Source organism: Acipenser ruthenus, chromosome 9, assembly GCF_902713425.1.
Source record: "Acipenser ruthenus chromosome 9, fAciRut3.2 maternal haplotype, whole genome shotgun sequence".
In the NCBI taxonomy this organism is placed as follows: Eukaryota; Metazoa; Chordata; class Actinopteri; order Acipenseriformes; family Acipenseridae; genus Acipenser; species Acipenser ruthenus.
Genome location: NC_081197.1, coordinates 47,406,545 through 47,694,902, shown reverse-complemented (window position 1 = coordinate 47,694,902; position 288,358 = coordinate 47,406,545). Strand labels below are relative to the sequence as shown.

Below are 288,358 nucleotides of genomic sequence, written 5' to 3'. Positions count from 1 at the left end.
TAATGGATGCTCACAAGATCTCTGTTCAAGATTAAGACTTAGACGCTGTTAAGGTTTGTGTAGATTACTTCTGATTTGGGAGTTCAATTAGTGAGAATGCTGTAAATGTTCTGCAAAGCTTTAAGTGTAAATGCACCTTCCATAATTTAAATGTCAGAGAGCCCTGTTCAGTTTTTTTTTTTTTTTTTTTTTTTTACATTTTTTTTGTTATTAGCTCACAAACTCATGTGGACTTTTCTGTGCAGAAAGAGAGATAACACATGGCACTCATAGAATAATTGTTTAAACGTTAGTTGACAGGCTTTAGTTCATAAAGTGGGCAAGTCTGCAATCATGAGTTTAAGGGTTAATCTTCGATAGACTAAATGCTGCAGCCACACAACACAAAACTGTAAGTGACAACGTGTGGATGATTAGTTGCTGTAAGAAAGTTTCAATATTTACTTACATTCTTAGGTGCTCTTTTGCCCTGGGATACTGTCACTAGTTCGGTTTGCCAGCCATCCTTGAGGCTCCTGTTCTGCTCCCAGATAGGAGTGCTGTTGTTGTCGAGGAGCACTCTAAGTTTGCCCACCCTGTCTCCAATCAAGCGGTAGTTGAAAGTCAAACAAAATTCATCATTTGGTGCAGGTTCATTAAGGAGAAGTTTCAGGCGGCTGACATCCTTCCGTTCTCCAACAAACCCGGGAACTGCCATGTAGTATCCTAATCCTAATGGATGCATTACAGTAGGAAGAAATGTATCAGTTAAGTAGTGTGACTGCCAACTGTAGAATCCCCTCCCAGATTTTTTATATTTTGACATTGCTTTTCCTCTGAAAGGAAATTACTACAATTCTAAAACAAATAGAAAACTTACAAGTTTCTATATTAAATGTCTTAGTTGTTTGTTTCTGGTTTGGTAACTTTAAAATTGTGCTAATGAGAATATGGCGAGCTTTGAGCTTTGAGAATGTTGACCAGTCTACTAAAAACTCCAAAGAATATTTCCGGGGAGGAAGACCCCTTGCAGATCATTACCATCATATTAACAACACTCTCTGCAGTACCACATTCACAGGACCATCTGCATTGCTTTGCTGTGGTTTATATAATGCATGGGTCAATTTAAGAATATTATCCCTTAAGTCACATACTGTATCTATTTGCACTGTGGTCCAAAATCTGTGCTATTTACCATTATCATGATCTGCAACATTCCAGTCAAAGTCATCTTCTGTGTCCTGAACCCATTCACAAGCCCCTTGCTCAAAACTGCAGTCAATAATGAACTCTAAAAAAATCATGTCACAATATTTAAAGTTAGGAAGTTCCACCACATCCTCCAAGAGTTTTTAAACATACATTTTCTAAGCTACGGAACACCCTCATGTCACATTTATAATCGTTTATTGTTTTATTTGTTTCAAATTACTGGTATGTGGATACCCGTGACATGCCAAAGTGAACTAACCTACCTATCTTTATATAAAAAAAAGAAATCAAATTTTAGAACAAATTTAAAAACAAAATCACCAAGGAAAGGTTGCCTAGTTGATTTTCCCAAACGATAGCTACTGTAATGGTTGTCTTGTGCTCTTGAACCTTTTTAAACAAGTCAATAAAACTAAATAAATAAATAATAAAAAACCCCAAAGTATATTAGTTTATTTTGTAATTCAACTAAAACTAATCAGGAATGCAAATTTGGCCCTTTGGCGCTAGATTCTTGCGCCAGGGTACCTCATGTAGCGGCAGCAACATTAAATATATGGCACCAGTATACATGTTTATTATTATTATTATTATTATTATTATTATTATTATTATTATTATTATTATTATTATCATTATTATTATTACTTAGTAATCATAGATGATAGATTCTTTTTGGGTCTGGATATGACCCACCCACAGTCATTCACATACACAGGAGAGGTTTGTGTCGTGTGGGAAGTTGTGAGGTTTTGGCTTGATTAGGGCGGGGTTAGATAATTCAGAAGCAGTAGGCTCTCTGGTACTAAACTTTCTAAAACAGTTTAGCATCAATTTTCAAAACGATTTGCACCCCTGCTAATACTGTATACATAATGTACCTTCATGTGTTGACAGCAAAGCTGGAGCTTCTTTCACAATTGCGAGGGGACCAATAACAGACTCATAGTCATCAGGGACTATAGAAGAAAAAAATAAGAAAGAATGTTCTGTGAATGTATAGTTTAATTGGTAATACTGTATCCCACCCCTAGGAAATGTAAGTTTAGGTGAATCCATCCATTACTTATTTTACATTGTCTGTGCCTTCAGAACAAAACTTGATTCAGATTGGTTGACAAACCAAAACAAAAACAAAAAAAAAATCCCCCTCTAATTCAGGCTTCAGTTTGAAGAAAGTGCTCTGCCTTGAAAAAACATTTGAAAAAAGAAAAATAAATACATAAATAAGCCATGATGGCAGAAGAAATAAAAGTGTATAAATAAACAATACATAAATAAATAATCCAGCTGCAGTTAAAATGCCAAACCAGTTTTGGTAGTTGTTTCTAAACATTACAACAGCCTATTGCCACTTCTATTGTTGTGCCATCTCTAAACAAGATCATTTTACATAGGAATATTGACTACCTTGTGCTTGGATTCCAGCATATGTAGAATTGAGCTTGTTTAGCCAATTAAGCCCAAAATGTTCAAAGCAGAAATAGCAATACTCACAATCACACCGATACAGTAAGTGGAGTGCTTATAACAGTAGGCCAGAGGAACAGGGTCCTCCACTCTGTCACAAATTCCTTAACACATGAGCAGTAAATACAGAAGAAAATCTCAATTCAGTGAGCTTTCATCGGTTTTTTAACCCTCCCAGGATTCTTCTTTGTCCTCTACAATGTACAATGCCCAATCCTGGTCCTGGAGGGCCGATGTCCCTCCTGGTTTTTGTTCCAACTGTACACTAAATTGCTTAATTGGACCATTTAAGCTTCTAGTAAGTGATTGATTGGTCCAATTAAGTAATTTAGGGGACAAAAGCCAGAAGGGACACCAGCCCTCCAGGACCAGGATTGGGCACCCCTACTAGAGTCTAGATTCTACTGTCAGCCCTTCAGAGAATATGCCATGTTATCCAACAGCTTTTTTTAAGAAGGGAGTATCAGGCTTAAACCTCTCCAGAAAGTTGAGAGAAGCTCTCTGGAAATGGCACCACATGAAAATGATACACCTTTTCTACATTTTAGGGGCATACAAACAGTGATTGCCATGTGTTTGCACTGAAAAGGGTGTTAAAAACATGAAGAAAAACCTTTGCAGACATCCTCCAACCCTTGCAGACATCTTCCATCAGTCATAGCAATGGTGAAATCTGTAGACATTCTGATAAACAGATGATATACATACAAAATATGATTTAAAAATGTGAGATTCTTTTTAGATAATGTAAGAAAAAGGACACTTTTCAGTGCATCAATTCTGACCTTAACAATAGTCACTCCACTTAGCCCTAAAAGAGCCTCCACTGAGTACAGACTCCTAGCTGTAACAAACTGTGTATTGGTTTTGTTGTTAGATCTACTGTCTAAGACCACCCAATTTCCTAATTTTCTAACAAAGATTTGAACCTAAACCTCCAGAGGTGAAAGTTGTTTTGTTTTTTTACACAACTATTAGAAATTTTGGGTCTGTCAAACCTGAGAAACTCTGTTAACATGCTAAGCATCTTTTGCTAGACAACGGGAAAATTATCCTCTTAAAGAAGACTTAAATGACAACTCTCTTTTGATAGCTTCAGGTCTGCTAATTTTACAAGCATGCGCTTGCAGCGATCTCATTTATCTTTTAACCTGCTACATATCAACAATGGAAATGCTAGCTAAGACACTTAAATGTTGCTCAAAACAAATGTTCCCTTTTGTCTGCAAGCAAACGCACCAGATGTACTGAGGCACTTGCTAATTGAACCCAGGCTAGCCAAGGATGAATATTTTAGTGACTTTTCATGCTGATGAGAGACTTTCCTCAAGGAAAGTCTGTTCTGATTGTGTGCCAGCTGCTCCAGAGGGTTGTAATAAAAGACCTGAAGCCTTGAACACCTCCCTGTCAATAACGTCTGCTTGAAAACCTGAATCCTGGGGCCATACACACAGCTTCTGAGTGGTTCCTCCAGTAAAATGCCAAGTGATTACTGATGGATAGTGTGGGGCTTGTCTCCACTTGTTTTAAAAACAGACTAATCCCTAAGCCCATTGTTGGAATAACCATGATAATGATCCTACTGCAGGCAAATGCAATCATGTTACTGTTTCTCTATGAGACACATGCACTCCAGGAGAATCCCCTTATCAGGGTGTTTCATCAATTAGCTGGACAGCCCTGTATGCTGAGTGAACAGCTGCCAAAGTTGTTGATATATGAGCTTTTGTGACTGTTGGCAGTTTGAATAGCTTTGCGTTGATGGACTGAAATGTATTTATTTGCAGGTGGGCTCTACTTTTGTTCTGCCCTTTGCAGGAATATTAGAGAATTTCAAGCTTAAGGAATTACCTCAGTGGTTTGATGTAATTGACTGCCACCGGCAACATTATCTATAAAATGCAGTTAAATACCCACATTCTACTTTTTACGGTTTTGAACTGTGTTGGTGGCTCAGGCACAAAGTAAATAGTTTTCCTGCCTTTAGGCCAGAATGTCAAAAGTTAATTTACTTTGTCTAGGAATATAGCCCCATCTACAAAGCTAGTTATGAGGTGGAGCACTGTACTTGGGTCAAATGTAAAACCAAGATATACTGTAAACCTGAATACTCTTTAGTTTGAGATCGAACCTGCTCAGTTAACAAACACAGGGTAAACAGTTCACTCTTGAAATAATGTATGTTTAATTATGAGTGACATGACTGTTTGCAGCTCCTGAGAGTCAGGAGAGAAACTCCATTAAACCTAACAACAGATTGATCTAACATTGATTATACTAATCAATTCTGAATCATATTGCAATATTGCATTTCTTTTTTTCTTCGTTCAATATATATTTTTATAGAAAGGAGAAACAAAAAGAAAAATGCACTAAACACTGACATATTAGTTCAATCTTCTTAGAGACTCTTCTGGCTTTATCAGCTCTTCTTAGCAAATTATGATCAGTTGTTCACTAAATGTCCAATATATAAGTTTTGTTTCCCATCATTAACAGCAAGGTACATGCAAATCAAACTTTTATTTTATGATTATCAGAAATCCTATGACATTTGAGATAATTTGCCGTAGGATTTAAACAATTCCACATTTCTTTTTTAACTGTCATTTCACATGGGATTTATTGTGCGATTTTTGTTCATTTTTGGTTTTAATCCAAAACAAGCATTCCTTAAACGCGGATTTCTTGAAATATCTGTTATTCTAAATGTCAGCCCAAATAAATGCATGATATGACAGGTTGTTATTTATAACCCTCTAGTTCATGGTAGGCATTGCTAAAACCAATGTTAAGTTTTACGACCAAGATATACCGTATATGGTAGTATCATTATACAGTAAACACTGCTATTATCATCCATTTGCTACTGTATACACCTACAATTATACCTAATTACAGTACCTTTCTTTGAGGGCTAACAATATTTTCTACCTTTGAGAACTGAAATGTGTATTCAATTTGTTTCTAATTCATTTTACACAATCTCCAATTAATGTGATACTGTATGTATTCAATTAGTTGGCACAGATAAGAAGGTCATTCTGAAAATGTCACATACATATTGGAAAAGCTGACTTCATACTTGCTATAGGAGAATGTAAAACATCTAGCAGCAGATTTGTGACACTGTCAGCCCAAGCCAATGTCACACAGTTGATTGCTTTAACAGTTGGCAGGATAAGAGTAGAGCAGTCAAAGAACACACTTTGGGTTTCCATAAATCTGCTGCTGGAACCAAGGGTGAGTTAACCACTGAGGAGTCAGCAGTTAAAGCTGCTGTAGGGGCTGCAGATAAAGTATACTGTCAGCGCTTGGCTGGTACAATTCTCAATACAATGCATCACATATACAGGTTTATATATATGGTCATTTTTACAAAAGTAGCATTCATGTGAAAAGGTTGGTATTGTCTAGTAATTATGCCCATCTATGCTTGTCTGGTACTTAGTAGCTGATTGATCTGAAAATGTTGTCTAGTTGCCTCTTAAAAGATCCCAATGCCATACTATAAGGCTGACACTAACCCTGGGTAAATCTTAACCTGTACCATTCCAGAATAAAACACCAGCTCAAAAGCCAATTAAAAATAAGACTGATATTAAAAATCCAGGCAGCAATAATAACTTTGGGAGTAAATTGTTTTCAGATTTAGTTATAAATATGATCACATTTTCTTTGTAGCTCAGCCAAGATGGTCAGTTTGCCAATATCTGCAGTGAAATGTGTGGTCTGTGATTGGGAAAGACCGTGACTATACAGAATAAGCCATGATCCAAGACACCTGTGAAGGTCAGCAAGCACTTGATGAGGGCAATTATTTGGAACGTTAGCCATTACAAACTGGCAGAAAAATACCAGTATCCACCCTCCATCATACTGTACCTTGCAATCTGGATGTTTGAGTGGGGTTCATACACAGTCATTTACAGCTATTGAAATACAAGATAGTGTTAATTTGAATGTTGTCAAATTTTAACGCGGCTTGCCAGTAAATAGAGAAGGCACTCAAGCCCCTTTCACATTTCGTGGTGGCATTCTTGAATTTTTTAGGTCTTAAAGTTTTGTAAATATATCAGGACTTAATAAAGAACAAAAGATCAAGGTCAGGTATCCCTCCAGAAATAAAGGGTTTTGTTAAGCTTATTGCTCAAAAATGGTCCAGGACAGATGTCAGTTAGTTTCAAAAATGATTCTTGGTTGAACTGACCCAAAAAAGGGAGGAAACAGATGCTCTTAAGAATTCATACTGGGGTCTGCCATGTTTTACAGGTAGAAATCATTTATAGAAACACATCTGTTTCATTGTTAATTTTGGCAGAAATAATTTAGGAGAAAATGCATTTGTAAATTCCACTGCTATACAATATATATGTCTTTGATACACATATAATAATGTTTCTTCTCCAGAAGACTGACAGTGTGAGTTCTACAGCTGTATGGAAACAATAAAAGACAAACGTGTATTAAAAGGAAGAGGAACTTACTGAACACATCTCCTCTGGCACTGATCTCCTTGCTTTCAATCTGGTTCTCAAGATCATCGTTGTCATCATCGCTGTCTTCGACATCCTCATCAATGGCCCCTCCAATGTAAACCCCATCATCATAGTCAAATGGCTGCTGTGGAATTTTTGGAGGAAAAGTGACCTTGGGCTCAGGGATGATGTTCCGGATCTCTTCACTGCCAAGTTTACTGCCTTTGTTAATCAGCAGCTTGTTAATTGAGTCCTTGCCAGTGCCTAGTATCCTTGGACCATCTTTGAATGAGTTGTCTGGAACAGCTGCAAGTGTAAAACACAGGTTGACACAGACACTTTGTTTTGTGTTTAACACTGAAACAACCCATCCTGTTTAAAAAAAAAAAAAAAAGTTTCCTTTCATAATCAATGATGTATGTGTTTCACATTTAAAGAGAGAACAGAGAATGTTTTTAAAAAATATACAGACTCTGGTCATGCAGGATCCTGGATTGATCTTGTATAAGGACGTACATACTTGTCAACATTTGGAAACTTTTTAGCGGGACACCCACGCGGGGGGGTACGCGTAAAACACAGATACACGCAATCACTCATTATCATATAAGTAATAGACTTAACCCCCCCCCCCTCCCCCCCAGAATAAATGCATAAAGCTAACTCCAGTCCTTCACGTTCAATTGGCTTCCACAGTTTACTCAAAATCATACACATCATATCATATTGCAGCAGTAGTGAGGAAACAATACACTTCTGCAATATGAGTGGCCATATAGGGACTGTTGGCATGTATGGACGTATCAGCATATCAAGTAAAAAGCAGACAGATTTTAAACAGATGCAGGGGCCTGCAATACATTATCTGTTTTTATGGGAGTCTGGTTCAGACTGCTGATGACAGCGAGTATAAACACATTTTAGAAATAATTATTTTGAATTATGTTGTAATATATTATACTTATTTGCAAGCGATTGTGATTTGGCAGCGCTGTTTCTGAAACTGCAAACACCCTCCAGCTGCTACAGGTTTTGCATATCCTGTCCGAAATCTATACTTTATCACTGCGACAAAGTGTTACATCACCAGTTTAATGTTATGTGCTTGTAAAATGTTTAAGCAAAGATTTTAATAGAACAATGTAAAGTTGCCCTTTACACCATGACACAGCAAGAGTGGTAGCGAACCATTTAGTTTGGAAGCAATTGGAAGCAAAAATTAAGGCTGGGTATCCAGCAATAAACTAAACAGCAAAACTGCAGTTGCCTTCATAAAATGTGCAAACAGCTTCTTTTTTACTTCATGTGTGAGAATCCCCATATTTTCCTAAGTCAATCTTATTATACAATGTTGTATTAATTTATTTTATGTGCCAATGAAGACACAGTAATTACACTATTTACAATACTGCATAATAACTGCGTCGTAACAGTACATGACAACATGTGTAATTACAGAAAGTGTTACCAGCTTCAAACATGGATATTCCATTCTGCTCTCCCAAGGCAAGCAAGTTACAAGTCATTATTTTTTAACAATACTGTATGTCTCAAAGTCTGAGCGCTTGTTTTCTGTTGCCATTGCAAGTTACCTATAATGGAATACCCTCTATTAACATAAGCCTGTACAGATATTAGGGTGCGATCAAACTGTTATTTACAAGACACAAGATTAATCTATAAGAAACAAAGTCAAGAAGAGTAGTATTTATCTCATATTCACAAACCAACCCCCCCCCCCCCCAAAAACAAACAAACAAACAAACAAACAAAAAACAGAATTGATAATTAGTTAGTGTTTCAAACATGCAAATGCAATTCCATGTACAATCTAAAGCATGCAGGAGGGGACACAGGAGACAGGCTGAGGGAGGAAAAGTGGGTATGCATCATTAAAGCTTCTATTTATTTGTTCCATTATTTCTATTTAATTCAATTTGAATTGATTCTTCTGATAAGCAGATGTAAACAATAACACCAGTTTATTTCAATTCCACTTATTCCTGCAGAGGAGGCTTCTGAGGTCTTGAAAGCTCAGCATGACATCTGGCTTTTCTCTTGTAAAGTTATGCAATCTTTCATTGAAACTACATGACCCCCAAGGGGTCTATTTCAAAAGTGTGTACAGCTTGAGTGGTTAAGAAACCTATTAGTTGTTTGCTTCAAGTTTTGTCAAATGAAAATGGTGCTTTCTCCTTTCAAAAATAGGATCAAATTACAGACTGGAGTTAACAAAACTATGCCCCCCAATACTCCAAAACCAATTATTAATATGTTGTCAACGTGTTTATTTTCACATGGGATGTCAACTGTAGTCAAACAGTAAATGGAAAAAAAGTTGCCAAAGACCAATTAAGAAACCAGATGTTTAAAAATATTTTTCAAGGTATGTACAGTAAATATACAAAATAAAATAAAAATCGGGGTGAATTTGGGTTTAGTTATCCTTATTTTAGAATACATTCATTTAATTATTGAAAAAAAACATTTAATAATACAGTATTGCAATGTAAGTTTACAGTTCTTGCCTTGTTTGAGCTATTGACTGAAGGAGCGGATTTGACTAAGGCATTAGCAAACAAGGCCTTAATTGCTGCACCTTTAACAAAAGAAGCACACACACACATACACATGAATCTATGGTATTTGGGGATAAACACAGCAAAAAAGAATAATCTATATATCACACATTCCAAAGAGTTGGGGGTGACAGGAGCCACATGCCGGCTAGCTACTGTACTACAAGAGCTATTTCTAATAAAGCATAATAGATCCTACACAGGATGCATCGCCACACAGTAGACTCGGGGAGGGGGTTGGGGTAGCATGAACACTACACACTTGCACTCAAGGCGGGGTAGATGGGGAGGTATGAGGAAGCATTGTGTGCATAAAGACTTTAATTGAAACAGTCTCACCATTCAGGAACTCATCACCACTGCCCTTATCTCCATCCCATGAGTTTTGAAAAAAAGGTTTGACTATAAAATAGAAAGTTATCTTCCTTTACTAAAATGATGTACAGGCCATAAAAGGAGCTTGGACAAGAACATCTCTATGTATGTTTTTTTTTCAATATTTATTGGTTCAATTTTTCATTAACACTTTATTTTGTGTGGTAATAGTATTTAATTTATAGGCAGTTACCCATTTATCAAAGTTCAGGAAATAGTAGAGCTGCTATAAGTGAAGAAATAATGGTTGTTTTATACTGTTCAAATACATATATCTTCCTCACTTGCTTCAAAATAGGCATTTATTAAGTTTTTTTTAAATGAAACTCTCCATGAAGTATGTATTATTTCTCTTATTATATAGAACTGTAACTCGTGTGTTCACTTACCAGAGCAATCAAATCCACTACCCCTGAAGCCGTGTTTGCATTTACACTTATATGATCCCTGGGTATTCAGGCACTCGGCATTGACGCTGCACTTGTGGGTGCTGGTGGCACATTCATCAGTATCTAAAAAACAAAACTATGTTTTGTAATTTGTTCCTTTTTTTTTAAGGTATCTATTTTTTGATCAGTAAACTAAAAAGCCTTTGCTAATACAACAAAAAAAAGTGTATAAACTTATCATCAGTGCCAACGTGATCACGCACTCTCCAAGCTAATATCTTACTGAATGCACAAAAGAGCCACACAGTAATTGAGCTTTTAACTTCTTCTCACCTGAAGGGGTCCACAACGGCTGTGCCTCTCACAATGCTGCCCATTACACTCTCTCTAAAACCATGACTTAGATAGTACAATATATTTATAGTGGGAAAGGATGGGACGTGTATGTGTATTGTGTACTTATAGAAATGAAAAAAAAAACATACAAGCAATACTGGTTTCAGTAGTATCTTCATAGACAACCATGCATATAAACCTTACCTACACAATCATATTTGCCATGAACATATTTAAGGTCATAACCAATCTGGCACTTGCAGTAGTAGCTCCCGAATGTGTTCACGCATCTTCTGTTAAAAGGGCAAAGAGCCTTGCCTATTGAACATTCGTCAACATCTGTTACATAAAAAAGAAGAGCAAATTATATTGAGATTATAAATACAGTATTCCCAGAATCAAAATGCTGACAACAAAGCTCATTGTCCCACATAGAATTGTCTACTGATTGTTATTCTATTTATATTACCTACTTAAAAAAAAAAAATGCAACCTCATTTCCTACCATCCATTATGGTTTATAAAGGGCTTAGCATTAATGTCTAGCTAATGTAAAATGCTTGAGGTGGTTGTCATGACTGAAAAACACTGTTGAAATGTATCGTCATTAATTGCTAATATGTGCAGTTGACCCTGTCTCTTATAATGTAGTATCAGAGAAGCCATTTGGATGGGATAGCTACATGGTTCTAGCAACCAAACATTTTATAATGTGGTAGAATGCAACAGCAGTTGAAAATGGAAACTGAACCGCTGTAAAACATTACAACTTTTCCTCAATTATTTTAAAAAGTATTCCTAAGTGGTAAAACAGTTACAGAGTAGTGAGGCAGCACCCAATGGAAGAAAGTGATAAGAGTAAATGTTACGCACCAGTGCAGGTTCTCCCGTCTGGACCCAGCTGCAGGCCTGTGGAAGGACACAGACAACGCACTTCTCCTTTCACTTCCTCACAGCCATACTGACAGTGAGTCATTGAGCATGTCCTGGAATCTGCACGGCACAGCAATCAGCACAGACTCATTTGTTTGGTCGCTGTAGTGGTATCTCCATTCACAAAGGCTCCCACTTTACAAAACTGAATTATTTTTCTCTTTTCATTTGAATTGCTTTTTGTGTTTGTTTACAAGGTGTAGCAAAAATAAAATATATTTAGCTCTTTCTGATTTCCATAATAGATACAAATAAGTCAAGGTTTTGGATTATGGCTTTGTTAGTGTTAACAATAAACCCAATCAACGTATTGGGAATGTTTATAACCCATCAGAAGAAGCCCTCCAATAGAGTTATGATATTACAATTTGTATATAAATTACTGCAACATACAGGTCTATGAAAGTACATGTGAAGCATTTGTGTGTACATGGAAAAGACAAAATATTAAATATGAAAAAAATACCCTTACGCTGTAGGCCAACATCTATATTTGACATATATATTTCTGCCAACAGTTAAAAGTTAACATTTTGTCATATGTACTAAGATAAGATATGTTAATGAAGACAGCCACAATATACTAATTTAAATATTTGTTGCGTCTTCTTAGCGAGATCTCTAGCATTATACATTGTGCGAGTGGTGCGACATTGTTAAAATAATTAGCAGGAGTTGAGTTGTGGTTTGCTGCAGCAGAGGGTGCCCGAAGGATAACATCTATGCATACCAGGGTACAAGAATCAAAATAACATTGTTTTTGTTAAATGTAAATGTCATCGTACACAGCCACACTCCCACATTTCTCCCAGGCAGAGATACATCTCTCTCTCTCTCTCTCTCTCTCTCTCTCTCTCTCTCTCTCTCTCTCTCTCTCTCTCTCTCTCTCTCTCTCTATATATATATATATATATATATATATATATATATATATATATATAAATGAAAGGCAGTTTAATCCGAATCTATAGTGGGGGCCCCCACCTTCACCCCCAAATGAAAAATGTCTTTCTATCAAAAAGCTTTTCATAATGATACAGGTGTAGCCCCTCGCTGAACCGTATGACATTAAGAGGTGCCAATGAAATGCACAACAAAAATAACTTAAGAAGTAATTTTGTTAGCGACGGCAACTTTCAGGTCAAACCCTTGGTTATACTGCACCACTAAAATACAAATTATCACAGACACACTTACTAGCACATGAACCATCGCCCATCAGCATATAGCCATTGAGGCAGTAACACTTGTAGCTTCCATGGGTGTTCATGCATCTGTGTTCACAGGGACGAGGCTTAAGCCCACATTCATTGAGATCTGTTGGAATAAACAGGTTTGCAGTTTTACTATCTGAGTATGCGTTTCACAAAAAAGGCAAATCAAAGGTAAAAATTACTAAATGTCTTTTTTAGTTTGTTGCTGTGCTCACTGAGTGATCTTGTACTCGTTATACTGCAAAAATCATTAATTTTGTGTACATTTTAATACCTACATGATATTCAGAAGACAACTAATGGTACATTATAATGAAGAGATATGGGAGTGTGGGAAGGAGTTTGTGTGGGCAAACAAATGGACCTCCTGCTGCATAACAACTGAGGTTTAATTCCAGTGTGTGCATTTTAATATACCAGGTTCAGGTAATCAACAGGCAGAAGCATATTTACCTTGATTGCATGTTTTGCCAGTAAATCCTGGGAGGCATTTGCATTTGTTGGGGCCGACGCATTCCCCATGCTTGCAGCCATGTTCACAGAAAGCTGATAAAACAGAATGCAGTGCAGACAAATAACTGTCAACATGGGAAATGTCTCTTATTGAGAGCTGTATATAAATGCTGAAGGACAGCTAATGCCAACAGATACATGCCTGGACCATACCCTCATGCTAACATATTCCAGCTATAGGTTTAATTTAAAAAGAGTAAGAGTAAGTGCTGCCATTACATTTTTTTTTTTTTTGCTGTAACCTGATGATTTATATCTGAGTATAAATATACATGTATATTGCACACCCAGATCCATGCTGCTACATTTATATCACCCTCATCACCAGAGGCATACAGCCAGAAACTTATTGCACCCCCACCCCCACCCCCAGAGCTGCCTTTGCCTTTGAGTGTGCAATACGTATATGATAGTCTAGCTCTAGACCATACATCCAGTGGGGATTTAACCCAGAAGATACTGGAGGGGAGAAATTACCAAGGATGTAAGGAAAAAACATACTGGAAGGCAAGGCAAGCAAACAGAGTGCTTAGAGTATTACAAGATGTCAGCTTTAAAATGGAAATATACTGCACATTTGAGACTGATATAGATAATGGGCATGCAAAATGGGTAAGATTTAGGGAATTACTTTGAGTTCTTTCTTCCAACAGTTAAATAATTCTGTATTGATATAGTATTTTATAAAAAAAAAGAAATAAAATAGATAAACAGTCAATCAAATTGAAGGTGTATGTTATTGCAGTTATACCTTCACAGTGGCCTTTGCTGTTCTTCTTCCAGCCATAGCAGCACTCCCATCTTACTCCATAGCGACACATGCCAGGTTGGTTACCTGAGGCTATTTGTCTGTAGCCTCTAAAAGAGTCAATAAAGAAGTGTTTAAATTGAATCATACTGCACATACTGAAGGTACGGTGCGGTGCTGTGGTTGTTTGTTGTTTTTGTATTGTGTATGATGGGAGTTTAAACTGCAGCATTCTGGTTTCTGAGTCTCATTGCCGACGCTACCCGATCACATATGGTGTCAGAGCAGGATAGTGGCCCTGAGACTCAGATACAGAACTGTAGGTTTATTTGGAGAAAAAACAAATAGAAAATGGACTGCAGAGAAAGCATGGATGAGAGGCAGTGGCGTTTGAAGCAAGAAGGGGCACCGTGGTGCAGAGCTTGTGGGGAGTTTGGGTTACCTCAGGGATGTGTGCCCGTATGAAAGACCCCCTGTGGATGGAGGCCTACTATCGGGGTGAGGTGAGCACAGCGGAGGAATGGCTCCTCCGGGGAAAAATCCAACCCCAGTCACCTGCCCCAAAGAGGAAGGGGAGGAGCGTCTATCCCCGGAAGAGAGCAAAGGAGCCAGTGCCATCTCCAGCGCCAAAAAGGGAGAGCAGCTGGGATAGCTACCTGAGCGGGGAGTGGGGGCACTTTGTGCGGAACCGCCCCCTCCAAGAAGAGGTGCCCAGTGCTGCCACCACTGCCAGAGTGCCCTGCGCTGCTGTCAGCATTGCCACTGCCAGCATTGCCACTGCCAGAGTGCCCAGTGCCGGTGCCACTGCCGGATTCCCCCGCGCTGCTGTCAGCATTGCCACTGCCAGCATTGCCACTGCCAGCGTTGTCACTGTCAGAATTCCCAGCGCTGCTGCCACTGCCTGAGGGCCTCGCTCCACTGCCAGCATTTCCGCTGTCAACATTGCCACTGCCAGCGTTGCCATTGCCAGAGTGCCCCGTGCCACTGCCAGCGTTGCCACCACCAGCATTTTTGCTGCGCTGCTGCCAGCACTGTCGCTACCAGGTGTGCCATTGTCAGCATTGCCACTGCTGGGATGCCTCACAACGGTTTAACAGGTACAGTTTGATAATTAACTTTTTCAGTGTCTGGATGGAGGTTTAATTGGTTCAATTAAACAATTTAGAACAGGGCTGGAACAGGAGTGGAAGCCCCACTGTTGGTATAGAGGGAGTGAACTGAGGATTGGATCCTGCTCCACAGGTTCAGAGACCATTGCGGGGCCTGGTATGCCAAATGAAACTGTCTATAACTTTTTCAAATGAGGACCTTTTAACATTTTATACAAAGTAATTATTAAAGCATTTCAGCTGTTGGTTAATTTCCAAGTCAATCCCTCTCTTCTAAGAAACATTGCTATCTTTGAAGTGTGTGTAGCCACTGCCCTAACACCAAATGGAACAAATTAAAGACATTGGAGCAATTATTCTGGATAAAATATTTGAACTCCTCTTGGGAACTGAGAAGGTGTTCATCAAAGAGAAGGTAATCATTAGTGCAGGAGTGATGTGTAAGGATGTGGTTTAAGAATTATATGGTGGTGCACTCGACTCCATCAGTGAGCAGATTTAGTAACCTATATTAGGAGGCCTAAATACTTGTTGTTCCTGTACTTCCTTAGTTATTACATTTTGTATCCTCTTTTTTACAACACTTGTTCAGTAATGTAAATCTCATTTGGCATGCATTTTCATATGAATTTTCATATGAATGGAATAAATAACTATTCAGTCATAGAAAATCATTGATGCATCATAAAGGACCTGATTTTGAACTGAAATATTAATTAGGATATGTTTTACCTCAGAGTGATTCAAAATAATAATTAAAGACACAAGAAATCTAATCAAAAATTGCATCTTTATTTTATTGGTAAATTAAACATAAAAACATAATTTGTCTAAAAGTACTTAAACAGTTGTTAATGTTGGAATTAATACCATTTATTATTTATCCTGATCAATAATGTTAACAATACTACCTTTTGGTGATATCAATGACTAGGGCAATAATAATGCTGTTAATTCCAGCATTAAGAAATGTATAAGTAGGTGCAGTCATTAAAAATGTTCTCTGGAATTATGAAATTACTCTTAACTACGGTACATGAAGAGGTGATCATTTCTAGATGAACGGTGCTAAAAATGTTAAGATCCTATCCCGTTTTCCAATAATCCCCAAAGTTTAGTGTACTTCCTGAGTGGAAATCTTTGAAGGCTCTTGTCCAAGACATACCAAGACATACACAGAACCAGCTTAACCTCTACTCTAGTATGTGAAGCTCTTTCAGGTCTACAGATGTTTTTCATTTTAACAACACACTGACTGCTTCCTAAAATAACTTGGAGACTCTTTGCTGCCCAATGAAATCGAACACGAACCAGGCTAATCCAGATAAACCAGAATGGACACCAGGAAGGGGGTGTCAAGGGTGACAGGTGCCCTCCCCATTATAAACAGTTGCTACTCCATTTTTAGCAGACACGACACTGCGGGCATATTTTCAAAGTGTTTACTCCAGTTTTTAATTGACGTTCTGTTCATTTTACAAAACTAGAACCAAACAATCAAGTAATACAATGAAAGGTCTGTTAGGTGCCATTCTGTAGATTTCTCGGTTTGGAAAAGTAAAGTGGAGTTCTCTCCATTGCAACAGACAGAAGTTCATTAAAGACTTGAGCAAATGCTTTAAAAATATATTGCAAATAGCAAACTCAAAAACACAACAAGCTCTCTCTAAATCAGATAGGCAAGCTAAATATCCCATTACTCCTTGTTCAGATAGAACCGATGGTCCCACCGAATGATGTCTGGAATTTAGGTATGTTTGTGCTCGTGGTCTCTCTTTTGAAAATGTGTATTTAAAAAAAAAAAATAATAAGAAAGTGAATAAAATTGTAATAATTATAAAAATCTATATAAATAAATAATTAACTCATTAGTCTGTAGGTTCTACAATAAAATGCATTCCTTGCTAAAATGTGGCAATTATGCATGTTCCTTATTCATTCTATGTTACTTACCTGTACATTTCAGCTTTCCCACTGAAGGCACACAGCAAAAAGGAAAGCAAACTCATCCAGGTGATCTGCACCATCTTGCGTGTTCTTCTACACCACAAATTCCTGTGAGGAACCTAAACGTATGCAGCTGGAACTTGAGTAGTTAATGCACTTCTATTCCCCCTGTCCCACCTGTTTTTTTCTTGCTGCTATTGGTCTTTTTCTATCACTCCATGAGCTCTGCAGGAATGACTAAACAAGTTAACTTAGCCCAGGAGTCTCCAGCAGACCAGCCAGTCTCCTGCACTCTCACAGTTGTCTTTGTTAAGTTACTTCCCCTCTCTGAAGACTACAAGCAGAATCCCAGATGTAGCGCTCTCTCTCTCTCTCTCTCTCTCTCTCTCTCTCTCTCTCTCTCTCTCTCTCTCTCTCTCTCTCTCTCTCTCTCTCTCTCTCTCTCTCTCTCTCTCTGAAATTCCTGAGGTGGGCTATCATTACAATAAATGACATAAGGGAGTAATTATTGATATGTATTTTTTTTTGTATACAACTGTGAGTCGCCCTGGGTAAGGGTGTCTGCTAAGAAATAAATAATAATAATAATAATAATAATAATAATAACAACCAACTTCCTTGAAGCTAGGTCCTCATTTGTTGTGGATTCCTGGATTTGACATTTAATATTTTGTTAGAATAGCTCTCTGACCTGTGTGCTGTACCAGTATATGATGTCAATGGGCAATAAGTGTTGCCAATCCATTGTGTTGCCATTCCTGGTAATTTTATTGTCTTCTAATGCTTATGTTTGGGTTTTTAGAATAATATACTGGCATTATGATATCCTACTTGTATTTTTGAACTTTTCTGTAAGGACAAGTCCAGTTAAGAGAATTGCATTCCACTGATTTAGTTAATGGATCAAGTAATTATGTGATCATTTTAATTAAGTACAGTATAATCGTGCAAACTGGTGACAACTGTTACAAGTTACCATGCTATTGTATAGTAAAATAGCAAAGTTCCACAATCATTTTTTGCAGTTTACAATGCTTTTCCATATTGACTATGCTTTACCATGGATAACCACGCTTATCTGTAATTCACTATTCTTTCCTACTATATATTAGTTAATGTGATCAGGCTGTGCATTCAAACTTGAGCTAGCACTAGAGGCAAATGTTAATGTTCCTTTACCAGAAGTAGGGTTACTTGTGTGGAGTCCCCTTCTCAATTGTAAAGTCTTAAGGCATTTGATAGCTTTATTAATCTGGCCTTCCAGCTGGTCCATTAGAGAGCCAACAGGTCATACTAGCAACGACTGACAAAAGAGGTCAGGCAAAGCAAAGTTCTGTAACGATGGTTACACAGAAACACTCCCCAGCAGGAATCCAGTAGGAAGGATGCCCAACAGAACAGAACAATCACACCCATTGTGAAAACAGCTCGTGAAAAATATTTAATGAATATAAAACTCATGTCCAGGATAAGAGTTTTACCATTGTTTTTAACCTTTGACCTCTAACGTCCTAATTGCTGTCTATTTCACCAAGCTTACATTCTTTCTGTATATGTATGATGGATTTATATCTAGACACTTCAGACTGGTCTTGGTTTAACCCTTTCTTGTGTCTTTAGATATTATTGGCAACAAAATAACTGATCACAACCAAAAAAAAAGTATAATTCCTAGCACAACTACTAACACGGTAAGGTACATTTACTAAGCCTTAACTGACAGTTTTGTGATGTCCACAAGTTGAGACCACCATTATGTGTGATCTGAGCTGGTTTCTGATGAGAAAGCCATGAAAAAAAAACATTCTGCTGCACCAAGCCTCTATGAACCACTTATTAGCATGCAAGTGAAATGCTTCATTTTCTATTCAGCACTCATCCTGCATTGATTCCTATTTACTAAATGTACACTTAAAGTACCCCTTAATAAGGTGCTGCTTAGACAGACCATCACTGTTGTGGATCAGTACATGTCTGTAGTTAAGGAAGCTGAATCTTAGAGGGTAAGGCTCAAGGTAGTTTTTTTTTCTTTGTGGATTAACAAATTATTCTCAAAGGCAATTGTTCACAAATAAATTACATTTCTTCTCAGAATGTATAAACATGTGCAAACTTGTGGCAAACATATCTGTCTTATACAGCTGCTTTAATCTGTGATGGCTCTGCAGTCGCTTGACAAGCCTAAAATCAAAGAATGTAGGATTCTCATGAGCTTGCTGTAAGGATGACGCTAGCTATTGTTTCAAGTTCCAACTAGCAGCAGCAATGATGAGATGTGAGGATATTCGATGTCTCTCACTGTCTCTCTATGGAGTGCTCTATTTTAAGAAGCACAAAACCTAATGTTTTACAATGGAACAATTAAGAGCTTATCTGATGCTGCTTTTACACTGTACTTTTAAAGGATAATTTTAACGACCAAGCTTGTAGAGTTTGAACTTTGAGGTTGCCCCAATTTTTTTTTAAACACTAACCCAAACCAAGGTTAAGACCTGGAGTAACGCTGAAACTCAGTTTTCATGGGATATGGCCTAATGAACTCACAGAGACCCACTGGCACGTAGAAACAGCAAGCTAGTGGAAAGGAAAGTTGCATGTTGGAGATGGCTAACAAATAAATCATGTTTTTGTGATTATGATGACTTCATTTACCAGATGTAGGCACTTATAATTCCTATTAATGTGGTCACACAGTAAGAAACCTGTGTAACTTTACTGTTCAAGCTGACACAGCTTGCTCACTACAGTCTAGCAGTTTTCCCCACATGAACAGTTCAAGCAACAACCTCACATCAATTTTGATTTGAGAAATTGCTTGGAAATGTTGAATTTAATATGTTGATAAAAAAAGTTGCCTGATGTTCCATCGCCTTTAAAAGATGCGTGACACAGTGGTCTGGGGAGCAAATGTTCATCTCCTTTACACAACACTGCCTCAAAATGTGCCTACTTTATTTCCTAACAGAGCAGTTCCTAATAAAGTGTCAGTGTCCTGTATCATAGTGTAAAAACATGTTATGCCTGCTTGCTAATTGTGTGCTCCTTTTGTGTTCAGTAAAATCATCATGTGTAATCTGTAGAGTTTTTGAGGCCACCTAGGCCAATAAAGTCAACAGTGTGCAGAGCAGACCATCAATAACAAACTTTTGAACTGCATGAAAATGAGATGCCTGATAGAGCCTTACTGTTGCATAATGTGATAACAGCGAGGAATGGATTGGTGACCACTTCTTGACCCCATTCTACTTTGTGGCCATGATTAAACCATAACCTTGTTCTGTTAAACAGTGCCCTTGAGGTTATATCCAGGCAGACCCAATCATACAGCTATGGTCAAAAGTTTTGCTTCACCCTATAGAATTAACTAATTTTGCTTTATAAAGTTGAATGAAACCTGCTGAATAATGTTATGTTAACATATTGAATTACATAATGCTTTGTAGTTTTCAATATACTTAACGAAAAACTGGCAACAATTTCAAAATGTGACATGTCGAAATCTAACACGAAATACTATACAACTATTATGGCTTTCGGCAGACTTTTGCGATGTCATTTTGTAGTTTCTTTGATTACATGAATTATGGCCATAGCTGTATAGGAGTGGTAGACATGCAATGCAAATAAGCTCTCGCTACATCAAAGAATTGCAACAATCAAAGGTGGGATTTTCCATCTAATACAAAAATTTACTTTGAAGTTTGTTTGTTCTGGTCAACCTCCAGATTGGCTTAGTTGCAGTTGCTTGATGTTAGCTTTCTATTGTGACTTTGCACTGAATTCGTTTACTGAGCCAGTTGGCTGCCTTCATGGCTTTACTGTATAGGGACTCTTGCATCCATTAACTTAATTTTTGCCTCTTGGTTTCCACTCTTATGTCAATGTCCATATCACTTAAAAGCTGTTCAGAAGTGGTTTGTATGATCACCCGTATAACGCATTTTTGGATGCCCCAGAAATGTTATTCATTTACTGCCAATGCAAAACAACTGGGTGGCATATTTGTTCCTAATTTAAATAAAAACAATGTGTTTCTGCAACAGTGACCTCTCTACTGGGGTTGGTTTGCCTCACTGCACACCAACTGGTCAACTCTCTCCTTCTCAACTCTCTCCTTCAAGAGTTAGGTTTACTGGCTTTCTATGTTCTCTAGGTAAAAATAGGCCATTGTCAAGACAGCAGGAACAAAGGATGCCTGTTCATCTTCCATCTTCCTGAGCCACAGTGACACTAAAACTGGGAATTGGAAATTAGAAATACAAAAAAAAAACATGCTGCAGAGAAACATTTACAGTTTTTGTTGGTCAAAATAATGATCAGGGTTATCGAAGCACTGCCAAAGGAGATGTATTCTTATTGAACCACTGCCAAAGGAGATGTATTCAAATGTTTGGAACAGTTTGTCAGTTCCAATAAAATGCTGAAAAAATATAATCATTCTTAGCCAGGTTAGTTGCAATGTCTTTCACTTAAAACACAAAAATGCTGCTGTGTTGTGCACGCCAAGGACGGATGTACCTCACATGGTGCATGGTGAAGGTTATCGGCACTGTCAAGACATTGCAGATACAAACAATAAAATATATATTTTTTCATCTTTTTTTTCTTGGGTTTGGGTTTCATATGCCCTTGTAGTATTAAAGAGTAAATAGTGGGTTTCCGAAAAATATAGCGTTACACGTCCCCACCTGTAATTGTCTTTTCATTGTTACCATCCTGACAACTTTTTACACTTATAACTTTAAAGTCTGTTACAATTACAGGTACGTTATTTAAACAGCTGTAGCAACACGTGGGGACGTGTCATGCTGTGTTGTTTGGAATCCCATACTTACTCTTTAATGTCTTTGGTGACTTCATGTAACATTAAGTAATTCAACTATTAAAAGTAACTATGAATCTGGAATGAACATTTCCAAATGTTCTTTCTAGAATTTGTTTGAATTTTGAGGAACATTATATTGCATTTTCGACAAGCTGCTCTGTATCTTTAAGAAAGGAATTTTATTACAACTCCAAGACAGATAGTCTGGCTGTAATTCAAGTAGAATACACATCTGACTGAACCTTCTCATTTGAAATATGCCCAAGGATCAGTCAGTCTTAAACAGAAAATATGTTTCAAACCAGGTGTATGCTTTGTTGTGTCTAAGAAACATTTCTTTCAGCTAAGTGTCTTTCAAACTAGGTTTTCGTTCTGGAATGTTCAGCTCCTGGCTTCCTTCGGAGGCCTGATTTAAAATATATATATATATATATATATATATATATATATATATATATATATATATATATATATATATATATATATATAGTACAGTAAGATAAAAAAAAAAAGATGTAAGCCCTAAAGGGAAATTAATAACCTTAAATAAAGCAATCGTGAGAAAAACCTGGGCATCCGTTCATGTCTGAAATATCTCTGTCAGGGTGTAGATTTTAAGACAAACCTGACTGCCACTGAATACTTATGATCTTAGTTATTATTGTGTTCTTATTGATTTTTTTTTAAATATGAAATGATTTTGGAAATGTGGTGATTGTTTATTTTCAAATGCTCTATCTTTAAATGTTTGTCATTTGTTGGGGACTTTCACAATGACAGCTGTTGAAGACCTACTTTACAAATCATCCTGATGTTTGGACTTTAGAATTCCAGTAACTGCTTTTGCTTGCAGCTGTTAAAGTGTTAAGCAGGAGCTTTAAATAATATTTTACAACCAATGATGTGCCAACTACAGATTTAAAAATGGCATGTTCATTGAGTATACAGAAACATTGCTTCAGTCACTCTGTTAGCTAATTAAACAGTTTCCCTTAACGCTTGCTCTCTAGGGAATTTAAAAATCAACAGATGAAAATAGTTACAATAAATAATGTAACAACCCGGTCTGGAGGTCTCAATAGGGCTCGCTCGCGCTGTTATTGTTTACTGTTCTTGTATGGTGCACGGGCTACACCATCTAGAGGGTGGGGGGTGGTAGAGAGCCGGAGAGGGGGTTGTGTGTTATCGTGGGTGTCTGTGGATGCTTGGGGGTGGGAAGGTGAGAAAGTGATGGAGAAAGACTAGTGCTGATTGATTGAGAATCGTGTGAGACCTATCGGGTAGCTGTGAAAATTAATTAAGTTCAGTCATAGCAACCCCGGTCATTACAATAACTTATGGCTGGCAAAACACATGCAATAACCCAAACTTTTACTTTACATATCAATTTTTTTAACTCTATCAATAAAATTATTGGCCCAATTTATTTTTAAAACTGCAATGAGCAAGTAGTTTATGTTTACATTTTAACCTTGTATTTTTAATTTTTTTGTATGACCTGGAATAGTGTCCATAGCTACCATTAAGTGAAGTTGCTCAAAATATCCAAAACAATAAGATTTAGTTAGATATAATTGTATCTGATCTAACAAGTACAGATTTGACGGGACAGTAAATTATATCTTGTGAAAATCAATAAGTGTTACTTGAATAAATCTGCAGTAAAAATTGCAGAGGGACCGCTTACAAAAACGAAAGGCTTGAGTAGTTTCCATAGGTAAGCATGTTTTTCTTCTTAACCACTTCAAAATGGCATGTGACCAAGAGTTAATTAGTGGCTTACGGTTCTGTCAACAAATAATCTCTTTAAAGAAATTTACATTTGAAATTGAACACATGGAAAGGCACTTGAAAGTTATCATTATTGCTAATAAATTCAAAACTTAAGAACTTCAGTTTGTAGGTATTGGTTACATTATTTTGACTAAAAAATAATATTTTCTTAACTGATTGAATCTATTTTCTTTCTTTGGCATGCAAAACCCCCATTAAGATCAAAGTAACAGATATACCTGCTAGGATCTTTCAGCATGGTGCACATGTTATCAGCAAATCATGACTTTTTTTGTTACGTACCCATTACCACTAGCATTAGCGATCCAAGTTTAGAAAGATACAGTTCACAGATAGTTTCAATTATACAAATATCTACTTAGTAAATATTGTAGCTCCAAACACAGAGGTGGGGATCCGTGTCAAAAGGGCTAGACTTGTTTGGACTAACCCTAACAGGCCTGTGATTGGTGTGGGTGGTCAGCTGACAAATGGAGCGAAACTGAGGTTTATGTGGAAACGCTGCTCATGCACGCAGGATGTATTATTTTGGTTACAACAATTAACTGCGTGGTTAACAATGGTGGAGTTTCCATGCATGTTTTTTTTAGATCAAGACATTTGCTCGAGAACAATGTCTTGTGTAAAATGCTCAGTTTATTTTACTTAAGGAAACCAGGCTTTTCACCCGACGTCATGCAAATGAAGGGGAAAGGTGGGGGTTGATATGTAAATTAGCTTTGCGTAAAGTACTCATGCTGTTTTTGAAGATTACTAGTGAAATTTTGTGAAAATGTGGTTTCCATGTGCAGAGAACTGGTACACGAGTGAATCTAAGCTGCTGTAATAAAGCAAAATGCCTCGTACCTGGTTGGTTAATAATGTGCTTTACTGCTCTTGCCCAAATTGTTTTTTAAATGTTATTGGCAGGGTGGCATGTTGTTAGTATTGAATCCATTTCAACTCATTTATCTTACGACTCATTTATTAAAAATGAACTAAGAGATATAAAATTAAACTGACCAACACAGGTATTGCAGATCACCATGGCTGAAAACCGGCGAAGACTTAGGATTCTAAAGCTCTGTGCCAGACATCTTCTACGTATGCTCCCAAGGCTGTCTGGATTGGGAACAGTGGATGTTTTCCTGTTGTTTCGGGAGCTTGAACCTCCAAACATCCTCTACCAGCAAATCCTTATGCCTTGTTATCTAATGCCAATGGCCAGCGTCATGTCGAGTCACCAGGACAACATTCAGCATTATAGTGGAACTGGTAATGGAAGATATGCAACCAAAAAGGAATTACGTACAGCCTCCTGTGCCAGTGGAAAAAAGAGTGGTGATTGCTATGTATAGGCTGGCATCCTCAGCTGAGTACAGGGTTAGGTTACTCAGCTGAGTACAGGGTAGTAGGCAATGTGTTTGGGGTGCATAAAACCACAGTTCATCACTGTATTTACAAGTTTGTCAACTACCTTGTTCAGAGGCACTGCAACACATACATAGCTATGCCAGATGTAACAGGTAGGACTGTTTCAATTTTTTCAATTTGTCCCTAGCTTCCTCTTTCTGAGAGGGCATCAACCACTTGTTGGTACACATGCTTGTTGCGCTGTTTCAGGCGATCTAACTATACTTATTAATGCCCAGGTTTCCTCCTCACTCCAGCGATTTTGAGTGGAGGGTGGACACGCGTTGTCTTTGGACATAGCTGGGATCAAAAGCAAGGGAATTCAGTTACAGACATTTAGTAAGCAGCTCACTTGCTCTTCGTGTTTAACTTTAGCATAGTTTTTACAGCAAGGATATTCTCAAACAGCTGCTTTAATACTATAACAAGGGCATAACGCAGTTCATGGTAAGTGGCTTTAAACCCACAAGAGATACACAACACGACAGGCCAGACACAGCAAAAAACAATAATAAAAAAGCCGCCCCCATTATCATTAAGATGAACTACACCACTGCTATACTTTCTTTTGTTTTGGAATCCACAGTAACAACTGACCGACTCCCTTGCAATATTTATAGTGATGTCACTTAAGGATAAACACGCTCATTAACATTTACCCGTGAAATGCGGGTTTCCATGCGAAACTGGGTGTGGATTTTCCCGTGTGTTTTCGTCATTTACACAAGTAAATGAGATTTACCCTAACCCTCTCTTTGGCCGTTTTTTTTCAGCCACAAAACTGATTTACACGAGTAATTCTCCCAAACGTGCACACGCATCGCCATTTCATGTGTAAATTGCATGGAAACCCCATGAATGGTATATTACAGGCGTCCATACAAGAGGTGTACAAAAAATAAACAAAACACAAAACAAAAACAGCTATGATCTATAAAAAGTTGCCTGGCAATGGCGATGTCCTTCTCCTACTAGAGAGGAGGGCCTGCTGACACTGTCTCCTGTTCTATACATTTATATGGGATTTAAAATTCCTAAACTAATCCCTGTTGCTTTTCCAGTGAATTTAGACCAAAGTCCAATCCTTGTGAACAAAGCACAGTTGGCAGCATGTTGAGGCAGAGAGTATGGCTCTCCCCTGTAAACATACACAGGCACCCAAGAAGCCTGTTACAGGGCCTTATTCAAAAAACATTTGCATGATATAATTACATTGATGCTCTATGCATTTAATGTCACACTAAATATATTTTGATGTAATAGCGCCCAAAATGAGGAGCCCTATAAGCATCAGCAACAACAGTTTATTAAGACTGAATTTAGATTATAGACCATTGATCTATAAAAGCTAAACCAGTACTTTTTTGTCTTGTGAGTCAGTGTGCAAGACAGTGTACATAACTGTGCATCAGATTTTAAAGTTACACTGAACAATGAGAAGCTGCAGTCACTTTTGTTCTTAGTTAGCGGCTACTCAGTTCAAATGTGCACATTTGAACTAGTTTAGTTAATTAGAAGTCGATACAGAATTAAACAGACAAGTAAGAACATGTTTGGTATAGTAGACAAATAAACTATACTTAATACAAAGTCCTTTAATTAATTATGTGATTCATTCACCCTCTTTACATACTGTTGTCTACATTCAGCCATTTTTTGTAAATCTAAAGCATAAGAGCTGCTGCTGAACTCACACTAACACAGTGCAATGGGTCTCTTCATCGCGGCTGATGTGTTGATAATACTGATATAAGCTTAAGGCGCATACTAGCTTCTCGACAACAGAGGTTGCTCTTCAGATCAATGGTAAGATGTTCATCTTTGAACCATCATTACAATACTAGATCAAAAAGTAAATAAAACAACAAATACCTATGTACAGGGTGTCCACAAAGTCTTCTTACCTCCATGTTTTTTCCTATAATTAATTTGTATTTTCTGCTGCAGGTGAGTTGAGCTGAAACAAGCTGTCAGAGATGCATTTCACCTCGTCACTCCATCCATGTTACGGAAGATGTCGCAACGAACATGGCGATGGATCATCTGCCATGAAAATGATGGCGCTCACACCGATCCTCTGGACGTGTAGCAGTTAAATACTTGTACTGAATACAATTAAGTACTTCTAAATACAATTATCATTATTCTTCCACATGTTTTAGTTGCTGGTCAGTGCACTGTATAAAAAAATACATGAGGGTAACAGGACTTGTATAGCTTGAGACCCTTTCTTTTATTTTTAAATTTACCAAAGATATTATTACTGGTAACAGAAGTCTCAACTCAGTTTTGTCTGTATTTTTGTCATTTTGTAGAAACAAAACTGAAATATTTTTGCCCTTACAATTTAAAGTAATAATAGAACAAGACATCTAAAAAATGTCCAATGTTATGTTTCACAGTTGGTACAATGCCAAAGATTATGCCAACACTGCACTATTTGTTTTACTAAGGAACGTTGCAGGAATCTGGGTTAAAAGGAATTCTGGGTTCAATATGTCTGTTAGGATGAATGTAAAATGATTGTAAATATGTTTAACACGTGCCTCTATCAAACCCAATTCCTTTTACGCTTTTAGTATTGACATTTTTTCCCTCTAACACAATACATGAAAAAAACGACATCAATTAATTCACCACACCTGATCTAAAAAACTGCATGCCTTTCTATCATTGCTAGCTGGCTGCTGTCTCTAATGATGAAAGCCATTAGGTTGAGTGTAAACCAGGATAACACTTTGAATGAGATTATCCTGATGCATTAGTTAAATTTGTATACAGTATATTCAGGACTGCACTTTACATATCTTGAAGCAGAAAACCAGGGAAAAAATCTTGCTATTTCCTCAATATCTGATTTGCATAAAAAAACTGGCACATACCTATGAGCCCTTTTCTATTTTTTTTTCTGGTGCATAATGCAAAACTTTAAAAACTCCTTTGGTAATAATTAAAACCAGAGTTAGTGTCTGGCTTCAGTCCACAAACCTCTGGCTGAATGATGAGAAGAAACAACTGGAGTTTTCAGTGTTACGTGGCAGAGGAAATACAAAGCAGTCTTCTGACATTCACATTATTACCAACATGGAAATGGCTCAATATTGCATGGCTTGTTGCAATTGACAGCCTCAGTATTAAAGTTCAATTGGCAGAGCTGTAACGGACAGTCCACCATTTCTTCAAAGAAAATTAATTCACAAAATAAAACCTTAAAATCAGTATCAGCATTTTTTTTTTTTTTTTTTGCATTGTGAGCTGCCAAAATTCATCATGAATGGTTGCTATGATACCAAATCCATGAAAAGTAAAGACCGTACCCTAACTCTAACTCTAACCCTAACCCTTACCCAATACAATACAGTGACAGTGGTCACAGAATGAATCCATTCAATTGATCAGAAGAGCAGGCAAGCATCTAAACGCCACCAATTGTTAAATCGTTACAATTAGACCCTCTGACAGACTTTTGAAAATACAAAAATACACTAAAGTGGTTCTCCTTCACTGTTAGAAATGTTTTTGTGTGAATGCTAGATTGTTCTATTGATTTGTCTGATACTAAATGCACCTGGAGCTACACATATTTAAAAAGCATCCGTTGTGCAGATGATAATATGTCAATCATCACACTGGGAGACTGAATATCAATTTTGCAATCTGACAGTAACTTGAAGTTTAGAATGAAGTATAGGGTTTGGGATAAAATTGTGATCAAATGTTAGGACGAGGATTATGTGTACAGTTGGTGCTAGAAGGATGGATATTCTGGGAGCATTTGGCTCCAAACAGCTTGACAATTTGAGGTTGAATTTGCTTATTCACTTATGCCTTTAACCACTGGAGGCCTGGGTTCATCAGGCTCTCCAAGTGTAATATGTTTGGTGGTCTAAACTATGCCAACTGTACATTAGTCTTCAAAAATTAAATTCCACCACTGCTCAGGTGATAGTGTCTGCCTGAAAGAGCCCCAGGATATAAAGACAAGGGAAATCTGATTCAATGAAAAAGTCCTTTGCTGCTTCCTTGTGGCAGGTTATGAAACTAAAAATTTCCTTTGGGAAAGTTATAACTCTTGAAATTTTTAATCAACCAGGTAATACATTTCTCAGCATTTACTAAGGAGTGTTCACCAGGAAAAAAAAAATATATATATCGTAGTGTATCTAGGTAACGCTCCCTCCTGCAACAATGGTGGTTTTCTATTCTCACAATATATCATTCATATCACTCATGTTTAGAAGAAAAAAACACCTTTCTCCTGGCAATCCTCCACCAGTAACAATTGAAAAAAGTTTATTTTAGGGAATTATGTGTTTCTTGTAAACACTGCAGCCAGTTCTGGCTTATATGAGCTCAGTTTTAATACAAGGTGCAGCTACATTAAAGGTTTGTATATGTTTCGGTATGCTTTGTTTCACTTGGGCCTTCATCCTTCATCAACATAACATGCATATAGGAATTCATAACATGCTGTCATAACATTTATAAACCAAAAGTACTGGAATTGAAAACTATGTGTTTCAAGTGCATTTCTGTGACTCATAGCAATTTACACTTTCCTCAAGTACCAATGTTACATATATTTATATACATGTTTTTAAAGTGATTATGATGGGATATGTGCATGTGTTTATACAGTCAGTTGTGAAGGTCTATATTATATAGATTTGGCTTTTTCAGCCTGTGTGTGTTTGTGTTGTGCATACCCAATATGAAGATGTACAGACAGCATTCTGTAGGACTGTACTACTTGTCGAACACAGATCTGAAAAAAATATTATTATTATTATTATTTACTCCTGACCTTTATTCACAATTTTACCCCAATTAAACATGAAAATAATATGGGTCCATAGGGAGATTCAATATTAAAAAGATTGAAAGTCTAATAAAACAACAACAACAATAATAATTAATAATAATAATAATAATAATAAATACATTTAAAAACCTGACCACTTATATAGTCACCAGCCACTAGGGGGAGCCCGTGACCTAGTCATGGATGTACACATACAGCTGCAATACAGCCAATTTAAAAAGAAAACAGCCCATCAGAGTTAATTGTTGTAAAGACTGGTAAAAATTATGATTAACATTTTAAAATATAGTAAGCACAGAGTATACCATGTAAACTACAAATGTTTCCAATTTGACTGGTACGATAAACCAGTTTTATCCAAGGAACTGGTGATAAATTATAACAATAGCAATTATGACTAGTAGTACTGTAGCAAACCCAATCACATGGACCTATTGTTCATGGCAAACAACACCCACCCATTTCTCCAGCTAATTAACACAAGTCAAGTTGAAGACTGTCCTTTCCCAAGACAAAGAGAGGTGTGCAGGTAGCTTTACTACTTGATGAACTAAAAGCAGAGATTTGTAAAGGCCAACCCTTTAAAAACAATATGGTCTCTTACACCAACTATATAATGCAGTGCTTTATATCACAGTAAATATTATTGGAAACCATAGTGTTTAGGGAATGGACTTTAACTTGTTATATATGGGAGGCCCATGAAACATACAGTAAGACACATACATATGCTAACAGCTAGTGGTGTTAGTAAGTACCTGGTACCTTGTTTGTGTGTTTTGAATGCTGTCCTTCTGCAGATAATGTAAGTTTGTCAAAACGTTTTAGCAGACTGTACTGGCAAGCATACACAACTGCTCTTGCACAATAAGTGGAATTCTACAAGAAGAAAATAGCCTCATTGCAGCGTTATCTTCTGCACATTCCTGCCACAAGAGGTCCTTCTCTGCTAAGACGTAGTGGCTATAATGGCCAAAAGAAGAGGAACTGCCTTGTTTCACATCATGCTTTTTTGCAGCCAACAGCAGCTGGACACATAATTGAAGGAAGAAACACCCCTCGAGTTTTTTTTTTTTTTAATGGCAAAAAAAAAAAACAGTGGCGCAGCAAAAAAATCAATGCAGGCAGTTCTTGTATTGACAAAAAAACACTTAGCAGTAACAAGAGAGACTTGTCCTGTAAATATTTGCAGGCACTTTGAAGAGATAAAATTATTCATAACTATAGGTCTCAGTTTTGTAAATTGCAAGTCATGCATGTAATGGTGTTTTAAATTGAGATCAGTTGGTGATCATTTGAGCTTTGAGCCTTTTGTACAAATTAAAGGTCAGTATTATTTGTTTGTTTTCATATCAGATCAGGTTCTGTTGTATCTTTGCACTGTAATTAGAATCGCTTTTATCAGCTATTTTTACTATACAAGGTGTTCATTGCAATTGTTGAGTTGTTTTGAAAAGAATGAACAACCACATCCTGAGGAACCGTAGTAATCTGTGTTGCGCCTCCAAGACTGGAGGCACTACAGGAAGAGGAGGGCCTTTGAGTACAGAATATTAAACATGTTAAGTTGTACACTTGGGCACCTAGACTGATTGAGTTGAGATTGGGGACAGTAGGGTTATTTTACTAGCTTCAGTCATGCATGCTAGATCTTTATTGAGGGCAGTTTATAAGCATGAGGACTAAGAGTGAGCAGCACAGAGTAATCAGAAGGTGTTGATTTAATGTTGGTTTTGACCTGACAACTAGGATCATTTTACTGTATTGAAGTTGAGCCCTACTGTGAAATACAGCTTTTCAGCTTGTGACCAGAAAAAGTAGGCAATTGGACTACATGCACAGTATACACACCTATAGAGACCCAGGAAATGTTTACATGATCTAGAAGATCTGTGTATGATTAGACGACATTCAATTCAGAGTCACAGTAAATTAATTGTACATGTGCTGGTTGTTGTTGTTTTTTGGTTTTGTGTTTTAACCAGCATTGGCCTTGGTGTGTCCAAAGCATCAAAGAATTAGCACAAAAAAGAATGCTATCAGTTTTTTTTTTTTTTTTTTTACAGTGAAGCTTGTTTTCTAGCCGATAGTGTTCAGTAGAACTGCAGGGGAAGTGTGACCTTACTAAGTGACTCACTTGTGACCTTGAGCAAGAGACTTCCTCATCCTGTGTATGCCCGCACAGAGCATAGAGGTGCAGTTATTGTGTATAAGCAGTCTAGCACTGTTAATGATGCAGTGCTTCTTTGTTAAAATGCTAGCCTCTCATAGAACCAGTTATAAGTATAGTCATGGCTCCCATTTGTCCCATAATGTGCTTTAGCACTGTTTCCTTGAGTACTCAGGGACATAGCATACACACAGCTTTTAATACATACGTAATGTTCTCCACAGCAAAAAAACTAAAAATGACATGCAAGGACTGTGTGCAGAACTATGCTGCAGTTCAGCTCTTTAAAGATTTGCAGTATAATCATGTACAAGCCCAGATGCATTAATGTTCTGTTGATATGCAGTATAGAAGAGTCAAGACCAGCTTTTAGCTGTTTATCGAAGAGCTATTATAAAATAAGTACATTACTGTTTAAATGTGTGCTATGGTGAAACTTCTGCAAAATAGTGAAATGCCAGCCGCAGTGAAAACAGTTACTTGGTTTCTTGTTGCTTTGCAGTATCTCACAATCACGTTCAGTTTTATCATAAATTATGATTCCTACTGCTACTGTGACTATATTTTAATGTAAAATGGGGCAATTTACTGTAGCATTGCTATAAAAAATGTTTTGGTGAAAATCAAGTAACTTATCCATTACGTCTGGCACTTTCTCTATTTTGCTGCAGATGCACCATACCGGAAGTTTGAACAGTAATGTAGCTTATTTTATAATACAGTAGATCCTTAACTAACGGCTAATAGCTGCTCCTAACTCTTCAATACTGAGTAAAATATGAATGCATCTGGGCTGCTAAATCTAGCCTGTACTGTATGCATGGTACAACAGCTTTGAGTTGCTTGAAGGCAGAAAATCAGTAGTTTGAGCAGTCAGAGGAGTAGTGCTTGCTTACTTGAGGAAGTCTTGCAGACTGAGTTCTGCTTTCTTACTGCCTGGGTGTTTGTGAGGTTTATTTTTTTCTCTTTCGTGTTCATGAGGTGTTTCAAGTGGTTCTTTTTTCATTCGCAGTGGTCTAGTATCGTATAATTGAGAAAACAGGCAAACATGTGCTTATTCTCAAATATAAGAGTGCAGGCTAACATATAGGCTACTGTATATAACAAAGTCTGGATTTTAATAGAAACGGCAAATGCAAAATAAAAGACAATCTGAACACTAGCAATGTAGACATATCAAAGCCTATACATATACCAAATAATGTTAAAACAAAACACACATCCATATAAACCACATAAACTTAACAACGTAATAAAGAGTTACCATCAGGTTGTAATGGCGTCAATACACACACTGATCCAAGACACGACACCAGAGCCTTTCTAAAAGTGGGGGGCCAAGGTCTGAGGGTGAGGGGGTAGCAACGGTTTTCAGGAATAAATAAAACATTTTTTGTCAGAATGCACTTTTATTTCGAACAAACATCTCACGTCAATGTTTTCCCCAGATAAGAGCCATCAACCAAAATGTGTTTTTTTCCCAATATCTTTATAAGAAAAAACAGCATTGAAATGTTTTGAGAAAACCTAAAGAGTTCACCTTGGAGTGTTGCTTTGCTCTTGAAACAATGTACTCTGCTTTTTCAGGCTGAAACACAACTGGTTGTTACAAACAGAGGCTTTGACAATGCCACTTGCATGGCCCAAGCACTAAGGGTAAGGCTATGCCCACCTGCTCATGCAGTGTATTTGTTGTTTTATTTTTTAGGTTTTTAGTTTCAATTGTATGATGGGATTTAACTGATATTAATATTAATGTGATTAATACTGTATGATACATATTAAACAGGCACACAAGTGAACCCTCGCTATTTATATAATTTTACATTACCTTATAGGCTTATGTCTTTGACTGACCAATTTAATTATCCACATAATGTATATGTGCTTTGGATATATACAGTACTTGCTCCATAGAGATACATTACAACAGGCCATCAGAGAAGATTCTATCATCAATACAGATTTCAATAAAATCCTTTATCAGTGAGTAGCATCAATGGTGTTCTGCCACTCCCTTCAGTTTGTTATCTACGACAGAGCAATTAGAAAAAAAAGGAATGTGAATGCATGCAAACAGACTGCAACCCATTAAGGTGACAGAGCAACATCATTATCATTCATGTTGTATTGTATTAATGCTGTTGCTTACACATTGGAAAGGTTTTCATTGGAAAGGTTGTAAGTAGGTGAGATGAAGTGTGTTTATTAAGTACTGTCTGCAGCACCAAGTACAATGAGAATTGATTATAATGTTTTACAGGTGATAGACAAACAGTTAAAAAACACCTGCAATACGGAACACAAGCAAATGGTATGTCACTCGCAGAATATATTAATTTGTTTTGCAATCTGCATCTGAGACATGGATTGAAAAAATTTAATTAGACTGACTGCCATCCTGGCTGCATATTTGACACAATATTGACAGTGCAGTAGTGGCTGTTTTATGTCCAATCCTTAAATATTGCAATACAGAAACCATAAACCCTGCACTCTGTTTTTGTCACCATCATTCACTACCACAAGAAAGCCTTGGTCTGAAAACAGATAGCAGAACATGGCTTCTGGTCAAAAACAACACATCAAATTGACTTTTTGCCAGCATAACGCGGTTCAAAAATATTCTTTTGTATGAAAATAAAAAAACTACTTTGTTATACAGAATGCAATTAAGAAAGAATATAATTCCTCTCCTTAATGATGATTAGGACTACAGTCTGTCACTGATGCAAACACTCCATTTATTTGAAATGCAAATGGAATTGTCTATGTAATGTGAAGCCTCTTTCCTCATTCATCAGCTCTTAACAAGACACAGATTACAATAAATCAGCAGGCCAGCACTTATAGCTGGAGGCAATCTTTGAAGGGGGAGGCTGCAGTCCCCAGGTAAATCAGAATGTATGGCTGGAGGAGCACAGATGGCTCTCAACCCTGTCTATGGACAACATTCCCAAAGGGACATATTAGCTTTTATAATCAGAGAGAGCTTGTATTGCACAAGTTGTATAAGCGACTGTATGATGAGATTATAGTGTGTGTGTGTGTGTGTGTGTATGTATGTGTATATATATATATATATATATATATATATATATATATATATATATATATATATATATATATAAAATAATATTTAATTAATATGTATCTATTACAGACATGTCAACCCCTAAGTGTTCATACCAGTGAGACCCCTGCTGAAAAACCTTGGAATTGATGACGCCACTGACCTAGACTTAAGGGCTATGCACACCGGGAGCGAAGCAAACGACACGAATACAAAAAAAAACAAACAAAAAAACACAACTGTAGCTAGTCATGAACGTACTGTCTGTCTGCTTTTGCTCCTTTGTGGAGGCGAAATAAAATAAATAAAACAAAGAAATAGTCTGGGTAACCCACACACTAACAGTGAATGTATATATGTGATCTGGTTTAACATGTAAATTATTCAAAATGAATACATCTACACATATTTCTTTGTAAATACTGAGAAACTTAGTTTAATATACTTTTTTTTATTGATTTTCAGTTTTAATAAATTCTTCATTTAGGTTGTGAATGTGATTATTATTATTGGTCAACATCCCCGTCACTTTGAATAAAATTAAAGTGAAATAAAGAGATAGACATACCATCAGTTTCCAATTGTTCTGATATTTCTTACTGTATGGTGTCTTTCTTTTTATTCTTTATAACCACTGACACTGGCATCATAAAAAACATTATATTTTTTTACTTTAATAAGTAACTTCTCATTGATGTCCATTTATCTTTCATTTCTGTGGTAATTTCTGCGTGAACGAGACAGTGACAGTCTGACAGCCTCTCTTTCAACTCTGTCCAAATAATGACGTGTTGTGTACAGAAACATAGAAGGCTCGTGCAGACAAACCATCAGTTTGAGACAACAAGACAATTCTATCTTTGGAGTAAGGGGGGAGTTTGCGTAGCAGCTACAGAAATATAGCATGGTAATGTACACTTCTTCATGGTTACCCCCCACTCCCCCCACCCCAAAATGAAATAAGCTTGGACAGTTGTATTGGATTTACTGCTGTATCATGTATAAAGTGTTTCGCAGCCTCGCACACAATAACAAACTTATGCACAAAACGTGAGAACCCATTGCAGGGCCGTGAAACTCTCGTGAAAAATTGTGAACGTGTAAACAATCATGCTATTACTTTTGGCTGATGGGTTACATGGACAACCCTTTGTGAATGGGCTGCTCCGGGACTGAACATTCACCAGTTGAATCTGATTTTTTTTTTTGCTGTTAGCATCTTGTCTTCACTACAGGTTTCCATTGTTTTCTTAGCTTATAATTCAGAGCCTTCTGCTTGATATCATGAGCTGAGGAAGGGAAGGTCTGGCCAGTAGTTGGATGAAAGGCTTTAAGTGAATACTGCAGTGTGAATAAAAATGAATGTGTGGTGTGCTAGTGAAAATGTGGTGCTGCCTATTCACACCAGGGCCTGTAAGTGCTTCTAGATATTTCCCATGAAGTTTCTTTACTTGTTCCCTCCACTGTATATCAAGACCACCTTAAAGAGTAAGTAGCGGGGTTTTGAAAAATATAGCTTTATACGTCCTGACATGTTGCTACAGCTGTTTAAATAATGGACCTGTTGTTGTTTCTTTTCATTGTGAACATCCCGACAACTTTTTACACTGATAATTTTAAAGTCTGTTTCAAATGTCTTTTCAGCATGTCAGTTCCAGTGCACTTGAGTTTTAGATCAGGGGCGTGCCCTCTGATCACTGCAGTGAAGAGCGATTAGAAAAAGAAACTGCAAGTTCACTGGCTTTTGTGTTCCGTACGACATCATGGGTCGTCATGGCCAAGAAAACAGACTTTAAACTTGTAAGTGTAAAAAGTTGTCAGCAACAGATGGGGACATGTAATGATATCTTTTTAGAAACCCCTCTTTAAGATCTCAGCTTTTCATTTCAAAATCACTATATAAAATGTATTACACAAGCTCATTCTGAAATAAATTGGAACAGCCTCAATTTTCCTGTGTCCTTGTAGTCTTGATGATTTATAGCTTGCTTAGAACCAGACTCTTATGGCACCACAAATATTTATCCTTGGTTATGCAATCCATTGCAGAGAGAATGCATTCAGTCACTGATAAGTAGGAAGGGTGAACTCATCAATAGCAATTTGACAAGCCATCTTTAGATGTGTAGCTTTTAAAAACTGGCAAGCTAGAGATTGAAACATATAGGACATAATGGGTTATACAGTAGGCATATACCCTTAATGTGATGGTTATTTGCTTACAACTAAAAGAAACATGTACAGTATGCAATAGAGAACCAGACCCAAAAACATTATACTGTAGAAATTGTTATACCATCCAATATTGTTTTAAAACCTTGATGTCAAACTTCATGAGTATTTAATGCAATGCTTGAAACCCCCTGAGTTTGCATACAGTATAACTTGTATCTGTATATTATCCCATGATATTAGATATCACCATTTCAAATGGTTTCTGGACTCTTGAATATTTGAACTGCTTAATAAAGAGCACATATTATGGGATAATAAACATAAAACTTTAAAAACTATGCAAATGCTCTCAAAGTTGAATACAAGTGTTCAAAGATAGAGAGTAAAGATGAAGATACTGCAAACCTGTAACATTGGGTTGGCCATTTTCTTTTACTCCATGCTTATTATTGATATGGTTTGCAAAGTGGCCGTCAGGAATGGAACACTGTATACCGGGGTGCATTTTAAATGTGCTAGACAGTATATTACATGTTTTAAAGGGTTCTGTGATGTCTGCAGCTCTCTCGTCACTCATTCACCGACGAAGGAGTCAACAGAAACGATTCTACTTGACAATGACTTTTTTTTCTTTCTTTAAAACAGCTAACCTCTGCAGCACTTGCCTACGCCTGAACACCAGTCTGCTGTGCTATTATCATACAGTAGATTTTACACACAATAAAATGAATTGCAGTTTTCAAGGCAGTTTATAGTCTTTGGAAATGGTGCTCTTTATCTACAGTGAAGAGGCTGCATGGAGTCGGCCCACTGGATCTTTTGTATATATTGTATAGTCTTATGACCTTTGCACACATGAGGTCAGTATCTACGTTTTGCAGATTTTTTTTTTTTTACTGCAAATCTACAGTTTTATTGTTATCTGTGGTTTTGGAATGTTAGTCCATCTTACTTCTCTTCCCATTACAGCACAGTTTATGGACCCTCACATACTGAAGGTGCCATTTATATTTAATAGCTTGAGGAAAGGGTTATTGTATGGTCATATACGATATACATTACTACTAAAACAAAACATAACCATTCACTCCTTGCATTGTGCCCTTGCAGTGACCCCAAAGCTCCTCTGTGCTCCTCCTTACAATATCCTGCCCGTTCCATTGAAGTCCAGTGTAATTAAGCCACAATGACTTTTCAGGAAAACAATATTATTGTTTTTATGAAACCCTGTACGGAAAATGTGATTTCAATGGGAAATTAACTCAAATTAATAAAAAAAATGTAAATGTAATCTTGAAGAAAACATAATGTAATCATTGCAGCATTATGTAAGCACATCTGAGCCCTAGTAAGTAAACTTCCTTGAAAGTAAGGTCATGCTTATCCACTCTCAGATTATTAAAAAAATGTAATCAACATTTCTCAGCAAGGCCAAATGGGAATAGCAAGGTAAGAATGTATTAACTGAATACTGATGTCCCTAGTGGATGTGAAGGACAGGAATCAGCATCAATTAAAGACTTAATTTCAGTCAGACTTGCATGGACTACAGTATCGGATAATCTCGTAATAACCCCCAATTCCCACCACTGAGACCAAGCAGAATGAAATGTGGAGGAAGGCAGGAGGAAAGGAGATTGAAAGATTAAAATAAGGCATTATCGATCAAGAAGGGATACTGGATGATGAATTTATTATCCTGGGAATGGTGACATCAGAATGACCCGAGCCTTAGGCAAACCTTTGAAGGCTGTAAACATGCGGGAGCTGCAGGACAAGCCTACAATGGAGAACGACTCTCAAATGCTTATGCAAAGAGGACCGTTTTATCATCATGTCAACATTAAATATAATCTAATATTAAATGGTATTAAAATGACTATGCTTTAGTTGCACAACATGCAGTAACAGCGTATTAACAAAATAAATTCAGCTTGTGAGCAATTCAAATATATGAAGTAACATACGACTTCCAATGGAGTTGCACAGAGATTTATTTTTTTAAGATCTCTATACATAAAACACATACCTTGTTTGTTCACAATAAACCCTTTGATTAGCATCAATTTATGAACATGCACTTGTTTTAAACTGTGGTCAAAGCAGGACGTACAACCTGCTCATGAACCCACTTTAACATACATTTTCATTGCTGTGCTGATGATATGCAACTATATGTATCTTTGAAACCGGGTGACACCTCAGCTGAAAATACTCTGACTACCTGTCTTGCTGATAAAACAGAGATGATGCTCTTGGGATCACATAATCAGCTAAATAATATAAATTCATCTGATTTTACATGTGGTAGTTTCTCATCTGAGCTGTAGGCTGAAATGAGAAATTTGCATGCCATTTTTGATCCAGATCTTTCTTTCGAGCTACACATTAGGAGTTTAACTAAGGTGTTTTTTTTTTTTCATTTAAGAAATATTGCTAAGCTAAGACGTTCTCTTTCGCTGCAGGATGCTGAGAGACTGATGCATGCCATTATTACATCTATGATTGATTATTGCTATGCTCTTTTTTGTAACATTATTTTTATATTACTTATTTTTATCAATGCGTTTTATAGTAATACTGTAATTGAACTAACTTGTTTTTCTGCTTTACTGTATGTAGTTTAAGGGGGAATTTGTATTTTGTCATCTTATCTTTTACTTGTTTTGTATGTTATTCATTTTTGTTATTTTTATTTGTAAAGTGCTTTCAGGTGATTTATTGCAAAAGGCAATAAAGATTGATCAAACTATCCTAATATTTATGGGTCATGTAATTGAGAAATCTTTTAGCCAGTGTCTGCCGCAGAGTGCCCTTTTTGACCATTTCTGAAATGAGACGGTAATGTCTCAGTGGACATCTGGTGTGTGAATTTTAAATCAGCAAATAAATCTGAGCGCTCAGGACCAGACCTCTGAACTCTTAAATTATTCAGAGGTCGGTATAAGGGTGAAGAAAGTGGGGAATGAGGGCTTACTGGATTATATTATATAATACACCTTTACCAAATTGCCTTTAATAGCGATTTGCCAAGGGGTAATTATAATGGAGCTACAATGGTATGAGCCACTGGTACAATGACACCACGGTGATATCATTTTCATATTTTGATAATGGTATCGCAGTGGTAAGAACCAATACACATGGGAAATACACTGTAGTAGCATGGTACCATATTAATATCAGTGTGCTACCACAGCAGGACCACTGCATAGCATCTGTTCAAAATGAATTGTTATTTAAACCTTTTTTTTTTGTAAGGGTTGTCTCTCAAAACAGGTCTAAAAGTCCCAGTTCTCATGGAATCAAACACATGTGATTCACATTTTGATAAACAGCTGCTTCTGCCTTCTGAGAGTTGTTTAGACATTTTTCTATTGACATTGTGCACTTTGTTTAAAACATTTCTGCCTTAAGAGTCATAACCATTTACACAACACAATGTATATATATATATATATATATATATATATATATATATATATATATATATATATATATATATATATATATATATATATATAATAATTGCATTAAATAAAAAAACAGTGTACAACCTAACATGGAGTGTGTAACAAGTAGATATACAGTATGCTGGGCTTATGCTGGACTCTTTATGACAGACAGACATATCTGATGTTCAATTGTTTTTCCTGGTATTCCTTGTGAAATAAGCAATTTAAAGATGTTATTGAAAAGTATACCAATAAAAATAAAAAAATGAATACATTTGTATGTTTCTACTATTTTGTCTGAGACCATAAGAAAAAAACAGCATACATTGTGCAAAACTAACAAGGAACAGTTCACAACAGTTGAATTATACTTAGGTGGTTTGCAATGAATTGTATTACTGTATTGAATGGTGGCACTCTTCAAAATTGGTAAACGAGAAACACAAATAAACCAGAAACACAATAAACTGGTACCTTTGCATCAACGCTTAGTATAAAGTGTTACCCAATAAACTGATATGATTAGCATCATGACAGCATTAATCAAACATATGTTGAAGTATGATACTCTGTACTACACTAATACCATAATGTTGAAGTGTGATACTCTGTACTATACTAATACCGTAATGTTGAAGTATGTGCCTCTTGTATAACGCAACCCTTTTGTATATGACAATCAAAAACAACATTGCATACTATATTACTATAACCTGAGCATACTGGACATCTAGTGTATTATTTGCAACCTCAATCCAATGCTTTTGAACTGCAAATATGATTGTGCTTGTATATAGCCTACGCCCTAACTTCTCAGAACATTCAGTTAGGGAAATTGAATGTTGGTCTCCCTGTAATCACAAGAACAATGTCAGATTGAATTAACTTCTGCCACAGATAAGGCCTTTATTCATCTTATAGCAACTGGAATCACAGCATCAGAACTCCCTCCAATAAAGAAGCAGCATATCAAGCTGTCTCATTTACTTACTGTACTTAATATTCCCTCCCTGAGATAACCAATGCCAGTTTGCAGCGTTAGCAGTTTTTATAACTAAATGCCTCCAACAACTAGGGAGAAAACCTTTGCCTCAAGTAACGTGCATTATATTTATTATAGATCCAGATTTTGCTAAAGCGGAAAATAGCAGACAACAATATTTACTTTAGTATAGAATTCTCTCGCTGTCTCCTCTGTTTTAGTACCACCAAGTTCATACTTCTAGGAGTGGATACATGTCCCTAAATACTGTAGACAACATACCATCGAAATAGAAACAGGAACAAAACCAGATGAAAAAACACCTTGCAAAAGGGAATTGCCAGAATTCTGTTTGTATTTGACATAATAGTTACTGGTATCCATAATCTTTGGTAAATCCCTCAATGAATCTTTGCCTAAAAACAAAACTAAAATTGAAGCTAGAAAGATTCTAAATTAGTATACATGCTGCAACAACAACAACAAAATCATAATCTCTATGCTTAGTTTGAAAGTGTGAAACAGAAAACTTGAGTCTACATGTAATTGTAGTTCACAGCAAAAGAGAAACATCTTCTCTTGTGCACTGCATGCTATTACATGTTTTTTCAAGCTCTGTTTGGTAAGTTCCCACATTGGCAGAGCTACTGTTTAGAGTCAGATGAAATAAAAGTGGTGGCATTCTAAGAGTTAATGATGTTTATAATCTGAAAGGAATGGGTGATACTGTAAACATGCCTTAAAATGCCAGTCATTCTTAGCTTGTGGGGGATGTCATATTGTTTATTAAAAACATTAGGAGTTGCTGAGTTGGTGCTTTGACTTCCAGGCTAAAAAAATTAAATAAAATACAAATAAAAATAACGAGAACAAAAAAATGCCTCAGGCTTCTGCTTTTTTTTTTTTTTTTTGGAACATTATGTGTGCTAGAGATCCATTTCCTCTATGCGTAAGCACATTTTTTATTAGCGGATTGGAATTCTGTAAGAATAATATTGTTTTGGCTTTATAACCATGTGTGCATGATTAAAAGCATAATAGTACATTCACTTAGATATTGGTGGAGAAAAAAAGTAAGAGGTTATTAGGAATGAAAGTCTGCAGCAAGAAGACAGCTGTTGTGCATTATTACAATATGAATAAACTGTGAATCCAGGCTCCATTTTGAAGGAACAGATGCAGGACATGAAGAGACTGCTTGACACGATGAGACTGGAGGAGGCCAAGACTGCAGACAGCTGGGGAGATAAAGACAGCTGCTCAGGCAGGGGAAGGTTGGGGGTGCTTGGGAAATGTTTGTAGTTCTTGAAATATTTGTGCGAAAGGATCAGGTCATTTTTTTTGGCTTCCAGACTGGCTTGAAAAATGATATTCCCTGAAAAATCTTCCTCTTGTAATGTCATATAGCATTATATTTCAAACTTGCCAAGACAACCTGCATTTGAAATTGTTTTCATTGGAAATTCTTGAAATGTATTTTTGTTTACGACTGTAAGTCGCCCTGGATAAAGACGTCTGCTAAGAAATAAATAATAATAATAATAATAATCATATTTTGAGCTGATTTGAAGATTTTCTCCATGAATAACACAGATTATTTAAGTGTGTTTATGTACAAGCTCTATCTATCTATCTATCTATCTATCTATCTATCTATCTATCCAGTGTTAATCGCTGCTTTTGGTACAGGTAATTGTATTTGGACATTTAAAACCTGGACAGGCAGACAAAGTGAATGTCATTGCTTTGGGAACCAATACCACATACAAAAGTACCTTCAACAATGCAAGGCTGTTTCTTTTATTTATCTACCTTAGAAAAGCATTCCATCAAGTCATGTTATAAGTTTAAAAAAAAAAAAAACCGCTTCAGATTCCAGTTAATAAAAGAAAAGACTGAAAAACTGAAATAAACCAACAGGTCAAACTGGATTCTAGAATATTAAATGACACTAAACAAACCATATTTCAATGTGTTTTAATCAAACGATCCTGGCGTGATGCACAGACAAACCCTCATCTCTGCATTATTTTTTATTTTAAGGCAAAATAATTACATCAAGGGTTGGACAAGAAGCTTGAAAAAACCTTGAAACCGAGGAACACACACACACACACACACACACACACACACACACACACACACACACACACACACACACAAGGGCATTACCAAAGTGTATAATTTTTGCATTTTTCATAGAAGCTAAATATGGTATAATATGCTTCTTCTGGAAAACAGAAGGCTTTTTTTTTTTTTCATGGCAACATATTCAACATGTCCGAGCTAAATGAATTAAAATACCAGCTGTTGCCTGGATTTGAACAGGTGCACTTAACCTCTTTCAGTTCACCAGCATGACCCACAGGCATATTATTTTTTTTTTATATGTTCATTGTGAAACATCAGAAATGAACACAGCTAGATACAGGATCACTTTCTGACAGAGCACCTGAGAAAGCAGGGATACTGATAGATTATGATGCTAATCTTTTTTTTAAATATATTGTTCATAAGCCTTGTAAAATCCTATGACCACTTCATATAGCATAATGTGAATACTTACATGTGTTTGTCTTTCATCTGATTGTTTGCCAAGATCTGAGCTCTTGAGATATGAACTCACAGAATCTGCTAAATTCCCACGTATCCGCCACACCCACACAAGGCATGGGACTTGCCAGACTCTGACGCTGGACCCCTATTTAAAAGCATCAACTAGTCAAGAAGTTCATATCACCACTTTGTTTAAATAATCACTTTATATAATAACTTTAAACACTCAAATCATTACATGTGCAATACCAAGGTTTAGCTCTGACAGTGTATTTTTCTTGTTAAAATATATATTTAACCTAAACTTCTTTTACTCAAGCATTACAGTATTTGTAATCCAGTCAGGGAAAAACAATAGTGTTCATCTACACAACAGTTTTAATAATATTACGTTAAAAAACACAATCCCTGTTAAAGGAAATATCTCGTGCTTGTTTTGCGTATGGCTGTTTATTCAATATGCCATACATTTGCTAGTAGGAGACTGGCATGTTGGTGCAGGCAGATGTACAGAGGAATAGTTTAAGCCAGCAAAAATAACTAAAAGTAAAATTTACTGGCGGATACAGTGGGAATAGCGTGATGGCACAACACATGGGTAAGTGCAGCCTTTTCCAGGGAATTCAGGATACCTATCTTTGTCCTAGTAGCCCCAGGTAATTTGGGTACTAAAGGAAACACCAGATAAAACCTCCCCCTCAGACGATTTTGGATTGATGGGTAGAGCAGCTGTCTTTGAACCACAGAGTTGTTGGTACACTGCTAGCTACAGCCACCTCATACATGGACGATAAATCACTGGGATAGCTACAATTGAAGCTGTATTTTTAAGCACGGTTTACTCTCTATTAACATTTTAAAATGAGTCATCACTTTTCAAAGCTTTCATATGTCTTTTGTCCACTGGATAGGACCAGCAAAACCTTTTTAGTCTGTAGAGAAGGTTACACATTCCTATGCTTTGATTCACTCAACAGAGAGTCAGACCCCCTATCACCAATAGCATTCTTGCACTAAAGCATTCTTGCTTTAAAGATCAATTGAGAAATTTCAGCCATGCAGTTATTATTAATTTCTGCTATCCAACACTGATACATCTATAAAGACTATCTAAATAATTAATAGCTTCCTGTTAAAAGGACCTAACATTTGCTTTTTTAGGTGCTTCTGATGAGTGGGAATGAGGCATTCTTCCAAGGACAAGCTACATTGTCTAAATGAATAGAACGCTGAATTATTCCAGTGATAAAAGCACCAAACAAACCAATTGTTTTTGCACCTCACATTTAGTACAGTGTTTTTGCTTGCTAATTAAGGATAATAAGATCAGGTCTAACTGTTTAACTTCAGGATTTTATTTAGTAGGATATATGGAATGTATTCCTACCCAATTGAGATTTTCAGGATATTGGAAATCCTAGGCAACAAATAGGGCGAGTTCAGTCTCTTTTTTTTCTGTGCAAGGTGGATGGCCCTTAAACCAACAGATCTTGTGATATAGCTGAGTGTATGTGACTGGGTAAAGATACGTCTCATACCCAGAAGATCATACAGTTAATGTGTACTTCGTTTTCTCTTTTCCGATGAGAGGTCACTTCCTCTCCCAGAACAGAGACATTTCCCTGCTTGTCATGATGTTCAACAATACAATACAGAATGAAAACAGACACTTAAGCTTAGAAACTTGATTAGATCTCAGCATAACAAATGTATCAGTCAGTATCCGTTTAGGTGGCACACCCTGGATTTTAACTATGTGTGGCTTTTATGTTCTTTTACCCTTTTCATAAGCATTCTTCAGTGTAAATATAAAGGAAAAGAAAAGAAAATCACTTGCCGAGGATTACCCTGTGCACTCCCTGTACAGCTGTTTTCAGCTTCACCACACATTGATGTGAACTCACTGAGCATTTCGTTAAATTGCACTCCAAAGTTTATTTGGTATTATTCTTATTGTTATTGAAAATATTGACATTCAATTGTAATAATTGTGCTGTATTTCAACTCTATTGCAGTTAATCACAGTATGTTGCAAACACAGTTGTGTTGTTAAACTCCTCCCTTTGGTAGAGATAAAGAACATAATCTGTGTCACGATAGTGAGATTGCAGTGAATTTACAGATAAACCATTATATATCCTTTGAAATTATCTTTATAGTAAATAAATGTCTTATGTCTGGATAAAAATGCATTGGACTAGAATGGACTTTCACAATAATACTAATGTCTCAACAATACACTTTTAAGATTGCATCCCCAGAAACACACTTTATGAAGAAGAAGCTATTTTTGCATTGAGATGTTCTTCACATTATAATAATAGGAGTCATGCCTGTCACATTTCTGATACTCAGTAATGTTAGGCATCAGGTAAATTATCTCTGCATTATGTCATATTTTTCCATCTCTTGATTCACTTGTGTATAAATGCAATGTAAATTGGACACAGATTTGAGCTAATAAAACCACACAATGACATAAACCATATTTGGCATTAATGTTCGAAGGAATGACAGCTTGTGAAATTCCACAGAAGGTTTTCATAAATCTAAGCCTGAGCTAAACTGGCTTCAGGCTGAATTGCATAACTGCGCCTCTGTAATATGACTATTAAGAGTTTCATGTGTCGTTTTTGTGTTAGCTTACTGTTAACTGAAGACGTTGAAAGTGTTGCTTTTGTTGTTTTAATTACTAATATTTCATATTTTATCATGTTTCATGTTGTTTTGTTTTATTCATATGGTTTTGTATTGCTTTTTTCTTGTGTTGAAAGTATTTTGATTCTTTGTTTGTATGTGAATCTTGAATTGTGAATATGCAGATATTTCAAAGATGAGACTTGTCTGCTGTTGCTTGGTACCTAATCACTTCATGTGGTACAGTTCAAATTCACTCCCATGACCAGCTGCAATCTGACCCTATAGCACAGGTGCCAGGATGCAGCCGTTTATCTATACTATTGTAGTTGAAGCATTTGCTTGAAATAACATTTAAAAAAAAATGTTTTACTCACAATATAAGAGGAACCAGTGATAGAGTTACTAAAGTTTCTGCATTTGTAAGACAGTGGATTTTAAAAAAGGTGGAACCTAAAAAAAGACACTGTTCTTGAAGCACTGAGAAATACTCAAAATTGAAAATTGAGTTTATTGACTGGCAAATAGAGTCTTTTCTTAATAACCCACTGGCAATTATCAAAACCTTAAAAAGGTTTCTTAAACTGGGAAAAGAAATATTCTCTTAAGTAAAACCACATTTTTATAACAGCTTTATACTATCATCTTATTTACTATATTACATTGTCTTCAGCAGAACAGTTTGTTCTATACAGCATAGACTAACCACATGAATCACAGCTCTTTTGAATGTTTTTAATATACAGTACTATTGTTGTTATTGAACATTTTTTAAATGATGCCTCATACACACCCAGGTTAGCAGCAATCCATTGCAGATTGCAGATCCAATGAATGGCATTTTGTTAACCTTAAGTGAGTAACAATATTATGGTATTGTGTCAGCAGGCTTGAATAGTGCATTTTGTATTGCTTATCAGTCAGCTCAGCTACTTTCCTGTGCTTTTTACCACATCCTTTTCAAAGGGCCTAGTACGGTAGCTATATTTCTTACTCAAGAACCACAAGACTAACTTCTTCTGCAATACTGAGCACAGAAGTTACAGCACATCATTGCTCATACTGACTGCATTGTGTGATGGTGCTGTGTAGGACAGTTTAAAATGGGAGATGTATGTTGACCAATGTTTGGTGATTGGTATGCAGTAGGGGCTAATTTTTAAATGTATGTTCCATTGCGTCATATAGAATTGATGTGGAGAAAAAAGTCAGTTCAATCTACAACAATCTTGTGAGTAACACAACACATGACCCATGATTTTAAAATGAACACATGCACTGTTTACAAGAAACATGTTACTCTACCATTGCTGGATTTCCATGTTGTTGGGTAATACATCCTGTTCGACAGGGGAAAGAGGATTTGTCTTACAAGAGACAGAGTGTATAGAGAATATGCTTCCTTTTGCAATGCTGCTTGTTGTTTTCTGTCCTCACAGTAAGCCATTTGCAGGAGGGAGCATGAAATAGCTACACTATGATGGTCATCAAAGAAATGATCTTTCTCCTGACGAACACTCCTAAATAAAAGATGAGAAGCATATGTCCAAGTTATTTTCTGAACAATAAGGAAACAAGCATGATTCTCTTTTAAAAATATATAAACGTGATTTGGACAACAGACCTGTAACACTTTAGGATCTGTCATGTATTATCAGGCTTCAGTTATGCATACCTAACCTGATAACTAGAATATTCTTTTTTTACCCAATCCTTATCGGAAGCTATGCTCTTGAGAATTCGCACAGTTACTGAGTATTACTGCTGTAAAGCATCTAATCTGTGCAGGCCTCCTTGTTTACATCAGAATGCAATGACATGCACACCAGTACCATTGGACATAAGACAGAGTCCTGAAACTAACTTTTGTAGTTGTTTCTCCTTAGCTTATTTTTTTAATGTTTTATTTTTTTTGCACAACGTAATAAAAATCAAAGTAGGAACTACTGCCTCTCTAATTTATGAAATGGTATTTGTTTTGCTAGTCAGTTTCAGTCAGTAAGTACTGTAGGCCTTGACATTTTATGTTTTCATTTGCCACACCAAACCTTACAAGTATTTATAAAACCGCAAAACCAAAAGTACGTTTTAGGTGTAGGTGTGTTTTAAGCAGATCTGTGGCACACCTAGTTTCATATGCGTTTCTTAGGTTCCTGTTTTACCATGAGAATGTTTTATGCCTCCCCAATTCTACCAAGATTGTGATGTTGAATATTTGTCTTGTACTTTCTATACAAGGTTGAAACTGTTGACAAAAAAATGTGAATGAGGTTGTATGTTTAAAATAATTGGACACGTGGACGAGCTCCTTGGGTGATGGTAGGAAAGTGGTTTCTGTCTTTTGAACAATTGTCCTGCACTATATAAAGAGTTTTTCAGCAGCAGCAACAGCTAGACTGCTTGGTAGCAAAAAATATATATATAAAAAAGGGCAGGTTTTATGCTGTGTATAAAAAAAAAATCTAACTTTTTTTTTTTAAATCAAGGTTCATTACCAGTTCAGACATAAAAGGATGTGGTGCAGGTGGGACCCACACAATGGTGCTCATTAGAAACCGTATTATCCCTTAATTGTAGCTCACACAGCCTCCTGACAGACAGAATTGGCAAGCTGTTATTAGTTAGTTTGGAAACGACTCAACCATATAGGAAGCATAACTTTCTTTCATCCAAGTTTTAAAAGTTCATGGTCTTGTCAGACAAAAAAAAAAAAAGAAAAGAAAATCAGGCCAAATGTTAGTGATGATATATTGTTTTGTGAGATGGGGAGGGGGTGCAAAATGTAAGCCAATAAAAACTTTTTAGGAAGTTTAAAACAATGTACTTGTATTGTATAAGTCAAATCCAAATGTACAGTATACTTGTGTTTATTGTATTGTATTGCCAAGAATAAAACAACCTTCAGGCCTCTAAATGGCGTTTGATTGATGCTATGAGACCCAGTATACAATGCCTTTAATAAATATACTATAATTATGCATTTTCCTTTTACAATCACAACATTCAACCGTTCACAGATGACCAAGGGATAGGTAATATACATACTGAAAGTTTTGGACATGAATTCTAGTACTGTACAGGTAGTGGCTGAGTTATACAGTATTGTAAATATCCCAATCTCTGTGTTACCACCACATCAAGATAGTTTTTGGTAGAAGTCTATTTCTGTAAAAAAAAAAAAGGGCCAATTGTGCACCGCTCCCTGGGAGCTCCCGTCCACGGTCAGCAGTGGAATTGCCTGGACTCGAACCGGCGACCTCCAGGCTAAAGGGCACATCCTGCACTCCACATGGAGCGCCTTTACCAGATGCGCCACTCGGGAGCCCCTACTCTTTATTTTAAAAGTTTATTTTTGTTTGTTTGCCTAACAGAGGTAAACATTGATAGCACCCCTCCTAAAAACAGTTTCTAAGGCTTTCTCAAACTCAGCTAAAAGTGTCATGAAAATGATAATAACACAAGCTTCCTGTTATCCAAAAGCTACCATTAACTGCGGGGGAATTATTCTGCTCCACTCGGGAATTCACAAGAAGCATATAATTTGTCTTAAGGAAGTTAAAATTGGGCAGCAATCTCAGACTAAAAGAAAGTATACTCAGTATGTTCTTGTCATGGTGGTCCCTTGGCACTTACTGGAAAGAACAGAGAACATGCCAAGCAGAAAGCCAGCTAAGAAAAAGCATGAGAACCGCTCTCATGCTGGGTTAGATCTGCCAGCCTGTCTGAAAGCTCAATTTAATCAGCGGGGAGAAAAAAAATCATAAGCATGGCTTGAACACCAACATCACAGAATTACTAACAAAACAACTGAAACATAAAAAGCAGGAGTCCAATAAAGACACCTGAAATGAACTAGTAGATGTCAAATGAAACATAAAATGGCCAGTCAATACAGATATAAAGTAGGAAGAACATTAAAAACGCCACACAGTAAATAGTACATCTGTGCTACTCATGCATCGATTTCATCTCAGTCTTTAAATAGAAGTAAATAGAAGCTAAACCACTGATGTTTCCTCCTGCTGTTGATGACAGTGGTGAAAGAACATGGTCTAACAAAAATGGTTTTATAACACTACAACTTTTTTGGACTAGTTCAAAAACTATGCTATTTTATCATATGTTTTTATCATCGTCATCAGTATCATCATCATTATTCTTGCCTTCACAGAAGAGACAGAATTGATTAAATACTAAACTGCTGTCATACTGCATAGTGTTCAAGCATATTGTCTGCTTACAGTTCCTTCAGCCTTCCTTGACATGCTGTCAGAGCTGGAAACACTCTTATGATGCCTTGCTTTAACTTTCAGTAAATTAATAAACAGTAAGACTGACAACAGACATATTTCACGGGCACTCAGAAGCTAAGTCAGTACTAGGATGGGAGCCCTCTATTGAATATGAGGTGCTTCAGGAAGTGACGCTAGTTCTTGGACAGCCAGTGCTCCAAATGTATGGGTCACTGTGCTGTTGAAGGTGAGCTATCCTTTGAGTTAGATCACACTGAGACCCTGTCTACTTTGTAGACAAAAGATCCCTTAGTATTATTTCTAAGAAAACAGCAGTGGTGTCCTCTCAGATTTCCAACAGGTCAAATTCTTGCCTTGCTGAATCCTCTCTTCCTTGGTTATATGAATTCTGTTGGAAATGAGCTGTTGCTTCACTTCTGTATACATACCTTTATTATTATTATTATTATTATTATTATTATTATTATTTATTTCTTAGCAGACGCCCTTATCCAGGGCGACTTACAATTGTTACAAGTTATCACATTATTTTTACATACAATTACCCATTCATACAGCTGGGTTTTTACTGGAGCAATCTAGGTAAAGTACCTTGCTCAAGGGTACAACAGCAGTGTCCCCACTTGGGATTGAACCCACAACCCTCCAGTCAAGGATCCAGAGCCCTAACCACTACTCCACACTGCTGTGGAGGCTACATCAGATCTTCTGTTGCTCTTATTGTTTTTTCAGAAATGTGTTTCAGAACGAGGGCCTGAAGAATTGGCTGTGGCTACACTATTACTTGATGTTCATATTCACTTTTACTCTCAGTCCAATATAGCAGGCTTCTTATTATTACTATTATAACCAAAACGTCACCACACCTTGACATGTCAATACATGTCAACACGACTCAGTAAAAAGGATTCTTTTTAAATCTATCCCATATACAAAGTGTCCCCTGAGGCTGCCAGTTATACAAACACAAGGAAATGAATGACATCACTCTACAAAACAAAACCAAAATACAGTAGTGTAAACAATATATAAAGAAATATTTTTAAAAGCCTGAATATATTTTAGGCATAACAATGCAAATTGTACTCTCTGAGGAGGTCAGCTCTCAGATGCATTTAAAGGCGGTGTAAAAGTCCCTCCCACATTTCTATCTGGTGAGATCACACAGTGTTTCAGTAAGTCATTTTCAGAACAATGGAACCATGACTATCATAGCAGCCAGTGAGGTTAAACACAGAGGTGATTCAGATAAGCATTTCCAGGAGGGAATCGATTAAAAACTCCCTTGATTTAAAAGGGATAAAGTGTTTCTATTTAACTTATTTACAGGAACTGCTATCTAATGAAACATTCAACACCTTAACATTTTTAAATTCAGGGTTGAAGAGGGTGGACTAGTGCATGTGGGGATTTAGACAGATATTTGACCCAAAGTGGGGGGATTCCATCACTTGCGTGACAGCTCATGATCCTACTTATTTAAATACTGAGTACATCTACTGTAGACTCCATTTTGCTGGTTTCAAATTATTCTGATGCATTTGATATGGTACTAATACAAAATCCATATTAACAATTAGCAGTCTTTGATGTAAAAAAAAATAAAAAATAAGATTGTATTACAACAAAGCATTGCTTGTTTTACATTTACCTAGCCCCAGACTCAGTGGTTTTGTGCATTCTTAAGATGCAGCTTCATCCATTGCCCAAATGACCGATTAAAAAAAAATGTAATGTGTCTTTAGGCAGACAAGTAGTTTATCACTGTGCTGAGGGTTTGACGTAGTATACAAAAATGAAGATAACACCTTTCTAGCAAAGACATTATTGTTTTTGATTAACTGCAAAACCAAACATTATCACTGCAATGAGGAAGTGAAAGATCAAATCAGCATTTCTCATAGTAGGCAGTCTATCTGGAACAGTCGGAGGGGAAAAAAATGTATAATGCCTTCAATTATCTACAGCAATACGACTATGAAGTGAATTGCTGTCTAAATCAGTAGCGTGCCAGTGCACAAGCACAGACTGGCCTTGAGATGGAAGATTGCATATTATATCCTACACCTTATTGGTAAATATTTGCATACAGTATATGGCCTTAATATTAATATGCAACCCTTTAATCATGTAAACTTTGGAAAATTAGGAAGGCTAGCATGGTGACATTGATACATATTAAATATTAAATATCAAGACTTGGCATCAAACTGGGCTGTATCAGCTGTGACTTGACCTTACATATCTTTGTACCAACCCGAGCCGAGAAGTGGGTATATCACACAACACACAGACACACCCTGGGGTATCGTATTGTGATTCTACAATGGCTATGAGGTAATTTTGAAATGAAAAACAAATAACAAAAATAGGTGCAAATATAAGTGTGCTGACTTTGACAACACAGCCCATTGAAATGAATAGGAGGATGATCCTAGCCATTGTATTATAAAAAATAGCAGTTAGTTTAATTGAATGGCAGAAAGCAATACAGATCATTAATTATAGATTGTTCCTGGAATATATAATGACATCTTATGTACAAAGTCCACAATAGAAAAATTGGACGATGTTCCAGAAAAAGTTGATATCCCAATATTAACCATTATCAATTCTTTTTAAACCTTTATATTAGGATTATTTGGACTGTAATAACATGGTAACTGCACATGCAAGTACATAGTAGTTGCATTGTAAATACACAACCAGCTGTGTGAATCCTGTGCTGGCTGTATCAGCTGTGACGTTATATCTGTTGTGGTACAGTGCATTGGATGCTCCATATCAGCGGGTGCAACTCTTTTTCCATCAGTACATTTAAAATCAATTTAAGTGACTGGCAATCCACTGCATTTATAAAATAAAATGTTCCAATCAACTGTCAACATGACAAAAAGAAGGGCATAGTTGTGCTTCTTGCTCTTTGGTATGAATTTCTGTAACTGTTGTAATGAGGGATCAATAGACTGCCTATGAGTCAGAGGGCACTGTATTCAGCTGGGTAGAAAGTGTGCCAGGATGATAAATGCAGGATAGCAGGAGACATAATTATAATCTTCACACTGTGAATACCCAGCATGCAGATTTTACTGTATCCCTATCTCTATACAGTCCTGTGTCACCCCTGAAGTTCTGGTGCAGATTTACGATGAGATTACACATTCATAGCAGGAGCTGCTGATTACCTGGCTTAACAGGAGAGGGCCACATGTGTCTGCATGGAATCAATATGACTTGTTTCCACTTAAAGCTGTAGTGCAGCTAAAATAATATCACTGACATTATAAAACATATAGAAAACACCAGGAAAGGGAACCAGATAAAATAATTTGTGCCACAGTGCTGTTTACAGTAAATAACATGTTCTCCATCTTGCTTTCAAACACCAGGCTTTGCAGCAGTTGGCAAATTCATTCACCATCTTCATCATTCATTAAGAAAATGTTTCAACTGTAGTGTTAAATAAGTGTTTGTAAATGAAGTTGCGTAGTCAGGCTTGCAGCATGCATACAAATACATTGCATTATTTCAAATGCAATAAGTACCAAAAAAGATATATTAATTATTCAAAATCTTATTCTTAAGTCCTGTTCTAGGTTTTTGTTTTTTCACATGGAAAAGTTTTTTTAAATTGTATTGCATGTTCAAATTCTGCTTTTAGACTAAAACACCCCCATGTCAGAAAAGTATTTAGATTCTGTGGTGATTTGACTAACCACATGGTTTCCTGTAACTATCTACCCAGAGTAAAAACAGTATTGTCAGACTAATTATCTCTCACTCTTTGCTGTCGCTTCTAAATAAAAAAAAGACTTTAATGGCAACAAGCAGTACAGACGATTATTTTTAGAAATATTTTTAATGCAATGTATAATGGCATTTAATAGAGAAATTCAGTGCTGTAGAAAATGTGATATCACAATGTAAACCATTAATTATTGTTTATATTACAGGGTCTCTATTTAGACTGGAAGCACACAGTAACTGCACATGCGGTTATACAGTAGTAGGTGCATTGTAACTGTATTAATCCTATGTTATTACAGTGTATTTAAGAAACATGTCATCTAAAATACTACCCAATCATCTATTGGCCCACATTAAAATTGTATTTTTGAGCATGTATACTTGATGTTTGAGCATGTATTCTTGATTCCTAAAAGTCCAGGTCTTAAATAACTTTGGGAATCTTTATAATCCAAGCTAAGATTTTAGGGGTTTAATGCCTTCTGCAATGGTGGCACCTATATTAGAACAGCTGTTAAGTGGATAGAGAAGATCCAGGATAAGAACGAAGTTGTGACCTTTTTTGGCCCAGAGGTCTACTGAGCTGATTGTACTTATAACAGTTCTTTGATTTTGCAAGATTTTATTCAGCAAGCAAAAAGGCATCACTATCTTATGCATATATACAGATGATAGAGGGGTAGCAGCAGCAACAGTTCTTAATCCACAAGCACATAACCAAGAATTCAGCAGTCTCTACATGTGGAGGCTGTAGAATTTACAGTACTCCAAGAAATAAATACATCTCTGTGCAAATGCCAGGGTGGAAACATGTGGCTGTTTTGCCTTGGCAGGTTGGTGTGATTATGTGAATCCTGCATTCAGAAAGAATTAAGGTGAGGCCCTCATTGAAGAAACCTTCAACTGTGAATCTCACTGTCACATCATAGTACCTCCCCAAATTAGAGTTTTATTTTCAATGCTTGGTAACTAATGATTAAATATTTTTTAATAAAGGCGTTAATGAACATTTGGTGCAAATTTACCATCAACAATCACTTACCTCATCAACAGTAAACAGAAATGTAGGTTATAAAGAAAACAAAATCTAATTTATACTATACAATGATAAAAGAAAGTGAAAACCAAGTTTAAAAAAAAAAAAAAACATCTAAATTGCTTATCATAAACTCATGAATTTGGATAAGTTGCAACCTAGTCTTGCCCACACCCTAACTTTGAAATTTAATATATTTTAGATAATGTAATTACATTTGATTAACTTGCACTCTTACCAAACAAATGTAATGTTCCATAGACTGCTTCAATCACAAAAAAAACTTCTTTAGATACCTACAATATTTTCAACTCCAAAATTGAAGCACAGTATACTTTTTGGGTGAAAAAGTATTGAGTCAAGACCATGTCAATGAGAAATGAGCGAAGACATGCCACATTCTCAGAAATACAGGGTGTTTGCAGAGCTTTTAGTGATTTAGGCAGTGGCTCCTTGTCCTTGGCATTGAAGTCAAAGTATAGGGAATTCAGACTTTGCTCCATGTAGCTCTGGGCATGCTTGGCAGGTGTATGGATCTGGGCCAGCCTCCCAGTTGGAGTGCTGCTTCTCCCAGCAGGAGTCCTTGCTACATAAAGGTCACATGCATGTGATAGATTGGATTGGGTTTAGTTGTTTTAGGCAAGGAAAATTCTGTGGACAGATATTACCAGGGGTCAGACATTGAACAATGTAATGAATTTCCCAATGCATGGGACAATAGCAGTGCTCTAAAAGCGCCAAGCTCCCTTAGTCGAGCATTAAGAACACGCCTTTATCTCACATCACTCAGACAGTGCTTACATGATCCGGTAACCATGACAACATTAAAAAAAAATGTTTTTGTGCATTTTGTCTATTTCAACAGGTTTTATTCAGTTGACTGAATATGTTCTGGGGACAACTGTTTTCTTTTTTTTGCTTAATCAATAGTCTTCCACAAAATGGGGATTTTAACACAGTTTTTTTTGTTTTATATGTATTACTTTAAATAACAAGGCAGCTTGACATGTTGCCTCTCAATGATTGCCCTCCTTAACCTTAACCCCAAAGCTAAACAAATAACCTTTAAAGATCCCTTTTCAAATCACAATATACTTCACCTGTGATGCACACCTGCCTGCAGTGCCTTCTTTCACCATCACTAGCTGTAGGTACTTCAATATACTACACAGGACTTTCCCACCTTGACTGTGTCACTCCTTGCAGTGCAACATTACTTTCCCTTCAGTTCTTAACTGGTAGCAGGGTTCTTTCCAGTGAACCTCTGGCTGTATTCATAATGTGCTATGACTATTCCCTGAACAATGAGTAACTGTTTAGTTTTGTTTTCTACTGTTATTGAATCACCTCAGATTCCCATTTTTATTTTATTGAATGGCTAAGGTGTATTCTACTGTATGGGTCAGAGGCTTTTGTTATGAATTCAAATGCTGTGTTATGAATTCCAAAAGTATGTTCAGTCCAACAGAGGAATACACTTGCCATCACCTTTAAGCAGTATTAGAAATGTGTGCCCATTTAAATTCACATAAAATTCAAATATTATGAAAAAATACCTTATGATCCCATGTAAAAAACAAACAAAAAGAAGCACATACTGCACTACATACTCAACTACATAGTGTTTCTGGACAGAGCAATAGTATCTTTTTGGGATAAAATGCTGGATAGAGGAGAAAATGTTACGAGCTGCAATTTTATGTACCAGTAAACAAAAAAACAACAATTCCTAAAAAGAAATACTTTGTCTTTATGAAGACATTAACTTGCACTCCAGCAAGCGATAATCTTGAAGCCCTTCTATGCTCTGTCAAAACAGAACAACATTTAATTAATCTTCCTGTGTCCAGACTCATACATGTTTCCTTCCAAACTGATGAGGCTATTCCATGGCTGCTGACAGATGTTGGGCCAGGATAAACATTTCCCAGAAACTCTTTGTTGCTCTATTAGGAAGGATGGTGTTTCGAAAACAATATTCCAGTGAGAATTATGTATTAGTATAAACAGTGTAAATGTTGCTTTTTTATTAAAGCGTTTAAGTAGTGATTTTACATTTGATATTGTACAAAGAAGAAGCATGCAGAAATTCCATACGACTAAACAATAGATATTATAGTAATTCATATGTTTTGTTAAGGTCTTAATGGGTAAAAAAAAATATATATATATATATATATATACACTGTTGCAGCTTTCAACCCCTTTACCAATGATATCATTTTTTTTATTTATTTATTTATTTAGCAGATGCCTTTATCCAAGGCGACTTACAGAGACTAGGGTGTGTGAACTATGCATCAGCTGCAGAGTCACTTACAACTATGTCCCACCTGAAAGACGGAGAACAAGGATGTTAAGTGACTTGCTCAGGGTCACACAATGAGTCAGTGGCTGAGGTGATATTTGAACCAGGGATCTCCTGGTTACAAGCCCTTTTCTTTAACCACTGGACCACACAGCCTCCTTTAAAGGGTGTCATCTATTTAAAGTGCCTCTAGCAGGGAATCATTCGCTGTCATTACAACACATCGGTGCCTTCATAATCACTGTAACTTACATTAACTGTTCATTATAGCAACATAAGCACAATCTTATCACTAGAAATCAATTCAATTCATTTTAAGGTGTGGGTTTTTCTCTGATCTCCTGAATAAGCTGTAAGATAATTGAGGGGTAGATGGGTTGTCTAGAGCTACCAGTTACGACCATCTTATCTGTCATTGTCTTTTAATGTGGCTGAAAACTGGAGAAAGTAAGTCTTTTTTAAAAATATCAAAGCTAAAGTTCGGAATGCTGTGGTGGAGTATGTTTCAGCTGGGTTGTGTACATTTACTAAAAGCCTATTTACAAATGTCAGTGCGCATGCTTAGTGTCTGCAACATGGTGTGACTAATTCCTCTGGGAACAGAATCAAATGCCTCAATCTGTATGTCGGAGGTGGAGCAGACATACCCTCCACAGAAAGGAACTAGGACAGTTTACAAGTGAAATCTTACACATAAAAGCAATCAACTGATGTTAGCACAAACTGAACAACCATGTCTAAAATCAAAGACTCAGATCACCATAAATAACTTTAATTTAGTTCTGATACATCCCCTCTAAGGATAGACATGACAGAAGGCATTAATATACTACAACCTATATTCCGATTTCACAGAATGTGAAACAAATGCCCATATATCGTTTCATTATTGTTATTATTGATTGCTGCATAACATTATAGCACTTGTGTAGGAATGGTTTTCCAAGAAATATTGGTGCTGAAACTACTTTTAAAAAGTAAAATAAGAACGTTTTTAATTCTGTAAAATGCTTATGGACATCGCTGGATGTGAATTGAAAACAACTGTTGATTAAACATACTAATATTACTTATGCTCCACATGAAAAGGAGCAAGTCGTTTTAGTTTTGTTTAAATATCTTTAGTTTAGACGTTTAAGTCAACCTCGGCAAGGAATACAGTACAATCTCATTTTCATATGACAGCAATCTTATTTTACATAATGCTTGTTGTCTTGCTTTTTCTGACAGTGTGCCCTGGTTTGGTGACCAAGGGGTTAACTGACTTACATTCCAGGTTTCCTGGTATTCTGATTAGTTTCACACAATCCAAATGCAATGACCATAACACATTTACAATGACCACAGGGAAATCCACCACCAAAATAACATAACCATTTAGCTTTAACTGAACAATTGAAGTTGAATTCACTAATTCCCATTCCAAAGTTACATACAATAACCATTGTGGTATGTTTAGGTCTGTGAAAGACAGTTCTCTAATGGTTACACTCTGATGAACCAGCTAAACTTAGACAGAAGACATGTTTCAGATGTACTATGGTCAAAATAGGTGCTTTTAACTTCTTTAGATAGTTAGATAGTTACTAAGATATGATGACAAAGAACAACAACAAGAATGCATTACTTCAGATACCTGTAACATTTCATTCCTGTACCAAGTAGCACTTAATGATTATAAAATACTGTTACAATTTTGTCCCGACAAGGTTCTGCCCACACCAAGGCTCTTTAAGTTTGCGTACGTTATTACTGTTCCTGTTACAATATTACATAAGCAGCTAAACAAGACTTTCATAAGTGGATACTGTGTTACTTAATCAATGTTGGCTGTAATTTAATGTATTTTGACTGTTAAATGAGGCTACCTAGTATACACTGAAAAAGTTTCCTCGTACAGTAATGACTGTAATTGTAAATGACCTCAATTAACACGAATGTCAAACTTGGAACTAAAAAAACAGTTACAGCATAAGACTTTTTAATTAGCAGAACATTAAGTACATTAACTTCATAGCTCCAAAGGGGCCATGGTTATGAATGGGTGTCTTGAGCTTCTGTGTAACAATCAAGCACCACTGAAATCTACCTCTGGTGTGTCAGTAGAAGAATGTGCCAAATAAAGTGCTCATAACATTGTGTACATCTCCACTTGCAGTCAGGCCCAGCTTTCTTCCTGACTGAGTAATCCTGCTACTTCAGTAACTGCACAAATTCCATTCTCTGTACGCATCACAGCCTAATATGGTCATATACACGTTTGACTTTTAGAAAACTATGCAGCTACATCATGTTGTGCTTTCAGTGGTTTGATGTGAATGCTGTGGTTTTCCTATTTTCATAGTTTTATAAAGAAGTATAGAATACATATTACTAATAATAAAGCAAACTTTCTCTGCAGAACCTGGCAGAGGTTATTTCATTGTGTTTTATTTAAAAAGGGCCTGCTAAAATAATATCCTTACTATTGTGTAGAAAATGAATATGAGTGAAGTTCAGGTTACTGCAGCAGTTTTGCAGCAATGTAGAATCACAAGTGCTGACAATTGACAATTTATTGTGAAAATGTGTATTGAACTACAGTTTACACCCTCTATTGTGTAATGTTGGGAGATACATTTGTAAAAGTTGTATTTCAAAATCCTCAGGGGTAAGTACATCTATATACCATTCTGACTCCGTTCAACGCTTTACACGCTCCAGAGGGATATGTGTTCAAGATTTCTTACTGTGCCTCAAATAAGATTTGGCAATATATTTTGTTTATTCTATGTCACAATCTTACCACAATCCTAACTGTATTACCTGTGTTGAGATACTACTTCTCCAATCAGATGAGATGAGAATCAGACTAGTGGCTGCAGAGGGACAGGTTAATGGCTGTTCTCTGGTGTATCAGATATAGTTAATAAGAAGAAATGATAGTAATAGGGGTGGGTGGTGGTGCTGGCAATTGGTGGTGGGTTGTTGTTTCCTACAGAGTTGAGAGGCAGGGTTTAAAGGTTGGTATTAGAAGAGTGTGGGTGAAGCCTGTTACAGTATTAGGTGAACACCCAATCCACACAAGTAAACAAAAAACAATGCATGACAGGATTGCAGGGTTTAGAGTAAAAACAAGTTCAGCAAGACTCTTTCTATAGAACGAATTAAGCAAACTGTGGGAACAGTATTGTGCGCCACCTGCAAAGGAAGGCTAGGAAGACTATGCTTTTATTCCTTTGTTGTTGGTAAAGGAAATCCTAGTATATTTTTTATTTAACCCTAACACAGCTTGTACTTGGATTGATGTAAGCAGTCCACTTCTAACCCTGGCGTGCACAGTCTGGTAGACATATAAGAAGAAATATGAAAAAATAACTAGCAGAAAATATTATATTTTTGTTTGTGTTTGGACAACTACATTTAAACAAACAGAAACGTAACAGGGGTTGCGGCTGGTTGTGATACTGGTATCCATGAAGACTGTATAATGTATAGAATTGAAGCATGAAGTGTTTGGTATTACACAGATCACAGTTAAGGAAGCTATCGTTAAGTTAGAAGCAGTATCACTAGAAATTACAAATGTGGCGTTGGTCTAAGTTATTTCATTATACTTATACCGGGGACCAATGTACAGGGTGATTATTACTTTGAACTACTGTTATAGAAATCATTCCGGTGGGTGCACCAAATGATGGTCTACAAGATTGTAGATCTACAGCAGGGGTCATAAAAGCCCACTAACACAAATTGCATTTACATTTTCAAAGTTCGGGGAGTGCAGGGTTGCATCCTGGCTGTAGATTCATAGGGTGCTGTGGCACTCTGGCGGATAGGGAAGGACAAATCTTCATGGAAGTATTTCTCCTGAGCATGCTACAGCACACCCAACTGGCCAGGTGCACGGTCACTACAAGCAGACACCTGCAGGGCTTCTTTTTGTCCTTTAGGGTCCAGTAACTCACCAACATCTGCTTTAGAGCTCCTGGATTTAAAGAAACTGTTGGCTTGGTTGTGGGATCACAGGATGGAAACTGAACTTCAGTTGTTCTGATCTGCTGTGGGGTGGAAACACAGCACCTCTTGATGGATTCAATCCTTTAAACCAGTAAGGATTGTTGTTTATTTTATTTAATTTTTTACTCAGCAGCTTCACAAAGTGGCCATTTGGCTTTTTGACCATACTGTATGTTTGAATAAAAAAGATTTGGAATTCAAGTGACTTTTATGAACCGGTTACTTGTTATTCCAACACACACTATAATGATACTTCCATTTAAATTAATCTCTTTGTGGAGATAAGCTGTTACGTATTTTGTATTCAGTCTGAATGGTGACTTTACAGTTGTATAATCATCTGTTATGGCTGAGATTCCTTTCTAATGGTATTTTCAAATGTTGCTCCTCGATAAATTAATCATTTACAATTATCAGACCCAACAATTCCCACTGATTTAAAAGTACACACACACACACATTCACACTGCCAATTATATTTTCAAATCAACAACTATACAACCCACCCTACAATGCATTTCATCACATTTACTGACTAACAGCAAAGTCAACAAATGTATTTCTTTTGTAAAATACATTGAAAAAAAAAAATCAAACATACAAACCCCTTTCTATCTATCCCCCACCTCCATGTAGATTGAATGAATTTGACTGTGGAGAAGGACCTGACATTGATATATCAGGAGCACCAGCTGTCTGGGAGTGGATCACTACTGAATGATTGACACTTTCGGCTTCTGTGAGTTCCAATCAAACAATGGAGTGGAGCTGTAGCCTTTGTTACTGAGAGGGTTTCCCACCACAGCTTTTACCTCTGATATGCTAATACAGGAATTGCTGTGTGTGGAACTGAGAGTAAAGAAAGCCTTGTTCAATAAGACTTTGAATAAGTGCTGAAAGTGGCTCAAAGTTAAAAATGCATATGAGATTATTTTATACCACATGGCTTTTTGTAAAAGAGGAAGGAGCCATCTGCTTCCTCTGAACAGCGGGGGAACAGAACATGAGTTTTACAAATTACTTAACTTTCATAAATGAAAAGGCGTCCTAACAAACTTGGCCGAGTAATTCAGGAATGGCTTTATTGATGCATGCCATATTAACACTGTTTTTTCAGAAACTAGCACCAATCAAATTAGCACTGCATGCACGGTGTCTTAATTTTTCAACCTCCTTCATTGCATTTTACAGCAATTAATAAATCACCTCTGTGGGCCAGGGTTTGAGTCACGCTTGGGTCACACAAGTGAAATATACTAATATAGTACTTCTCCCTTGCAGTGCACAGAAATACAAATACTATACTTTTTTTTGGTTAATAAACCATGCAAAATGGTCAGCGCAGACAAAATATTAGTCTGTAGTTTATCCAGATTAATTTTAGACAAGAATACTTGCTGTTGTCAGTTACTCTGATACAATGACAATGCAAGAATTCAGTCAATGTGCTATAGCGTAGATATAAGCAGGATGCCACTTGTGATCTGAGAGCTTTTCCAGACACTAAGACTGGCCGCTTATCCACTTCACCAATTATTAGAGCTTTAAGTGGGTTTCATTTCCATTAGGACCTGCCTCCAATAGTACTTAAAGTGGAATAGAAAGGAATAACAGGATATCATGCATGTTTTGTTATGCTTTGTGCTATTTAAGCACTAATCAACATGAGTCTCATTATTTTGAATGCACTGGTGTAATGCAGTCAAACAATTTAGAGAATAAAAACAGTTGAAACAAGCATGGCACTAATTATAAAGAGAGGTAGGTAGGTTTTAATTCACCCTGTCTTGATTAATATTGGTAGCTGCGACTATTTGAAATATGTGGGAGTTACCTCCTTAGTTACCTTCTTAGTTACCTCCTAGATTGTCCTGTAAATTAAATCATCATATTTGCAGTTGTATTTAAAGTTTCATGTATGAAACGTCTCATCACTTTACGTTCTTTGACTTTCCGTAATGAAATTAACTTTGTAAAGTGCATTTGTTAAAATGTATGTGAAAATGGTCACGCACACAGGGCTTTTTGCAAACAGGAACTGCATTGACCCCTGTAGCATTTTCTAAGTTAGTATGAGTAAGGCTACTGATCATTAGATATACACATGTTTAAAACATCATCATATGTTAAGAAAAAAAAGTTCTAAAATTAGACAAATGTGGCGTGAAACTTTGAAGTGTAATACAAACAAATACAATGTTTTAAATATTATTATTATTATTTATTTATTTCTTAGCAGACGCCCTTATCCAGGGCGACTTACAATCGTAAGCAAATACATTTCAAGTGTTACAATACAAGTAATACAATAAGAGCAAGAAATACAATAACTTTTGTGCAAGTGTGACAAACCACAATTCAATAATACAGCAGATAATAGTCATAGTTACATCAGGATATGATTAAATAGTGATAGTTACATCAGGATATGATTAAATACAAAATACTACAGGTTAAACACTTGGCAGATTACAGTATTCTGAAGTACAGGATTAAATGCAGTAAAATAGGGGGCAGATAAGAGCAAAATAAAGCACATTTAAATGAAGGGTGATAGTGTCCCAGGATACAAACAGAGGAGTTCTACAGGTGCTGTTTGAAGAGGTGAGTCTTAAGGAGGCGCCGGAATGTGGTCAGGGACTGGGCAGTCCTGACATCTGTAGGAAGGTCATTCCACCACTGCGGAGTTTCTAACCTAAAATGTCTGTTATTTATTTATTTTAATGTCAGATACATTGCTGGAAAACAAATATTTTACTCTCATTATACTATTTGGCTTTTCAGCTACTCCAAGGCAGAGACCTGTGGAAAATAAAATGAAGCCATTCTCAATGCTGTTTTATATTCTGTAGGTATATCAAAATCCCCAATTTGCTTTGTGTACTAACTGACAGTGGAGAAGGCAGAGAGATATATTGGTATACTGTATGCACTTATCTTGTAATAAAAGTGGGGTTTGTTTTCAATTTCAACAGTATACATTACTTTGCTTTTACATTTCAACCTTATGTTCAGTTTTGCTCAGTTAAATTATTTTCTTGAAATAAATACTATATTTTAAAAGTATGATTTGCTTATTAAAGTTTCACAACTTTATTAATTGAGAACTACTCAACAGCTAGTTTGTTTTGTGTTTTGTTGTACCATACCATTTTGCGGGAGGGGTATTCTGTACAGTAACACTTTATAACATGCTAGCACATTACTGCCCCCACTCAACCCTTCCCCATCTTAGGGAAAGGAGGCGTTTTAGTGTATCGCAAAAGACATCTACCAAAAGACAAAGAGAAAATTTGGTCTATAATTTTTGTTTTCAGTCCTATGAAGATTAAATCCATCTACTGATTTAATCTTCCCATGGGCTAAAAAAAAAAAAAAAAAGGAAGCAGTCTTACACAGGAAGTGCCTAGCAACCATGCTAAATCTTGATTCTTAAAAAACTTGATTCTTGTGGATTATCTTATACACTAGAACCCCACAGTTACAAACATCAAACTTATGAACTGACCGGTCTACCGAACCCCAACTTTCAACCGGAAGTATGTGATCACTCAATCATGCCTGCAATGCAACCAGATAGGCGCTCCTACATAAGCGGTGTGGGAGAAGGCAAAATTACTGTAGCAACAAATGTATTCAGAAAGATGAGGCAGATTTCAAAGCAAGTATTGACAATTTTACTGGGAACATTTTAGTTTTAAACAAAGCACAGTTTTTTTTTCAAGCCAAAGGAGACTGCACGAATGCATTTTGTTTAAAAACAAGCACAACATTAACCCAGGTTTTCCTGGATGTTTAAATCTGTGTTTTTGCTACAGTTACAATGTCAATGGTGACTTCAATTTAGCTTTTTTCCATTTATAGTAATGTTTTAGAACCATAACAATATGAGTATTGCATTACTGTGCTGTATCCTTGTATTATTCTTCAGATTGAGGGTGTAGATAGCAAGTGTACACATTAATTAAAATCATTGAAATCTAATTTCCAGTGTTACAGACATTTCAGACTTACAAACAACCTCCATTCCCAAGGGGTTCGTAACTCTGAGGTTGTACTGTAATTACTGTTCACTGTTTTTTTTTTTTACATGTGCTTGTAAACTGGGCTATCAGGATTCAAAGTCCAGCCTGGAGCATCTCACCCCGGGCACTATGTTTATGATAAGCCAAATGATCATTTAGAGATATCTGAAATGAATTTATAGATAGCTTCAAATATTTTAGGATCTCTAAAATACATTTAGAGATATCTGAAAAGGATTTCCAGATATCTTTAAATGGAGCTTTACATTAGATAACTTTAAATAATTTTCAGATATCTGAAATTCAATTTGAAGGTATCTCAAAAGCCATGCTAAATATCACATTTAAAGCTCCATTTAAATATATCTGAAAATTATTTTCAGATATCTCAAAAATTATTTTAGATATCATAAAATGATGTAGAGATAGCTTTAAATATTTCAAGTTATCTTAAAATGCAGTTTGAGCTATCTCTAAGTGATCCTTTGGCTTGCCATACTATGTTCATCTCACTGCACTCCTGCCTCTATGCCCCAGACTGGCCTAGTCCTATTATTGATACATGCTGCATAAAGGCTTACTGCAGCATTCTCTGGTATAATACCAAAGCATAGCAAAAGCATGGTAACACCTAGGCAAGTATTGTTTTCGATTCATGCTCAATGCCCAGGAAAAAAACACACTTTGAATACCATCTGCTGTATAAAGAACAATACATCTAGTGCTCCACTTGGGGACTGAAAAGTTACTATAGGGTTAGAAGTAAGTTCAAAGTTTATGTTACATGTGTATGTGTTGTTACTTCTGCAAGTGTGGATACACCAGGAGTATTCTGATATAAATGAATCGATGAAAGAGAAGTGTACTAATAGACCACATTGAGCCTCTGTCAGGGAAGGCAGTATGGCAAACTGACAAATGTATTGAACACTTGTAGCTGTAATGCAGGACATTAACTGAAAGTTTAAATCAACCTAATGTCATTCTAATAGCAGATGCCATTAAAGATTAACTTAGTGTTAGTGCTTATTGAAATAAGGTAAGAAGCTAGTGACATAATGATGTATTAAAAATGATTATTTACACTCAGTAAATGTTATTAACCTTTCATGTCAACCTGTTCAATACACCACCATACTGTCAATACAATAGAACAGTATCTATATCCATTGTTCATTTGCCAGTTCCAACAAGCAGGAAGTTGCTCAGACAGAAAGTAGTTGGGAAGCTCCTTCCAATCAGTATCATAGCCATTGTTGCTTTGGTCACAGCCACAGTTTATGCCTTTTACATTGCAACCTAAAAAAGGCATTACATACATAAAAGGGCATATTAAACATTACTCTCTGAAATAGCCAGGTGAGATATTATAATTGAAAAGTCTCACAGCCGTGTGACATCATGTCCTGTGGAATGTTGACACAGTTGTGGAATATTGGCAGAGTTGTGAGCATTGCGATACAAAGAGAGAAATGGGTCTTTTGTCTACCGTTTGAAAAGCACTGGACCTCTGGTGCAGTGTTACCATTCAGACTTAATAGACCGATTTTGAAGAAAGTGCAAAGTTTGCTTCCAAATTGCTGTAAGAAAGAAAAAAACAATGTTGATATTTTACAACAAGAAACAACTTTGGTGCAGTTAATTAATTCTTATGTTGACTTATAACAAGAGGTTCTCAAGTCTATATCCATGTAAGTACACAGTAATGACCATGTAAGAGCAGGAACTATTACTAATTACTCACTGTAATTCTATGTCTATTCATGCCCTGTATGTAAGTGCTGCCCATGCTTTTCACATGCTTTTATTGTATATTACAATGGTTTACTATACAATAAAGGCGCCTTGGGGTCTATACAATTTACCAAAACAATCTAAAGACAGACATTATCGAAATCATTAAACATGCCCCATTCTGGCTTTTTATATGTTTCACACAGTGAAAATAAACCAAAGTGACTGTTAAATGTTTTCATACTAAAATAAATTATGAAAATTCAATCACAAATGTTTCGATTAAAAACCTTTCTCATGCAATGTTTTCCTGTTTCATTGGAAAAAAAAATCATACAAACTGATACTTTTGAAAATATAACATTTAAAGTAAAGAAAGCTGGGGAATTCTGACACCAGGAGCAATGCATATAAATACAGACATAGTTCAAAAACAGAGCATTTAGATAAGACTGTTGAGAAAGAAGTGTCTTGGTTATAGAGGTGTATCAATTTGTGTTCAAAATCTTCAGCAAATGGGTTTTCTTTTAAGAGCCAGAATAAAAGTATAATATTTCCTTGGTCAGCTAATAAATTCAATCCTGATGTTATGTCAATGCGTTCCTATAACATCCAAGATGAATGGAGTGGAGTAGGGTCATTAGTGCACAGAAGTGAGCTATAAAGGGTCTTGAATATCAAAGGGATGGTACTATAGTCTGCCTGCTTCATTTAATTAACAAACAGCATGTATGCAAAGCTCCAAAGTTTAGCACATCACGCAATGTAATAGACCAAAAGGTTTGCCATATTGTTCGCAATTAATATTACTTATTTTATTCATATTTAAAGTCAAATGGATCCCTTTCCTTGTAAAGCCTATTCATTGAGCCTATTGCTATTCCTACAGAAGTTAAAGTTTAAAGATAGGCTCCGTTATATCTAAAAATATGTACTTTAAAGAATATTTGTTTTTGTTTTTTAGCCACCAAGGGGCTGTGACGGGGTGCTCACCCCTTGTGTGTATTTTATATATGTATGATTATTGTTTTCATTTGTATTATTATTATTATTATGTATTGTATTTCTGTGCGGATGGACGAAAAGCTGTCTGACGGTATTGTTTATTATTTGTGGCCGGCGAAAAGCCGGCTTTTTTGTTATTATTTGGCAAGGATGGAGTTACTTCCCCATCCTTAAATAAACATGTGTTAATGTGGCTGGAGCCTTCATAAGGTAATTGTTTGATCAATGGGTAGTTAAGGCTCCAGCCACAGGATATAAAAGAGACCGCCCTGGCTCACTAAAGGAGAGATAGGAAAATTAAGAGCAAGAACGAATGCTACCAGAACAAAGGTATTCGTTATAGATAAAAGATCTGTGTTATTTTTACTCTGGCCCATCAGCCCTTGTGTTTATTGTGTGTTTTGTTAATCTGTTTTGTTTTATAATTTAATAAATAAACTGATGCGGCAGTTTTGCCCAGTACGTTCTGTGTTTACTACTGCTTCCTGAACCTGATGTCACCCACACATGTCACTCGAGCCATCATCTGCTACAGGGGGTTAAAACAAGTGTCAGCAGTTCTAAATACTACAGAAATACACAAACAAGACTCCCAGATATGTTCGGTTACACAGAGTGAATAGACTCCCCAAGATTTCACTGGAGCAAAAATGTTATATATCCCATTATAGGCTAAATATGCAGTCCTACATTTTGTAGACTAAATATTAATCAAAATAAGAACACTATATGTGGATCTACCGTTAACATTTTTATTGACCAACGTTCCTGGTCATTTTCTTTGCAGAAAATGTCACCATGTCCCAAGGTCAATGCTGTTCCCCTGTGACTGATTGCATGGGATCTTAAGCTTCTTCAGAGCAGATGGGGAATGTTTTTTTTTATGTTTTCATTTTAATGAACTGAAGGCACTTACAACAGGACTGTGCTTGTATGGTGTTGGTAGACAGTGTGTCTAGGTTTTAACTAACCAGGATTTAAACCAGTGACCTTTTGGTGTACAGGCCGTAGTTCCCCCTACAGAGCTGCCAATGCACAAGGAATTAACTGTATCTTAAATTAAATTAGATGCTTGGTGTTCCCTACAAGTCCATCATTCTTACAGTCCAAGTTGCACAGCAAAGTTAAAGTTGCACGCTTTGAATTACAAGATCTTGGAGCACATCATGTCAATACATACATGTTTGTCTGTTGTATACCACATACTTACAACAACCACTGCATATCATTGCTATTTCCTTTTTTTCCTTTACCAGTTTCTACAATTATCTTAACTGCTCAATTTAACATTAAGATATATCCCAGTGCATATCCCAATAATACAGTTCAAAGGTGCGTAACCAAACTTTTATCATGGGCAGCATATCCAGAAAACGAGTTTAACCTAATGTTTGTAGCAGGCCGCACATTACTAAATAATTCTTAGCTGCAATATATATATATATATATATATATAGGCAATTTCCCTTAGAATTACTGTTCATTTTATTTCGTAGTGCATGATACACATCATTGTACACACGCGTTGCACAATAATACAGCAAAATAAATATCTACTTGCTGAAGAGGTTTTTATTTTAGCAGATGAGTTGTTCAGTTGTAGCAGGCAGCAATAACAAAAGGCACAGGGCGGTGACGTCACTTCCCTAGCAACAAGCCTCCTACGTTGGGAATGGGTTCTTTCAATGCAGCAGGTTTGTGCATTTGAGAAAGGAGAGGGAGACTCACAAAATTAGTTGGAGACAAGCTGATGAGAAGCTATTGCCCTCCGCAGTACAAATTTAAATGGTGTGCTGCTTTTTATGCGAAAAATTTGAAAAAGCAAGTCAACAAAGTTTAAAAAAATCTTTACGATCTATTCATAAGTGAAATGGAATTAATACATTGGGCCACAGTCAGACGATAAACAGGCCGCACATTTTTTAAATGTCAATCCTTTTCATAGGCCTAAGAGTTTTCACCTTGGTAAATGATATTCTGGATTTCAACAATGTTGGCCTATTCCTCTCAATAAAAACTATACAAAGATTTAACAGGGAATGGCTGTTGCTAATGTACATGAGGCTGCAGGGTAGGTCTGGCTAATAAATGTTAATGGTGTGTGACCTAGCCGGCAGGAGCATTCATTAATTCAGCTGTCCCCCTTCCAGCGCAGAGAAACAGCACTCTATAGAAAATGTACTGTATGTGTAGGGGAAGGGAGTAACTGAGATCGATGCAAGAAAGGGATTCTTTTGAATATGCAACATGTAGACAGGTACTTCAGCATACTGATGAAATGCCCAAATTAGCAGAATTTTTTCTGCAAAAAAAACTAAACAAACAAAAAAAACACCCATTAATAGCCACAAGAAATTATATGTTAATACTATTTTTTTAAAGAACATTTTGATTAATTACATAAAATGTGCGATTTACAAACTGTTTTAGAGAGGATTACAAGAGTACTCTGTCTCTTTTTTTTTTTTTTTTGGCAGCATGAGAATGTTTATAAACACACTTTAAAAACATCCCTAAAACAGTTGTATACGTTTTTGTAAATATGTGGGAAAAAAGCCCTGGAATTGTTTATTCAAGTTTTTTTTAACTTCAGTGTTTTTCTCCCTTCAGAATAAATGATGATACACCAGTAGCTACTTAGTGTTCTGCTTTCCAGAGACTTAATAACAAGTTGCTTTGAAGGCTGTCGAAATGTAATCCTGGCTGCTTCATGCTGGCAACACATTAATATAAGGAAGGGTTATTGGGGAAGCAACATGCATTTACTAGTGCTGTAATTTACCACACAACCATCTATTGTGTTTCAGTTTTTATGCAGTGTTATTCTCTTTGATGCATTTGTGCAAATTATTTGGTTTCTTTCTTTCTAAGGTTTAGGTTTAAGGAATTGCATTTTGAGTGAGTTATTACAATGAGTGGAGTTGGACGCACAGTTGGTAAAGAGCACTATTGTTGGTTAGTTTAATGTTGTATCATAGTACCATAACCTTATAAAAAGTTAATACATAATTTGAATGTATTTCAGAGCTGGCAATAAATAGCAAAAGGTAAACTATAAATATACTGTATTACAGGTTGCTGTGTCTGACTATCTGTGTCTTACTGTATTAGGAGAAATAAAGCGGATTGACTTAAGAATCCAAAAGTGCAACAGCTGCTTGGTTGACCTTTGTAACTATGAGGCTTGTTGGTGAAGTTCTGTATTTATGATGAATGGTGACCTTGATGAAACTTCCCATCTGGTTATAAATATAATGTACGAGTGTTTTGGTGATCGTCCCATGAAAAACACACCTCTTTATCACTTGAATTATATCCAGACAAATGCTTTGTTTTTTTTCCATTGCTTGTTCAACTCAAATACTAATTTCTTGCAAATGAAAAATACATACAAATTATACATTTGGCCTTTGAGAAAAAGGTCAGTGCAAATTTATTATAAATTGAACAGACAGTGGCTGCTATGGAAACTTTCCCACACATACCAAGTGGGTGGATTAACATAGTATACTGAATTAAGGCAACAGCTGGTTCTCAATAACACTTTGTTGCAACTAATGAGAATGTAGGCATGTTTATTAGTTTGTCCCTATATTCATTTGGGAGGCAGGACACCCTTACCCTACTGTTTCTCTTGCTATGGTTCTGACCCAGTTCTGATAGCAGTCTAAAGCGATAGATCCCTTTTTCTACCCTATCCGTATCACTACACCAACCTTCCATCTACCTGACCCAAAACTTATACTTGCCTCTTTCTTATGAACCAGACCGATGTGGTACATTCATTTGACAGGGATCCCCTTCAATCAGTGCAAGGCGAGTTGCTGTGAATCCTATGCAAGGCATTGTCACCATCCATACAAAGTAACAGCTTTTTGGAGCTGTGTTGTTATTATTATTATTATTATTATTATTATTATTATTATTGTGTTTATGTGCGGGTGGACGAAAGCCGTCCGTTATTATATATTATTCGAGACTGCCGAAAAGCAGTGGAGAGTTGTGAGGAGAATTAAGGAATTAAAGAACGAATGCTACCCGCCAGCGAACAAGGTACTTGTTGTTCTATCAGAATAGCCTTATAGTTTTGTGTTTGTTTTACTTTGGCCCATGTGCCCTTTTGTTTATTGTGTTTTGTTTAAATCTTTGTTGTATTATTTAATAAAGATATGGCTGTTGCTGTTTTAGCCCATACCTTCAGTCTGTTTTGTGCTACTTCCTGAACCTAACATCACCACCCACACACATCGCTCTAGCCATCTGTGACAGTGTGACAAACAGTAGGCTCCAGTTATGGTAAAAAGGTAATGTAACTTTATGTAACCGATTGCTCTAATTTTGAATTTGCATTGATACATCTGAATTTAATCATTGTGTAAGTTTAGTTTTCAGTAATAGCAAATTAGCCTTTAAAAAGACCCCAATATGGATATCTCCAGAGTTTCTGGATTACTGCCATTTGATAAAAGGTTATTGGTTATGTACGTTTTTGGTATCCATCTGCCACAATATTAAGCAGTGAAATCATTTGTGTTATTTGTTGGAGGTACCTGTATTTTTATTATTTTCTCCATGCAGGATAGTTTTAATAAGAGCCATCATCCCACTTCCAGCACTGTAGTACTGAAAGTTGCTAATTGATACCAATTCCATACATCTATAAAAATGCACCCCTTTTTGGATGGAAACTACGATGGATATCATGCATACTGTACAGTATATGTGTAATAGTGAAACCTGGGCTAAACCTGTGGTACACCCAATGTACACAATTGCTTTACAGTATGATTGATGACTGCCAGTGTAACCTGGGAGAAACATGGCACTTTTGGGGCAGTTAATAGAGTCATGGGATGTGAAGTTGCCCAGTCATGGTCACCTTATAACTGAGTGCAACAGTATGGCTGTTCAAATAATATATGTAGAAGTGGCACCCTTAGTGATTCAAAACACACTCACGTCTCTCTCCCTTAGTTGCCGGTTCACATTCCCATCACAGACACCTCATAAATGGTTGGTAAAATATCAGCATTGATAACATAAACTCAGCGTTTGCACACCACAGATTGAAGAGCACAGCCTGGACCATGGATTAAAATTCCCACTGTTTCAACTAAGATAGTAATTGTCTTCACAAGTACTCGCCATTTGAAATACTTTGTAGGATTTCTTTGGACTATAAGCCATTGTTCCCTTTTTTCTAATGTCTCTATAGAATGTATCACAAGGGAAATACATTTCAGCCATTCTTTCTCAGCTACATGTAAACTGACGTCCTTTCATTTGAAACATTTTTAGGATTAGGGTGTCAGGGTAATTCCATGGTAACTATGGGAAGGTGGGTGATGCAAGACAGTATTCCCCAGTACTGTAAAACACTCTAAATTTATCTCTGTTTGGTATAGGTTGATCAGCTTGCTTGCTTGTTTTTGTTACATTTTAAGACTGTTTAGTAGAAATTCAAGACAAATTGCCAGATTCCCTGCTTTAGGAAACATGGTATTTAATTTAAAAGGACTTATGATAGCACCGATTAAAGCTGGATTTGAGGCAGATAGTGATATCCAAATAAGGAAGTTAATGTTTATTTTCAATGGTCTCAATTGGCATCAATATTAAGAATGCATAAACAATTTATCTAAACAATGTTTAGCCTGTCTTTACCAAGTAACTGAATACTATGGGGTGGATCAAGTTAACCATAAATTACCAAGGGGAGATTAATAATGATTTCTAAATGAATTGTTTTAAATAATGTAACTGTATACGGTACATACCGGTATAATGATGTGTGTTTTATCAAATGTTTTTAATAGTATAAGTATTAATAAGTAACCAATCCATAAATAAACAACTCACTCATTTAAGTAGTTGAAAGTGCTTTGTTGCAGGCATAACAGTATATAATACATAGCAGATGTACTGGTAATTGCTTGACTACAATATTCAGTATGTAAGAAAAGCGTTTAAGGGAAAATGATATGTAGAACCAGCATGTGATACCCAATGTTTCCAAAGGACTGTTGTAATATCATAATAAAAAAAGTGAAAAATACACTTCACAAATGTGTCAGTTCTGCTGAATTACATCATCCTTTTACCAAGGACAGAGTTTGACTCTTACTGCACGGTAATTGAGCCATTATTCAAGCTTTGCAGTTGTTGAGTGCTGGCTGCTGATGTCATAGGGGCCCTTTATATCAGCTCTTATGCACCAATGAAGAGCAGGGTTCATTAGCAAAGTAGGTCCTACTTGTACTTCCTCTGCCTAAACATGTGAAAACCGCTTTGAACTTTAATAATAATAATAATAATAATAATAATAATAATAATAATAATAATAATAATAATAATAATAATAATATGTCTTACTTTATCTCTAACTTTAATCAAATATTATAACTTGGACAAAATCATAGAAAATACATTCTAACATTGGCACTGGAACGATATGCTCAACAACAAGGACTGAAATAGCCAGCTTATCTTAACCCCCAGGTGTGATCTGACCCACTTTTTAACTTCACCAAATACAATAAAGATACAATGTAAAGGGTTCAGTGACAGAGCAGGTTTACAACACAACAAATATGAATAAAAAGCACCTTCACAGTATTTTATTTTTTAGGAACAATGGCAGAGTTTGATTTGCATAACCCTCAACAGATCAACCCTCAACAGATCAATTTTCTTTTTGAGCAACAATCCATTTGGTACGAGCAATGAATTAGCAGTGCAAATCTTTTCTTATTTTCCCAGTTATAAATGAAACACCCAAACAAACAAAGGGTAAGGGAAAACCAAGGTCACAATGCAAGAGAATGGTGGGTGTGCCATGTAACACTACAGTACATTTGCTTTGTAGGATGATAGTACATAATATTCTTGAGAGTTTGTATTCTTTTGCATACTTCAAGTTAATTTGGGTGTTAGGTTACCACATAGAGTTATTCCAATAAACCACTCTTTCAGCGTTTCTCAAGGCTTGGGGTGTAAACAGATTAGCAGATGTTATTGGTAGGAGGGAAGTAGGGGGAGGAGCCCTCATTTATGCCCATGAATACCACACAAGTTTACAAAAATATGTGTATCAAAGTTATACTCTCAAATTTTATTTTTTTATTGTCGTTTTTCCTCCCAAAATTTAAACTGCTCCTGTTCGAACGCGGTGTAACCAATCAACATGAAACTTGGCAGGTATCATCCCGTGTTCAGATGCAAAGAAAATGGATGCAAAAAAAATGAATAAAAAAATAACTGTGCTCTTGCGTCAACCAAGATGGCGGCCTGACGCATTTTTTGGAAAAACCTTTAAAAATCTTCTTCTTGGGATATGGTGAACTGATTGATCTGAAACTTCACATACGTCATCAGCAACCAAATTCACTTCAAGCAGAAGTTGCTGCTATAAATTTTACTATCAAAATGGATGCCACCAAAACGCGCCCAAACATCAAACTTGTTTGAAAACCAGCTAACTCCTAACTTGGTAGGCATCATCCTGGGGACAATGGAATTAAAATATGGCAAAATGGTGTTCTTTCGTACAACGAGATGGCAGCCAGACCTACGTTTTGTTCTTAAACTTAAACTTCTTCAGTTGAACACAGTTTAGTTGATTAACTCCAAAGTTGACAAGCATCATCCCTGTGTCAATACAATTGACTTTTTCAGAAATGGTTTTTGTGCGTAAACCAATATGGCCACCTTCTTTAAAAACCTTTCAAAATCGTCAGTCAAATGTAAAACTAGCTTATAACTCCTTACAGTGCACATAGGGTTATGGTTACTATACAACACATTTAGGAACCCATACAGTATATGCTCTATTCAAAAATTACCTTGATCAAAAATTACCTCTCCTTAAGGTTAAATGTCAAATTAGCTGATAACTCCTTACAGTGTGTAGATAGGGTCATTGTTACTATGGTGTTTAAAGTTATAAAGCATTGTGAGATAATGAACTAATGCAGTATTTTGAATTGAAACTGCTCAATAAAGCTGATCTGTTGCTGACACTTGTGCTGCAATGATACAGCTTGCCAAAATGTCCAACTGGTACTGAGCTTGGAAGCCATAAAACTGCCTGGCATTTCTAGTTATTATTATTATTATTATTATTATTATTATTATTATTATTATTATTATTATTATTATTATTTAGATTTATTCATACAGAACTAGTCTTTTGAAATACATATCAACTAAATATGTTTGTGGTTAGATATTGTTGGTGAATGCTAGGTAAAATCCAAGTGGAAGTTCAAATCATTTCTTAAAAAGTTTTTGTTTTTTGTTTAAACAACAAAAATTACTGGAAGTGATGATTTTAGACTTGCAGTAGAAATATTATGGAACCCATGTAGCTAGAACTCTGTCAGGTGAATATGTTTAATGTTCCATTAATCTGAATATAAAATAAACAGCTTGTGCAGCCAGCTAAAGTCCTTGGCAATTTGAACTCAAAAGAGAGCAATAGTTTTCTGTTTAACTGTAAGCAGCTGTACTCTGTAATTTAACACTTGTGTAAATACGGTTATAGCCTGTAATTCTAAATCAAATGGGAAAAATGTGAAATGGTTGTGCAATTGTGGTGGTTGAAAAAAATCACTAAGATGTGATAAATAAATTATACAAAGTGAATCTAAACAACGGAAAGACGTAAAGTTTACTTTGATATTTTGATATTTCATACACTTACCAAGCATCTAGACCCATCAGTACATTCCTGGGCAAATTCTTCAATTTAACTTGTATGGATTGGCTCTGTTGTCATTGTTATAAAACCATGACACCAGATTGATTGATTGCCATAGTTAAGGTTCGATTTAAATCATACCTGTGCTACAGATGCTGTTGTCTGGTTCTCTGGAAGTTATATGGTCATTCTTCATCATCGTTGCAGACAGCAGCCTCTACTGTATCTTGAATGAAAGATAATTGTCACATTCCTTTCTTTACTTACTTACATACTTCTTTACCTAAATGTGTATGGAAAGAAAAAATAAGGCTAAACTAATACATTAAATATATAATATATTAAGCAAATGTGAAAGGTTTACAGTCACCACTGTTTTGAACAACTTATGAGTGTGCTCTTTATAATCACTGGATTCAATGCAATTGATATGACAGCATTGCAATTAAAGAGACAGTCAGTGAAAGCATCATTCTACTTGGCTTAAAAACAAAAGGACATTAGAATTAAATGCACAGATCAAGACATGCTAACTTCCAACAGTTTCAAGGCCAAGGTGCGTGACAACACTTTTTCAGCTCTAATCACATGATCACTGATTAATTCTTGGGAAAGTGATCACCAGCTTCACCAGGTGAGTGACTCGAACCCTACAGTATGTAAACTGCAGCAGTAGCACTGTCAAAAATGTAGGGTTGTTCTGTAAAAAAATAAACTGGTATGTCACATTTTCAGATTCATCAATAAAAAAAGATGGAAAAACTCTACAACACAACAATTTAGTTGCAGAAAATATTTTTAGGTTGGTAATAGGAAGCAAGGCTATTATCTGAAGAACATGAAATTGCGGGTTATGACAGGAACGAGGTAGATTACAAACGTGAACACACATGTCTGACTTTGGGTACTGATTGAGTAGCAACTGGAATATGGGCTTTCAGTGCAGTAGATATTTTCCTGAGCAGGATGAAGGTTTGCAAGGGAAGCATATTCCTGTCTATGTTATGCTCTACTGAGTGGCTTAAGTTAAGAAGCTTTTATAAATGATTGTCCAGAATCTGAACCCAGATAGCCGAGGCATAGCAATATGGAAGAGGGAGGAATTAGAGATACTAGAATATATTGAAATAAATGAAGGATAAAGCAGCCCTCTGTGCAGTAATACCACGTGATCTTTATGAGCTGTGACTGTGGCCAGAGATCAGCACAGATTGCTACGCTTGAGGTTATCTCTACAGGGAAAGCATGTTATCACTGGGATGAAAGATGCTTAAGCCAGAGCGCAAACAACATGTCTGACAGACATCTCCCTGCATACACAAGGCACACCCAGTAAGATTGGCTTTACGGTGATCAAAACAGTTGTATTTGTTCGATAAGGTGCTCTGAATAATCTTGGAGATATAGAGCCAGATTTATAATGCCTCCTCTTGTGCACAGTTTGCTCCACTTTTTATTAAGTTAAAAAAAGCCTGTTAATTTTCCAAAAACTGTCAAAAAACTTATACAAGCTGAAACCCTCTAAAAGGTATCCTGAGCTGTTTACTTCCAATTTTGGAACTTGGTAGTTTTATAACATTACAATTGCTTTATTCCCCTCACAAAAATACACTTGCTTCGATTCAGGGACCAAAAGAGTCTACATTCTAAAAATGCATTTCTAATTGACAACATGTTTTTGGTCCTGCCTACTGCCAATACGACATGGAGTTGTGACAGGATGCGAATGGTGCAGTGAAATGACGTGAAATGTCCAAACAGGATTCTCCCAGCAAAGTCCTTCTTTTATTTTGAAAACAAATAATAATAATAATAATAATAATAATAATAATAATAATAATAATAATAATCCACCCCTCTACCAACTATGGTATCGGGGTAAAACGATAGCTTTCCAGTCTCTGGATAAACAAAAGAAAACACTTGACCACAATCCTCAGTGCACGAAACTGTGCTCCTTTCAGGGATCCTGGTGAGTGTGCTGTGCTGTGCTGTGCTGTGAGGGGTGTGTTCCGGGGGTTAGTGCTGGCTCCACGGCTACAGCCTCCCGCTACTACTGCTCCTCTACACAAAACACAAAAACAAACAGCACGTAATACAAACAAGACGACAAGAACAGCTCTGGCTGGTCGCTTATTCTCTCAGCGCAAGGGGAGGTACTGACGTAGCTGCTTCCCCTTTTTACCTACAAAGCCCTCCCTGCAATCAACCCGTAGCCATGGTTTCTCCAATAGAGGGCCGCCCCGCAGCTGACTGCAATGGAGTCGTCCTGAGTACTTGCAACTACTCGCTCCCCCTAATATGGTCACCTTCCGGTTTTCACTTACCATCAAGGCGGTCCATCTAGGAGGCAGCATACCACCCCTCTTACACAGCGTCCTATCTGATCGGGGGGAGATTTACAACATCGATCCTTTCTCTTTCTATCACAATTAGAAATGCATTTTTCATACTTGTTTTCTTGTTACTCAGCATGCTCATTGGAAAAGGGTTTACTGAGAAATACAGCTCAAAACAGAACATACAGCATATTTATTTTTGTAGGTACCAGTATGTTTTTTTTAACCAATGGCTTAAATCACAAACCCAAATGTCTTTATTAATCCAAGGGAATCACACTGTTTATCATGGCTCTTGTTCGTTTTCAGTTGTAGTTCATATTCTTTTAAATGAAATTACAAGTACAAACATATAGTACTGTGTATTTGGAACACAGCCCAGGCCCAGTCCAAGAAATATAGTGTTGGAAGATTTTAGCAACAGTTTGGAGTGCCAAGAACTACTCAAATCATATTTGTTATAATCATTTAAAATATGACACGCACAGGAAATCCAGAAATAGTTAAATCAAAACCTCTTTTTTAATATACAGAAATATATATGCTTACCAAGACCAACATAGAACATGTGAGTTTTAAAATATAAATGTACAACTGTGACAGAGACAGAATGATTCTTGGTGATAAATCTCCCTCCTGACCTGTGAGGGTGCTGTGTAAAGGGAACAGAGTGCCCTGGACTGGATGGCCTGGCAATTCATTCCCACGGTTAGGTGGAATTCGGCCATCTAGAAAGGGGGTGGAGCTACGGTACACTAAATCATCGACCCGGAAGGGAAACGATGTGGCCGCCTCGGATTGGAGGAGCGGTTACAATCGTTAACCAAGGGGGCGTGATTGACAGGATTATTATTATTATTATTATTATTATTATTATTATTATTATTATTATTATTATTATTATTTATTTTTTAGCAGACACCCCTACCCAGGGTTCCTCACAGAGCACTAGCAACAGTATATTCTGGAGCCATTAGACATGTTTTTTTTTATTTTTTGTTTTGTATTATTCTTTAGCAACCATAGATGATGATAGTTTCTCATTGGGTCTAGACTACTCTCATTACCCACCCACACTCATCCACATACACAGGTGAGAAGGTTTGTGTCATGTGGGAAGTTTAACTGCATAAACTGATTGCAAACATTTTTGCAGCGCACGTTTACCCAATTATCAATTAAACCTTTGTTCAGCAAGTCCAAAATGTTTGTGGACAATAGCAGACTCAACAGGTAACGATAAAATGCATTTGACGATTTTCAAATATTGTAAAAGAATCATGTTCGCAAGCCTCTTCATTTTACCGTGAAAGTTATACTTTTGTTGATTAAAAAATGATCATGTTTTTATTAGATGCATATAATCACGGATTTATATTAAAACCAAATCTGTTGTTGCATAAAATAAAAATAATAAAATTCATCAACAATGTGCACAGCTTTCCATCTAACTATCGAGTGCAGCTGAATTCATGAGATATTGTTTTTTAATCTGTCAAACGTTTGAGCTACTCAGGTCTACCATCTTCAGTTTCTTACTATTGCAATTTTAGTCTTAAGTGATTATATATATATGTCTGTATATATATATATATATATATATATATATATATATATATATATATATATATATATATATATATACAGCACCCGATTGTGTCTAATACCGTTTATCAGTAAAAACCAATTGACAAGCATGGGAGGGGGGGCTTGATTATAGGGCTGGGTTTGATCATTTAGCACCAATAAACTAAACTTTCAAAACAGTTAAGCACCAATTTTCAAAACGATTTGCACCCCTGGAAATGCCTCATCACCTCACAGAATCACCTTAGCAAAAGTGATTTTCCCCTGCAGAGAAGGGACGAGTTAATAAAACACAAACAGTTAAAACACATTTCCCAAAACACATCATTATAAGGGATTGTAAACAATACCTCAGCACTCTGCGGGGCATTAACCCGTTGTCACGCACACAACTGGCAGACTGCGAAAGTGACCCTTGTCTCAGTTTGTTCTTCAAACTTTCCAAACCTCAAATTCATTCAAAATCCCTTTGTTTGCGCTGCAGAAAATGTGATTTATTTGTTCAAAGCTAGTCAGTTTCTATTCAAAAGTAAACACTCCTATGGAAAAGGGTTGATGCAGAACATTTTGTTCTTAAAAATGTATGTGGTATCATATATACAAACTTCTACCTGGCAAATTAGGCAGAAATGTATCTCTCAAATGCATCAATACTTATCTCTATGAGGACGTACATTTATTAGAGTTAAAGGCCACAGAAAGTCGCGTCTTCGGGTGTCTGAATTGATTTCAGGTTGCAATTGGATAAAGTTCTGATTATTAATTTCTACTGATGTCCTCAAAATGCCCTTTAGTAATAAGCCTCCCAATTCTAATTCCTTAAAAAGCAATGTCCAGCTCATGACAAGGAAAACACATAGCCTGTTTGACTCATCCTACTCTATCCTCCAACACTGGTGTCAAAAGTCCACTTATTGTTTTAAGATAATGTGTTTGCAGTTTCTGTAAATTACATTGAAACTAACAAGTAGTTCAAAAAAAGTTTTAAAAAAAATGTAACTTCCTATATGAGAAAACACAGTAGAGCCTAGAATACAGGCATTTGTTTCTCTTATAGGTTAGGAGTACAATATGATTTTCAATATTAGTTGAGTTCAGCTAGTTCTGATGTGTTTATTGTGCTTTAAGTATTCATAACTGTATAAAGTCACTAATTTAATAACTGTGAAAAATAGAAACCAAGATTAAAATTATTCTTCCTCGAATGTTCAAAAACAAAAATCAAAAAACAAAAAATAATAAACTTCCCCTCAGTAACCCTGTTCTCAAGAGCCATGCATTTTGTTACTGGCACATTGTAAGAAAAAATAATAAACACAAAAAAGTACTATTGAGAAAGCAAAACATGTGGTCTTTGAAATATTTAGCTCCAGGAGTGACCTTATAGTTACGAATGACTCCCACTCCCCCCTTCATATAATGGTTTCTTACTGTGTCATCCAAGCACATCATATTGTTTAGTTTTGTTTCAAACCAAGAGAAAACATACCAACCAAGCACGAATGGAGCCGTGTGAAAACATTTAATAAAAAAACATCATTTTATAATACAATTCCTTAATAAAATGCCTTATCAGTACTGAGTAATATCATGACCAACAGCTTCAGCTTTACTCAGTCTTTGAGCCATTTGTTTTTAACAAAGTCTGTTCACTGAATGAATCATCAAAGAAAGCCATAACTGTCGTTGAGAACCCATTAACAATACGTTTCGACAGACTACTACTTTGGTTAAGTTTGCTCCCTTTGTAGAGTATGCACAGTTTCCCCCATCTTGATATTCAAGTGACGTTTTTAAGTTTGAGTAATCATAAACAGAAGGTACAATCTCAGTTTGTTGTTGAATAAATGTTTAGTTATCTACTAGCAAATGACAAAGTCACCTTTAATATAAGTATTATAAATGCAGTTTCCTAAACCTTCACAAAGCACCAACCACATTTAAAGCTAAAATATATAAAACAAGTCTCTGCCAACATAAGATGTAAAAAAAAGTGAACCCCACAGCCAAAAGCTTGAAGCAACATGTAAGTAAAGGGTTCATGAAACCCCTGACACTGCGACTCACTTCTGCTTTTCAGCACAGTGTACTACAGTTGTTGTGCAAACAAAGCTAGTGGTTATTTCATAACAGTCTATACAAATTCCATTTTCTACATGAGTGGAAGAAACCATTTTCCCTGTAAATGCAGTTGATAGTCACAAGTAAGTTATTCTGTATGGTAAACGTGCTGTTTACTCTGCTTATGCTATGCATTTATTGTAGGTTTCTATGGTTTTACTATACAGTGTCAAGAAGCAATGAACAATGCAAACACGATGCTTGATTATATACAGTGATTTTGATGAGATTGTAAAGCTTCATAGTGTGAATCACATTTGAAAGAGAACAAATTGGCTCCCTGAGTGGCTGTGACAGAGACAGAATGATTCTTGGTGATAAATCTCTTTCCTGACCTGTGAGGACATTGTATAAAGGGAACAGAGTGCCCTGGACTGGATGGCCTGACAATTAATTCCCAGGGTTAGGTGGAAGTCGGCCATCTAGAATGGGGGCACAGCTGAGGTACATTACGTCATCGCACAAGAGGGAAAGTGATGTAGCAACCGTGGATTGGAGGAGAAACGGCTGCACTCGCTAACCAAGGGGACGTGACTGAAGGTACAAATAGGGGATATGGCTAGGTGCTCTGTTCCTTTGTTTATGGTTAAGAGAACCGCTGAAGGATGAGTGTAAAATAACCGTGAGTGTTTTGTTTGTTTTGTCAGTTCTAATTGTACTGCTTGTTATTTATTAGAGGGCTAACACGATCCAGAGCTGTCGCTTAAGGCCAGCACAAACACGGACAACACTGCACCATTGTTCACAGATAAAAAATGTATTTCACCACAAGCGTTACAGCACACACTTTGGACTTGTGACCATGTCTGTGTTTTGTGTGTGTATTTAACTGTGTCTGTTATTTCGGGACTGCAACCCATTGTTTATTGAACTGTGCAATACACATCGCTGTGTATTGCCAGCCCTCCATTTCTTTACTGTTGTCATCAGAAATGAACCACCATTTCACCAGTACTTTGTTGTTTGTCATTGACTTGAGCACTGCATCACCTCTACACCTGCGCACTGCAAACCACTTTGCCACAGTGGCTCATCTGGTAAGATGAGTCATACAATCAAGGGAGCCCAGGTTCGCGTCCTGGCTGTCGCCGGTCTTCACTGGGGATTCCAGAGGGAGCATCGTATTGGCTCTGGCGCTACCGCGGGTTATTGAGGCAAAACCGGTAGAAACTGATTCTCCACATTCCGCTACAGTGGACCCTGCCAGCCAGGCGCCCAGTAGCTCAGGCAGACACCTGTAGGGCTGGCCTTTGTCCTCCAGAGGCCAGTAGCTTGCTGATATCTGCTCTCGAGTTCCTGGGTGTAGAAGAGTAAGCTGGCTTGGTCGTGGGATCGGAGGACCAACTGAACCTTCAGGTTCCCTGAGCTGTGTGGGGAATTGCTGCAGAGAGGGGAAAAAATAATTGGACATACTAAATTGGGGAGAAAATCGAGGTAAAAGGATTTGGCACACTAAATGAAAAAAAAGAGAACAAATCTGCATTCATTAAATGTTACAGGTACAGAAATTATCAGTAGTCTGCTTTTGTCTGTGGTTTATTATTCTGAACACATAGCATTTCAAGTTCAGCATTTTAGGTATCATGTGTGTAGTTTAGCTACCCCATAGGTACAACATAATTATATATAATGCCTTTTTTTTACCATAAATTAACTAAAACCTTTATTTTAAATGAAAAGGATGTTATAGATCTACATTGGTAATAAGACTGAATCTAAAGTTTTACTAAAAGAAGTGACAGACTGAAAGCAACACGGTTTCCTGTATGGCAAGTCTATTTCCTTTCAGAAGTTATTTTCGACAGTCAACAACAGCTCAGGTCAGACTGAGATATTTATAAAACACTAAAATTTTTATTTAAAGAAATACTATACACCAGGGGTGCACAACTCCAGTCCTTGAGGGCCATTACACTTTCGGTTTTATCAATTAACTAACGGATTATTAACTGAATTGATGATTAATTGGTTCAATTAAGTATTTAAGGGTATGATAGTAACATATATCTGGGCTAGAATGGCCCTCACTGTGCACTACTGCTATGTTTCAAACCTTGAAGATGAATAACGTAGTGTTTGTGCCTGCATTGTCACAAATGTAAATGGTGTATATTATTTATGTATTTTGTTTCTGGACACCTTGAGATGTGTTGAGTGGGCTGTGTGATTTTGAGCTTGCCGTATTAGTCATTACACCAACGGAAGGCAGTGAGCAGTTTTGACTTCTGAGGAAATGACCCACTCCCAACAGGTTTGGGCATATGATGCACATTTGCTAATAGGCTAATGCATTCTACATGTTAAAAATTAATTTAAGCTAAGTGTGTAAGACAAGTTTTTTTTTTTAACAGCTACTCTTACATTTTATAAGACAGCTATTTACTGTATGCTGCAGCAAATGATTCTGGAGGAAATGGTAAATAATGCGTCCAAGCTTATATTCCTAGGAAAGCCATGAGGTGAAGGGCAGTGGTGGCTGATTTTTGTTTCTCTTTGTATTTGCATAAATAGACAAGCTGTATCCACAAAACATTTTTTGCAGGAGATAGGGTGTAATGGTCAGTCAATCTGCATCAACCATGACCTGGAGGGACAATATGTTTGTGATATACACCAAGGATAAAGATTGTGCTGATTCTAATTTGTTTAAATATTGTATTATACTAATTTCAGTAGCTTATGTTGCAGGTTTCATGTCCTTCTTCAAATCAAGCAGGTACTTTTGTTAGGTTTTCCTATGGAAATTACCTTTAGTTAGGGGGGAACTCTTTGTACCATTTGAAGTAAACAGGATGTTTCAATTGAATGATTGCTTTATTTTGTTGTGGGTTGGCCATGTGATCCAAAAATGTACAGTAGCCTACATATAAATAAAAAGATACTTAAATAATGTTTTAATATACTTTTTTCTGTCTATATATGGTTTATATATACCAGTATTTTACGTCTGGATGATTATTTTACTGGGATTTATAGTGCTTTGTGTAGCAGGGCAGTGTTGTCTGGTGCAGTGTCATTACGGATTTGGATCCCAGCAAGCAAGGGGAGATTTAAAAGCATTGTAACACTTGTGCATACAAGCCTGTCTCTTTTATACAGTAAATAAGACACTTGGCTATGGAGAGCATGGTCACCAGTCTGTGATCAATCTCCACCCCGTTTGTTGGTGCAGTGACTTTGATTCTCAAATGACCAGATGCAGATCACCTACATTATGTTAAAATGAGACAGGCTCTTTTGTACAGTAATTAAGACACACTTGGGGAGTGCCCAGTCTCCCATTATTGCACGTCTGCAGAACCTTGCTATCTTGTACACATGCAAGATTAAAAGAACAAATGGGAACCATCTTTAAATGATGACACTAGAAAACCTTGTAGAATTACATTATTGTACATCACATTACATCCAGAGTTGCAACAGTAGATTCTTAAGCAATAATCCTTCCTTTTACTGGTCTTCTACAAAGCCACAATCTGCAGCTAGTGGAAAAGCTGCATTCTATGCCAAAGGCAGTGTTGCCGTCATGACATTGGCAGATGGCGCGACGGCGCTTCAGGCCAAATTCATCTCAATCAACACAGTCTGCATGTCATTAGCATCTCTCTCAACTCCCACGGCTCAGGATGTGCCTTTCACTTTGCAAGGACCCTGGTACTGATTACTCCAAACAATAATGGAAAAGATCATGGATTAAAATAAAATGAATAGCATTACATAATTGAACATGCATGGCAATGTGTATTATCCTTTACCTTACCTTGTACAAGTGTGAAATGTACAAATTCCATGCATTGATGTATGTTAAAACAAATAAACACTGTTTTTGTCCTCGGGAATTAATGACAATGGTATCTTTCAGTCATAACTGGAGGAAAATAAATCCTTCAACGACTGGCAGTCTGTATAAGGCAATGTTCCCTTATCTCAACCTTTAGAAAAACATTAAAGAAGAAATAAAGGGCTGAACTTGTAACTGGTAATGCCATAAAGGATGACACTTCTAAACTTTGAGAAATTAACATGCTAATAAAAATATGTAAGGATATTTTGCTTCCCAGTTCCCATCATTGCTAGTATTTCAAGAATGAATTGTGATGTATACACCATTCTGAGATATGTACTCTGTATATCCTTGATGATTTTTGCAGTCAAACGCTGTCGAACAGTTTTGGCTAAATGCTGACATTAGGACATTTGACTGTGTTATCGGGTCATTTACATTGCACAGGCAAATCTGAACTGGATGTCTGACATTAGATGGCTCACAATAGTACATGGCCTAAATAAAAGGACAAGAGGTTGTAGAGAGCAACTAGGCACATGCTGTACTGTACATGCTCTACAGTTAATAAGCATTACAGCTTTCCAGCCCAGAGTTGTTTAGGAAAGAACAAGTGTGGAAGCCTCCCCTGTCACCTACCACTGCCCGCTTCAATATATATGTGTATTGAATACTGTTGTATTCCCCCTGAAAAAGTACTAGTTTTAGTTCTATTTTAGTTTCACAAACCTGTGCTGCTGATTTTCTGCGCAATCATTTGCATATAAAAGTTAATCTTGTTGAAACTGCTGGATAAACAATTATTTTGTGTTTGTTTTCTGAAATCTTCACCCTTGTGGGAAGACTGCTGTTGGGGCCTGCTGGTGACTTAATTAGAACTAATGGGCAGAAAATGAATGGAGCCTCTTTCATGTACACGCCACCTCCTTCTCTCAGTAATGTCTGGTGGGGGCCCCGTTGCGACATAAAATCCTGAATAATCACTCAAGACAACTGGGGCTGGCAGTACCTCATGTACAGTGGGTGGATTGAGCTGTTTCTGACAATGCTTCGGTGGGCGGGGCTGCAGACTTGAACTGGAGCAGTTTTGCATTACAATCAACAGAGTATGTTGAAATTCCAAGGCTTGAGTGCTGCCAGCAGTGATTTCACAGAAACAGGCTACAGGCTGAAAACCTGTTTGGCGGCCAGGGGCTGGGAGATAAATGGCAGCATTATATAATTGTATGTGTGTGTGTGGGTGTGGGTGTGTGTGCGTGTGTGTGTGTGGCCGGGGGATTTTGCCATTAGAATTTGGTTGTGTCACTTTAGGTATTCGTTCAAGTACATTTCACAATTTCTTTGTTAGCATTTCATTCAGTACCACTTCAAAGTCCCAACAGCGCCTAAACAACATATCAGCTCTGACTTACTCAGCTCAGCCACTTATTTAGTAAATAAACATATGTATACATGTTGTACTGGTTTAATGTTTTTGGTCTTTTTTTCTGTTTGATTGTTTTGTTTTTAAATGTGCTTGAGATTCATTTCTCAAAAAAAGATTGCTTTGTGGTAGAACCAAACCCCTGCTTCACAGGATAACCTCTGAACCCTGAATGATGGAAGTATCATTTCTGCACCAGAAACTAATATGACACTGTGGTCATTTTTAAAGGGAATGGAAAAACTGTAAAACATTACAGATCTATTGTATGGTGCAGTGGCAACACAGTGTGGTTTTCGCCACTGAGCTCTCAGTGAGTAGTTCCCATCACATAATTAGGCACAGTTGTCAGTCTGCAGGAGAGAGGCCCAAGAATGAACTGCAGGTTGTTCAGATGTAGACTGAACAGCACTGACAGTTTCCTTGGGGAAGCTTGTATTATTTGGCCTCACTCTGCTTGACATGGAGCCAGTGCCATTGTCCTCTAATTCACACACCCGCTGTTAAAAATACTCCCTGCCCCCAAACAGATTCAGATTCCGCAAATAAACTATAAAAACACCTGGTGACTATGAGATAAGGAATTCTTATATCTTGCTGTTAATTACACCCATTGTGCCCTGGTCTCTGGTTTGCTGTAGTTATCAAGTAAGTCAAGTAAAAAGCTAATTATCTGTGTGTTTAAACTGTGGAAATCAGACGGTTATAAAAAAAATTATTTAAAAAACGTTTTTTCCATCATTGATGAATACCTGCAATGAAATAAACTTAGATTGAAATAAATAAAATGTCCCCTTTAAAAAAAATAAAATAAAAAATACTGGCAATGAAGCAGTCTGTTAATCTGTAGCTGTGAAAACAAGACTGGTGGTGACATCACCTCTTTACTGATATTTCTCCCTTTGGACTGATTATGACCATGAAAAGTGAATCATGCCATAGCTTTTGTAAAGTTTTCTCATTCTCACAGGGTATTGCATGTCATTTGTCTTCCTGATTGTGCTTTTAATCCTAGATGTTAGGAGGGGAAGGACAAATGAAATAATGTATTTAAGTTGTTTTTGTTGTGCTACCTGAGCTTTAAGCTGTGTCTTTGATTCTTGCCAACCTTGATGAGCTAACAGCTTTCAACAGACGCTGGAGAAAATACAGTCAATCAAGGACAGGCCCATGACGTCAAGAGGTCCCTCTGAATAGCCAAAACCCATCTTTATTAACCATTCCCACTACAGGTACAAAGTACTTAATAGCTCTGAATATATTCATAGATTGCCAGCTTCTCAATCACACCCACCTGTGAGATGTTAAGTAAAAATAGGACAATGCAATGAATAATCAATTATGGGACACTATTCATATTTCATTGTCTTTCTCCTTTGATATGATTAACATTGTCTTTATGGAGACTGATAATGTCTTTGGATGTATTATGAGAAAAAAAACAACTCAAAATGTTATATCACTGTTAAAATACTGTAATAGTATGCAATTCTACACTTTTAGTTGTTTATCTCTGTGTGGCAGAGCAAGAGCTCTGTCTGTAAATATTGTGGGGTTTTGTTTGTGTTTTGGTGGTGGTTGGCAGGGATGGGGTTAATTCCTGTCCCTGCCAAAAACATGTGGCTGCTCCTTAATGGAATAATTGGTGCTAATTGGGAGCAGCCACATCACATAAAAGGAGAGCCTAGGGCTCCATTTGGGGAGAGGAGTTGGTGAGTGTTGTGTTGTGTTGTGTTGTGTTGTATTGTGTTGTGTTGTGTTGTGTTGTTTTTGTTCAGTGAAGGTGAATGCCCAGCCTGAAAATGTTTTTGTGTTTTGTTAAACCTTTATTTTTGTTTATAAAACTCTGCTTTGGTGCTTAATCTGCATCTTCATTGCCTCTGAGTCTCTTTCGTCCTGTGATCCTGTTACACTTTGACACAAATTCAAATAAGACAATAATAATACTACTACTAATAATACATGTCCGAATAGCATACAGTAAATCTTAATTTTTATTCAGTTTTGTACGAGGCAGACAGACTAATGATGGCTCTACTTGTCATGCTGATCCGTGGGGGAGGCCCTTAGTTAATAAACTAATGGGTAATATAACTTATACATGTTACCGATGAAGCATTTTCCAAAAGTAATTAATTGTTGAAATATGAGCTTGTCCTTGCGACAATGTGTAACCTCCAATCATAAAAACGCATCGCTGCAAGTCTCAGCTGCATTTTGCAGTGCTAAAGTAATGTGCTGGCAGTCATTCAGAATAGTGAACACGGTCTAATGAGCATATCATAAAACTGGGTTACTTTTAAGAGGATAAAACTAGCACAAGATCATCAATAATATATTCAAACCAAGGAAAGAGTCATGTCTAAAATATAGGGAACTAGAAATGATTTTGTATTCCTATACCCTGTCTGGTTTGCACCAGTATATATATACTGAGCGTCAAAAGAAACGTATCACTTATATTTGGATAAAATTAATTAGATGTGATCGAAAAATGACAAACTCTGTTTTACAGCAGGTGCAGTGACCTTTTATTGTGCTAATTAACAATTGACATCATCTGTCAATCGGTCGTGGCCTGTCATTGACAGAGTGTGTCTGGTTATATACCATCTCGCCAGGTTTGAAATTGCTGGCTGTGAGCACCCAAGACGGCGAGCCACAGTTCACTGCCCTAGTCCAGCTTCCAACATGCCGATTGCATGAAGACGCTGCTCTCTTGACAGACGTGGCATATTTTTTTTTCTGTGATTTTCTTTGTTGCTTTTATTCAAACTTGCAATTCAACAGCTGAAATCACTCCATATCCAGTGTCCAATCAACTGTCTAACTAATTAGGTGATTAAGTGCATATGCTTCAGTCATAGTCACTCAAGCGTGTCTTGGTCAAGGATGAATGATCAAGTGATTAAAAAGAAACCAAAAACATTTTGTCAATGTCCATCATTTATATACCTTATTTTCTATATATATATATGCTTAAGAAAAATATGAGTCAGTCTATAGGTCTAAAACTTATAGCTATACAAATAATCTTGCCAAAGTTTTTTATTTTAATAGTACAATACAGTACAGCCAGGTTTGCTTTCATTTGCCTTAATCACTTTCAGTATATTATGGCCCATGCTGTAGGTACCTAGTCTGTTAAGTACTTCATCATAAGCATACTAGTAAAATCAGAAAGAAATAATCAGATTTTATTTTATTTAAAAATTAGGACCCTTTAGTTGTGTCACTTTGTCTGTCTACAGGGTGAAAATCATAACTGCTTTGATTTTGTAACAATTTCCACCAAACCTTTAACATACACTCCTAGTCTGTTGACATTTTGTATTGCATTTGGCTCTAATCTGATTAACTTGATTTTGTGCAAATATTTGAACCCTTTCAAGTACTGTGCACTTACTATACAATTATGAGGGCCCTTGTATGTGCATGCACAGTTTTCTTTTTAATTATTATAATTATTTGTACCAGCAATCAGTTTAGTTTATAAACCTTGGTTGACATAGTCTATACTGTGCATACCTCTGGAGTAGATAATATAATTCAAACTAATCTGTTCTGCGAAATAAGGGAACGAATACTAGAATAGGTTGAAACAATTCCAATTCTGTATTAAATGGGCTACATAAATCTGGAATTTGTTGATTGGGATTTGACTCTTCTGAAAATGTCCCTTCAAGACCCACGTGTCTGGTTATTTAAAAGGTTTTAATCTTTCACTGAATGGCACAAAGCCCAAACTGTTGACAGTTTATTTGCTTTGTACCGATCACAATTTAATTCAGTACTGTTCCTTTAAAAAAAAGGGGAGGGGGAGGGGGCTGTAATGGAGTACTCATCCTCTAATGACTGTGCTACCCATCATTACCTTCGAGACAGTTACTATCTCTGTGTACCTTCATCTCACTATCTATTTATAGTGTATAAACAGTACTGTATATAAACGTACAGTTGGTGGTAGCTCATTGTAGTGTGTTTCTGCCGTTATAAATACACACTGTAATTTAAAAGAAATGTGAGGTTACTTTATTTCGTTCTGTGAGGCACGTTGCTTTTTTTATAATCTTACATGAGACTAACATGTAATCAGCTTCTTTCAACCTCACCTATCTTGACTCCTGCCAACTGAATGAATGCTTAAACACAGTATTTATTTGTGATTCATGCTTACTATTGAGTCACTTACTAATCTAAAAAAAAAAAAACTGCGTTGAAATACCTAAAGATGTGTTAACTGGAGCTAAGAACAACATTGGTGGGAAGAATTGTTTAGTGTTAGACATAGACTGTGCTATGATGCCTTTTGGCGCCATGTACCCACAGCTAGAGCAAGAAGATGGATGTACCAAACTCCTAGGTTTAACGGTAAATTTGAGTTATATGTGGAGTAGAAGCAAAACAGCAGTATCAAACATAAGCAAATACAATATGAACGAGTTGAAAAAGGAAAGCAACTAAAAAAATAAACATTTCATGCTTGAAAGTGGTTTGACAATATTTACAATCTTGTGAAACTAGGTATTTGAACAAAGGTTGAAACAAAATAGTTTACTTGGGCCTGTGCTCTGATAGAAAATGTGAGTCGCTTTAACATGAAGATCAGTAAACAAATGATGGCACACAGACACACAATTCCACTAAGAAAATGTTGTGTTCCGCAGTGCAAATGAAACTAAACAACATAATATAAATTAAAAAAATACTCAGGAAAAAAAGATAATTAGAAATGCCTTAAAACAACTCATTGAGGCTGTAAAATAAAAATTATAATTAGGAAAGAACTACGAAAAATTACCAAATCTGTCTTTTGTAGGACAATCCGGGTACTATTTTGCTTCTCATAACATAAAGCTAAAGCTGTGCTGCCGAATTTAATATGTCTTTAGTTAATAATTTAAAACATTTTTACAGGATGTGACCTCGGCAGGGCTACCAGGCAGAGTTTATCTGATGAACCGATTAAATTTAAGACAATTGGCAGACCCTACAGTGTCTTCTTACCAGTGATTTACTGTACTTGGTTTAAGATAAAGGTTTACTCTACTGATTTTAGTAACATTATATCCATAACAGAGCTACTTTGTTTTAGTCTCCATTTACTGTATGTGTCAAATGCTATAAGCCATTTGTTTCCGAATTCTTCTGACACAACGCAAAAATGGCATACCAACGAAGCTAATACACTTTAGGGAAGTTGCTATACAAATGTAGTAATTTAAGTTCTCCTGTCTTTACTTAATTATTTATATATATATATATATATATATATATATATATATATATATATATATATATATATATATATATATATATATAATTATTGTGATCCCATCTCATGACCACCCTACAAATTACATATTTTTGTAATATTCTAAATCCAGGAATTCTCCATCGTTGCACAAAAAAAGCAAGAAAAAAAAAGATACATTTTAAAATTTTATTTTCCACAAAATGTTGTGCACTCCACGAATTCAATTCATTTGAACAAAAAAAGCAAAAACAAAAACAAAATAATCATTAAAAAAAGACTCAAAGCATTTTACAGATCACAGGATCCCTGGCTGTATACTCTGTTGTCACACCTTTGGTTTTCCCCTCATGGACATGCACAGTCTTTCGTGACAGCAACAGGACCAAAGAAAGCAGGTCCTCAGTACAGACTGTGTAGTTTTCTTGACTTCTTGTTGTAAAAGGGGTGTACAGTAGCGCAGTCATCTGTCTTCCTCCACTCATAATGCAACTTAGTTTTCTGTTCTTGAAGTTATACGATTAAAAACAATTCTTGTGGAGTGCACCTTTTCATTGGAAGGTAGGTTTCCATTATGAAGCCGCTTTCTTTTCTTGTTCAATGGCTGTAAATAAAAGAACATCAAAATATAGTTTTGCAAATCCACAGCTGCATATCTGACTTAAAGGAATGTAATTATTTAAAAATAATTAAGAAAAAAAAATAAGAAAACCTTACAAAATATATCACAAATAGACTGCAAATGCTAATAGCAGATTTTCTCGAGTGAACGAATAAATTCCATTGCAAATATTAACAATAATAATATATTTTTTTAAAACATACTTTCTTTTGTCGGCAGAGGGTTTTTCACCGCAGTCTCCGTCTTCTTGAGCTTGCTTACATCGAAGCTTGTGACCTCTTCCAAGTTTGGTTTGTCAGACATATTTGCAGGTTCTCTGTCGAAACAATGCAGGAAAGAACAGTAAAGACTTCTCAGCACCCTGGATACTCAATTCTGAAACCGAATCAACATGTGACAGCTAGTTTATTTTGACAGTGTCACCACTTCCGCAGTTATAAATGTCCTCTTTATTGCTCCTCCCTCCTCCTTTCTCCTACACATATGGTTGTTTCTTCAAAGCAACTATTTAAAACACACCGGTGATTAGTCAATCAGGGCGTACACTGTTTATTTTTGTAGTCTAGATATAAGTTATTTATGCTTTTTATACCGAAAATTCAAATTACAGTTTTTTAAATGCAATAATCAGGCCTTGCCTCTTTAAAAACCTCCCCAATATAATACTCGTACCACATTTACAGACCACATGCTCAGTCAGGCAGGATATCCTCACTCATGCAACCCCTACTTGCCAGCCACAACATTTGCTACATATTTTGTCATACAATCTGGTGTTAGAAATATATTTTTTGGTTCCTACACCAATTTTGCACTAACAACTTTAAAATCTAAACATTGCTTGGTTGTTTTTACTCCCATTCCCATCGTGGGTAAAGCCCAACACATGCAGCTTACAAACCTTGTTTCAGTACCTAGTGATCGGCTGCATTCATATCGCAGCAGTCATTATCTGTAGATATTTGACCTGAGACAATTTTTTATATACACGGTACATGATAAAACTGTGCTCTTAGTAAGGGATATGGGATATATAGGGGTAACTGCAAACACTTGCCATGTATTTGAATAATCTGTATAAAGCATTTCACCTGTTACAGTTTTTGATAGTTTAAAGGGTGGTTGGTAAATGCATTTAATTGCATGCAGTTGTCAGACAATATACTTTATAACTCAACTCAAAAGTTAGACTTTTAGGTCTAGAAAAGTAAATTCAGGTTTCAACTTTCAAGTTAAGCTACAGTACAGTACACTGATAACTAACCTTATAAAAAGTTAATTAAAATCTTACACCACAAGAGACAAGTGAAATCAAATGTGCTTATTTATTTTTTATTTTTTTGTAATTAATCTTTAATTAAAAAGATAACCTGCCACAATTACCATCACTCATACAGTATGTCTAATCATGTACTGTAATATTAGTCATACTGGTTTGTTTAATGTTTAATGAAAAAGCAGTTTTTTGATTGGATCAATTAGAATTGTGTCCATTAAACATAGTGTGTTCTAGGGGTGTTCCGAGTAATCAGATCACGCAAGTAAGTGTTACGATTAATTTTTCTGTGTATGAATAATACAAAAGTAAAAAGTTTGTTACTCAATACTTAGCATATTATTTTTCTATGTAAAAGTGCACTAAGCTCCTGGTCACAGTGATGACCTGAAGATCTAAAGTCTAAGGGGAAGAGAGCCAATCTATACGAGAAGGAGGAGACGAGCACTTCAGAGAATGCACAATAAAGAAGTGAAAAATATATACTTTAGGCCTTCATGATCAAAATCCACTGTTTGCTTTTCCGGTAATATTATCTGAGCTACCCCATACACGCACAACAACACTGAATGTGTAGCTAGATGGAGAAAACAGTCTCCATAATCTGTTGTATGTAAATGTGGTTTGGCCCTTTAAGAAGGCTGCCTTATTGTTCAAGACTCTAAGAGGAACTAGTGAGCAGTTTCCATTTTGCAGTAGTTGGAAGCAGTTCAGCTTCAGTGGCACCGTTTTTAAGATTTGAATCATAAGCGTTTGTTTTGTCTTGTGTTTTTACAGAAAATAAATGGGTCTTGGTGCAAAATGGTCAGAAGGCAACATTTCTTAAAAGGCCAGAACACATTTACATACACCAGATTATGGAGACTGTTTTTCTCTGGCTAGAAATGAGTAATAGTTTGAGCAATGTACTGCTTATTGAATAGGCCATTCAACATGGCAACAACACTCACAAGTAAGCCCTGTTGAGTCTGGACTATTTCCCTCAACCATGAACACATTTCTGACGTACACCAAAAAGTAATTATCAGTTTACCATGTTTACACTACAATTTATGGATTTTTTAAAACTTTAAATAATTATTTTCTTCATTGTGTATATGTTACGTTAAAAGTCAGAATATTAGCAAATCTCAAGATTTACTGGTAAATGTTGACATTCACCAAGTAAAGCAACAAATGTCCGAAATAAACACCATAACGCTTTACTTCTGACATTTACCAGTAAATCTCAAAAATAAGCAAGTGTCTTTGCCAAACAGCTTTCGGTAAATGTCCGAAAAGAAATATATATCTGAAAAACAATATAATTCTTCATGATACATTTACCACTTTACTTAGTAAAGGTTGACAGTTACCCGTAAAACTTAACACATACACATTTATCCCACTTGAAGACCATAATTAAATAAAACAGCCACATAAATAACAATGAAGCTTTCCTCTGCTGCAGTACAGCAAGGCAGGAAATGAGATTTTTGAATGTGCATGTTGGAAGCCAGCCAACTTGCATTAAGCAGGTCCCAGTAACACATGAGTACAGACAGTCATCTCAAAAGTAGGGCAACAACTGCAAAAGCTGTGGGATGGAATTCAGTCCTTTGTGAACAGCTAAGAAAAATGTAATATGTGGCACAGTGAGCGCAACGTTTTTGCTCAATGTCGCTTCAGAGTTACATTACACAGTAACTGCACAAAATAATGTTGCAACTGCAGAGGGGGCTGACAGGAAAGAGAAAACGCAAACAATTTTGTCCTCCAAAGGATTAGCTATCATTTTTTGGGCTGCATTTAATTACATTTAGCACAATATTATTAATGGCCCACTAATAAGTTACCCCTACTAAATGTTTGTGACAGCATAAGGTTACATTTGAGACATTTCAGTTCTGCTGTTACTCAGGAAACAAGTCAGTAAATTCAACAATAATTGTACGGATAAAGGTTTTTACAGGAAACAACTAGAAGGCTGCAATCTTCAACATGTCTCATGAAGTAATGATGACTTGAATCTTACACTATTTTTAAGACATTATTTGACTCACTTTTATAGTTGCTGGATTGGCTACTCCTGAAGCACCTAAAGTAATTTTTAGAGAAGATTACATATACGGTTTTAAAATAACAGGATTCCAAGTACATAAACAATTTTAGAAAAATGGTAACTGTTGTATATTGAGTTCCAAAGACCATAAGCAAGGCAACGTCCTGGAGAGCTCCTTGCAATTTTAGATTTGGTAAGACAACAGGCTATAAATATAGACAGGGCAGTTATTTGAAGTGTGTGAAGTGAGTAGAAGCCATTGTGTGAAGCCTTGGGAGTCACATCCATTTTGTGTTGCCTGGTGTTTCAGTTAGACATCTCAAGTTACAGACATCTCAAGTTTCTTTTACCATATGTCCTGAAAAAACAAATAAAATAACAGGAACTTGCTGAATAGGGGAATCCATCCCATTCGTTCTTCTTTCTCTATGTAAATTTTGCAGCTGCCCTTGAAATGTTGGCAATAATTCTATTCTGGCTTTGGCACACTGCTTTTCCTGAAGGTCATTCATTTTATTCTGCTACAGGGCCCAAAAGAGAAGACATTATGTCCATGCTTCAATAGTGAGGAATCAATAGAGCAGCGCTTTTTGGATTTAATAGTCAATCCCCTTGAATTCTATGTCACAAAGCCTCAGATTTGTGGTATTTTTTGGGTCCTAATACTACCCGACAATATCCCAAGAAAATTATTGAGAACTAATAAACCAACACAGTATATAAAGCATCTTTCCTATGGAAAACAAGACGTTTATTTTGGAGAAACCAGACTTTTTTAAATTAGGCAACCACAAACTTTGGACAAACTTGCCTTTGAAACACTAAAAATTAAATGAATCACAGATATAGATGTCATTTAGAATGGAATATAATTATTTGGACTGTTTTATGTCAGAAAATCCACTGTAGCCCTATGGCTTAGTCTGCCAAGTCTCTATGAAAATAGTTCTTTATTCACAGGAACTGATTTTAAATATTTTCATCACAGTCAATGATGATTAATTGAGAAGCACCAGTGTGACTTTTCTTAATTACACAGGAGACAGGTTTGTAAATGCCACCACAGAAACAGAATCTTGGCCTTACCAACTCCTCATGTTGGTCTCAGCACCCAAGAAACTACTGTATATGTATGGACATGCCATATTTAAAAGACAGTGCACAATAAACTAACACTTTCCTCTGCCAGGAAAAGGGAGCAAGTAATTGGAAAGTGGCACTTCCAGTGATATATAGTATGTATCACAAACTGCTGTACACCACAACAGTCTGATTTACCATCATCCCCCATATACACTATGTTAGGATATGAAGTTGAAATATTTCTGATCAGCCAGACCCAGACACTTTCAGAAGCCAAAATCTGGCAATGTCCGTCTTGGGGTTGTCATCCTAATGCCGATCTTAGTAACCTGTGTTAAAAAGCGATAGACTCAATCAAATATGAAGCAGAAATCAAATTCTGTTCATGAAACGTGTATTTTTGTGCGCAAACCGTCAGTTTTAAATTGTGCTGGAGAAGTTACATTTCTGCTTTTGCAATGGGGGCATTGGGAACACTGCCCCAAGATTTCAGCTTTCTGAATCTGGCCACGAACACCAAGCCAATGGGCAGCTCTGATTGCAATGGAGTCGTATTTGGACCTGGTATCCCAACATATCCACTTAAACTACCAACACTAGTGAATTTAATTAAAGTACTGAGTATGTTGCCCTAAGGCAAGGTCCAGCAGCAGAGATCATACCCAGTACCTTCTGCAACAAAAACAAGATCCCTAGTGCTTGAGCTAGCTAAAGTTTGCTAACCCAGAGAACCTTACCTGGCATATGACAAGTGAGCTGAAAAATATATCTAAGTATTCAGCTTTCAAGTTAATTAGTTCAGAACATTGAGTTAAATAACGTTTCTTAAAAAAAAGTTTCTATAGCAACCTTAATTCTAGATTCTAGCCATGTTTCTAGCAACAGGCATGCTTCTGTAAGAATTAGGCTTTCAGATTGAACATCCCTTAAGGATGATGACTAATATCCATCTTTCTTATCAGGCCAGAGCAATTAAACTCCAGAACAATGAAGGTAAATTAAAACACAAAAAAATCCATTAATGAAAGTTGACGACTTTGAAAAATAGCATTGCAATGTAGTTTTATTCATACATCTTAATATTAATGAATATAATGAAACACTTTAATAAAATACAAGGCTGATTGTATCTGAAGTTTGAAATGCGATTGGAAAGTGAGCATTACACAGTTTTCTTATCATATCAGATACTTGTAATTGGTTTTGAGCCTATTAAAATCAGTGATGGTCTTTTAATGTAATGGGGCAGCAGTGTGGAGTAGTGGTTAGGGCTCTGGACTTTTGACCGGAGGGTTGTGGGTTCAATCCCCAGTGGGGGACACTGCTGTTGTACCCTTGAGCAAGGTACATTACCTAGATTGCTCCAGTAAAAACCCAACTGTATAAATGGGTAATTGTATGTAAAAATAATGTGATATCTGTATACTGTGAAATAATGTATAATGTGATATGTTGTAACAATTGTAAGTCGCCCTGGATAAGGGCGTCTGCTAAGAAATAAATAATAATAATAATGTCAATGTAATGACTAAAATCATGTTTTTCAAGGCAGACACCCACCTACTGTATTGCATGTTGAATTTACTCATAATCTCCACAGGAAGCAGAAGCAGAAATTAAGTGTGCTTCCTCTTTAGCAGGTCGCTACTTCCTTTCTATTCAGTATCAAATCCCCTTACTGTTGTTCTATGTTTTCTACATCAGGAAGTCCCTTGTAAGAATTCACCTTTTCAATATATGTATACGTGTTTGCAGGGCTACCGCGTATGATTTAAAGATGGTTAAGGATGCTAAGAGACAGAACTAAAACAACAGGGTAGTCCTGAGACTCATATAAATATATTTTAAATCACTTTGCTATTCTGGACTGAAGTATCAAAACAATCAACACAATTTTAAACTCCAAGTTGGCTTTTTCCTTTGGGATTTATGTCGTCAGTCCGACATATTACAATGATGAGTAATCATGGGGCCACGCTGGAATATAAACATGTATAGTTGCTATTGGAAATTGCTTAAAAAGATTACAACAATGAGGGCCTATTTTCAAAGCTTTTGGGATCTTAATTATTGAAGCATTAGATCTGATTGAGTAACTTGCAGCACAACAGTTGGTGTTCTGTTTGTTAATTGTCATAGCAGCATGAAAATAGATTAGAATTAAAAACTCCCAACTGGTTTAATTAGTTGTTACTATAATACTGTATAGTACAATTACATTTACAATTAAAAGTGTTCGTGCCATTACAGTTTAATTTTAGTTACAACCTGAACCTACCATATATTCCACATTCCTGTATTTTTTTGGAGACTGTAAAACTGCTGGGAACAGCCGCACAAGGAACCGTTCAGAAGTTTTTGGAGATTGGACAAGTAATGGAAGAAAGCAATGAGTATTTCAAATTGTTCGGAACTGCAACAGTTTGGACTGGGAATTGTTTTGTTCTGAAGTCACCTAGAAGCCTATAGCTAAAAACACAATTTCCTGTTTATATATGCAATCATCTTGTAGCTCTGTTTCTCCAATATGGATTAAGATTACTGGCTGTCTCTGCCTGGCTTTGAACTTGCTTGGAGCAGGGCATGTGTCTTTGTCATGTGACTATTACTGTGTTGAAGGCACACATCAATCAATGAAATGTACAATGTTTTTATTTAATATGTTACTTTGACCATGAATTTTAGATTGAAGATTTTTATAAATTTAAGTCACTTTTGCATACATGCCAACAGTCCCTATATGGCTGGGACAGTCCCGATTTTCTAACAAATGTCGCTCTTGCACTGTACTGTTCTCTCTCTCTCTCTCTCTCTCTCTCTCTCTCTCTCTCTCTCTCTCTCTCTCTCTCTCTCTCTCTCTCTCTCTCTCTCTTTAGCAGCTGCTGGCCCTCATGCACTGCACTGCCTAGCAGGGATTGCGTTCACATGACCAGATCTTAGTTTATTGACAAATGTCATATCCAGTCATTTTGCAGAAGCGTATTGATTCTTCACTGCTGCTGCAATATGATTTGATGTGTATGATTTGGAGTAAAATGTGGGAGCCAATGGAATGTGAAGGACTGGAGTTAGCCACACCCTTCATTTTCATACAGCATTCATTGATCACTGGAAGTGTAGTGTTGAAGGTTCTGAGATATATATTAAATAAAGTCGGGTCCTGCAAATGAAAATTGCATCTATCAAAGCAACAAAAAAAAAAAAGTGCTCGTTTAACAGTTACTGTCCCACTGAACAGTTTCCCAATGTTGGCAAGTATGCTATAGTAAAGCATTGGATTAGAATGTGTTCATGTAAGTTGTGTTTTAATTGTTGTTCAGTATTGACACTGCAATTTATCAATATAGCTTTTTGATAATTAATTACTACAGTACAGTCAGCTATACAGAATACAAATACACTATATTAATGAACAAAGTTTCACAGTTTAAAAGAGGCACATTTGTTGTATCAACCCTTCTTTTGTATTGTAATGCTTATTTTGCCAGGTTATTGATGAACTAATTGGTTATTAGTCGACTCCTGTATTATGACCATTTTTCCTCCCTCCATCTGAAGTGATCTTAAAAAGCTGTGCTTGTATGTTACTTTGCTTATATTGTATACAGACAGAATTATCCAAATAAAGTGGAAGGGCCCGTGGGATCATCTCTGTTTCCATTCCAAACGTTTTGCATCACCTAGAATTTTAGAATTGAGACATCATTTAAGAAAAAACAGAGCAGTCCCCTAACTATGGCTCCCGACTATAGCGTTATAAAGGGGGAGCACTGTATTAACAACAAATACACAATGGTCTTCAAATTATGCTAATTATGCAGACTCTTATTGTATATTACTATTGTTTTTATAACTCATTATTTATCAGGTTTTAGCTTTATGTGTTACTATTACTTGAGAAAAGATTGTTAGATTTTTCTTATCAGCAGTAGAATACCCACAAATATGTTGTGTATCTGTATCTGAGCACATTATAGAAACAGTAATAGCACTCAAGAGGACATTTCTTGCAGCTATTTGTTATGTTCAATTATTTTCAATCATTAGCACAGCTTCACATGGCTCCTCTGTGATATGTGTGCGGCAGGGAAGTGGAGTGCACAGTTGGTAAAATGCAAAGGAAATTTGTCAGGATGCTGAGAGAGAGACGAGACATCAGCTGGTAGCTTCCCTTTGTGTCTGTGTCAGCTGACTGTCTGAAAACCATCCACAGATGTGAACTGCATTACAAGGAAGGGCTACCTTTATCAGATCACAAAAAGAACAATGGTACCCAGACTGGGGAAGCTAAAGGGAAATAGCTTTGGTGTAATGTAAGAGTGGGGGAAGGGCAGAAACTACTGTCTTTGTCTGATTTAGCCACACCAGTACAACCCCTACTGAGGGGCCTCTCCAGGACACATGCAGTAATGTGCATAAGCAACTGTGCACTTAATCAGGCCATTGTATTTTAGTATTAGTTGATTATTAAACCATATTCTTTAGACCGCATGTTTATCCATACATATCCTGGTATTCCTTATTTGACAGCTATTGGAAAATAGGCTCTTTTTTTGCATGGGATATCTAGTAATAAATGGTTATTTATTGTTAATAATTTCAACACATTTAGTTACAATGTTGTAGATGTGTTTTTATTTTTTTTAAATAGATTCTTAAACTAAAGTGTGACCATTGTTAAATATTGTTAATTTCTGGAACACAGTGAAAATAGTTTCACCCGTAATAGTGTGAAAAAAATAAGCACAACATGAAGATGAATGGAAAAAACACACTGCGTAAAGATCTAGTAAACAACTGTTTGCACTGAAGGTTTAAACTTGTAATCTGTTTATCACAGATTTACAGCCTCAGTGATCCGGTTTCTATTGTGATTTGCATTTAGTTTCTAACCAAGCTATTGATCTCATATCATACTGTTTGTTGCTCTCCTTCTTATCGATTGGTCAAATCTGTGATACTAAACTCCTGTTAATTGCATTAGTAAGGTCTCAAAGGTTAACCAGCTTTGCTTAAAACCACTGAGCACTACCTGCAATATTATTAAACTTGTTTTCTTAAGGAGGAATGCCCGTGTTCAGATTTGAATGATACTGATTATTAATTTATTCAATGGAATCCATTATTATATATTTATGTTGTTAAAGTTAATTTGACAGTTTCTTAAAACAAAATCTAACATTTGGCCAGGAAAAAAAGATAGCTTTTTTTGCAGCAAGAAGGCAGAGGGTTGTAACAATAAATGCAGAATGCTCCACCTGCAATAATGACCATTGGAAGATATCAATCAATGTCAGCTACAAATAAAATCCAGGTACAGTACATTTAAACCTACTTCTCTTTGCAGGTACTGTGTGCTGTGTACTATGTGTAATTTAGTAATCCTGCCAGAGATCCAGATTACACGTAATAATAAAACCCTCTAAAAAAATTACTTTCACTCAAAAACAAAAAGTGTACACCCCATGCAGTGACAGACTTTTGAATCCTTTAAACATGTGTATGAATGTGCTGTTGCTCCACTCGCTTGATATCTTATTTGCCACCTTAAAAATGTCTTGCAGTCACAATGAGGTATAAATTTGGACCGGAACAAAGAGAGAATTTGCTTATCTCCAAAAACCTTGTACTGTAACAGTATACTCTATTAAAAACATATTAAGGTGACGGTGTTATAGTTTTATTGTCCCCTACACCTGTGATGATGCAACTAAAGGACCCCTTTGTGAAGTATTAAATACAAATATAAAACCAGTTCTCTTTATTTCTTAGTAAACACATTCCGCTCTAGCTGCATGTTTACTTTAGGCCTCATAGTTAATGAGTTGTTTGGATATTGCTAACCTGATAAGAAAATGTGCACAGACTTGGCATTGCTTCCTTAATTTAGAATGGGGTTCCTGCATTAAATCTTTAACAACAGGGCCTAGTCTGGATTTGCTACACAAAACAATTATATAAGTACAATTAGGAAGAAAGAAAATATATACAAATGACTCATCCACGTCATGTGTGAAAGCAAATGTTTACTCCAATAATAAAAAATATAAAAAAAACATATATTAACCCTGTGACAGGATGGACGTGTGGTGACGTCAGGCCAGATGCAGGAACAGAAAAACTGACACCAGCACTGCAGTGAGAAAAGACGCTGCTCGACGTTTATTTAAACAAGAAAAATAAAATAAATATCTAAATAGAAAACACTGCTCACAGAGCAAAGCAAATATCTTAAACAAAACAAATCACGAACACAAAACAACTAAACAGTACAGGTCAGGCCTGGCAAATGCTTTAACTGATCCTGTATTACTATTTCTCTCTCGCTCCGCTCGCTCTCGTTCCTCCTCTGAACACCCGCCCGGAACGGAGAGCGCTGCAGGTTTATATGCAGGTGACCATCTCCTGATTTAGCAACAAATTAATCACTCAATTAATTCGGGAGATGGCCACCTTCTGCACGACGTTTTTAATTGCTCCTGGCAGAGGATGAGTGCTAATCTCGCCTCTGCCAGAACACGTTTTAAATTAAACAATACAATAACAAAACATATGGCGCTTCGCCGACAAATATATACATAAATAAATCATAACAATAATACAACAATAATCATAATAATAATAAACCACAAATACAACAAAATAAATACAAAATAATAAACTGCACAGGGGCGGAGGGGAAGACCTCGTTAGCATTTGTACATTACTTTCAGGTAGTTTGTTTTGAAAAAATATAGAGAAACAAATAAAAAAATATATATTTAACTACATCAAGACTGTCTTTGCATTTTATCATAGTCAAAGTGAAGTGAGATTGAAAAGCCACCATCCTTTGGTGCCTCCACATGCAATTTTCAATGCTTTACGGTGAATAGGTGGCATACTGAACCGTATCTAAAAAGGAATTGTGAGGCTAAAACAAATCATTCTCTCCCTTTCTTTGTCAGATGTTCTATGCCACTGTAGTCTGTGCTTTGGCTTACTACAATGCTACAAGGGAACAGCTTCTAGGCAGCTGAGGCCAATGCCTGATCATCAGAAACTCTCACTGGCATGAGAACAAGGAGTGCTGACCTTGGCCTTCCTTTTGATCCAAGCAGAGTGACAAACTATCATGCTGTGGAGGGCAGACCTTCTGCTTAGAAGCATGAAGATCTTTCTTATCACTAGGTGAGAGGCAAGTTTTGAGATTAGTGGGGCCCTGACTGGGTTACTAAGCCAACATTCAGGCTGGACATCTAAAAATAAAAACCTGATTTCTTTAATATACGGGAGGGGCCATTCTGCTATGTATACAGAATGATCTGGGGCTGCAAATAAAGGCCAGGCTTCTCTTGAAATGTCTTAATGTAATGTCTTCCTTAACAATTGCTTTTCCACGTGACACTGTCTTTGGGCCAATAGTGACATGTGAGGGGGCTGCTTCAATGAAACCCCTGGAGCCATAAGTGAGACCCATGGCTTATCAAATCCAACAAAGAAGAGACTAATTCATGATGTACTGCAGGGCTGTGCTTGCCATATCAGCATGAAAGCTACGAAAACACTTGCCAATTAAAATGCAATATAAATGTAAGGAGACTACTCTTTACACTTGTAATACAGTCAATCTCTACAGCTTTTCTTAAATGAGTACAGTAATTGCACATCCATTAAAACAATACTTGTTTGGCACCTACATTAAGCATTTAGGATGCAATTAAACATACTGGTGTTTGCAGTAGTTTTGAATACTGCAATAAACACACATATTTAAACAAATCCGCTGAATGTTGTCATCAAAAGTAGTATCAACCTGTATCAAAAAAATCAAATTTTGCTATAATGGTGTATCACAGTAACCATGAAAAACACAATATATCAACCTGTAAAATCTTCAATACATTTTATCACAATGGTTCCTTCTGAAGCATAACAACTTCAGCAACAACATGCTGGAAACCCTGCAGAGTTAGAAATGATATAAAAGATTGTGCTAGGGTGAATTAAATACTAACCAGACACTGCAATAACAGGTACAGCACAACAAAAACAAAAAGGGTGTAGGATCTTCTGGGCACTATATTTGCCTCTAGGAAACTGCATAACACTGCTGGTAGTTCCTGCAAGGCAATAGGATTGTGATTAAACGTAGCCATAACTTACATTTAGTTCCTGCACAAAATGGAGGAAAGACAGTTATGCAGTCACTAAACAGTTCTTCGAAATTCCCAGCAAATGCTCTGCTATAAGTGTTTAGAATTTAAACAGCACCTGGTTAAACTGTTGAAAAGTTGCATCTTTGTTCTGTTAATAATCCTCTAATTTTCAGTTACCCACTTCCTTCTTCTAGGTCATTTGTCAGCTGGCAGAGCTGGCCACAGCTTTTACAACGCCCGGATATTTTTTTGGAAGTCAGTAATCCTATTCCCTTTTCAGGAGAGTAACAGGCAGGTGCCAGGTTTAAAATCTTTAGGTAAGCCGGTGGGGAGCATATTAGTAGATCAGACTTCACTCGGTTTTAAAACCATGACTTCATAAATTTAATGTGACAACTGAAGGTCTCACTTTCCAGTAAATTACTTCACATCAGAGGTTCCTTTGTCACAGCCAGGGACCTCCTTCTTAAGGGTGTCTCCTGTGGGTAGCCTTTTGCTTTTTGTCTGCAGAATATTGGCTGATCTGACTGTATAATTATTGTACACTACCCACCAACAAATTTGTGACATTCGGCTATACACGTACTGTATAGTTCAATTTCTCTCATGAATTAAATCATTAATATTGAAGTGCAAAACATAGATCATGTTATTAACATTTATTATTTTAAAGCACATAAGTTAAATTAGATTTACTGTGGCTTACGGTAAATACATCACACCCTTTCTGTAGTTGATTTGTAGCACACCTCCTTCCATAGACTGTTATCAGCACTATCAAGACAATGCCACGTAGAAAAAAGGGCGGTTTCTGTGCTGTTCTGCAAGACAACTTAATGTTGCTCAATTTTATTTTGAAGATCCATACCCTTGCAAAACCTAATTCTAGATCTAGAAAGTGTCCATACTATTAGAAATGACTTGATTACCATAATTTATCCTTACCAACGTATCTAAAGAAATCTAGTTTGTCTAGTTATGAAGCATACATTAGAATGAATAGCCAGAATAAAGCTTAACATCAAATTGAAATGTACTGCAGCATTCAACCAGGAAATATGAACGTGTATTTTTTTCTATATACAACAAATTATTATATTTGCCTTAGAGTACTCTTTAAAATTCATATTGCACTCCCAGAGACTGCCATGTTGTCTGGCTACATTTTGAAAGACAAAATAAATAGATACCTTAAAAAGATAAACTGGCATGTTCAGGTGTCCTGCATGGTTCTCTAGTTGCACAAAGAGCATTATAAGACAGGAGTGTGACCTCAGAAGGGTTCAGCATCTCAGGCATGATTTTTTCTGACAACCATGAACTAATTAAACGTAAGACAATTTGCAGACCTAGTCTCTTACTTTAAGGTACAAGTATCCTCTTCCATTTCAGGTAATGTTTTTACATAGGCATTGCTTCCAGCAACAGCACACCCTTACAAATATACATAAACATTTGATGCATCTTTTACAAGCCTTTAGCAGTTCTTGTATAACAGATGTATTAGTGAGAAGTAATTTCCTTTCTGATTCTGAATTGACATTGATCTTTGAACACTATTTACAAGATTTATGCTGATGTAAGTATCTTACCATGGACTTTATAGAAGCTTGCACATTGGCATCAATCGTATATTATTTTCTGCTAAAAGTAACATTCCTTTCCAAGATTTTTAAAATGTTATGTGCATTTTTTTTTAAAGTTAAACTACAGATTATTTATTTATGTATTTATTTTTTGTAAAAAATACTTTGGAACACAAAAATATAAATAAAATTTAAAAAAAGATTCTTACATGTATGCCGGGATTCTTACTGTACTCGTATTTTAACAAAGTAGTCCAGAAAACCATTAAAAGACAAAAGAAAAACGTATAGCTATCCATTAAGATGAATGTCCAGTAAAATCTGCATTTGTAATACAATTCAGGTCCCCTTAGTTACATATAAAAGTAAGTGGGAATTCTTCCTGTAGTCATCAGTCCAATTCCATGAAACCCCCACCATGACTCCACAAAAAGTATAACAAAGCGTTACATGTTTTAAAATTTTATTTGCATATCAAAACAAAATTGTGTGCATTCCAAGAATTAAAATCATTTCAACAACAAAAAATGGCACCCAATTCAAAGCATTTTACAGATCACAGGACCCCTTATTGTATTCAGATGTTAAATGAGATCCCTGTAGTCACACCCTTGTTTTTCCCTCATTGACATGCAAGGTCTTTAGTGCCAGCAACAGGACCAAAGAAAGCCAAGACAGGTATGACGGACAGACAGCTCCTCCGTAGTGACAGTGTCAGTTGTTTTCATTAATTGTTGTAAAAAGGGGGCAGCACAGTCATCTGTTTTCGCCAATCTTCACAATGCAACTTATTTTCTGTTACAAAGTTATAGAGCTAAAAGAAGTGAAAAAAAAGAAGGCAATGCTTGTGGAATGTACAGTGCGTATTGTAGGATGCGCTCTCATGATTCCGCTTGCTTTTCCTGTTCAATGGCTATAAAAAAGAAAGGTACATGTTAGTTCTGCAGAGATTAATAAACTTCTTACAAATCATATCTTGACTTGTGAAATGAAAGCAGTTATTTGTATTGCGCTTTTTATTGTACTACGCACTATGAAATACACTAACATTTTTTAACTACATATATATATATATGTATGTATGTATGTATGTATGTATGTATGTATATATATACACATACATATATATATATATATATATATATATATATATATATATATATATATATATATATATAACCGTTTTAGGCAGATACAGTAATAGCAATTTGTATTGCACAATATACGTACTTTCTTTTGTGGGCAAGGGGTTTTTCTCTTGAGTCTCCGTTTTCTTCAGCTTGGTCTTGTCGAAGTTCGTGACTTCAGCCAGGTTTGGTTTGTCATCCATATCTGCAGGGATCTTCAGACACAAAGGAAGAAAGAACATTTAGTGAGACATGCTACCTAGCCTCTAAGGAATTGCACTCTTGGCTGTTAACATTTATCATCATTGCCTCATCACTTATCCATTTACAATATATATATATATATATATATATATATATATATATATATATATATATATATATATATATCGTATTATGTTTTATAAGTATTATTTTGTTTTACATTAACACTCCCTCCCACTGCCCCGATAACATCACACATAACAAAGAACACTATTTCGTTTTCCTTAAAGCTACAATATTTTGCTGCACATATGCAATTAATTTATATGAATAACTTATTATGTATGAAGTGGAAAGCTCAGATGTTGGCATACGCTGCTACAACTGTCCTAAAATCTTACGCATAATGAGACTGCAGACACCAGTCAGTGTCTAACTGTGCTCAATTTCAACCTTTCTATTTGTAGAAAAAAGGCTAACTAAATTAACAAATAAACACTAATAATGATAAAATGTATTTGTCCATAATTACTTTTCTTAATGACTCCCCTTTAATGTTGCGATGCAGTCATGCATTCTTTCTTTACACATACGCACACTTGCAAAACCGCGCTTAGCCCGCAGTCTGAGGAACAAGCACCAACCACCGCCCATAATCGACATCTTCCTTATCACGCAGTTTACAAAAATGCAACAAAGCCAGGATTGACACAGAAAACAAACCTATTCGTTCTATACAATTTGACATTTGTAGGAAAAAAATAATTTAAAACTTTTCCAAACGTTTGTCCCAATACTTTAACAAGCATTAGATTAAATGCAAAGTTGCATATTTAAAAATATGTTTTTAGAAGAAAAAAGTATTGTCTTAAACTGGCATGTTACAGTAGCAAATCAAATACCGGTAAAATCCATTCCTAGCCCCAGACAAAAAAACATGCAATCGTCTGCAATAAAATCGTTTGTCTTTTTTTTTTTTTTAATGTGATGCCAAATAAATATTTTTCCTAACACGTGAAGTACTATATCTTTTAATGCATAATGATAGTCCATAAAGAATAAAAGCATCCTTTAGAGAACAATGTTGAACAAAAGGAAAGAAATGTAGACAGACAATAGTCTTTACTGCTCACCAGAGTTTCACACACGTACGAAGAACCAATGCGTTGCTGGGTGCAGCTGTGGACTGAAATCGGATGGCTGAAGAACAGTTATTATACTCTGAGATATGCAAATCAAACAGACATGACGTCAGGGCCAACTAAAAAATGCAACACGCAGCTTTTAAATAATTAAATCCAAAAAAATATGTTTTCATGTGGATATAGTAATGCAATATCGTTCTTTTAGAATATTAAACGATTTTAATTAAGATATACATGTGTGCCATATACGTGTAAAAAAAAAGTGTTGTATGCTTGGACGTTTCATCATTTTCTTTTAAATCTTTTGCACAGCGACACCTGGTGGCTCTTTCCCATATAGTTTAAAAAAATATCCTTCATTTTTCTGTATAATAATAATAATAATAATAATAATAATAATAATAATAATAATTAACTTGAATACATTATTCCAGAAGTGGCAAGCCATTTGATGTGGCACAACTTAGTAGTCATCTTTGCAATAATTATTAATTAATTAATTATTAAGACACAAGCTGATAACACTGATATTAACATAGCATGTTAGTGTGGAGTAGCTCATACTATTGTAGGTTGTGCCACAATTTCTCTTTAGTAAATAACCACTGAATTGATATTGTATTGCTGCTACATTCCCAATGGAGATGCATTTGGAAACAGTAGTCTCATGACATGTCTTGGCTGTTGAGGTCAACTGGGACATATGGTTGAATGACAGGCTTCTAGGGGTATAACTGAAGCTTAAGTGTGGCAGCAGGTTGAAACTCCCAATATGGAATGACTTTTCATCTCCATAAGGTAGATTCTGTCCAGCACCATTATAACAGACCCAATTCCCATCAGATATCCAATCTGCGGCTCTGAGTCATAGCTCCATTGATTTCCTCTTGGGGTGTTTCTGGGTACCTTTTTCAAAAAAATTATTTTCTTAATGCAGTCAAACAAACCTGTTCGAAAAGACCAGCACCTTAAAGACCAGTGGTCTTTATAATACAAGTAATCAATAGTACCAGTACTGTAAAAATACTGTATACGGTATTACAATTAAAAAAAAAATGCTTACTGTACAGAGGGAACTTAATGGCCAATCATCCGTAACTTCAAAACACACAATCGAAAATATAAGGTAACATATATACCAGCTTTATTTGCATTAATATTTACCTTACTGCAGGTAGTTCTGAAATTCCATCATTTTATCTGTAGTTACTGTAGCTTCCACAAGCATAAATTATACTAGAGAACTGGATTTGGATGTTACCTGGAAAACAACTGCAGTCAAAACACAACATTGTTTGTGACGATTTGTTTCCATATGGTAATCCTTATACAAATTTACCATATTAAATTACAGATAAGAAAGCTGCTAAATTGTTGTGCAAATTTACTATGACAAACTTTTATAAGGAAAGGGTTGGAGGGCCTGCAAAAGGCTCATAAAACAAAACTGCACTATAAAGGACATATAGTTTGTCTAGCCATGACTGCAGAGCTTCACAATATAGAAAACACTACACCTATAGTCAGTGAAAAATTGCAGAACTCTTTTTGTGAGAAGGGCAAAACAATACTGCTACTAATGTTTTGAGAAAAAGAAGATGTTATTGAAAATAAGTTATAAATTATGTAAAACTGGGACTTCATCTAAATGGAGCTTATTAACAAATCATTAAGTAGTTTATGTAGCTCCCAGAAATAGCATTGTTTAAGTATTGCCTCCAGAGGATTTTGAATAATGGATTTTTGTTCTTATTGCAACACTGCTAGAGAAAAACTAAATAAATCATATCATTAGCAATATTATTGTTTTGCCTTTGTTAAAGACTGCATAGCGCCATCTATTTCCTCCATTGGTGTTAGGCTAATAGCAGTTGAAAAGCCCTAGATATGGAGAATTAACAAAGGAAAGCTTGTGCACTTAGCCAAAAATAAAAAAATAAATAAAACAATGTCATTCTTAAAGGAAAATCCAGCACACACATTATTTTTTCTAGAAAAAAAACCCCAAAACAAAACATTTATTTAAAAATGATCTAAGCAGCCATAAAAACAGCCAACATTTTGATTGTAACAGTTGTCAAGGGAGGAATGGCATTTCAACTAGACTTTTCATCTACTTTTAATATACACTTAGTTGTCATGAGTCTTCTGTCAGCTGTAAAAACGGAAGTTAGAAAGGCCAAGAGAGAGATAGAAATCAATATTGCTAAGGGGGCTTGTGGGAGGGGGTGGGTGATTCACTGACACACACGAAACAGCAGGTGTATTTGAAGCACCGCACAGGTGCCCAGTTTTATTGTGCTGGGTGTACTTTCGATGTTCAGCCCGCAGAGGGCGCTGTTCACCGTGGTCTGCGTACCAACTATGGTAACACAGAACCACGGGACATACCAGTACGGTACGGATCAAGTGCGGGCGCACTTACAAGTGCTCAAACAATATTTCCAAAACCAAAGGTGAAAGAAAACAGGAAAATAAAACACAGTAACAAAACTACAAAAGAAAAGGTGCTGCACCTCGGCAGCGTTACCCCCAGCCGTCGCTAGCCGCACGGCCCGGGTCTCCGTCCTACTCTGGCCGTCTCCTCAGTCTACCCTCACACTACACAAGGGGTCTGCCCACGGGTTCCCCACTACAGTTAGGTTTTTCCGTTCTTTATCTTTCTTTTCTTTGTTTTCCTCGTTTTCTTTTTGGTCCCGGTTCTCTCTCGGTCCCGGCTCCCGTACTTCCCAGTACGTCTTTTGGTTTTTTTCTTTAAAAGGGCAGACCTGAGGAAACAGCAGAGTATTATTTTTATAGGGCACACAATCCCATTAGATCCCGCCTACCAGCCACTCAGAGAGGGGGAAAGCGCACACACCCTCCTCCCCACCTCTCCGTGTCACCGCCATGACTGACAGGCCGACCCCACGGGACTGCCGCCCCCTCCCTGCAGCATCGTGCCTGCGTCAGACGGCCAGTCCAGATCTCTCCCTGTTACAGGGCTAAAACCAATTCCAAAATGTTTTTCCAATATTATAACAGCAAGAGAACATTCAAAGAGGAGGATAAATGTCTAAGAGACACAAATGGCAAAATCATAGATGAAGAAAAAAAAAATAGCAAATATATTAAATGATTACTTTTCACAGGTTTTTACAAAGGAGGACACGGACAACATGCCCCACATGTCGACCTGTTCCTATCCAATTTTAAATAACTTTAGCATAACAGAGGCAGAAATGTTAAAGGGACTAGGAGCTCTTAAAATAAGCAAATCCCCTGGGCCGGATGAGATCCTCCCAATAGTACTCAAAGAAATGAAAGACGTTATTTACAAACCGCTAACCGAGATCATGCAACAGTCTCTTGACACAGGAGTTATACCGACAGACTGGAAAATAGCAAACGTAATACCGATCCACAAAAAGGGAGACAAAACCGAACCAGGTAACTACAGACCAATAAGCCTGACTTCTATTATATGTAAACTTATGGAAACTATAATAAGATCCAAAATGGAAAATTACCTATATGGTAACAATATCCTGGGAGACAGTCAGCATGATTTTAAGAAAGGGAGATCGTGTTTAACTAACCTACTTGACTTTTTTGAGGATGCAACATTGAAAATTGATCATTGCAAAGCATACAACATGGTTTATTTAGATTTCCAGAAAGCTTTTGACAAAGTCCCGCATAAAAGATTAATTCTCAAACTGAACGCAGTAGGGATTCAAGGAAATGCATGCACATGGATTAGGGAGTGGTTAACATCTAGAAAACAGAAAGTACTGATTAGAGGAGAAACTTCAAAATGGAGCGAGGTAACCAGTGGTGTACCACAGGGATCAGTATTAGGTCCTCTGCTATTCCTGATCTACATTAATGATTTAGATTCTGGTATAGTAAGCAAACTCGTTAAATTTGCAGACGACACAAAAATAGGAGGAGTGGCAAACACTGTTGCAGCAGCAAAAGTCATTCAAAATGATCTAGACAGCATTCAGACCTGGGCAGACACATGGCAAATGAAATTTAATAGAGAAAAGTGTAAAGTATTGCATGCAGGCAATAAAAATGGGTATTATAAATATCATATGGGAGATACTGAAATTGAAGAAGGGAACTATGATAAAGACCTAGGAGTTTATGTTGACTCAGAAATGTCTTCATCTAGACAATGTGGGGAAGCTATAAAATAGGCCAACAAGATGCCTGGATATATTGTGAGAAGTGTTGAATTTAAATCAAGGGAAGTAATCTTAAAACTTTACAATGCATTAGTAAGACCTCACCTAGAATATTGTGTTCAGTTCTGGTCATCTCGTTACAAAAAGGATATTGCTGCTCTAGAAAGAGTGCAAAGAAGAGCAACCAGAATTATCCCGGGTTTAAAAGGCATGTCGTATGCAGGCAGGCTAAAAGAATTGAATCTATTCAGTCTTGAACAAAAAAGACTATGCGGCGATCTGATTCAAACATTCAAAATCCTAAAAGGTATAGACAATGTCGACCCAGGGGACTTCTTTGACCTGAAAAAAGAAACAAGGACCAGGGGTCACAAATGGAGATTAGATAAAGGGGCATTCAGAACAGAAAATAGGAGACACTTTTTTACGCAGAGAATTGTGAGGGTCTGGAACCAACTCCCCAGTAATGTTGTTGTAGCTGACACCCTGGGATCCTTCAAGAAGCTGCTTGATGAGATTCTGGGATCAATAAGCTACTAACAACCAAACGAGCAAGATGGGCTGAATGGCCTCCTCTCGTTTGTAAACTTTCTTATGTTCTTATGTTCTTATATATATATATATATATATATATATATATATATATATATATATATATATATATATACCAGTAAAATAAAATATCACAAAGAGGACAGTTATTTTTGATGTTTTAGCTGGGAAGACACTAGGAGATGAAAGCTCAGTTACTTACTCGTATAGCATGTCTGACAATTAATTCACTTATTTAACATCTACTGTTTTGATCTCCACCCCCTTCCTCAATTTAGAAAATCTACAAAGCTAAAATTAAGCCTTAAATGGGCATGTCTGCCTGACTTAGGGTATATTAGGTACATCTGAAAACCTTCATGGAGATATCCCAGGATAGGGTGTGGTGGAAACTGACAACCATCCAAGATACAACAAGACAGATTACTTCCTGGATTGATTGCGTTAACCTTTTATTGCTAATTTATATTGACCACTGCTTGTGCACAAATAGACATTAAAACGTTGACTTCAGTCAAGAAAACCAAACTACTACTACTACTACCTGCTTATATATCGTGTTATATTGGCTGATTTAATGACAAATGTACTATGAGACTGATGTTCTTCATTCAGTTTAGTGTGGTGTATAACCAAGACCAGCGGACACAGCTGAAAATTAAGTGGAGATAGAGTTAGGACATAGGGTAGGAGACACTTCTTTACACACAGAGTGGTGAGGGTATGGAATGGTCACCTAGCTGTGTCATTGATGCTAAAACACTGGGATCCTTTAAGATCCAACTTGACAAAGCTACTTAGAACCTGACAAGCACTAATGGGCCGAATGGCCTGCTTTTATTTTTAAATGTTCATATTCTTATAAAGTACACGGTGCATATTTCAAAATGTATTCATCTCAACTGTAGGTTCCAACTATTGCAGGGGGCAGGGATACAGGTTGCACTGCCAGGAATTCATTTTCCAGTATCCAAAAAAAATCATTGCTCCAAAATGATGGATCACTTGTCAAGGCATTGCGTGCTGTTGTGTCGCTCTGCCACTGGTGTGAATGAGACCTTATTGAAAAACATTTTATTGATCAAAAAATGCCCTAGACTTACCTTTCATAGTGCCACCCTGCCTCTCCTGTGAATGCTCCCAGTGTGCATGGTTGAGTGCTCATTTCAGAACGTCAATACAACGTGGTTCAATCTCTGAAGAGTTGCTTTAGGGAGTGCCCTGACTCTGGGGTCACTTCAATATAATACATGCAGGCTAAAATGGAAACAATGTAATTGTATTGGAAATCAGTTTCAACTAAGTCCCAGTCATTTTGATTCTCATGAACAGATGACAGGTTCCTGAACCTCCTAACTGGGGGTGGATGGGCTTAATTTATGGAAAAGGTTGAAGAACCTGTATTTGTATTACACTCCAGGACTGCCAAGTAGGTATATTCAGGCTCATATAAACACAGAATACTTGCCAGTTATCTGGGTTGGAAGAGTGAAATGTTTTCTAAAACTATTGACTGCTGCAATTTAAACATATATTTACCCACATGTTATTCCAGCTCTTTAAGTTCTGTTTGTCATGTTTCAATAGACTTTTACCAGCAGCATTCATTTGTTGTTCAATGGCACGATGCAGGTAAATGGAAGGACACATCCGCTGCTCACCATCACATCGCATAAATGAGCAATATTGTTTAGCCAATAGCAGGGTCCTGTTCACACCCAAGCCATTTCATAACGTTTTAGAAGGTACTTTGATCAACTCAAGCCAAAAGCTTTGTGTTGTAGAGGAAAGTTACAGTACTGTATGGGGTACCATTATGTTTGCAACAACAGAATGCCAATGATTTCACAGGTTCTGACATGTTACTTTCAAAATGGAATATCTCAATCACATCAAGAAGGGAGAAGCAACAGGCGGGCCCTGACCGATATATTCTCTGTTTATACAGGCTTACCAAATATAATTTATAAAACAGTAAAATAAAGAAGCAGAATGTTTTTAGGCAAAATGTTACTGCTGTATCCAACAATAATGTTCCGTTTCACAATGTCTTCTACTGATTGCAGCAGTAGTCATAAATAATCTTAAAGCTCTACTACGGCCTTTTTTTTTTATCCCCGATGGTACTTTTGTTACATTGTTCATTTACCAGGAAATACCAAAACAGCTGGTAAGCAGGGGCTTATAAGGAAACAGCATAATGCATACATGACATCTTTGAGGTGTGCATTAACTTGCCTGTATTCCTGATAGTTTTTACACTTCTGTTTTTCGTGCAGTAACATCAATTAATATAATTTAGTACTCAGTTATTTTGCCTTATTATACCCAGGAGCTCAAGAGCAGATGTCGTCATGGAGGACAAAAGGCCAGCCTAGGAGTTGTCTGCTTGAACTCACCGTTGTATGCTGTAGCGCTCTGCGGAGAAGCAGTCCCAGATGATTTTGGTTCCCCATTCTGCAGGAAAGCCAGCCAATAAAGCTGCCCGTGGAATTCCCAGCAAACCTGTGCTCCTCTGACTGTATGACTTACCCTGCACATCACGCAGACATGCCACTCAGGGACCCACATTTCTATTCAACTGATATTCTTTCAAAATGCCATTGCAAAATTACATTGATATTCAACCTGTTCTGTAATTATAGATGTATTTAGAAAATGTGAACACCATATTTCCCGCTTCTGTCTGGTTGATTGTTGGAGTTTTAATAATAGTATTTATAATAATGCATATAAAATAATGCAGCCTGCTTGCTCATTCACACTCTGACACTCTATTAGATTGCTGTTATCCTCTGGGCTATGGCTCTGGGATACGACAGTTACTACAGTTAACCAATCACATGGAGTGTTGTACATTCAAAATCTAGCTTTAAATTCAGTAAATGGTGTAAGTGAGGCTGTGTTCACAAAAATCCCCTTTAGATGGTAACTGGCGGAAATCACCTGAATTATTAGTATTTATTTATTTACTTTTGGAATCTCCAAAAAGACACAGATAGTTAACTTTGATCATGTGTTACAGGCAGCAGAACTAGTGTGCTCAGATCCAGCATGCCTTGGTTTCTGTTATTCGTCTTCACATTTCCTTGTTTGCCATTACCATTCTACTCGTTTTCAGGTACTACCGATAATTCCTTGGAAGACCTTCAGCATATTTGGAACAGAACACAGAGGGATCTGCAATTCAGTAAAAAGCTCTTTCTTGTTGTAAACATGACTCAAGCACACATGTATTGACTTAATTAGTTTTGTAGAGTACTGAATTGGCACAGAACTGGCCATGGAGATCACAATGATGCAGTAACAAATAATCACTCATAGGGGGTGCTGTTGAAGCCTGTAAGTTCAAATCCCATGTTTAATTAACTATGGCCAGAAATAAACTGTGTGTTTAAGGCCTCGGCTCACTAATTCAGCATATTCTCACTCAGTTGCTGATTCGTCCGGAGTCAAATTCTCCAGTAATATCCACACTTCCAGGAGCATCTACACATAGTGTGCATGTTTCCTGAACATTTAGCATTGGGTGACACCTCCTTCTATGGGCCAGTTTTTATTGTGTCACTGTGGCTTGTTCTATAGCAGTACTGAAATCCTGCACTTTATGCTGTTCAAGCCAAGACTTAATGCCAGCTATTAATACACCTATCACCTCTACATCTACAGACTGGTCACTATATTAAGAAGGGGTGAACCACCACTAGTGGATGGAAATCCATTCTACTCCACAGTTTTTGGTTTATTGACCATATTGAATAAAGTACTTTGAGATGATCCCCAGTCCCTGAAGACACATGAAACATGGGTCCTTGATTTTTCAGTTTCAATTGGGTATCCACCACTTTTGACACTTTTTAATCCAAGTTTTTTTTTGTTTTGTTTTGTTTAAAGCAACTTAATTAATAGCTAACCGCTCTTAGATCTTTGTACTGTACAGTAAGTTATGTGGCAAGATTTCCTAATGTCATGTCTGCGTTATTCTCTAATAGTGTTTTCTATCATTTGTTTTTAAGTCCAGAAGTTATTATGGATTAAAAGGTGGGTGAAACACCAGTTTACACCATCCACATTGGACAATGTGAAGGAACCTGTAGTGTAACGTTTTTTTATAAATGTGTGTGTCACAAACAGTGTATTTACAAACTTCTTTAATAAAAGTTCAAAATTTAGATTTGCTTTAGCAAAAAACAAAAAAACAACATTATTTTTTGTTGTATAACAAAACAATACATTTTGATTGAAATAATAGTCTCCCCAGAGCACTCATGTAATTTTTTTTTTTTTATTGGAATTCCCCTATTCTCACAGACAATGAGGTAAAGTGCTATTGGCGTCTAAAGTCAACAACAATTTATCTTCATCATGCAACATAATGGGGTCTATTTTAATGATCTAAACAGTGACATATTTCAATAAGAACCCACTTCACCTCTACAATTTCCCTCAATTTGCATCTAACTTACTGAATTAAAATCTTTACAGAGGATTCTATTTATTAAGCTACACTGCCACCTTGTGGGATGTTGTGGATCTGCAGCCCTGTGTCCTCCATGTTGTTTGCAGATCTGAAAGCTGTCTGTTAGAGCCACCATGGAGTCTGTCTCATACCCTTGTCCACTAGGCTAATATTGAAGTAGCTATGAATGAACAAACAAACAAACAAAACATAAAAATGCCAATGTTATTTACTGTGCACACTTACTACTCTAGTGTATCAATCTTTACTATAAAATGTGCTCATAGCAGCTCAGCACAATATATTTTGTCAGGGCACATGGCAACCATAGTAAACGAAAGGTAAATAGTGAGATACACATATTAATCAAAATGTTGTTGTTTATTTTGTTCCCACTATAAAATATGTATTAACATTATTTAGCTGTAAAGTAACCTGAATAGAGACTGTTATACAGCACACGATTGTCCACTTTGATCACATTTCTCAAGCATTGCCAAAACCAGACTTCAGCATGGGGGTTTGTTGGCCATTCCAAAATGGAGCTTCTACATAACCTTTTCCTTAACCTCAGAAACTGAGAATGTTGTAACACAGGCTCTAGTAAAACGAGCACAATCACATCCACATTGTCATCCATTAGTCTTTGGTGTGCCATGTAAAAGGCTATTCTAAAGTTCCCACTCTTCACATACCTGTCAGTCAGCACAAATACAGTCTTCCTGCTCTGTCGGATACTTTGAGAAAGGTTGTCTATGACAGGTACCCCTGGCTGCCAGTCCCTTTCTTCTAAACATATTAGCAAGGCCCCGTCTCTGTGATCCTCTAAATTGACTCGGAGATTATTCAGAACCCAGTCTGATACGACTGGATCTTTAGTATCATATGTAATAAAGGCATCATAGACATTATCTGATGATTCAAGGGGTCGGTAGCCCTTCACCTTTGCCTTAAAATAATGATAAAAATACCAAGCATCCCAGTAAAATAAATGTTTTACAACAGCTACCGCCATCGTGAACGTAATAACAAAGAACGAAAACAAACACAATATGGCTGATGTGATGTCGTTTTCACATTCATAAAGGTCAAAGGTTATGATGCCCTTTCCTTTTCGATCTTCAGGCGTTGCACATTTGACATCTGTGGCCAGACGTGGTATAGCAACATCGTTTGATTTTATCCACAAAATGAAATCCAAAATATCACAGGTGCACTGAAATGGGTTTCCTTCCAGATGTAATGTCTTCAGATAATTGTTTGGCCCAGACAGGAAGGTTGACTGGTTTATAAGCTTCAGGTAGTTGTGACTTAAATAAAGGTACTGAAGGCTACTTGCTTGTTGGAGAAAGCCATCAGAGAGCTGAGTAATCTTATTATTACTCAGGTCAAGTATTCTAAGAGTATTTGTGTAGCTGCTGAGCTTCTCAGTGACGTATGTCAAACTATTGTCTCCAAGAGCTAGAACCTCAAGTTGGTTAAAATATGCAAGCTTCTCCCAGTCAAAAAGCTGGAGGCCATTACCAATTAAATAGAGCTCAGTTAAGTTAGATGGCAAACTACAATACACGTTGGATGGTATTCTTTTAAGTCTGTTGTGGGATATATCAAGATGTGTTAAATTCGAAAGATTTTTGAAGAGTGTGATATACCTGTTGTCATCTCCCTTCCATAGGATATCAAGTCGGTTGCCTTTAAATTTCAGCTCTTTTAGGGATTTGCTGATCAGCTCCTTGTTTGTTAAAGTATAAATTTCATTCCAGCTCAAGTTAAGCACTTTTAGAAACTGAAGGTTTTTTAGAAAACCCAGATTATGGGTGACTCCTGCCACAACAAAATAATGCAAATTGTAGCTTAGATCCAACACCTCCAGTTGCTGTAACTCTGCAAAAGCATAGTCATAGGCCAGGTCAATCTTATTATAAGTAAGATCCAAGTACTTGAGCTTAGGAAGGAAGATAAACTCAGTGCCATTCAAAGCATTTGAAAACCCATTGCTTGAAAGATTAAGACATGAAATGTTCTCAAAGCCTTCAAACTGCTCAGGGGCGATAAAAAAAATGTTATTCAAAGATAGATCCAATACTTGACCATAGACAAAGCACTCATGCTTAACAAGTAAATGAGATAAGTGGTAGTTACTCCCTGTATCATCCTTATTGATATAGCTGCCATGATCCTTCACTGATGGGCTGCTGAACACCTGATTTCCCTCATTAGCTGTCCCATAAAATAAGCCATTTCCTCTCGAATCAGGAGACAGCCTGTTCTCTGACAAATATATCAGTTTCAAATTAAAGAAATTTTGAAACTCTTTTAAGTTTGTGTGTTTGACAAAGTTTGTTCCCAGGTTCAGCACAGTTAGATTTGTTAGATTGTAGAGGGAGCCCAGGTCACCCTGATCAATTTCTCTGAACACATATCCTTCAATATGTAAGACACGGAGAGACTCCAACTTCTTAAAATTGGAGGAAAGATTTATTTTTTGAGGATACTCCTTTATTTTGTAATTAAAGGATAAATCAAGCATTTCCACACGAGGCAAACTGTTTAAGAAGTCCCCTTGAGCTATTTCACTCATTAAATAGTTGAAGGAAAGGAAGAGATGTTTGAGATTTGGGCAGTTTTCAAACCATGTGCTTTGTAGCTGTTCCAGAGAGTTCCCAGACAGATGCAGTGTTTGCAATTTCCTAAGATTCTGAAAAGCATATGCATGTATATTAATTGGGGCTTTATTAGGGCAAGGCTCACAAGGGAAGGGAGCATTTTCACACCTGGGGCAATTGCCGGACAGGTCAAGAACTTGCAGTTCAGATAGACCAAACAAGTCATTTTCCCTAATAAACTGTATTTTATTTGAACTGAGATAAAGTTTCACTAAAGAAGATGGCAGGTTTCCAGGGACTTGGGATAAGCTGTTGTAGGACAGTGATAAGACATTTAAATTGATAAGGTGTGAGAAGCTTCCATTCTCTATGTAAAGTGAACCATTGCAGGGATTCCAATAGTAACAGTTTTTGTTTATAGAGATTTCTGTAAGGTTTGGCACACCCAAAAAGTTCTTTTTACTGACTGACAATAAGCTGTTTGAATTTAAACTTAACATTCTCAGTCCAGGTGGGAGACCGTCTGGCATCTGATGAAGAAAATTACCATCCAGAAACAACACCTGTAGTTTTGTCAAAGAGGAGAAAGTCCCTTTTGAAATATGTTTCCCTTTTTGTTGAAGGCTCCAGTTGAGGCTTATATTGATGAGGTTTCTCAAATTGTGGAAAGACAGATTCGTGAGGAGTATTTTGTTTTGTGAAAGTTGCAGGCTAGTAGCATTCAAGGTAATGCCTTTAGGCACTTCCCTTAGTCTCCGAGCACTGCAGTCAAAATGAATCAACGTGTTGTTATGTGTCACTGTGACATCACATGGAAGTGTCCTGGAAACCCAGCTCAGTGCTAAAGGGTTAGAAGCAAACCAGCACAGAATCAGGGAGAAGAATATCTTGTGGGTGAGGGCAGTTACCTAACAAAGAAAAGAAAGAAAAAAATGGTTTCAATACAAAGTCAAAGACAACAGTAAGGCCATAGAAACTTAAATACAAATGGATATGGTTTGTTTTAATATTTTACGGAGAATCGTGCAGAACTCAACATATACTGGATTTATCAGTTATCTACAATTAAATCTAATGGACTGAATACCTTAGATGGGTAAAAGAAATGGACGTGATTACCATTGGTTTTCAGAATACTCCGTCTGTCTTGTTACCATGTTATGATACTGTCCTGTTTGTCTTTGTTTTTTTCTTATCTTGTTCTGCAATCCTTGAAACTATTATCTGTAAATTTCTCTCTCTCTGAGCACTCAAAATCGCTTTTGAGTACATGACAAATACACCTTAGAGTCGCACATCACCCACGTGTGTTCACACTGCTCTTATTTTTCAGGCTTAATTTTTTTTGTCCAGGCGCTATGCAAAATAGTGTAATCGGAAGAAAAGTGTTGCATTTGTAGTTTTTCGGCAGCTTTGAATCTTGTCTACCAAAAAACTGTCACATTTCAATGGTTTTGTATTGAAATGTAACAATACGAAAGACCCCGTTTCTCTGGACAGCAGTGTGTGTACTGAAGGCTAAACTTCAGAAGAGTGTAGTAAACAGATGAAAACAGTAACTTTGCTGAGGAAACTGTTGTTTTAAATAAAACCTTTTGACCCCTCGACCCGATCAGGCTGAAAGAGTACATTTAATTTTTTTTGCCATGAACAACCCTGAGCACTGAGTTTGGTGTAAATCGGAGGAGGTAGGTAGGGTGTTACCTTTTGGGTGATTTGTCACGAAATAACCCTTCAGTGAAATGGTAAACTCTAAATGGGAAGGTCACATGAGAGAAAATGTACTAGTTTAGACAGCAATTACATAGTCTACTGATTAATAATACAAGATGTTTGTTTCTTTTTCTTTTTTTTTTACTCGATTCTGTCACATTACCAATTTACACAGTTGGTGCTCTTCTTCCACAGCAGTTGTTTAAATTTTATTAGAAATGAAACAGCCTCAAAGGTCCATGTATCTGTTTTCGCATGTATACATTCTGAAGAAATTAATTCAAGACCTGATACAGGTTCACAAAGTGAAGCACATCACTGGTATGCAATTCAAAAGGTGGTGTATCTAATACAGTATTTTAAAATATTTGTATAAAATGTATTTTCATTTGATAGGTAATGTAATGTATAAATATGGAAATTGCCATGCAATGTCTTTATTTCACTGTGTGTTGCATCTAATATCCAAACCATGAATATCAGAACTAATTAACATGGGGAGGTCAATGTACAAACATTTATATAAATGAATTAATAATAAAAAAGAGACCATGCCACCAGAAATAAACAAATACCTCCACTCACTTGTGTGTGTGTTGTAAAAGGTAAGACATGTTGCCTTTTTTGTACCATTTGTGAAAGATGATAAGATGATACAGACTGTACTCAAAGACATGGAAAAACGATAGGTTACGGATGTAATCTCGGTTCCCTGAAAGAGAAGACGACCAACAACAATGCTTTTAGGATATGTCTGCCACAGGTCAGGTATTTACTGAGCATGTTATGTCAGAGCTGCCAATAGGCCCCTTCAGGGAGTGACGTCGGAGATCACGTTCTCTTTTGCATCGAACCTGCAAATGCGAGTGATGCGACCTCGCAAGGTTTGTTGGTCATCTTTCCCTTTCAATTTGAAGACACCAACAACAATACTGAGAAAGTATATCAAAGCCACTGCGAGGGAGCGTGAGTGGAGACAGCAGACGAGGGACGTCTCGCTACCACCAAACTAATGTTTGTGGTGTGAGCGTGCAACCTCAAGGACCCTTGTGCCTAATGAAGGCACTGAGAAATGTACCACGTTAAGTTGTTAGGACCTGGTGAATGTATGCGTAGTAGCTTAGCTAGTCGCAGTACAAATATCAGTCAATGAGGCTCCTCCCCTGATAGAGTGCGCGGCCACCCTCCCAGGTGGAGGTAGAATGGCATTGGTATATGCAGTTGAGACTGTGTCCACAATCCAGTGGGACAGTCACTGCTTTGAGAGGACTTGACCCAGGGTCCTTTCACCATGACAGATGAAGAGCTGGTCAGATTGACACAGCACTCTCGTCCTATCCACATAACCTCTCAATGCCCGAACTGGGCAGAGGGAGTTCAATCTCCGATCCTCCTCCGAAGAAAAAGGAGGGCGATGGAAAGCCTCTAATTCCACCGATTGGTTTAAATGGAAAGCAGAAACCACTTTAGGGAGGAAAGATGGGTTCGTACGTAATGATACCCTGTTTCCATCATCCCAAATACGCATACAGGCACAGTGCACTGACAGAGCCACTAACCCACATAGCGGAGGTGATGGCTAGCAAAAAGGCTGTCTCATAGAGAGAAATTTCAATTCTATGGAATGTATAAGTTCAAACGGGGCCTTAGGGAAAGCCTTCAGTACCACATCTAGACTCCACTCTGGCAGGACGTCCTTCTTAGCAGGACGTAACAGCCGAGCGCCCTTCAAAAAAAGTGTCGCCAGGAAATGAGCACCTGGGGACACCGAATCAATGGGGACATGTCATGCAGATATGGCTGCTAGGTACACTTTCAGCATAGAGGGGGATCTACCCTCCTCTAGCAGGTTTTGCAGAAATTGTAAAATTATTGCTATAGGTCAATAGATGAGGTCATGACCTCTGGTCACACACCAATTTTGAAAATACCTCCACTTATAGGCGTACAATGACCTTGAGGAGGTGGCCCTATTATTCTGCAGTGTACTGGCAACTGCGTCTGAGAGCCCTAAGGCGGACAGATGGTCCCGCTCAGGGGCCAGACCCACAGTTGGAGTCTGCCCGGTTCTGAGTGTCAGAGAGTGCCTCTCGCCTGACTGAGAAGATCCATATGTAGCGACGCACAGAGGGTGCCAAGGCACAGAGAGTTTAAGCGCAGAGGGTGCCGAAGCACCGAGGCACTGAAGGCACTGAGGGCACCGAGCACTGGGGGGGGGGTAAGCACCAAGGGTACTGGGTACTGGGCCGGGTGTTTAGTTTGTACCGAATGTAGTCACACAACCGGAGCAACGCGTAGCTTACAGCGGAGTGGAGCACAGCCTACAGACAGTATAGTAAGAAAAAATACAGAGACTTTTTAAATTTCTTTTTATTTTAAGACCCAGCGCACCGAGGTGGGTGGGTCAATGCATCCATGGAATCTACTTGACAGTGGGGCTGGAATCAGGCCCAGTGGAGGAAGCACACTTTGTTTTTTTTGTTTGTTTTTTTTGAAGACGACACACACTCACACACACAGCAGAAGCTGAAGGGTAGGGTTTTTTGGGGGGTTCTTTTGGGCCGTGCACACTGCGTTTATAACTCAGTCTTCAGAAGCCAAGCTTCTGATTCCGGGGGGGTGGCAAGCTGACTTCCAGCAAAAAATTGCAGTGTAGGTACCAGAAAGTAAGAGCTCTGCCACACAGATCACGCAACTGGGGAGGTTATTATATCTACCTAACCTACCTGATTGTGAGAAGCAAATGAGAACGTGATCTCCGCGGAGTGACTACTTATTTCCTCGGTTGGCAGAACCGAGGACTTTGCTCCCTGGAGGGGCCTATCGGCAGCTCTGAAATAAAATGCTCAGTAAATACCTGACCTGTGGCAGGCATATCCCAAAAAGTATTGTTGTTGGTCATCTTCGAATTGAAAGGAAATTATAATATCACAATTTTAACCACTCTTCTACTTCCATTTATTGCAGAGTTCAATAACAAATAATACAGTTTACAGTTAGCTGTATGATGCAGTTAAGTATACTGTAGTATACTGCAGTTATTCAGTACTAGAATGCCATATTCAGCAGCATTTACTATATGTTATGAGTACAGAGAATGCAGTCTTCTCAATACTAGTAGTAATTTATCAAATACGTAACATTTTGTATGCATTTTTTTGTCTCTGTGGATATACCATGCTTCACATAAAATGTATCATCACACGTAATGTATCCATAGGATTTCAGCATTTTTAATTAAACAACCCCTCATAGATGTTTCTGTAATACACATGCTACCCAAGTAAATTGAGCTGTATACAGTAGAACAGAGACATGAAGTGCCCTATTGTTTTATATGATATAACAAGAGCATGTATGATACATTATTCTTTTTTTTTACCTGCAGTTCATTATATTTGGCAAAATAAAGATATATATGTGATGATGTTGTCAACTTATCATTTTAAAGCAGATATACTGTGATAGTAATGTGTGTTTTTATGCATCCAATAGTCCCATGTTCCTTCAAATAAACTGCAGAGTTAATACATCCTTATGTTGGGAAACAGGAAGCATAAATTTACTTCTCCAATTTAATCTCCACAGTGAAACTTATATGACATGTTAGTGATAAAAAATCTAGCTAAGAGTGAAACATTCACTTTAGCACAGAGTCATAAACAATATTCCCTACCTGTGCGCATGTAGTGGTTTGCATTTATACATTCTAAACACTAGCAATTGCAAACTTCACAAGGAAATGGGGCATTAGTACACCTGGGGCATTTGCCAGAGAAGTCAAGAACTTGAAGTTCAGTTAAGTTCTGGAAGTCATATTGATCAACATTCTGTATTTCATTCAAACTTAAATAAATTTTCTCCAAAGACGTTTGGCAGATTTTGGGGTACATGGGATAGGTTGTTATAGTTCAATGATAACACATTCAAACTGGTAAGATGTGAGAAAGAAATATTGCAAGGGTCCAAACAGATCTCAGTTACATTTGGCACACCACTGAAGTTCTCATTAGTGATGTTAAAAATGTGGTTCGCATTTAGACTTAGATTTTTCAGTCCTGGTGGGAGACCTTCTGGTACTTTCCAAAGCAAATTTCCATCTAAAAGTAATACCTGGAGTCTTGTCAAAGAAAAGAATGTCCTGTTTGCAATATAAATCCCTCCTGTGTGATGGTTCCAGTTAAGGTCATTGAATGTAAGATTTCTCAAATTGTAGAAAGACTGATTTGAAATTTGATGTATTCTATTTTCTGAAAGTTTCTAGTGGCATTCCTGTTAATGTCATTAGGCACTTGGGTGAGTCGTCGAGCACTACAGTCGAAAAGTATCAAAGTGTTATTGCTCTTCACAGTGACTTCACATGGAAGTGTCCTGGAAACCCACTGCAGGGCAATGGTGCTCAGAAGCAAACCTGAACACTACAAAAAGTTTTGTTTGCACTTTATATCAAGATTTACCAGTAATTACAGTATCTCCCCATACCTAGAATTTATTCTAAACAGACAGCCTTGTATTGCACTAAAACTAGTTTAATGCTTACCTATATTTATCTACAGAATGTAAAGTCTTGGATTTTATTGGTATAAATTATGAATAACACTTACACGTTTATTTATTTATTTATTTATTTTTGTAAACGACTTGTAGTAAACTGAATGGCACTATTCAAATTGACGGGGCCTTAATAAAAATTTAATGGGATATTAAACATTATTTCACATTTACCAAGTACTAAGCAGTACACAACACTTTTTTTGTAAGGCAGAAAAAAATTAGATAAGGAAAAGATATTTGCACACCTGTTGGTGAATACAGAGCATTAGGAAAACCTCATGGTGTAATTATCATTATTATTATTTATTTATTTGGCAGACGCCTTTATCCAAGGCAACTTACAGGTGTTACAGGGCACAAGGTGTTACAGAGCACAATCTTTAGCACACATCAACTACCAGTTAAGTTTCACTTTTATCAGACTTCCTGCAAATCTACAGGTGACTTACAGAAGAAAACTAAGAATAAAAATAAACTCAAATATTAAAATTGCTATAGATTTACAAAAATGGGCTTGCTTTTTTTAATTATTAGCATTGTATCAGAGGTAAGTTATATATCATTTGAAACAATAATTTAATTTTGCCTAACTTTTTCCTTTACCGTCTTCTGTTCCAGCAGTGCAGCAGTGTGGAGTAGTGGTTAGGGATCTGGTCTCTTGACTGGAGGGTTGTGGGTTCAATCCCAGGTGGGGGACACAGCTGTACCCTTGAGCAAGGTACTTTACCTAGATTGCTCCAGTAAAAACCCAACTGTATAAATGTGTAATTGTATGTAAACATAATGTGATATCTTGTAACAATTGTAAGTCGCCCTGGATAAGGGCATCTGTTAAGAAATAAATAATAATAAATAGTGAGAAAGATGTATTTTACAATGTTGACAGTGCATCATGATAAACAAGCAAGGCCATTTACATGCCACAAGACATCCTCTAAATATTCATTTTGCAGGAAGGTGATTCCAGCCAGGTGCATTTACAAGAGCTTGTACACCAGTGTTGGCACGCAAGTATGTTCAGAAAAATACATCTACAACCAGTCTTTGCATGAAAAAAGCTAGGTTAAGTGATTGCAACGTACTGTAGTAAAAAATATGTTGCGGATAAAATGATACTGACTTGTCTTCTGCTTAATGTGAGTTTATAGTTTATGGATTTTCTACACATTTATTACTAGTAAACTAAACTGAGGTGTTTACAAGTTTAAAGGTGGTAGCCTTAATTATGAATTACAAGTATTTTTCACACGCTTGAGTGGGCCCAATTTGGGATGAAAATCAGTAAAGAGCCCATTAAAAGCAATGTGACGCATATTACACTTGTATTATGGGGCTATGTGTCTATTTGGAGTTATGGCTGGCAGAAGCCATTGTTAAGGGTTATATTGTCACTAAACGCTACTAGTATGTAGCTAGACATCTAGACATCTACCCAGCAGGGAGTCGCAGTTGACTAGTTTAGTGAAAATGTTCACTTGATAGATAGCTATCTTACTGACATGTTGTTCCTAGTTCAGAGTTGAGCTGAAGCTGTTGTTGCATGTACACAAGCTGGGGTACGGATTAAAGTTAGTTGGTTGTTAAATCAATGGTGTTTGTGAGTTATTACGAACACTGGGAATACCAATTTATACTTGTTGGCATAGGCGCTGGGTTATATTGTCCCGTGAGCCTAGGCTCTGGGTTATATGGGCCCGTGAGCCTGGGCTCTGGGTTATATGGGCCCATGAGCCTGGGATCTACCAATATTCTGGAAAGCTGGTCCAGCCCCACCAGTGTTTGAGCTTATATATAATAATTGTACATATAAACCTTTTAATGCAAACAATATCTTTATACAAAAGATGTTTATAAAATCCCACCCCATAATAGTAAAATATGTGAGAAACAGTGAACCAATGGAATAACATTTCACATCAAATTAGTTTAACAGGGAAGTTAAAAGTTGAAGTCCTGAGCCCTAGTCACCAGCTCTCGCAACGAAACCACAAAGGTTCAGGTTGTGTCAGAGTTTACTTTTTCTGTCATTTCCATATTCAATGTGTGTCACCCTGGGAGTTGGTGTAGCACTCCGGGGTGGGTAGGGGCTGCCTGTGATTGTGTGCGCAAGAGTGTGTGGCTGGTGATAGGTGCTTTTAGTTGCCAAAAAAAAACACATTGTACTTGAAAAAGCCATGGTGTGTGCCTCAATTACTGCTCGCTACAATATTATGTTTGTGTGTTTTATTTTTCTATTAAGTATTATGTTTGTGTATTTTATTTTTGTAATCAATATTATGGCTGTGTGTAAGTCTGCCTATGAAGACTAAAAAATCCCTTGTGAACCACTATGTATGAGCCAAGAATGACTGAATCACTTGGCAGTTCTGCACGTTCAAAAGAACCTTACAGATTAAATAGACAAAATCTTAACTACTACATTTTGTGAACTGAACAGTGCCGAAGTGTTTTTGCTCTTTACTAAGTGGTAAGCTATCACTAATCAATATTTACTTTTACTTTGTATAAACATAAATGTATAATTAAGTTAACTAGTTTCTCCTAGTTTGCTGTGCACTATGTCCTGTCCATATGACATACACAATAAAAATAGGGTATGAAATGGTAGTGTTTATAAAATGGGTTTTCAAATATCCTTTATAGTTTGGGAAGCAATTTAATTTATAATCCAAGTTACAAAACAAGACTGAAATACTTACTTCAGCTGTGTATATGCAGTAAATCATTAGAATGTAATTTATGTTAGTTATTGTTCGTTATTTACTGATTATATTCTTATGCTTTATTTACGGTAACTGAGATTAATTACTGTGTATTTTAATGTATTTTGAGTTATTCTTTTAATGCTGCTACTTTAAAAATGACTCTTTCTGAGTTATTGTTTATACTCGATCAGACTGTGAGTGACTTAAATCTCCCTGCTCTTTCAGAAATTAAAGCCTATTTAATTTAAACGCACCGTGTTTGTGTGTTCACAGCCAGCAGCCAGAGCAGCAACACAGAGAACAGTTTAACTGGAAACCGTTCAGGGCCTCGCATTAAAAACAGAGTGTATGTTTTTTGTATGAAAATAAAATACAATTAAATCTATTATGCACTTTGTGTTATTATTATTAAATGTTAGTCTTGTTGTATAAATAGAATAAATGATGAATCCCAATTAAATACAGAAAATACACAACAAAGTGCAGAAGACTCCAATAACTCAAGTTCTACTTTCATGGGTTATGGATCCATCTGCACTTTGTTGTATATTTCCCATTTATCCCCTACATATACCATGTTATAGTACAAACAAATTGTCATACTAGACAAGCAATGTATACTGTACACACCAAAAGTGTATATTGAAGTACACAGCAACTATAATTTTACATAATGTAACCATTTTATCCAATAAATATTGGGTTTAATGAAAATGTTACATTTTTATGTTTAAAAACAAAGCTTTTAAACAGATTTGATTTTTTCCCATAACTTGGGGGCTTCACCTCCAGACCCGAAAGTATAGGGGAATCTGACCCCTGAGCACCACAGAAAATGTACAAACCCGGTGTCTATGCTTGGTGGTACCATATTTGTTTTCTAATTGTTTTCCAATCATTGTTTATTTCTCTCATTATTGTTAAGGTCTTTGTTCTCATTCTACTGGACTAAAATTATCTTTAAACCCATACCATTGTATCACCCACACTGTCACACTTGTTGAGTCATACTGTCCATTTATACAACGAAACTCAAAATATTTCCCAGCTAAAAAGTAAATTGAATAGGCTTAGATTTACACAGAAATATGGAAGATTGACTCTTGGAATGCAATCCAAATGAATGGACCACAATACAATTATATACACATATCTTCAAATCAGAACACCAGGGGCACAGTATAACATATCTGATCAATTAATTATTAGTTTTCTAATTAGGTACATAACAATAGATGATCAGCAACATGTTAATTATACCTAAAAACAATAGATGGATAAGGTTAGCTTACCATTTTCAGAAAGTTTACTTTATGCCCGAAGATTATTAGAAACAGCCAGCTCTTCTTAACTTCTCTTCAGTCTGTAATGTGGTGTGGACACGTCTCTCTTCAGAAAAATGAAATGTTCTGGGTTAAAATCAACTTCCCTAATACCAGTAAAATGGGTGCTATAAAAAATACCATGATGACTTTAGCTAATCACCAGTGAATGTGAGAGTGATTTCTGCAGTTGTTCCAACTGGACCATTCACAGGGTTTTCATCTACTTCCTTATCAGCTGAGCCAAAGGGCTCACTTTCTTGGCCTCAGGTACTTCCTTATTTTCACTTACACACAAAGACACATCTGTAGTTACTCTTGGTTTAATTCTGACACCCCCCAAATATACCTGCAAACTTGTGCAACCCAAGTTGAAACAAGGACAGAGAGATTGCTTGTGACAGTATTCTGTGGTGTAACAGATTTCCATCAGGAACCACTTCATGGTTGATGGCAAAGTTCTAAGATTTGAAGGCAGAAGCCAATCAAACTTATCAATGGCACTGCCCTCAACATAGTAGAGGTGGATAGATCGTAGACTGCTTGGCACATCATTCTTCTTAAGGACAAGACTGTCAGCTGTCCTTTTAATGGACCCTCTAATTCCATCCTCTCCATTTAAGTTTGGGAAAAAAAACGGAGTGCCTCTCTCTGGCAGTGTTGCCCCGCCCCTGTGTGTTTGTGTGTTATATGTTGCGTGTGGTGTGTTAATGTTGGTGTATAGATATTGGTGCATGGGATATAAATGGGTCTGTGCAGCATGAGAGATTTAAAATATATAGTTGTATTCACGTGCATTTAAAGTATTTAATATGTGAGCACAGGGTTGCACAAATTAGTTCACGTGCTGGGATTCAAGTGAATAATTAATTAGTAATTGAATCCCAGCACAACAGTATGTATAGATGCATGTGAACATGTACTATATAGATATATAGTATGTGAGTTTCATTCACTCGGGGTTGGGTGTTCGGTGAGTAGAGAACGAGAGAGAGAGAAGGAGAGTAAAAGCAAATTAAAAAGTAAATACCAATTGCGATTTGGTGCTGGAAGGACCAGCACGATACTTGTTTGTTTTTGACCCCCTGTGTTTGTTTGTCTATTCATCCACTGTTTGTTTAGTGTTAGTCCGTTTTGGCCAGCACGCCATTTTCTTTTACAAAGTGTTTTTGTCTGTTTAAACTTTTTATTTTGCAATAAACGCCCTGAGCGCCGCACTTTGTAAAAGAAAACATTATCAGGTTTATTTTCTTTCCATATCAGAGGTCCATGCAGTAAAAGTAGACATTGCTGTATTTTGTTTGTAATAGTACAGTATCTGAAATGCTAGAAAGTAGCCTCTTTTAATTATAGAAACTGCTGCTGTTTTAAAGCAGTTGACAAATAAAACAGAACCTGTTATTCATTTCCTCTTTTATCTTCATGTGGTTCAATGTACAAATACTGTGCCTAATAAAATAACAATAACTCAGAGCCTACTATATTTTTACTGATATTTTAGACAACCGCTATTGAAAACTCCAGGTACCATTGACTAAAATAAAGTATTTTAAGCTCTGATAAATACATTTTTTCAGTAGCACTGACTGTACTGCTTGCTTTCTGTACTGTACTGTGTTGAATGTGTCTTCAATACTCAACAGTTAATTTAAATTTCTAAATTATAATGTAACAAATAATTGCATGAGATTGTAATGTTTATAAGAGTTCCACTAAGATGATCTGGCACAGTAGTAGTGTAAGCAAGCATGGCAGCACTTTTTTAAAATGTCTGCAAATTCACATGAATTAAGACTAATAACCATAGTATACGTACACAGAAATACAGTAGATAGAACATGCATTTATTAATGGTTAGGAATAGACAACAATATCATAACACATAACAGATTACAAAAGAAAAAGTGACTTTTACATTTGTGTTCCTCATAATTTATCAGTAAAGAAATTGTGTTAATATTTATCTTTATACAATTCCTCATTAATATCAGCTGCTGTGAATAAGAAAATGCATTTTTGTTATTTCACTAGTATTTTACAATAATATTTTTTTTTAACACGCTGTGTTGCTATAAAAAGGCATATTGAACTATAGAGTCTCCCTGAAGAGTTTGTTATACTGTGTATGGTTCTCTGTAGCCAATGTGTTCCTCAAACACTACCAAAAATAGCGCTGGGCTTGAGGGTTTTTGGGCCATTCCAAGACAGAGCCTCTGCAGAGTCTCTTTTGAAGTCTTAGATACTTGGAACTCTGAAGCGATCTTTCAAGAAAAACTAAGATAATCGCATCAGATTTGTCATCCATAAGTAGTTGATGAGCCAAATAAAAAGCTGTCTTAAAGTTGCCACTTGAGAGGAATGTGTTGGTTAGGACAAACACAGTCTTTCTGCTCTGTTGGATACTCTGGGAAAGATTGTCTATGATTGGAAGACCAGGGATCCAGTCTCTTTCATCCAGACATAACTGGAAGCAGGTGTCACCTTTGTCTTCCATATGGACACGCAGCTCATTTAAAACCCAGTCAGAAACCGCAGAGTCCTTCTTGTCGTACACAATGTGCGCATCATAGCAGCTGCTTTGCGAGGACAAGGTTTGATATCCCTTGAGTTTTGCAGCACAGAAGTGGTAACTGTACCATACATCCCAATAAAAGAGATGACTTGAAATTGAAATCACGAGGAGGCAGAGAATGATTGATGTTGACAAGATGTGTAGTATGATGGAAAGAGAGTTGAGCTGACATGTGTGAAGATTGATAAAGATGACACTGCGACCTTTTTGTGCTCCAGGAGCTGCACAGGTCACATCTGTAGCCAGACGGTGAATGTTGACTGTCGTTTGTTTAATCCACATAACAAACCATAGATTATCACACATGCACATAAATGTGTTCCCGTTCAGCAGTAGGACCTCCAGGCGATTGACAACATTTTCCGGGAAGCTAGACTTCATGATAAATTGGAGTTGATTAAAACTTAGGTCCAGATATTTCAGGCTAAAAGCATCTTTGAGGAAATATTGGGTGAGCTTTGGGATTTGATTTTTGTGCAAAATCATTTTTTGGTGAGAGTTTCGGTGCAGTTGGAAAGCACATGAGGAACAGTCTTTAGTTTATTGTTGCTGAGGTCTAGGACTTGTAAGTGTGTGAGCAATTGCAGCTTCCCCCATTTGAAAGATGTCAGCTTGTTGTTGTTTAAGTACAGCTCACGAAGTTTTGATGGCATGCCTTTAAAAACCAGTTGAGGTATAAAATTAAGGCTGTTGTGAGAGATGTCAAGCTGGACTAGGTTTGATAAATTTCTAAAATAATAACTGTACCTTGTGTCTCCATCTCTCCATAAAACATCAAGATGGTTTCCTTTGAACTCCAATATTTCCAAGGAGTGGCTTTCCATAACTGTGTTCGTCGAGGTGGAAATTTTATTATAGTTTAACAGTAGAGTTTGAAGTTTAGGCAGGTTTTTGGTAAAGTTCAACATGTGTGTCATCCCCTCTGACAAAAAGTAAAAGTTATTATGACTGAGGTCTAAAACTTTCAAATTTTACAGTTTCTGGAATGCCGTAGAATACATCAAATCAATGCGGTTGTTGGAAAAATCTAAATACTCCAGTTCAGAAAGGTAAGAAAACTCAGAGCCATTCAAAGACTGACTCATGGCATTGCCTGATAGATTGAGACATCTAAGGTCACCAAGATGTTTAAACTCTGTTGGGTTAATGAAAAATATATTATTTCTGCTTAAATCCAGTGTTTTTCCAAACCGACTGCAATCTTTATTAACAATTGGATGCAAGGGGCTCCCGAGTGGCGCATCCAGTAAAGGCGCTCCTCGCAGGATGTGCCCTATAGCCTGGAGATCGCAGGTTCGAATCCAGGCTATGTCACAGCTGACTGTGACCGAGAGTTCCTAGGGGGCGGCGCACAATTGGCTGAGCGCTGCCCGGGTAGGGAGGGCTTAGGTCGGCAGGGGAATCCACGGCTCACCGTGCATAAGCGACCCCTGTGGCCGATAGGGCGCCTGTGGCTCTGCAGCGGAGCCGCCAGATCTGTGTTGTCCTCCGGCACTATAGGTCTGGTAGCATTGCTGTGGATCTGCAGTGCGAAAAATGACGGCTTGGAAGGAGCACTTTTCGGAGGACGCATGTTCCAGCCTCCGTTTCCCGAGTCGGCGGGGGGGTTGCGAGCGGTGAGCCGGGGATACAGATAATAATTGGGCATGCTAAATTGGGCTGAAAACCGGGGTAAAAATAATTGGCGACGACTAAATTTATAAAAAAAACAAAAAAAAAAAACAATTGGATGCAAGAAACCAGCCTCTTTGTCCTTGGACTTGCAACTGCGTGCATACTCATCATACCTGAAATAGTGAATATCCTGGACTTCTCCATAGTAGAACTGTGTCCTACTTCCCAATGAAGCCCTGGTAGTATTTACAGTTGAACAAGACCTTGAAACATAGGGTGAATCGTTAGAATAAGGTGATATTTTGTTATCAGAAAGATTAATGATGTGAAATGCCTGTAATTCTCTTAAGATACTCAGGTTGGCCAATTTAATTAAGTTGGTTCCGAGGTTAATAATTTCCAGTTGTTCAAGTCTTCTCAACGGCTCAAAGGCTGCTTCACTTAATTCTCTAAAAACATAACCCCTGATTCTTAGGACTCTGAGCGAGGTTAAATTACAAAAGGTTTCAGAAAGACTTAGGAATGGAAGATATTGCCGTAGATCAAAGTTAAATGATAGGTCTATCTCTTCCAGCTTGCTGAGATTCATCAGAAACTGGGCTCTTTCAATTTCTTTAGCTAAATAATTTGAGGAAAGATCTAGAATTTTTAGCATTCCTGTATGTTGGAACCATTGATAAGGGACTGTCTCAAGAGAATTGCTATGAAGGCGTAGTATCTTCAGATCTTTTAACATGTCAAAAGCGAGTAGATCAATATTGATTTGGGTATTATTAGGGCATGGAGTACATGGGAAAGGGGCATTGTAACATCAAGGGCAGTTCCCACTCAAATCGAGTATTTCCAGTTTAGTCAAGTTTATGAAATCATATTTATCTATGTGTTGAATCCTGTTATTATATAGGTAAAGCTCCTTTAAACTTGGGGGTAGGTTCTGAGGAACTTGAGATAAATTATTTGATTTGAGAGATAATAAAGCAAGGTTCTTCAAGTCATAGAAAGCCCCAATTTGAATATCAAAAGAAACATTGCATGGATTGCGGTAGTAACAGTTTTGTCCCAGGTAGAGCTCTTCTATGTTTGTTAATTCTGAGAGGTTTTCTTTATAAATTGCAGAAAACTTGTTTACTTCAAGGCTTAGCAGCAGCAAGTTGGGAGGCAAGCCTTAAATTTGTAAGTGAGGAAAAGCTTCCATCTTCCACATGAAGACTTTTGGTGCACACATGATCTTTGGGTCCTATTTTAACAGGCACGCAGTTACATCTGAAATAGATTTCAGTGAGGTTCTCAAGTCCAGCAAAGGACATCTTGTAAATGTTTGGTATATGGTTAATGGTGAGAGTTAAATTTGTGGCATTTGCTGGAAATCCCTTTGGCACCTCTGTAAGTCGACGTTCACTACACTCAACTAGGACAGTTGTTCCATTTCTTTCCACAGACACATCACAAGGAAGGTTTTTGGGATACCAGCTGGCTGCAGTGAGTCTTGAAGCACTGTAGCAAAAAAGAGGATGCAGGTTATCCAACTCAATAAGCTGTTCCAAAAAATCTGGAATGAAAAAAATATATTATTATATTACTATTTGCTTAAACAGCAAGGGCCATATACATTTTTTATCAGCTAGCTTTGTAGATATTAGAGTAATGGGAACTACCTTACAAATACCACTGTATTTCTGCAAACAATTCTGCAAAAACAGGAGCTGCATCAATTCCCTTTTAAAAGCACACAGAAGTGAATACAATGGAAGATCAACCAAGTCATTTTCATTGAGTCACATGACTAGACATGGATGTCTAAAAAATACAATTATTTTAGAGCATGGGGAATTCCCCTGTAATTTATCAACCATCTTGTATTGCAGGATTAGCTCCTAAAATATGAGTTAGTGAAATCCATGGGGATGCAGGTTCTGTAACAAAAATAAAACAAACAGTAATTCTAAGTGAAATTGTCTATGTATATTGCAGATAAGGCATGTGCAGTTACACTGTAAAAATAGGGAGCCAACTCCAGGACCCGCGATATATCCGAATCCGCAGCGAGCGGCGATATAATGATATATATATATATATATATATATGGTTTCTTATCACTGTTAACCCCTTTTGATATATATATATATATATATATATATATATATATATATATATATATATATATATATATATATATACACATCAAAAGGGGTTAACAGTGGTAAGAAACCACCATATTTTTTCAATATATATACTTTAAAAAACATCCATAACTTCAAACACACTCAACGATAGATTTTAAATGTAAAGTTCTGAAACTAAAGGGAAACTATTTTAAGTATCAGGGAATCCCGCTGGATTGCATAACCTTATTTCTAGAGTAATCCAAGGATAACCGTCAACAGATGCTACTTATTCTGGGTGGGTAGATCTTGATGAAATCAACCCCTTTCTCAACTAGGCAAACATTTTGGCTATTGCCTTTATCATCATTAAACCGATGAAGGCACTAGTGGGGGAAAAAAAGTCAAAAGTTTTGCATCACCCTATAGAATTTACTAATGTTGCTTTATGAAGTCGAATGAAACCTGCCCAATAATGTTACGTTACCATGTTGAATTGCATACTGCTTTGTAGTTTGCCATATACTTAATGAAAAACTGACAAAAATTTAAAAAAATAAAAGATCTAAATATTTTCTGAATATTTAATTTCTACCTGTTTCATATCCCTATTATGTGAGCCTAGTTATGTATGGCATAATAGTATTTTTGATCAAATAAACGCAAATGTGTTATAGTCTACTCTTTAATATGAAATCCTGTGTTACATTCAAAAGAGGAAACAGTAATAATATATAACCTGATCAATGCTACTTGAATATTAAAGAAAATGTGGAAGTTATACTTACCATTTTTGCTGTTTGTAAATCAGGTAAAAACTCTTTTTTTTTTCAGTTGTCCTCTTTAAAGGATTTTCTTTGTGTGACAGAAAGTGGTCAGCGACATGCAGTATTCTCTCCAGGTGAAGCAAGATTGAAAAGATATAAAGGCCCCGGTTGGACTCCACTGTTTCAATTTGAGCACATTCTTCAGTCTGCCTTGAGGTTGAACTGCACCAGAAAGCTGTGATAGAAAGTGAATGTGCAACCCCTAGTTCCCCAATGACACAAATATCCAGACCCTCATATACAGTATATATCAACACATTTGAAGTTAAACAAAGATAAAGATAATAAATAGACAGTCTGTTTCTGCTTTTTTCCCAGCGTGAGAATAAATGTAAGGATAATTACAGAAAACAAACCATTGTATAGCTTTTTTTTTTATCTGAACACGTTTTTTTCTTTGTCTCTCCATGTGCGTCCAGCTGTAAAGGTGTCACGTCATAGACTGACAGTTTTTACCCTTGACATGTGGAAAGTTTTGTCTTTCATATCTCATGATCATAAGTATGCCCTTATAAAAGCTAACCGTGGTATTTTTTTTTTTTTTTTACATACCCCATGCTTTGTCCATGGTAATAGTATGCATTTACCATAGTTTACCCTGCTTTACCATGTCTCTCTGGGCTTTACAGTGCTTACCTATGCTTTATTAGACTTTGCTATGCTTTTACTATGGGAAACTTTTATAAGGGTGAATGTACTATGATCAAAAATGGGACAGTATTTTTTGCTGTATCACATATCATGTGTAATGCATATGTTCCAAAAGGTGATTACAAGCCAATAGTTAACAAAAAAATGTTAATTAAGTTAAAACAACTGCACACTCAAAACTTTATGTTAAAAAATGTCAGAAAGCAAAAAAAAAAAAAGTTAGCTGAAACAAGGTGATTTATAAGTTATTTAGGGGTCAGTTGTATCTAGAGAAGTACCTGATTGTTTGCACAATTAAAACATCGTTTAGTTATTATGGTGTCAAGTTCGAGCACTTCTTAATAGAATAAGAGGAGGCAAACAGGAGGACAAATCGATTGCACTGTGCGTGTCCTGGCTTACAGATTTTCACATACCCAGACAACAGTTAATCAAGAATAATGAAACAGAGTATATATTTACTCCTTCAGTTTATTAACGCTTAAATGGATCGAGTGATCGCAGATCTACTTCAAATCCTAGCTCATAGTGCAGGCAGGCAGGTGTCTTTGCAAACACCATTAATAATATATAAAGCAATATGGTTACATTAAGTACCTCAGGCAGTGTAAGGCACCCATTTACATTAATGCATGCAATATAACAACATATCTAAAGCTAATTAGCATCATGCATTATGTGCATGTGTGATAATCTATGGTTTGTTAGGTGAGATATAAATTCAATATTATGCTTCCCTCCGCAGAGGTGTGTCTTATAATATAAAACATTATAAAAATTATAAAACTAGAACCTGCTCTTCACCTGCAAATACTTCGAATTCTTCTGCAGCAATATGATCACATTTACATTCATGTTTACATCAACAAGCCTTTTGAGTGCAGCATGTGAAGTTACTTTGAAATAACCACTTTTTAGACATGTGTGTGTTAAAACAATCTTCTTCTTGTGATACATGGCATTGTTGGGGAAATATTACATTCTGTGCCACTTTTCCCTTCTAGGTTAATTAGAAGTCCCCCAAAGACCCAATCAATGACGTCTGGGTCAGTGTATCATGAGCTATAATGATACCATAGTGCAAGCTCAGTCATTATTAATAACCATTGAGGTAATATCGACAGCAGATATAAAACTGGTGACTTTGGCGTACTGTACTTAAGCTCATGGGGACTTCCAAGGCACAGCGGTGAATGAAGAGGGCCGATCGATACAATGGGGAAGGTTTTTAAGAATAGTTTATAAAAAAAAAACCTTTGAAAGAGGGCGCATCAATAATATCTTAGGGATGGGCACCAATATCGATAGTGATAATAATTTCCATATCGTGAGATAAAAAAAAAAATCACGTATGCTCGTAGAGACATACTTTTTATTGCTAAAACTGCTAAAAAACTAGCCCTTTTTTTTTTAACCACTGGACCACACAGCCTCACCGCCTGTAATACATGTGTTTTGCCACTATGACTTCTAAAGCACACGTCATGCTTTCAAAAACTCTCATCCACAAAAACCTAATATTTGTAATAGTTTCCCTTAATGTGCAGATTGGTACGTGGAAGAGTAATAAACAAATCAATTCCCACTTTTAACTTCTGCAAAACTCAAGTCAATACTGCCAGTCCTGTGACCAAGGTTACCTCATTCACTGGAGCTTTTTTTTTTATTTTATTTTTTTAATTCTAATTGAATACAATTAGAATCCCTACCAGTAGTAATAGGCACAATAATACAGTATACTTATATAGGGATTCCAAGTTGGTATATTTAATAGGTACATGCTTATATAGGTTTAAAAAAAAAAAAAAAGAACACTCGGCACAGTTGGAACTCCAGCTTACACTAAAAGGAAACTTAACAGCAGCTGTTCAAATTTCCATGGCAGGTATGGCAATGAAATCACTTGACAACTGCACACAATTTATGGAGAGTCAATTAACTTGACGGATGAATCTTTCATCAGAAATCTTTCACAGGCAGAAGTCTGCAAATTTAAGATATTCTGATCTGACAGAACACACACAAGTGTAAAATGTTGGTTGCCTGTCATGAACCCGTATTCAGTCCGCCATAAATACAGCCTATGGAATAACACCCTTTCAAGCAAGTTAACAAGGGATAAACCACGACTGTAACAATACACACTATGTTAATGACAAGTCAGTGCTAATTAGAATTACAATGAGCTTAAAACACTGACGTTATTTAGCATAACTGAGAAAAAATAAAATCAACAAGCCAACAAAATCAACTTTAAGCTTGCCAGTTTATCTTTTTTATTGAGAATAAAACTGTACTGGTTTTGCATTTCAAATTTTTTTAATTATTTCTAGAAGTGAAAACTGTACATGTTTTGTGCAGAAGCTGCCATAACTTAAGCAGACATGACAAGCATTGGAGAGACTAACATTTTTCTTTAAACTCCTTCCTCAACTAGACATTTTATCAAGTCCAAATACATTGGCGAATATCCTGAGCATTCAATACAAAAGATTGCTGAAAAAAAAGTAACATTTTAAAACACTGCCAACAAAACATATACTTCTGTATCATAAAGTTTTAGAGATAAACTAATGAACAGGGTCTTCACCCAAACTATTGACATAAGGTAGCTCAATTCTTTGTATTATATATAAAAATTGGTTCTGCTATTAATGCATTTTAAAAGAAGACCAACTAAAATTTTTCATTCAGACTGAGTTGCAAACACAATGACGTTCAAGTAGAGCCTGAACTTTTCAGTTTTTATTTTCCAAATCTCTACCTCCCTTTAAAATGTTTGTTAAGCTGTCTCTGCATACTAATAAAGAGAAAACTACTAATTAAGGACTGGGTTTAAGATGATGTTTCTCTTTGCTAAAAATCAAGGAGGTTTTAAATGGACATCCTATCAGTGTACATTCTGTATTGGTATTTTATGCTGAAAAGAAAAGCTGTCAGGACAACTCTGTTAAACGAGTGAAAATAACAAAAGCTAAAACTAGCAATTAGGATCAGCAATGAGCAGTTAACGTGAGTAGTTCATTTGTCACGTCTCTTTGAAATAGAAATAAAGTGAAACCGAATCAGGCTCAATCAAGATATGTAGGTAAAACAAGTGACATTGTTTTGTAATTAACAGGTTTTTCCGAGTTTAATTGGGGAAACAGGAAATTGTCTCAAAATAAGTTTAAAGGGACGTCATGTGTGTAAAACCCGAAAAATTCAATCCATCGGTATAAGGGAAGCCAAACCCCTGATTTAAGGCAACATTCACTGTTCTGGAATGAAGTATGCATGCACCCTGGTGTGAAGGTGTGGAAAGATCTGTGAAGAAATGACCCCTGCAGCTGGAATGGCCACTCAAGAACTGCTTAAGTCAATTGTGTGCAGGCCGATTGCTCTGGCTTTGCACTGGTTCAGGTAGGTGCGTCACAACTGGAGTCTTGAAGCAGAAGAAATGCAGGTCTTTCTTTTTTTCTATTATAACGGGACATGACTGAACAAGTAAGACACAGATTCTCCATTGTGTGTTCTTCGGATGGCTTCAGCAAGGATCATTGAAATATCAATCACCTAAAAAGAACAAAACAAAACAGATTGTTGTAAACCTGGGATGATGAAGTAAAGACTATCTAATATATACTGTATGTATAGCTTGAACCAATGAAAAAACAACTGCAGGATGTAGAACAGAATTTTGTGTAACCAGGCTGTTGCTCAGGTGTTAGACAAAGGGCATCCTTGACACGCATTATACACAGTCACAACCTTTCTAGCCAATTGGATCTGTTGCGGTAGACTATGCCACGATACACTACTATTTCTGACTTAAGTAGTCTAACCTGAAAACAAACAAACATTCCTTCACTATAGTGACCATGGAGACTACTGCATAAAAAAAAAAAAGTATGTAAGGGGCATTGCATATCTAATACAATGGTTTGTAAAAACAGATCTAAATCATTGATATTACCATAGGTTAAAACAATGTGTCAGTAAAGCAGTTAATTTTACTGGACAACACCAGTAACGGAACTTAAATGAGAAAAACACAGAGTACAGCATTTTACCAAATACTTCAAAAACACATAAGTTAAGCTCTTTATTTTTGTATAAAAGCATGTCTGCAACATACTTGTGCCATTAATTAGCCTGTTTTAGGATGGAAATGCATCACTGGAGATATTCAAGATAGGCAAAGCCTGTAGAGAAATGTTACCTGAATCTTTGGGCAGTGTTTCATTTTTTCTTCCTGTGGAATGGTGTTGGTAACTACAACGGCCTCAAATGCAGCATTGTTTATCCGGGAAATGGCAGGGCCAGAGAAGATCCCATGGGTCAGTATAGCATACACCTTGGTAGCACCAGCAGATAACAATCTGCAATATACAAAACATTCAATATGGGCATCATCATTTGGTAATTGTAGTAACTTGTTTATCACAAACCCAGTTAAATAAAAAGAATGGGCCAGCTTAATTTACATTTCTAATAAAAATAAATATGAAAACAAGAAATCATATATTTATAGGGCTGGATCTGAAGGTTCGAAGGTTCGTTCGCTAGCCAGGAATTCGAAGATTCTTTTAAACCTTATTTATGTTTTTTTGTTTGTTTTGTTTTTCTGTTAACAGAAATCGTTTGACAATGTGTGAATACTATAAATCGCACATTAAATATCATTTGCATGCAAAATTCGATCTTTTGATTTGTATAATGCAAATTACTTAAACAAAACTTGTGGTATTAAAATCCACAACCAAATCGTTATACTTAGCAACTCTATGGCGCCGCTGTCATGTATGAAGCAGGGTATATTATTATGCCAACACACTGGGGGTTACCTATAGCGGTTGTAGTGCTTCAGTAAAATATGTACTGAATATCTAGTATACAAAACAGTGTAAGAGAAGTGCTATGGTAGAATATGTTTGAAACATACAAAATATACGCTAACACTAATCATTTTAATTTTGAAAAAACTGAACACCGTCCATCCCTCCCCCCTCCAGCTCGTGTTAAACAAAGGCAAATTTCTTCATTCGCCATCTCGACAGCAATGTGTTGTATAGCAAAGCTGTATTGAAAGAAATGTCTCGAAACCCCTCTGCTGTTTTTTTTTTGTTAAATGCCCAGACAACCAAAAAAAAAGTTGAATGCAAACTGTGCAAGCAACTGTTGATGTATTATGGAGGCACATATTAGTAGTAATAGTACTGCTGGTGGACATAGTAGTCCACCATCACAAAGCGTGTAAAATGTGACAGACTTATAAACCTGCCTGGAACAGTGACTGTTAAATTAAGTTTGTTTTGCCTAAGTCTGCTGCAGTTCGTGCTGCTACAATGCAAGCTACTCGCAAGCAGCATCAATTATGTGTACATAAACAACGTGTATTTTTATTTCAATTATAAAAACATGATTACTGTTCTATACAACATATTTTTAAACTGCATATGAATGTTTAACTCCATGTATATATGGCTTACCTGTAAAATAATAGGATTTACAATCAAGTATAAACAAGGAGCTATGGTGACGTCACCAATAAATTATGCAAATTAGTACCATCGAAGGTTTGAAACTTTGAAGGTCAAAATGTACCCTTCGTTGCAGCCCTATATATTTATATTCATAAAAAAGGTCCTCGCTATTTCCCCCAGTTTAAATATGCATACGACATGAAGACGACACAACTGGCACTTGCACTTGCCAATTTCCGTCTCGTCTTCCTCCATTTGTCGTCATGTGTGTTGGTTTTTGTTCGGTAATTACAGTGCAAGCTGTTCCAAAGAACCCTGTACCGTCTCACTTCCTTGTTGCTCTGCTCTCTGGAGTACTCACTTGTCAGCAGCATGGCAGACTGTGCCACATGTGTCCGCCATGTCATCTACGAGAATAGCCACCCGGTCTTTCACATCACCCACTAAGACCATTCTATCCACTTCGTTGGCTTTCTTTCTTTCTTTGTGAATGAGGGCAAACTCCACGTTCAGTCGGTCAGCAATTGAGGTGACTCTACAATAAACAAATGGTTGCAGAACTTTAAAACATTTGCTTCACTTACTTTAGGAATGTGTTGTTATTTCAAACAAGGCTGTCTTGTGATATGTGTGGCCCGAACTGGATTATAATAATTGAATTAGCTGAGTTGGTGTGTGTGATTAGTACCAGGTGAGTGGTTTAATTGAATAGAAGTTGTTTTGCTATCTGATTGGTTTCCACGCAGTTGTTTTTTTAATATATATTAAGCAGCCTATTTTAGCGCCAGCCAGACGCGCCAGCCAACACAAGAGCCTCAACAAAAGAGCCGGGAGTCTAGCTGTGGGAGTCCAGCAAGGGGAGGCCTGCACTGAGACGCTGCTCCAATAGATCCTAACCTAACGGGGCTCTAGAAGAAGCTCTCTACTAGTCAGGTCTGTACCCTCCACCCTACTGCTCCCACTGTGCCTTTTGTCCTGCTATGACTGTCTCTCACATCCCTGTTCTGTCCTCCCGTCCTCGTCCTCTGCCCTCCCTCCGCTACTGCTCCTCTAACCCCTCTAATCTCATTTCTCTGCCTCTCCCCCCCTCCCGCACACTCTCTGGTGCACTCTGGAACTGTCACTCTTCTGCTAACAAAGCTGATTTCATCTCTGCCTTTGCCTCCCACCTCTCGCTCGATTTCCTTGCTCTCACTGAAACCTGGCTGTCCCCTGATAACACTGTTACTCCTGCTGCCCTGTCCTCTCTCTACGTCCTGTCCCATACCCCGCGTCTCACTGGACGGGGAGGTGGGACGGGTCTTCTCCTCTCTCCCTCCTTGCTCTTTTCTGTCCCCTCCGATCTCATCTCACTCTCTGTCAGTACCTTTGAATTTCATGCAGTCCAACTAACCTCTCCCTGTCAACTCCTGCTCATTGTTCTGTACCGCCCCCCTGGGCCTCTCACTCATTTTCTGGATGAACTCGACTATCTACTCTCCTCCCTCCCCTCCCTGTCTACCCCGACTGTCCTGTTGGGTGACTTCAACATCCACCTCTCCAACCCCAGCCACTCTGCTGGATTCCTCCCTCTCCTGCACTCCTTCGACTTCTGTCTCTCTCCGTCCCCTCCTACCCACAAAGCTGGCCGTCAACTGGACCTCACCTTCTCCAGGGCCTGCTGCCCCTCCACCCTCTCTGTCACCCCCCTGGACCTCTCTGATCACTATTTCATCTCTTTTTCTCTGTCTCTCCCCCCTCTCCCTGCTCCTCCCACCCCCACTGTCACCTCTCGCCGTAACCTCCGCTCTCTCTCCCCCTCTGTCCTTGCCTCCACTGCTCTCTCTCACCTCCCTCCTATCGACTCCTTTTCACAACTCTCCGTAGACTCTGCTACCTCCACCCTCTTCTCCTCACTCACCTCCTCCCTCGACTCCCTCTGTCCCCTCACCTCCCGTCCTGCTCGCCCCTCCCCTCCCCATCCCTGGCTCTCCTCTGCGCTCCGCTCGGCAAGAATCGCACTGCGATCTGCTGAAAAGAAATGGAAGAGAACCAAACTCCCTGCTGCCCTAGACCTTTACCGCACTCTCCTCTCCTCCTTCTCCTCTACTCTCTCCTCTGCTAAATGTGCTTATTTCCAATCTGTAATCCAAGCCTCCACTAACAACCCACGTAAACTATTCTCTACCTTCTCCTCCCTCCTTAACCCTCCCCCCCCTCCTCCTCCCTCCTCTATCTCCCCTGATGACTTTGCCTCCTTCTTCTCTTCTAAAATTTCAGATATCCGCAAACTCTTTAACACCTCTCCCTCCCCCGCACCCCCTCCCGCTCCAACTCCTACACCCACTGCAACCCCTACTAACTCACCCTCCTTCTCCACCTTCTTGCCCCTCTCAGACTCTGACCTCTCCTCCCTGCTCCAGGGTCACAAACCCACCACGTGTGCCTTGGACCCCCTACCCACTCACCTCTTTCAAGCTGCTGCTCCTGCTCTACTCCCCTTCATCTCCTCCCTCCTCAACACCTCTCTACTTTCTGGTATCTTCCCCTCTGCCTTCAAAAAAGCCTCGATCACTCCCCTCCTCAAAAAACCTACCCTCGACCCCACCTCCCTCCAGAGCTACCGTCCTGTCTCCCTCCTACCCTTCCTCTCCAAAACCCTCGAGCGGACTGTACACCGCCAGCTCTCTGCTTTCCTGTCCAACCACTCTCTGCTTGACCCTCTCCAATCTGGCTTCCGCTCTGCTCACTCTACTGAAACCGCCCTCCTGTCTGTCACCAACTCACTTAAATGTGCCCGAGCTGCCTCTCTCTCCTCTGTCCTAATTCTCCTCGACCTCTCTGCTGCCTTTGACACTGTTGATCACTCTATTCTACTATCATCTCTTGCTGACCTGGGGATCTCTGGCACTGCTCTGGCCTGGTTCTCCTCCTACCTCTCCAACCGCACTTACCAGGTAACCTGGCGTGGAGCAACCTCCACACCTCACCCTCTCTTAACTGGAGTCCCCCAAGGGTCAGTCTTGGGTCCTCTCCTGTTCTCTCTCTACACCCGCTCCCTGGGCCCCCTCATCGCATCCTATGGTTTCTCATACCATTTCTATGCTGATGATGCTCAGATTTTCCTCTCCTTCCCCACCTCTGACTCCACCATCTCCTCCCGTATCTCTACCTGTCTGTCTGCTATTTCCTCCTGGATGCACTCGCATCACCTCAAACTCAACCTCTCTAAATCTGACCTCCTTTTCTTTCCCTCCTCCTCCCCCTCCTCTGATCTCTCCATCTCTGTTCCTCTGGAATCTACCACACTCTCTCCCTCTTCCTCAGCTAAGAACCTTGGAGTCACCCTGGACCCCTGCCTCTCTTATTCCCAGCACATCTCCACTCTGGCACGCACTTGCCGATTCTTCCTGAGCAACATCCGAAGAATCCGACCCTTCCTCACCAACTATGCTACCCAGCTCCTGGTCCAGGCCCTGGTACTCTCCCGCCTAGACTACTGCAACTCCCTCCTGGCTGGCCTCCCTGCGTCCGCCACCCGTCCGCTCCAGCTCATCCAGAACTCTGCTGCCCGCCTAGTGTTCTCTCTGCCTCGCTTCGCCCACGCTACTCCACTACTCCGCTCGCTCCACTGGCTCCCGATCACTGCTCGCATCCAGTTCAAGACTCTTGTACTAGCCTACAGATGCCTTGACCAGTCTGCACCCAGCTACCTCCAGACCCTCATCTCTCCCTACACCCCCACTCGACCTCTCCGCTCCGCCTGCACTAGAAGACTAGCTCTACCACCGCTACGCTCCCCTGCCTCCAAAGCCCGCTCCTTCTCCACCCTTGCTCCGCAGTGGTGGAATGACCTTCCTACAGATGTCAGGACTGCCCAGTCCCTGACCACATTCCGGCGCCTCCTTAAGACTCACCTCTTCAAAGAGCACCTGTAGAACTCCTCTGTTTGTATCCTGGGACACTATCACCCTTCATGTAAATGTGCTTTATTTTGCTCTTATCAGCCCCTATTTTACTGCATTTAATCCTGTACTTCAGAATACTGTAATCTGCCAAGTTTTTAACCTGTAGTACTTTGTATTTAATCACATCCTGATGTAACTATCACTATTTAATCATATCCTGATGTAACTATCACTATTACCTGCTGTATTATTGAATTGTGGTTTGTCAAACTTGTACTTTACTTGTTTTATTGTATTTCTTGCTCTTATTGTATTACTTGTATTGTAACGCTTGAAATGTTTTTGCTTACGATTGTAAGTCGCCCTGGATAAGGGCGTCTGCTAAGAAATAAATAATAATAATAATAATAATAATATAACCTGGGCCTCTAGAAATGAACGGCTACTGAATTAGTGTACTGCATCATTTGAAGGAGCTTTATTTGAGAACTGCTCACAGCAAGGAAAGATCATGAAAAATTGACTTTAGGATCATCAAGGCTCCTCTTATACAAGACTGGCTGAAAAAATAACTGGCATTTGCCAAAAACTGATGGAAAATATTGTCTTTCACTCAACTTAAATATATCCCAACTGCTTTAAAATCTGAGTAGTGTGCAGAACTTTGGGACCACCCACTAAAAATGACCTTTGGAAGCTATACACAAACTGGAATATCATGGGTTCAATCCCAGGTGGGGGACATTGCTGATGTACCCTTGAGCAAGGTACTTTACCTAGATTGCTCCAGTAAAAACCCAACTGTATAAATGGGTAATTGTATGTAAAAATAATGTGTAAAAAAGAATAATGTAACTGTATGTAAAATAATGTGACATCTTGTAACAATTGTAAGTCGCCCTGGATAAGGGTGTCTGCTAAGAAATAAATAATAATAATAATAATAATAATAATAATAATAATATCATCTTTTTGTTCTAAAAAATAAATAAAATCCAAGGACCTACTCTATTTAGAAATCTTACTTTGTTTAATAAATTTATACCTCTTTGTATATTCTTCTTTGCACTTCTGCAGTCGTAACTTTTACTTGTTTTGCTGCCACTTCCATTCACAGTTTTATTGAAACTATAAGTTAACACCTGCCGTTAACAACCCCACTGCTTTTGATTTCAAAGCAAGATCTGTCACTCAGCAGAAGCACCCAATTACAATATGCTTTTCAGATGACAACTCACTCTAAATACCATGGCAAGTGCAAGTTCGTCTCAAACAGAGTCGCACAAACAGCGACTTAATATAACTGCATACGAAGACACCTAACCATTGTTTTAAGGGCTTTGCCTGTAGCTACTACAGTTTTCATGCAGTTGCTACGGCCAAAACCTAGCAGTTGGCATCTCTGCAATCCGCATTCCAAATATTGTTATCCAGTCACCAAGACAAATGACTGATTAGAAGCAGCGCATAACTTTACTGAAATCTAGAAGTATAAACAAAGAAAATACCAAAACACTGGTAAACGAGTGTGTATTTTGTGCACTTTGGAGACAGTAGCTCACTAGTCCTTGATTACATCGCAGATATCATCTGTTCCTCGGAAGGCAAAACTCACTGCATTCTGTTTAGCTTGGTCTAAAATGGCCACCACTTGTACATCAAACTTTGGGTAGAGATTTTTACTGCTACAGTGTATGACATCACATAAAACAAGTCTGCAGGACTCATTTTCATCTTGGTTGGAATGTTCTAAAATCTTTTCTGATGTATGTAAACAAAGCAAAAAAAAAAAATAGAAAAAATGGGTCAATTAAACACACCCAAAATCATTAAAAAGCAACGTAAACACATTTAATGAATCGAATATTTAAAATGTTCAGTTAGACCTCAAAATGTGGAATTTAACAAAAGTTATGTTACCAGGAAACAAAAGCATAATGTACAATTTAGACTATAGCGACCTCTTGTGGTTAAGTAGTATTTTTGTTGTAAAGTTTTAAACCGATTTTTTTTCAGGCCTCAAGTAGTTTTGATGTTGTTTGTTCTAGAAACAAAACTGTACCTTTTAGAATCCCAAAATAACAACAATACCTTTTTGCTCCCCCAGCATCAGGAGACACAATTATACCGTTTTTCCATTCTGGAATATTTTCTTTAATCCATTGAATAACAGCAGGCTCTGCATACAGATTGTCCACAGCAATGTCAAAGAAACCCTGAAACAAAGACACAGCCTAAGAATTAGGGCAGCAGTGTGGAGTAGTGGTTAGGGCTCTGGACTCTTGACTGGAGGGTCGTGGGTTCAATCCCCAGTGGGGGACACTGCTGCTGTACCCTTGAGCAAGGTACTTTACCTAGATTACTCCAGTAAAAACCCAACTGTATAAATGGGTAATTGTATGTAAAAAAAATAAATAATGTGATATCTTGTGTAACAATTGTAAGTCGCCCTGGATAAGGGCGTCTGCTAAGAAATAAATAATAAAAATAATAATTAGCTTCTACTGTAGGTCTGACTACGTAACTGTATAACAGTTCATATCACATTTATTTTCAAGTTCGGTCCATTAACAGACAATATACAAATGATTAACTTGCAAACAAGCACTGATAACTAGTAACGTATCATATTATCTACTAGACCTATATAAGCTGTGTGAGAGTTGTGTGCAACTATTCAGCAACACCACAAAGCAGAAGGACCTCAGTGACTTTAAAGGTGGCATGATATTGTGTGTACCCAGGCTATCGGTTCATCCTTCAACACAGTGGCTATATTTATTTATTGCATTTACATAGTGCTTTACATACAAAAAGTAGCGCTAAAGCACTGTACAGTAGATAGCAGAAAAAAAAAGAACAAACCACAATACATTTGTATAGCATGTCACACATACAACTGCCACAATCAGACCATTTAAATAACAGTATATATAATACAAAAGCAGCAATTTAAAAGTTGCATTAAAACCCACCAAGATAAGATAAAAGTGTGTTTTTAGTCTTTACTTGAAAACTGTAACGGCCTCAGCTTCCCTGACAAACAAAGGCAAAGCATTCCATAATTTAGGAGCTCTACAAGAAAAAGCCCTACATCCCGTGTTGCTTTTGTTGACCCTAGGAATAACCAGCAGCCCCGCATCCTCTGATCTCAGAGTGCGGTTTGGAAGATATAGGGTCAGTAACTCCTGCAAATAAGTAGGTTCTAATCCATGCAGGGCCTTGTAAGTTAACAGCAAAATCTTAAAATCAATTCTATGCTGCACAGGGAGCCAGTGTAAAGAAGCCAAAACAAGGGTAATATGTTCACTTTTCCAGGGTTTATTAAGAATTAATGTTAATCAAGATGATGTCAATGAATTCTCCTGTGTGTTCTTGGAATGGCATCATTTGCAGAAAATGACCATTGGATAGCACAAATCCAGCGAGACAGGGAGCGAGATGAGGGGGTGCTTCAGACAGCGGTGAAGAGGAACTCCTGAATGACTGATCACATGCTGACCTAGATGCATTATTATTTCCCCTTTTATATCATACCATTATAAAGGAGTGTTTTGTGTAAAGTATTTTGCAGTCTATAAATCTCCATAAATTACACATGGTTTACTGTCAGTGGTTTATGGAGTCAGAATACATTTAAAAAGGGATCTTGTAGGAGAAAATAACGTTGAAACAGTTCCAATGAAATATTTCTAACCGTGTATTTATAGCAGTAAATTAAAAAAAAAAGGACGATCTGTAACTTAAACACATTACCCAAACCCATTAGCTGAAGGAGCCCAGCATTTACAATGTGAACTCTGACCTAAAAGCTGAGTAATACAAATTGGATGTAACCGAGATAACATGCTTAGAAACTTGCAACATCTCAAACAAAGCTTTACAAAGTTGTGATAAGTAATTTTTTTTTTTTTTTTTTTTTAACTCAAATTTCAGGAAACCCTTGCTGGGCTTTGACGTTTACAATTCAACACGTTCCCAACCCCCCACCCCCCCCTCCCCATATCTAATGCTTGCAACAGATTTTCTGCAAATGGCATTTTGGACTATACATTGTTTGATAGGATTAATGAATCCCTACTTTGAAACTCACCTGAATCTGTGACGCATGCAGGTCCATGGTAATGATGTGATCTGCTCCTGCAACTGACAGCATGTTGGCTACAAGCTTTGCAGAGATGGGAGCACGACCCTGAAGAAGAAGAAGAAGAAGAAGAAGAAGAAGAAGAAGAAGAAGGAGGAAGAAGAAGAAGAGGAAGAAGAAGAAGAAGAAGAATTCAAGCCTGAACATTTGGGGTAAAATTGGTGGCTGAATTGCACAAAATCTATTTTCATGTTTTTTGTGTATAAAAAGGTAGTGTATACCTTACGGTAAAAGTCAGAATCTGGTAAATCTTAAGTTTTACTGGTTACTATCAACATTTAACAAGTAAGGTGGTAAATGTCCAGAATTATGAAGAAATACAAAACATTCTACAAGTTCTTTCACATCATTTGTTGGAACACTTTCATGGTTACAAAGCTCCAGGCACCATGAAACTAATTCTATCAAATGAAGGTCACTGGGCAGAAGAAGGTAACCCTATCCAACCTTAGCTGGAATGAAAATAATACATTCAAAACAGCATAGCATGGAGAATCTGCAATTGCAAAAAAAAAAAAAAAAAAAAAACACAGATTACCAGGGTTTTTATTTTCTTTTTAACTTCTAGAATATTGTCAATGGTCATCAGCAGCCATGTAGGATTAATCACATTTGAATAGCTGGTTCAACTAAATGTTGCACTTAATGTAAACCTACTCAGATATATACGAACACACAAAAAACTGATTTTTTTTTTTTTTTTTTTAATTTTATTTGATGAGGTCTGCTTGCCGCAACGGTCTGTCACATTGCCTGATCTAGTATGGTCTCAAACTCAGAAAGGTTAGGCTTGGTCAGGGCTACATTCAAGGAAATTCAAGTACTGCAGCACACGTTGTGAAGAGTTGAGACATTAGGGGGCAGTGTGCTCTTAGCAGGTCATGTACTATGGAAAGGATATCAAAACAAGCTGTTGTCAGACAATCCTGGTAAATTCCCCTTGGCACAAGAACCAATTTTTACTCCTGCCAATTCTCTCGTTTTTGGTATTCCTAATATTCTGGATTAGTGGGTCATATCAAACTTCCATGAATTAAGCAACATGAAAAACAGCAATGTGATTGTCACCTACAGGCTCAGAAATTAAAGTGATGATTTGTGGCAATTAATTACCCGTCTGGTCAAACAGAATATATTGTAAGCACCAGCCAAGCTGTAATACAATAAAAATTATATCTTAAATAGCAAATGAGCAAAAAAAGAAAGAAATAAATAAAAAGCTAGTGTCTGTAACTACATCATATCTTTAGAGAACTACCCCAGAACGTTATTAGTCTTCCAGCTCATTTGTTCATGCATAAAAAATAAAAAGGTGCTTGGATTTGATGTTTAAAGCAACACAAATCCAAGATGCATCATATCCCTGTAAATTCATTATTATTGTAAATGTTTTACAGAGGACACACCCATTTCTACCAAATAAGATATACAAGTTACAGCAAGTACAAACGGCAATTGGTGGAACAAAGTGCTAAAGCATAGTTCACTGTCTTTTTGGGAACAAAAACAAAGCATCATTGGGGGGCATAATGATATCTAATTTAATTGTTTGAATGTTTCTTACAAAACTAGTATATCAATTGGTTTGCTAGAAATGACTTGAAATTAAAAGTATCTTTTTAGCTATGAAGCTATTTATTACTATATGCGAGACACCCCACAGAATTGAAACCATCTAGAAAGTTCGGGACTATATTTGAAATGGTCGTATTATTATTTATTTCTTAGCAGACACCCTTATCCAGGACGACTTACAATTGTTACAAGATATCACATTATTTATTTTATTTTTTTTTACACATTATTTTTACATACAATTACCCATTTATACAGTTGGGTTTTTACTGGAGCAATCTAGGTAAAGTACCTTGCTCAAGGGTACAGCAGCAGTGTCCCCTACCAGGGACTGAACCCACGACCATCCGGTCAAGAGTCCAGAACCCTAACCACTACTCCACACTGCTGCCCTAAAATATTATAGTTAGATTTTCACCCGAGAATACTGTAGCAATCTTGGTTCCCGCAGGGAATCCACATACAGCGGAGAGCGGGTGCGAACCCGGGACCTCTCGCATTAAAGCATAGGAGCGTATATCGGGCTTAGGTATATTATTGCTGCAACTTTAAATGCTTACCTTATCCTTCTTGTCTTGTCTGGCATAAGGGAAGCATGGAATAACTGCAGTCACCCGGTAAGATGACGCAATCTTACAGGCATTGATCATGATCAACAGCTCCATCAAGTTGTCGTTGATTTCCCCACATCCACTCTGCACAATATAGACATCCTCCCCCCGAACACTTTCTCCAATCTCGACACTAGAACAAAACACAGTTAGACAACAACCGTCAATACACTGCAGCATTATGCGATTGTAACCAAATAATGACATAAACCCTATTTGGCACTTCCATAATTACCTACAGAAGCCTCAGACAGGCAGTTTTGAAAGAAACACATGTTATAGCAAACATGCATTTTCATTTTAATATAGAATATCTGGTACAGTCGCCACCACTTACACCGTACAGGGTTATTTCGGGCAGACGTTTATCGGACAAAAAGCGCTTGCCGTTTGCCATTCCTATCGATTTCAATAACAACGGCATTGTTTATACCGTGTTAAGCACGCTGCAGATTTCAGGCAAACTCAGTCGTTTGGATCTCATTGTGTGCCATTCACATAGATTTAACCCTTTGCGGTCCTATTTAGCAAAGAAACAATTGTGAGGATTAATTATACAAGTACATTAAAAGGGCACTATTTAAAATTACAAATCAGGTGATACATAGCACTGAACCTGTGTAGAGCAGAGTCAGTCAGCATTACGCCTTACAGCAACAAGAGTCTTATTAAAAAAACTCTTGACTAATAAAAATAAATAACTGTGGTAATATTTATTTTAACTATCAACATTATATTTATGTTCAAATATCATGCTTAATTATTAATACATTGATACAAAAAAAATTTGTATCTGTATCTAAAAAGCTTTGAGGGAATGCCTCTCAGGAAAGCCATTTCACTTCCTAGGTCATTTTACGTCAGCACTGTCAGTCAATAGGAAAAGCTGGATGGTTAAATGACAGGAAAGAAGGGATGGGGATAATGTTATCCTCCAGATGAAAGACCTCTCCTGCCTACTAACCCATATTAGAAACCTGTATTAGGTTAGAGCAGTCAACAACTGTATAAAAGGTGGTCTAAATTCCACCTTCAGTGTTTATTCATAGCAAACATTATTTCATAATCTACATTCCCACATATACTGTAAATAAAAAAAAACAAAAAAACATTGAGACAAATGGTTGCTCAATCCCTTTTTTGTGGAATGCCCTTGAAACAAGTCTCATCTGGCACATGTAGAAAAATTAGATCAAAAGTCATCAAAACAGGCATTTTTGCAAGCTTCAGACACATTCTCCTCATGTACCGCATATTACTCCTCCTCTTTCACATACACATACCACCTACCCTGAAACCCTTTTCTCCATCACAAGTGGGGGGAAACCTGTATCAGAATGGCCCATTACACATGATCAATTTAAACCTTTCACCCGTGCCTAAACTTATCAATAGTGGTGCTTTACCATACAATCCCAGATGTGAAGTGACTTTTACATAAGGCCCAGCACCAATTATACATGGCCGACAAGTTAATAAACTACATCATTCAAACACAGCGGCGCAAATTAAACCTCTAATTTACTTAATCACTTCCAGACTGCTTTCACTTCCCCTGGAAGCCCATCCAAACGACAGTTTAACAGAACTGTTCCATATCTGCACTGCTCGTTATCATGGGACTACCCTCACCAATAATAATGTAAACTGATGTCACCAACATGCAGACTTAAGCCTGTCTTCCACCCAGGCAGAACATTTCTCAACACCAAAATACCTTGGTTTATTAAAGCAGCAGCGTCCTGTGCACTTTTAAACTTTTCCATTGCAACTTACATTTGGTTTTGCTCAGTCTACATAAATATGCAAAAAAAGACTCTGAGCTTTATTAATGAGATTTGCTCAAAATGACCAAGCTTTAAAAATCAGGCCATTTATCCAAAAGAAAATCTTATCACCAAACCATTTTGTTAACATCTCATAATAGTTTTAGCTGTAGGGATACAAGATTCTTCTACGATTGAAACTTGCTTGTTACTACTATCATCACATGAAAACCAAATTGGTATAATCCTGCTACTGCACTTCAAACTGTAGCAGCTCCAAGACACCACACAAAGTATAAACTCTGAAGGCAGCAGATTAATAGATAATATTGCTCTTACCAATACTTCATATTTACTGTAGCTTAAGTATTTAGCGTATCCCTACAAAAGCTTCCTAAACATATCACTACAAACACACCACTCCACTAGTATAGATACAAAACAAGGCTTTAATACAAGGTATATAGTGGGTATTTCAAGTCAAACAAAACAAATGTGAACAGTTCATTTAAGGTAAACTGCTTTAACCCATGCTTAGTATAACAAAGCTTTATTTGAGGGTCTCTTCACAGATGTAAAAATGTAGTTTGTCAGTCAACATGGGCCTGGTAATGTATTTAACACACACACTCATTATTTCCCTACACTTAATACCATTATGGGAGAGAACTGGTACAGCCTGTAGGCACCAGCAGGCAGTCTATGAATCTTCAAAATGGACACCAAAAATATTTTTAGCTAACAAAAGTCCCATTGAGAAATGCAGTACCGGGAAGTGTCTTTGTTACCAATGATATATTTGGTATTTTGGGGGCCTACCATACCTATGTTAATAATTAAATAAATTGAATGTTACTGAGCCTCTAAACAAGAATACTTTTTTGTTTTTTTTACATTAATACTCATACATAAGGGTCACACATTCACTGTAGCACTACTAAACAAATGCACTTCAGCAGCACCCATGTGTTAATATCAACACTGGGAATAGCAAGCAAGATCGAAATGCTATGGCATGACCCTTTCTGGTGTTACCCAAAACAGACCCACACAGTGTCAGCCCTGAAGACCAGACCAGAAACCTCATGACCCGTCAGGCATTACAACAGAACTAATCAATACATTGCGAAGAGTGTATTGCAACATGCAGTACCAAGGTGCGTTATCATGGGGGGATCACTTGTGTACTCTGTTGAACCAACAATTACATCAGTAACCTATCTATAAACTGCGTTTAAGACTTGCACTAACTGCATGTTTAAAACTGTATCACAGGGGGTAACATGCCCCACCCCCATCATTACTTTTTGGTAGTATGATAATTTAAGATTGCTCAGTATCCCTAGTTTAAAAAATGCCACCTCCGCTATTGTTTCTTTATGTTGATGCTTAATATTAAAATAATATTTACAGATAAAATATCTGTAGGCTTGTTCTGCAAAACGAGGGAGGGATTATTTTTGGAGTTTTTACTGTTCTATGTGGCAATGCTGCAAAAAGATTATGTCTAGTGCAGCGTCGTTCTGTAAAGTAGAAAGTATTATGTAATCCATAGGGAAAACATGTTGAATCAGCTTATCTGCGTGTTACAGTACTCAACTAGTAAAACGCAAAAGTTTGCAGTGTGATCTACTGTAGTGTAGCACTCATTTACATGGTTTGCGTTTCACCACGAAACTATCATTCAGTGGGTTATTACACAAAGCATTAGCGTGCTAATGATGTTTTATGATTACAGCTCTGTTTCTTCTACTAGTACTCAGCCTAGCATAACTTGCTTCAGTTCTATCCAGTGCCTCTATCTGAAGGCCCCCTCCCCCACTCAACTGTGGATGGAAAACACGTGATAAAAAAAACTGACAAACGAAGCAAAATTGTTAAACTGAAATCCTCCCTTATTAAAAAAGTAACAAACAGATGGCGCAGTCGCCTGTTTCGCTTTAACTGAATGACGTGTTGCCGATTACCAAATCTCAACCAACTTGCAAATTAAACAATTTGAGAGCCGATAAACTGCAGCACGGATGCCATCAAAAATGGTCACTGCTGACCAATACAGCATGTCAGTTTTGGGAGAGCAGGCGCACACGCGGGGCATCAAAATGGACGCTTAATTTAAAAAATAATAAAAAAAAAAATCATTCTTGGACGTTATGCAAAAGACACAGCGTCGACGCAAACCAAGTGCACGATGCGTGCATTGTGTAATAAAATACGCTCACTCCCACATAGGAAATAACAATTTACAGGCACTTAAATTCAGGCTCTATCACTCAGACCGTGCAGCATGTTGTTGACAGGGCTTGCCATTGTGAGACACAACCGAGACCTCATCAAATTTCCTTTCACAGCCACCTTATGAAAATAAGTATTGTTTTGTAATTGCTCCCTGTACCAAACAATAATAACGCTTACCATGTTTCTTGGTTGCTGAATTTCTTTGTGACCACTTTTCCTAGTTCCAGTCCGAGCCTGTCTGCCACTTTTTGTGACAGATCGTGGTGGGAACTGCCACTGAAAATTACTATATTTGGCATGGCGAAAGGGTTATGATGTACAGCGCAGGAAGGAAAGAATGAACAATTGCAGTATTGCAAAGTCTCTAATTTACTGCTGTCTTGTCTTCCTTGTTTTTTCAGAAAGAACTGGTTAAGGAGCGGATTTGCCGAAAGGATATGATGCTCTGAGCCCTACCCACTCTCCTCCCCTTCACTCCTACACCTTCTGCTCGGTTTAAAGGTACACGCATAGATATAGAAGGCCTTATATATCTACGGGTACAGGACTCTCGTTCTTAGACGTAGCGTAATTCAAAGACGGAATTCGGCGCTTTGAGATGACGCTACATTCTTTTTCGAAGTGTGTGTGTGTTACACCCGAGGACCGATGTCTTAACCGTTGTACAAGAAGTATCTCCCAGATGTTTGATTTAATAGTTATTTTGAGAGTTTGTTCTGTTATTTTTGTTAACTGATGTTTTCATAATTGGATCTTGCCAGTTCATGCAGGACTGATGCGTTTTGATTTACATCTTCATTAAAATGGTCTTTTTAAAGCGAGCACTACATCCCATTGATTTGAACTACATACATTACTTAATCTAAATTGCTTTAATAGAGCCCTGTCATGTGCTGGATTACTTAATTTCAGCAAAATTAGATATGCTGGAGTTATAAAGAACCGATGGGAAGGTATGTCAGACCCCGGTCTCCAGTTTCAGGAATCAACATGCTACATTATCAAAGGGCAGCTACCAGTTCCTTGTGTATTAGACATGTACCTGCTAGGAATATAAAGCTTGGAAACTCTGATTTGGTTATGCAATTATGATTTGGTTATGGAGAATATCCAAGCCCATAACTCCATTGTAAGAACATTTTCATCAAGGCCAGGGGTCAGGTAAGCTCTCCAAGACCCACAGAAACAATCCGTGGCACATTTAGTCCATTGGTGTATGGCATGATATAATGCGTTGCCCCCCTTTGTAGAACGTTGTCCTTAGGCTCAAAAGCAACATTGCTATGCTCAGTACTTTGGCGTCTATGCAATTGATCTGGTAGAGGATCTAAATACAGCAGTTGTTTAAGCCATTTAAAAGAAAAGAACTTTGAAAAAAACAACATCTATAAAAGTTTGAGTGAGTGTCAAGTGTATTTTGTGTCTTTAAAAATAACAAAAACAACAGTTTTGGTCAACATTTTATTTTTAAGCAGTGGTGTTATTTAGATCTGCCACGGTTTAGTTCAATTGAATCAACCCCATTATTTGTAAATGTTGTGTTTGGCAAAAGGATCAGGTCTCTATTGTCACTTGTCCATGCTGGCTAAATGAAGCCACACCAGCTCTATGCAAGTCTTCCTTAATAAGTTGCAAACAGCAAAGTAAACAGCAGGAATACACATAAATAGATTCAGGTAATAAATCTACATTATACTTTTGTAAAGTGTGTGTCATGTGAACTGAGTGTAAATAAGGGAGGTTTTTTTTTTGGTTTTTTTTTTTTAAGTATCTACAGTTCAAATTATTTGCTTGCAGAATGCTGCAAAATTATGTAAAAATTTATTTTGTAGTTTTTTTTTTCTGCAGCTTGCAAAAACAAAATCTCTGAATGGGAAAATAATACTTCTCCAAAAATGCCTTTGATATCTCAATGTCAATTTCTGAAAATATGGATTCAATCAATCAAGCAGGTTAGCAGGGATTCTGGACTGATTTTTAGTTATACTGGCTTTTAAAAGATTTGGGGGGGGGGGGGGAGTTGTTTCTATGCAAGTAAGGCTTAGCAAGTATATACAATTGCAACTATTTAGCATCTGTTTGTAAGCAATTATGCTTTAGATAAAGTAAAATAATACAATTATGACTATAGGGCCCAAAGTCCCTGTGACAGAGAAAGAAAGAATCTTGGTTATAAATCTCCCTCCTGACCTGTGAGGGCGCTGTGTAAGGGGAACAGTGTGCCCCGGACTGGATGGTCTGACAATTCATTCCAGGGAAAGGTGGAAGTCAACCATCTGGAAATGGGGCGGAGCCACAGTACACCAAATCATTGCCCCAGATGGGAAACGATGTGGCAATCATGGATTGGAGAAAAAGCGATTGCACTCGCTAACTAAGGGGGCATGGCTGAAGGTACAAAAGGGGATGTGGCCGAGCGAACTGCTCCTTTGTTATGGCTACGAGAGAACCGCTGAAGGACTGTGATATAACCGTGAGTGTTTCGTGTTTGTTTGTTTACCCATCTAATTGCACTTGTTTGTCATTATTAGATGGCTAACATGTTCCGGGAGCTGTCGCTAAAGGCCAGCACTAACCCGGACAGCACTGCATTATTTTACACAAATAAATTGTATTTCACCACATGCACCAAAGCACTCACTCTGGACTTCGTGTTTGTGTTCTGTATGTGTTTATTATTTCAGGACTGTAACCCGTGGTTTAAACTGTGCAATACGCATTGCTGTGTATTGCCAGGGATTATTATTTACGGTCTCCAAAACAACCTGGATTAAAAACAAATAAATATAAATAATTGTTTGAACCGTGAACTTTGTTGTCTGTCATCTGTTTACGCATTGCATCACCTGTACACCTGCACACTGCAAACCACTTTGCCACAGTCCCTTATAAATGACTTTTATAAAAGATGTGAAAATACAGCTGTTGAAAAAAATATGGTGAGAATTACAAATCCTTGTTTTTTCAATTCCTAAATATAGTTTACAGTTTATTATTCATTCACTTTTCAATAGTTATGTTGGCTTTAAGAAAAGTTGTCATCTTTGTGCAGTCTGTTTTGGTGGTTATTTATATGTTAGGGTTCTGTCACAATAGACAGCGCAGATGATAAAGAGTTCCTGAGAATTTTTTCAGGCTTAAGGGAGATGTCAAGTACCTTGAAAAAAGTACCTTATCCTCCCGTAATGGTCTGTTAGCAGGCTACAGAAAGTAGCACAGATAAATGTATTTTAAAACAAAATTACAAAGATAAAATATGCAGAACAACAAAGTAATATGATGGAGATTTTTTTTTTTTTTTTTAAAACACCAATGTTACCACAAAATAGTACATTTGATCAGAAAAGACACTAGAAAACTACAAGCTGCCATTCTTTAATATATATATTTTTTTAATGTGTTCAAATAAGGTCAGTTGAAAACACAGTATTTCAAAGGATAGGGGGGCTTTTTGGTGCAGCAGTTTGTACTGGGAATGGGAACATTTTATTTTCATGATTGTCTGAAGTTTAGAAAGAATAAAATGCAAATAAAAAATACATTCAAGGAAAATATATAGGGAGTCAAGTTAACTTGTCATTTTTGTTTGTGTCAATGAGTAACCGGACTGTGCTGTAACAACAATAAAACCTTTAAAAAAAAAAAAACTTGTATGAATAATGTTTTGATTTTTATTACAGCTTTTCTATCAAGTCATAATAGACAGGCTTCAGACTGCCATATATATTTGGTTAAAAATCATGATTATAAATCTTAAATAGCAATGTAAATATACAATATGGAGCAGTTTTATATGCTTAAACAGTGCAGTACCATTACATCAAGTAAAACCCAATAGAGAATTTACAGATTGTTTTTTTAATGCTTTTGGACACTGCATTAGTTAAAAGCAATGTAATGTAGAAGCAATTAATAAGAGCATTGAGCATTATGAAAAAAAAACTCCTTTCAAGTTCTAAAGGAAGAATACCTTTATCATATATTTAAATTTCTATAGTGTTGTACATAATTCCTTAACTTTTTACATATAAAACAAAATATACATAAGCAAAGTTTGTCACTGTAGTTCACACTGTGGGGATCCCACATTTAAGGTTAAGGGGGGTTGGTGGGGTCCTATGTATGGCTTTGCAAAAGTACACTACAAAGAGTAGGATGCTATTCATTTGTTTAGAAGTGTTTTCAGCGATCGAGTTAGTGTGCTTACAGTAGTGGACATGGTAGTTAAATGTCGTGCTATTACTTTTACACTATGGTCACTGGGAGAACTGTCTGCCGCTGCCTCTGCTGCTTTTAGCAGGCATATATAGTTCATTACAACTTCATTGATTTTAGCTACAATTTCCAGCTGCTTGCTTTCAGTATTCATCACTTTCACTAAACACATGCAAACTTCTGTTAAGCAACAGAGCACGTGGAAACTGGAAGTCATTGCCAAAAGCATTTCTTCTGGGTTTTTGTCTGCCATGGCTATTTGTCTACAGGCGTTCCCCAGCTCCTTGGACTCGACAGACAGAAGTTGTTTGTACTGAGAAAGTTTAGTTTCATGGGGCTCGGGCCCCATGTTCTCCCTCTTGTCCACACTTGAACGCACAAGAGAAATCAGTTCACTCGCATCATTCTGTGCAACTGAAAACCCATCCGGGAATGAGTAAACCTTGTCTTTTAATGTATTTAACCGGGCAATTCTAGTCTTGAAGTTCATATCATTAAGGTTAATATCTATATGTTTGTGATTGGCAGCAACATTCTCAGTGGAATTGTCCTCTTTCAATTGTCCTCTTTCAATCTCAGCAGCTGATGAAGGTAACTGTGGACAGTAAAGCTTTGAAAGCCTATCTCCTTCCTCATCTTCATCGGAATTTCTCCCTTTATTGAGAAAACAATAACTAAAGGTACCATGGCACCTCCATTTGCTTATGTCTAACTTTGGCAAAGTTCCAAATTGCTTAGAATCTTTATGCACTGGGAACATGACTGAATTTCTTCGGCTTTCCTTGTTGTCATTCACGGTGGACCAGCATGTGGAGTTGGTGGTAACAGAGCCTTGAGAGTAGTTCTTGGCCAACCTTTTACCTTTAGAAAGGTCAACCCTCTTCTGTGGTTTGGTCTCAGGTGATTCTAGAGATTGCAAACATTTAGCGCCGATGGTACCTTTGGTTCTCTCAAAGAGTCTTTCGATGTTCCCTGATCCTGTCGTCACACTGCTGCAGCTCCGTCTTAAGATTTTTCCTTTCTGGGGATGACTGAGACTTCCCCCACTGAAGTCACAAGTCCTTGAACTCAAAGGTGCTGCCCGCACATGGTCTGGTTTAGGTGAGTCAGTGGACTCTTGGCTCGGCACATTTGAGTTTTTGCAAATGTTTGATGGCAGTGGAATGGTGTTGGCTTTGACCTGTTTAGAAAAAGCTGAAGACATGCCTCCTCTTCTTGCCTTCTTAAGCTCTGTGCAAGCTACACTAGGGGTAGTAGAAAAACAGAGAGAATCATTAAGCATCTCCCTGACAACATGCTTAGTTTTACAATCAGGTTTGAACTGTTCATCCTCACCAGTAGGCTGTCATGAACACTTCCGTGAGCCCTAATGCCACTTTCGTGCACATTCCTTTTACACAGATAAAGAAACAGCTCTGAATCAATATTCTGTTCTAATTTCCCTTCAAGAACGGTAAGTGAGCTTCTCCTTTTTTAAAAATCTTTACGGATTCCTGAGCATGCAAATCAGCTTACCTTGCAAGGTAGCAGAGAAGGCATTTTTAGACACTTACACCTGAGACCAATGGACTCAATTGTGCTACACTTTGGTTCTCAAATGGTGCATCTGATGGTGATATGCAGGGAGACTTTGCAATTATGTAACTTCTACCTCTAAAAAAGTCTAGAAATCCTGGCTTATTACTCACATGCTTCTTATAGTCTGGCTAGTTTATGGCCCTCATCAATCCTCCTACTGTTTCCTAATCCTACTGAACTTTTTAACTTGCCTCCCTGACACATCTGAGATATGGTAACATAATCTAACATCTGCTTATAAGATTCATTGTAACTCCCTTCCTTTGAATTATTTTTACATCCCTGCAGCACATTAAGATTAGTGAAAATGTTACTCCTTTTTGCTGTACCTGTGGTTTCTTTAATCTTGGGCATCCGATGACACCCATCTCGTAAGGTACCAAATATTGGTTCAGAACTAGACGCTGCATGCATGTTTGGCAGTGACCTCCTATGGAAGGTCCCATCGCCTTGCTGATGGTGATCCTTGCCATGGCTTTGAAGTAAATGGGTTTTTTCATCTGCTGTCACATAGCTAAGACCTTTCAGAGAAGGTTCAGTAAGCATGTGCTTACTGTTAGAGGTGCACAGCGGGGAATCAACAGGAGTAGCACATGAGCTACTGCCAGTGCTGCAGCCTGCATCAACTGATGAACATTGGGAACTCTGCAGGGAAAAATGTCCCTCACTTTGCAAAGACATGCGTTTCGCCAAGTGGTATTCGCAGAGCCTGGCAACGCTCTGCTCATTTGGAGGGAGCTTAGACTGGTGTTCTTCCGCAGAAAAGTTGGTTTCTTCAGAGTCGTTCCGTTCTTTGGCCGAGGATACATAGGTGGTGTCGGATTGAAGGTTTTCATCCTGTCCGAGCCCTGAGGTGTGGCAGTCATTCCCTTCAGGCTCGACTTCCTTTCTATCAAACTCAGTCCTACAAACGTTTGATCCCTTCAGCAAGTTTTTCCCATTAGATACTCCTGGAAGCTGTTTGTCCCCTGTCTTATGGTCACGAATGGGGTACCACCTTTGGCTTTTTTCACGGAAAGAAGTTCTCTCTAGATCGAAATGGCTTAGACGATGAGCCTCCCTTGATGTGAAAGTGTTATATTTCGTAGGCGGGTGTGGTTCTTCATTAGACTCTGCTTTCTTAGCCTGCTGTCTTTTAATGGTGGCGCTGGCTTCGAACTGCATCCTGGGGTCTACCTCACCTTGTTTACCTTTTCTCTTGCCTGTGCAGGAGTTGACAAGGGACCCCATCTGCAGCTTACTGAAGTAGTCTGTCACAGATTTGGTCTCCATGGTCTCTGGCTCCATTTCAATGTCATCTGAATGAAGGATTTGTTTGGAAGGCACAGCTTTGTTCTGTGGATCTGCCTCCTGGCGGCCTGGCAGGTTGTGGGATGGCTTTAGGGTCCTGTCTACTGTCTCACTGGGAGAGATGGGAAACTCAGTTTTCTCTTCCATAAGTGGCTGGAAACCTCCAGTGGTGGCTACAAACAGGCGCATGGAATTCTCAGAGAGTTTCTGTGCTGCAGCCAGTTCAGAGTTCTCAGTCATTTCAGAAGAGTTTGTTTCATTCCCAGAATCTGAAGATGACTCGGGACTATATGCCCGAGATATTGCTACACCTGTATGCCACAGAAAAATAAACATCTAATTAATAAAATACATCTGAGGCACTTTGTACATTTTTTACAATACAAATTTTATTTAGTCCAAAAATATGGATGGTTATGAAAATGCATTTTTACAAAACAAAACAAAAACACAAACAAAAAACAAAAACGATGACACACAAAATGAAACTAAAGCAGTTTAAATCAAAATATCAAAAACCATGAGAGACAAATATGAATTATGGCAAAATAATAATTAAAAAAAAACAGCAACAAAAGGGTTATGGTATATATTCAAGGCTAAACAAATGTTTATGAATGGAACATTTATTATTGTCAATTAATAAAAGTTACTATGGTGTAAGAACCTGAACTATCGTCTGTTTGTTGAAGGGTCTGCTCTTCAGATGCTGCCAAGGCCTCTATTGCTTGCAGAGTGGAAACAACTGCATCATCAAGTGCTTTTTCTGTGTTGCCTTCACTATGAGTCGGGACTGCATCTATCAGTGACACCGGAATGTCATCACTATTGCTTTTGCCTTTTTCCTCTGTACCTTGGGACCCATGGTTTGGGGTGTCTTCCTCATCAGAGCTGTCTCTGAAGCCTGGTGGAGGAGCAGCAATGGCGAGATTAAGAGAGTGGAGAAGAAAGTCATTATCTTCATCGCCACCTGGTGGTGGGAGGGATGTCAGGTCAATAATATCATCGCTTGACCCGGAAATGCTGAGGAGATTGGTTTTGTCCATTTCTCCCAACACAATGTCCTCCTCACAGCTAGCTTCATCATCATCCTCTGCATCATCTGTATTTTCTGCATAGCAGATGTCATGTAGCAAAGGCTCCTCAATGCCTTCTGAGTTCCCAAATATTTTAGCCTCATTAATGTTTGCGTAAATGACATGAGCTGTAAACTGATAACCTTCTGTGTCTGAAGACTGGTCTACGGCTTTCATGTCACTTTCATTATGCAGGTACATAGATCTTTGCTCATCTGACATTTCTGGGCTTTCATCCATTAATCTTTGATACCCAAGGTTTTGTGGGTTAACACTGTCTAAGTTATGATCTCCAAATATAAAAGACACTTTGGCGTTCCTTGGAGAGTCCTGTGTATTTGTTCCGGGCACGGACAAGAAGGATCGTGTGTGCATACTTCCGTTTCCTACTTCTGTACTGTCTCCTTGTTTAATGATTTTTTGACCATGTCCACTGTTTAAAACCTCAGTGATATAAACAGGAGTAGCTTCATTTTGACTCCCAGGATCTTCTGAGAAAGGAATGTCTTTGTCCTTTACTTCTTTAATACATGCTTGAAGATCTTGGTCTTCAGCCATTGTAAAAGAGGCGCTGTATGTCCAGTCAGTGGCATGCAAGTTATACTTGTCCTTATGTTCACAACCTAAAATGCAAATAAAAGAAGATTAATAGTAGTGGATTCAGAATAAATAGAAATAAGAGGGAAACAGACTTTGTTTGAGACGGGGTGTAAGGATTAATTAAAGTCATGATACAGTATGATATATGTCATGATTCACAGGTAGGCATGTTGTACGATATTCATGATTCATCGATATAAAGCCATCAAACCCCAGAGGAGATGACAGAGAAAGTTCTTCACTACAATGGCTCTAACTACAATGTAATTACACTGTATCTGTTGGTACATAGTAATTACATTGTACCGTAACTACACAAGCCACAAGTGTAAAAACAGTGCCACTGCAAAAGAGCAAAGTTGTTGCATTGTAGCTACACTATCACTTGTGTAAATATTGTGCTACTACAGTGTAATTACTGTTTAGATGGAGATGGTTAATGTAAAGTGTTACTAGTTTATAGTTCACCTCATTTGTGACTTTTGACAAAATTCCACCAGAGATTAAACTCTTTGGTTAATTATCAGGCTAAAAGATTCAAATGTCCTTAAAAATATATACCTGGTTCATTGTTTCCTTTATTTTTACTGTTTGCCATGTTAAAGATAGAGCGTCTTGAATCAACCAGTAATCTGTAGTAGCCTGCTGTTAGGCAAGCCAGATTCATTGCATCACTTGATTCCATAAGTAAAGTGATAGGCTAGAAAAACAAGAAAACAAAAATTGGCACACAAAGATACCAAGTCAGTATTTTAACTTAACATAGAAATGTAAATAATTACCTCAGGACATTTTAGCTACATGATTTACTAAGATACAGTATTTTGTTTTTTAAAATAGTATGGATCCTGTGTTAAAAATATAAATAGTACATCTCACCAAAGAACCCTCTAATACATTAAAATATAAGAAGAATTTGAAGGCATGTGTATAAAGTTATATCCCGATTATAAACTATAAATCAATCAATCACTGTTGCATAGAACATATGAGACAGAAATCCTTTTGCACAGTTTGAACAGGCAAAACCACAACGTGAACGCAAATTGCAAAAGATGACATCTCTTATAACAATAAGAGGGCCCCTAGACCCAAGGTATTAACTTATAGTACAGGTACCTTCACATCCAACACGTGTAGCTCAACTCTAACATTCTTTTCATCCTCTGTAAACATTTCAATTTTGTTGACATGGCTAAAGTCTGCCAGCAGAGCCACCAGGTTGGTTTTGGTGTTGATTACATGACTTATTCCATATCTGGGACCCACGAGCAAAGTTACTTCTGTGTGTTTTTCATCCTGCTATTGTAAAGAAACAAAGATTTGAAAACACACACACACACACACACACACTTAGATCTATTTTTTAAAATATACTATACATGTATCCTAAGTTTTAAAATGTTAGGTAAATATAATATTGTGGGGCATTGTGATTTGTGCCCTCACAGGGGCGGGGCACATTGCCACAGGCATTTATGCCATTATACTCCGGAGTTAATTTACCAAAATATTTATATGTGTTAATTATCTACTGTAACATACTTTAAAGTCTAAATTTTTTTTTAAAAATAAGATACTGTGATGGCATCTTCCTAAAGGGAAATCATTTTTTTATGGCCAAGAAAATTAATATGCACTTTACTTTTTACATTTTGTTTTTACAGTGTATGAAACCTAAGCATGCCCTCAATACCAAACTACAGAAGGAATTACAGATCATGTCTCATAAATTGTAAATACAGAAAGAGAAGAAATGACTGAATCAATTACCAATAATGTCGACTTAAAAACTCTTCCACCATACAATCGTAAATCACTGAGGTACTTTAGGTAGTGCACCTTTGCTTGCAAAGCCGACAGCTGAAAAAAAGAAAATAATTGAAACAGTATTAATGTACCTGGACTAAAACAAAATTATACATTTATTGTAAACCATACTGCAGTAAAATATTTGCATTCATTCTTTAACCAATTGTAAAGTTTTGTTTTAAAAGATACAATTGTTTAATATTCATATTACATTCAACCTGTTAAAAAAAAATATATATATATATATATATATATATATATATATATATATATATATATATATAATATATATACACAAAGTGAATCATATAAAATAAATAGATTCTAAAATAAAAAAATATATAAAAACCACAATGCCACCCTCCATATTACAGTTCAATTTATTACAGACCAGATTGGCAAAGAAGCTATGTGAAACAGAAGATAATTTAATCTGTGCTAGATATTGCTAAGTAACTAATTCGCCCTTACACTTATATCAAAACATAACCTGCATAACCTACATAACCTATAGACGACTTTAAAAAAGACAATACACTAATCAAAAGTTGTTGTTTTTTTTCCCATTATTACTGGACAAATAGATTACATGTTCACTTCAAACAGAATAAAATGTCAACCAGTGTCCACCCGCCCTTGAAAGAAAGCTTGATGACAGCCCTGCACAGAAAGTCAACACTGTGATGCTGACATGGAAGATTGATTTGCTGGTTACTGATTGTCTGATAAAGCAGGGAATTATAATACAACCTTCAATTTGGGAAAACTATTCAGTAGCTATGAACACGTAAGGACACATATAGGGCAGCAGTGTGGAGTAGTGGTTAGGGCTGTGGACTCTTGACCGGAGGGTTATGGGTTCAATCCCCAGTGGGGGACACTGCTGTTGTACCCTTGAGCAAGGTACTTTACTTAGATTGCTCCAGTAATAACCCAACTGTATAAATGGGTAATTGTATGTAAAAATAATGTGATATGTGAAATAATGTGATATGTTGTAACAACTGTAAGTCGCCCTGGATAAGGGCGTCTGCTAAGAAATAAATAATAATAATAATATTCCACTTGCAGAAGATCTAACTACATCAGCTAAAGAATAAACCTTCAGAAGGCATTTTTTAAACAAAAATAGGTTCAATCTGTTTATTAATGTCGATCAATCTAACTGCATTTTTAGCTAGGGTTCAGATCACTGCACAAACAATCATGCCTATACTGAATGACACCCTGTGGTTTCACGTAGTTAATCGATTGTCTGGCTATTAGAATGTATTAGTTATGAATGGTAAATGAATATGGACAGCATTTGCAATGATAATGCATTTTTACCAGGTTTATAATTAGTTATTGGAAACGGTAGGGGAAATATTCAAGTATGACTTGTGGTTATTTTTATATAAAAATATAGATACCATAAAGAATCTGGTGAACTAATCTGATTGATGACATAAGAACATATTCTCAGGTCTTTTTATGTACATGGTTTTCACAAAGAAAAAGACAATCTTGTTATGGATAAAACTAGCATAAAACTCGTAACTTTTCAATCACAAATGTCAATAGAAAAGTTACATTGCCATTGCTATGAACCTTGAACTTGAAACAATTGGTTACAGTCCCTGGAATTTTGTCGCAATGAGTCTGTATACCTAACACATTGACAATATACTTCTCGTTTTCACTTTGAATCTATTATCAAAAAATTATTTCATCTATAGACTGTAAACTAACAATTAAAATTGTGTTAGACTGGAGTGAAATATGTATTCGTCACTGCTCGATTGCCGCTTTATAAAAAAAATAATAATAATAAAGTATCTGTGCAGGATTCTTGAACTCTGCTTCCTGTGTTGATTCCCTTGGGTTTTGGTGGGCTTGATCGTGCAATGATTGAGCAGACTGCATTTCTCCCATATTGCACCTGGAACTTGCTCATCTACCCAGTTCTCAACAATTTTTTTTCAGCCCACGACTTTGGTCACAACCTTGAAATACAATATAGACTAATGTATTGTTCTGAACACATTGTGTCATAATATATTCTGTCCAACACATTTTTTTAAATAAACAGCTAGCACCTTTAGGTTTAGCAAGATGTTTTTACTTGAGGTCCTAAACATGAGAATGAAAACAGAAAATATTTTTTAAAATACAAATGCCAAGGGGGATTCAGGAGGAGATTTAAGTTGAAAAGAGTTTCTCCACTTTTTTCATACTGGTGGCATTGTTATATATATATGTATTTTTTTGTATATATGTATTTATATGCCTGTATTTTTTTTTATCCATTTATTTTCCTTTCAAAACCATAACTGACATCTACAGTAGTAGCTTTCATCCTGCTGCCTTGGCAACATCTGGTCAGCCAAACATTTTGCTTTCAGCTTCCAATTGTTTTCAATAAAGCACCGCTCAGACTACAGGATTGTTAAGGCTTAAAATCCTTGTGTGTGTGTGTTAGTAAATACAGTCCATTTTGTGAGGTATTTCTGCTTATTACTAAACATGAAGACCAGCTTGCTATTGTAAACAAATGTAAATAATGTTTTTTTTTTTCATTTTTTTATTTAACATTACATGGTTGCAGATAAATGAGATCAACCCTTCTCAAAAAGTAACGATTTTGGAATCACAATATAAGAAAACAGCACTTTCTGCATTTGCAGGACTTTCAACAATAATAATAATAATTATTATTATTTATTTCTTAGCAGACGCCCTTATCCAGGGCGACTTACAATTGTTACAAGATATATATATTTTTTTTTACATATAATTATATTTATATAATTACATTATTGCTGGACATTACAGTCCAGCGTCCAAAGATTTTGCTCTGCTATCATTTTTGTTTGTTATAATGCTCTGCACTAAAACTTATTTTCAACTGTTTTTTGCTCTGGAGCAATGTGGAGCAAAGCCACTTCACTCAATCACCATTCATGTATTCATTCCTATTGTAATGAAGGACACACCCATTTTAAATGGCCTTTTCTCTGCCGAACAGGAGCAAAAAGCAGTATTAATGTAAACATTAAAAAAAATAACTGTGGTGTGATGTCACTGTTGTGAATTGACTTTGCAGTTGAAGAGAATTATGGACTTGGACATATATTTCATACATCTGTCACTTATGTTTATTTTCTGTGACAGATCAACAAGCAGAACACTAACTGGGGGGAAAAAAACCCTGATGTACTGTAAGTGATATATTTTCCTAATGATCATAAAAACATATATCATTCTGAATGTTCTTATAATTTAATAAATTTATTGATCTATGAAGAAAAAAAAAAAGATTATATGTGGACATAGATTTTAAAAAAAACAACCCCCCCTATATTTCACCACCCCCACTAATTCACTAATTATGATGTCACAAAGAGCTGCCAAGAGAAATCCAGCATGTTTAACCTATTATAATCCTCAAAACCAAAGAGAAAACAAATACAATAACACCTGACAAATCATTTAAATAAAACATTCCAAGAAAAGTAACACATTTCTTAAGAGATGTAAAAAAAATTTGAGCAAAAAAAAAAAAAAAAAATCCAATTTAATGTCAGAAAACGTTTCTGTATTCCGGAAATTCGTCCAGCATGGCAATGCTGACAACATTAAAAAGTGGGTTGCAAAATGCAGATATATTGCTGTTATTAATAATAATTTTCAACATCATACTTTGTATTACAAACACATATCATTTGAGAAATTTTTAAAAAATAGATTATCTGATGTTGCTTGATCTTTTATATCTACCATGACATTGATTTTAGACATCTTGAGGTCATGCATTATTTTTAAAAAGAAATTAATTAACAATGCTTCTCAAAACAAGAATATATTATTTGTTGTTGCATGTACTGCACATGAAACATGGTTCTGTTGCCGCAGATGCATGTGAAATGGGTTTTTGCTTCATGCAAACACTCAAACATAAAATCATAATAAAGTAACCCAGCAAACAAATTACGTTCTGCCTTCATCAGTGCACAGTAGTAAAGAGCCGTCTATTTTTCATCTTGGACTACTAAACCAGGGACTGCATTACCTTATGATAACACAAGATGGCTCAATTCTTTCTAAACTGTAGATGAAAAAAGAAAAAAAAACAAACATGCAGTACCTCCAGCATGTAGCACTCCAGTCCTTTCACATTTACATCAGGGTAGGGGTAGGAGGTTACATTTCTATACTGATGCCATCAACAGACATCTATCCTTTCATTGTGTTTTGGTTATTATTTTATAAGATAAGGTCTATTAAAAGGTATATTTTTTTTAATTGTTTTTATTAGTCGTAATAGTTCTGTTGTTTGACTTTGTTTTTTTTTTTTTAATGATGCACAAATGTATGTATCTGATTTATGCAGCTAATTCTCAGTCTTGAGATGTACAACTGTAAATAGGAGCAAGGTAAATCTCAGTGGATGCATCGCGCATTCAAATTCTGAGCCATGGCAGCAGAAAATTACCTTTTTTCCAGGAGGAACTAGATTTTGGTTTGCTTTTAAAATGTGTGAGAGAGCCTTCTTGATATTCTTCTCCTTCATACTGGTTAATACTGCAGGAGGGAGGAAGGTGTCCAAACCCCATTCTTTCCTGTGAGGGAAAAAAAAAAAAAATCACTCTGATGTTATCATCATCCTCTATATTTATTCTTAGTGGCCTGTTCACAGGAATATAGAACAAAGGCTTGGGCAGTACAGCAATGTAAACACATTTATTATTACTCTGCTTTTGCTCCATTTCTTTAATAAATAATAATAATAATAATAATAATAATAATAATAATAATAATAATAATAATAATAATAATAATAAAAACAGCTAGTGTTTCAGAACTAGACTTTAAGGGCCCCTACACACACTTAAATGGTTATTTCATTTCAAGTGTAAAAAACTTTGCACTTCAGCAAAAGCTTAGCAAATCTGGCTCATCAGTCCCCACACACTGTAAAAAGTAGAAAAAAAAGAAAAAGGGATTGTGCCTTAAGTGGTCTGATTGTATTTCAATAAGCCTTGTGGTGTTAAGTAGTTAGGGACAGATCTATTGCAGATCTTGTTACACATTGTATCAAGGGTAGGTAAGTTCCAGGTTGGGTATAATAAATGATTAAGTACTTTGGGACCTGGTGAGAGGTTAAGTTGATTCAATTTAATAAAGGACATTTGGAACAAAGACCTGGAATGAGAGTGCAGATGTTGTCTTCTGCATTATGTAATCAAAAAGAATAATTTCACTGGAATTCCATCTTAGGTTGTGATATGTCTCACTAAAAGCCACAGGAATCCCTCTGCATTCTGACCCAGCTATATACATTGGTAGCATTTGGCCCCTGTTCTGAATTACACTTGCTTCCTCTCTATTTTCCTCATTGTATAAAATCCCTTATCACCACCATAGTAATTACTGTACAAGGGTAAAGAGTTACCATATAATCTGAGACCAAATACTTACTCAATGTATTTTAATGAGACCTTTTGGGACTGCTTGGTGCTAACAGTTAAGATGTACATCTGTAACGCAGCGAGCCTCAGCGCTGTGTCGTACTTCAGCTCAGAGCCGAATCTCTCCTGCACCACGTCGTTCGAGCTCTGCCAAGGAGACAACAGGGGAGCAGATCAGCAGAGCCTGCAGACTGCAACACAGCATGGCTTAACTCCAATAAGACATTTAGCTGGAGCAGCAGGGATTGTGTTTCTCTGGATTGTTCATTCTTTATCTCAATTCCCACTCCCCTATATATCCCTCCTGAGTTGACACATCTTGTTTATAACAGCGAGGAAAGCAGGTTCCAGTAAGCAATACATACACTTTGTATCTGTCTCTAAATTGCAAAATTGTTCCTTACACACAAAAGTATGCAGCAAAAATGCCTTAGGGTCATTGAAACTAGCGTAACATGACCCACTGTATTTCTTTGTTTTATGGCACTATTAAATCAAACTTACCAATTGTAACAGAGCGGCACTCACTCTGGTTCGTTGCCCCTTTAAAAGCAGGACCCAGGACACAAGAAATGGATTTTCAAGTGCTTACACGCTAATTTTAATATACACAAAAATAAATAAACAAACAAAACAAAACACCTAGCTCCCTTTTGAGCACTAACTAAACATTTTATGCAGGTCCCTGACTAGCTTGCAGGACGGCTAAGCTGTTTACCTGTCATAAAAACACTGGAAACCACACAAGTTTAACACAGCACGTTGACTGCTCAGAAGCAGCGCGCACCTTCTGCCTCCTTCTACTCAGCAGCCCCGTACAGACTGACTGCACATCTTAAATACCCCTGCACCTAGTACTAATTGATAATAACTACCAGGTGCGGGTGATAATTAAACAAATAAAACAATTAATTTAAACAAAACGTGCATTCGCACATGTTTTTGGCAGGGAAGATTTTAACCCCCTCCCTGCCGTGTTACACAATATAAGATGCCAAACTCTCAGGTGCTTATGATGATCTACATAATTTAGGAATATTTTAAGATGTTTTCCTCAAAAACAGCAATCCTTTTTATTTGAGGTCAGCGAGAAAGTGGATTAAGCCACAAGGCACCTTTCCATACAGTAATAGAGTGCTAGGTGGTTACATTTCCGATGGGCTGAGACTGTGATAAGAGATAATATTCTTGTACTGATGAGAAAAGGTGATAACTTGACACATGAATCTTCAGTTCTATGCTTACTTACTTTGATAACTCAACACATGTTTGCATTAACGGCTTTAAATGTTACTGGTGATATACAATGGATAACATTAAACATGTATTTTCATTTAAAAAAAAAGTATCTGGTATAATAGTAAGTTAGCAAAAGCTCTCAATTTATATGACTTACTTATTAGTGCAATTTAAATGACACTTTTCTTAAAGAGTAAGTAGCGGGCTTCAGACAAATATATGCGGGCAGCAGTGTGGAGTAGTGGTCAGGGCTCTGGACTCTTGACCAGAAGGTCGTGGGTTCAATCCCAGGTGGGGGGACACTGCTGCTGTACCCTTGAGCAAGGTACTTTACCTAGATTGCTCCAGTAAACACCCAACTGTATAAATGGGTAACTGTATGTAAAAAAATAATGTGATATCTTGTAACAATTGTAAGTTGCCCTGGATAAGGGCGTCTGCTAAGAAATTAATAATAAAATATAGTGTTATACGTGCACACGTGGTGTTACAACTGTTTAAATAATGTACCTGTCATTTTTGTTTTCATTCTTAACATCCTGACAACTTTTTACACTTACAACTTTAAAGACTGTTTCAAAACTCTTTTCAAAATGTCCGCTGTAGTGCACTGGGGTTTGAGATCTGTCCTCAAAATCACTGGGTGCTATATTTTTCAGAACCCCACTATTTACTCTCTAAGGTGCTCTGCTACAATTGTACTTCCTTGGTCATTCCACCTGGACATTCTCAACACCCCTTTAACGTACCAGCTGCTTCCTCTTAGTACTGACATGCTATTATCCAGAGACAAACTATGACTTAAGTATATGCAATTTTATTTGTACAATAGGATCTATGTCATTCTTTAATTAGCAGAAATATTGTAGATTACATGGCCTGAATAGCCATGTAATTACACCACCAATGATTCCTGCTCTTTCACAGGACAGTGTCTACTGGCCTTCTGAACAAACACCTGTTGTAACTGTATGGAAACAATGTGATATGCCCATGTAATTCTACACTTATTACACCAGTAGTTACCATGTAAGTTGCCTATTTATTACCACGTTATTAAAAGCCATTACAGTGCTTCCTCATTCGTTATAATCTGTTTAATTGCAAATATGAAGACATAATCCAAAATGACTGCAATATGTATGGGTCCTCTTTCAAACAAATAGAAACTTTTAATATGTAGATAATATTAAATCTAGATGAGTGTGTAATAGAGGTAGTTGTAAAAAAGCAGTTATTTTTGTATTGATAGTATGACACCTGTAGAAGAGGAACTTACCTGGACATATAGGTATTCAAAAGCAACAGCATCTCTTCGAAGAAGGTCTATAGGATCCTTTGGAACAAAGCTAATCCTGAAAAGGCATTTCATCTTATGTGAACCTGGCCTTTGTGTCACCTAGATGGATGCAACCATTAAGAATGATCAGAACTCTAAGTATAAAAAAACATGCAGTTATTCAATGTACACTACTGTTTAGAAATGTCTCAAGAATACCGTAGCATTGATCAATCTGACAAGCACTTTCATAACAATAATAATTTTCTAATGAAGTGTTACATAAAGCAGGCAGTACAGAAATTATATATATTTTCTCACAGCTTTTTCTCACAGCTGAGAATTCCACTATCAACACCACTATTCACTACAAACCTACCAACTCTCATTCATATCTACAATATGACTCCTCACACCCAAAGGCTTGACACGACTCAATTCCCTATTCCCAACTTTTAAGACAGACGTATTTGCAGTGATGATCAAGACTTTTTCATTAAAAGTGAGGAAAGCATGATTTACATACCACTAAAAAACATACAGAGGACTGAATCCCTATAGTCCTCACTTACCACCCCACCAACAGAAGTACAGAAAATTGTGCAAAGAAATTTTAAAATTCTACAGCAAGACCCATCTACAGCATCTAAAAGAATACGTGGTCCACAGTGAAATCCACTCTTCTGCAGAACCTTTAAAAGGCACAGTCCCATGCAACAGACCACGATGTACGACATGCAAATATTTTAACTCCCAAACTGAGATCAGAGGCCCTGAATCATCACTCCACATCCACCAGCCCTTTACATGTACATCTAAGTGTGAGTAGTGTACTGCATCATTTGCACAAAATGCAACCAAAAAGACATTTAGCAGATCGTTTTGTGGAACATTTACAAAGCATTCGAATCAACACCTTGACATTTCCAGTAGTCCGACACTTCAACAGCAATAATCACATCACCATCTGTGGAATCAGTCAGTGTTTTGGTACAAATTCTACTCGGAAGCAAAGAGAACGTGAGCTTCTCTTCAAACTTGGAACTTTGGAGCCTCTTGGAATGAGTATTCTATTCTGACATCATTTTAACATCATCCTCAGAATTTCTGAAAATCAACAAGTTTACTGCACTGTGTTTACTTTTCTTTCTACACAGCTGAAGAAGGGCTCTTGTCTGAAACATTCTTAAATAAATGTTTTTTAATCATTTAAACTCTTTGTGTACATCAATTTTTTTCTTCTTATCAACATTATATATATATATATATATATATACAGAGAGAGAGAGAGAGAGAGAGAGAGAGAGAGAGAGAGAGAGAGAGTAAGTTTACTGATTAGTACAATAACAGAATAGGGAATATGAATACCAAACCCTTTTGATCTCACACACATCCATGAAAGACGGTAAATAAAGACAGACTTTGGCATTGCAGTAAATGTAATGAATCAGACCCTGAGTGACTTTCTTTGAACATAGTGGTATGAATATTGAGCAGGGCATTTATCAATCTCTCTTTTCAATACACAAGGTTAGGGAAGGACTATATGAAGCTTAAGCACCGGTGGGGGAACAATCTTAGCTGGTCTAAATACTCCATGTAGACAGGAAAATTATGTCTGTTTTCTTTTAATATTGCTAATCCTTTAACCACTTGACTTTTGCAATTGTCTTTTCATGAAATTTACATTATGTCCCTTTCCATCTTTATACATTCCTTTAAAACGTTCCTTCATGACATTAATCTCTAAAAAAAATTGGGGTCCCAGATCCTTTACCCCATTTAAATCACCACATCCTCTAAACCGGATTGATGCGTTTTGTTTTCATATGCCTGGAACACAAATTGCCCTATATTAATGATCCATGTGCCATTTATTTTCAGACCTTTCTTTATCCAAACAGTCCAGTCAGATACCTTATTTTACCATTGCTGGTAGCATCAAGTGAGCTGTCTGTGTTTCTAAATAAAACTTGCGTGCCAGTGGGGCATGTCAACTCCAAACTCTGTGTCAATCTCCTGTCAATCAAGCAGCAAACACGCACGCACGTGCCACTGTTATGACCTCTTATTACCTTTACAGTTTTATCTCAGAATTGTATATTAATGTTGACATTTGCACTGTTCTTTCAGCTGCTAGCTGTCAACAGAGCCTATAAAATTATTTGAGTTCAGTCTGTATAGACTTGAAAAATGACCCTGTGGTTAAACCAGTGTGTCTAAGCCAATACTAGCCAGAAGTAATAGTCAACGAAGGACAGTATTTCTGTGCAAAGCTTACCTGAGTTAGCGTTTCTTGTTCATGAAGTAAGAGAAGCTTTGTTCCTGACCCTTCAGTTTGTTGCTCGAGGATCAGAGAGAAGTGCTCAATACATTTGATAGACAGCTTCTCTTGGAGTGTGAGGATAACATCCTTTTAACACAGAGAAGAGAAGCGTGTTATTATTGTAATGAGCAACTTTAGAGGAGTTCTACAGGATGTCTTACAGAACATGATGTTTTGCAGCTTGTTTTTGTTTGTTGTTTTACTGTAAGGACTCTTCTGGGCTAAAGGGTTGTTTTGAAACACAAGTAAAAAACCCATTATTGTTTTGCCATTTGTGTATTGAGAAAGCAACTAAAACCACTGCATTGGATCCCGTGCAGATGCAAATCCCACTCCACTTTATCCAATTACTTCTGGCAAAACAGAAGATGAAACTGTAGGAAAAGAGATTCTAGTTTGCATTATGGCGAGTACATTTTTCTCATTTCAACAACAGATCCACTGAAAAGCCATTTTGGCAGAGAATCAAGCTTTCCTGTTAATTTTTTGTCTTGTCAGAAAGGGTAATTATTAAGCTAAAACTACATTACATTTCCCAGAGTTGCACCTTGGCTCTGGTAAATTGTTTACTTCAGCAATGAACTCAAATGCAAGAGCCAATGAAAGAAGACAGTTGTGCACTTTACGTCATTGCAAAGTAAATTAAAAAACGCTTGGATTCAAAACAAAAAGCAACTCAAATCAAAGCCTGTCAGGTTATATTACCACCTGCAGTTAACCTGCTGGGTAACCCACCTTAATACAGGTGTTGCTGTCAAATCGGAATGATTTGGTCTGCCCATTTTCAAGGTATACCTTCAAAACATTTGGCATGAAAAGAAGAGAGTTATCCTTGACAGTGTCCTGGTGAACAGAAAAGGAAACCAAAATGTGTTAATTACTAAGTAAATCATTTACACATGTTTAATCATATGTGTCTACATCATGCTATTTAAGGTTTTCTTAACATGCGTAATATATATTACTATTAGAAATACACCTTGATGCAATTTGAGATGAAAGCAATGATGTGAGGTACTGCAGGTAGGTAAGTAGGTAGGTAGGGTATATGGGGTTGATGACAAATCTGTAAGCTTTGATAATGCTACATGGCTGGGGAATAAATTGCCTCCAAATGGCAGAACAGTTTTTCGATCCTTTTGCAGACTCTCATTCTAACAATCAAACCTTTAACTAGAGTTAACCATAATCGGAGAGTCCAAATAGAATTTATCCATGTGCATGTTGTGTTCAATAAATAACTTCTTGGGAAAAACACCAATAGGTTTAAATGATTTAAAGGCTGGCAGTATTTAGATCCGACACTGTTTAGATCAGTAAAATAAACCCCAACGTGTATCAACTAAACTGTTATAAAATAGAAAATAAAATATAATTTAAAGGTTTACATGCTATGTTGCTTCACTTCTACAGTATAACCTGTAATAACCATTTTTCCACTGCACAGTCACCACTGAATCACTGGCTACTGACAGTACTGGGCAAGCTGTTTTGAAGCAATTTATCCCAGAAAGCTAACATTATGCAAATCTAAGGTGTGAAAAAGCACTGGGAAAATGTACATTTCAAGCCTGGACCCTTGCACTATGCACATGACTTTGTTGATTGGCATAAAATTAAGATTTGATAACACATTCATTTGTGCTGTCTTTCATTCTGCATGCCAGTGAACAGGATGTACATTCCTCTAAATATGGAAACTTAGACATATTAGTAAATAAAAACATGGAAAGAATAACCTATGAATAAATTGCATGCATCACACAGAGCATAACTGAGATATGATATGATGAAATAAAAATGACAATTTTCTGAGCATATCATGCTTAAATTAAACATATCCCAGCACAGCCTTAAAAAAAAGAAAAAAAAAGAAGCTTAATTTCATACAGTTTTATGATTACATACATATTCATGCAGATCATTAAATATAGATGTGGGATTCTACTTACTGGAACCTGACCGTTTATAATGACCTCCTCAGAGAAGCGCACTTTGACAGGGTTTGACTTTAACCTGGCCTTTTTTGCAGCACTGATGAAAGCTGATTTGGGAGGCTGAAAAGAACAAAAAGAACCAGTATGCAGCAGATTTGTCCTGGTAAAGTGTATGCCTAAAAATCTATCTGCCTCTATTGCATGCATCTATTTTTTAGTTTACCGAATACAATTTTCCATTACTATTTGCCCATATCTTAAAATGAAAAGCTGTATAACAGCAAAATGCCATGATAAATACTATTTACAGGCATCTTACTAGTTCACGAGAGGCTTCCATGCAAGGGAAGATATCGAAAACATTTTTTGCAAATGCTTTACTTGCAGAAATTGTTCTTTGTGGAATCATTGTATGTTCAAATACTGTATATGGCAATACGGGATGAGGTTTTATTTAATCTATCCAGGATGTGTGGTAAGTGCTGTAGTTGTTGCAGCCTAAAGATCTGCAATATGTTTCACAATACATTTATTTTCAAAGTGTGCACTTGCACCATTTTTTTTTCCTTTACAAACTCCCTTTTTTAATATGGTAAAGTCTCCACTTTGTTTTGATAAGCACAACAGCTATAGTAGCTGGCCTTCATGCTCAATTACCAGAGAATTTTGAAAATGAAAAGTTCACATCAAAAGGGAGTCACTATTAACACTGGCAATATTTGCAATTGCAGTTCTCTGCACCAACCTCTGTGTGCATGTGAGAACGCGTGTGAGGAGACTGCAAAACACATGCCTCCCTTGGGCGCAGTGCTGACTTTTCAGAATTACAGTTTTTTCTATTGCTTTAAATTATGATGGATATCCGGCTTAAGAGTCTATATGATTACCAGTACAAGAAACTGCTACCCATATGAAGGGAAGTGTCCTCCCACTGGGGATTATCACAGCCAATAACGCTTCATCAGTAACAAACTGTGTGAGATTAATGGGAACAATTAGAATCGTAGATACTAGACTAGAGTTGATGAAATCCAGTGGGGAAAATGCTACCATTGCTTTTGAAATACATTTGAATTTTATATAGCTAAAGCCATTTCTGAAAGAAAAAAATACAGACTCTTACAAACTTTGCTCCCAAAACAGTCTGTAACATCATTAGTGCAAATGAATGCTAATAAAACTGGGTAATCTAAAGAGCCGATCATTAGTTATGCATGTAAAATGTACTAGAATTCGGTAAAGTGGTATAAACAGAAAGATTTGATGGAGTGCAGACTGGCCTTTCAGTGGTATTTAATTTAACTGTGCAGTGCATGCAGCAGGCCCCCTGTCTTAAGCAAGAGCATACTCCAACAAGTCTTTTATACATTATTAAAGCAAAAAATGTATTTTCATACAGTGCTACTCTAAGTATAAGAATTTGATTTGGCTGTGTTATGCTGATTAACCCAGGCTCTGTGTTACATACTGATATCAATCACAGTTAACATAGTGGTATATATTCCAATACTTCTTCAGCTGATTCATTTTAGTTAATTCATTCCTGTTACCCAGGCTAATGGTATCAACCTCATGTTCCTTAATACACTCCATCCTCATTTTAACACTGTCCCTGAGAGCCTGAGTTTTGTGTTATAACGATTGTGTGTTTCAGTGAGGGACATTGTCAAAGGGGTTTAACAAGGTCTCATGTCATGGATAGTGCTATAATGCCTTGTTTCCACTCAATTCATCCATTCTCAAAACGTTTTTGTCTAACACGCTGTTCTGTCAATTGCCCTCTCCTGCCCCCTATCTGTGTCCAAAACGTGTGTAGCCAACATGATTGAGTTACTGCAGAACACAGATAATTCCAGTGATCTGGTGAATACAGAAACAACGTCAGTTGGGTAAAGCAGAAATACTTCATGCTACACAAGTCATGCTATATACTAACTAAATCAATCTTCTGCATAAACACGTGCAAAGTAACTTGCACAAAAAGATTATATATATATATGGGACTACATTGGGAGGAAGTGCATCAGAAGATAATTGTGTGCCTACACTTTGGGACCAGTCTTTACCTCGTTATGTAAATGTAGACTGGTGGCGTTTTTTCCTTAGGCTATCAGAATCTACACAAGTATGATGTGGGTTTTCAAACCAGTACCAATCATGGAGCACGGGTGGGAGCACAGTCATGAGCATCCTAAGTACTCACATGGAAACAAGGCCTAACAGAGTTTCATAATGAGGATGGAGTATACTTGGAGGGAGTTCACCTAGTTTGGATTTAAGTTCATGGGGATCATCCACAGTTTAGGTGGGATCCACGCATAATCCAAACTGCTATAAATGTAAAGGTAACAATGGTGCAAATGAAGACATACTTGATGTGAATATTTCTGTATCAGTGCTTCTACTACAAAAGGCTACATTCCAAACAGTCAATTATATACAGTATACAGCATCAACACCTGCAAAACAGATGATTTTAATCCATCTCTTCACAACAAAACTTGCAGGTATTGGTATCAGTTGTCATTTTGATAAAAAATACTCTGCAGAAGTACTAAATAAATACTTACTGGGTATGGCTGAACAACTGTTAATACGATTGATTCTTTGCAGCTCCTGAAAAAAACAAAACAAAAAAAAAACAATGATTTTAAACACATTGAAATTCCCAATTGTACCAATGTATTTATGCTTTATTCTGTAGTTTTGCAACTGTCAATTAGAAACGCTTTGATTTCAAGCAGTTAAAATGTCATCATTCATTTATTTCGGGGGTAGGTTCACAAATATGCATTATCATAGGACAACTTGACCAGAAAACATATGTAAGTTCTACGTCTATAACGTGTATATGGAAATTGGGTTGAAAGTCAATCCAACACAAACAATAAACAGGTATCATTTCTTCACTACCCGTATAGTTAATTGTAATCTACATAAGAAGCAACAGTACCAAAAATATCTCTTATTTAGACAGAACTTGAATTTGACACCTGCATGTATCTCCTTTTACACAGTCCAGGAGTGAGAACAATTTCAGTCAGAAATGCCATTATTATTCAATCAATCAATCAAATTTTTATATAGCACCTTCCCTGTAAAACATCTCAAAGCGCTGTACATAGCATAACATACATCAGCATTTGTTAATAAAATTACATCAGATATATTAAAAGATACATTAAAAAGATACATTAGAAACAGCATTTATAAATAAAGCAGTTTGGTTTTTAAATGCTATTGTTATTGTTCGCTGCCAAAACCTTCCATTTTAACCATACAAAAATTGTTTTGATTGTGTTACCTGCAAAGCATGCCTGGATCAATTTGACTCCATCAGACCTAAGGAGTAACTCTGTACTATTATTATTTATTTATTTATTTATTAGCAGATTTCTTATTTATTTATTTCATATCACATTATTTTTACATACAATTACATTATTTTTTACACATTATTTTTACATACAATTGCCCATTTATACAGTTGGGTTTTTACTGGAGCAATCTAGGTAAAGTACCTTGCCCAAGGGTACAGCAGCAGTGTCCCAAACCAGGGATTGAACCCACAACCCTACGGTCAAGAGTCCAGAGCCCTAACCACTACTCCACACTGTAAATACATGGTACATAGAATATGATGCAGTCCAGGGTGTTGCACAATACAATCTGATATCCATTTCATGAGATGTCAGAGTGCCTGTCCACAAAGAGCAAAAGTGTGGGGGGTGGTTCAAATAAGAGTGGAGAGGCTGGGGAAGAGTCCAGACAAGCGAGGAGCAGCAGAACACAAATGTGTTGCTGCTCCACTAATGTTTAGTAGAGATGCAACATTGATTATTGATTACCATGGATTTTAATTTGCAAGCCTCTTTAACATACATTGATCAATTATTCGCCCTTGGGCCTCACATAGTTAGCTGCTCAGTAACGTTGCAGTAAAGGTCTTACATTTGTATTTGTTTTGTGACAAGAAAAGAAAAAATTTGAATGAAATCCCTGCTTGTTAATAATATTATTATAGTTTTCTAACTGCATATATGATATTACAGTTGTATTTGAAGACTTTTGAGAATCTATCCTGTGTGTTTCTTGCTTTTGAATACTAAAAGTGTTGTGAATACATTGATTATTGTTGAATATTATCTCTACTATATTCAATTAGGAAATTGGTTGCTGAGTGCATCTCTACATATTTAATTCTGCATGGCTACTGTAGTTTGTCTCTAGATCTCCAAGCAGCCTTTAGAATGCCCTTTTAATCCCATGTCACATGGTTCAGTGAGGGTCAGTGATGCCTAGATAACAGGAAATCAAAGGACATCATTGGGCAAGCTCAAAACAGACGGTCTTGCTGTCAGCAGTCTTGAGAACTGTTCCCATAGGGAACAAATATTTGTTCATAACAGAACTGCAGTATTGCAAGGTGTCATTGTATTTTAGTCAACCTGCTGCAGTCTGTAGATATGGGGGCTGTCTTTGCACTGCATTGTCCTTGATGCCAATGAACTTTACTGCACCAGTATATAATATGCAGCAGTCTCTGTTCAATACATTGGATGTTAGAGAACTTGAATTATTGTCCTTCAGAATGATCATATTTCTATCCCATTCTGTCATCAACAACATCACAAGCTCTTTGTTTATGCTTAGATCATTATTTACCATGCTTGTTAATTATTACAGGAAAAAAAAAATACTGCTGAATTACTGAAGTTAAAAATGACCACTAGGGGTGTGTAGTCACAATTTCTGTCCCCTCTGCAACTGTGATGTATTAACTGGAACATCTCTATACAAAATCACAGCTTTAGAAGGGGCAGAAATTACAGAAACTGGCTGAAAAAGGACATCAAACTCTCCATCTGCTTAGCAATGCGGCGGAACAGATTCCAAAATGATTACATGAGCACGTACAAAAAATAAAACCCTGTTTCCAGTAGCTAAAACAATTGGTTTTGAGTAAACAAATAAAGCATATATGGAAAAGTCAATTTCATAAAATCCATAAATAACTTTACTAGCAATGGGAATTATCTATGTTTTTGCTTACGATTGTAAGTCGCCCTGGATAAGGGCGTCTGCTAAGAAATAAATAATAATAATAATAATAATAATAATAATAATAATAATAATAATCTAGTAAGAACACAGATTCCCAGCCAATGATTTTTTTTTTTTTTTTTTTTTTTTTTTTTTAAGTACCTGATCACATTTAAATAGCCTTTTCTGTGACCATTGCTAGACAATCACCATTATGTTTCTTCGTGGTCAATCGGTGTGCATCCCTAAGCATTTACATAATGCAGTATTCAAAATAAAGTGCACGATACTCATTGGTATGTATAAACAACTCATATTTGCATGACTGAGTTCTTCATTCCAAGGACATGTATTAAAATGCAATACTCATAGGACGTGTAGTAGGCATGATCTACATAATAATCTGTTGACTTTAAGAGCAACACAGCTTGGGAAAAGACATACCATTGCTTAACCTACATTCAAGGTTATAAGAATGTTAAAGTCATTGTACGCAGGTGCATTCATTCATATTGACTTTGGGTCAACAACAATTGATCATTTCATCTAAGTTATGATTCACTGGAAGCAGTTCCACATGTGTGGTGGTTGATATCATGTATAAAAAGATTATTTATTATTTATGGTTTAGTGTTTTTATTGGAGAAACATAGCCCAGAACATTTTGATTGCAAACAGCATAAAATAATAATGTAAATGTAAAAGAAAAAATAAATTATATTTGATGCTACTTACTCTTTAAAGAATAGTGTTATCACTTACAACCGTTTTTTTTTTTTTGTGAACTGAACAAATGCAGTCTAAATAAGATGCTTCAGTTGAGGCTTAGCACTAGTATGATCAACATAGTCACTGACAGAGTGGGTTCTGTATACACTATCAAGTTGTTAGGATCCGGTACCAAAGACAGACGGTATTGTACCAGCTAAATCAGTATAGTTGGAGGGTATGAGATAAATTATCAAATTACTGTTTATTACTGTGTATTACGGTTTCTGTAACCAAAAAACTTAAAGATCAATATGGCAGTCATATTACAGTTGGTCGGGGCCTATGTCAATTGCAGTGTTTATATAACCCTGCAAATATGAAGTCAGAACCTGAAATTGTCTGTGCGATAGGCTTTGACACTGTGGCAACTTTATAACATGATTGCCACAAAACGGTCATTGTTGATTTAGTAACACTGAAAATATGAAGTCAGCATGAGATACTGGGAGAGAAAATGGTGACAGCTGCAGTGGATTTACTAAAACATGTAAAGAGAAAGACAAGATATCTAGAAGTGATCAATGAATAACCATGTTCATAGGTACCGGGAGGCAAAAGGTTAAGGTTTCAGATTGGAAAGAAATACACATTTGCAGAATCATCAGCACTACTATATTTAGCTGAAGCCAAACGTACCTGATTGATTTTTTCTGTCAATGTTCATGTTTATTTCAAGAAAAGAGAATAAAATTGATGTTAGCGAACCCCTAATGATAACATGTATTCCAATTGTTAATTAAAAAAGAGAACACAACTGCAGTTATTAAGAATGTAAAGGAAAAAAAATGTCTATAAAAAATATACACTTCAACTTATGTAACTTGTAATGAATTGGCATCTCATCCTATTGAATTCAATACAAAGGCAAAGGCTGGAGGCAAACTGCAAACCACACGATTCAATGACGAACATCTTACCATTCAAATAAAGAGCAAGCCTGTAAGTACGTGTCGTATGCTGTTGTCAGTATTATTAACTCATTATCCTATGATGTTGTTGTTTGTTTCAATACCATTTTGAAAGTTTGAAAGTGATTGTTGAAGAGTGGCAAAAGGCATGCATAAAGGTATGTCCTACTGCGCCACTAAGGAAGCCTGGTGCCCTGACAGCCCAGGTTTGCATGCAGTCCCAGAACTGGAAGTCCACAGTACTGTGATAAATCCAAAGCCGGTTATGCCAAATTTAAAGTGTAAGTAGTGGGGTTCAGAAAAATATAGCGTTATACGTTCCCACATGTTGCTACAATTGTTTAAATAACGTACCTGTAATTTGTATTGTAATTGTTAACATCCTGACAACTTTTTACACATAAGTGTTTCAAAGCTCTTTTCAAAATGGCCGCTCTAGTGCACTGATACTGTAAGGATTATTGCCCACATTGTCAGACAGATAACACAGTAATAATGATCCATGATGTGGTACGGAAAAGAAAAGCCAGAGCACTTGTTATGTTTTTTTGTTTGTTTTTTTTTATCGCTCTTCCTGCTGTGATTTAGGACTAGAGGACAGGTCTCAAACCCCAAGTGAACTAGAGCAGTCATTTTGAAAAAGAGCTTTGAACAGACTTTAAAGTTGTAAAGCGTAAAAAGTTGTCAGAATGTTAACAATGAAGAGAAAAATGACAGAGCCCTATATAAGTTCATTTTTTATGAATGTTCTAATAAAAGTAGACTATTCCCAATACAAGCAGGCGCTTTAAAAAAAATGAATTACATAAGCCTCACTTCCAGAAAAAATAATCTATTTTTAGATGCCCCAGTTAATAATAACATAATTACAAATTAATGGTTCTCTGTAAGACAAGAACAGAATTTAATCAGTGTTACTATTACTGGTATAGATCAGACATTACTGTTAATTCATGAAACCAGCTGTGAAGCTTTTTTACAAATACCATTAAGTCATTTATCCCTGTGCTAATCTGCCATTTTGACATTTTCTTTTAATTTTAGATTAAAAAAATGCTTACGTGAATAATGGCCCTCTGTCTCTGTCCCTCAAAAGGAATATATATATACACTTTCTGTTTGTTTTCTAACAAAGAGAACTGAAAGGGTGAAAATGAATCATTCATACATACATACATACATACATACATACAGTACATCTTGGCGCTGCACCACTTCTAACTACTGCATAAAGGAGTTTAGGTCTAATATTTGAAGCGGCTGTGGACTGGAACTGTACACAAATCAGATACCTCTTGCCTCAGAGTCTATTAATCACAGCAGTTCCAATAGTGGAGCACAGAGTTCAATGTAGAGTAGCTGGTAGTTCTTGGAGTAACTCTTACCTGCCACTAGAGGGGTTGTTACACAACCATGCCATTCTGCCAGAATTCCATCTTCTCAACCTAGCTGAGAGCCATAACGTCGGTGGCATCCTTTGTTTCACTCCACTTTTGATAAGTGAGGGATTCTCAGAAAAGTTCAGCCTTATCCTTCCAAGGTTGTAAGTTGATGTTGTCGTTTATTAAATTAATTGAAAGCCTGACTGAAATAGTACTTGCTGATTTCAGCCAACAAGCTGTCGCTAATGTGATTAGTGGAAGAATCTTAGTGCCAGAAGCCAGTGCATTTCCAACTAAAATAAAACTTGACGAATGTCTTTGGCACACTATTTTATTTGATATCAAAGTAATAAAATCATTCAAGGTCGCTTAAGCACTCAAGTTTGTCATTTTGGTACATTAACATTGAAGTTTTTCTTTTCATAAAAATAGGATTTAAGGATTTACTTAATAAAATCTGAAAATATGACTGTTAATGTCTTAATGGTGAGTTTGTCATTGTATTATTGTTATGGCTTACAGGATTCACAATACATGAATTTCACTTTTCACCAATCTATTGATAAACGTCAATTAATCAGATCTAGCCAACCTGAAAATCAATTATTTCAATTATTTTTTAACCTGTTTGTGTTGGGACTGCAACCCATTGTTTCAAACCCCACTTACCATAGCTGGTAGAGTGGTATACTAACAAAAATAAACTGGATTGTTTAAAATATATCTGCTGTTTGAACATTCACACACCACATTAACACACCACTCACATCCTGACAATCGCCTACACTTTTCATACTTATAAAAGGTACATTGAAACATGTATCTACAGATGCCTACCAAACACTTTTAACTATACAGTGCTATTATACATACTTATATATACATAATTCTTCCCACGTTTATGGTTTGCTCTCCCACAAGAAGGTCGTCATTGGGGTCTAATTGGTAAAACTGTGTTTCAATTAAACACTTGTTTTTACTGGGCACAGCAATCAACCTGTATTGTGTCTATTTGTTGGTAAAACCTCAACAAACACCTGTTTAAGTCATGTGTTTTTTTTTGGTTGTTGTTTTTTTAACCATGGTTTATTATATTTATGTAACAAGGAAGAATTAAAAAAAAAATGGAGTAGGCATCAATGCAAAGCATATTATCACAGATCTATATATCATTTGCACTGAAATACATTTCAATAATAAAACATTTTAAGGTCAGTAAGCATTGACAGGTGTTGTGTGGTAATTGAACATACTTTTACAACATATCATGAATGCAATTTATGTTTGAGTAATGAAGAACGAACACCGGTAAGTGGTGATCTTACACAGTCAATAAAACTGGCAAATTCAGGAGTTTGGAATTTTATGCAATCCCAATACATTTCATAAATCTGGTCAAAAGTGATCATAATAATTTTGCGACTGGAACAAAAAGTGACAACAAACCAAATATAACTGGAGATCTTCTCAAAAAGGCCTGTGAAAAAAAGCCCTCAAAAATCACAAGGTGTGCATTTGTTTTTACAAACTGTGTGTTTTTCAATATCCATTCCTTTCGGGGAAAATATCCATTCAGCTCAAACACATATCATCTCACAAATTCTTCACAACCAAGAATGCTGCTATTTAAGCACAGAAGTGGGTATCCACTCCAAACAAACTATTCATTTTCAAGGATGAGGCCAGATTAATTCTTTCTGATACGTTCATTGTTTCATTACAATCTTCAGCAAACAACCTAATAAACAAACCAAACTGTATGTCATAAACATATTGACCACCATGTCCTTATGACATAGATATAGGCAAAAATCTAAGGGGATTTTAGATCAACAGGAAATCACCACAATACAATTAAATGTTACTGCCTTCATGTTTTTATTTTTTCCTATCAACTTATTTTACAGTTTTACTTCTGTGGTAAACCAATAAATTGTAGCTCCACCTGTGATGTGCTACCAGCTGTGTTTTGTTTACTGGGAATTGCAGGTTCCTTGACTGGCTAGTGAGCATGTCCCAGCAGAGCGCATCGTTGTCGTTGTTATCTGTTCAACAAACCTTTCTTTTTTTTAGTTCTTGAAAGTGCATGAAGAAACACAATATTTCTTTCTGAAAAAATGGACCAGCATTTAATCTTTTAAAAATAGTTGTGGTAGGGCAGAAGCCCTGCTGCTGTAAATAGTGTGGGTGTGGGAATGTAAGGTTGACAGGGGTGGGGTTAAATCTATCCCTGTCAGCAATCACAGTTGTGGCCATTCCCCAATTAGGTAACTGGTACTAAATGAGGAGTGGCCACATGTATATAAGGAAGGATAAATCCTTCTTCTGGAAGAGAGAGTATGTGAGTGCTATGTTTTTAGTATTGTTTTTGGAGAACTTGATCAGTGAAGGCGAATGCCCACCCTGATAGCAAAATTATTTTGTTTAACCTTTTATTTTGACCCTTGTGCCTGTTTATTTGTTCCTGTGTTTTTTTTGTTTTTGTTTAATAAAGTATGCAACAGTGCTTCACTGCAACTTCTGTCCCTGAATTTCTAATTCTTGCTGGTTACGTCTTTGGCCGTCGCGCTATCCTGTCACACTAGTAAAGTTAGAAAAATTAAGAGAAGCAACCAGAAATCGTAATTTGTTTTGGTTATACTAGGTTTGAAATGTGTGTCTTCACCTTTAAATTACAGGTTTGAATTAATGCACGTTTAGATTTCGACAGTTAGGGTTCCCGTATATTGATTGGGGGTTGAACTTTATGTAGGGGATACAGGAAGTAAGACTAAACAGCTGCAGTATCCCTTTGCTCTGTACACGTCATACTGTGTACTCTCCCAATAATGCCTTTTGAACCCACTTATTGTGTATCGACAATTGATACACAAGCTTGTGACAGAGAGCGAATTAATCCTAGTCAACAATCTCCCTCCCGACCTGTGAGGGCACTGTACAACAGGAACAGTGAGCCCAGAACTGGATGGTTCGGCAGTTCGTTCCAGGGTCAGTCGGAAGTCGGCCATCCAGAAAGGGGGCGCAGTCACAATACCAGAAGTCACCGCCTTAATACGGTAGATGATGTGTCAGTCATGGACTGGAGTATACGTGATTGCACTCTCTACCAAAGGGGGCGTGACTGAAGGTATATCAGGGAATGTGGCCAAGCAATCTGTTCCTCTGTTATGGTTACGAAACAACCGGGAGGAATAAAAAGTGTTGTCTTGTCTGTCTATTTAACTGTTCTCATTTGTCATTGTAGATGGCTAAATGTCCAGGAGCTGTCGCTGTTAAGCCAGCATCAAACCTGGACTGCACTGCACCACTGTTATCACTGTTTCATGTATTCACAACACCACTTGCACACGGAGCACTCACTGCTGGACTGGTGATTGTGTAGGTGTTTTAAAGTGTGTGTTATTATTATTTTGGGACTGAACCCCGTGGTTTGACTGGCTTTACATATTGCTGTGTATAGCCAGTATTATTATTTAAGCAAATAATAAAGCTTCGTTTTTCACCATTGAACTGTTGTTGGCTTGCTATTACTGATCACTGCATCACCTCTACACCTGCACACTGCAAACCACTTTGCCACAAAGCCTTACACAATCTTCTCAAAACCAAAGGAATTAGTTATGAGAAGCTGCCTCAGAAGAACAGCTGCCCGTTGTTTCTGTTGAGATTGGGTGGGTCAGCGGTTGTTTGGTAACGGAACATAAAATATCACAGAGTGGGTTAACCCAATTGAACAGCTGTACTGCAAATCAGAGCATTTTAAAATATGTACATTCCATGCTCAGTTATTCTTGAGGTAAAAATACACTTCCTACAGGAGTGCATTAAGCGGTCAAGGTTATGTAATTACTTGTTGAGTGCTTAAAAAAAAAAAAAATTCTTATAAGCGTACATTGTCCTTTCCTTTTAGTTATTTAGAATACTAATACAAAGTTTTAAATGGCTACATTTGCATGGTGGCACATGAGTAATGGAAATTTGACAAATTGCACTTTGGTAATTGGAGTAGTGTTTAGTTATGGAATTTTAAATCCTGCCACAGTATATGGAGGGTGTATTAGGTTGTAGAGTGTGTACTGTGTTTTATTTAGCATGTTTGTCTTTTGTTTACTCTCCCGTTTGTGTATATGCGCCTGTGAACTGTACCATCGCTGGTACAGTCATGTGGTTTGCTCTGCTCTACCCTGCTCTAGGTGCAGCCATTGCTGTTACCCTAGCGACAGCAACCTGTAACTACATCTGCTACCGCTAGTCTGTAAATATTGTAAATAAATCTTGGGCACACCTTCTACGTTGAAATGTTAATTCCTGTGTCTTTATCTTATGTCACTGGATACCCACAATCCCCTTTTTACAGGTACCTACTTAAACATCAGCAATAACCCTGAATCCTGTAGATAGAATTAATTACATGTTACAGACAGATGACATTTAGCAGCACAACATGATTAAAAGATCTGTCATATAGAACAGAGCTGCATCGATCATGTTCTGCAACCTGCAACAATTAGCAACCACACTCCATCCTAATAAAAGGCAACCAAGCAGGTAATCTATACTGGTTTTAGGATTAGACCTGTTTAAATCCAATTTTTTTGTAAAGGGTGAAGCCTTTTTAGACTTCATCAAATACATTATTTTATGAGTTCTTAAGTTACACTCAGGACTAAATTAAATGTGGTATCCCATCAATTCTCTTTATGAACAAGGAAAAGAAACAGTAGTTTTCCTTTGCACGACATCTTTTTTATACAGTCATTTTAAGCTACAGAAACAAATATTAACATGGTTATTTTTGCCTCAGAACACACTTGAGGTAGTGTTTGTCTGACTATCTGAATATTAGTCCCAGCTCTTATATCCTGTAGGTCACATTGGCTTATTTTAACAATACAGACAGATGAGTAATCTGAGTTATTACTGTGGGTTCTGAGACACTCTGACTGGTTTTCCAACAATTAATCAATGTCATTTACTCAGAATCTACAGCAACATGTAAACCTTGACATATCAAAGGAAGATATTTTGGCAAATTAGGTAACAGCCCAGACTTCCTGGCCTCTCAGAGGTCCTAGAAGGGTTGATATAACTAGCAAATGGAAAAGATAGTTTGGAAATTAAAAGACTTCAAACAAAATAAATAATACAGAAGACTATTGGAATTAAAAAAACCAAAACACTGAGACTAAATAAAGATATCCCGAACCACACAAATCAGTAAAAAATAAGATATCATTAAAAATATCGAAAACAAACTAAACTCTGATCTGCCAGTGTTGAACAGTGATGTGGCAATTTTTATTTCCTTAAAATGTCACAAGCACGGATTTTAAGAAAATAATTCTGAAATTCATATAGACACTAGAAGATAGTGCTTAACACCTTGACTTCAAAGGAAGAGTTAACTCTGATATGACCAGCCAATCAGAAACACTCTCTCTGGCCTCTTATGTTCCAAAATCCCACACAACAGGAATTTTAGTGTGGCAGATGTGTAAATAGTGTGTATGTGTGTGGTAGTGATGGTGGTGGGGTAGTGGTGGTGGTGGGGTGGTGGTGGTGGTGGGGTGGTGGTGGGGTAGTGGTGGTGGTGGTGGGGTGGTGGTGGGGTGGTGGAGGGGGGGGGGGTGTAAATAAAGATTGATTTGTTTTTAATGTAAGTTTGGCAGCGGTGGGGTTAAATCTATCCCTGCCAACAATCACGTTAAGTAATTGAGTGCTAATTGGGGAATGGCCACATGTATATTAGGGAAGCTAAATCCTTTCTTCGGTGGTGAGTTTGTAACTGTGTAGTGAAGACGAATGCCCAGAATACACTTGCTTATTTTGTTTGAACCTTTTATTTTGTCCCCTGTGCCGTGTTTATTTGTTTGTGTTTATTTTGTGTTTTGTTAATTAAAGTGCTCTTTGCGCATACCAGTGCAGCTTTCTTTCTCTGGGTTTACTTCCTGTCGGTAACCAGCCTTGGCCATGATGCTATCCTGTCACATTTAGCAACTAAAATTTTAACTAAAAGTCTTCAAAATGACTGCCAAGATGTTTAGTTGTACCACTGCACCTTGTCTTCAGAAATGGATTCCAAGCTCTTGGTGTCGTAACATGTTCTTCAAATTGCACCTCGAAGGAGCCCAGCCTTGCTGCCTGAAGAAGTCCTTACTGCTTTACTTAAGATGCTAACTGTATAACAGAAACTTCACCCAAGTATTGCATATGGTTAATGTTTACTAGGGTTACCTAAGAAGAGAGGTGAACCATGATATAGAGTAAAAATCTATGCATGTATGTGATTAGATAACACATATCTTACCCTATAAATGTTAGTTTAAATACTGTTTTAGGAATATTTAAGGTATTTCTTTTGATTGCATCCAGTACAGTGTGATTTGCCCTTAGGAACCTATGAAAGAAATCCTATTATAATTTTGTTAACTTGTGGTATTCATTGTGAAAGTCATTTTAGAGAATGTCTTACAGGTAATACTATAGGAGTTAGTGTTGCACATACTAGTGGAGAATAGCTTAGATGTAGAATCAGATATTTCTTAATGTGTATTTCTTGTTTGTTTTTGTGTATGGTAAACCATGCAACCTACAGTTTTAAGATAAGAGAATCTCTTACAGTTAATTATACAGAAGTTGCTTTGACTAATGAATGTTATTATTGTTGTTTTGTTATGTTACCCAGATACACGACAGTTGCGTTTTACCGTCCTTATTTATAATAAAATCAGTCCCCATTATATATATATGTAACAAAATAATGCACTTACCCGTCACACGTGATTTCCAACTCTGTCACCAGTTTTTCTGATACAAAGCCTGTACAATGTTACAATGGACTTGTTCATCCGTCACAGCCCGTATTTGTTTTTTTGTTTTTTTCTCGCTTTCATTTGCAAGTGAACTGTGACATTAGGGCCTTATCAGCACTATAATCTGCAATTTTGAATACTGACTTTGGATACTGTTTTAATTCTGGAAACGGGTGTTGTTTTTTAAATCTTTTGCTAAATTGCATTGCCTTTTACGTTTTACGCAGTTTTGTGCATGGGTAACTGTGACAGAGATCGAATGATTCTTGGTGTTAGATCTCCCTCCTGACCTGCGAGGGCACTGTGTAAAGGGAACAGAGTACCCTGGCCTGGATGGCCCGACAGTTCATTCCCAGGGTTAGGCAGAAGTCGGCCATCTAGAAAGGGGGTAGAACTACACTACACTAAATCATCGACCCGGAAGGGAAACGATGTGGCATTCGTGGATTGGAAGAGCGGCTGCACTCGTTGACAAAGGGGCCATGGTTGACGGTAATTAAGGGGACGTAGTGATGTGATCTGTTCCTTTGTGAATGGTTAAAACTGGTAAGTAAAAAAGGAGAACTGTGCTGTGATAATCGTGAGTGTTTTGTTCTGTCATTATTAAATACTGTTTGTTGTTATTTAGATGGCTAACACGATCCGGAGCTGTCACCAAAGGCCAACACTAAACCATCACCATAACTGTATTCACCACGAGCACTAGAGCACTCACTGGTGTTTGTGTTTGTGTATGTGTTACGTGTGAGTGAACTGAAACGGGACTGTTATTATTTTGGGGCCAACCCACGGGTTATAAATAAGCAATATATGCTGCTGTATTGCTTCATCAACATTGTTATTATTTACAGTTGTTTGCCATCAGGCCATTGGATTTAAAAAACATTAAACAACATTGCACCTGGATTATCGTTGTCTGTCTGTTTTTTGATCACTGCTGCATTACCTTCACTGCACACAGTTAACCACTTTGCCAGAGTAACATTTTGATTTCATTTTGCGCAAGCCCGGCTCCAGGAATTACACAGAGGGGGGGCACCATGTGTTCTGTGAGTGGGCATATGTACAAACCACATATAATATACGAACTGACACATTGTAACGGTATTTAAATATAAGAGTGACAGAAATAATAATAAAACTCAAGTGCTTTACAATGCTACTCACTATATGCACCTATTATCAAATAACAGCTAACTAAGCAAATAACTGTTCATATAACAACTGAATAAGCAAATCAACAGAAAATCTATAACAGAAAAGCATATCGATTAAATGTAAAACATAACTTCAGTAAAGCTGCAATCTCTGCTTCCATTTTGCATTGAACTTTTTCATTAATACTTCTTTCCATTCGCCACGGAACTTGAGGGTCAAATCCTTGTATGCCAACTGTATGAGGTGCGCTTTGCGATTGTGAAGCATGCTCCTTCTGTGTGTTGTCAGTACGTTGGAAAGGGTAGAAAATGAGTTTTCACTCATAGCAGTAGAAGCCCCAGAAGTCAAAGCAAGTCGTAGCACTGTCTTAACACTTGGCATCGCTTCAAGGGCGTTGTGAAACGTTTTCAGCACAGACTGGGTCGTCCACATTTCATTTTCGTTTGACTTAATCTGCTTCTGTAGAAACTGACGATCAACTAGCAATTCAGATTCAACAATGTCCATCTTGATTAAATTAACTAAGGGTTGCAAATTAGCAAGTTGTAGAAACGTTGGGCTATTGTGGTTGGCAGCCTGTAGCGCTGAAATTAGTTTAGTATTACGTTCATTAAAACGAGCCGACAGTTCAACTAGTACGGCATCCAGCACACCATAAAACTTGAGCTCACGTTCATTATCAGCTTCACCACCTGGCTGACCAACACATCCCTCAACCACAAAGTCTTCAAGGCACCGGCGTAGATTTAGCTAGGGACATGATGAATTGTCCCTACCAATAATTTTGATAAATCTGAAACGTCTTTTGTCAAGTCATTGTATCTGCTCCACAAAGGGTTAACTCTCTCAAGGCTCCCCTCGTTACTCCTCCCTCCTCCAAAAAACAAACAAAAAAACCCCCCGCTAATTTGAAAGGTAAATATCCGGGTTTAAATTAAAAAATAATTCTAGTCATTCTTAAATGGTGTATATTGTGCCACAATTTTCACATTTATTAAAAAAAATAAGAATAAATATAATCAGTTTAATTCGATATTTAGTTTGTGTTTGTATCCTCCTCCTTCCTCCATTTGTAACTAATTTACTCCTTGCTAGATATTTTTGTATCGTGTTGTAAAAAGCGAACACGAACTATATATTTGATTGAACGGACAGTGTGACTATCCAGGCGGCTAAATAAATGCACTATATTATGTATGCAGTAATAAAAAATATATATTAAAAAGTCAAATTAAACGGGGGACGACGACGACAGATATACAAATAAATTTCAGTGGGGCGTGAGTAAAAAAAAGGTTGATACCCGCTGGCTTGGGCTGGACTCTGGAAAGACGCTCATCTGAAGTTGCCACTTGCCGGTCAGTCTGATATGAGTGTGAGCCACTGACTGAATGAAAGCCAGGTGCCGGGGCTGAAGGTATTGTCAGCTCGTCAGCAACATAGTTTGAGTGAATAAACCTACCTACCTACCTAATGGGTAGGTAAGTAGGTTTATTACGTTAGCGACCCATTGCTAGCTGCTAACCCAGCGTCCTTGGTGGCTAGCTAGCTTGTTTCACAGCTAATCATTATGTGTGTGTGTGACAGAGAGAGAGTGTGAGTGTGCGTGAGCATGTTTTGATATCGTCAACCAACTAACGTTAGCTAATCACTTCAATTTGGCTTTAGGTGACTAAAGCATAATAGCAGCCAAAAAAAGAAAGATGGACATAAGGAAGTTTTTTTTACAAAAAGTCAAAGTGTAAGTAGGAAGATGTTATTAAAGTAATAAACACAATTGATAATGATTCTCATAGCAAATGTAAAAATAATTTACTAATGAAGTTAGCAGAGTCATACTTTCTCTCTAAACAGCATGCATCAATTTATCATTTTATCAGGCGAGTGAAGCAGTGCAACCTGGTAAAAGCAGTACAGAGGCAGGTGGAGCAACAGGGTCGCAGGTGAGGTCTGTAATGGCTTAGTGATTATAACAGTGAAAGTGTTAGACTCAGTTTTGAGATATATTATTGTTTGAGGCACATTGTGATATGATAGTAGGCTAATGCTGTATAGTAATACTCAGCAAATAAAGTTAGCATAGCCATATATTTTCTCTCTATATGGCATGCATTAATTTATTATTTTATCAGGTGAATGAAGCAGTGCACCCAGGTACGAGCAGCAGCACAGACACAGGAGAGACAGGCAGAGCACGTGAGCGTGCATGTGCGCATGCTTGTAGCGGCAGGGGTATTGGTAGCTTACAGTAAGGTTATAATTCAGGTTATTAGTAATTCTATAGCAGGGATGTCAAACCAGCTTCCAGGACGGCCACTTTATCCTAGTGTTTTAAGTGTATACCAGCCAACTTCATGTCAATCAGATTGTCCTCAATTCATGTCCAGCATTCATTTCAAGCCACCAGAAGTTACCATTTAACAGCTGTCTCCTAAAAAATTTCTTCCCGGGGGGGCATGCCCCCGAACCCCCGTAGCGACCGTGACTCTGCCCCCCTAAAAAATTGTGTCCCCACCAATGTTCATACCAAACCTACGCCCTTGCTTCAAGGTGCTTGCTCTGTTTCTTGCATGGCACAGTTGTTTCACCACTGTCATTCAGCAGATTGTTAAAAACTGCATCACAACGCAGTTTCGCAATACACTCTGAAGCACAACGAACGACCTCTAAGGCAGAAAGAAGATTGCTTTTTTCTCCCTGAAGCATTTTGTTTGGAGTGTCCAGTATACTCAACATTTTTTGCACCATGTGTGCAATGAATTTGAAGTCTACAGCTGACAGCTGCTTCAATAATCCAATAGCTTCAATCTTAACTTTGGGTTCCATGTCCTCGAGTGCTTTGGATTTCCGAAAGTAATTCTACAATGCTGTTAAACGACTTCACAACAACCCCAACTGTACAGTAATGCCCAGTCCAACGCTGCTCGAGTAATCAAAACCAACTACAGTACATCTAAATGTCAACCTCAGGCTGGAACTTATATCAAGGGGGAACTAATACCCTACAGTTTGTTATAGCATGTAAATCTGATGTTATTCAGCACAACCTAAGATACAAGGTCCCTGCACAAGGGACGCACTTGTCTCCTGTCTCATGGAGTAATGTTACCCATGCTTGGGAGGCTGGATATCCCCTAACACCAGTTAGAGGCAGCAGAGATTCGTGACATGGCCCAGTAGGGTCAACAGGAACAATGAAAGTTATAGATGTTTCCTGTTGACACTGCTATGCCCTTGATTAAACTGGTTGCAGTTGCTGTTAGGGCAGGGGTGTCAACCTCAGTTCCTGGAGCACCGCAGTGTCTTCTGGCTTTCGTTCCACCCGAGCTCTCTGTTACTTAATTGGTCTAATTATTTGATTAACTGGACACATTTAACACTTCTCTTCAGGCCTCAAAAGGTTTCACAAGTAGTGTACCTTGACTCAAGTTAATTTTTAAAACCATCAACTGTAAAAGACCTTGAAAAATATTAAATATGTCAAATTCAACAAATAATTTGATCAATTATGTTAATTGAGAGCTTAAGTTGGAATGAAAACCAGAAGACCCTGCAGCCCTCGAGGACTGGAGTTTAACACCCATGTGTTAGGGGCATAGATTCTTTCTGGCTAGTCAGACAGGCACCTATCTCAAATGCCAATAAATCATTGCTTCTACCCACTCTACAACAAACCAATTAACAGACAACAGCTCTTGGTCTTTCGGTTCATCTTTGTGTACAGTAATATTGCCATAGGAAATGTATTAGCTAATAGTTTCTAGTAACATGGCCACATCCTGTTATATTCTTCTGGTAGCGTTTAGGTGTTATTAGTTATTCTGTAGTTCCTGCTTTTTCAACATATCAGCGCATATAGTGAAATAACTGTAGAGCAAACAAAAGAGGCTAGTGGTTCAGCAGTAACATTCAGCAAAACATAAAATGTGTGGTTGCAGTCAAAGTGTTCACACAGCAACAACAACAAAAAAAAGATACTCTGGACTGTAGCTTTGAAGATTAATTTTTTTTCAATCCTTCATCATTTGAGTAGAATGACTAAAGCTTCTTAAAGCCAAACTAATCTATTCATCACAAAGAAGTCACTGTCTGTCTCCCAGTGGCTTTTTTTTACCAGTAATTTAGCCATGGTGCTCAGAATATCACAAACCAAACAAAGGTGGAAGGAAAGCTGTTACCTTACGAGGTCAATGACTCTCTCCCTAGCAGCTGTGCTGACAGGCTCGTCGTTTATCATGATGATCTGATCGCCTGGTACAAGTTTGCCTTCAGAGGGGCCCCCTGAAGAAAAATAATAAAAAAAACACTGTTTAGTGTTGCATCGATCAAAAGCGTCACAGAGAAAGATAAATATTTTACTGACAACAGAAAAAAGCACATGCACAGAGAAATATCGTAGACATTTTTACCTTCAATGTAGTTATAGGGTCAGAGATCAGCCTAAGAGATCTAATTGATATACACGTCACTGTCTTAGTGACCCTAAGTTAAGGACGGACAGAGGGAGTCAAATGGGTCTAGCAGTGGTTTGCTAAGCTTTATCTAGGGTTACAGAAAAAGTTATAAATGCATCCCCCTTAAATTCATTTTCTGATGTTGTTGTTTATGTGGAGTCACTAAGGAGCTGCAGGGAACGGCAGCTCCCTCAAAATGGAGCGAGGTAACCAAAAGTGTACCACAGGGATCAGTATTAGGTCCTCTGCTATTCCTAATCTACATTAATTATTTTGATTCTGGTATAGTAAGCAAACTTGTTCAATTTGCAGACGACACAAAAATAGGAGGAGTGGCAAACACTGTTGCAGCAGCAAAGGTCATTCAAAATGATCTAGACAGCATTCAGAACTGGGCAGACACATGGCAAATGACATTTAATAGAGAAAAGTGTAAAGTATTGCACGCAGGCAATAAAAATGTGCATTATAAATATCATATGGGAGATACTGAAATTGAAGAAGGGATCTATGAAAAAGACCTAGGAGTTTATGTTGACTCAGAAATGTCTTCATCTAGACAATGTGGGGAAGCTATAAAAAAGGCCAACAAGATGCTCGGATATATAGAGTGCAAAGAAGAGCGACCAGAATTATCCCGGGTTTAAAAGGCATGTCGTATGCAGACAGGCCAAAAGAATTGAATCTATTCAGTCTTGAACAAAGAAGACTACGCGGTGATCAGATTCAAGCATTCAAAATCCTAAAAGGTATAGACAATGTCGACCCAGGGGACTTCTTTGACCTGAAAAAAGAAACAAGGACCAGGGGTCACAAATGGAGATTAGATAAAGGGGCATTCAGAAAAGAAAATAGGAGGCACTTTTTTACACAGAGAATTGTGAGGGTATGGAACCAACTCCCCAGTAATGTTGTTGAAGCTGACACCCTGGGATCCTTCAAGAAGCTGCTTGATGAGATTCTGGGATCAATAAGCTACTAACAACCAAACGAGCAAGATGGGCTGAATGGCCTCCTCTCGTTTGTAAACTTTCTTATGTTCTTATATTCTTATATGTTGTCTTTCACGTCAGCTATGATGATAAATATGGCATAACTGCAAATTGAGAAGCAGGACACTGTCAGATTACTTGCACTATTGTACCTGATATTACAGGTATTCCAAGAAAGTACTGAGTAACCTTGTTAAATACAGAAAGAAAGATTTTAATGGACACTGTGGCATTCCAACATGTATCACGGAACACCAGAGGACATTCTATCTACCATGGCAACATAGACTCAGGGCTGGGGTCACCACACCTTAAACAAAACAACTCAAACCACATATATATATATATATATATATATATATATATATATATATATATATATATATATATATATATATATAATCAAAGTCCCTTTGATAAGTTAATTTCAGGCATGCACTGCCAGTTGAAAATGTAGATACAGAGGGTATCTGGAATGATGCACAGGCTGTAGTTTTATCTTAAAATGGGAATTCAACTAGTAAAAAATAATTCTCATCTCCCTCTCTTTCTAAGCGGGAAGGAATGCTGAAGCACCAGCAATGTGAAAAGTTTATTGAAGTCCATTTTTGATGGTGTGCTTCTTTTTAAAATATTTTTAAAATATACTGAACACAGCAATCTTTTGTCACGGTCAGCCTTATTACTTTTTTTTTTTTTTTTTTACCACATTCATGTTTTACAAAAGCTGGTGGTGGGGAGAGCACTTGAATTGCTGTTTACAACTTAAAACATGTAGCAGTACAGTCTGCTATTCAGCTTCCAGCAGTTGTGGGCTTCTAACAGATATTAGAAAATGATTCAGTATCATCAGCCAATCAGCTTCCAGCTCTAATGAGCTTCTAATAGACAGTAGCCTGCTGGAATGTCACTACATCAACTGTGAATCTTAACTTGCCATAATGAAAGCTCAGTTCATGTCTATTGGACAGCAAATACTAAACAGACATAAATAGTCTAAATTCTTATCCTCTAAAACCAGCCAATCAATACTTTGCAACTATACCCGCAACTGCCGAATCAGCCAATCACAGCCTGTCAGCTCGACTAGAGCTCAGCATCTTTCAACAACAACAAACCGAGACACAGACAATTCAGTAATATTGTTTCAGATATCTGGCACTATCCAGATAAACTATGAGCAGCTCTGACAAAAAAAAAGTTATTTGTATAATTTTTTTTTTTTCTCTATTTATATGTCTGTGATCCTTTGTGAACATTTTTGGAACTATTTTCCTAAAACTTTTCTCAGCAGAAGGTTACCCGACAAATCATTACAAGTTCAAGGTACAGCTAGACATTAAAGTGTTTTTTTTTTTTAAAGAAAATAATGAGAAAAAGGGTTTTCAAATAGCTCGGAACGCATAACTCCAGTCCAGCCTTCATCGACAGGCACTATCGCTTAATGAATTTTTTATATATTCGAATGATTAGAAGTCACTTTCTATTTAAAACCGAACAGCAGCAACTACACTTTAATTCTGTTAAGAATGTTGCCTTGTGCACAAATACACATTGATAAGTAATAAATGTACAATTCCTTACTGTAGTGGTAACATTAATGCCAATAAAAACATATAAACAGCTAAAATATTTTGCTAATCATTTTGATTCTAATTCTAGTTTCAGTCAAGAGTAGCTACAGTTCTTAAAAGTATGTGTAAGCCCTATGAAGAATGCATGAGACAGCACTGTTAAGCCCTGCCAAACATGGTAGCAAATATAGATTTTCTGTTTGCTGAATAAAATATGACTGCCAAAATATATTTCTGAATACTCCTTTTAATTTATCGGTAATTTTAAAAGTATTTTATTTCAGGTGCATTGTCTGGACATTTATATAAATGTATGGAGGCAGGATGAATTAAGGAATTAACCTTGAGCCCTCTCCAAAATATCAGCCTCAGCTTTCAGATGTTCTTCTTTTAGCATCTAGTATCTACTGTTTTTGTCAGTAAACCTGGATGTTTTATTTTCTTTGAGTCTTTGAGAGTGTACAAACTACTCTTTGTCAAATTCGCTACTGTACCTTATAACTGCTCTTATCTGTAAGGTGATATTGTGTAATGTGATATTTTGCAATGTGATACTTTGTATTGTGATAATGTATAACAACTGCTAATAAATAAATAATAATAATCCACTTCCGCTGACATCATCCAGATCCTGGATTAGTATGCATACTTCTTCACAATAACCTCCAGAACACCTGGAATTAGGCTAAAGGGTTTATCAAACATTGAAGAAAGTGGAACACCTGGCACTGCTCTCAAACCCCTTCTTACCTGAGCAAAATTCCTAACGTCGCCACTGTGGTTCCAGTGCTGAGGAAAGCAGTGTAAAATTGCTGTCCCCTGTGAACACCTGTATACTGTTAGTGTGTACTGTATACAGTTCCTTACTCTTATTTCCCATAGTAAAAACATAGTAAAGTGTAATAAGGCATAGTGAAAACTTGGTAATGCATAAGCATTGTAAAGCACACAGAGGTGTGGCAAAGAATATTAAAAAACATGGCAAACCATGTTTCGTTAATGCAAAGTATAACCACAGAAAAAGCGTGGGAAAACTACAAAATGACTGTGCAAATTGTGCTTTAAAGCAGATCTGACAGTGAACCACTGATCTATCGAGTCTTTATGGATGATCTATTGTTTCTTTCGTTGTCGTGGAAACTATTTAGTTCCATGGGTGTCTGAAGTGTTTTCTGACCTAACAGAGAATATGTTTCTTAAATGAATAGATTCATTTAAGTATAATAATTTAAATTCTATTCAATGTTATTGTTGAGCTAGGGATTCTGCTGTGTCATTCAATTAGAATTAGTTTTTTTCATTAACATGGAAAGCATTAACTGTATACTTGCTAGTGTGTGTCCAGATGAATTTTACAGTATTAAAGAAGTGATAACCAAGCCTTTACAATTATTTTGGATTGAACATTGTTTGCAGTGCAGTGTTACCTGGTGTGACGGAGCGTACGACCACAGGCTTCTCACTACCTGCCACGAAACCAAATCCCAGCACGGGGTCTCTTCTCATGTCCACCTTGCGAGGGGCTGGAGGAATGAGCTGGTTTCCCTCGAATTGCACTTCTTCAAACAACGAGGTCTGGGTCATGTGACTGCAAGAAAGGAAATACAAAAGATGCTGTTAACTTTCAGTATCTTTAATTAACCACCATTTCTAAAGGATCCTTAATTTTCTGCTGTGTATCGTGGTGGTGTACGGTACTGATGTAGGTAATCACCTGCTTTCCCCAGCATTGTTAATACTGATGAGCTGGATGAAGTTCAATCACCTCTGAAAAGGATTCAGTTCTCCAGAATGCCTCTGCTTGTGCTGTTGTCCATGACAGTGATAGTCAAAGTCAGGACCAGACCAGGTTCTTAATTATAAAGCAGTCGAAATTAAGACATAAGTCATTGAGATGGATATGCTGGTAGTGTTGTTTTTCTAACGATACTTTCCTTTGTGGGCACAATTAGGTAATATTTTGATGTTACAAGCCTTGATAAAACAACCTATTTCATAAGAAAGAATGTTGCATTTTACGCAATATTGGCACACCACATGAAAACGGATGGCTCCAAACCAAAAATATTTTATGTGTTATTTTGCTGGTTTAATTATCTGGCAAAATGTAGTATCTGTTTAACATTAAGTCAATGTAGTTTGATAAAATCACAGTTTGATCATATCTTTTCTGTGTTATTTATTGATTACATTTTTTTAATTCACATACAGTGCTGGTTTCATTATCTGGCAAAATGTAATGTCTGTTTTTTTTACATTAAGTTATTATTAAGGTAGTTTGATAAAATGGTGTTTTTTAGAAAGAACAAGGGAAACAAACATCACCCAGTTATTTATTTTGATTATTGCCTGAGGTTGTATTGTGTTTTCTTCAGCACCCAAGACTATTAACCTGTCTAACTAACCTGCTTGATTTTTTTTTGAGGCTGCAACACCAACAATTAATAATTGCAAAGCATATGACATAGTTTATTTAGATTTCCAGAAAGTCCTGCATAAAAGATTAATTCTCAAACTGAACACAGTAGGGATTCAAGGAAATGCATGCACATGGATTAGGGAGTGGTTAACATGTAGAAAACAGAAAGTACTGATTAGAGGAGAAACCTCACCATTGAGTGGGGTTACCAGTGGAGTACCACAGGGATCAGTATTTGGTCCTCTGCTTCGATTCTGGTATAGTAAGCAAACTTGTTAAATTATCAGATGACACAAAAATAGGAGGAGAGGCAAACACTGTTGTAGCAGTAAAGGTCAACCAAAATGATCTTGACAGCATTCAGAACTGGACACATGACAAATGACATGTAATATACAAATGTGTAAGGTACTGCACACAGGCAATAAAAAATGTCCATTATAAATACCATATGGGCCATACTAAAATTGAAGAAGGGATCTATGAAAAAGACCTAGGCGTTTATGTTGACTCAGAAATGTGTTCATCTAGACAATGCGCGGAAGCTATAAAAAAGGCCAACAAAATGCTCAGCTATATAGCGAAAAGTGTTGAATTTAAATCAAGAGAAGTAATGTTAAAACTTTACAATGCATTAGTAAGACCTCATCTAGAATATTGTGTTCAGTTCTGGTCACCTCGCTACAAAAACGATATTGCTGCTCTAGAAAGAGTGCAAAGAAGAGCGACCACAATATTTGCACAGTAATTCAGTTTACTAAGTTCTTCCCAAGCTTGTGGTACATATATTGCCCAGACATTTTATTAGAACCTATTAGAACCTTTTTGATACACTCTTAATGCTACCCTGTCACATGTGGTGTCGGAAATTAAATAGTGCCCCCTTGTGGGGGGGGGGGGTGGCAGGGTAAAAGCTCTGCTTGTGTAAATAATGTGTGTGGGAATGTAATTATAGCTTCAGTGCAGCTTTCTTGAGTCTCTCTTCCTGCCTGTAACAGCTTAGCCCATGACGCTACCCTGTCACAATCCCACAGCTGCATCTCTTCACATGATAAACCTAAATTGCATCTCTAACTCCGGGGATGCCAAATACAATTGGATAGGCAGGTCCTGATAAAGTGGCCAGCTAGTTAATTTACTTCACTGTGGTATACCACTTTACCTATTTGTGATTTGCCATGGTGCCCTGTGCTTTACAATGCTTTTATTATGTTCTAATACACTTAGCTATGCTTTAAAGTGTAAGAGCCTGTGTCCTATTAAGTTTGCACCCTGTGGTCAATGTATTCACTCGTTAACAACAAGTGTTTTTATCTTGTTTCTATTTGCTTTTCATAAAAGGTTTTTTAAATGTCAAGTATATCTTTCCATCTTTTTTGTTTACATTGCCTACAAACCAAATACACACTAGGCAATCTACTTGTAACTGCACAAGGAAACAAAATGATTTTTTACAAACAAAGTTAATTGACTTTAAACAATAATAATAATGTGTTTGCCTTTGGATTGCCTTGCTGGGGTTTAACTGCTTCTTACCAGCACCACAGACAGAAACTAGTTAAATCATACAGTCCTACCAGAGATAGTCTTTGGTCTATGCTCTATTGCAAGCCATTGTTACCGCAGGACAGAATGGAAATTACTCCTCTTTGCTTCTCATCATACATGTCGCCCTGGGTAAGGGTGTCTGCTAGGAAATAAATAATAATAATAATAATAATAATAATAATAATAATAATAATAATAATAATAATAATAATAATACAATTCACAGAAAAAAAACACAGGTGTAGTTTATGTGCTTAGAGTTTCCCAGTGTATGTTTATTTTAGAAAATAACAAGACTTTTTATTGATGACAAAAAATCTGTGTTTATCGAGGCTTTCATTTTTGTGAGTTTTGATGCGTTGAGGAATCCAGAAAACGTCTCAGATCAAATAATAGTACAGATGGGAATCACAGTGTGTGCTTTACCTCTATGGCAGCAAATTACAGTAAACTGCACCATGAGCAGGATAAGTCAACACAAAATGTTTGCTAGTGGTGTTCTTTCACTGTTTATAGGATACGCATCTGCTTTTTTGTGATTTTGTGATTTCACTGTATGATATTTCATTTGCAACAGGATAGTTCTAATCTCAATGTTTTTTTTTTTTTTTTATTTCTGATTTGAGTTTCCACTTCAGTGAAAGATTCAGAGAATTACAAAAGGGGTGGATATAATATACTGTACTGGGGCATTCAGAATTTCAGAAGTTCAAAGTGTTACAAATGACTCTGCTTCACAGGTGCCTTGAGATGTGTAGAGAGAAAACACTAGAAATATAAAAAGAAACTGCAACCCTTAGGAATTCTTTTTAAAATAAGAAACCCTTTACTTAAGGCTTCACCGACGCATTTTGGCTATGATTTGCACCATACTTGAAAGTGAAAATATGTACAGGTAGCAACCAATGCAACATTCTTACTACAGCATGAGGCATTGTGTGGAAGGAATATGACAACAAAAAAAAAAGAAAATGATTCAGAATGGCCTTATGCTTAGTTTTAATTTCTATGTGATAATGTGCTTGACAGCTTAGTTGTTGTACAGCACAGCAGTAAAGCACGACAGATGCCATGTTGGGTGCATACTATGGTGTGATTGCTTGCACCTCACAAGACTTCAGAATTAATGTATTAAGAGAATTCATTCCTGATCCAGTGTTTTTCAATTCAGTTTTTTTTTTTTTTTAAATCTGTATTATGACCTTGTCCCAGCATTGCAAGGATAATCTGGCCAAAAAGAGGAAAGGATTCTACTGTTTTAAATGAACTATTGCTGACTCAGTTGCCTAACCTGTTATTTGATCAAGCCTAAAACAAATTATTCTAAAACAATGGGGGAGAAATCCAATTGCCATTCTCTGATTGTATCAACCCACACTGCATATACTGAAGATAAATGATTTCATAGAATTGGCAAGTGTTTTAAATCAAAGCATGGAATTCTCAAAGTGCTTCGAAAATTGAACTGAGCTTCATATCCTGTTTCACATTTTAAAATGATTAACATGGTTTAAGTTGAGCCTTAAGCTTTTTTTTTTTTTTTTTTAGTATGCTGCTCCAAAAACTTACCTTAAAACAATAATGTATAAAGTGCACCTTGATGAACTGAAAATCCAACAGACATCCATCACAAAATCTTTTATTAATGTTCCAAATGTGCCCCTTAAAGGATAACTAGATAGGGGCTTACAAAATCATTCTTGAACACGCGTCATTAATTGGTTGCAGTTCTTGTCTTCTATTTTGACCCTTACTCATCAACTATCTTGTTTCTGATATATAACATGACTAGTAGCTGGTGACGGATCAAGATTTTTGCACATGGCTGACAGCTATGCCACTGACCTAGACTTAAGGGCTATGCACACCGGGAGCGAAGCAAACAATACGAATACAGTATGAGTACATAAAAAAAAAAAAAAAAAAACGTACCTAGTCAGTGCATGTTTATATGTGTTCTGGTTTAACATGTAAATCATTCAAAAACAATTCATCTACACATATTTCTTTGTAAACACTGCGAAACTTAGTTTAATATACTTTTTATTGATTTTCAGTTTTAATACAATCGTCAGTGTGTGTGAATGCGATTATTATTATTGGACAGCATTATTAAAACAAAGAAGCGTCATTTTACAGAAATACGAAACCAGTGTGTGGCGCACCCCGTCACTTTGAATAAAATTAAGGAGAAATAAAGAGAGATAGACATACCATCAATTTCTAATTGTATTGTTATTGCTTACCATATGGCATCTTTCTTTGTATTGTCTTTATAACCACTGACACTGGCATCATAAAGAACATTACATTTTTCAAATTTAATAATTAAATTCTCATTGATGTCCATTTCTCTTTTATTTCTGTGTTAATTTCTGCGTGAACGAGACAGTGAAATAGTCTGACAGCCTCTCCTTCGACTCTGTCCGAGTAATCACATGTTGTGTACAGAAACATAGAAGGCTCACGCAGACAAATCGTCAGTTTGAGACAAGAAGGCAATTCTATCTTTGGAGTAAGGGGGGAGTTTGCGTAACAGCTATAGGAATATATACGCTTTATTTGTATTGGATTAACCGCTGTATCATAAAGGTTTCGCAGCCTCGCAAACAATATGCACAAACTTGAGGATCCATTGCACGGCCGTGAGACTCTCAAAATTGTGAAAAACCATGAGTTTCACGGGTAAACCTTAAGACTTGACATCCATGAACACCCAGCTGACACCGATACTAAAAAACTATTACTAGTCAACAAGACCTCCAGCACCACAGCAGTAAGAGAACAGGATACAGCACCACCAACTGGATGGGAGACTAAAACCCCTTTCACATTAGCACTCCTACCCGAGTCCCGACCTGGGTTCTGGCTGCCCGGGTCATAATCCCGCATAGTGGGAAACCACGTGCCCGGGTCGTACCTGGGTCAGCAGCAACCCACTTCAGGATGGGAGTTCATATAGTGGATGAAGTAACAAACAGCCACACCTGCGTGAAGGTTTCACTTCCACAAGGAACATTTTCTGTTTATTCTGTTTAGCCATATTTCTGTTGATTGAGACACACCATGAGCCAGATTACAGCAGTGATGAAGAAACATTTGCTCTAATCAACATTTGGGATGATGATTCAATCCAGAGAAGCTTGGATGGAAGTGTCTGTAATAAGCACTCCATCTTGAAAGCCTGAACAGATGAAAGGGTTTATCATTTGTAAAATTTTCCTGTGTAAAGATTTATTGGAATTCTTATAATGTTACAGTGTTTTTTTTTAAATCATTTGGTGTAGGTTGTACACTTTTAATACTACTACTAAAATTTATAATCTGATGACCCTGTCACTAATGGATAAACATTCATTGCACTAAACAGTGTAAAATACATATCTTTTGGCTGTACGAAGAGCTGCATTTTTTTTTATTTTTTTTTACTTTTTATTAAGAAATTAGCCTCAGTTGGCAAACATCAGCCTTAACTTATTTCTGCTTCTGCAAGTAAATGGGTGCTTTGAGGTTAAAAATCTAATTGCTTGTTTATAATTCTGGTCCTACAGCTCTACTGAATATTGGCGTGTAGCTGCATCTCATAACAACTAAGCCATTTGTATTCCCTTGAATCTAGATATTGACAGAAGGATGCCGTTGATTAAGACTGTCCAGAAAGTCATCATAAGTGAAGAACGTTATTATTATTATTATTATTATTATTATTATTATTATTATTATTATTATTTCCTTGACAATTTATATTTATTTTGTATCCTGTGTGTCTGACTCCGGTGCCAACATTTAATAATAATAATAATAATAATAATAATAATAATAATAATAATATTTATTTATTTATTTATTTTGTATAGCGCCTTTCATTAAAATAAATCCCAAGTGCTTTACCATTTCACTGGTTAATTAAAGATGTGCAGCCTGAAGAGGCAGTTTATAATTTGCCATTTTAATCCTGATGCAAGTTCTGTGCTTGTGAAAAGGAACAAATAATCTTTCATGGCTGTTCTGAAGAGCACAGTGTGTTTGATCAAGCCCTCAAAGTAACTAAAGAGGCGCTGAAATCATTGCAGACAGCTCTCCAGTGAAATTACTGATTCATCTCCCATGTTCTCATTTAAATGGGCACAGAAATGTCATATCAATATGAAACCTTTTTCTGTTTCAAAACCGAAGCACTGCATGTCTTATTTTCCAAAACAAGCTTTTTAGAAATTAAATAAGATGTACTGTATAGCACAGTTTCAGTTTCTTTTATACTTTGTAGGGCATTCATACTTAATAATAATAACATAATATTGTGGCGGTGGTGTGTAGTGGGTTCCAGTTGGAAGAAAGGAAACACTTCTAAAGATTTCTTTGGCACTGGAAAGGCTGTTTATTGTAGAAATGGATTGGCGCTTGTAAATGCTGTTGTTTTATAGAAATGGATTGGCGCCGTTGTTTTAGCACAAAAACAGTCTTTACCTCTTGCTGCTGTCACTCTCTCAGCACTCTCACTGTCAGCAAGCAGGTTGCAGCTTTATATGGAGTCTGCAGGCAGGAAAGAGCGGACCTGGTTGGAACCAGGCTGCAATAGCAACAAGTCCCGTTCAGCGGGTCTGCGAGACCCGACACTACACTATCTTTATTTTTATATAGAGCCTTTCATAGTGGACCACCACATGGATGTGAAGGCTCAAGGTTTCACAATTTTGCAATGGATTCTCACATTTGTGCATAAGTTTGTCATTGTTTGCAAGGCTGCGAAACCTTTTATCTTTTTGGGGGGGGGGATCACCATGAAGAGGTGTACATCACCATTCTATATTCCTGTAGCTGCTACGCAAACTCCCCCCCCCCCCTTACTCCAAAGATAGAATTGCCTTGTCTCAAACTGACGGTTTGTCTGCGCAAGCCTTCTACGTTCCTGTACAAAACATGTCATGACATGACTTGGGCAGTCGAAGGAGAGGCTGTCAGACTGTTAAAGTCTTGTTCACGCAGAAAGTAACACAGAAATAAAAGAGAAATGGACATCAATGAGAATTTAATTATTAAAGTCGAAAAATGTAATGTTCTTTATGATGCCAGTGTCAGTGGTTATAAGACAATGCAAAGAAAGACGCCATATGATAAGCAATAACAATACAATTGGAAATTGATGGTATGTCTAACTCTCTTTATTTCACCTTAATTTTAGTCAGTGACGGGCTGCGCCACACACTGGTTTCGTATTTCTGTAAAATGACGCTTCTTTGTTTTAATAATGTTGACCAATAATAATAATCACATTAACACACTAACTGAAGATTTTATTTAAAAAAGTATATCAAACCCATTTTCTCAGTGTTTACAAAGAAATATGTGTAGATGTATTCTTTTTGAATGATTTACATGTTAAACCAGATCACATATAAACATTCACTGTTAAATGTCATTTTTGTGTGTGTGTATGTGTGGTGTAACCAGACAATTTCTTTGTTTTATTTATTTTATTTTGTCTCCGCAAAAGGAGCAAAAGCAGGCAGTATTTTCTTTTCATGACTAGCTACAGTAGTGGATTTTTTTTTTTTTTATGTACTCATGCTGTATTCGTGTCGTTTGTTTCGCTCCCGGTGTGCATAGCCCTTAAGTCTAGGTCAGGGGCGTAGCTGTCAGCCATGTGCAAAAGTCTTGATCCGTCTGCGTCACCGTTACCAACAACACCGCCCCCGCAAAAAATAAATAAATCTAGTGCTCTAGGTTAAGGTTTTTCATGAATCACAAGGTTTTTCAGAAGGGGTCTCATTGGTATGAACTCTTAGGGGTTGACATGTATGCCATCATCACAAAGTGCTTTACAGAGGTAGGCTGTGAACTGTGCGTTATATGCAGAGTCACTTACAATAGGACATTGATTTAACATCTCATCTACAGGATGGAGCACAAGGAGGTTAAGTGACTTGCTCAGGGTCACACAGTGAGTCAGTCAGTGGTAGAGGTGAGATTTGAACCGGTGACCTTCTGGTTACAAGCCCTGGACTTTAACCACTGGACCACACTGCCTCCTATATATACATACATAGGTTGGACACAAAATATAAACACCTGCCACAGTTTTGTTTAAATCTGGACAAATTACATTTCCAGTGTAACAGATTTTCTGTGATAATAACTATACGTTTCGTATAAGGACAGAAGTGTGCTGTTTAATTAACAGTACGCCACACACCTGCTGTCGATGGCCACTCTCCCAATGCTGATTATTAAATGACTCAGAATAATAGCATCATTCAAGCAATAGACTTGTTCTGGCATGGCGACCCTAAGTTAATGTTTAGCAGGTCAGGTGTATCAGTGCAATACCATACTAACACTCTTTCAGTGTATTTGTAGTCACCTGTATCTCTTAGTACAGACTAACAAACAACTTTTGGCACCCAGAATGGAACATTATTTTTCTAGATTTGTGATGTCATCATACCATCATCATATTACAGTTTTCTAGATTTTTGGAAATGCGCATTAGGCCAGTACCAATTTGGTATGATTAACATTGCTCCATAGGTCAAAATGTGTCCAATTTAAGGGACAAATTCCCTTAAATCAAAAGTACATTGTTAGCAATTTCACAACAGATTTCTCTAAATAATCTCAAAACAAGTTAAACTGTTTATACTATACATTTTATACATATAAATTATAGATTTATATATACTTCCATACTGTGGCTGATAAATCACTGAAATCGTAGCAACAAGCTGAGCTCTCTGCTTAGGTCAATCAATACATTCTGTACATTGTACACATTTTTTTATGACGTTCATGTTACAGTGTAGTGATTCACATATTAACTTTCACAGTTTAAAAAAATAAACTTCATTCAATTAGTAGTAGTGGTAGCATGTTGGCATAACTTTAGCACAGGAATCCCTTTTGGGCTATGAGGTAATCTTAATAGAAACAACTAACAAATAATTACATTTCACCATCCTTGGAGATATAAAAAATAAGCAGAGATGACCAGTAGAACACTCCAGTTACGTCTGTTGTAAACCCTCATGGCCACAACTAGGTAAGTAAAATTGGAACATTTCTGTAATATCATCTTACAAAGTAGCAGGGTTCTGAAAAACAATAGCTTTCTACGTCCCCACGTGTTGCTACAACTGTTTAAATAAGGTAATTTTTCTTTTCATTGTTAACATCCTGACAACCTTTTACACTTATAACTTTAAAGTCTGTTTCAAAATGTTCACTCTAGTGCACTGGAGTTTGAGATCTGTCCTCTAAATCAGTGGTTTTCAACACCGACCCACTGTGTCTGCTGGTTTTCATTCCAACTGAGCTCTCAATTACTTAACTAGACCCTTAATTGAAATGATAATTTGCTTAATTAGACCTTTTTAATTGTTAAAATAATTCTTAAACAGTTGCAGATTTCAAGTTAGCTGTAACATTTTATAAGTAACAAACTTTGCAACTGTTCCACCTCTTCAGGATTCCATTCCTGGTCTGCTGATTCCGTTCCTGGTCTTCTGATTTAAAATAAAAACTACCAATCACAGAACACCCACTAATATACAGTTACAGCAACTGTTTGATGCTACATGCAGAATATATAGTAAAGTGACGTACCAAAGTTTATTCAGTTATAATTTTGATGGTTATAGATGCGTATGTCCTCTGTTATACCACGCTGCTGCTCCAGCCCAGGACACAAGAAGGAATGCACACCGAATTAATTCACCTCACACAGCTGTCATTCTTTGTATTCCCAAATTACTGTTACTGTAAAAAATGGTAGCGAAGCCTCAGCTTTCATATAATTGAGACAGCCAACACTGAAAAGCCATTGACATTCTAATGAGAAAGCACTGTATAAAATGCAGTGTTTTAGACAGTAACTTAGTGCAATGGAATACAATAAACTAGCAGTGCAGTACACCACGTAGATCACCTACAATATACTCTACTCTACACAGCTCTACTGCAAACCTGAGCAAAATGTGGTGGATTTACAGTAAATACAGCATGTTTCATTAATAATATATGTGGTTTAAACATGCATTGTTAGACATTACCATATGAACTCTGCAAGCATAGTATTAAAATTCTACACAGGCAACCTTTAAATTAATAGATTTTTTTATGGGGGAGGGGTGTGGAAGGGGTTCTACAGTATCTGTATTAAATTTAGAATGTCTTCTAATGTCGGACAGAGGGAAATTAAATATATTTTTAGCAAAATACAAGGGAGCCATTCATGAATAGCATTTTATTGTCCATACAATAGTTGCTGAATTGTCAAATTTATTGTGTGGACTGTATTTGTAATTTGCCATTTATTATTGCTATCAACTATATGTTTTAACCAACTTTTATGTGCTTATTTAGTAAAAAAAGAAATTAAAAAAAAAAAAAAAAAATATATATATATATATATATATATATATATATATATAGCAACAGCTAAACTAGTACTATAAAAGGCATGCTTTCATTTGTTCAGGAACTTACGCAGGAGCCTGTGTAATAAAATGGCTAGTGTGCTTTGTAAATAGCACAAATCATACTATAAGTTCCTGGGTTTCAGGATAGTAATAATTCTGGATCCAGTTTTTCAAATCACTGCAAATATATTATAGATCCCATTAGTTATTGAATAGGTGGAGTAAACATCACAGGCTAATTAAAATCAGATACCAATAAATATTTCCTCTAATCACAGTCAAAATGATTATATGTTGTTATTGGGACAGGCTTTAGGGTGATTTTCTATAGAAACTGTTCATATCATGGATTGGAATTCAATAATGTAAATATTGCAACTGAAGGAAACGACATTCCAGTTTATTTCCGTTTCAATTACTATCTGCCTACTGAAAATATATTAAAGGGAAGATCTCCATATCAGCACACTACTAAAATATTATGGTGATTCATAAGTAATGCATGTTCATAAAACATTATCACTTAGACAATATGTTTCTTTGGATAGGTAGGGCCATAACCAGAACTGACATTCTACCGAGGTCACACTTAGGTTTCAAGCTATAGCTGCAGTATTTATATGACTGCTTGGTATTTACTATTCAACCTCCAAATCTATGTTACATGGAAAACCAACAGAGAAAATTAAGGAGTCTCTTGTACTTCACAAGAATTTTTACATGAGCATCAGCATTTATGATGCAAAAAAAAAACCAAGGACATGACCTCAGAGTCCTCATAGCTAGCTGCGGCCATGCACACAGGCCTTGTGGAGTGCCCTGCTCCCTGAAATGTATGTCTTAGAATACTTCTTGTCAGGCCAACTGAAGTCAATAGTGCACACTAAAAAAAAATGGAAAAACCACTTCTGAATTACTATTCCAAACTGGAACAGAAAGTAACTAATAAGTGCTCCAAAAAGTAAAGGACCAATTCAAGCTGGACAGTTGGTATACCATCATCATTCCTGTTTTAATTTTTAATTAGAAAACTGGTTAAATCTCAAGAGCCCACCCACACTTGTATTTCAATCCGCTATAAAGCCTTTTGCAATTTAGACTAATTACATTGATATTCCTGTATGTCTTGAGTATTAAGATTGTCACTTTACAGTTGTATTACTGACCAGGACAGAGGTTGTAAAAAGTTTTCTGCCTCATGCAATACACCATTAATATTAGCTTGCGTTTCCTGTCGAGGTTCTCTATAGAGTTCACTACTGCCACTATACTGCCCTCCCTGGCAAAAATACAACCAGAAATTGAGAGAAAAAGCTTTGAATAAATAAATACCAACTAAAAAAACACGAAGCCCCAATCAATGTAATTCAATGTTTACTAAATGAAGTTGTCAGCATTGTGAGACATACAACCTGAGTAAACAGTTAACAGTATATTAGACAGCACTGCTACTTAAACTTTACTCTCCTGGTTATAAATGTCACAAGAACATCTCCAAACAATTAGTCCCTAATTATCAGGTATACATTTCTACTTTTATTATTATTATTATTATTATTATTATTATTATTATTATTATTATTATTATTATTATTAAGCCTTTAATTTCAGACCAGCAGATCACATTGAGGTGAGGTTTTTTTTCAGACCTGTTGTCATGGTGAAATTAAACCCAAGAGTAGCTGCTTGGCTAATTTATTTTGCAAACAAAATCTGCTCATCTTAGAATAAGCAAGAAAATTACCTTGAACGGATGAGCGACTCTGTTACTCTGCTGAGTCACACAAATCCCAATCAGTCAGCAAGATTCTGCCTCAGTAATTTGGGACATGTACACCAGTATAGTATCCATTTCCATGCAAGACTGAGTTCTGTGCTGTTCCTAGACTGAAAATAGACAGGGCTTTTTCTATCTGCTATATGCACTGATTACACATTATGTTTTTTTTTTTGTTTGTTTTTTTTTTTTAATTTAGTAGTCGCCAATTATTTTTTATTATTTTCTCCCAATTTAGAATATCCAATTATTATTTAAGCTCGGCTTACCGCTGACTCGGGAGCGGCGAAGACGAACACTGTCCTCCAAAGCATGTGCTGTCAGCCGACCGCTTCTTTTCACACTGCAGACTCACCATGCAGCCACTTCGGAGCTACAGCAGTGTGGAGTAGTGGTTAGGGCTCTGGACTCTTGACCGGAGGGTTGTGGGTTCAATCCCAGGTAGGGGACACTGCTGCTGTACCCTTGAGCAAGGTACTTTACCTAGATTGCTCCAGTAAAAACCCAACTGTATAAATGGGTAATTGTATGTAAAAATAATGTGATATCTTGTAACAATTTTAAGTCGCCCTGGATGAGGGCGTCTGCTAAGAAATGAATAATAATAATAATAATAATAATAATAATAATAATAATAATAATAATACAGCGTCTGAGGACAACGCAGCTCCAGGCAGCTTACAGGCAAGCCTGCAGGCCAGACTACAGGGATCGCTGGTGCGCGGTGAGCCGAGGACACCCTGGCCGACCTAAACCCTCCCCCCCTGGGCGTCACTCAGCTAATTGTGCACCGCCCCTTGGGAACTCCCGTCCAAGGTCGGCAATAGAATAGCCTGGACTCGAACCGGTGAGGTCCAGGCTATAGGGCGCATCCTGCACTCCACGCGGAGTGCCTTTACTGGATGCACCACTCGGGAGCCCCCTACACATTATGTTTTACCTGTTACTGCCTGTTAAGCAATACACCACTGAAAAATAAAAAGGTCATGTTAAACATATTTTATCTAGCATGGCTACACCTGCATGGTAATGTTGCAATTTATCAGGGGTATGCCATGTATTTACCATGTTTTTTTTAAAAATGTATTATACTTGTCTATGATCAAGTGCCACACTTGCCTGTGCTTCACCAATTACTCTGAACTTTGTTATGCTTTTACCATGGTGTATAATGTACCGCAGTCAACTTGTACAATGTAAAAGGTTTGTCAACAGCATAAGGAAGTGTCCATTTGTCAATGTGTACTAACTACAGTGTGATTTAGTTTCATGATCTAGACACCTTCCTATAACAAATAGGGCTGAGATCCCCAAATAAGTCCCTGGGCCACCATAAGGCTGAAATGACCACTGACCTGGACTGCTATATAACTGGTATATAAAAGCTTTGAATAATAATTTTCTATCAATAAACAAAAACTACCATAAAACAGTCAATAGGATGGGGGGCCACCATGGCAAGCCAAGACAGCACTGACTCAACACGACATGTCTGCAAGGTGTACATGATACATCCTCCAATTCCTTTTGGGAAGGTAGGTTGGAAATCTGCAACAGAAGTCAATTCTCCAGAATGGTCCGTAGAGTCATTCATTGCCTTTGAGACTGACCCTCATGAAACATCAGCAATTTGCACATTCTTGGTTAGGGAAGCACCTGCCAACCTAGCTCATACTATTACCACGGTGTCAACATCTATAAGATATGTTGCCGAGTGATATGCATTTCATGCAAGGGATTCATTTGCATTATAAATAAGTCAGTCATGAGGATACCTTATTTACACAAACGCATCACTACATGTTGTAGGTGTTTCTATTTACACAACTCCTGTATGACTTACTGTGGCAATGCGCCCCGCCCCTGTGTGCATTTGTGTGTTGTGTGTTGCGTGCGTGTGTTAATGTTGGTGTATAGTCATTGGTACACGGGATATAAACGGGTCTGTGTTTCACGTGTATTTAAAAAGTGTAGATTTGTATTTAGGCACGAGGAGAGCACAAATCACTTCACGTGCTGGTTAAATGTAATATGTGAGCACGGGGTTGCACAGAATTAATTCACGTGCTGGGATTCAAGTGAATAATTAACTAGTAATTGAATCCCAGCACAACAGTATATATAGATGCACGTTTCTTTCACTCAGGGTTGGGTGTTCGAGAGTGGAGAACGGGTGAGAGAGAAGGAGAACGTAAAGTAGTAAAGTAAAAATAATATCTAGAAGTGTTTGTACTCACCGTGTTTGTTTGTCTCTCCGTGCACCGTTTGTTAAGTGTTTAGTACGTTTTGTTTGTCTTTTTATTTTGGCGTGTAGTGCCGTGTCCCGTGTTTTTGTCTGTTCAAACCTTTTATTTTCTGTTCTGTTTATTAAATGGTGAGCGCGATCACGCGCTCAGCTTAACCAAAACCCCAAATCTCTGTGTGTTACTTCCTGATTCTGGTCTGACGCCACCCACTCCGGCCGTCTTTGTGACACTTACTCAGGCACCTGGAAACAGCAGCAGTCACTACAAAACAAGACTTATTTAAACAAGGTATTTCCTAAAGGTGCAGGATCTGCGATACTGCTAACTCTTTCAAAATGGCAGACCTGTATAGAGGTCTTCGTAAGAAAATTCACTTGTATAGTACTGGTATAGGGAAGATTGCTTAACTCAAAATTGTAGACCACTATTGAAGCACCAGCACAGGTCAATATATGCACAAGATCTCTTGCAACATTCAGCAAAGACACACCAATGCACCAGAAGCTTTAATTGCATAAGGCCCATTGCTTCACTGACATTTTATTAAGAAAATGAAGGTGTTTCTTTCAGAAACTAATAACATTTTGTATTAAAACAAAAATATGTAAAGCATTTATTCTATTCCACCACCCTGGTCTGAAAGGAGGATCATCCTGATCCTGACAGTGGATGGGCCGTTTTTCAACTGTTTTGTTGGCCTAAAAAGCTGCGGGATAATCTAAGATGTCCAACCATTTTGGTCGGCTCTATTCCCGTTTAAAAATATAATCTGGCCTGCCGAGTAGTGATCCAAAAATAGTTCTGCAGTAATAATGAAGATACATTGTGCACATATCTGCAGATTATATCACAGATGTAGCCTTCAAGGCAATGTGATACAATCTTAAAATATGTGTCAAAATACCAAAATCAAATGGCCTTCATGATATATACAGTTATACGGTACATATTACTTTAACTTTAAATAACAGTATATAGTGTTTTTTGTAGTAGTTGTAGCTCCTGCATTCCTGCTAAATATTATTTTTAGAACTAGAAATAATAGAAACTTTGCAGAACTTAAAAACTACACAAAAAACAAACAGCAACAACATCAGTCAAAAAAACAACAGGGACCAACACAGAGTACTACCACACAATGCAGCATCAACAGGATTTTATCTACTGTACCTGGCACTCTCTGTGAAACATCCAGTGCACTACAGTCTCAGTTGGCATTCCTACAGTGATACAGCACCTCACATCGTGTTTGGATTTCATTTATATCAAGGCAGTCACATGTTTTCATTTTAAAACAGTTACGGCTAATATACAGGATCTTCCTCCACAGCTTTCTATAAAATACATAGCAGTGTTGAAGCTGACGAAATGTAACACATTTTCTTTTTTCCCCCCTTGCTCTCCTCACCAGTCAATGCAACACATCAGTATGCTACATACACAACAGCAGGAGCACAAGTGGTAGGCAGTGACGTGTGAGGAATAATTACATACTGCAGTAGCTTCTAAACATCTGTAGCTGCTGCTTCTCTCCCACTTACTTGATGTAGCAGTCTCTGCCTTCTCTATTTGTCGCCATCTCCCATCCATAGGGTGGCCCCTGTGAAGAGCTGCAGGTCCCGGATGGTGGGGGCCAACCTGCAGATTTGTTCCTGTGGCTGCAACATAAAAAAAGAAACATCCATTTAGAAAAAAAAAAAACATCCTAGGTTGAATTGCTCTTAGTATAATGGAATAAAATAAAAGGTGCAACCATCACTTGGAAAAATGTATCCAATTAAAAAATACTGACCATTTAATAATCCTTAATAGTGCTGATATACTGTACACCACAGCCAAAACATGTTAAATACATTTATATTGCAAAACAATGGTCATTGTACCATAAGCCACCATGTAATTGTGAACAACACACAGAAATAACCGTAACATTTCAAATCAAGGTCTCCATCCGTAAGCATTTCTATATGGTTCTACCAAAGATACAAAGCAGTAAATCATTTGACTATATACATGTCAGTAACATACCTTTTATTTAAATCCTCTTTTACCTACAGTATGGCATTTTTTGTAAATGCAACATGCAATTAGCACTGTAGAACGATGTATCGTGCTCAACACAGTCAGTCTTTATTTCCCAGTTGCAGTAACTGTCTGGAACCTTAGTCATGCTGCTTTTAGAATTGGATACTTTTATTCTACCTTTGTATGGCTATCGAACTGCTCTCAAACCTTTTATACTACACGCATGGAAATGCTGGGAGGGTACAGAAAGCATTTCTGTACCGAAGTTTCCAATGAGGATCAAAACCAACATGCTGTCTGCTGTGTTAAAAGTGCCTAGCTCCATTTGCGGGGGAAGGCAGACGTGTCTTTATATTTCTCAGTTAAGTGAGCCACCACAGTGACATGATATGCCTACTTTATTTACTATCAGTTTCGAATAAAGTGGCCCCACTACGTATTCCATGATAGAAAAAGCACAGCATGGCATGAAATGGCCAACCTAGTACAACAACCTGTAGCCATACCAGTTTGGATTCAGCTCTCTCCATAGCCATGCTGAGCTGGGTCTGGTCAGTGTTCAGGTGGATAATCTACAGGGAATAGCAGGTGTTACAGGCTGTGGTGTTGGTATCTGAGTAGTCTTACTTTACAGCCAGACATTAGACATTACAATTAGGTCTATTTTGTAGATATTAAAGCTCCCATGGCTCTATCCATCAATCTATCCCATGGATCTATCATACAATTAGGCTGGTGTGTCTTCGATTTCAGTTTGCCTTGCTTTTTAAATTGTATATCATGTTTCAATGATCAAAACATCTCTATGCAAATGTATTTAAGGAAATTAAAGGCTTGGCTTGTTTTTTGTTTGTTCTGTATAAGATTATAAATGCATTCAAAATTTTAAATCATCAAAGAACAATACTTTTCAGCAAGGTTTCAGAGATGCAAGACTTTTATTTAGTTTTTCCTTTTAAAACAGTCCGGTGAACAGATATGGCTCATAATCAAACTATGAGCTTGGTAATGTTGGGATGTGTCACATAGAATACATACGTGTTGCTGGCTTTGTTTTACAACATATAGAATAGTAGGACCTCGATAATATTTTTGTTTGTTTGGTGACTCTCTTTATGCATATGTTCACTTTATGCTTATGTAAATACATTCTTCTTGTCACAGATTTGTGCCACAGAACAATTTAGTGAACAAAACATTATTTATCTTAAAAGCAAATAAACACACCAAAAAAAAGCCATAGCTTAAAATTAGGTCACATGTTCAAGTTGTGTGAATGCCAGCCAGCCAGCAAAAGTACTCAGTTTTCATTTATATGCTGGATATACAGACTGCATGTATGGTCCGGTTTATTTTTGTTTATTAATAAACCTATTTTATGCAACTTGCATAATCGGAAAGAAAATGTGTTATGAGGCATGTGTTTGACGTGTGTCAAGGGTGTTAACCTTGCTTCTGATTGGTTAGTTTCATTCCAATCGCGCGACGATAAAGAAAATAGAAGCATGTTCTATTTTAGTGACGTCGCTCGCTGCTGGTGTGGAAGGATACTCCTATTCGACTGCAGTAACATCTAAACTATGCGTTCACATCGCTCGCGTCCAGTGTGGATGCAGCTTCAGCCATATGGCTTTAGCAAGACTGACTTAACATTAGACATACTCTCACTGTCTTCGAATGTGTCTTTGCTTACATTCTAATCCACTGGTGTACTTCGGAAATTCAGGACAAAGATGTGCTTCGGTAGTTCACACAATACTGCCACCAATATGTATTTTATAACAACTTTAACATGTCTGAAATCATTTCAGATTTCTATTGTTGTTTTGATTTGGACCCCAATGTCCTTAAGAATGAGGTTAGTCAAGAAATGCCAATACCGTTATGCCTGCATCTGACTATATTCATAGGCACTCTATGAATATGATGTTTTATTGTAGGTAAGCCCTGTTTTGTAGGTAAAGGTTTTCCAGCATTTTTCTATAATCATTTGTAAGTGTTCTGAAAACCAAAGAAATACCATTTTGAAAGGAAAGTACACAGAATAGATCCTTTGATCATCAGAGTCAATTGCTGTACAGCAAGCATTCCCTCTTTGGTATTCTGCAGTATACACTCTGTTTCCATAGCCAAGCTGCCTGTCACTTCATACATGACACAAGATGTAGCGGGATCTGTCACTTTATGAAAATACATTTCATTTTTAATCGCCTCTTCATTCGTCACTTTTCACTCCAGTTTTGTCACTGTTGTCCATTGGCGGCTGTCCGGAGTAAATTTCTGTCAGTCTTACCTTACCTGGCATGCTCTGAAGATGAAGCTGTTGACTTAAAGGAGAAGGAGCCCTGCAGTCAAGTCAGCACCAGACTGAGACAGACACTTATTTATTATCTATTGCACTGTGCCTCTTGATTAGTAAGCAACACTGCGATTACTGTTTGAGCCCTCAATAATTCAATGTCTGGATCATGGTTACTTTTTGGAGTATGTGTGATGTTAGGGCTTATAGATGTGCCCACTAGTCTTGCATCTCAAGCACCCGCCTGTGAAAGAGGAACTGAGCTGATCAGCCAGGTCAGCAGGTTGGGCAGTTGGAGGATGAAGTTGCAACAGGGAGTCGGAAACAGTCAGGTGAGTTTCTTTGAGGTTTAAATAAGTTAAGGTGGAGAAATTGATAGGATAAGCAAGCCCCCATAACCTATTCCTGCTTTATGATCTGCGCTATTTCCCTGTTCTGTGGTTTTACATTTTAGACGTAGCAGGGCACACACTGGGGATACCACTATGTATAACAAGTTTTTATTTTAAAACGTACTGTGTATATACATAAGAGCTGTAAAGGTTGATTGAATCACCCCTCGGTCTACTTTATTCAAATAAGAGTAGTTTTAAAATGTCAACTTTCAGTATTATAAATGAGATGTACTTTTAAAATGTAAAATTTGACATGACACTGTACTTAATACTTTAGAGGTGTCGTGAGTCAGCATTTACACGCAGCAACTGAAAATTCAATTACTTCCAGATTGTCTAGAAAGTCTGTGCGCAGTGAAGTATAGAAATATTTCGGTTTTGAGGTGGCTGATGATGGAATAGTAAAACAATATAACAAGACCTTGTTTTACTCCATGGATATCGTGAAGCAAAGCACCACTAAGTTAAATTAAGCTATTGCTTTTCATATGTAAATATCTGTTAACATCTATATATGTTTGATATTGCAATCGTGTTATTATATTTCTGTGTTTTTGAAGACTTCGATATCGAAATACTTGCACAATATCGATATAACATTTTCTATATCGTTATATATATAGTACAGTTCTGTAACAAAACCCCTGGAAATCTTACCCATCAATGTAACATTCATTGCATAAAATATGTGTTTAGGAAACAGGCAGTAATGCATAATGTTGTTACAGATTCTGACCCCAGCGGTTAAGGCTCTATACAATAAGTACACCAGGTACAGAAGAGTGCAATCATTAAATAGTTCCCCTGCAACACTGTCCCTAGTAGATGTAAGAAATACTGTACCACTTTTCCTCTATGTGGCACTTCTTCCTCTATGTGCTATTTCTTACTCTTAGAGTAAATGTGGATCATGCAAGGCATGCTGAAGGCTTCAGCTGTGAGGATGATCATCTGGAGTCACAGACACCACATTTGTATTTTAGATAACAGCAGAAGCGGTTTCAGATGAATGGAAGAAATACATCACTGTGACAGACACAAAACCAAACTCTTAAAAAAAAGCATTGATTTACTGTGGGTTGTCCTAGTAAAGTTTCAGGATACCTTATCATACATAAATCATTTTTTACCTGACGTAGTGCATGTTATGGTTGTTTAAAGATTCTAGTATAGTATTATTATTATTATTATTATGATTATTATTATTATTATTATTATTATTATTACAGGTAACTAGTTTTGAAATCTAACAGTTGGCTTTGTTGCAAACATTAATATATTTATCTTGGCTGTCTCTCACCCAATCATGCAGACCTTTTATCTCTAGTTTCTAACTCCTGGTAGCTTTTGTGTTTAAAATGATGACGTCGTTTTTGAGAATGAAGGACAGTGAAACACTGAAATAAGTAACACTGAAATAACATTAAAAACTGGGGCTGTTGTTGTTTATAAAGACTAATGCCGTACACTTTTCATAATGTGCAGGATAACACATGTTATCTAGTTTTAAGCATTTAAAGCTTAGATAACGTTCACATGTAGCTGCTTGTGCAAAACAGCTAGCTATGAGGCAATCCTTTATGTTGTCTACAGCTCCAGAAGATTGTACTTAAAAAGGAATTAAAAAGGAATTATTTCAGTTCTGCTGTATTGAATGTTCTGTAATTGTGAATCAATGTTTAAAATAGCCTTGCATATGAAAGATGCTGAAGTGACATGCTGCTATGCCATCAGGCATGGGAACCCCAATGCACCTTCACCTTGCATTGCAGGGATTGAAATGGTAATTGACTGAGTCATTGCAAATACAACCAGTGACAATATTATTGTGTCCCTTAGCTTTTACAGCGTATTTTTAAAACAGCATTATTTAAGCAATAACCAGAGTCTACTGTAAACAAAGAGATTACAGTCCTCCAACCAGAGACATTTACACCAGCAACAGAAACCGTTGTCTCCAAATACAATAGATACCTCTCTAGTTATAACTATTATATGACTAGTGCTTCGGTCTCTTCTTGTTTTATTGTCAGGTTTTTTATTATTATTTTTTTTAAGTCAGTTACATGTGGTTTCTGACTTCAACCAAATCAGCTATTAGGCTTGGTGACATGCTGCTGTCTCTGTGGTCCTTCGGTCTTTGTTCATGCAACCTATACCATGCCTGTTTAACTCATTTCTAGACTCCTTCTATACAGCCTTCAATGAAGGTAACTTTAAATATCATACATATAGTCTAGCTCTAGGGGCACCTTTTTTTAACAAAAAACTTAAGTGCATCCTGTGTTGTACTTTGATTTAGCTCTCCTTTTTCAATCTCTAGTAAATTCGGTTCAACAGCAACATTATTAAACATTATTGTTCATTCTGAAAATTGCTGTGACTGAGTTGTAGACAAGAATGGGTAAAAAGAGTTGGATTACTTACTGCAGGGATACATTAGGACTGAAATACCACTGACTGTCTATGATTAAAACATATAATTTACTGTAGAATGGTATAGTAATTGCAGGACTACTTTGATCAGTAGGTACCCATCTTTCTAAATCTTGTTTTGATCGTTTGAGATAAGTTTCTGAGCATTCTTTGTAAATGTCTTTGTTGACTTAAATACAAGAACTTACAATCATGTCACATGGAAACTGACAGCACGTTTTAAAAATGTACGACCCAGAACAAAACAGAGCAGTTATGCAGGCATGAAATTACTGTGTGTGCATCCTCTTGCATGACAGGTATCCTGTTACTGTGTTGTTTGGATAAAGTACAGCTGTACATCTGGTTTTATAAATGTCCTCACTGCCCAAGTTTAAGTGCCCTGCTCTGAGTGCCCTGACCAAAGTATAACAACGAGATTGAATATGTTCCACCCAAAAGGGAGGCAGAGACAATTTGTAAACAAGGACTTAATTCTCATAATAATAAAATATTTAGACAGGTGTCAGACTTGGCAGCAAAGTTGATTGATATTCCTTCAACAGCTAAAACAATGTAATGTTAATTACCATGGATTCAGGTTTATTACATTTTATTTTATCAGCATTAGTAAAACTAGTAAACAGGTTCCAACCTTTTATCATTGCCTGAATTTAATAGATGTTACCTGTCAATTTATCTGACATCTCTCAACTTTGTTGTATGTATCTTTTTGTGGTTTGGTATGGTCTAACCCTAGCATTACATTTAAATAATGGTGCTGCTATCCAAGGTGCTGCTATGATCAAGATCTAATGTTTTTGTAGTGTTATCGTTAAGAAATTGCACACAGTATTTTTGTTAATTGGCCGCAATAAGGCAACAGTAAAAATGTCTAAACTGTGTTGTTCATAAACAGTGATTTCACACAAAGTATGCATTCTCCTTAACTGAACACATTCTGTGTTTATGTAATACTTTTAGAATGTATAGACTGAAGCAAACTACAGTAAAACACAGAAAGACCAAAGCTCCCTTGTTTATCTCTAAATCCAAATCATCACGAAAATATCAAAAGTGTGTTCAGTAAGAGGACTTAGAAGCAGTCAGAACAAATCACAAAGCACAGCACAGCACGGAAATATTTCTACACATCTATTTATTTATTTATTTTATCCCAATATACTGTAACGATATGGCTTTTATGAGGGCTAATATTTTACTATTTATTTATGTATTTATGGTACTTTAACATATAATTAAAACTGTAAGTTTTGAATCCACAGTTCTATATATTTTGACACATAGCTCACTGAAGTGATCACATTGTAAATTACCTTCAGACATCATATCAATCACGTGACACTTCGGTCGCTCAGCAACTTCCTGTTGTACAAAGTAAATGGTGACTTTCAATGACTATTGAGCTCATTTTCAATCTACAAACATTATAGTGCTTATATACCAGTCCTATACTGATGTTATTTTCATTAATAAAATCTAAACAAGTCATCCAGTCAACAAGGCACCCACAGAAAAGGCCCAACATTCCAATTCAATGTTTTCAAAAATGTCTTGTTATTTTACTGTTATCACCCACAAATACAAACACATTTCATTATACAATTTAATTAATTCCTTTTTTCCTGCAGTTATATTAAAGTCTATGAATGTGAGATACATTTTAGAATTTTTGTGTTTATTTACAGGCACAAAAAAGGGAAAAACAAACAATCTGACTCTTCCACATGACTATGGGACAAACAAATAAAACTAGGATTGCTATTATACTCCCAGTCAATATTCCAGGGATAAAGTATTACAAAGTATTCACTGCCATGGCTTTTGATTAATTGAGAATTTATTGAATTAAATTCATTAGACAACAAAACAAATGTATTTTCAAACAGGAACTTCACTCATGAGCAGCAACAGAATTGTTTTAAAATATCCAGACTGAATCCCTTTTTTGTACTCTTAAAAAATAATTGATTTGAGCCCGCCTTTAAAAGCATTATGTAGTCTGTTATAAAAAATGTAAGATTGAAACACATAAATAATACATGGTTGTATAGCACCAACAAGGATGGTTTATCAGGTGGCTTGTGAACAAATATAGATGGTTTTCTTATCTCATCTTTCCTGCTTTTTCCACATATCCCTGTAGCAACCCTAGAAACACAGTGCTTTCAAGATAACAGTCCAGTATATAGCTAGAGTTAAGAATCACCAGTACCAGAAAAAAAGTCATCAAAATATAATTTTAAGTATATCACACTTACATGTTTAGAAGATTCCACTTCAAAATTAGTTTCTTTATCTGCTCTGGGATTTGAAAAGTCCATATTGTTTTGTGATTAAATTGACTTTCTTTTTTACACTCAAGCCTCTTGAGTATTCTAATATCTTTTCATAATCACTCATATCGCCGCATGCAACTATAACTGGCGTAGCTTGGAATGGAAATTTGGGTGGGCCCCAACTTCAGGTGGACGGGCAAGTAGCAAAGGTATGACGTCACAGGAAACAGTTTACATTAAAAACATGATTTAAATCAATTAAAACTCTGAATACATCAAACATCTCCCTGGGGTTTGAACAGCACAAAGTAGCCCAAACTGAAAATGTATGGTGCCGAGTGAAGCAAGGCGAACATTTTTTTGCAGTTTATAACAGTAGTTGCACATATTACACTACAAATATAACCTACAGAAACAAACACACTGCGCACAATAATTGCAAAAAACATTTCATTTGACAAAAAAGCTGTATTGCTTTTCTTCTTATTTGACTTAAACTTAAACACCTGCCTTCGGGGCGCACAGTTGACATTTATTATATTTTTTTATAAATGTATTTAAACTTGGCATAGGCGCAGATTTTGGTGGGCATATGTGCAAACTGGATGGGCTATGGCCCACCCAGGCTCAACCCATGGCTAGGCCACTGAACTATAATGCAACTATAACTATATACAGACACTGAAATTGTACTCCAGAACCAGACAGCAATAATTGATAACTTATCTGCCACATTTATAACTAAATCATTGATGGGCGGTATAGTTTCGACCATGCAGAATTAATGAACTGAAAACTCTAAATGCTGCTGAGTGGCTGGGTAATTTGTGAGTCTTTCAAACAAACTGTACTTAAATATGATTTACTATTGAGTCTGTAAAAACTGCAGTCCGTTCAGCTCAATAGGGACACAAATGGGGGTATACAGCTTTAATTCACTTGCAATGTATTTGTTTTGTTTACCACTGTAAGTCGCCCTGGATAAGGGTGTCTGCTAAGAAATAAATAATAATAAATGCCATGTCTAAGGCTCTTTCCCAACACAAAGCCATGCGGCAAGGTAATATACAAAATGTGTTTTATTATGTCAGTGCACTGCAGACAGGCTAGCGAAGTTGCCATTGAGAAATGTAAAGTAAGCCTACGCCATCCTTTTTACATCAAATACCTGTAATACTAATGAATGAAACAGATTATTTATTTGAATAACACCATTAATGTACCATCTAATCTACCGCATTCCCTTACAGGCTGTTTGCAAAGTTTTAGAAGAAAATGTGACAGGGTTTATGCCCCCAGTCCCTAACTCGGAACCAGGGTTCTGGCATAATAAGTGTATCTAGTAAGCTTTAGAATTAATAAATATACACCAGATGGTAAAGCTGTTTTATGGGAGTTCTATTTACTATTAAAACATTTTTATAGTCAGGTACTTCCTACATTTTTCCCAAATTCTGCTCATTTAATAGTGAGTAGAACAATATAAACCAGTCTTTGAATACTACTTGTCAGAAATTAGTGAATCAGATTATGATCATAGATTATATTGTTCGTAATTAATTCGATTTTCTGTTTTTATCTTAAAAGTGAGCCATGTAGTAATAAAAGTGGTAAAAAAGGGCAAACCCTATTCTCGTGTTTTAATTATTATTTTTTTATTTTCTATACTAAGGCCCGGACCAAATCAAAACTTTGACAACCCGCTAATCGCACTTAACAAAACTGTATTTAATAGTGATTTCTTTTTTTTGGTAAGTATCTTATTTCTTCTACTCATAAAAAGAAAATGCTACTAAAAACAGTTTTGTTAAGTGCGATTAGCGGGTTGTCAGAGTTTTGATTTGGTCCCAGCCTAAATTTAAATAGATTGAATGTATAGAACAGTGAGGAAGTAGACTTTAGTCTACATTGAAAGACAACTTTCAGAGGGTACCTGCTGGAACAGAGATTTTCTTTCATCAAGCAGAAAAAGACCAAAACATTGTTAAATAAGATGTCTTAATGCTTGTAACAAGAACAGGGTTAGATGCAAATACAGTGGGCTCATACAGTTAATCTTAATTGCGGTTACTTTGTAGGCTACTTAAAGATGTGGTTTTCCAAAAAACATTTTGTTTTTATGTGTGTCTGTCACACTTCACATATTGTGAGCCAGCTCACAAGTTTACCACTAGGAGTCGTTCATGGCAGGCTTGGTATGAGCCCACAGAGGTTGCCAGTAATGATCAGATGGACCTGTGGGCAGCATACATGCCTGCCATAACGTCAAGGAGGCCAACAGGCTGCAGGTGTGGTTAGGTAGGCAATTATGGTTTGACTATTGTTAGACTATCATTGGCCTTAATTGGCCCACACCTGTAGCCTGTAACAGCCAAATGCCTGACTGGTAAAAGGGAGCATGTGCCGTCAGTCTGGTGGGTTGTTTGTTTTGTTTTCCTGCCTGAGAACCTCTGGGGTTTATCTACAATAAGACCGGAATAGAATAACTGGAATCCGTGTCGTATAACGTTGTGGTCCTTTGCATCTGCAATTCCCTGTTCTCTACAGGGGCTATGAGGAACGGCACGTCCGCTGCTGGGATTCATAAAGGACTGGACTGCAGAATAAGGGTAGGAGAAGGGTTTCCTAAAGAAGAAGCCAAGCAAGCTAGGAAAAACCCAAACCCCAGGTGGAATTACCTATTCACCAACTGGATGTGGTTATTGGTCCAGTTGGTTTACATCGGCATTTTTGTTTTGGTGGCTTTGTTTTGTTTGAAATCTTGTTTGAACTGTTTACTTTCTGTATGGACACGTCTCGATAACGCAGCCGACATTGCAGTATAAGAGCAAGCCTTATAGAAAACTGGAATAAAAACTGTGTGCTGTGTTTTGGAAACTACTGTCTGTTTTCTCTGCCCACAAGATATATATCTGGAATTGTCATGAAACTTGATATTAACATTATTTAGTTTAAGTTATTTTGGGGGGGGGGGGCTGTATGACCATTTACATGGTTGGTATTACAAGGTATTGCACTGAAGAGCTATAGCTGCTGTTTGATTGGTGATACATAACAGCTACAACCGTCATTTAAACCAGTCATTTAGAAATGCTATCGACACACCAGTGTGGCATGGCCTCATAGTTCAAATAGACTGAAAGATAACATTCCATTATATAGCCATGTTTGTGTTGATTACATCCTCTAAAGGAATGTGAAAAACAAAATGATACAAAACACAATTATCAAACAGATTGCATGCATCAGCCTTTTAGCTGGGTAAACATCTCCCTTTGCTTAATGCAAAAGATATTAATGGATTACTACAAACTAAAAACATGATTTGAAAAAATGAAAGACTAGTGATGCTGTCAGCAAAATAGGTTGTAAGTGTATAGTTGTGTATATTATGTTATTAGAAGCATAACGGAGAGCAGCAATCAATCAGACACAGATAACATTGTAACATTTGATTGGTCCCCTGGTTACTACTGTAATTACTTCTCCAGTAAATAATCTATGTACAGATTTAAAGACTATGGGGTCTAGTTTTAATTACAATAATTCTGGAGCAATTATGGACCGTAGTTATTATTCACATTAAAATAAAGATATTACCTCTTAAATCTATCCAGTATAGCTAGTATCACAATGATATGTTGTATATACTATACTGTATAATATAATAAGTGGGGTGCCAACTCCTGTTATCTTGTGATAAATTATTATGATGCAGTGTTGATAAACTAACTTAATAAATAAGACAATTAACAGCATAGCAACAGCAACCTGTCACTGAGCTGAATGGATGATTTGGTAGAAGTCAAACACTGAGCGAAAGCAGCACATTTTTCAAATTACAATCCAGGACCTTAAAACAAGAAAAGACAAACTCATGTTGTATAATAGCTATAACTAGCAGTGTAAATAAGAGCATGAAACCCTTTGGCTTTGTCCCTGATTTGAGATTATGGAATTGATCAAACAGTCTGGATGCTTGTCAGTGGTCACTGACGAGTCGACTAATGCCCAACATCAGTATGGGTTACACATTGTATTTGTTTTGCAAGGCCTAAATGGTGAACATGCATATGACATAGAACTGAAAGCTGTCCTTGCAGATCTACTTTACTGACAGGCTGTTACCGTTTCACAAGCTATTGGTTTCTACCGGCACAGATAATGCCAAAAGGATTCTGATACAAAGAAACTTACATTTCAATATTAGAGTAACAGAACTCATTACCAGAATTTACCCTTTAAAATATCACACCGAAACCCAGATTATGGGTTAAATAAACACAAAGTCTGTTTTCAAATTGTTACGTTAGGAGAAGGTAATTAAATATTGTCTTCAACAGTAAGAGCAGCATAACAAAATTAGACAAGTTAGGCATGTAGCAATTTCAAAACTAATTAAAATGAACAACTGAATCGCTCCGAAAGGATTTGTCAGTCCCTTTATATAAAAACTCACAATAGCTTGAGGTGAACTATGCTTAATAATGCTACAGTGCCAATCAAAGTCTACAGTAAGTCTGACTCACATGACAGTAACAACAATTGCTGATATAAAACAAATCATTGGTTTTAAACATTCACTGACAACATTTTAATGTTACTACTATATATATAAGATCCCTGCCACCTTGCAAATAATTTTCCCCCGGCTGAAACAACCTGATCTGGGATTGTTTATTGTACTGTCAGGACTGTGCTGCTTGTGCTTTCTCGAGATGTGCTTTTTTTCTTAATTCTTTCTCCCATATTCATTACATGTTCAACACTATTTTTAACATTATTAGTTTGGTCCTCCCATAGTTCCCCTGGATTGATGCCCATATAACAATACAAATGGGGAAAACCCTGTGGATGATTGCGGTACTTCCCAAAAAGTGAACATGAGATAAGGAAGCAGCAAGTCCCAATCTTTTCTGTCCTTTTACTTTCTTTAACATATATTTTTTTAAACTTTTTGTTAAACTGTTCCACAAGCCCTTCGGTCTGGGGGTGATAAACTGACGTGCGTATAGGTCTGCTTTTTAAAAGATCACACAGGTCTTTCATCAAGTTCGATACGAACGGGGTCCCTTGGTCAGTCAGTATTTTGTTCGGTATACCTACTTGGGTGAACATTTGTACAAGTTATTTTGCTGTCATTTTAGATGCTGTGTTTTTGAGAGGTATTGCTTCTGGATACCTGGTGGCCTAGTCAAGCAGAACTAGACATATTCATGATGTAACGACCCTGTCTGCGATTGATGCGTCACACTGACATGATTCAGTTTTTTTTTTTCAGTGCCTGAAAGAAATATAAACACAGAGATTGGCACCACCACTGCACTCTAGCTAGCCACACAGGGTTTGATCTACACTTAATCATACTACAAATTACTTTTGTCAGCACCAAGGCTCCAATATTGAGGTTTTATATGATTTTAGTTCATTATTGCATCATAAAATGACAACATGTATTTGTATTCTTTAATATAATTGTTAATTAAAGCCTGGAGTAAAATGAAAAAGTGCCTCTATCTGGTGCCCTCATATTTTTTTCTGCTCTGAAGAATGTTATGGATCTGGCTTACTCAATCTTTACAGCAACGCGTGCTTCAGTGCTTTGTATAAAATACTGCACCAACCACGTTAAGTGTGAAATATGCTTAAGTTCAGACCTCTGGTTTTTAAGGTCATCTCCCAGCTGTGCACATTTCCCAGATGAAATTAGTCTGAAAATGATGTCATTTAATTAAATTGATTTAAGGAGGAGACCGATCAATCTTGAAGCTTCAGTTCCACCCAACTGATAAGTAAATGAATCCCGGCCTCTCCTATTAAGATGTACATTTTGGCAAAAACACACACGCAAAAAAAAAAAGACTATGAAGTCAGTCCTACAAATCACATTGTATCTAACCCCTCAGCTGAAAAACCAAAGGAGAAACGAATTGCCTGCTGGGAATGTCTCTGATCATTCATTTTAGCTTTCTGTTTTATTTACAGTATAGGCACATGGCACTGCACATGCTTGATGACCCGAAACATCACTGGGAAGTGGGGCGCTTTAGCTGTATTTATAAAGAACTGGCATGCCAATAAATGCATGTGACCTTAATACATGTGTAACAGGCAATGTTGTGTGATGCCCTGAAGGTAAAGATTCTGTCCCCTGTCAGAGATAAGGTTAAAGGCTGTATAACCACAGCTGCAGACAAGCCTGTGGTTAAGACACTATCTTGTGGTGTGTGTGGTTGTCGGTTCGTGCCTAGCCCCATCTTATTACATTGGTGTTGTGACCCCGATTTCAATGATTGCCCCCAGTTGACTACCAATGTTAAGGGGGGAGAGTGTAACAGGCACTGCTGTTCCATATTCTGACCCCTGCCAGTGAGGTGAAGTTAAAAATTCTAAAACCACACTTGTAAATGACCCTGGCTCTTTTGAATAGTGGTTAATGTTAAGAAGCTTGCTTATGTTGTGAGAGGTTGCCAGTTTGTGTCCAGAGTCTGCCTTGTTACACGTTTACTATCACTGTAATGTTTTTATTGGCCTAATCCACTAAATTTAGAGAACAAGATAATTCTTCTGATATAACTTCCAGACTACAAATGTAATCAAAGCTGTAATGTGAACATGTTTACTACATACGTACATAGTCCTTTGTACTCTGCGACAAACACACTCTGACCACCTACTGAACTCCACCTTTTGTCAGCCCTTTTTTCCACACAGTTGGACACTGTGAACTAAAAAGACATGCTCCTGCCACTACATGCTCCAGTATATGCACACTGTGATATAGCTCAGTGAAGCAAAACAATCAAACATCCAGACATAGCTTGACACACCCTGAACGCATTAGACAAATACTCTATTTCAACCCACACTGTGCCTCTGGAAATATGTTATGAAATGTCATTATAGAACAGGGCAAGAAATAATGCTGGTAATCTGTTTGTTTTTTTTTTCAACCCTTTGGTATTGCTCATCCAGTGTGTTTTACTAGAGCTATATTCAGCAAGGGCATTTGTCTAAAAGGATGGATGTCAACAGTTTTGCTGAATGATCTGTAACACTTCAGCAACAGACCACAACCTATTATATCTGATACTGTCACTCACTTGAAACATGTTTCCTTTCATTTTTTAAATAAAACAATAGCCTTATCAGTACCCCATAGTTCAACTATATCAAATCAATACTAGATATATACATCTGTACATTTAATTCAGTAACTACTGTAGTAAACTAATATAAGATAAAAAATGGTCAATGATTTAGTGCAGTGTTATTTATCTTCCTCAGGTCAGGAAATATCCATACACTACAGTTATTCTATACTGTGAAGTCTAATGAATATGTACAGCTATTACTAGAATGGGAAAACACCTGCATTAAAAATGTTTCCTTCACTATCAGATATCATTGAATCTTTCAATTTGCTTTGAGTGCAGATATTGTGATGACTCAGGCATGTGCTGCACCACTGACAACCCCATCTTTACATCGTGCACTATTAGAGTTATCTGTGCCATTGAAATCTGCAGTGAATCTGAACAGACAAGCTTGGTAAATACTGTATTTCTGTGGTGCTAACATAACTTTTCTTATGTCAAAACAATACTGCATTTTTTTCTGATGTAATTTTAATATGCTTTGGTGCATATTTTATGAAAATGGCTTAGGGCTGAAAAAAGGGACTGTATATGTTATATGTCTAATATGCAATAACATAAAAACACTTTGGTGTATATTACTACATTCATGCATTAAAGAAAACACATGTAAATCCATTAATCTTAATAGGGTAAGGGTAATATGAAGGGTAATATAATAGGGTTATGAAGTATAATCTGAATAGAACAAATAATGCACAAACCAAAATAATGTTCTGAACTTTCTTTTTGGATAGGAATGCTGGTGCAATTCGAGTACATTTGTATCAATAATTAAACAGTACTACTACTAACCATTTGAGTGTAAAAATAGCCTGCAGATGGTATAGATCTCCTGTTACTGGAATACAACATGCAGCTCCCAGCAAACCTCTTTCCTTTACATGGAAACAATTGCTTTTTAAATCTTTGCAGCCCAAACAGAAAAAGTATCATTCTGAAGAAACCAAAGCACTACCCCTTGTATCTAATGACAATGCTTACCTTCAGTGTTTTTTTTTTTTTCTTCTCTTCAGTCAGTGATTTCCTGAAGGTCTTTATTCTTTGTTTTCCACCCACCAAGTGAAGCAGCACTTCAGCTACAACAAAGCATCTGTTAAAGTTGCCCCTTAAAATACAGTAGTCCTGTACAGACCAGCCTGGGAGAGATGATGCTCCTTTGCTAAATTAATTGTAGTGCATTGCCCAGTTCAGACAGAGCACACTGCACACACCAGCCCCTTTAGAATGCTTGGTCTAAGTTCTTCAACCGGTCATTTGGCAAATATCAGGCAGCTGTCAGAAAATGCACACCGCAATTCCATTGGAAACATGATCTGCTGCCAAGCCCCCGACAAACAAATGAAAACATCCCCATGAGAGGGTAATACCTTAACTGAAAGAGTTCTGAAATGATGCGGTTCAGTCATTCAGTCCATACATTGATGCTTTCGTTCTAGAATGGACAAATTAATCTACGCAGCATAAAACTGTCTTTCTTTTAAATGCCAGGCTGGTCTCTGTTTCACTGGAACCAAGATTCAGTGTGAAACAGCCATTGGAAATGTACAGCTCACGGTCTCCCGAGAGCAGGATGCATTTACCTGAAACCTGAGGAGAATAGCTAACACTGAAATGCACGCTGCATCCTCAATTAGGGTTTATCCCGCTCCTGCTTACTCTCATCAACTACAGATTAACCCCTGCAGTTCTGCAACTACAGAAGCAGCATTCTAGTTTTCTACCTTTAAGGTGCTTTAAGAGATATAGGTATACAGATGATAAAGCTCCCAGTGACATTATAATTATGTTTTTGTTGTTGTTGCTAAAATGCTGAGATACTAATGGGTCAGAGCTTGTAGAATATAAATACAACTTTAAAATCAAGAATATTTACAACAAGTGCACAACAAGTCAGTATGGAATGTGTATACTATCACATTTACATTTTACATATACATATACATTTACATTTTTCTGAATTGAGGCAGGGAAACATATTAGTGTTGCGCTGTGCACAAAACCCCACAAATGAAGCGTAGTTAATGTCTAAAAATGATCTAATCAGAATTTGTAATAGACAATTTTACAGAAATTTCCCATAGTATATTAAACAAGTAAGAAGAAATGATACTTTATTGCAAGCAGATTGTCAATTAGCATGGGATTTGATAGCTAATGCCGTAGAAATGATGAGGGACACTACTTAATTGCAGGGTTTTCTCAACAGCATGTCATATTCCCATACATTAAATCACACCTACTATGAATCAGAAGCCCAATGGAGAGTAATTGAGCTATATATTTATCCATTAAAGATACCTACAGCTCTATCAACTGGTTACACCGCCTAGAGGGCTTGAAAAGGGAAATTCATTCGATGAGGGGTTTTCAAGTTAAAAAAAAAAAAAAAAAAACCTGATTCTGAAATCAAGGATCATAAAATAATAGTAATATTGTACAATGCCATTGCAAGCCAATATATAACATCTGGTAACATGTATAACATGTAAAATGGCAAATAAGTGCCCAGGCAGAATCTATACACAGTTAGGTACACATGAAAAAAATAAACAATTATTTTCATTGATTTGGGCTGTACAGAATGTAACTTTTACACAGAAAAACAGGGAAACTGATCCAAACCATGCAGTATTGGAAAGCCCACCCTGCCTAGGAGCTATTTTAAAATGTAACCCAATCTTGCAGGGCCCATGATGAGTATATACTGTATATAATGCACCATCTTAGGTGCCCATCCAACAAAAGATTGGTACAGTAAGCCAATAAAATACATTTAACTCGCAGGTTTGAAAAAGTAAAATCTCATTTCACAATATTCCCCAAACATGTTACTAAACTGTACATCAGAATGTCTTTCTCTGCAGCAAGACACAATAGCATTTATTGATGTATCTTATTAAATTGATTTTTCATCTCATTAAGCTGCCATAGACCTGAATGGCACGCAACACTAAAACAGAGGGATAATACTCTCAACCAAATGTGAAGCACAAACCTGGAACGACTCATGCGGTTAATTGCATTGCAAAAAAAAACAATAAATGCAACTGGAGACCCAGGTTGTTAATGCATTACCAGTTTCTTTAAGCAATGGGGTGCAGGATGAATGATCAATGTTGGGACTCAACACACAATTGACACACCTTTGTGCAGGGCACCCATCTTACGGAAATCAATAATATATTGATTCTTATAATAAATTATAGATCACCTAAAATATTGTATAATATTTGTATGTGTAGTTTGCATGTATGCATGAACAATATATATTTTTTTCATTATATTGCTAACTATATTTGATTTTATTATAACAGCTATTCAAATATATTATATACACTGTACATTCATTTTTTTATTGTTCTCTGTAAATGGTATGTAGGCTGTTTCAGGGGCCAAGGATTGCAGAACTGCACCACCTAAGAGGATCTGGTGATGTAACCTTCCACCTTTCTTGTAGCTTTGTTAAATCTCCGCCAGTTACCACCCTTCCCCATCTTTCACACACTTTCACACCTATAGACTAATAATGATGGATGCTATTTGCATCTAGCTCTTATTGGGACACCGCCTCCTAGCTGGTATAATAATTCCACTGCATACTGTACAGTTTTAATCAGTACACTGATGAAGGCACAATTTAGTTTATTTGAAATGTTATTTCTTATAAGTTGCATGGTGTTGCATACATTTCCTCATGAGATTACTTTCTTAGCATCACAGTAAGAACTGTTCAGTAAAAGGCTCTGTCTCGGGTGTGATTGATTATTGCTTGGAGCCGGCTGGTTGTTCTGCCCATCTTAGAGCTGTCATGCATAAGTTGCTTCCTTCAGGGAATTCACTCTGCACCAAAATCTGCTTTGTATTAATAATATAGATCATTCTCCGTCATTAGTCCAGCAGGGCAAGCCAAAAGCAATTAACAATGACACACCAGTAGATAAGCACAATATATTCTCAAACACACATAACACTTCCGCTTACTCAGTATATGGTATATGAGGATGAATGTTTAAACAACGATATGCTTTTGCCATTATTGTCTACAGGAGAAACTATATCCCTCAATCAATGTCTTTTACCTTTTATACAGTACATAATGGCATCAATTTGAACCTTAAGACTGCCGATCAAAAATGTATTAACCTAATTTTTCACAAACCTGATTTCAATGAATTTGTATTATATGTAGTAATGCTAATAAGTTGGTCTATAAATCACCCTAGGGGGAAACCACAGGTGAATTAATACAAAGTTAAAGATAAGAGATATTTAGATTTGCCACAGTTTACATAATCTAAATAGACACTATTGTATTATTAAAGGAATTTTTACTCTGACCTTCAAAATATCCAGGCTGACTTGTGCCATGTAGGAGGAGCTGAACTTGCCCCATGATATCACCAATTCGAAGGGCAGCCTTTGCATCTTCCACAGCTTTCTTTGCCACCCACTTTCTTCCAGTTTTCAACACAGGTGCTGCCTCCCTTACACATTTGTCACGTGACTCTACTAATGTCATTTGCAGTCTGACCTTGGCGCACTTAAACTCCTTGGTTAGAGCGGAGACTGGTAGCTGCAGTATTCCTTTACCATAAAGTCCCACTCTGCTGAGACAGCGTGGAACTCTCAACCATTTCCTGATGTATGAACTGATTAAAGCTTCCAGCTTCTTTACTGTTGTCAAAGAAACCTCGTACACAGTCAGTGGCCACAGCAGCCTCAGCAGTAGACCAAACTGAAAGCACCAGAGTTTTAGTTTGCCTGGTAAAGCGCAGCTGTCTATGCTCTTCAACCCTTCCACTGCTTGTTGTCTAACTTCATCCACATGAACTGTGTCCTTTAGATCCCCGTCGTACCATCTCCCAAGACTTTTCACTGGCTTCTCAGACACTGTTGGTATTGCCTCACCATTAATGTAGAACATTTTATCTACTACTTTACCTTTAACTATAGAGATGCTCCTTGATTTAGTGGGCTTGAATTGCATTCGTGCCCAATGTTGTTATAAACAACCTGTTTAATTTAATGCAACACATGTTTAATTCATAGTTTGGTTCTTATAATGAGTGGCACCCGAAATATTAGCACAGCCCCTCTTTAATTCTCATGAAATGACCCCCACTGTCACAGCACTTTGAAGTTTGTTGTAAACTGATGTCATCATAAAAAGGACAGGGTGAAGTGGATTTTTGTCAGGAATAGGAGCACTACAATCATTGAGTGTTTTTCTGATCAACAGGGAGTTTGGTCAGGTTTAAAGTTTTCTACACTACGAGGCTTACAATCTGTCTGCTAAATCTTGTGCAATGATTTCTGTCTATGCAATCGTTCTGAACTAAATCAAGAAGCAAATGAAAAAAAAAAGATATTCCAGAAATCACAGCCAACAAAGGAAACATGTTATTGTTATATAGAACGGATTCAAATAATGGAACATAAAAGGCCTAACCTCTACCTAAAGCTTACATTGGAAGAAGGCTTTTACTAAAAAGCTATTTGTTTTTGCAGGTTCAAGACACACAGGGTACAGTAAGTGCTGATAAACTTAGCTCAGTGATCAAGGATTGTGGGCTAGACGGGTATCACCAACATCGTGGTGACCTCTTCCTTCTTTACAATGAGGCAACCCAAAGCAAAACACCAAAATATATATTGTTTTACTTATTATGTTAACATGTAACTGCTGTAAATCATCATATGAAACAAAGGGAAATACACGCAGAACTAATTACTGAATATCTTTTTATTAACAACTTGAAACCTCTTTATATTACTTCCATCAGCTAAAGCATATGGCATTCTCAGATACTGAATAGTAACATATGACGTTTATACCAAACAGGCTGTTATCAATACATGCTCTTAAAATAATAAGCTCTCATTCCCTATAGGTTCTTAAGTATGTAAATCTATTGGCAACCACTTTGATGTATAGTTAATAAAAGGCTTTCAAACCGAAAGATGTCAGTAAATTCCATAAATGTATCTTGCAGCATACAGAATGGATTTCTATAATTATTGCAGTCGGCCATTTAAAGCAATGTAGCTCAACATTCAGCTGCTTTTATTATTTATGTCAGTGAAATACATTGAAATGGCCAGCTGCCCATTCATACTTATAGTTAATATATTTCACAGCCTCTAATACAAATGTTTAAATGAGGAATAAACGTTGTTTTACTGTAAATCCTTAGTGTTTATCAAAAATAAGACTAGCTTTATTATGAAAGGTGGAAATCACTTAAACCTACACCAGGGGTTAAGGCAACCTTGGCTGTTCCGTCAATTCCACTGCAGGACTTGCAATCAGCGCCTTCATTTTTTGATTGGCACTTCTGAAGGACAAATAGACAATAATATACAATGAACTGGAAAAGTCCCTGAACTGGGCTGGCTTTCATCAACGTATAAAAAAAAATATATGAAATGTACAATGAACAGGGAATGTAGCCTGTTTATTTGAATTTCTGAATGCTAAACTATGAAAGAAAGCTGTTATTTTTTCAGGAAAATACAATCTAAGGTTGCTATATATAGCAACATGAATTTAAAATGATTAAATCAAGCTACCACAGAAATGACCAATACTCTCACCCTGTTGTCTAGCTCTGTTTATATTGGAGATTTTCGAAATGGGAAATGGGAAAGTAATTTGAAGTTTATTGATAAAAAATAAAATCCTGAGGTCACACAGGTGATCGCAATCACAATAAATAAATAGATACATACATAAATCACTGGGTACTTTTAAAATGCATTTTCACCAGAGAAATGTGCAGACTTCCCAATATGAAATATCAGTACCCTTCAAAACTTTAGAAAACCTATGGATGTATGAAAGCACAAATAAAACTTCCATTTTATTTTATTTGTGCTTTCATACGTAATTTAAACAATGTATTTAAACTATGACATTACTGTATCATGTCCTAAAAGCTGGTCACTTTACTGCAGTCAAAATGTTCCTATAGATCAGGCCTACTATGAGCTCCCTCTAGTGAGACAACTAGTTTCTAATTGCAGTGAAAAGCACTTAACAGCACATCTACGAAGATGACATTAACAACTTTCTGGTATAATTAAAACAAGAACATAGTTGCCCGTATTTAAATAAATGATCTTCTGAAATGCAACCTCACTGTTCCAGGAGTGCATTGTCCCTATTCATCTTTTGCTATGATTTATTACACTTTGCTAGGCTTTTACCACATTTTTTTTTTTACCAAGACAAGCACAACACTAGATTCTGAAAAGATTAATATCTCAGATGGTATGTATACATTTTTTTCTTGATTGCTTTTCTCATGAACAACGAGAGAAAGAGTACTTCTCAGTGTTGTTGTGGCAAACCAGCATCAAAGCAATACACAGGATACAAACATACCCATACAGTGTTAGCAAACATAGTGTGAATATTATTACACATAATGTGCTGTTTTCTAAATATTTGTAAACACAACCATATTTAAAAAACACATCCTTTATCATGCATCTGGCAAGGTGCTGTAATGTACAAGCTCCTGCAAAATTGTTTATTTCACATATGCGAACACGCTCAGGCATATTTACATTTGTGATAAATTATGGTTCAAAGTCTCCTGCCCTGGCTATTAATATTGGAAAAATGTTCTTCACGTACAGATGGAATTTAAAATTGAAACCCAAATGCTTGAAGGATGGTTATCTTTTCATGAGGTTATTTAACATGCTGATAGATACGGCAGTTTCCTCTGAAGTCTGAATGTGCTGTTTGAGGTGCACAGTTAGGGGTAACCACAATACAGATCAAGGAGTCCTCGGCTAGAAGTTAAGAAGGTAAGCTATGAAGTTCAATGGTCCCCTTTGAAGCCTCACCTAAACTGTTCTTGACTGACACTAATTCGATGTCTGGTAGTCAAGTAGACAAACATTTTTGTTAATGCCTTAATTAGTGTCACATAAGGGGTAAACTTTTGAAGTGGATTTTGTGTAAATGTACAGTTAAGTTTGTTTTTCCTTTGTATTAAAATGTAAAAATAAATATTCTGTTTCACCCTGTTTAAGTTTGTTAAGTAATTATATGCGGAAAATGCATTTTGCTTTTTAAATTCTAGATCATTTTTGTAACCTCTAGACTTGAGTGCTTGAAGTTATCAATGAATTTTCCATTTAACAATTACAATTGAAGAGCACCGCTTATTTTCATTAAACAAGTATATACATCTGTAGAAATGGAAATTGAAGAACAAAATAATGAGTGGTAAAGTAATGAAATGGCATGACTGTCCACATAGCAATTATTTCTATAATAAAACCGTATGAGTCATATCAAGCCAGTCAGATTTGCAGCCATTGTTAAACCAGTAAATATCTGCTAAGTTTTGAAAATTGTGACTGTCATGGCAGCCGTTGTGTAATCCAGTAAAAACAAACTAAAATATGTCTTCATATACAAACACACAGCTCCCAGTGATGGGGTTAGTTCTGGCCAAGAAACCCTCATATTTCATATCCAACAAATGACCAGAAAATGCCCCAGTTTACTTAGCGTTTCTATGCTACAGTACTACAGTACTGTACGTCTCTTTTTTTATGTTTTTATTATTATTTATTACACTTTGCTATGCTTTTACTTTTTTTCTTACAAAGGTAGGCTTGTCACTGCTTTGCTTCTGAAAAGATTAGTATCTTAGTTGCTATGGATACGTCTTTTTTCATAGAAGAGTGATTGCTCTGATAAACAAGGAGAGAGAGAGAGAGAGGTTTTCAAGGAAGAGGTTTTCAAACTGTGGGGCGCGCCCCCCTAGGGGGGTACGACAAGGTTATTAGGGGGGCGTCTGACTGGAAAATACTTCCTGGCGATTGTAAAAGCTCTGCAGTAAATGGTAGACCTGGTGGGCCTCCAGGATGATTGACTAAATCAACTACCTAAGCAGGGATGTTTAATCTGACCAATCCCCATCCACAGAGCTTGTGTCATTTCAGACCTTTCGTAGCTCAGCTACTCTATTGCCCAGTCCTCTTTCATTTGAAAGTGCAGCAGCGGTGGGTTTTAATATCAAATACTTTTGTTCACAAATAAAATACAAATAAAAATAAAAACTAGATTTAGATACACCTGCAGTTTATAAATTGGGGGGGGGGGGGGGGGGGGGGGCCTTAGCTTTTAGTTTTTAATTTACGGATTTTGCTGCAAGCAGAATGTAGAAAATGGACAAATGAGTGTGAAACATTTTATTACATATTTTATTACATATTTTATACAGTTATAATAAAGTTATAATAGAAATATTTGTAAGTGCATTAACATTAATAAAGACTAGTCACTTATTAAAATGTTGCACCCTCGTTTTCTCATTCTTTATTCTGCTGTTAAATGCGAAAGTAAGGACTTGGGGGGATTTAAAAGCCCATTTAGTTGTTTCACAGCAAAACACTGTAAATTAAAGTGATTTTATTACTGTTATTATTGTAGTATTGTTAATACAGTATACCTTTTATTTCACAAACAGAAACAAATTGAAATGCGTTTCAATGATCGTAGATTAAAAGCACCAAGGGTGTGTCTACTAGTAAAACCAGACAGTGATATAAATAAAAGTGATACTGTAATAACAATACTGTAATAATAGTACACTCAGTTTAATTTACAATTAAATGGGCTGTTAAATCCTCCATGTCCTTACATTTAAATGTGGAATGAAGAACGAGAATAAGTGGCTATGTATTTATGTTAATACAATTCCGAATAGTGATTGTAATAATGTATCCATCTTAAAAATATATTATAACTTTATTAAAGATTAGTCGCTTATTTAAATGTTTTGCTGTGCCATGCCACTAGCTAGTGGGGGGGGGGGGGGTTGGTTGCCAGTCTGGGTTCACCAATCCTGGACATGCATTTGTACCCCCAGAATACTGGCAGGAGATTGGGGTCCAAATGGCATGCCTGGGATTGGTGAAGGCGGATGGAGGGCGTGGTTTTAATGTGAAGAGATAAATAGGAGTGCATGCCTGAGCGTAGTTGTGTGCCTGAGTGACAGAGCCTGTCTCAGTGAGAGCGAGAGGTAGACTGGAATTAAGCACAGAGAGATTTTTATAATTTTGTTTTGCTTTGGTGTGGTCCTTAACTGTTTATTTGTCCTTTGAGCATGAAGCTACTGCCTGTGTGGAGCCTACTTTCATTTTACATGCAATATTTTATTTTAAGAATCTGTTTTTTTTTTATACTGTATGTTTACTGGGGGGGGGGGGGGCATAGAAAAAAAATAATCTCTGAAGGGGGCAGGACAGTGTCCATACAGAGGGTGAGTTAAATGTCACATTGAATGACCTCTTCCCTGCAGGTGCCATCCATTAGGATTCCAGAAAAATTGAAGGCAATCTTAAATATCCATTTTTTTTACTCAAATCATTAACAGATGTTTTTGAATAACATTTTTTTTTTACATAACTGAAAGACTTATAAATAACATTGGCTGTATATTTTATTACAGCTGAAAAATTTAAAAACCATCAACAAGTAATCCAAATCATGCAACAGGTTGAAATGTCGCTGGCTGTTACCAAAGGTCCTCCCAGTCCTGATAAATTCATATAAAGTGTTGTATTAGCAGAAGAATCATCTAACACATGAAATGCCTACAGCTAGATTTTTCCTACTATAAGCAAATTCTTTAAATGAAAAATGCACAGGGAATGCATTCCCAACAGGCTAATAATAATGTGCAAACAAAACTACTTTTCAAGCACCACTTGCTTTACCAAAGGAGAAACATTTCTCAGGCTTATTACCTTAACACATGCATGGGAAGTGCAGAAATTAATGATCTAACCATATACATCTGTATAAGGGCAGCAGTGTGGAGTAGTGGTTAGGGCTCTGGACTCTTGACCGGAGGGTTGTGGGTTCAATCCCCAGTGGGGGACACTGCTGTTGTACCCTTGAGCAAGGTACTTTACCTAGATTGCTCCAGTAAAAACCCAACTGTATAAATGGGTAATTGTATGTAAAAATAATGTGATATCTGTATAATGTGAAATAATGTATAATGTGATATCTTGTAACAATTGTAAGTCGCCCTGGATAAGGGCGTCTGCTAAGAAATAAATAATAATAATAATAATAATAAGTATGACAAGGTTTGAACAATACAACAGTCATGAGCAAGTTAGTGTAAATTACTGATTAATTTGGTATGCAAATAATATTCCTTTTAAGTATTCTTCAATGTATACAACAAGCGTGGTTATATCTAATGTGGGATACATTTTTATGACCCGCTCGAGTGGGATAACATGCGAGTTGTAACATGTGGGATAACATGCGAGGGGTAACATGCTTAACGGGACTAGTTTTTAATGTGTCTTTAATGTTTACATTCCAATGGTGTGCTGCTGAAATTCAGGATGGAGCTGCGCTTCAGCAGTTCAAATAATACTGCCACCAATATGTGCATTATAACACCTTTAAAATGTCTGAAATAATTCCAAATTTTCATTGTTGTTTTGATTTGGACTCCGATTTCCTTGAGAACGAGTTTAGACAAGAAATGCCAGTTACCGATCTGCTTGTGCCTGACTTATCTGAGCAGACTGTAGCCCTTTCATTAACACTGGTGAAGGTAGGAATTGGAAACAACAGAGCTTGAGGTTCTATCTGAAGACGGGTTGCGAAGAGGCCATAAACATGGTCTGGAATTAATCCACATCGATGCATAGCCTGTTATCCCTGAATTCAATGAATTAATATAAAAAATGTACACATTGTATTGCTGTTTATTTTAAATATATACGTGTGGTATAAACAGAATACTGAATGATAGTTCGTGGTGGATTTTAGTCCCCCTAAGGATGTCCTTACAAAAACCACTCGCCCCTGTCGCAGCTCGTGATTTACTGGGACATCCTCCTGCGGTGAATAAAAACTGCATACCACAAATGATCATTCAGTATCCTTTATATATAAAAGGTGCATATCCCTGTTGTCGATGGGCAAGATAGCAAATATGACGTAAAACATGACACATGGTTGGCATATGCCTCAGATCCATGACAACACAAAATAGTGTTGATACGGGCCATTGTGAAGAACAAACTTTGTTGCAGATTTTCATCCACAATTACCCTGAAAGTATAAGAATGTGCAATGGTCATGCATCCCTCAGGAACCTTTCAACCATTTTAGATGCATTGGCCACGTTTTTTTTTTTTAAGGTCTTTATAACAAAATGCAATTTGCTCAATTTTTGTTTAAGTAAAATAAAACTGTTAATTTTAAAATTTAGTTACAATCACTTAAGGATTCAAAAGTACACCTAAGGTTTTAGTTACTAGATATGAAGTACTGGCAGGTTGTTTTTCCTTTTACATAATTGTGTCAATAGTAGTCACTGGGCAGAAGCATGTGTCTGCAGGATGATACTGGAGCTTAGCAAGCAATCAAATACGAATAAAATATAATATATTGCAATTGCAATATTTCTATTATTAACATTATTATTATTACAAAAGCTGAATGCTTCTAAATGCAATTAAACATAATAAAATAGTACTACAGGATACAGTGCTGGTCCGAATGAAAGAAAAAATAAAGATAATTTTAAACTCACAGCAATTTACTGAACACAGAATTACAAAGTAATCACAAAGCTCCAATATGAACCATGGTTGCCATTGGTGAAGCGAAGATACAGTACTGGATGGACTTCAGTTAAGAGCTGTTGGTGGTTCTTCTTCTGAGCACCGACTGGGAGCTCCTACCACAGGAAATGGAGAGGAACTTTTGATATTTAAACCTTGTACTATAACTGGCTTTGAATTATGGCCTTGTGTATTAAGGTCGCTTTGCTTAGTAGGTCTTTTGACAAGTGTGATTTCTGAGGCTTCCCCCCCACTGAAGACCTAAACTGATAATGGGAAAAAAAAAACTAAAACCAAGAAGCATTAAGAATTCTTGATTTTCCTAGAAATATTAAAGCTTCCATGGAGCATGTCTGTACTGGGACCAGCGACATGTTTTGCCATTCGTTTATCTTTTTGCTTAATTACATTTTTGGAGCCCAGATGGAGCTTGCCAAGTCACTAATCCTGTCGAAAAGGGACGTGTTAGCTAGAATGGGAAACACTGTGACAAGCTAATGTTCTTCTACAGCCAAGCTCTTCTTGTAATTTAAAAAATCCTTTAAAACATGTTACATAAGAGCAGAATTGGGAGTTCATTACTATGCATTAGAATACACACAAACCAATAGATCATACAGATTACCTGGGCTGTGCACTTACTGATGTATAAACCATCCTGTATTGTACACTGAGTTGGAGTTTAAACAGAAGATGCAAAAATAAGAAGTGAAGTAACTAACTCTCGGTGGTAATTCAATTACAGATACCCGAGTTACTTAAAATTAAAACAGATACATTATTTGTGGGGCAGATTTTGTCATAAAAATATACATTACCTCCAACCAATACTGGGTATACAACCAGACCCCTTACTAACTAAATATACTGACAGAACTCAAGAGTTGTTTAATTTTGGTTTAGTAATATTAGCAGTTTTTTTCTTTTTTTTGGGGGGGGGGGGGGGGGGGCACTTTTAGCAATAATAAAAAAAGAAAAGGAAGATAGTCCAGCCTAAGAATTCAAACTATTTTTCAAAGATTAAGTCAATAACTAGATACAAGTGGGAGAGAACACTGATAACTTGGTCTTCCGTCCCTTAAGCACTGAATTCAGATCCCGCTAGAACACATAGGAAACTTTGTAACACCTGTTTGTAACTGACAGTATTTAATGTGCAAATCTTTTTGCATGATATAATCCTAACCCTAACCCTAATAGTAAGTACATTGTAACTACGCATAATAACATTGTAACTGTGTGAAAGTACACCTGTATTTACTAAGTATCTACTATGTAAATACACAGTAATTAGAGACACTTAATGTAAAGTGTGACTGAAATATATACATTTGTTCCAGACAGTACCAAGAATTGCCAGAATTGTAAAAAAAAAAAAAAAAAAAAAAAAAAAAGACATCATATATGAAAATGTTTCTAAATAAAACAAACCACATGCAAACTGAATTAAAGGCTCAAAGATTAGGTAGGACGTTTCAGGGCCAGTTTTAATATTTTTACCATTGTCCACGCAGTATACAGTAGATGACGAACTCCTAAAATGAATTTCTCTTTATTTAAGCAGAGATTGTTATTAGGTATGAGGCAAAGGCATGACAAGTCTTGAGACATGACTTCGAATCATGAAAATGTGAACAGGTCACCATCATCTGGTTTCACAGACACAGACTAGCAATGATATTGGACTTCCTTAATTTAAATTTAATTTGGGTAAAGTAGTTTTTTGCTTATCCGTGTCAGGGAAACCAGTTGCATAAGAAACAATAGGGAAAATCATAACAAAACAAAAAAAAACACAGGGTACGAAAGAAATGACAGGGGCACCTGCCTTGTTGGTCCAGAGCTCAACTTACTGCACAGTATATTCTTGCATTATATTGTATTATGGGACACTGTGCTGTTGTGGTGCCAGTCTGTATACATATATTCTGATTTATTGAGACTGTAGATCACATTCATTATGGGCCTCAGATGAAGCAGGGCTTATGAGCTCCAGTATATAAAGTAGATATTTTGCTTGATTGATCCTTAGTCCTTATAAAACTATGCAGCAGTACATCATGGTGAAAGCCTAATAAAAAGTTGTGATAGCTCAGTAAAGCACAGCTATATGCATGGTGACAGCTGAAAACATGACAACATGTCTGAAATGACAGTGTAAGGTTCAGTGTACAGCAATTCTGTATATGACCAAATAGCTTTCCTTGTCAGATTTCTAAAGTTCCTTATTTTAGATCACCAGGATCTATGTATGTGTATGACTTGTGTTCTCACACAAAAACAAATCACTTCAGCAACCTGTATTTTTTCCATTAGGCATTGCATAGAAACATAGGGAATGATTTATTCTTATGTGAGTTAAAGAGTTGTGACACAATTCATTTCTCTTTATCCTTTTTTATTTTTTCATTTGTGTTATTCTCTTCCCGTCATTCACTTCTTACTAAAGCAGATAGTGAATTACACAATTTAATAATACACAAGTGAATTGTACCTGGGCAAAAAATATGTTTTAATGGATTTAGTTTTAGTCACGGACCGAATCCCAAGCTAAAATCCCAAACTTACCCCTAGTTTGCAGTATAAAAGCCTAACTTCAGGATTCCAACATTGACGGTGGTTCCTTAATATCATGTAGGCCCCCACTTTGGAACACTTCATGAAACATATAGAAACATATAGAAATGTTATACTAACTTTCATAGAAATAAATTCATTTTAAAAGCTTCACCTGAAAACCTTAAAAATTCCTATTAATTCTCAAGACATAATGTACTGTACAGTACAGTATCTCTGTGGGTTAGAAGCTAAATCTTTCAAATCCCTGGATACAGACATAATCTTTCAAAGTTTATTTATTAAGGGCTGGTTTTAACAACCATTTCTAACACACAAGCCAACACAATCCTGTAATGTTTTTATGTGTTTTTATTATTTTTTTTTTTTTTACATAAATTTGGGTCCAACAACAAACACATCTTTAAACTTATTAATACACTCTAAGTATTGGATTTGTATAGTATTTTGAGGCAAGGTTAGCACATCATAGTGCTGCATCATTCAGTTTCCATGGGCATGCATCAGACAGCAACTGTCCCAAACACCCAACAACAGCCACTGCAGTTAGTACTACTATGTTACAAGGTAATGTATCCTGTGAATAGCTGAGTGATAACATCGCCCTACTTTTGTCCCTGCTGACAAATATTCCTCCCACTGCTCATTTAAGTTATACAATATGTTGGCAGGGAATATTGTCATTTGACTTATAGATCTTGCATTGTGAGAATACTGAAAGCCTATTGCAAGATTCTAACTCAGCTGACAAGCTAGTACAATAGCTCACTGTGTAATCAAGTCTCTTAATTTAATTCCCTGTACATTTTACAGTCAAAGCCCACTCCAAATCAAACCCCCCTTAAGTGGGTGCTTGGCTGAACGGTAGAAATTGTTCTCTGCAATTAGCCAGAGGTAACAAATTGCAGTCCCATCGCTCAGAAACGTGATCTCATTGCTTAGGTGAGCTAAGATATCTGTCCATCTATGTCCTCTGTCATTGTTGCATATTAAGGATTCTAGATTTTTTTTTCGCTTTGAATATACTGCTTGGAGATATATTACATACATCAAATATTATGTGCAGATTATGATCAAATCTGATAAAACTTTAGGATGATATTAATACTAAAAGTATTTGAGGTTAGTTCTACACATTCATTTTCATTTGACATGGCAATTCTCTCTCTCTCTATATGTATATATTAGTTTGTTTATGTTTGGTGGCAGTACCAATTGAACACAAGTCTGTCTATTGGTTCTGATTCATTGAGTACTGTGTCTTGTACATTTCACAGATGGAAATTACATTATAAAAACTAGAAGTCATGCATGCAGTAGTGTTGGATTCTGATGACTAAATAAATGTTGTACCATAGAAGAAAATACATTTGTGCCAAGCATTTGGCACATACATGCATTTGAACTACTTTCTATTTCCATATATTGACAGTGCCTAGTGTAGAAATTGTTTTAGAAAGGATAAACATCCACGTTAATGTTACAAAACTATAGTATTTAAGAGACCTTGGACTGTATTGCTTAGTTGTTTGATATAGTAGATACTGTATGTAAATTAGCAGGTGTTTTCTCTACCCCTGATGTCTTATGTGACTGCTATAAATCATCTGTAATGAAATATATACCACAATAAATGTTTAGAAACAAAATAAATACATCTAACTTCTTCTTTAGTGCAATTCTTTTTTTTCTATAAAAGTGAAGGGTAGGAGATTAAGAGCTGCTAATGTTTAGATCTACTGAATAGACCCAAGAGTTGATAATAGGAATTATTATTTATTTATTTATCCAAGGCGACTTACAGAGACTAGGGTGTGTGAACTATGCATCAGCTGCAGAGTCACTTACAACTACATCTCACCCGAAAGACGGAGCACAAGAAGGGTAAGTGACTTGCTCAGGGCCCACAATGAGGCAGTGGTTGAGGTGGGATTTGAACCGGGGACCTCCTGGTTACAAGCCCTTTTCTTTAACTACTGGACCACACAGCCTCCTTTCACCTTTCACACTAAATCATTTACTGAACCTTGATTAGAACTTACCTGACATGGACCTTAAAAAAAACATGACAGTATGGCCCTGTATTGTATTGTGAGAGCAAAAATAGCACTCACACTTCAAATTGAGGTCTACAGCTATGGCCAAATGTTTTGCATCACCCTATAGAATTAACTTATTTTGCTTCATGAAGTCGAATGAAACCTGCTGAATAATGTTATGTTAACATTGAATTGCACGCCACTTTGTAGTTTTCCATATACTTAACAAAAAAAGTGACATAAAATTGAAAAATGTGACATTTCAAAATCTAACATGAAAAACTGTACAACTAGTATGGCTTTTGCGATATCATTTTGTAGTTTCTTTGATTACATGATGTTAAATAAAAGACTGTAAAAAAGACTGTTCATATAGTTTTTTCTTTTCTTTTTTTTTATTATGTCTCAGTCCTAACAGGTGATACAAAACATTTGGCCACAGCTGTAGATGCCAGCAACATATTTAAAATAAAAAAGATATGTGCCAGATTTAACAAGGTCTTTACACAGAAATGCAGTATGCACTATCTGATTACATGTTACAAACCTTTGAGTCCTTAAATTAACAGTTTTGCATTTTTGTGTAAGACCTTGATAAATCTGGCCTATGGAATCATATAATATTGTTTATATATATATATATATATATATATATATATATATATATATATATATATATATATATATATATATATATATATATAAACAATATGGCCAGGTAAGGGTCATGGGCAATAAGCGAGGGTGGCATTATGGTGAGGGTCAACAAAAAACAACAACAAAAAACACACACATATGTTTGCAATAAATTCAAGCATTTTATTATTTTAGTTATACAATTACAGTATCTCCTGGCCATTTTAATAAAACTTTAATCTTTTTTTAAAACTACAGTACTAGTTCTTAATACAACCATAGGTCTGCTAGTGATGTTTTATCATCTTTTCCCATCTGTATTAAACATACAGTGCCTATAGAAAGTCTACACCCCCTTGAACTTTTTTCACATTTTGTTGTGTCAGTGCCTCAGAGTTTCATGCATTTAAATGAGGATTTTTTTCCACTTATCTACACACCATACTCCACACTGTTAAGGGGAAAATAGTTTTCATTGAGAAAAAAATTATATATTAAAAATACAAAACTGAAAGATCATAATTGGATAAGTCTCCACCCCCCTGAGTTAATACTTGGTGGAAGCACTTTTGGCAGCAGTTACAGCTATGAGTCTGTTGGGATAGGTCTCTACCAACTTTGCACACCTAGATTTGGCAATATTTGACCATTCTCCTGTACAACTGTTCAAGCTCTGTCAAGTTCCTTGGGGAGCGTTGATGGACAGCATTCTTCAAGTCATGTCACAAATTTTCGATTGGATTTAGGTCAGGGCTCTGACTGGGCCACTCAAGGACATTTACCTTTTTGTTCCTTAGCCACTTCAGTGTAGCTTTGGCTGTGTGCTTTGGGTCATTGTCATGCTGAAAGGTGAACTTCCATCCCAGTTTCTTGCAGAGGGCAGCAGGTTTTCCTAAAGGACTTCACTGTACTTTGCTCCATTCATTTTCCCTTCTATCCAGACAAGTGCCCCAGTCCCTGCCGATGAGTAACATCCCCATAACATGATGCTGCCACCACCATGCTTCACAATAAGGATGGTGTTCTTTGGGTGATGCGCTGTGTTGGGTTGGGCCGAAAAGTTCCATTTTAGTTGCATCAGACCACAAAACTTTCTGCCACATGTTTTTTTGCTTACTTCAAACGGGATTCAAGGTGGGCTTTCTTGAGTAAACAAACAAATCTTTTACCATACTTTTTTTTTTTTTTTAACATTTACTATGGTTTATAAAAGTCACTGCGTCAAGGCTTTTTCAGGTTAAACAAATCTACCCGTTCCATCAAGGTAAGCCATTTGTTTTTATCAATTAGAATGTTTCCGCTTGTTCGATTAACAGTATATGCCTCATTTAAGTGAGAAAACATTTGCGATGTCTTGCTGACTTTTTCTTATTTTTAGATGCATTCATGCAGATTTGTTTCTTTTGCTCTGGTGTTAAATGTAGGGTCAACTTGCCATGTAGTACTTTCTGTTTTGCTTTAGGAGCAGAAGTGTTGATGACATTGGTATGAACGTTCAGTAACAACGACAAGGTTAACGGCATAACTTTGTTGTTTTAACTGGACATGATTATTTCACTGGCGCTACAATGAGGGAAACTACAATGCTTATATTTACATTTGCTTGGCTGGGGAAGTTGGCGGGTGGCGGACAGCGGGTGGCGTTATAATGGTAAAAATATCACTGTTTTATATTGGTTACATTTGTTCAGAGAGGATAGCTGGCGGTATGTGAGGGTGGCGTTATAATGGGGCTCGGTATAACGCGGGACAATTGTATTTTATTACTCTGGTATTTGAACTCTGGTGTTGGTACTGGTAAATGTAATAGGAGTTTAAAAATATTATCAATACAGAATGGATTATTCAATTCATTTTATTTCTGCAGCCAGTTGGGTAAAGTTTCTTATAAAATATTATATTCTTTATTTGCCAAGGATTGCTCATAAGTATTTAAAGAGCATAAACTTTTCATTACACAAGATTACAACCCACTTGGTTTGTCATAATTTAAAGGGGTTAAAGCTAATTAAATTAAATAAGTCCATAAACCTGTCTACACTTCTATTTGCTACAGTCTCACTGCCTAGTTTTAAAAGAAAAACATGTAAAAGCAAATATGTAGTTTAATTTACAGAAAGAATTATATCTGTTTCAGTTTGCTGTCCTTACTTTCAGAAAGTTACTGTTTCACTTCCTGGTCATTTCACCTCAGTAGTGATTTCAGGGTCAAAGCATCTCACTGGCTGCAAAGCAGGGAAGTTAATGACAGACAACGAAGGGGTGGGTACAATTTTTGACCAGACCACCTGAAAGTAAACCATGAAAACAGAACTTTACCAACTATCAGCTTTATTTAAAAAAAATGAAAAAACATGTTTGCACAATTTATATTAGTAATTATGTGGTTACTTATGCTACATGGTAATGTAAAGTGTAAGTTTGTTTACTAGAACTGAAAGCAATGTAGCAACACCTTGAAACTCATTTCCGTCGCCCATCTAAACTTATTTTTAGATGGGCGACGGGAGGAACATTTCAATATTGATAATGAATCAATTAATCCAAATAAACACCACAAATCTTTGGCTGCGTCCACAAGTTATAGTCATAAAACCCATATTACAAAGTAACAAAGTTGATTGACCTGGATCCATTAGGCCTCTTAGTTATTATCTTTGAAGTACATTTTAGTTTAACTGCATTTTTATTTTACCTTATAACCTCAAGCTTAAGTTTTACAAGAAGCATCATCTCTAAATCTCTTGATCTTTATTAATATCAGGAAGCACTATGTGTACTGCTGGATATTCTGTAATATTACATCCTCTAACTGAACCTTTTTTTCTGTGATGAAAAAGTAAAACCCTTAGGAAGATTACCCAGAGAGAAATCAACGAAATCCTGCAAGTTAAGCATTTCTAAACATCATCTTCAGAAAAGACTTTTGTCTTGCATGACTGAATAATCAGACCTAGAAGTAGAGGTCTTCACGGTCTACCCGGACCCGAGGAACCAAGACCCGTACCGAACAGGTTTTCGGATGAAAAATTGTCACGCAACACTCGGGTCGGGTCCGATTTTGTTTACTCAGTAATACACAAACTGTTGATTTGATTTTCAGATAATGTATTTATCTTTGTATCTTTTACACAAACATATTATATATTTAATTTTGCAGTCCTCTGTGTAGGTTCATGATGGAATAAACACTGTCTGTAGTTCAGCCAGATTTGCAGGGTGACTGGAAAAAAACACTGCTTCCACAGGGGATTTTGTTTAGTGGAGTGCTACAGTTAGCTAGGTCTAGAAAAACGCCACATCTTCACAAGAACAAACCACTTCAGCCTTACGCCAACAGTTCACTTAGTCATTAAAGGATATTGTCAAAATAATGTATATTATATCAATACCGAAGCTAATTTGTAAAAAAAAAAAAAAAGAGTAACAAAACAACCATCTTCATGTTTTAAATAGACAGAGATTTCCCAAACTAACCTTGAAGTCTGTTTGTACCAACAGCAATAATTGTTACAAATACATATATTGCTATGTTATTCGTATAATATAGTTATTGTTATCTAACAACATTCTTTGAGGACAAAAGCAAAAAGGAATTTTGAAAAACGGATACAGCAAACGCTGCCTGACTGCACATTTCAGAATGCCTTTTATGAGCAAGAGGTGTGCTGGTTTTAACTAGTTGCTTTTGGTAGTTTTCCATTAAGGCATAGCATTCTACACAGGAAGTCACATTTCAGACAATCAATAGTCTAATTTCCATAGTACACACAAATGCATAAAGCCCAACATTGTAAAATCCAGAGGAAGCAAGATGCTTACTGTATAGCTGGAGTTTGTAAACCAGTCATACAACCCAGAACGTACAGATTAAAACATAATTACAGGACAAGACATCCGTTATACTGATACTACCAAAGCACTGGAGACATACCTGGTAATACTATACACTATCTGATTAACTTAATACAACAATCATTTAGAAAGAATCATAGTCATTGTTTAGGGATCAAATATGTATTTAAATGTTCTACATATTACATGTATTATACTGATTACAGTTGTAATATGTAATATCAATATGTATCACACAAGTGTCTAATAGTTGTGTACATCATAATTAGTGTTATTTTTCATCATACGCTTTATTAAATCTCTCTTTGAATAACAAGATGGTATCTGCCTGGTGGTATTATTGCATGATATCAGCATTGTGGTTATTTGGTACCTGAGGTGTTCCTTGACTGGGGTAATCACTTAAAATCTAGCTGATAAAGATTCTTGCTGTACTTAATTAAGTTGAGCAGAGTGAACTGTGCTTCACCACCAGCAAGCACAAAAGGCCCCTTTATCTTGCAGCATCTCCCGTCTCCCAATCCCCAGCTACATTGTACTATAAGAGCCGAACTCTCAATGCGTCGCCAAAATGAAGATCTTATTAGTCACAAATGAGTTATCTGTCTTTTAGAAATCATGCACAACACCTTTAAAGCTGTCACTTCTCTAGACTGAGAGCTTTCCTCTGTTATCAAAGCCCCTTTTATTTTATTTTTTGTCTGCTTACCCCCAACACAATATTTTGTGGCTGATCAAATGCTGTTCATCCCCTGAACAGCATGAATACACTGTCAGTAAACACAATAAGGTAATACACTTACCCTGACAGCTTTGCAATCTTCACAAAGCTAAACACATCCATGCGTGCAGCAGGCTGTAGTGTGTTTTGTAATTGAAATGTTTGTTTACTCCAGCGTCATGGTGTAAATTTCTTAAAAGCAGGATAGGATTAGGCAATAAGAGGAAGGAATAATATCCCTCTGTAAGGATTTCTGTGTTTTAGAAGCATCAGTCTGTCCCAGCGTATGTAGAAAACATTCGACCACCCTAGAGTACGATTTCGAATATACGTGCTCATGCTAGTGTGCCTCAAACAGAGCTCCCATCAGATGCATAAAGCCACCTTCATTTAGTTTTCATCACTGTGGAATAATGAGCTGAAGCCGTGCGGTAACAGCTTTGAAGAGGGACGGAGGGGGGGTTGGAAGGATGAAGGGGGTGGGCTGTGTGTGAATCACTGCTGATAAATGTTCTTAGATGCCTTGTTTTTCCCCAACTGCACTGGGAAGATTAATCTCTTTTCTTTTTTTAAAAATTATTTTCCCCTGATTTGTAACTGATGACAAAAAAAAATAAAAAAATAAGGGAAGAGGAGGAAGAGTGGTGTGAAAGGCAGAACCAGAGATACTGAGCAGAAGCAAGCTGATGTAGTGTTCTAGCAGAATGAGTTGCTTCAGGCAAGGAAATATCCTGTCAGTCTGTTTATTTTTGCTGCTTTAGTGGTCAAGACACAAGAAGACAGGCCACATATACAGTAAAGAAGTTGTTCTTAAATTGTGTTAAAATACTGAATTGGGCACATTTAAGCATTGCTCTGAAAGGGATTATGGTTGCGTTAAAAGGAATCACAAGTTGATGCAGAGAAGTCGAATACAAACAAGAAACAAAGTCCTGCATAAACTACAGCAGTCAGTCCTTGCTATCTTGATGTGATTGGTTATCTACTGTAATATATAGTTATCAGTAGATTAGTGGGATACAGTGGAGAGGGATGCCAAATATTCACAAAACTTTGAGGATTTAAGGAATGTTTTGTTAAGTACTTTTTATAAGCATATTTTGAATTTGCTGTTCACAAAGCCTTTTTTCTTTCAACTATTTTTGAGAATGTTACACACTTTTCTTCTCAGTTTTCAAGCTCTGTTTAACCTAAGAAAAAACACTTGTAAACCAGTTTTGATTAAATAGTGGCCATACTGTAGTTCTTTACCATTGTCATTTCTAAATTATTTAGTTTTCTCAGTAATTCAACTGCTGTACTAGCTGCTCACTGTTCTGGTTAAACTGTTTTGCTCTGTACTTGCAATCAGTGTGTGAGTTATGAGGGTATATTTTATAAACTTCATTTCAGGCATCACAATCCAGAGGAGCTGTCTTCTTCCCAATCTGATGCTTCAAACGGCATTTATACCAATCAGCAGTAGTATTCTGGGATGTTTCCCATTACTAAAGAACCCCAACCTAGTAAAGGCACAATGCTGTGGTGTGAGGGGTGAGTCATTCTATCAGGGGAGTGCGGCTTTGTGTCCTGGCTGTGTTAAATTTCATATCTTGGCTGGGTATCCTATGGCAGACTGCTTCACCTCACTGCAATACAGTGCCCCCTACTGGTCAGGAATTCCAAATGAACTCGAGTGGACACTGCAGGGCTACAGGTGGAATTGGAAGTACAGCTATGGCCAAAAGTTTTTCATCAATTAACAAATTTTGCTTCATAAAGTCAAATGAAACCGAAGTGATGAGCAAAGTGTCAGTCATGAATTGGATGAGACATGACTGAACTAGCTATCACAGGGGGCAGGGCTTAGGGTACTTTAAGGGGACGTGACGCGGTAATCAGTTCCTTTGTTGTGGTTAATGGGAGGAAACAAGGACTGTGGAAATGTGAGTGGAGCATCTAATTCTATTGATGAACTGTCTGTATTTGTCTTTGTCAGACAGCTAATACGAAGCCAGTGCTAAGCTCGGACCGCACCTGTAAATATACCCCACCACTGCTGAGAGCACCGTACCTGCACAAAGAGCACACACAGTCTGAGGACTTGTTTTTGTGTCTGTTTTACCAGTGTGGAGTAGCAGTGCGGAGGGTCGTGGGTTCAACCCCAGGTGGGGGACACTGCTGCTGTACCTTGAGCAAGGTACTTTACCTAGATTGCTCCAACTGTATAAATGGGTAATTGTATGTAAAGATAATGTGATATCTTGTAACAATTGTAAGTCGCCCTGGATAAAGGCGTCGGCTAAGAAATAAATAATAATAATTTCGGGACTGAAACCCCTTTTGTTATATGCTGGCAATACCCATTGTTGGGTAGAGCCAGCCTTATTATTTGACGGTCTCAAACCGAGGAGAAACACAATTAAAAGTGTAGTTTGAATCATAACTTTGTGTCTGTCGTTGTTGGAGCACCTACATAACCTGTACACCTCGGCACTGCAAACCACATGTTCACAGCCACCCACTGCCGTACCCCTTTCAAATTGTGATAAAGCTTTGCTTTGTCAGAGCTGTTCTAAGACACCTACATACCTCTTGACCACAGCGCTTGCTCTTTAGTTGGTAAGACGTTTATTTTTTTTTAACCGTGAGGTTACTGGTTTGCATCCTGCCCATGCCTTTCCATTCAATTCAATAAATCCTACCGGTTTTGCGCTTCTTCTAGCTACATAGGTCATGCAGTTTTGAAAGAAACACAGGTTATTGAAAACATGTATTCTTATTTTAAAACATGGTGTCTGATACTACGTTCAGTAAAGGAAGTACTCAGTTGTCATGCCTTATTCTCAGGGAATGTTTTGCAATTGCACTTCTTGGGTTAATTTCACTTCAGAGATGTCTTAAGCAGTTTACCAGCTAAAAGGATTACCGTCAATAGCGGAAGATGTTGGTTGGTTAAGTGAGCAAGGAAGTACAACACTATCTAAAAGCATGGCTTGCAAAAGAGATTTCTTTAACAGTGTAGTATCAGATATCATGTTTTAAAATTAAACGTGTTTCAAAACTGCACTGTATATGTCAAATACAAGAGTTCAACAAAACCTTTGCACGTTGCATAACATTTAATGGCCAATCATCCTGGTAGAACTAAAGGAACTTCTTAATCTATGATACTTTGTAAAACAATTTAATTAAAAGTTCAGTGGTAAAACTAAAGGTTTGAGATAAATCATTTTTTTTAGAACCAATATTAAACGCCAAGGAGTTCATTATGCTGACTGTCTAAACCTGCCCACATGTAATGCGAGATCCTCAGCCTGCTGTATGTGTGGGACTAATTACATCTGCTGTGTGCAATACTGTCAGTGTAATGAACACCTTGTTGCCCCCTGTTGGTTTGTACTGTGTCTCAAAAAATACACCTACACAACCCATCTTTTTTATTCCCAAGAATCCATTGTGCTCCTCTGTCTTCTGAATGTTCACCTTGTTTTTACCAACATGCTAAAATGTAGCAAATAGTAAGAATGAAACCCAATCTCAGCGCATTAGGGAACTTTAGTGCATTAGGGTTTTCTAGAATCTGTTCTAACTCTGAAAGTAGAGAGTCAGAGAGCCTTAGCTCCAGTGAGCAAACTTGGAGTAGAAAATACAATTTAAAAGATGAGAAAGTAATGCATTAATTCAAATCTAATTAATTGAAAGGGAGTTTCTTGTGAAAAGGCAATCGCTGTGTCTCCTATTGTTACACCACTCTCTCATGATTCCTGCAACCAGGAAATCTAAAACAAAGCATACACGGTGAAAATAGAACTGGGAGACCAGCAAAGCAAATACTGCTGCATTTTAAGGTAATAGTTACTTAATTCATGTTTCCGTTGCTAGTCCTTTGAGGATCCAGTACCTATAAGTATATTAAGTAACAATGACAGCCCTCTTGCATCTATCACTGGCATCATTAGGGAAAAAGGTGTTTAACATTTTCAGACACTGTTATTGAAATTGACAGGGGTCATCAAAATCTAATTTAAATTGACAAACCAAATACATCTTTGCCTTGAAAACATTCTCGTAAGTGAAAGTCCAAAAGATATGTTTTTAAGGGGAAGTTGTTGTAATAGTAAATTATGTTACCTATTAAGGAGGAAAAAAGCTGAAGCCATAAGCCTATATTTAGCAAATCATTATTTAGAGAACAAGAAACCCTTTAATACATATGGGTTACCCAACAGATTCCAAATAAGGTCCACTTCACTTGTCTTTTCTTAAAACACAATAGTAACTGAAACTGTTTCTGATAGGAAAACCAAAATCAATTCAATAGGGTGATAATACTGGTAATTCTTGAAATGATTCAGTCGGTGCAGCAAGTGATACAGTCTATGAAGAAGGTTTAATTAAAATAGTTTAATATCAAAGTGTAAAAAAACATCTTCCGGAATAAATAGTGCTATAATCCTGCCTCCATGTGTGTAAGATAAAAAAAAAAACTGAAGTAAACGAGGACTGACAGGGGAAAAGCTGTAATAGTTGACTATTGAGGACTGACAGTCTGCAGCTGTAATAGTTCTGTGCTGTTGGAGTTTATTACCTTACAAATACAAATATGGCTCAAGGGCACTTGATAACCATCAGAGTATAAAGCAATTACTGCTCTCTGTCCACCCTCCAAATCACTAGATCTCAGAAGAGAATTAGTGCTCTCTGTCCACCCTCCAAATCACTAGATTGGAGAAGAGAAATCTCCTTCTGCAATAATCCTATTGGCAATACCACCCGTCCCGTCACCCCTCCTTTCCCCTCACTTGCAACATTTCAATCCTCCAGACGAAACAAGCCCTGTGTGACAAATGCATCTTATTAAAAGTGCTGTGTGCACTTTGGTATCACATTTAATACCACATTCCATTAGAGATTAATTAACCTTTTACCTCCTAACATTCTTTAAAGGAATTACAGCTAAAGAAATTATTTCCCAATCCTGGTCCTGGGGGACCCCTGTGTCTGCTGGTTTTCATTCCAACTGAGTTCTCAATTACTTAATCAAACCCTTAATTGAACTAATAATGTTCTTAATGAGACCTTTTTAATTGTTCTCAGCTCCTAAAAAGTTGCCGATTTCAAGTTACTTATAAAATTGTATAGTTAACTTGAAATCTCCAACTGTTTAGAAGCTGAAAACAGTTAAAAGGTCTAATTAAGCTAGTGAATAGTTCAATTAAGGGTCCAATTAAGTAATTGAGAAATCAGTTGGAATGAAAACCAGCAGGACACAGGGGTCCCCCAGGACCAGGATTGGGAAACCCTGCCCTAAACCATACCTGTCGAGCATTTCCTTTTGCTATGCTGGTCTCACATGTGTATTTTTCAAAGAAATACATATAATAGCAAACATCTATTTTTATTTTACTTCTTTAGGGTCCACCCAATGTTAAATATCCCGCCGGCACCCTGGCCCTTTAACTCTTTTTACTCAGGCACTGTGAGAGACAGCCCTGCTTGCGGTACACTGTTGGAAAGAGGAGATCCAGAGCTTTAAACCAAATTATATCAAGTATCATATTAGGTAAAAAATATATATGTTTGCTTGATTTTCAGATACATTACAAACTATATTTTTTGCGTTTTTTTTTTTTTTTTAAATTAATTGTATGTTGTATTTATTATATTTTATTTATTTATAACTTGAGTTAAGCTCTTTATACTGTAATTGAGTATTTAGGAAATCTTGGCCAACCTGTCCAGTCATTCAATGCTACCAATGAGAGAGTAACTTCAAATTACATTCTGTCAAAGAACTTTGACTTCAGTTCTAGTTGCCTTCCATAATGTAGGCTAAATCAATCTTTATATTTGTAAAAGCCAACATTATGTAGTACACAGCAGTGAGTAAGCAGATCATGGAATAATCTGGCTCTCACTTTTGTAAAAATCTTTCCTATGTTACATAAAAAGTGTTTTATTACGGCATGTTTGCCATAATAAGGTAGCATGACCTAATTGTAATGTTAGTGTTTTAATGTGCCCCTTTTTCAACAGAGGGTCACAGTCATTTCTAAGAAATTCAGCAAAGTGGGAAATTCTATACAGCAACGCAGAAGACTTTACATGTAGCTGACAGATTGGTAAACGACTCCATCAATAATATAATTCCAGATGGCAATGTTAAACATCAGCACTGGAGGAGAAACAAACCCTCAACAGCACATACCAGTAAGGTTAATATAGTGATTTATGTCTGTTACTTTAGACACTATTCACCATGGTTTGTATATTAAACTTCCATGGCTCATTAGGTTTCAGAAATGTGTGAAGTTTTAAGTTCTATAGAAAAAGTACACCACAAGTTTAACTTAACAGTGCTAACTATTAAGTGGGTACACTTTCCAACCTTTCACTTCCAGGTTCTCGATACTGAAGATAATAAATTTATTACCCTTAATATCTGTAACTGACGAGAGATCTGCTCTTCCCAGACTGATGAAGATATGCATGTATAACAAATCCTTCCCCAGAGGAAATGTAATGTCTGGTGTATGGCAAGAGAGAGAAGAGAGCTGCCTTGTCTACAAGTTAATCGTGTATTTGTAATTGGGCTTTTGTTGAGATTTGTTTCCTGCTTTGTGTTCATTTCTGGAATGTGATTGGTGACCATGAATAACTGCTGAAAAAATAAATAAACACTGAAAAGGAAATATTGAAAATAAACTGTGAAGAAACCTTTCTTGTACATAAACTTATGAAAATGCGTCATAATGAGAATATGCTGCTGAAATTACAGGCTATACGAGTGAGGCATCACCTTTAACACAAGTTTCCAACAGTCCTGCTGCTTGTGTCCTATTTCACAACCAGCTTGGACGGAGATAAAAGAGGAACATGGTCATGAATTAGGTCAGTGATTAAGCTGTGATTTTAAACAAGGATTTTCTGCTTTTCAATTTTTGAAACAAGAAAACATCCCCAATTCTAAAGATCTGTGGGTTGTCAAGCCATTTTGTTGTTACTGATTCTTTAAGAGCTCTCTGAATGAGGTTTCAAGGTTGATTAGCTTTTAGAAAATGGGCGAGCATTGACAGCCTGAAAGATGTCCTCTTTTATTACAGTATGTTCTTCTGTATTTAGGGTATATTCGTACATTTACACCTCTCAATTACAGTAAACAGGCCAGTTATCTAAGATATTGATTTAGCCATACTGTAATTGAAAAGGAAAGGGACCCAGCTTGAAATTGGAATAATTCTAAGCTTTTCTGGGTCAGTGTGAACACTAGATTCCTGAGGGGAGACCACCAACCTGTATAGCATAGATACACTACCTATACAGTGGGCTTAGTTAAAGGGCTTGGACAAATGTAACATTGTTTGTGACTTGTGACATTCAAAACAGGATCATAATTTATAATCCTATTACATTCCCATTTTGCAAATACACACCCACCTGATGTATAAATATGAGTTAAGGTTATACACAATAAATAAACAAACAAATAAATAAATAAATAAATAAATAAATAAATAAATAAATAAATAAATACATAAAAACAAATGTGTGTTTGTATTATGTAGCCTGTTTAAACAACTCTGGGGCTACAGAACATTAGTGACTGTCCAAGGAGTGAATATAGTATCTGTACCCCTTCAATGTTTTCCTATTCAAATTTGTTTGGACCTCTAGGAAACTTACAGAATTTCTAGAGAATAACCGGTATCTATAAAAACTCTATAGAACTTTATAGAATTATTATAGAACATTTTCATATGGGTAACCATTTTGACCATTGGCTGTCCTGTTACACACAAGCTTAAATCTTAAAAAAGTGTTAAGAAAAATCTCCAATTCATTGTTTCCATGTTCTATGCCAGCTGCCTACAGGAATATGTGAACATGCAGCGATTTGTATTGAATTAGCCGAGTGCTTAAGGCTTAAATTTAAATTTTAAAGATACATGTGTCTCTATGTATGGCAGCGTTTAAAAAATGAGGAGCTATTCTAAAAATATCAGATTTTAAAAAAATATAATCCTATCCTGTTCTCACCAACTAGCACAGGCTTCCTCATAACAATTAACGGGGGGGGGGGGGGGGGGGGGTCTTATCAGTAAAAATAAAATTGGCTACATATTATAAAGGTGAATCTCTTATAAAAGTAAAAGCATAGCAAGTGTAATGAAGCATGTTTAAGCAGGTAAGTATAGTATAACCATGGAAAAAGTATGGGAAAACTACATATTTTTGGTGCAATTTGCTATGGTAAACTTTTATAAGGGATTGGACAGGTAAATATTAATAACATGTACTGCTACAGTACTGTATATGCTATGATACTTTTATACAGCAGGGCTTTATTTTGGACAACAAAGGTTAAGGCACTGGTGTGCTGATAGAGATGACTCTCTGTCATCTTTATCAGCACATCATATAACAGTGCTAGCAAGATTTCTCTCCGGTGAAAATGGCTTTTCCTCCAGAGCTTTCTCAGAGGTTGCTAATTTTCCAAGCCGTTATATATATATATATATATATATATATATATATATATATATATATATATATATATATATATATATATATAGCGGTGGCGGAACTGGAGAGCCAATCCTGTCTGGACGGCAGCAGCACCCTCCCAAATAGGGGGTCACGGAGTAAGAGAGCAGCAGGGATTGGAGGGGTGCTAGAAAAGAGGAGAAGTCAGCTTTTCTTAATGAAAAACAGGGGAGGGATCCACTCTCTTGCGTCCAATCTCTACAGACAAACAGAACAGTGCTGTGAGATAATAAAAGAGAGAGAACTGGATTAGAGAGTGTGGCTGCAGCTGATAGCAGCTGAATATATAATAAGGGAGAATAGGGACTAGAGAGTGTGGCTACAGCTGATAGCAACCGAAAAGTCCTATAACAGAGCAGCCCTCAGTTGCCAGTTAACCAGTTCTGTGTTGGCAAATAAAATTGAGTTAGCCCCTTAATTCCTGTCTCGCTTTCCTCATTTCGGAGATTGCTACATTTTATATATATATATATATATATATATATACACACACACACACACACACACACATACAGTATATATACAGTGGCTCTAAAAAGTATTCACCTCCCTTGGACTTTTCCACATTTTATTGTGTTACAACATGGAATTGAAATGGATTTAATTAGGAGTTTTTGCCACTGATCAACATAAAAAAAGTCCATAATGTCAACGTGAAAAATCAAATCTACAAATTGTTCTAAATTAATTACAAATACAAAACAGAAAATTATTGATTGCATAAGTATTCACCCCCTTGAGTCAATATTTGGTAGAGGCACCTTTGGCAGCAATTACAGCCATGAGTCTGTTTGGATAAGTCTCTACCAGCTTTGCACATCTGTACACTGCAATGTCTCAGGTCTCTTGCAGACTTCAGCAGGTTTTCCGCCAAGATTTCTTTGTACTTTGCTGCATCCATTTTGCCCTCTATCTTCACGAGCTTTCCAGGCCCTGACGCAGAGAAGCATCCCCATAGCATGATGCTGCCACCACCACCATGTTTCACGGTAGGGATGGTGTTCTCAGGATGATGTGCAGTGTTAGGCTTGCGCCAAACATAGAGCTTAGCGTTGAGGCCAAACAGCTCTATTTTGGTCTCATCAGACTATAGAATCTTCTTCCACTTGGTCTCACAGTCTCTCACATGCCTCCTGGCAAACTCTAGCCGAGATCTGATGTTTTTTTCAACAATGGCTTTCTTTTTGCCACTCTCTCATAAAGGCCAGTTTTGTGAAGCACCCAGGCTATTGTTGCTGTATGCACAGTGTCTCCCAGCTCAGTCGTGGAAGTCTTTTAGAGTTGCCATAGGCCTCTTGGTGGCCTCCCTGACTAGTGCCCTTCTCGCCCGGATACTCAGTTTTTGAGGACGGCCTGTTCTAGACAGATTCACAGTTGTGCCATATTCTCTCCATTTCTTAATAATGGACTTTACTGTGCTCTGGGGGATAATCAGTACCTTGGAAATGTTCTTATATCCTACCCCTGATTGGTGCCTTTGAACCTTATTCCGGATTTGCTTTGAATGTTCCTTCGTCTTCATGATGTAGTTTTTGTTAGGAAATGTACTAACCAACTGTGGGACCTCCCAAAAACAGGTGTATTTAACCTGAAGTCATGTGAAACACCTTAATTGCACATAGGTGGACTCCATTCAACTAATTATGTGACTTCTAAAGACAATTGGTTGCACCAGAGCTTATTTAGGTGTGTCCTAGCAAAGGAGGTGAATACTTATTCAATCAATTATTTTCTGTTTTATATTTGTAATTAATTTAGAACAATTTGTAGATTTTATTTTTCACTTTGACATTATGGACTTTTTTGTGTTGATCAGTGGCTAAAACGCCTAATTAAATCCATTTCGATTCCATGTTGTAACACAATAAAATGTGGAAAAGTCCAAGGGGGGTGAATATTTTTGAGAGCCACTGTATGCAGTCATTGGAAATCCTGGCCTGTGATTGGTTAAAACCTCATCATAGGAGGACAATATATTGAACTATTGCCCTTTCATCCTTAAACTAACGGTCAATAGTCTCTGTCTGTCATGTGATTGGTTCACATCACTGTCAGTCCAGCCCCTTTTCAAAGGATCGCCTTTCTCCCCAAGATAAAATGGCTGAACACCGATTTACACTGAATACTGAACTACATAACATACTACAAAATAAAGATGCTCCAAACACTAAAATGGTAATTAAAACATCACTGTTTTCTGACTTTCTGAAATTCAAACAAATTCAACTCGATGAAAACAAATATGACAGCCGGGATATAAACTGGATTAAGCAGCAGTCGCAAACCTGACAGAGACGAAGAAAAACTTTGCTACTTATACAGTATGAACTTCAAAACATTTTCTGTTATTTATTTATTTACTTATGCTGTATCAGCTATATTTAAACACAATATATAAGTCAATATTTATTTATGTATGCTGTATCAGCTATATTTAAACTAAATATATAAAGTCGTATTTACTATCCAACCTTGCCTCAGGGAAGACTATTGTTACCTCCAGGGTGCGACTTCGGGCATTATAGCCCCCTGTCGGTAACAATAGTCTTCCCTGAGGTCAATAATTTTCTACTATAGTTCTCCTCTCCTGTCCATATTTACTATATGTGTATGTTTTAACAAAGATGCAGTGTACAAAAATGAAAACAATTATTTTTTGGAGGTACACAAGAGGTTTAAATGATTACAAAATAATTTATGTCAGGATATTTTGGACAAAAGCCCTTCTTCAGCTGTGTAGAAAGAAAAGTAAACAGTGCAGTAAACATGTTTTATATATAAGTTTGGGGGTGAACTACTGCAAGTGGAAACTTCATTAACAGTTGTGAATAAAATCAAAAGTAAAAGCTATACATTGGTTAGTTAAGATTTAACTGAAGACCTAATAGCTTTAATTTTAACAACTTTAAATGTGTCTCTCAGTGTTTAAGTGATATGAAACTTCATAAAAGACAAAGCATAAAGAATATGCTGCTGCACAAATCCTGGAAGTTTCTGTAAATTGTCATGCAGATTGTATACCATCAATCTTTAAAGCACTTCACACTGATGAGCTAATTACGTTATCATGTTTGATGTGTGCTCAGCAAAGTTGTAGAATTAATCAGCATAAGCACATTTTAGAAATACAGACATGCTTCTTGTTATTTATTAAATTCATTTTTTAACACATTCTTCTTTGCTTCTATAACACTGTTCTCCTGTCTACATGTCCCTGTTCCCCTGCAGTCAGAATTTTAATTTAAAAGTTCTTTAAATGTAATATTTTCCCAGAACTGAAATTCTGCAAAGATTCACTGATTGCTTTAATGAGATTATTAAAAATGTCTAGTATGCACTTTCCTACCTAGGACATGGATTTGAAAATATGTCTAATTCACCCATATTGTAAATATTAAATTAAATAGCATTGCATAGTTTCAAATCTTTAGTCCAAAAAGAAGCAGTGTAAGACGTTATTACACAATTCTGTTTTTCACTCTATACAGCAATACAGCATTGCTTATGTTATTAGTACCACAACAAAGTATTAGATTTGGTTTCATATTCATAAACATTTTCTAGACTGTTATAGGCTTCTTTAAAAAAAAGATGATGTACATCAGAGTTTTGTCAAATCACTGATAAAGGGATTAACTGAAGTGAAATGTCTCACTACTGGACTTCAAAAAACATTTTTGAACTGTTGGTAACACTTTTACATTTCTCCAACAACATTGTAACTACACTGTGAAGGTATGTGTGATTACATAGTAATTGCATTGTGAATACACAATCACATGTGTAAATATAGTGTAATTACCAAGAACACTAACTGCCTCCATCATTTCCATTCTGTACTTAAACATGTTGCTGCATTGCTGCAATGTGTTACTGCAGTACAATAACAGTGCAATTGGAGACAGTGTAAATGTTATACAGAAACATTCCATCCATATTTAACTAAGAACTTACAACTGTGATCAAACAGCCAAAGAAATTAAAGTCACCATAGAAAACACTGATAGCTCAGGTCCATTTAATATAGCATCCCCAAATGTTTTTGAAAGCTTGCATAATTCATCAATATTGCCTGCCTATAACGCTATGCAGTGAATGGAAAGTGACAGAAGCAATTACTATCATGAATTTTCCTTCTCAATGAGTCTGACTCAATTACTTCTCTCTGAAATGGATGTATCAAACAGATAGCTTGTTTGCATTTTAGATGAAATTGAACAAGTGTGCTGACATTTTGTGTTTAGAGGAATTTCTATAATTAAAAAGCTTCAGTTCACAGCCCATGCCTATACAAATCCATGGCAGAGACATGTAGGACTCTTAATTGAACTTCAGAGGGGCCTTGATGAACATATATTTATAGTTCATTATCTAGCATAGTCCAGTATGGACCAGATTTTTAAGCATTTAAGTCACTTTATTTACCTTTTATTTTACATTTTTTGTAATTCTATATATAACTCAAGGTCCACTTTCAAGTTGTTTGTTTCTAATTTTGAAACATTAAAAACAGAGTAAGTAGATTCAGATTGATTTATTTTTACGTTTTATTTACTGTTCCCTTTCCATAATGTTTCATATTGCGATTTTAATAGATTTTGTATATGTTTTTAATGATAAGTATTTTAAGGTGCTTTTCAGTTCTAGTTCCCTGCCATTGATGCATGTAACATAGTCCATCGTGTCTTTTTAGAGTCAGCACCATCTTTTGATCTGTTGTTAAGTCAAATTTCCTTTTGTTTTATTTCAGCACTGTTGTGTCCTTGATGGTGCTGATGCTTATTAATATAAGAACAAAATAGTATGTGAAAAAAAAAATGTAAGTAGGTTTAATAGTGGATTAGCTGTTTTCAACTACAGTATATTCTCTATCTTAAAAAAAAAAAAAAAAAAAAAAAAAAAAAAAAAAAGAATTAGCCTTAGCTGGACTAGTCGAGATGTCCAACACTTTTGGTGTCAGTATTTTTTCCTTTTAAAAAACTGGTCTGAAAATATTTAATCCATTGTGCAGTAAAACTATTGGAACACTTGAGTTAGTGCATAAGTGTGCCAAGTAAGTGAATGAGAAAGTACACTAAAGTGAGCACTAACACTCTAGGGTTAATTCTGAAAATTGCCAAGACGACAATATTTGGTTTAGAACTAATTAGCGGAGTAAGTGCCAAGTGTAACATAATAAGAAGTCATAAGCCTCCCAGAACTACTCTTTCACCTACAAGTATACTACAGAAGCTACAGAGCTTCCTGCTAATCTTGAAACTTCTTGTGTGCTTCTATAATTACTGAAATAATGCTTTTCTGTACAATATTTTATATAACTGAGCAACATGTCATACTGAACTATGTAAAGTAGAAAACTAAACAACAATGTAGGACACTGCAGCGAAATGTAAAACTATCCCTAGCACTCCCCACCTGTCCCAACAGTGCCCTTCAGAAAAACAGCAAATACAAGGCACTACAACATCAATAGATAACAGAATTAACTAGGACTTTCTTGTAATATATACATATGCAATACATATATAAACTACTGGGCAGACATATTTATACATTCTGATGTAAATACTGTGTACATTTACACAGTCATTTCCAAAAAGGATGTTATACCTTGCATGTCATGTACAAATAAAGAAAATTACTCTTTCACAAATCTTTAACTCATGCGTTATTTAAAGAATATATATCTATATATATATCTATATATCTATCTATATATATATATATATCTATCTATATATATATATATATATATATATATATATATAATTTGTTTTGATTAATTGAATTTAAATAAAATGTGCATAAATGCCACATTATATGTAAACTTTAAATCTGTTCTTAAACACATGCCTACACACACTCTTAAACACATGCCTACAGCAATTCCTATAATATTTTGGTAAATAATTCTTCCCTTCAGTAAACTGACATTGATAAACTTTGCTCAAACAAGCATAGCTGATTTAACACTAAACACATTATTATTATTATTTGTTTATTTAGCAGATGCCTTTATCTAAGGCGACTTACAGAGACTAAGGTGTGTGAACAATGCGTCAGCTGCAGAGTCACTTACAATTACATCTCACCCGAAAGACGGAGCACAAGGAGGTTAAATGACTTGCTCAGGGTCACACAATGAGACAGTGGCTGAGGTGGGATTTGAACTGAGGACCTCCTGGTTACAAGCCCTTTTCTTTAACCACTGGACCACACAGCGTCCTATGCACGGAAATGCACGGAAATGTCAAAGCTGTCACTTGTGCTAAAACATGGCACAGATGCTTGTTTTTGTTCTTTAGCTAGCTTCCAGGTCTTTGAATTCAAAGCCAATACTGCCATTTCATTGCAATGTTGTACTTACTGAATGACTGTGAAGACTCCCAGCTGACTGTTGTACAGATCCATTACTGAGAGTTTGTCGCAGCCTTGACTGAATTACTCCCTGCAAAATACTTTTTGTTTTTGTCACTTATTCCTCTCCAAGCCAAGTGTTTTGGGTTAGCATCCTCAGTAACACTGGTGGTAGATTTGCCCTGTGCAGCTGTGCTTCTCTGGATAAACTCAGGATAAATAGTAACACATTGGCTATTGCTGAGAGAGTCAATGGCAATTGCCCTAGGGAAGAGCAAACGAGTTTCTTCTGCTTCAGTAATCATGAACATCAAATTCCAGGCCACTGCCTCATCAGACAAGAGAGGGATCAATGTACAAACAGCTGTCCTCTGTTGCATGGTACAGCCAGCACACTAAAAACTTACAAAGCCATTAAAAAAAGGGAAACGACTAGATTCAAGCTGCTACTTTAATAAACAGAATATATTTATATATATATATATATATATATATATACACAGAGAACATAAAAAAACTACATTTGACTTGACGGTAACAGCTGATAATTCCGTAAAAGAAATTGTCAGGTAAGGTCGCCACTGTGCCCTTACCTGACCCATGTTCTGACAAGGCTTTCCAGCACATACGTCTTAACTGGTACAGTAGGTGGATTCACTTCAGACAACATGTGTAGTCACCACTGGGTAGGTCAGGTCAGGTCTAAAACCAGAACAGCCATGGTTGTTTTCATGTTGTCATAGAATTATATGTGAATTGGAAAAGCTAATTAGAAAAGTTAGAATCATAACACATCCGGAGTGAGACAAGTTATGTATTGTGTACTTTCCAAGTATACACATATTTACAACTATCATAACCATTTCAGCTTTTTTCTTTCTTTTTTGGGATTTTGTTTTTGTTTATGAAGGACACAAAAACATGTGTTTGATATGCTGGAAGAGAAATGTGATGTTTGTGTGGCACAGTAATGGAAAATCTTGATTGTATTTTTGGAAGGTGAATCCACCCACTAATCATCACATCATATCCAAGCACCATAAACTCTGTGTGGTTTGCATTCATGTCGCTTCTTTTTGTTTGGCCTCCAGTCATGCAAGACCAAACAGGGAGTCGGTCGTCTTTAGAGCCTGGAGGAAGGGCTACCCTCAGCCAAGGATTCCCTAAGGTTTCCTCCTACCAGCGAGTCGGGGTTTTTCCTTACCTGAGTGTCAAGCAGTTTGTATTTAGTTTCTGCAGGGTGCGTGGCAGACTGGAGAGGCCAGGTTCTCCATCGGTTCATTTCCTGTGCGGGGGCGGGCCCATGTTTCAATTGCTTACTTTCCATTAATCCTTTTCCTCTTTTGGGAGTAGGTAGCCACTACAGTTGTTGCATTAACAAGTCATCAGTTTCTTTTTTCCAGTCGTGGTTTTGCGGCTTTTGGGGGGAGGGGGCCCTACATGCCACTTCCTATCTGTGACACTAGACTACATGATGTCATCATGTTTTCACTAGTTGGCCAACATTGCGGATAGCTGTCAGCACCCACAGACAAGGTCTCCGGGCACGTTCATTATCATCATTAAATCGTCTGTTAAATTGTAATTTAAATCATCCATATTGCGGATTCTCCGTACTGAATGTACAGAACCCCTAAAGGTACATGGTGTCAAAATTAAAATGGGTGGCTACTATCTCATGCCTATGACTTACTATAATATCACATGCTCATGAGATAGTAGCCTCCCTTTTTAATTTTAGGGGTTCGGTAGTAATGATATCATTGAAAGGATACAAATGATATGTTACACAAACAAAAACATGAAACAGTTATGAGCGGTTATGTAGTACGGACAGCGCCTAAAAGGTGGTTGGCAGACTGCTTTGTGGAACTTTTACGAAGCATTCAAATCAACACCACTATTCAACAATGATAATCACACTGCTGAAGACATCACCAGTCAGTGCTATGGAACACATGCTGCTAGGAAACCAACAGAAAGTGAGGAACTAGGAACTTTGGAATTAATTTTCTATTCTGACAATCATGACATCATCCACATAATTTTTGAAAAAAAATAACAAGTTACTGTGCTGCGTTTATCGCATTTTAGCTGAAGGACTGTTATCTCCAAAACATCCTAAATACTTTTGTATTTATGTTGTACTTTGTGCACCTTTACTGTTACTTTAAAGTTGTTGTTTATTTTTAATATTCTAGTGTGCATTGCATTTATATAGTGTAAGGGTTTGGCACAAGTGATCAGGTAAAACAAGAAATGAGGTAGCAGCTGAAACAGTACGGCTCTTAAACACTTTCATTTAACAAAAATAAAACAAAACAAATTATTTTTAAACACAGTCCCACTTTTGGTTGCTTTTGTCAGAAACCCACTGGAGCTTCCCCATCACGACTCTACAGGACTTCACTTACAGGCCAGGTGCAGCCTTTTATACGCACACACCTGCATCACTGAAACCAATTGAATAATTCATGAATTAATTGGCCCAACAATCAAAGCCCACATTTTACTCTACATTCTCACATGGAAAACAAGGCTAAAATTAATCCTTTCCTGGGTTCAGATACCACACACATTTAACACTATTCAACATGTATAAAGCAATAAAGTTAACACATTTAAATGTGAAAATAAGGATAATATAGATAATAATGGTATTGATGTAGCTGGTGGAATAATACTGTGCATTTATACTTTAGAACATGGAACAGAATGAAAAGTAGTAACGGTACATTTTATAATGAAAACAATAAATCACATAAATGCACACTAAGTACACGTGAGGGTTTTCACCCCCTCACAATGAGTCATCTGAACTTTTCTAAAGTGTATTTTCATATAGTATATCACCCCTGAACTTTTATTATATTCATTTCATTTTTAACTGTCAGATGAAGTTACTGTATGACTGTAAACCAGGTAGTGAAAGAAAAACAATATAGCTTTGTGAAGACTAAGAATTACATGTGACCTCAGATTGGAGCAGAAGCTTATTTTGCTTTGTAATCTGAAACTAATTAAGACTCTCTATTTTTATTTTACATCAATGTCTTGTCTGTCTGACACTGGGAATCACTTCCAATCTATATAAATCCCCAAACCTTCCCTGCAGCTTCTTAATGTCTTGCAAAGTGGTTGGAATTGGCTAAATGCATGGTTTGGAAAGTGTGTGTGGGGGTGGTATGCAGTTAACACTGGTAGTATATCATTTTTGTTTCATCCATAATTTTACTCTTTCAATGAACAAGATATATTCAGTATAGCTAAAAGAAACTAAATTAAAAGAACATAGCACAATTGTCTGTCATGCTCTATTGCATTGTCGATTGCCAAGCTGTTGTTTTTGGCCCTCAATAAATTATTACATTTTGACTTATGGGTGAACTGCAGAATGACAAGAGCCATTCCGTTTATTATAGTTTTTTTGGTTTTTTTTGCAAAATGCTTTATCACTTTTATTTGCTGAGCTTGTTTTTGTTTTGTTTCTGTTTTCCTGACTGTGTCAGACTGTGCATGTTACAGCATACCCTCTTGCAACCGTGCAGTCATAATTTTCAGTTGGTTATTACTGTTTGCTAAAATGCAAGATTTTGGGTGTCTTGGTTCAATAGAAATACAACAAATAGAAATCTTTTGAGTCACAAAAGCAACAAAGGTCACATTAATGGCTCAAAAATTTGATTTGAAAAATTAAATATCCCCCATGGGCATCATATGGCTGTGAAATGGAGCCAGAAATATAATCAGAACGCGTCTAAAAGTCTGTGATGCATTCACAGGAATGACTGTTCATTCTGGGCTGATCCAGTGTCGGTGAGACAGAACAAGCCAGCACTGGGGTAGCAGATAGTGCAGAAAAGAGGGTTTGGAGCAGAATGTGGCAAGGGTATAGGAGGCTGTATGGTCCAGTGGCTAAAGAAAAGGGCTTGTAACCAGGAAGTCCCCGGTTCAAATCCCAGCTCACTCAGGGACTCACTGTGTGACCCTGAGCAAATCACTTAACCTCCTTGTGCTCCGCCTTTCTGGTGAGAAATTGTTGTAAGTGACTCTGCAGCTGATGCATAGTTCACACACCCTAGTCTCTGTAAGTTGCCTTGGATAAAGGTGTCTGCTAAATGAACAAATAAAAGGGAAACCCAGGCAAGATTAGAAAAACATGGATATGTTTTTCTAATCTCCTTCTCCCAACTCTTTGTAGACTCTGCTACCTCAACCCTCTTCTCCTCCATCACCTCCCTGATAAAGGTGATAATAAAGGTGAATGACACCTTAACAGAGCTTAGTAGTTATTGGTACTTATACTTAGTAGTTCTTGTAGTTCATAAGTATTGTAGCTCATACAACATACAGCCCTCATTAGCATGACAGCTTTCTTGTAAGTCCCTTATAATTTTTCAAAATATTATTACCAGACTTTATTTTGACTTTGACTCTGGTGAAGTCCATTTACCCTCCACCCATGCTGTAGATTGACTCACTGTGTACAAGGTATTAGGACCCACCCTGAGACATAAAACTGTCTTTGCTGCACATAGGGCTTTAAGTGGTGTCAGGTTGGGATCTTAATACTGCACAGGGAGTCTACAGTGTCACTGTTGCAGAATACAATTTCACCCAAATCTACAACTGCACTAAGTTAAATAAATCGCGATTGCAGTCTTACAATTTCATGGTCCTTTTACCTGGAGCGCAAAATTATCCCTACTCCTTCAGGATGCATTTCATGTTAGTAAACAACCAGCTTCTTCCCAAATGAGAGACATGCCTTGCAGCCATTAAGATGACCCAGGAAGAGCAAGTTTAACAGATTTTCTGGAAGGGAAGACAAGCAAACTGGGATTATTTATTTATTTATTTATTTTAACCTACTGAAGTAGCAGATGTCATGTTTTTAAATAGAAATACATGCATATTAGCTACAACCACTTTAATCACTACTGGTTGTATTTTGGAAATATCAGTGCAGATAGTCCTTCATTAAATGAACAAAGTTCTCTGCTAGTCTTTTACTGTCCAGTAACAATGCACCCCTTTGCTTTAAACAGCACTCAGTCATACCATGTCCATGACTATTACTGTAAACAGCCATTCATAATCCCAGCAAAAGGAGGAAATAAACAAAAATATATCATTATTACTTCATAACCAGGGATCCTAGGAATCTGTTTGCTGCAGAATACCATGGAAAAATGTGGATTTTCTGTGATAACACAGAAAAACACATAGACCTTCTATGTTTTTGCAGATTTTTCTTTTTTTTTTATCAGAGAATTTCTTTTTTTTATTGCAGAACACTATCCCTACTCATAACTCAGAGGGCCATCACACAATCCTTCAAGTGGTGTGCTGTCTGGTGGAAGGAAAACACAATTTATTCAGTCCCTGCTTTGATATGATGCTAAAAAGAACACCACAGTAAACACCCATGAAAATGACATATACTCCAACTGCTCTGTACCACAAAACACCGGAACTCACATTAAGATACAGCTTATATTCCTATTTCATCCCGGGGAAGCAAGTTCCAGATGGCTTAATCCGATTTATATGCATTCCTTACTCTAAAACCTCAGTTTTCAAATAAACCCACAATTGTATTCACTCATCACCAGCAGTTATGCCAATGGTCTGTTATATCTGCACTGCTCTTTAAAGGGAAGGCATGTAAAATAATTTATCGGTCTAATACATGTTGCATTTGGTGTCCATATAATTCTATATACACTAGGACAGTTTGGGACAGCTCAGGCTTTTCAACTCACATCGCAATGCATTCTGGTATTTTTAACTGTCTCAAGTACCTTTCACAACAGCACTACACTTACTAGAATGCATTGGGGTGTGAGTTAAAAAGCCTGAACTGTCCCAGTGTACATGGAGTCACATTTTAACCCTAAATCCACAAGGACATTTTTAAAAAGACACCAGACACTAAAACAAGAAAACATTAGTTGAGATAACTTGGGTATAACACATACCAAGTGTCTTATTAAGGTCCCAGCCCAGCCACTTTAAATTATTAAAGTGAGTTCTGCAAGGAAGTGCCAAAAAAAATCTGACCATTCTGTCTTAATGTTGCATCCACAGAAGTAATGAGAGGCCAAGACAGTAGAGAACATAGACAGAAGACGGGCAGCAGTGTGGAGTAGTGGTCAGGGCTCTGGACTCTTGACCGAAGGGTTGTGGGTTCAATCCCCAGTGGGGGACACTGCTGTTGTACCCTTGAGCAAGGTACTTTACCTAGATTGCTCCAGTAAAAACCTAACTGTATAAATGGGTAATTGTATGTAAAATAATATGATATCTGTATAATGTGAAATAATGTATAATGTGATATCTTGTAATAATTGTAAGTCGCCCTGGATAAGGGTGTCTGCTAAGAAATAAATAATAATAATAGACATGTTCCAAATACCTTTGATAAGCACCTATGTGCAGCTAAAACGGGAACATATAAAAATGGCATAAAAATCTAAAACAAAAAAATGACTGAAGCACAACTGAAAGAGATGCAATAGCATGTAAGTAAAAGTAACACTGTTTTGTACCCCTACCAACAACTAGATTATTAAGGAACAAGGCTTTCCAGATGTCCAGCTCCTTATCACTGCCCCACATGAGTTATGGAGTATAAACAAATGCACTAAAGGACTGCTGGGATTTAAATTCGGACTATGTGGAACTATATACTGCAATATGTGCAACATTTAATACATGTTGCTTTTTGCTCTTTTCAGAATTAATTTTCAGCACCTTGAACAGCTCCTGTGTCTTTTTGATGGGTGGGTTTAGCACAGATGTATCCACTCATTGATTTAATTAAGGGTATTAAATGTCTGTGCCTTATTTTATTTTACACTGCTTGAGTGCAATAAGTTTTTAGTAAAAGGAAAAGTCCCTCACACACACACACAAAGCACAAATAAGTACAAATTCAAGCACAAATAAGTCTTTGCACTTTACAAACAAGAAGTTTGTCAATAAGCCATTGTACATGTTATTTAGGAAGTTGAATAATTTATGGTTTCATTTTATATGTCGATTCCCAAGCTTTGTTCTCATGCATATTTAAATTGGATTTAAATACCATATCTAATTAAAATTATATTTACATGTTAATATATATTATGTACATTTGTTGTACTGTTTATTAGAAATGCTAATTGAAAAGCTGCTCTGATGCACACACTTTATGTTGCAGCTCAATGGCTGTCATCCCTTTGGGTACAAAAGTTCATTAATGATTGATTACAGTGAGACTACCATGATCCCTAGTACGTTTATGTTGTATAACTAAACTAAGTCTGCATTTAAACCTTAAAAACAACTCTTTAGAGTTGCATGGACAGTACACATTCTTACATAATGAGAACTGGCATTTCTTTAATAGATGCAACAATCCTGTAACTTTTACATGTCCAGTGGGTATCACCTTTAAAGGGTGATAAATTAAACATCAATAGAGTGTCTAAGGGATGCTACCTTACACGCAAATTTCTGGACCAACTGCTGAAAACAGTTAACAAGAGAATTTCAGAACATGATGCTTACAGATGCCAAACCTCCCTGTACCTTTCAGATCATGAAAAATGCTGAGTAAATTACATGATATTCTATGATCTCCATGTTTCATAATATTCAGAACAATCTCTTAATTAAAGTAGTCCATTAAAATGTTTGTTGCTCCCATTTGTGCTTTGTGCAATTTCATTGTATTATAAAAAGACACATTTGTTTTAATAGAACTTACCCCTTCCTGATTTTGCTTTATCTGTGTGAATCAGCCTCAGAAGTTAATTTAGTAATTTGCTCATTTGAAAATATCAGTATTCTATCTTCAGGACTAATCATAATAATTAACCAATTAAGCTCTGACCTACTGTATTAAGGCTGTTAAGAATCAGAGAATATTACTGAACCCAGTTGATAGAGTATAACAGGTAATTACTTGTGTTTAAAACAAACACAATTCATTAAGAAGATAATTCATTAAGTTTTAACGTGCTGTTTTGTATTTAAAAAAAAAATAATCCTTGGTGGCTTGAAGGTGAATCCTGAGAGCGATTATCCACAGCTAGTTATTAATTCCCCTGTATATTAATAATTGCTGTTGCTATTATAAGCAGTGTTATGTTGTGTTCCATGTTGATTTCTGTAGAAATAAGAACGGGCAGAAACCAATGAGAAGTGTTGTTAAATTTAAAATTTGTATCCAAAGGCACTGTTCTGACCTGCTATAGGTCACTAAGCTTTCTTGTTGCACAGACTGAGAGCAGTCTGATGGCATCTGAAAGGCAGCTGGTGTGATTTACATGCTGTGACAATCTGCTGTCCTTCTAAATGTGCCTCAAACTAGGTGACTGCTTCTATTTTGTCACTTTTCACGCTTTTAGAATGCACAATACAGCTATCAAAAAGCTACCAGCTGATTCCCAGTTTAAAAAAAAAAAAAAAAAAAACTGGGAAAAATGAAAATATGTGTTTGAGTTCAATTTTGTAACTTGGAAGCAAAATGTTCCATCAAAACACAAGTACAACGGTGGCTTTGCTTCAGCTAGCACAAGCCATATGGCAGCACAGTTAAGAAACCGACAGATGAACCTTGTGGGTACCTGGCTACCTGCAGTCCTGTAACAAGAACATGTAACACCAGGGTGGCTGTGAATAAAGGTATGGTGGCAATTCATTTTAGAAAACCAAAACAAAAACATGCTCAAAATTACTTAGATGAGTTAGGAGCCATTAAATTATGTTTTGGGCTTGTTTATTGCTACTACACTATTTTAAAATGGGGGGCAAACTTACAAATCAGAAGGTATGCAGAATTCCTTACCTTACTGTTCTCAAGCCAAACAATGTGGTAGCTGCACTTAATACTATATTGGGCAATAGAAAGTAATGTCATAGGGGAAATACAAATACTAGCCATCCAAACCATGACAACATGATGAGTAAAAGCTGTATAGCAGTTACCAATACCAAAGAGATGATCTGGAGAGGGGCCACTCTGGAGTTCTACTGAGGGGGTTATTTGGGGTCTACTGTCACCGCACAAAATCACCTTGGTGGCTAAATTTGAGAAACAATGTTCTTATCTATTGCATATACAGTAGTACATAGAAGTTTACTGCAGTATACCATGATAAAAGTAAACTGCGTTAGGCATAGTACATACATGGGAAACTAGTATATGCCTCTAACCCACTAAAATGAAGATTATTTTAAGATAAAAAGAGCTCTCCCCTGTGCTAACACAGGAACACTTTCCATTCAATTTCAGCTCAGTAACAGATGGTGCTATTAAGCTTGCCAGCCTCTGAAGCATCAAATATTATTCTGCGTTTTGCTGAAAGCAATGATGTTATTTCAAGTACAACGCTTAGTTTAATTGACTACAAAAACATATAGTTTTCATAAACTGTTGACAACAATACCCAAAAAAGAGGAACAGCACACACCTGTCTGAAAAATGTTAAAAATAACAAATATGATGCCTCCTGCATAATGCATTCAGCATTAACCTACATTTAGATTGTAATCTTATTAATATTGAAAAGCTTATACATTTCCATTTTAAGCATTGTACAAGTTTTGTATTGACAAGTTGTCACCCGTTTTCAATTACCCAGGACATTTTTTTACATAAATGTTGAATTTGCATGTGTAAGTGCATAGCTTGACGGGGTCAAGAACTCTCCAGAGGAAAGCTCTGCTGTTTATTTTTCAAGCACCAGCTGCACTTTGAAACACACAAATCAACACTGTATATCTTGTTTTTCAATTGAATGAGCAATGCTTATTAAATCAATCTAATACAACCAACAACCCTTCACCCACTTTGGATAGGTCCCCTCCACTGTTGTTGTCCCTATACAAATCACTTACACGGACATCATTATCCTACATAGATATGCTACATCAGGGGTGCAAATTTGGCACAATGGTGCTAGATTCTAGCGCCAGGGTACCTCATATAGCACCAGCAACATTACATTCTGTTTAAAAAAACATTTTCTTAGCAACCATACATGGCAGTTTCTCATTGGGTCTGGACTACTCACATGACCCACCCACTTGAGAGAAGGTTTGTGTATGTGGAAAGTTGAGGGCTCTCTGGTGCTAAACTTTCAAAACAGTTTAGCACACATTTTTAAAACGATTTTCACCCCTGTACATATACATTATACAAGAGAATCTGGATCCAACAGGATACTAATCAAGCTCTAGAATGTACCGATATACAGTATTTATACACAACAAATGTTGAGAGATCTATCATCAAATAACTGTTTCGTATTCAATGCTGGAGAGTAAAAATATATACAAGTTTCTTTCTACAAAACTGAAGAAGGGCTTTTGTCCGAAATGTTCTGGAATACATGATTTTGTAATCATTTAATCCTTGTGTACACCTAAAAAAAAACCTTTTCATTTGTTTGATTTATCTATATACAGTTATGGCCAAAAGTTTGGCATCACCCAATAGAATTCACAAATGTTGCTTCATGAAGTCAAATGAAACCTGTTGAATAATGTTAACATATTGAATTACATACTGCTTTGTAGTTTTTCAATATACTGTACTACTATTATGGATTCCGGTAGACTTTTGCGATATAATTTTGTAGTTTCTTTGATTACATGATGTTAAATAAAAGATCCAAACTATGTTCTGTAGCAGAGCAGGGAGGGGGTTAAAAATCCTCTCTGCCAAACACGTGTATGTAATTGTTAAATTGTTTTGGCAGTTGGCATAATAATTGTAAATTAGAGCCAGCTGCCCATACTTGTTACTGTGGGGCATATAAGCCTCACAGTTTGTTAATTCGGGACTGCTGAGTAGAAAGGAGCAGAGGGCTGTGTGTGCTGGTTCCAAGCAGTCATTGTAGTGAG

The 288,358-nt window shown here is 36.8% G+C and overlaps 5 protein-coding genes, 1 long non-coding RNA gene and 1 pseudogene across 12 annotated transcripts in view; 1 reads left to right on the top strand and 6 right to left on the bottom strand.

Moving 5' to 3' along the window:
- The window catches only part of LOC117405539 (epidermal growth factor-like protein 6), an 18,450-nt gene extending 808 nt beyond the window's left edge, over positions 1-17,642 (bottom strand). The window contains exons 1-12 of one of the 2 annotated variants that reach the window (XM_034008658.3): positions 17,292-17,642; positions 14,233-14,339; positions 13,422-13,514; positions 12,952-13,071; positions 11,695-11,814; positions 11,026-11,160; positions 10,486-10,608; positions 10,061-10,123; positions 7,152-7,448; positions 2,076-2,153; positions 1,178-1,273; positions 449-711 (exon numbers count right to left, since the gene is read on the bottom strand). In XM_034008658.3, coding sequence (XP_033864549.3) covers positions 449-711; positions 1,178-1,273; positions 2,076-2,153; positions 7,152-7,448; positions 10,061-10,123; positions 10,486-10,608; positions 11,026-11,160; positions 11,695-11,814; positions 12,952-13,071; positions 13,422-13,514; positions 14,233-14,339; positions 17,292-17,365 — 1,569 coding nt within the window. In that variant the 5' untranslated portion in view covers positions 17,366-17,642. The remainder of the gene's footprint in view (positions 1-448; positions 712-1,177; positions 1,274-2,075; positions 2,154-7,151; positions 7,449-10,060; positions 10,124-10,485; positions 10,609-11,025; positions 11,161-11,694; positions 11,815-12,951; positions 13,072-13,421; positions 13,515-14,232; positions 14,340-17,291) is intronic. The other variant, XM_034008659.3, reaches the window with a different exon arrangement.
- A 13,571-nt stretch (positions 17,643-31,213) lies between these two features.
- On the top strand, positions 31,214-35,931 carry LOC117405373 (uncharacterized). The gene is made up of 3 exons (XR_004544851.3): positions 31,214-31,444; positions 33,876-33,944; positions 35,452-35,931. It is a non-coding gene; the product is annotated as an uncharacterized LOC117405373 (long non-coding RNA).
- A 73,740-nt stretch (positions 35,932-109,671) lies between these two features.
- On the bottom strand, positions 109,672-111,847 carry tmsb4x (thymosin beta 4 X-linked). Its single transcript, XM_034919112.2, has 3 exons — positions 111,690-111,847; positions 110,456-110,567; positions 109,672-110,138 (listed from the first exon to the last, which is right to left on the bottom strand). The coding sequence occupies exons 2-3, from the start codon at positions 110,553-110,555 to the stop codon at positions 110,107-110,109; spliced, it is 132 nt and encodes a 43-aa protein (XP_034775003.1). The 5' UTR covers positions 110,556-110,567; positions 111,690-111,847; the 3' UTR covers positions 109,672-110,106.
- Positions 111,848-121,299: 9,452 nt separating this feature from the next.
- LOC117405786 (toll-like receptor 8) lies at positions 121,300-126,715 on the bottom strand. The gene is made up of 2 exons (XM_059030397.1): positions 126,695-126,715; positions 121,300-124,398 (listed from the first exon to the last, which is right to left on the bottom strand). Exons 1-2 carry the CDS (start codon positions 126,713-126,715, stop codon positions 121,300-121,302), a joined length of 3,120 nt encoding a protein of 1,039 aa, XP_058886380.1.
- Positions 126,716-135,781: 9,066 nt separating this feature from the next.
- Positions 135,782-137,073, bottom strand: LOC117971113 (toll-like receptor 7; annotated as a pseudogene).
- A 6,729-nt stretch (positions 137,074-143,802) lies between these two features.
- Positions 143,803-161,741, bottom strand: LOC117405604 (ribose-phosphate pyrophosphokinase 2). Its single transcript, XM_034008787.3, has 7 exons — positions 161,414-161,741; positions 157,182-157,365; positions 154,996-155,094; positions 152,994-153,118; positions 147,377-147,550; positions 145,752-145,911; positions 143,803-145,105 (listed from the first exon to the last, which is right to left on the bottom strand). The coding sequence occupies exons 1-7, from the start codon at positions 161,533-161,535 to the stop codon at positions 145,013-145,015; spliced, it is 957 nt and encodes a 318-aa protein (XP_033864678.1). The 5' UTR covers positions 161,536-161,741; the 3' UTR covers positions 143,803-145,012.
- A 3,152-nt stretch (positions 161,742-164,893) lies between these two features.
- LOC117971110 (FERM and PDZ domain-containing protein 4-like) lies at positions 164,894-277,605 on the bottom strand. Of its 6 annotated transcripts, none has more exons than XM_059030133.1 (17): positions 277,473-277,605; positions 225,078-225,194; positions 208,560-208,720; positions 204,291-204,393; positions 186,609-186,654; positions 184,054-184,158; positions 182,837-182,944; positions 182,057-182,188; positions 179,776-179,895; positions 177,268-177,404; positions 176,282-176,408; positions 171,769-171,858; positions 171,115-171,297; positions 170,557-170,695; positions 169,173-170,018; positions 167,359-168,630; positions 164,894-166,690 (listed from the first exon to the last, which is right to left on the bottom strand). In XM_059030133.1, exons 1-17 carry the CDS (start codon positions 277,514-277,516, stop codon positions 165,399-165,401), a joined length of 5,022 nt encoding a protein of 1,673 aa, XP_058886116.1. In that variant the 5' UTR covers positions 277,517-277,605; the 3' UTR covers positions 164,894-165,398. The 6 variants fall into 6 exon arrangements, with proteins under 6 accessions (XP_058886116.1, XP_058886114.1, XP_058886113.1 ...); XM_059030131.1 differs by having other exon boundaries at positions 168,987-170,018; positions 171,115-171,294; XM_059030130.1 differs by having other exon boundaries at positions 168,987-170,018; positions 277,473-277,604.
- Positions 277,606-288,358: the final 10,753 nt, after the last annotated feature.

Coding starts and splice junctions, on each gene's coding strand:
- tmsb4x (XM_034919112.2), bottom strand. CDS start 110,555: ATGGATGACAAACCAAACCTGGCTGAAGTCACGAACTTCGACAAGACC. Junction 110,139..110,455: donor CCCCTTGCCCACAAAAGAAA/GTACGTATATTG, acceptor TCTTTTTTATAG/CCATTGAACAGGAAAAGCAA.
- LOC117405786 (XM_059030397.1), bottom strand. CDS start 126,715: ATGGAAACAGGGTATCATTAC. Junction 124,399..126,694: donor TGGAAACAGGGTATCATTAC/GTACGAACCCAT, acceptor TTTCTTTGTTAG/GTAACTGCCCTCACCCACAA.
- LOC117405604 (XM_034008787.3), bottom strand. CDS start 161,535: ATGCCAAATATAGTAATTTTCAGTGGCAGTTCCCACCACGATCTGTCA. Junction 145,912..147,376: donor GTCTGCCATGCTGCTGACAA/GTGAGTACTCCA, acceptor TGTATATTGCAG/ATTGTTATCTGCTGGTGCTA. Junction 145,106..145,751: donor AACACTGCCCAAAGATTCAG/GTAACATTTCTC, acceptor TGTTCTTTTTAG/GTGATTGATATTTCAATGAT.
- LOC117971110 (XM_059030130.1), bottom strand. CDS start 277,516: ATGGATCTGTACAACAGTCAGCTGGGAGTCTTCACAGTCATTCA. Junction 186,655..204,290: donor AGAGTCATTGACCTCGTAAG/GTAACAGCTTTC, acceptor TGTTTTTTTCAG/GAGCTGCAAAGAATCAATCG. Junction 184,159..186,608: donor CAGTTGTTCAGCCATACCCA/GTAAGTATTTAT, acceptor TGTTCTTTTCAG/CCTCCCAAATCAGCTTTCAT.